General features: G+C 38.9%; 1 protein-coding gene and 3 long non-coding RNA genes across 10 annotated transcripts; 1 reads left to right on the plus strand and 3 right to left on the minus strand.

Annotated features, from left to right (window-relative positions):
- Window positions 1-844: 844 nt before the first annotated feature.
- Window positions 845-101,987, minus strand: LOC131276977 (uncharacterized). Of its 6 annotated transcripts, none has more exons than XR_011647851.1 (6): window positions 101,543-101,987; window positions 96,494-96,634; window positions 38,217-38,372; window positions 34,245-34,479; window positions 30,895-31,107; window positions 845-2,357 (listed from the first exon to the last, which is right to left on the minus strand). It is a non-coding gene; the product is annotated as an uncharacterized lncRNA (long non-coding RNA). The 6 variants fall into 6 exon arrangements; XR_011647850.1 differs by having other exon boundaries at window positions 845-3,209; XR_011647852.1 differs by having other exon boundaries at window positions 845-3,209; window positions 101,549-101,931.
- Window positions 101,988-102,084: 97 nt separating this feature from the next.
- Window positions 102,085-152,039, plus strand: LOC131276978 (uncharacterized). Of its 2 annotated transcripts, XR_011647859.1 has the most exons (4): window positions 102,085-102,215; window positions 149,860-149,971; window positions 150,075-150,172; window positions 151,905-152,039. It is a non-coding gene; the product is annotated as an uncharacterized lncRNA (long non-coding RNA). The 2 variants fall into 2 exon arrangements; XR_011647860.1 differs by lacking the exon at window positions 149,860-149,971.
- A 36,658-nt stretch (window positions 152,040-188,697) lies between these two features.
- LOC139437950 (olfactory receptor 14C36-like) lies at window positions 188,698-189,393 on the minus strand. Its single transcript, XM_071212824.1, has one exon. It carries the CDS (start codon window positions 189,391-189,393, stop codon window positions 188,698-188,700), a length of 696 nt encoding a protein of 231 aa, XP_071068925.1.
- Window positions 189,394-267,798: 78,405 nt separating this feature from the next.
- Window positions 267,799-281,313, minus strand: LOC131277018 (uncharacterized). Its single transcript, XR_009184212.2, has 3 exons — window positions 281,154-281,313; window positions 271,532-271,649; window positions 267,799-269,036 (listed from the first exon to the last, which is right to left on the minus strand). It is a non-coding gene; the product is annotated as an uncharacterized lncRNA (long non-coding RNA).
- Window positions 281,314-288,358: the final 7,045 nt, after the last annotated feature.

A 288,358-nucleotide genomic window follows, 5' to 3' on the forward strand; every position in this document is an offset into this window, starting at 1 on the left:
AAAATAAAACAATTGAACTCCTCCCTAATGTTTAAAAGTAGTGTGTTGGTCAAGGATCTATGGAATCCTGGCAATTCAGACAGGAATGGTTGTGTTCCTTTATTTTTTTACCTGGTTAACAATTGCAGAACAACAAAATGTTACAAATGAAAGAGCCATTCTCTACGAATCACCTATAAAGGGACGCTTTGAAAGAAAAACATAAAGTTTTTGTAATCCCTTATTTCTTTTCTGTTTTATGACTGTTTTATTTATTGGAATATGGATTTATGTCTGTCCAGTATTATAACCATTATGGAGCTTATGAATTATATAGCTTTTAAAGATAATTTCTCGTTATTCATTTTTATTATGTTTTAGAAAGGTATTGATAAATGGAGGATGGGGGGACATCTCCTTGGCCATAGAGAGTTTGAGAAGCATCATTTAAGTGGACATAGATTGTATTTTCTGCCTTCCACTCTTCTGTTCCTCCTCAGATTAATACCATCTCAAATTTATATGGATTATTAAGCATGTCATTACACTTCTGGCCATATCTTTGGACCTGAAAGATTACATAACTTGTGCCATTTCTGTAACTGAGTTGTTTTAGACTTGAACTGAGGAAATCACTCCTTTTCCACTGAGTGAGGCAAACTGTAACTTCATCTTGTACTTGAGAAGAATCAGTATGTTTTGAGTATAACTGAGGAAACCTTCAGAGAGATCTCAGTGATAAAAGAAAACTATATTCCATTTGTAACACTGCTGATACTCTTTCAGAACTAGAACTAAAGCCTTGAATAAGAAAGTCAAGATCCCTATTCTCAAAGAGTTTAATTTTTTATTAAATTCAAGATCCTTATTCTCAAAGAGCTTAATTTTTTATTAAATATAAATATCAAACAAAATAGCTTGAAAAGTATAATAAATATATGAAAGGGTGATATGCTAGAATGTTAAGGGGACTGTTTTACTGATTATTGCCGAGGACTCTGAAAAGATAATATGATAGAAGTATTTCTGGAAGGAAGTCTTGTTTTCCACTTGGAAAAGAATATGAACATCATGTGGTAACTAATGTTTGAACTAAAATATAAGAAAAATGCAAGTATTAAAGACAAAAACTGAGTCTTTTCCAAGCTTGAATTTCCATGTGTATGAGAGTGTGTCCTTGGGGAGAAGCTGCCTTGAAACCTTTTCATCCTATATTTCATGGGGCTGAACTGATTATATATAATTAGTTCAGTAATATTCTCAACCAAGCAGTGTATACAATTGTAGGTCTTTTAAAAGATACTATATTATTACTTATATCACATCTACCCATAACTACCTTCTATTATTACCTGAAAGTTGCATTTTTCTCATTTTTTATTAGAGACGTTGTAGGTTTGCAGAAAAATCATGCAGAAATTACAAATTTCTCATGTATTCTCTACTCGCATACACACATTTTCTAATTAACATTTTACATTACTGTAAGAACTTTGTTACAGTTATTGAAATATTATTAGAATTATGCTAACTATAGTCCATAATGTAATTAGGAATCAATGTTTACATTGTACTGTTTTAATTTATTTTATTCTTATATAATACATACAACTTAAATTTACCATATTAACCACTTGCAAATACACAATTCGGTGGTGTTAATTATAATCTCAGTTTTGTGCTCCCATCACAACATTCCACTACCAATTGTTTCCATCACCCTAAACAGAATCTCTTCTCATTCATCATTAACTCCTATTTCTTACCTCCACTGTAACCCTGGTGACCTGTATTCTACTTTGAGACTCTATGAATTTGCTTATTTTAATTATTTGTGAGAGCACAAATAATTTTTTATGCCTTTTTGCATGAAACATGGCATCTTTAAAGTTCATTCATGTTGTCTCATGTATTAGGACTACATTCCCTTTTATGACTGACTCATTTTCTATTATATGAACAGATCACATTTTGTTTTTGTTTATCCATTCATCTTTTGATGTATACATGGGTGGTTTTCATCTTTTGGCAATTGTGAAAAATGCCACTCAAATTATCAGTGTGAAAATAAAATTACAATTTTGATTGATATAAAATATCTTTAACAAACAGCTGCTAATGAACTCAAAATATTATGATAACACAATTGTTATTGTGTCATAATTTATAACATGTGCCATTTAAAAATACCTTGTGATTAGGTTGAAATCATTCTTGGTAACTCTGAGTATCCACAGGATTGATTCACAACCTTCTTTCACATGCACCTCAGTCCTTTGAGAAAGTTCTGTCTCTTTGCCACTGTGTCCTTTAGAGCATCTTTCATGGATTCATTCCGTAGACTGAAGATGAAAGGATTCAGGAGAGGTGTGATGACACTGGAGAAGATAAAGAGGATCTTGTTGAGGTGGAGGCTGCTCTTCTGTGAGGGGTGGACATAAACAAAGATGGAGATCCCATAGCCCATGGAGACCACAGTGAAGTGAGAGGCACAAGTGGCAAAGGCTTTGCGTTGTCCTTGTCCTGAGGGTATCTTCAGAATGGTGGAGATGATATAAACATAGGAGACCACTGTGAGTGAGAGGGAGCTGATGAGCAGGACAAGGGAACTGAGGAAATCCATGAGCTCAATGACATGTATGTCAGCACAGGCCAAGTGGAGGAGGGGAGCACTGTCACAGAAAAAGTGATCAATCACATTGGAGCCACAATATGGCAGTCTATTTTTAGGACAGTGGATGGGAGGATCAGGAAAAAGTCACCCACCCAGGAGAAGATGACAAGATGGATACAGAGTGAGCTGGTCATAATTGTAGGGTACTGAAGGGGACTACAGATGGCCACATAGCCATCATAGGACATGAGAGCAAAAAGGATAAACTCAGTGCATCCAGAAAGGAAGTAGAAATAAGACTGTGCAGAGCATCCTCCAAATGATATGGTCTTCCTCTCTGACAGGAAGCCTGCCAGCATCTTGGGAACAGCACAGGTTGTGGTTAATATTTCACTGAAAGAGAGGTTGCTGAGGAAGAAATACATGGGTGAGTGGAGACTGTAATCCACAAGAATGAGGGTAATGATGAAGGTGTTTCCAAGGATTGTCACTAAGTAGGCCAATAAAAAAATCATGAACAGGAGGCCCCCAAATGCTCTGGTTGTGGGTATTCCCACACGAATAAACTCAGTCACCAGTGTCCAGTTTCCCAATTCCTTAATTACATCCCTATTTACTGTAAAGAGAATTACAGAAAATAAGTAATATGAGTTATTCATTAAAACACAGAATTCACGACAAATTTAGAAGAGACTATTTTAGTCATTTTCAACATAATTGAAATTATGGTTGGATGCAATGTTTCTCCAGAAAAATTACAATATGGTTATATGAAACTCAACTTCTCTAACATCTTTCTTTTTTATATTCCCTAGTTCCCACAGAAATATGTGTTAAAAATTAAAACAGACCTAAATATTACATCAATAAAATATTTGTCATGCAAATGTTTTAATGAATATACCAATAAAATACTTAGTTGCTACCTATACCAATCAGAATGGTTTATTACCAAAGTTTCAAAGTTTGCCTTGTAGAGATGGCAGTATCTAAGAAGTTGAGAGAACAAAACTAACAGTACATGCCTCCAGTTCCAAGTCTTTGATTTGCAATGACATGGTCAAAGGTCACACGTGAGAGTGGGCCCATGGCTGCCAATTAAATGGAGGTTCTTTCCTACATGGAATTTTAGTAATCAGCCAGCTAGGAAGGGTGAAGAAATAAGAATGAATTAGATTATCCCTCAGATACTTTAGGTGATTATATCTACAGACTTAAAGATAATCCCCCATCCAAAATTTTTTCTACTTATGAATTACTTTGAAATTCATTGAGATTTAATCTATCCTTAAAGACCGTGCAGATCATGCAAAAGGAATATGAAAAAAAGTCTTAAATTTGTAAAGCTGACACCAATATTTGAGTAATTTTATTTTAATATTTTTATGAGAATATGGGAAAGTTCAGCTGAGGTTTGTGGCTGGATTAGTAACAGGTACAAAAGATCAGACACAATATTTCTATCTATGAAGATTAGAGCCAATGGTGGCTTATCTACTATAAATTTGCAATGATTTGGTAGAGTGTACAAATAATCCTCACATTTTAAAAATAATTTAAAAGGAATGGGTAAAAATTATAAACTCTTTGAAGATTAAATTATTTTAACATGAATGAGAGACACAAAGCAAGATTTTCTAAACAAACAAAAAGAGGAAAATGAAGCAAATATAACCAATTTGCAAATAACAAATTATCAAAAACAAATGAGCAATTTTGAAAATAGTAATCCTCTTAATAAATGTGCAGTAATAAGAATGTATCAATAAACATGAATTAACTAATCTTCCTAGTTAAGGTTCTAAAACAGGAACTATGTGGCTATATGCTATTTGCCAGAAAACACACAGAACATTATGGATCAAAAATATTAAATGTAAGCATATGTAAAAAACAAATCGGGGAAAAAAAAACAGTAAAAGTTGGTGTGGTAGTATTAAGAGCATGAAAATTATTTTTCAGTGCATAAAATTCAAAATGAGTCAAAAAAAGCTGATGTTGGTTTTGGGAAATAACACAATTTCTAGTGAATGTTGAAATATCATGAAACTATATGACATTAGATATCACATCATATTTACTAAAGGAAATTAAGAAATACATGCAGAAGTGGAAATAAGTAACAGTAATGAAAACTTTGTTGCAATGTTTTTTATATTCTAAAGATTTGAAAAGCATAAAAAGTAAAATATGTGTTAATATCTCTGGCCAACTCTTTGAAAGTAAATTGTATGAAATTCACACATTGATATGAATGGAATAATTGGTTATATCCCTTATCCAATATTACAAAGTTATTTATGAAGAAGGTGCAATTCCAAATAAATTGCTAGGATGATAATCTTTTCAAAAGTGAACAAAATATTTTAAACTTAATCTTAAAAAGTCTTATAAAGAGTCGATTTTTAAACAGAGAATCAAATATTATTTCACACCACTGGGCATTATTAATATTATACATATAGAAAAAACTAAGTTAAATATCCCAAATTTCATAAAAGCACATTAAACTATTTTTATTTCCTTCATGGGAAACACTGTAGAGGAAAAAATCAACTCACATAGAAGATTTAAATGGAGACATAAACTGTCTGTAATAAATTCTCTTTAAGAACTATATCTGGAGACAGGAAACATTGGAGTAGTGCAAAGAAATAAAAAATGGAAGGAAAAATGAGGCTATCAAAATGTGTTTTATAGTGACTAGAGAAGACAAGATGAGATGATATTGATAATTTAATTGCATTCCATATGCATCCCTATGAGAAATATATATATATATGTGTGCGTGTGTATGTGTGTATATATATATATATCGAGAGAGAGAAGTCCCTCAGATAAATACTATAGTTATAACATAGTTACATAATTTTGATCCACCACTTAGATAACATGCCTAGGATTAAACCTTGACAATAGGTGTTTGGTAGGGGATTACAGATGGTAATGAGGAAGATGAACACTGAATAAATGAAGTTCTTAGTAGTCACAAAAGAAAGAAAATGCATGAGAATACACAAGTTACTTTCTCCTTGAAATGAATCATCCAACTTTTGAATAAAGATCTGATCAAACAATACTCAGTGAATTTCTGTAGTCTCACCTTCAAAGAAATCTGAAACATCATCTATTGATGTATATCATATTCTTAATAGTCTTATTAAGAAATATGCACAGTAAGTGTCCCATCTTCTTTACAAGCACAGAAAACCTTTTTCCTCTATCATGCCATAGTCTTGCCTTACAAAATGTGACCCTGACCCAATGGAAAATGATTTCACTTAGAAAGAAGCTGAAGACATTCCCATTTTTGCACCAATTTTTCTCCTTGAGCTTGAGTTTCAGTGCCAAGAGAATGAGGTTTTCAGAAGATCTATTTAATCAAGTCCCTTGTGAGGATGGGTAAAATATAATGGGCAACTGAACTGTACAGATGAAGCCAAGAAGACTTTCAGAGACTAACAAGTCTTCAAGAGGGGCTTAGTTCATGCCTCCTTGGGGAACTAAGTGGGAACAAGCCAAGTTTCCACTTACTCTGCAAGGTTTGTTAACTTTTTAATGAGTATATTCCTCAGAGATTTAATAAATGCAGAAAACTTTGATTTCCTGGGCAAATGGTATGACCAATTATATAAAGAGTTTCACAAACATGATTCACTCTTTTTCTGTGCAGTCTTATCTAAAAAAGATGAAAATAAGATTTTATTTATCTACAATTAAGCTAGTTGCTCTATAATATCAGAAACACATTAACAATACCTTTAAAAAAATTGTTTTCAGTGGGTGAATATGGTTTAAATTTCAAAATGCTCTCACCATAATGTGTTTAATAAATATGGAGGATTTCTTGTCCGAACATTATTCAGTTCACTGAATTCAGGCTTGTATGATGCCAGGAGGTTGGCTAAGCATGTTTGCCTCTAGGCAGAGAGCCCTCGGGAGGCACATGAAACAGTTGAAACACATCTGACTCTTCAAACAAGTTTGGGAAGAGTGTGCAATAGGTCGTGGGTGTTTTTTGTTTTAAATAAGTTCTTCCTAGGGTACCATTTTATTGCCTGTTTTTCCATAGGCAGTGATTTTTCTCATTTGCTTTAAGGTCCACTATGCACTCTCTGTTGTCCTACCTGAGTGTGTGTAGGGTCTAAATCGATTTTAATTTTGCACATCTCTCAACTTTTATTTCCAATTATTTTAAACTAGGCATTATATTCTTCATCAGCCAGAAAGTGCACAGTGTTTTTCTGCCCTTTTTTCTACTAGGAGAAATTCAATTTTGTGACCAATATTAATTTCCAGACTTTTTGTGTTCTCTGACTGCAAGTCTAGTTATTCTTTTTTCTCCACAGTGTTTGCTGGAATTTTACACTCATACCTCTTTTAGCTTTTTGCACATAACTTATATTCCACTTATTTTTATACCTCTCAAATATTTAGTATTGAAAATATTCAGGATAAACAACTTATTCACTTTATGTATATTAGAACTCAGCTTTTAGGATATAGTAGGTGGTTGGAATATTTGATGAAAGTTTGAATGAAAAAGTTAATATGATAATTGCATTTCAGTAATCCTGGTTAGCATTTCAGAGTACCAAAATCTGTATCATGTTTTGTTTTGTTTTGTTTTGGGGTGTGTGTATATGTTTGTGTGTGTGTGTGTATGTGTGTGTGTGTGGAGAGAGCATTGTATATGACAATTCACATAGTGGACTGGAAATTAATGAAGATAAAGAATAAAGGATTTGGGGAGTTTGGTAGTTGTCAAAGTATTGAAGGGTATATGGGGAAGTGGATTCAACTATAATTTTCATAGAACTAATCTTAAAAATAGCTGTTAAATATTAGGAATATGCTACTTTACTGTCCATAGTTTGCTTTGGTTATGTTTTTGCCCAAATATCTTGTAATTTTAACATATATTTGTTCTGTTTTAGAAAAAAAATATTCTTAAATATGCAGATAACCATACTCATTTTCATATGAGGTTTTGCTATGCCACACAGGTCCATGTTTCTTTTTTAGCTTTCCTTCTGCTGTTATACAGGAACTTACACTTTCTTTTCAACCATTATCATAACCAAACATTAGTGCTGTTAGCTGCAAACACTATGATGTGCTTTCATCTTCTCTAATCACTTCCAAAAAAACAGGCAAATATTTTACCAATTCTCCCAAGATTAAGCCTCAGCTTTCCATTCTCTAACCCCATTCTATTTTTCAGTGACCTATATTCTAGTTATTAACTCCATGTGTTTACTCATTATAGTTCATAAAAGAAAAATCATGTAATACTTGTCCTTTTGTGTCTGCCTTGCTCACTCAATATAATGTCCTCCCAGTTCATCATATTGTCATATGCTTCATGATTTCATTTGTACTTACAGCTGAATAATATTCTATTGCATGAGTATACCACAATTTGTTTATCCATTCATCAGCTGATGGACACCTGGGCTGTCTCCACCTTTTGACAATTGTGAATAATGCCTCTATGAATATCGGGTGCAGATGTCTATTCATGTCCCTGCTCTCAGTTCTTCTGGGTAGATATCTAGCAGTGGCATTTCCAAGTCACATGGCAGATCTGTATTTAACTCCCTGAGGGACCACCAAGCAGTCCTCCAGAGTGGCTGTACCATTCTACATTCTCTCCAACAGTGAGTAAGCATTTTTATCTCTCTATATCCTTTTTCTCTCCACATCCCTTCCAACATTTGCTGTATTCTGTCTTTTTAATAGTGGCCATTTTAATAGGTGTGAAACGGTATCTCATTGTAGCTTTGATTTCCATTTCCCTAAAAGCTAATGATTTTGAACATTTTTTCAAGTGTTTCATCAAGATTATTTCTTCTTTGGACAAGTGTCATATTAAGTCTTTTGTCCATTTTTTAATTGGGTAATTTGTCTTTTTATTGTTGAGTTGTAAAATTTCTTTATATATCATCGATATTAAACCCTTATTGGATATGTGGTTTCCAAATATTTTCTTCCATTGAGATTACTGCCTTTTCACCCTCTTCACAAAGTATTTGTAGGACAAAAGCATTTAATTTTAAGGAGGTCCCATTTGTCTATTTTTTTCATTGTTCATGCTTTGGATATAAGGTTTAAGAGACCTCCACCTATCGCAAATTCTTGAAGATGTTTCCTTAAATTATTATATATGAGTATTATGTTCCTGGTTTTAATATTTAGATCTTAGATCTATTTAATTCTTATATAGAAACTGAGGGATGGGTCCTTTTTCATTCTTTTGGTTGTGGATATCCAGTTCTACTAGCATCATTTGTTGAATGGACTGTTTGTACCAGTGAAATGGACTTGGTAGGCTTTTCAAAAACCAGTTGACCATAGAAATGGGGGTTTATTTCTGAGCTCTCAATTCTGTTCTATCAAAGTGTCTATCACTATGCAAATACAATGATGTTCTGGCCAGGAAGTGTGAGTCTTCCTATTTCAATCTTCTACTTTAGGGTGTTTTTGCTCTTTGGGTCTCATTTTCCTTCCATATAAATGTAGTAATTTCCTTTTTTATTTCTGTAAAAATAGACCATTGGAATTTTTTTTAAAAAAAGATTTATTATTTATTTATTTATTTCCCCTCCCCTCCCCCAGTTGTCTGTTTTCTGTGTCTTTTTGCTGCGTCTTGTTTCTTTGTCTGCTTCTGTTGTTGTCAGCGGCAGGGGAAGTGTGGGCGGTGCCATTCCTCTGCAGGCTGCACTTTCTTTCACACTGGGTGGCTCTCCTTACGGGTGCACTCCTTGCGTGTGGGGCTCCCCTTCACAGGGGACACCCCTGTGTGGCACGGCACTCCTTGCATGCATCAGCACTGTGCATGGGCCAGCTCCACACAGGTCAAGGAGGCCCGGGGTTTGAACCACGGACCTCCCATGTGGTAGACAGACACCCTAACCACTGGGCCAAAGTCCGTTTCCCACCATTGGAATTTTGATTGAGATTGAGTTGAATCTATAAATCAGTTTGAACAAAATTGACATCTTCACAATATTCAGTCTTCCAATCAATGAAAACAGAATTTCTTTCCATTTGTTTAGGTATTCTTTGATTTATTTTATCAGTGTTTGGTAGTATTCTGAGTACAGGTTCTTACATCTCTGGTTAAACTTTTTCATAGATATTTGACTTTTTTGTTGCTCTTGTAAATGGAATTTTTTCCCTTCATTTCCTGCTTAAATTGTTCATCCCTAGAGCATAGAAGCAGTACTGATTTTTCATGTTCATCTTGTATCCTTTCACTTTGTTGAACTCATTTATTTGTCATATATATTTCAGAATTTTCTAAATATAGGACCATGTCCTCTGTGAATAGGGAGAACTTTACTTCCTCTTTGCCTGTTTGGATGCCTTTGATTTCTTCTTCTTGTCTAATTGCTTTATAGAACTTCTAGCACAAGGATGAGAAACAGTGGTGACACTGTGTATCCTTGTCTTATTCCAGATCTTAGAGTGAAAGCTTTCAACATTTCCTTATTGACTATGATGTGAAAGTAAGTAGACAATAGGTACTACATACTGTTTGAATCCATTTATACAAAATATAAATACAACTAAATTAGAGAGAAAGAAATAATTTAGCAGTTATATATGGCAGGGGAAGGATAGAGAGATTGAGAGGTGACTACTAAGATGTACATTTGTGTTGTTTCTTAGTATTATTATTGAGTAATGTGAATGCTCTCATATTGATTGAAGTGAAAAATGCACAACTCTGTGATTATAGCAAATGTCACTGATTGTACAACTTATACACACATCTCAATAAAAGCATTAGAAAAAACGTGTTGAGATGTTACATTTGGCTGCCAGTGAGCAATATTTGTGAAGTATCATTGCCTAAGCATAGAATCAGAAAGAATATTCTGAGGGAATTTTTATTGTCACACCTTCTTTTGAGGCAGAAGGGAACAAGAGTTGCTCTATTTAAATCATTTTCTTCACATGTTAACTAAGTTCCTTCTCATTTTTACAACTCATATTCCAAAATTATAGATTATGAAAATTTTCCCATATCGATCCTTTATATCCATTGAAACATAATTGTCTTTCTGACTTCTTTCCATGTCTTCTTAAAGGCATCAGTAAATACTTTCCTCTCAGAAGGGCGTTCCCTGTCTACTCCATTGCACACTCCCCCACTCAATCTACATTTCTCTAAGTTCAAAACCCCACAATCTTACCTTTTAAGTAAGGTTTTTACACAGTATCTAGTTTGTTTATGCATTGCTTTTAAATGTCCAAATAAATGTTATCCTTCTATGTGTAAGAACCATATCTCACATAATCTATTGCTACTCACAACATGCTGCCAGAACTCATTACTTGTTGTGATGATTTCTAGAATCATCGATGTGTTAAGTTATACATTTCCCACACTGAAAGTAATAAAGATCCTCAAACAGAAAATTTAAAAATCAAGGAAATAAATTAAATGTAACCTTGAAAAATTTACTCTAGTTTGAAAACATGAACCTTTAATTTTCATGGTAAGTATACACAGCATTTCCATAAACATACACATTTATTTTTTCAGTAAAACATTATGTATAATTTATCCTCTTCTTTTTCACTTAACCTTATATCATAAGCATGTATTATTTGTGCCTAATTTAAATTTTAAAATTCATTTATTCAACTGTTAGTCTATTTGGAAAGCACAGGAATGAACACTTCTTATACCCTTCAGGATTGTTCCATACATTTACCATGCATCTTACAAAATCATGTAAGCTATAAAGAGTCTGAGATAAAGAAATGTGAGGCATCAGACACATGAGAGAATAAACCCAAGTCTCTAGGAAGCAATGATGGGGAGATGGGTAATTTAGGATGCCAGTGAAAGTGGTAGCATTTCAACTTTTGAAGTTAGTGGGAAATGAAAAATTCTGGAGAAGTAAAATTCAATATGAATAGGGCAGCAATGGTAAAAATGTCTCAGGAAAAACAAATAGCTTGCAACTAATTTTTTTTCTGGATTATTAGCAAAGGAAACAAATGGGATGAAATTACATGGTTTCCATTAAGAAAATAAAAATATGTACTTAATGCAAGCAACATTTTGAGTGAATGTTACTCAGAAATATTGTGTTCTACCTGTTGACTATGTAAATTATAATTTCTACCCCTTTTATCATTAACAGTGCCCTCCTTAGACCATAAATTATATGGTTACACATAAACTAAGAAATATATTAGTTAACTAATTTCTTAAACTTGTTTGGCTCTGACAACTTTTCTTTTATCATTTTCATGGGCTGAATTCATCACTCTGCTGTAACAAGAGGCATCTCTTCAAGAAAGTATGTATGGTGTGCACAAATGTGTAAGTGTGTGTGTATATGCTCAATTTTTTGTATGTGCATGTTTTAGAGGGCCATTCTAAGTTATCATGGTTTGCTGGCTTAGAGCTGTATGTACCCCAGAAAATATTTTCTTAAAGTTAATGCATTCCTGTGGGTGTGGACCCATTTTAACTAGGAAATTTGATGTGGTTACTTCAGTTAAGTGCCCCAGTTCAGCCAGGATGGGTCTTAACCTTATTACTGGAGTCTTTTACTTTTTTAAATTTTTCTGTCACTGGCAATCATTTTTCTTTTTTTCTGATTTTTTGTCTTTATTTTTTTAATGTTATATTTTAAAAAATATGAGGTCCCCATATAACCCCGCCCCTCTCACCCCACTCCTCCCATAACAACAACTTCCTCCATCATCATGAGACATTCATTGCACTTGGTGAATACATCTCTGAGCACTGCTGCACCACCTGGCCAATGATCCACATTAGAATTTACACTCTCCCCCAGTCCACGCAGTGGGCCATGGGAGGACATAGAGTGTCCAGTAACTGTCCTTGCAGCACCACCCAGGTCAACTCCAAGTTCTGAAAATACCCCCACATCACATCTCTTTTTCCCACTCCCTACCCTCAGAAGCTACCATGGCCACTTTCTCCATGTCAATGCTACATTTTCTTCGATTACTAATCACAATAGTTCATTAATAGAATATCAGTAAGTCCACTCTAATCCATACTCTATTCCTTCATCCTGTGGGCCCTGGAATGGTTATGTCCACTCCACATCTATATCAAGAGGGGGTTTAGATTCCATATGGATGATGGATGCAATTCTCCTGCTTTCAGTTGTAGGCACTCTTGGCTCCCTGGTGTGGTGATTGACCTTCTTCACCTCCCTGTTAGCTGGCTGGGGTAAGTCCAATAAACCAGAGTGTAGGAGTTGCAAGTCTGTTGGGACTCAGGGCCTGGCTATCACATGGACAGTCCAGAGATTCAGGTCCCCTGTGTATACACTAAACCCCAGTGCCAACCACAGGTCTGGTAAAAGTAACAGGAGAGGCTTGTGAACAAAGATCACATCTGAATCCAACTTCATCACACTCAGGAACACAAACTCCAAAGTAGGGCCAACTGACAATAACACACCACATCATTGTCCCCCTGTCATATTTGAACCTCTTTGTGGTCCAGAACTTCTTTAAAATGAGGCATAATATATTTTCAAATTCAATTAATAAGAAAATTAAATAGTAATGAAAGATTTAAAGATTAGTAATAGAATACATACAAATTTAGAAAAACTAAAATAAAGTGAAAAATAAATTGGGGTATTAAAAATGAAAAATATCATGGAACTTTGTTTTTGACATTTTGCCTTTCATCACTGTAATAGGTGTTGCCTTGTATGTACAGTGGCAAGGCAATTTCTTTCATTCCTTCCTCAGTGTCTAAATCCTTTTTTTTTTTTTTTGTCTTCAAAAAAGCTTTAGATCACAGTAAAGTAACCTACACAATAGAGGGGACTTCCATATATCCAACATCAAACCCTTTACCCCTTTCCCCGGCAATGACCTTTTTACATGTTCATGTTATGTTTGCTGCAGCTGATGTACAGATACTGAAACATAGCACCAAATATGTTCCATTTTGGCTTACATTATGGTTTATATTTTAGACTGTATAATTTTCTAAATTTTTACATTATGGTTTACATTTTAGCCTATAGACTGTCATACATTTTTGCTTAAATTTAAGGCCTTATATGCATCATTGCACGATCTTGTAGAACATTTCCATTGTGCCCCAGTTGCTCTCCTTTCATCTCTTTTATTCCTCTGCTCCCCCTTCCCTCATGCCCCACAGTGAAAAACAAGCTTCAATGCTTGAAGGACCAGATTCACAGATACTTGCAACAATGCTGAGGGCTTGACACACTAGACTGTCCTACCCCCACTGGGAGCCAGCAAATGTCTCGGGAGACACAATTCCTTATGTTTAAGAACATCAGGCCTTCCCAGGATGTGGGTACACCTTCCCACACATTGTATGGGTCTCCACTTAATGATATAACACACTATGACAAGATGAGCATTTACACACTTCCTAGAAGCCTGACACTATGCCAGATGCCCCCACCCCCATTAAGCACCTTAAACAGGTAACCCTTACTTATTATATTTTCTAAAGAGTTTTCTCATCATTATAGTTTCAACCACATACCCGACAATCTCCCATGTTCACCTGTTATCCCAACACTCTCCCCCCAGTTCCTGGGGCCTTCAAAGCTATCCTTCTAACCCTAGCCCCACTCAAGCATTCAAAGCCCTACCCAATAGTAAACATATGCCCCCATCTTATCCCTTCCCTGTACAAATACTTACCTCCGCTTTATCATAGATTTCACCCATGTAGGCATCAGCTCACAACCTTCCTCTCCCCCCTATTTTCTGTAAGCCTATCATCCAGTCTCTAGCTCACTGAGACAGCTTGGTGTGCTTATTTCATATCAGAGAGGTCATGTAGTATTTGTTCTTCAGTGCCTGGCTTGCTTCACTCAACTTAAGGTCTTCAAGATTCATCCATATTATCACATGTGTTTGTACTGTATTCATTCTTATAGCTGAGTAGTATTCCATTGTATGTATATACCACATTTTATTTATCCATTCATGTGTTGATGGGCATTTGGGTTGATTCCAACTTTTGGCAATGATGAATAGTGTTATGAACATTGGTATGCATATATCAGTTTGTGTCTTTGTTTTCAGTTCTACTAAGTATATACCCAGCAGTGGAATTGCTGGGTCATATGGCAAATCTATAGGTAGTTTTTTGAGGAACTGCCATACTGTCTTCCAGAATGACTGGATCCTTTTGCATTCCCACCAGCCATGGATAAGTGTTCCCATTCCTCCACATCCTCTCTAACACTTGTAGTCTTCTGTTTTTCTGATAGTTGCCAGTCTTATGGGACAAAGATTTGCTTTTCCCTAATAGCTAGAGATTTTGAGTATCTTTTCATGTGCTTTTTAGCCATTAGTATTTCTACTTTGGAGAAGCATCTGTTCAAATCTTTTTCCCATTTTTTAAATGGGTTGCTTGTCTTTTTATTTTCAAGATATAGGATTTCTTTATATATGTAGGATATTAGTCTATTATCAGGTATATGGTTACCAATATTTTCTCACATTGGGTAGGCTGTCTTTTCAGTTTCTTGACAAACTCCTTTGAGGTGCAAAAGGCTTTAATTTTGAGGAAGTCCCATTTATCTATTTTTTCTTTTGCTGCTCATGCATTGGGTATGAAGTTCATGAAGCCATTTCCTATTACAAGGTCATGTAGACGCTTCCTTACATTGTTTTCTAAGGTCTTTATGGTCTTGGCTCATATATTTAGGTCCTTGATCCATCTTGAGTTGATTTTTGTATAAGGTGTGAGTAGGTAATCCTCTTTCATTCTTTTACATATGGATATCCAGTTCTCCAAGCACCATTTGTTGAAGAAGCCATTCTCTCCCAGTTGAGTGGGCTTGGTGGCCTTGTCAAATATCAGATAGCTATATGTATGAGGATCTATATCAGAACTCTCAATTTGGTTCCATTGGTCAGTATGTCTATCCTTGTAAGAATACCATGCCATTTTCCCCACTGTAGCTTTGTATTGTTTTCAAATCAGGTAGCATTATTTCTCCAATTTCATTTTTCTTTTTCAATAAGTCTTTGGCTATTTGGGGCCTCTTTCCTTTGCAAATAAATTTCATACTTAGTTTTTTTTAGCTCATTAAAAAATGCTGTGCTGATTTTTATTGGGATTGCATTGAATCTGTATATCAGTTTTGGTAGGATACATATCTTCATAACATTTAGTCTTCCTATCCAAGAATAGGGAATATTCCTCCATTTATTTAGGTCTTCTTTGACTTCGTTTAACAGTTTAGTGTAGTTTTCTGGGTATGTCTTCCAAATTTTGTTAAATTTATTCCTAGGTATTTGATTTTTTAATTTACTATTGTAAATGTTATTTGTTTCTTGATTTCCTGCTCAGATTGCTCATTATTGGTGTACAGAAATGCTGCTGATTTTGCACATTGATCATATAACCTGTGACATTAATGAATTCATTTATAAGTTCTAGAAACTTTGTTCTAGATTTCTCAGGGCTTTCTGTATATAGGATCATGTCATCTGCAAATAGTGAAATTTTGATTTCTTCCTTTCCAATCTGGGTGCCTTTTATATCTGGTCCTTGCCTCAGTGCTCAAGCAAATACTTCTGACACAATTTTTAATAGGAGGGGTGATAATTGGCATCCTTGTCTCATTCCTTATCTTAGAGGGAATGATTTTAGAATTTCACCATTGTAAATGATGTTAGCTGTGGGGTTTTCATATATACCTTTTATCATGTTCAGAAAGTTTCCTTCTATTCCTTTCTTTTGCAGTGTTTTATCAATAAATGGTGTTGTATTTTGTCAAATGTTTTTTCTGTGTCTATCATGTGATTTTTTCCCATCAATCTGTTGATGTGATGTATTACATTAATTGATTTTCTTACGTTGAAACATCCTTGCATACCAGGAATGAAACCCTCTTGTTCATGGTGTATAATTCATTTAATGTGTTGTTGGATATGATTAGCAAATATTTTATTGAGGATTTTAGCATCGAGGTTCATTAGAGTGTTTTGTCTATAATTTTCCTTTCTTGTGGTGTCTTGTTTGGCTTTGGTATTAGGGTAATGTTGGCGCCATAGAATGAGTTAGGCAATGTTCCTTCTATTTCGATTTTTTGAAAGAGTGTAAGCAAGATTGGTGTTCTTTCTGGAATATTTGGTAGATTTCACCTGTGAAGCCATCTTCTCCAGGGCTCTTCTTAGTTGGGAGGTTTTTTGACTGATTTTATCTCTTTACTTGTGGTTGGTTTGTTGAAATCATCAATTTCTTCTTTTGTCAGTGTAGGCTTGTTTATGTGTTTCTAGGAATTTGTCCATTTCCTCTAAATTGTCCTTCTTGTTGGCATATAGTTTTCCAAAGTATTCTCTTATGATAGTCTTTATTTCTGTGGGGTCACTGGGGATATCCCCTTTCTCATTTCTTTTTTCTGTATTTGCATCTTCTCCCTTTTTTCTTCATTTTTCTAGCTAAGGGTTTGTCAGTTTTATTGATATTCTCCAAGAACCAGCTCTTTGTTATGTTTATTTTTCCTAGTGCTTTTTTTTTTTTTCTATTTCATTTAATTCTGCTCTGATCTTTGTTATTTCTTTCTTCCTTCTTCCTTTGGAGTTAGTTTTTTGTTTTATTACCAAGTCCTCCAAGTGTGCACTTAGTCTTCAATTTTAGCTCTTTCTTCTTTTTTGATGTATGAATTTACAGCTTTGAGTTTCCCGCTCTGTACAGCTTCTGCTGCATCCCATAAGTTTTATCATGTTGTATTGTCATTTTCCTTAGTTTCAATGTAGTCACTGATTTCTTTTGAGATTTCCTCCTTGACCCACTGTTATGTTTGTCTAAGAGTGTGTTGTTTAGCTGCCATATCTTGGTGTGTAATCTGGTTCTCTGGCCTTTGCAAATTACCAGTTTATTTCATTGTGGAGAAGAAATTATTTTGTGTGATTTCAATCTTTCCAATTTCATTGAGGCTTTCTCTGTGGCCTGGGATGTGGTCTCCTTTGGAGAATGATCCATGTGCACTTAAGAAGAATGTATATCCTGCAGTATTTGGGTATAATGTTCTGTATATGTCTATTAGGTCCATCTCCTCTAATATATTGTTCTAACTCTTTGTTTCTCTATTGATTCTCTGTTGAGATGTTCTGTCCAATGATGATAGTGGTGTATTAAAGTCCCCCACTATAATTGTAGAAGTGTCTATGCCTTCACTTAGTTTTTCCAGTGTTTGCCTCATGTACTTGGAGGCACCCTGGTGGGATGCATGGTAGTACTATGGTAGTACTATGTTTTATTGTTCTTTCTTCTTGTAAGATTACCCCATTTACTAATATGTAGTGAATATCTTTGTCTCTCACAAAAGTTTTGCATTTAAAGTCTATTTTGTCCAAGATTAATATAGCTAATCCTGTCCTCCCTTTTTTGTTATTGTTTGCCTGTAAGATTGTTTTCCAGCCATTCACTTTTAACCCCCTTGAATCCCTGGGTCTAAGATGTGTTTCCTGTAGACAGCATATAGATGGATCATATTTCCTTATCCTTTCCTTCAATCTTTGCCTTTTGACAGATGAGTTTAATCCATTGACATTCAGTATTACTACTCTCAAGGAATTACTTACAGTAGCAATATTTTCTTTGGATTTGTGTATGTCATATATTTTTTTTTCTGTTTTTGTCTTTTTAGTTGTTCTTATACTCTCCTCCAACTCTGTCTCTTCTGTTTTTTTTCTTTCCTCCTGCAGAACTCCCTTTAGTATTTCTTGAAGGGCAGGTTTCTTGTTGGCATACTCTCTTAGTTTCTGTCTGTGAGTATTTTGAATTCTCCATCATTTTTGAATTCCAGCTTTGCTGGATAGAGTGTTCTTGGCTGAAGCTTTTTTTTTTCGTTTAGTACCTTTATTATGTCATACCACTGCCATCTTGCTTTCATTGTTTCAGATGAGAAATCAGCACTTAATCTTTTTGAGCTTCCCTTTTACGTGATGGTTCTCTTTTCTTTTGCTGACTTCAGTATTTTCTCTTTGTCTTGAGCATTGGATAATTTGACAAGTATATGTCTTGTGGTATGCATTTTGGGATTTATGTTGTCTGGGGTATGTTGTGCTTCCTGAACATGTACATCTATCTCCCTCAATAGATTTGGGAAGTTTTCAGTCATTTATTCCTCCAATACCTCTTATGTCCCCTTTTCCTTGTCTTTTCCTTCTGGGATGCCTATAATGTGTGTGTATTTTGTGCATTTTGTGTTTCATTCAGGTCCCTAGGTCCCTGCTGGATTTTTAAAAAATTATTTATTTATTTTTAAAAATTACATTCAAAAAATATGAGGTCCCATTCAACCCCACCACCCCTACCCCCACTCCCCCCACAGCAACACTCTCTCCCATCATCGTGACACATCCATTGCACCTGGTAAGTACATCTCTGAGCATCACTGCACCCCATAGTCCATGGTCCACATCATAGCCCACACTCTCCCACGTTCCATCCAGTGGGCCCTGGGGGGATCTACAATGTCCCGTAATTGTCCGTGAAGCACCACCCAGGACATCTCCTCATCCTGAAAACGCCTCCAGATCTCATCTCTTTCTCCCATTCCCCAAACCCAGCAGCCACCATGGCTAACCTTCCCACACCCATTCCACATTTTCTCTGTGGACATTGGATTGGTTGTGTCCATTGCACATCTATGTCAAGTGGGGGCTTAGATTCCACATAGATACTGGATGCACTCCTCCTGCTTTCAGTTGTAGACACTCTAGGCTCCATGGTGTGGTGGTTGACCTTCTTCAACTCGATGTTAGCTGAGTGGGGTAAGTCCAATAAATCAAAGTGTAGGAGCTGAAGTCTGTTGAGGCTCTGGGCCTGGGTGTCATATTATCAGTCCAGAGATTCAAATCCCCTAAATATATCTAAAACCCCAGCACCAACTACAATTCCAATAAAGTAGCATGCAAGTCTTGTGAAAAGAGATCCCCTCTGAGTCCAATTCCATCATGTAGAAACGCCAGCTCCAAAGAAGGGCCATCTGCCATGGCAGTGAACCCCATCTGCCATGACCATAGAACCAGTGGGTCTCTTTATTCCTCAAAAGAACCAATACCTGGGGTTGTATCTACATTATCTGTCTCTCAGACTCTGCTCAGTTGTGCATAAGGGCATTCCTTCTGACAACCTCCAGACTCCTTTTTAGAGACTCATAGCCTTATATTCTCATTTCTCCTTTCCATTTCCCCCTTACATTAGGTCAAACAGCATTTTGAAGTCATGTTATTATATGTAGACAGGGATCTTCTGCTGATCTGTGTTGAACCTTTAATTCAAGGTCCTTTTCTAGTTGCATCTTCAGCTGGTATGTGGTAGTGATCCCTTGGTGCAAGGGAGGCTCATCCCCAGGTGTCATGTCCCTTGCTGGGGGGAATGCACTGCATCTACATGCTGAGTTTGGCTGTGAGAGTGGCCACATTTGAGTAACATGAAGGCTGTCAGGAGGAAACTCCCAGGCACAGTGCTACTCTAGGCCTTATTCTTATTGCAGGTGTATAGGTTCAAAAGCATAGCCATTAGTATCAGGAGCCCACTGTTGGGCCCTCCTTCCTTCCTGGTTCTTGCCGTTGCACCTGGGGGACTGCTGGTGCTCCCCCAGGGTCCAGGACAGTGACCCCCCGGCCAGGGGCCCAGTACCCCTCCAGCTGTTGTTTTTAATTGTTTCCACTATGAGTATATCTAGACATTACTATATACCCTGGGCATATGCCCTGTATAACTCCCTGTCAACCATATATATCCTGTCAATAACATCCTATATCAGTATTCCTCTGCTGCCATTGTTGAACCACTCTGTGATCCAAAACTTCCTGTAAAGTGAATCCCAACATAATGTCAGCTTCACAAGAGTCTTAGATCACCGAAATTCATATATACAATATACAGCACTTCCTCAGATTCACCATAAACCTTTTCCATTCCACAGCGATAATCTTTTAACTTGTTCATATCATTTTTCCTGAAACTGATGTACATATTCCGAGACAATAGCTTTCAAACAAGATGACATCTGTGCTTACTATGTGGTCCATACTTTAGGTTGTACAGTTTTCTAAATTTTTTAGTTATCCTATGTTTTGCCTATGGTTTACATTATTAGTCTGTCATCCCCTATATGTTTTTGGTGTAATATTACATGTTTTATATTCATCTTCATGTACTCTCACAAAACTCCTCTCTTGCCCCCATATTTACCTTGGTTCCATCCATTCCACATCCATTTTCCCCTCCCCTTGGGGCCCACAGCACCAGCCAATCTCCATTTCCTGAGAAGCCATGTCCAGAGATACTTGCAGGAGTATTCAGGGCCTGACTTTCTCAACTGTCCTAATGCCCTGGGAGCCATCCTTTCTCACTAGAGATATAGTTCTCTCTATTTGACAGCATTAGTCCTCCCCAGGATGTGGGTCCATCCCAACTCTCACTTCTTGGGTCTCTTCCCAATGGTACAACCCACCTTGGCAAAATGAGCCTTCAGCTATTCGCCCAGAGTCCATCCCACATCAGACCATACCCCCTGAGCATCCTAAACAGGTAACCCTCCTACTTATACTTTGATACGATTTTCTCAACATTTTGTTCTCAACGAACACCTGACACTCTCCCATGTTCGTATGTTGCCCTTCCCTCCCCCCAATTTTTGGACAATATTACCCCTCCACCCATCCCCAGCCCCCCTCAAACCCACAAAGCCCCACCCAAAGGTAACCCCTTGCCCCCATTTTGTCTCTTATTTGTGCTCATACTTACCACCAGCTCATCACAGATTCCACCCCTAGAGACTTTAACTCACATCCTTCCTCCAACCCCCAATTTCCTGTAAGCCTCTTTTCGGGAGTCTAGCTCTCTGAGGCAGTTTGCTTATTTCATATCATTGAGGTCATGTAGTATTTGTCCTTCAGTGTCTGGGTTGCTTCACTCAACATAAGATTCTCAAGGTTCATCCATGTTATCACATGTGATTGTAGTGTATTTGTTTTAACAGCCAAGTAGTATTCCATTGTGTGTATATACCACATTTTATTGATCCACTCATCTGTTGATGGACATCTGGATTGATTCCAACTTTTGACGATAGTAAACAATGCTGCTATGAACATTGGTGTACATATATCTGTTTGTGTCCTTGTTTTCAGTTCGGCTGGGTATATACCCAGCAGTGGTATTGCTGGGTCATATGGCAAATCTATGGTTAGTTTTTTGAGAAACCGCCAAACTGTCCTCCAGAATGGTTGGATCCTTCTGCATTCCCACCAGCAGTGGATGAGTGTTCCCCTTTCTTCACATCCTCTCCAGCATTTATATTCTTCTGTTTTTTCATAGCTGCCAATCTTATGGGAGTAAGATGGTATCTCATTGTAGTTTTGATTTGCATTTCCCTGATAGCTAGAGATTTGGAGCATTTTTTTCATGTGCTTTTTAGCCACTTGTATTTCTTCTTTGGAGAAGTGTCTGTTTAAATCTTTTTCCCATTTTTTAAATGGGTTGTTTATCTTTTTGTTTTCAAGATTTATGAGTTCTTTATATATGCAAGTTATAAGTCTCTTATCAGATATATGATTGCCAAATATTTTTTCCCATTGTGTGGGTTCCCTTTTTACTTTCTTGACAAACTCCTTTGAGATGCAGAGGGCTTTAATTTTGAGGAAGTTCCATTTATCTATTTGTTCTTTTGCTGCTCATGCTTTTGGTGTGATATTCATGAAGCCATTTCCTATTACAAGGTCCTGTAGATGTTTCCCTACACTGCTTTCCAAGATGTTTATGGTCTTGGCACTTATATTTAGTTCTTTGATCCATCTTGAGTTGATCTTTGTATAAGGTGTGAGATGGTAATCCTCTTTCATTCTTCTACATATGGCTATCCAGTTCTCCAGGCACCATTTGTTGAATAGGCCATTCTCTCCCAGTTGAGAGGGTTTGGTGGCTTTATTGAATATTATATGGCTATATACATGAGGTTCTATATCTGAACTTTCAATTCGATTCCATTGGTCTGTGTGTCTCTCCTTATGCCAATACCATGCTGTTTTCACTACTGTAGCTTTGTAGTATGTTTTGAAGTCAGGAAGTCTGATTCCTCCTATTTTGTTTTTCTTTTTCAATATGTCTGGCTATTCGGGGCCTCTTTCCTTTCCAAATAAATTTCATAGTTAGTTTTTCTAGTTCCTTAAAGAAGGCTGTGTTGATTTGTATTGGGATTGCATTGAATGTGTAGCTCAGTTTTGGTAGGATAGACATCTTAATAATATTCAGTCTTTATATCCATGAACAAGGAATATTCTTCCATTTATTTAAGTCTTCTTTGATTTCCTTGAACAGTCTTGTATAGTTCTCGGTGTATAAGTTTTTTACCTCTTTAGTTAAATTTATTCCTAAGTATTTGATTTTTTTATTTACTATTGTGAATGGTATTTGTTTCTTGATTTCCTCCTGATCTTGCTCATTAATGGTGTACAGAAATGCTACTGATTTTTGTGCATTGATCTTATAACCTGAGACTTTGCTGAACTCATTTATGAGTTCTAGAAGCTTTGTTGTAGATCTCTCAGGGTTTTCTATGTACAGGATCATGTCATCTACAAATAATGAAATTTTGACTTCTTCCCTTCCAATTTGAATGCCTTTTATATCTGGTTCTTGCCTCAGTGCTCGGGCAAGTACTTCCAAGACAATGTTAAATAGGAGTGGAGACAATGGGCATCCTTGTCTTGTTCCTGAGTTTAGAGGAAAGGATTTCAGGATTTTGCCATTGTAAACAATGTTGGCTGTAGGTTTTTCATATATACTCTTTATCATGTTCAAAAAGTTTCCTTGTATTCCGATCTTTTGGAGTGTTTTTATCAAGAAGGGGTGCTGTATTTTGTCAAATGCCTTTTCTGCATCTATAGATATAATCATGTGACTTTTTTCCTTCAATCTGTTTATATGGTGTATCACATTAATTGATTTTCTTATGTTGAATCATCCTTGCATACCTGGAATAAATCCCACTTGGTCATGGTGTATAATTTGTTTAATGTGTTGTTGAATACGATTAGCAAGTATTTTGTTAAGTATTTTTGCCTCTAGGCTCATTAGAGAAATTGGTCTGTAATTTTCCTTTCTTGTGGTGTCTTTGTTTGGCTTTGGTACTATGATAATGTTGGCCTTATAGAAGGAGTTCGGCAATGTTCCTTCTGTTTTGATTTTTTGGAAGAGTTTCAGCAGGATTGGTGCTAGTTCTTTCTGGAATGTTTTGTAGAATTCACCTGTGAAGTCGTCTGGCCCTGGGCTCTTCTTAGTTGGGAGATTTTTAATGACTGAATCTATCTCTTTGCTTATGATTGGTTTGTTAAGATCCTCAATTTCTTCTTTCGTCAGTATGGGCTGCTTATGTGTTTCTAGGAATTTGTCCATTTCCTCTAAATTGTCATTTTTGTTGGAATATAGTTTTTCAAAGTATCCTTTTATGATAGTCTTTATTTCTGTGGGGTCAGTGGTGATATATCCTTTCTCATTTCTTATTTTGTGTATTTGCATCTTTTCTCTTTTTTTCTTTGTTAGTCTTGCTAAAGGTTTGTCAATTTTGTTGATCTTCTCAAAAAACCAGCTCTTGGTCTTGTTTATTTTTTCAAGTGCTTTCTTATTTTCTATTTCATTTAGTTCTGCTCTTCTCTTTGTTATTTCCTTCCTTCTTCTTCCTGTTGGGTTACTTTGTTGTTGTTTTCCTAATTCCGTCAAAAGTGCAGTTAGTTCTTCAATTTTTGCTCTTTCTTCTTTTTTGATATGTGAATTTATGGCTATAAATTTCCCTCTCAGTACTGCTTTTGCTGTATCCCATAAATTTTGGTATGTTGTGTTATCATTATCATTTGTTTCAAGGTAGTTATTGATTTCTTTTGAGATTTCCTCTTTGACCCACTGTTTTTCTAAGAGTGTGCTGTTTAATTTCCAAATCGTGGTGTGAAGACTGGCCCTCTGTCCCTTGTGAATTTTCAGCTTCACTTCACTGTGGTCAGAGATATTGTTTTGTATGATTTCGATCTTTCTGAATTCATTCAGCCTTTCTTTGTGGCCTACCATATGGTCTATCTTGGAGAATGTTCCATGTGCACTTGAGAAAAATGTATATCCTGCTGTGTTTGGGTGTAATGATCCATATATGTCTATTAGATCCAGCTCTTCTATTATACTGTTCAAATGTTTTGTTTCTTTAGTGATTCTCTTTTGAGATGTTCTGTCCAGAGTTGATAGTGGTGTATTAAAATCCCCCACTATAATTGTGGATGCATCTATTTTTTCACTTAGTTTTTCCAGCGTTTGTCTCACGTATTTAGAGGCACCCTTGTTAGGAGCATAAATATTTATGATTGTTCGATCTTCTTGACAGATTGTCCCTTTCACTAAAATGTAGTATCCTTCTTTGTCTCTCACAATTGTTTCACATTTAAAGACTTTTTGTCTGATATTAATATAGCTACTCCTGCCTTTTTTTGGTTGTTGTTTGCTTGTATGATTGTTTTTCAGCCATTCACTTTCAACCTCCATGAGTCTCTGGGTCTAAGATGTGTCTCTTGTAGACAGCATATAGATGGGTCATATTCCCTATCCTGTGTCCCAGTCTGAATCTTTTGATAGGTGAGTTTAGTCCATTGACATTCAGTGTTATTACATTCAGAGAATTATTTGTGGTAGCCATATTTTGGTTGGATTTGTGTTTGTTGTATTTTGTTTGTAATATTTTATTTTCCCCTTCTATTTTTGTCTTTTTTGTTGCTCTTATACTCTCCTCCATCTCTGACTGTCCTGTTTTTTTCCTTTCTTCCTGCAGAACTCCCTTAAGAATTTCTTGAAGGGGAGGTTTCTTGTTGATATACTCTTTCAGTTTCTGTTTATCTGTGAATATTTTGAACTCTCCATCATTTTTGAATGCTAGTTTAGCTGGATAGAGTATTCTTGGTTGGAAATTTTTTTCCTTTAGTACCTTGACTATATCATACCACTGCCTTCTTGCCTCCATGGTTTCAGATGAGAAATCAGCACTTAATCTTATGGAGCTTCCCTTGTATGTGATGGTTTTCTTTTCTCTTGCTGCATTTAGAATCTTCTCTTTGTCTTGAGCATTGGATAATTTGACAAGTATATGTCTTGGGGTGGGCCTGTTGGGGTTTATGACAAGTGGAGTGCACTGTGCTTCTTGGATATGTACATCTGTCTCTTCCAGTAGATTTGGGAAGTTTTCAGTCATTATTTCCTGCAACACTCCTTCTGACCCCTTTCCCTTCTCTTCTCCTTCTGGAATGCCTATAATACGTATGTTTGAGCGTTTTGCATTATCATTCAGGTCCCTAAATCCTATCTAGATTTTTTCTCCCTTTTTATTGACCACTTCTACTATCTGTTTGATTTCCAATGTACTGTCTTCCACATCACTAATTCTCTGCTCTGCCTCTTCTAGTCTGCTGATATTTGCTGCAAGTGTATTTTTGATTTCTTGAATTGTGGTGTTCATTTCCATCATATCTGTTATTTTTTGTGCATGTCTGCAATTTCCCCTCCAAGTGTTGTCTTCATGTTGTTAATCTCTTTCATTACTTCATCAAATTTGTCGGTGATAAATGTTCTGAGATCTTTCATTGCTTGTGCGAAGATCTGCTCCCCTTCCTGATTTTTAGTTTGTTGATTGGATTCAGCCATGTTTTCCTGATTACTGGTTTGGTTTGCAGATTTTTGTTGCTGTCTTGTCATCATTTTTTCTTGACGGGTTTAATCAGTTCCTTAGCTTCTTTGTCTAGTCTTGGAGATTAATTAGCTGTTGTTTTTGTGTAAGTGTTATATCTTCTCTTTGTCCCTTTGTTCTTCTTATTCCAATTTCTTATTGCTGGTTAAGTTCACTTTAAAGGAAAGTATTAGTGCTGGGGAAAGTCTACTGTGTAAGGAAGGAAAAAGTGTAAAGTAGTATTGGTGATATATGTTAACAAAGCAACAATATGAGTTCTGGGAGGATGGAGGTTAGATTGTGTAAATTGTGTAGAGTTATAGTAGTAGGAAAGTACCTATAATGAGGTAGATGACTGAATATGGGAGGAATATGGTACGTACTAAGAAGCTATTGTTTTCGTAAGACAGGGAAAGAGAAAAGAGAGGTAATAGTTTCAAGGGCAGATACCAGATGGAAAACTAAACAAAGGTATTAGAAATTAAGAGTTAGACACTTTGTGGGTCAAAGAAAGGGAGGTGGAATATAGGAGAGATAGCAGATGGTGGAGGATATCAAGTTGTAGGGGAAAGGGAATAGTGTAGATAGCCTAAATCTATTCACAGAGAAATGAGGCAGTGGAGGATGAGGAAACCCAGCAAATGTGAGGTGTTTCCTGCAGGACCTACTGTATTGTTAAGATAAAATAGAATAAGAAAAAGATCAGGGACAAGAAAGAGAGGATAAAAATTTAAAAAAATAAAAAAAATAAAAATAAATAAAAATTAAAAAAAAAAGAGATTTTGGGGGATACGCTGGGAGAAAAGACTAGGGGATAATGCAATGCCAGGAATCAGAACATTAAAAAACTAGAATAAAAAATAGAAATAGAATAAAAATAAAAACAAACAAAATAGAAGAAAAAATGCAAATGTTGAGGGCTAGGACATTCAAGGGCCTCAGATGAACCTCAGGGTGTGGTGGATTCAGGGATGGACAGTCTGAGGTATTGAGGCCTCAAGAGGTGTGAGTCTCTGGCATGTGGGCCGCCAGAGTCCAGGGAACTCAGACCTGGCAACCTTGAGACCAGTTAACAGGAGGCCTGGGAGCACCACAGTTCATCACTGCCTTCAGGGATCCCCACAGCTGGGTGCCAGCCCTATGGGTGAGGTCTCATCCACAAGCTCTATCCTGTGTTCTGTGTTCTACAATTCACTTACTTACTAGGGTCTATTGTGTGGATATATCACCAATTGACTTCAGGAACCCTCCCACCCTGTGGTCCCTGGGAATGTCCACCTGGGGGCTCCTCTAGGCTGTAGCCAATTTAATGACTCAGATCAATATCCAGTTCTGGGGGAGGGGCTCCAGCCAGAAATGCCAATAACAGAGTCCAAACCCGAAATTCCCACGCTTTACAAAATATTCCCCTAATCAGCTTCCAAATGTCTGCCACCCCGCGAGACCCTGGTAGCATCTCTTTGTTGCTATCCCTCTGAGACTGCTGTAGGTCAGCAGCCAGGCTTGGGGGGGGCGTGGCTCTAGGCAGAAACGCTATTGTTTGTGTCTGCAATCAAAAATTGCCCCCACTTTGCCCTAAAATCCCCGTCTGTCTGCCCAAATGTGTGCGCAAGCACCTCCCTTCCCACCAACCCCCAATAGGGGCCCAGGGCCCACGAACTCCCCAGTACTGCAGAGCCTCCAAAAAAAAAAAAAAACAGAAACCCCACCGCCGGGCTCGGTCCAGCTCCCCCGGCCGCTGCCGCTCGGCGCTCGGCCTGGCTCGGCCCTCCCGGCTGCCGACGCTCGGTGCTTGGCCCGGCTCGGCACCCCCGTCCTCCGCCGCTCGGCACTCGGCCCAGCTCGGCCCGGGTCAGCCCCCCCGGCTGCCGCCTCTCAGTGCTCGGCCCGGCTAGGCCCGGCTCAGGCCCCCCGGCCGCTGCCGCTTGGCGCTCGGCCCGGCTCGGCTCCCCCGGCCGCCGCCGCTCGGCGCTCGGCCCGGCTCGGCCCCCCCAGCCGCCGCCGCTCGGCGCTCGGCCCGGCTCGGCCCCCCGGCTTCCACCACTCGGCGTTCAGCCCGGCTGCCCCCTCCGCCGTGGTGCCGGATGCCTCGGCTCCGCCTACCCAAGGAGGGAATCCTCCACACTAGCTGGGATGACCGTATATATTTCACAGACGGATCCTCTCTGTTACCTTCCCTCCAAATCGATGTCCAGACACCTCTGGACCAGCAAAAATCCCAAAACAGCCCAGTCCCAAAGAGTCTCCAATGCCACCCAGCCAATTCCCTGCATGAGCTAGTAACTGGGAAGTTCACTCAGCTGCAATCTTGCCCTTCTCGAGCTCCCTGCTGGATTTGTCCTATCTTTTTATCCATCAATTTTACTATCTGTTTGATTTCAGATGTACTGTCTTCCACATCACTAATTCTTTCCTCTCCCTCTTCAAATCTGTTGTTATTTGCTGAAAGTGTATTTTTGATTTCTTGGATTGTGTCATTCATTGCCATCATATCCATTACCTTTTTGCATATGTTTCCAATTTCATCTGTATACTCTCCAAGTGTTTTCTAAAGACCCTTAATCTCTTCCTTCACTTCATTAAATTTGTCCTTTTTTTTTTTAAAGATTTATTTATTTATCTAATTTCCCCCTCCCCTGGTTGACTGTTTTTGGTGTCTATTTGCTGCGTCTTGTTTCTTTGTCTGCTTCTGTTGTGGTCAGCGGCACGGGAAGTGTGGGCAGCACCATTCCTGGGCAGGCTGCACTTTCTTTTCACGCTGGGCGGTTTTCCTCACGGGCGCATTCCTTGCGTGTGGGGCTCCCCCACGCGGGGGACACCCTTGCATGGCACGGCACTCCTTGTGCTCATCAGCACTGTGCATGGCCAGCTCCACACGGGTCAAGGAGGCCCGGGGTTTGAACCACATACCTCCCATATGGTAGACGGACGCCCTAACCACTGGGCTAAAGTCCGTTTCCCAAATTTGTCCTTGATATATGTTTTGAGAGCTTTGATTAGTTGTTCAATGTACTGCTCCTCTTCCTGGTTTTTAGTTTGTTTATTGGATTGGGCCATGCTTTCCTGATTATTGGTATGGCTTGTAATTTTTTATTACTGTCTGGTCATCCTTTTTTCTTGATGTGTTTGTTCAGTTGATTAGCTTCCCCATCTAGTCTTGGGGTTTATTTAGGTGCTGTTTGTGTATGTGCGTGTTGTCTTTTCTTTGACATTTTATTCTTCTTATTCTATTTCCTTTTTTTTTTTTTTTAAGTTCCCTTTAGGAAAATATTAGGGCCAGGGAAAGCAAAAGATTTAAGAAAAGAAATAGTATAATAGTTGTATTGATAGAAAATTTTAGCAGAAGAGCCATGTGACTCTTAGGAGAATGGATATTACACTCATGTAAGCTGTGAAGAGTTATAAAATTAAAAATTGGAGTACCTACAATGTGACTGTAAACTGAATATGGAGAAGAATATAGTATGGTAAGAGAGAGGGAAAGAGAAAAGTAAGGACAATAACATAAAGAGTGAATAAAAGGTAGAAGCAGAATAGAGGTGTTAGAAATAAAAAGGCAGAAACATTGGGGGCTAAACAAAGAGAGGTGGAACATAAAGAGAAACGATAGATGACAGAAGACAGAAAGATTAAAGGGGAGAGCATTGGTAGCCAAAATAAGTACACACAGAAAAAAGGAAATTGAGGATGAAAAGCACAGAAAACAAGAAACACTGCTTGCAGCACCTATTAGAAAAGAAGGGGGAAAGAAGGGGGAAAAATAAAAGGAAAAAGAAAAATATGAAAAAAGGGCCATAGAGAGATAAGGAGGAAGGAAGGACAAGGAAACAAACAAACAAAAAAGACCAGACAAGGTCTCAGGCAAGGAATCCTCTTTGCAATTGAATAAACTGCTTAGGAGTCTATCCTTCCCCCTTTCTCTCTTCCTCACTTCCCTCTCTCCCAGGGCAACAGGAAGGCCATATGAGAACTTCCCTCTGAGATTCAAATGGGACCCTGGTGAACCAACTCACCACAGAAAATGATGACTCTTAGGTTCTTTGAGAGAGAGCACCCACACCTTGCCAAGAACCCTAAATATGCTATTGGAAGCTACCAAGCACATTATCCCCCTCCCTTGGGTGTGATGTGCAGGACTAGTTAATTGCCTGATCCACCTTCTCCCAAACCACGTTTCCCTAATTCAGCATGCTTAGGTAAATTAGGCTCTCTCAGCAGATTCACCTCTCCTCTCTTCCTAGCCTCTCCCCAAGCCAACTGGCATGCTCCTCCAAGTTCAAAAAGAGGGGAATAGACAATTGAATCTGCACTCCTTGGACCCCATCTGCATACCTCATCAAAACATTCTCTAGGAGTTTGCCCACGATCAGAGGGCTAGGTGAATGTTGGGGTCTTGGGAGTGCTTTGTTCAGGGAACATGGGTTCAGTGATCATCTGTTTGGGGAACAAGTTGCTCAGGAACACTGCTGTGTGACCTGTAGTGTTCAGGGAATGCTGTGGCTATCAGTCCTAGGGGAAGGTTTTAGTCTTCCCACAGCTTCTGGTTCTAGTGTCAGAAACCCATGGTTTTACCTTGAGCAAGTACTCCTTTTGTCACACTCTCTCCAGGTCCATGTCCAGAAACCACCTGCTTTGTGGGATCTCAAAACTGCTCACTCAGGCAGGATTCTGTCCCTACTCAGCTGGTTTTTTGCAGGAGAGATGATGAGGGTGCACTCACTGGGATGCCATTTGCTCCACCTCTTCTGCACATTATTGTTGACATACAAAAATCTGGAATAGATGCTGTAAACATTACATCAATGTTAAATTTCTTAAATTGATATCTGCACGCTTGGTGGTTACTTAATTGAATACCAGTATTCTTAGGAATTGTAAGAGTATGTAATGTGTTCAAGGAGAATAATGAATTCAATCGATTCTCAAACATTGAGAATATAGATCAATTAGAAGAAAGAAAGAAAGAAAAAAGAGAAAGAAAGAAAAAAGAGAAAGAAAGAAAAAAGAGAAAGAAAGAAAGAAAGAAAGAAAGAAAGAAAGAAAGAAAGAAATAAAGAAAGAAAGAAAGAGGGAGAGAGGGAGGAAGGGAGGGAGGGAGGAAGGGAGGGAGGGAGGGAGGAAGAAATTCCAAATGTGGTACCATGTTAATATTGGTAAATCTGATTATTTATAGGAATTATGTAGAAGCTCTCTATAGAGGTTTTGTATTATTTGTTAATTGCCTTCTAACTTGAATTTATTTCAAAATAAAAACACAGAAAACAAAAAGAATTTGACACTGGTAAAATATTTTGACGCTTCCTAGGGGGGACAGTGTCCTAATAAAATATTGGGAATCTTCTGACAAGGATGGTAACAATAATGTAATATTCTGAAACTTTATATAAGTAATTGGCAATTGTATATCATGTGGAAACTTCTGATAAGGATAAGAGATATGGTGCAGTATGGAGAAATATCTGGTGAGGAATTTGGGCAATGATAAAATATCAGAAAAATCTGGGAGAATGGCTTCGTTATTATAACACAGAATAATTTTGATGAGGATAGGGATAATGGAATATTATTAATATTCTTATGAGGAAACCAGTTACTTGTATATTATTGACAAATTCCCTGTGTGTAGAGGTAGTACTGTGTAATAATTGGGAAACATTTGATTAAGAATAGGAACTCTGGAATAATATTGTAAAAATTTTGATTAGAATTGCATCACTGCCAAAATATAGGGGAATTTAAAATGAGGAAGGTGGGAACAGGTAAAATATTAGGAAATTTTTAATGAGGAATGGTAATGTTGGTATAATTTGGGGGCACTCAAAGGAGGAAGAGGGAGCTAACACTGTATTACATTGCTTTCAATGAGGAATTGGGGCATTCATATAATATTGATAAACATTCTACATAGAAGGAAACCCACTCATTTAATATTAAGGAACATCTGATGTAAAATGAGAGACCTGACATATAATATTGGGAAACTTCTGATGAGAAATAGAGTCAATGCTATAATATTCTGCATTTTTCAGCATGTAATTTATACTACAATGGGTTATTTTCACTGAAGAATGGGGTACAGTTATAACAGATAAATGGGACTTCATCACATTTTTTTAAAAATCCACCTTAAAGCATTTTCTCATAAAAGAATAACAGCAACTTACACAATGGGATAAATATTTGAAACCACATAACCAATAAAGATCTAATATCCAGAATATATAAGGAAATTCTTTAACATAACAAAAATGACAAACAGCCCAATTAAAAACTGGACTACAAAGTGGATTTGACTCAAGTGATAGGGCTCCTGCCTACCATATGGGAGGACCTGGGTGTGATCCCTGGGGCCTCCTGGTAAAAAAAAAAGAAAAAGCATGCCTGCATGGTGAGCCAGTGCACATGCAGCAAGCTGAGAGCCTGTGTGGTGAGCTCAGTGCCTGCATGAGTGTGCAAGTGGTGAGCCAAGAGCCTGTGCAGCAAGTCAGTTGCCCACACAAATGCCCATGTGGCAAGCCAATTGCCAGCATGGTGAGCCACTGCCTGCACAAGTAAGTCATGCAGCAAGATGATAATGCAACAAAAGAGATGAAGCAATGAGTCAAGGTGAAGTGCAGCAGAAACCAGGAACTTGACAAGGAACCTCTCTCCACATCTGAGGTCCCCAGGATTGAATCCTGGTGAATCCTAGAGGAGAAAAAAACAAGAAGAGAAGACAAAAATAGAAATAGATACAGAAGATCACACAGCAAATGGACATGTACAGCTAAAACATCAGGGTGGAGGGAGGAGAAGAAGGATGGGGAGGGGAAGGGGGAAAATGGACAAAAGACTTGAATAGAGATCTTTCCAAAGAAGGTATACAAATGACCAAAAAGCAGAAGAAGAGATATACAATATCCTTAGCCCTCAGGTAAATTTATACCAAAACCACAATGACAGACCATTTTTCACCCATAGGAATGGCTGCTATTTAAAAAAAAAAAAGAAAAACAGAGAATAACAATGGTGTAGAAGATGCAGAGAAATAGGAACATTCATTCATGCTAGTGGAAATATAAAATAGTGCAGTGGCTGTGGAAGACAATTTTGCAGTTCCTCAGACAGCTGAGTTTAGAACTGCCATTTGAGCCATCAATCCCACTATTTGGTAAATTCCCAAAAGCACTGAAAGCAGGGACTCAAACATATTTTCACATCTATGCTCACAGCAGCATTTAATTTGTTTGCCAAATAAGGAAGCAACCCAAGTGTCCATCAAGTGATGAATGGATAAATAAAATGTGCTAGATAAATCCTATTGAATATCATTGTTGTAAAAAGGAATCAAGTCCTGATATATGCAACAACATGGATGAAACTTAAAGACATAATGTTGAGTGAAATAAACCAGATAGAAAAGAACAAATATTGTATGATCTCACTGATTTGAAACAATTCTAATAAGCAAACTCATAGCATTTACAATACAGATTACCAGGTAATTGGATGGGGGTAGGGAAGGCTGAAGTTAAGGCTTAAACTGTATAGAGTTCCTGTGTGGAATGGTGGAAATGTTTTAGTAATGGATGGTGGTTATGATAGTACAACAATTGTGAATGAAATTTACAGCACTGAAATGCATTTATTAATAAGATTAAAAGAGAAAATGTTAGAAGGTATATAAGCTAACTTAATAAAATTTTTAAAAATCATGGTGCTACACTACTACAAACACTACACTCTAAGTTAAAACATGGTATAATAATAAAGACAATAGTAATAATTATGTAATAATATATAATAATAATAATGTGGTATCATCAATTTCAACATATATTCTACACAAATCTATGGTGTTTTAGTTTGCTAAAGTTGCTGGGGCAAAATATCAGAAATTATTTGGCTTTTATAATGAGAATTTATTTGTGGTAAAATCTTACATTTCTTGTATCCAAATCAAGACATTATCAGAGATGCTGTCTCATCAAGGTTGGAAGCTGTAGATCCTGGACTGTGCCATGTGGCAAGGCAAAATGGCAGCTCTCCATCTGGATCTCTACCTTCTCCCACAGGCTGCTTTCTCTGACAGCTTTTAGCTGCTCTGTGGCCTAGTCTCCTGAGGGCCTCTTTCCATGCCTCTGTGCTTCCCTGTTTCCAGTCTCTGGCATCTGGGATCTAAGCAGAAGACAAGAAAGACAGAAGCTTTCTTATCTTCTGCAACTATAGTTGATCATGGAGTCTTCTCTCACATGGCAGGGTAAAATGGCAGCTGTGTTTCTGTTTCTATTTTTAGTTCTCAGTTTATATAAAACTCTGACAGAGGGTGGAGATCTAATCTGGGCCTTGCCTCATTGACTTTGTCAAATCAAAGGCCCTAAAACAATCCAGTCAAAATGATCTTATCAAAAGTTCCCTTAACTTAATCTAAAGCAATCAGAAGGTCCGACACCCACAAGAATGGGTTAGTTCCAAGAACATTACATTTTCTGGGAGTCACAAAATGTCAAATGGTAACTGGTGGTAATAAGAGGGTGGTATTTGGGAATCCTATGTTTTATCAATGAGTGTTCTGTAAACTAACATCTTTTCTAATACAGAAAAGAAATACCTTTTGTTGAGATAATGGGGCACTGATGTAATGTTGGAAAAGTTCCAGTGATGGATGAAGGTACAGGCTTAGTATCTGTACACTTCTAATGAGAAATGTGAGTATTATTATAATATATAGGAATGTCTGATTTAATATCCAGAAAGTCCTAGAGATGAATGAGTGAGTTATTGAATATTTTGGAAACATCTGATATAATATCAAGGCATTGATATATTAGGAAACATAAAATGACATAAATTGATGTCCTTACCACCAGCCATGTGACAATGACCTTATTTGGATAGAAAATCTTTGAAGATATTATTAGATAAAATGAAGCCAAACTGGAGTAGGGAAGGCCTTAGTCCATTATGATTTCTAAGGCAGAGATTGAAGTTATGCCAAGTCAATGCACACCAAGAATTGACAGCAAACTGCAAGAAGCAAGGACAAGGCAAGGCAGGTTTCTCACCATACAGGTCTCAGTGGAATCATTCCCTGCTGGAAACTTGATTTTCACTTCTACCATCCAAAACAGTGAAACAATAAATTTCTGTTCTTTTAAATCATCCTGTTTGTGGTACTTTCTTACAACATCTCTATTAAACTAAGACAAATGATCATTATCTAGAACTAAATTAATTAAAATAATTTATGGAGCTATTTTCCTCTTATTTTAGTGGAGATAGTTTTTCTGTTCTTGTAATGAACTATTTGTAGAGCTTCCCTGATTTAAATACATATGGGAATAACTCAATGTCTTCCAAACTGAATCTGTCCAACAGTACAGAACTGACCCTATATTTTATTTTTACTCTTTCCTTGACATTTTGTGTAGTAGGGAGAACATAAGAAGTCAGATTAATGCTTATAAATTATATAAAATTCATTTGCAGAGTTAAAAATAAAACATGAAATTACCAGACAATTGAGTGATTCTGCAATTTGAAACAATATAAAGTCAGATATGGAATGACTGAGTGTGGATTGGAGGTGTTATAGAAATGCACATTGATTAGCATTGTATTAAGTCATATCTGGAAGAAAGTGAAATTCTTGGAAAACCACAAGTGGGTAAACTGTGTTCTATATGTAAATCAAACCTAATGTGGATAATTTTTCATAATCCATATTTTCTGTATATGATTTTTGAAATGATCAATGTCTGTGGTTGAAATGAGGAAGGAAGGAATTGAGCTGAAACCACTTCTCTACAACTCTAACTCAATAGAAAGTATAAATATAAAAATCCCTTCATGGTTTGTATAATATGCAATTCCCCTGTTCAAATCTTGCCAACAGGACCCAGTTATTCATTTTGGATGTTATTTCTGAATCTATCAAATTAAAACCTATGGAATATCTATATCTCTTCAAGTCCAGACTCTTCATGAATATATGTAAAACAATATTATATTTCAGTTTTCTAATGTAAAGTGCAGAGTATTCATTTGGAATTCTTTTCCAGAAATATCTTTACATTTATCAAATTTTGCTTTTCTATAAAAGTGCCAGAATTAGAACAGATCTAATATTTCCTTTTCTTTTTTATTTTGTTCATTTTTTCATTCATTTACTCATATATCAAATATTTTAACCATGTGCTCTGTGCTACTCTTCTAAATACTTACGTTCCAAAGTGAGTAAAACAATTTCCTGACACTAAACATCATTGATAATTGCAATAGGGAGAGGCATGACCCATGTAGAATGTCATCTAAGGGCAAAATGCTAAAAATATGTGTGTATGTTTTTATTTGCATATGAAATAGTATAGGTACCTAAAGTAAGTTAACTAATCATTCAACTTGTGACCATAGGAAATATAAAAAAGGGTTTAAATCACTGTAGGTTAATGAAGACAGAATTTCATTCTATCTGTAGAAAGAAGGAACTGTTGAATAATATAGGAAGAAGAATACGCATAAGCAAAACCAAGGAACCATTTTGTATAGTCCATCATAGCTAATTATTGGTGTAACCATAATGTAATGCATAATTGACTATGATTAGAAATAAAGTTTTTAAGGTCACAAAATCTTTACATGAATGTTCAAAAGAGCTACAACTAGTGAATAAGAAGTTTCAGAGGTTGGCTAACAGGGAGGTGAAGATGGTCAACCACCACACCAGGGAACCTAACTCCAAGCAGGAAAATTGCACCCAGCAACCATGGTTCTAAGCCCCCTCTTGATATAGAGGTGGAGTGGACATCATCATCCCAGGGTCCACAGAATGAAGGAATAAAATATGCATGAGCATGAACTTACTGCTATTCTACTATAGATGTGATTAATAATGGAAGAAACTGTAGCGTTGATCTGGAGAAAGTGGCCTAGGTAGTTAGTTGCTGAGGGCAGGGAGAGGGAAGTAGAGATGAGATGTGGGGGCATTTTGGGGACTTGGAGTTGTCCTAAATGATATTGCAGGGACAGATGCTGGACATTATATATCCTGCCATAACCCACTGAATATACCGGGGGTGAGTGTAAACTACAATGTAAACTATTATCCATGTGGTGCAGCAGTGCTCCAAAATGTATTCACCAAATGCAATGAATGTGCCACAATGGTGAAAGAGGTTGTTGATGTGGGAGGAGTGGGGTAAGGGGAGGTGGGGGTATGTGGGAACCTCATATTTTTTAATGTAACATTTTATGATTTATGTATCTTTTTTTAAAAGACAACTTAATAAAAAATAAATAAAAAAAGAAATGTCAGTAGAAATTAGAGAAAATGATCCCTCTGTATGAAAAGTTTGAAGAAAAATCCAAGAGAGAAACTGCTTTCATAAGGTTCCCCAATGCCCTAGTTCAGAGGTGGTCATGGCCTTGTGGGTGGGGATGGATTTTAGCTCCTCTCAAATTCCTCTCCAAAGTTCTAGTGTAGGACACACATGTTCAACGACTGGTGGTAGCCCTAATAGTAGATCTTAGCACTTCACATGCATGGATTTCTGTTTGTGAAATAAACCTGCACATTCACTACAGTCACTAAAAATGAGCAGTAACTGAATTCCATTCTCTCCAATATTGAAAGATAGCTCACTGCAGCTCTAAAGTACTGCATGATTATAGTTTATATTCAAAACACATATACACATGCATGCACACATACATATGTGCATGCCTATGTGCATGAAACTTGTTATACAAATTATTTGAAACTCCTTGTCCCTTTGCTTTTAAAAAGTCTCTTGGGAAATAAACTTTTCTATATTTACTTGAATCTCTGTGGAATAGATTCATAGTGGAGTTTACAATGCAAAATTTGTAGAGAAAAAATTAGGCTGTTTTTATTTTTTCTAAATAAAAAGGCTCACCTGAGGGATCCTGTGTTGACTTTAAAGCTTTGTTAACCTCAGGGAGGCTTCTTTCAGGTTTGTGCTGCAGAGTTGTCCTGGGGTAATTTGGAAGTGGCCCAACCTCAGAAGTGATCTGGTATCAGCAGTCCCTATGAAAACACCCTCCTCTTGTCTCTGAAGACCAATTTCAAAGGAAAGAAAAATGGAACAAAGTTCAATCTCCTACTCCTTTTTCCTGGACTAAGACATTTCTGCTGTGCATGAAGATATTTCCTATAGCAAGGTTAGAGATTGTTGAGGGGAAAAGTTGGATGTCTTAGAAAAGGAGCATAGAAACGTAATGGGACTATTTCCTGTTATACAAAAATCTTACCCTGCAAAGAAGATGGCCTTAACCCATGGTAGATGTTGGAGAATTCTTCGAGGGTTCAATGTTAGGGAAAGTTGTATAGTCTTGAAATGTCTGAATAATTTTTTGAATATTTATTTTAAATAATCGTAAATAAATTTATTTAGTGATTTAATAACACATAGAATCTCACCATTTTTTAGCTTTCTGATATTATTCCATTGCTTGGTGTCTCTGGAAGTCACTCTTCCTCATCAATTTCCTTAAGATCTACTCAAAGGCCTTTTGTCTAAAGATTTTATTCCTTTTAACTTCCCTTAATCAATCAGCCTCTCCCTGTTCTGTCCCCCACTCTTTACTTCTCTTTCTTTATCTCTTTCTCTTGCTCTCTCCCCAGTTCTCCACTCACCACCACCCACTGAGTAACATTAAGAAGGTCTTTGACTCATTCATTTTTTTTTTTTTAAAGATTTTATTTTTATTTATTTAATTCCCCTCCCCTCTCCCGGTTGTCTGTTTTCTGTGTCTTTTTGCTGCGTCTTGTTTCTTTGTCCACTTCTGTTGTCGTCAATGCTCGGGAAGTGTGGGCGGCACCATTCCTCCGCTGGCTGCACTCCCCTTCGCGCTGGGCGGCTCTCCTTATGGGTGCACTCCTTGCACGTGGGGCTCCCCTACGCGGGGGACACCCCTGTGTGGCAGGGCACTCCTTGCACACATCAGCACTGCGCATGGGCCAGCTCCACACGGGTCAAGGAGGCCCGGGGCTTGAACTGGGGGCCTCCCATGTGGTAGACGGACACCCTAACCACTGGGCCAAAGTCCGTTTCCCTGACTCATTCATTTTTATGCACTAATATAATGATATTTGACCATCTGGTATTCCATTTGACAATTCCTTGCACTAACCCCATGGTCACAATCTAAACCCAGATTCTTAAGGGAGCTGTTGGAAAGACAGGATATGCTACACTGGAATCACATTTATGTGAGTTGAATTTTTTCTGCTTTCCACTTCTAAACAAATGAAATGAAATAATATTAATAATGTCTTTATGGAGTTTGGGATATTTTCCCTAAATTGCTGTGGTTTGATTGCATGTAAACATATATAGTTGATATGAAAATTGTATTAGTTATTCTACTAGATTGCACTTAATTTATTTTGATTAATTTCAAAATAAAAATCATTTCTAGTATTTAATTGTAATTATAATATATATTCACATATTTTGGAAAATTTATTTTAATATTGATTTCAAATTGCTACAATCTTTATCTTTACTGATTCATTTTTTGGACACTCACATAAAATATTGAATGTATTTTCATAATTTAATTATAAATAATTGACTTCATCAACAATATTAACATCATCCATACCATAGCTCATTTTCTCTTTTAGTGATCAGAAAACATAGAGAGGTTCAAAATATTTTTTATGCCAATATTCTCTATTAATCTATGTATTGCTTACACATACTTTGGAAATAATTATGTAATCTTAATTGTCTCATATATTCATAGATTTTTGCATCTGTAATGGATATTTATTATTCCACATCAACTTACACTTCTTTTGTTATTGGGTTTCTTTATTGTCTGAATTGAAATTTGTTTGAAATTTTATTGTGATACTTCCTTTTATTCTTACTAATTTTTTAAATTCCCAAATTCATTCTAGTGTAAAAGGAATAACATTTTTATCCATTTTAATTATGTTCATATCTTACAAAATGAATAAAGTTAACTTCTGTTTTTGTTTTCTTTTTGTTTTTTTGTCTCATACTTAAACTAGTTGAGCTTAATCCATTTATGTGTTTGTCTTGATATAACTGATTACTGCTCTTCCCAAGTTTTCTTTGGCTAGATGATCTCTTTAGATATTTTTTTCCTACCAAAATGGCATATTACTGGTAAGTGCTTGCTTTCATTTATGATAACAGTCTTTATTATGACATCTTCAAATTTGGAATTTTCTCTGTGCACTGACACTATCAATTTAATTATATAACATAAGAGCTATCACTCCTTGAAGGGAAGTATTTTCTCAAACATTTCTGGCTAATGCAACTACACATTTATTGGGGCAGTCTAAAATCATTTATTCTAAAAATTTGTTCCAAGAAAATCTCAAAAAATTTTTAAAAATTTATACTATAGAAATATATTTCCTTTAACTTTTCATTCATTTACTATTTAAAAGATCTCCACTAATAGATAAAATTCCATGGATTACCATAAAATTTAAAGAACATATTAGTAAAATTTAAGATTCTCTGGAGACAACCACATTAAATATCTAAAAGATGATTAGCAAATTCATTTCTAGTGGCCAATATTGGTTGAGCTATACTATTTACTCACAGTAGTTAAACATGAAGACATAGAGGAAGTATTCAGTTTGTCTTTGCCCTACAAAATTAAGACTTGCATTACCTAGTAATACATTCAATATTTTGTGTAAACCAGATGCCTGAAGTAAAATCAGTTAAAAATTAAATTATTCTTAACTATTGAAATGAATCTATTTGTTGCTTATATTGGTTTAAAGCAGTTTTCTTCAAATAATCTTAATGATAAATATTTATTGACAAGATATGAGTATATGGTAATTATTGCCTTATCATTTGGGTTATGAAATAGAGATGTAAGGGCTAGAAAAACTTATGGAATTCAATTCTTATATGTCTTAATTATTAGGAACATTGATTTTCATATTTTTTCTAGAATTTAGAAAAATGTTATAATAGCTGTATTTTTCATTCATGTAGCTAATTTCTCAAATAAATAAAATTACCTAACTTCTTTTATCTTAGATGATTCTGCTTTAATGAGTCCTGCATTTTGCTTTTTCCTTCCTTGGTTCTCTTGTGAGAGGAGATTCCCATACGGCATGGAGAGAGGCAATTGGACGACGGTGACAGAGATTAATTTTATTGGGATACCTACCACCAGGGTCATTGGGGGTATCCTGTTCTTCATTTTTTTTATTGGCTCACTTGGTGACTGTCCTTGTAAACACCCTCATAATTACCCTGATTCTTCTGGATTATAGGCTCCAATCCCCTATGTATTTCTTCCTTAGCAATCTCTCTTTCAGTGAAATATTAACCACCACATGTGTTGTTCCCAAGATGCTGGCAGGCTTTCTGTTAGAGAAAAAGAGCATCTCACTTAATGGATGTCTTGCCCAGTTCTATTTCTTCTTCCTCTCTGGATGCACTGAGTTCATCCTTTTTGCCATCATGTCCTATGACCTTTATGTGGCCATTTGCAACCCCCGTCAGTACTCTATGATTATGACCAGTTCATTCTGTGTCCGTCTTGTAATACTCTCCTGGGTAAGCAGCTTTCTCTTTATTCTCCCAACCACCATCTATAGGGCAAGGCTGCCATACTGTGGCCCCAATAAGATTGATCACTTTTTCTGTGACAGTGCTCCCCTCCTCCACTTGGCTTGTGCTGACATACATACCATTGAACTATTGGATTTCCTCAGTTCCCTTGTCCTGCTCATCAGCTCCCTGTCACTCACAGTAGTCTCCTATGCTTATATCATCTCCACCATTCTGAAGATACCCTCAGGACAAGGGCAATGCAAAGCCTTTGCCACCTGTGCCTCTCACTTCACCGTAGTCTCCATGGGCGATGGGGTCTCTATCTTTGTGTATGTTCACCCATCACAAAAGAGCAGCCTCCACCTCAACAAGATACTCTTTATCTTCTCCAGTGTGATCACACCTCTCCTGAATCCCTTCATCTTCAGTCTACGGAACGAAACCATGAAAAATGCACTGAAGGACACCTTAACTAAGAGTCAGGGTTTCATCAAGTGGATGAAATCCTTGTGAGGGAATCATTGGGAATCATTCCAGACCTGAGAATTCTCGGTCTTTTCGAGAATGAGTTCAGCAATTGATACAATAAATGGCAGTATATCTATGCTAAGTCATCATATTATGTCCTGTCATAAGAATGTAGTCAAACTGGGTTCACATGCTTCTTATTCTTAAAATTCACGAATAAATATTAAATAAATTACTCTTGGTTTTGATAGTGACACTTAATTGATATGGTGATTGTGCTGTTGGTTAAGTGAAGACAAAACAATAGTAGAGTAGTAATGAAGTCCCATATTTTTGTACATTGTTGGTTGAGTTGATATGTATCAGATTTGTAAAGAAGCGCACACATATGCACATAAACACAAACTCTCTTACACACTCACACACAATGAAATGTAATCAATGAATAAGTTGAGTTCTTTTTAAAATTAGCTCTTAGTGGCAATTATTATTAAAATCATTGTTTTTCTTATTAAATTTAGATATATTTATGAATGATGCTTTTCCATACATTTTGCTCTTTAACATTTGCATTTCCCTTTTATGTCAATTCAAGCATCTACTACTACATGAAGTACTTATTCTCATCCAGCTAGAAAGAAAGACTGCTTCTCCAATGAACTTGATACATATCTTACTATTAATTTCTTCACTTTAGAAATAGATTTAAGTCAAATAAACAATATCAAACCTTATATCATTGTCCTTTTAAATTTTTGTTTTACCTTAACATTTATGTAGTTTTTATCTTTCCCAATAAATTATAATTTTCATATCTAGGAAAACATTAACCTCATAAGAATTTCAAACCCATTACTAGATAAAAATCCAAAAATACATAACTGGTGACTTGAATGTTTTGCCATCTTCTGTTTAAACTTTCTCCATGCATTGATATCTTCTTCAGATACATTGTAAACTGATTTTGCTCACATGTAGTAACACAACAAAGGGAAATCCTGAGTTTTATAATGATATTATCAATGAATTGAAGTTGATTTAATTCAAATTTGCAATGACCCAGAAAATTTCCTTATCTGACATTAGCTACATGATCATACCAGGACCAATCAAGTTTTTGTACAGTTTTGAGAGGAACTGATTTCTAGGAGAAGAAATTTCCTTGTCATGCATAAAACAGATGTGTGCTAAAGGAAACCTCAATTGTCTTCTCTGTCCTTACCTCCATACAATAAATCCACCACTGATTTATATAATCATATTATCACTTATACTGCGATATATTTCATCTACCCTTTTCACAGTAGATAAGGAAAGCATGCACTATTGACAAATTTGGGCTCCTTTTGAGAATAAAATGGGGTTATGAAAAGACAGTTGCAAAGAAATACTTTCCAGTGGCATATCTTATCTTCTGGTCAACCTGCCAGTGAGAGAATAGAAAAGCATTCCACATGACTTCCTGTTCCAAACAAGGCATACTAGATAATACTCTTTCTTATTGGAGATGCCCAGATATATACCTTGAGTTCTACCATCTTTGAATCATATAATGTAAATTTTTGAAATACATATTGTGTGATATAGGAAGAATAATTTGTTCCTATTTAGTTGAGGGAAAAAAATGGAAGCAATATAGTGTTTCACATTATATTCATATACTACTGCAATATAGGAAAAATAAGGCCAGTAAGAGAAATTGTCATATAAATTTATTGACCATTGGCCTTCAGAAAAAGTGTTTTCTTAGTCAGTTAACCTGGATGTCCCCGATTTAGCCTTTTCTAAGTATTCTTCTCCCATGTCCTCCACATAAAATTTTTAAACAAGTCAATTTTACTGATACATATTAATAAAGCACATGATTTATCCCAAGTGTACAATCAATCACATAGTTGTGTGTTCATCACTTCAATCATTATTAAAACATTTTCACTATTTCAATAATAAAAATAACAAACAAACAAATAAGAACATTGCTCACCTCTCCATTTCTCTGTTTCCCATACTATACACATAGCTGCTATTTCTGGCTACTTTTGCACAATCATTTATTTGCTTATTAAGCAGGTTTATTGAGATACATTCACATATTATATGATCTATCCAAAGTGTAAAATCAAATGGCTAATTATAACAGTTAAAAAATCCTTTATTATAAAATTGTAAAATAAATAGAAAAAAGGATTGAAGGAAATTACAAATTTTGAATGAGAGTGCAAAGCCAGGATAGATTTTATATAATCAATTATAAATATGAATAGCAGTAGCATAGCAACAAATGTTTATAAATGCAAATAGTAATTCAAATAAAACAGAAATTAATCATTACATATTCTAATTTTTATATTACAGCTTAAACAATTGGACATAATCTTTAAGAATGAAATAAATTATTGGTTTAGTTATTTAATTTCCATTTAGGACAAAATTTTTTCTAGATAACCAAATTCCTATTTGGGAATTCTTCACATCTGGTTGGAATGAATTACACAAATAATTTGCCAATTCATAATTTTATAAGGCAGAAAAACTAAAAATCTTTTTCAATAGTAGTCATGCAAAATAATTATTGATCCAGATAGACTATTTTAATTAAAAAGCATTTTTAAAAAGGTTAAAAAAAATGATGTATCCAAGAATTTAACTCTTCTCTAGCCCTCCTCTACTAAAAGGGTTCATTCTGTATGAAAAATAATTGCAGAATTCAGAGAATGGGAACAATTTGCCAGCTGCACTGGGTAATTATTGCTCATATATGATAATGTTGTTATTTTACATTTATCTGTCTTCCTCAGCTATTTTTTGGTTAGTATTTGCTTGAAATACCTTTTTCTAGCCTTTCACTCTTTTTTTTTTTTTTTTTTTTTTTTTTTTTTTTTTTTTGGGACAGCACAACTTTATTTGGTGATTCATGAATTGGGCAGCATCCATTCAGGAAATTAAAGGAAGCTCCACCAAGGGGGTGGGAATGGGGTAGCCTTTCACTCTTAACGTTACATCTGAGGTGGGTTTATTGTAGACAACATATAACCAGCTCATATTTTTTTATCCATTCTATCAGTCTATGTTTTTTGATTGGGGAGTTCAATCCATTAACATTCAGCGTTACTACTGTAAAGGCACTACTTCATCCATTTTGTCCTTCTGTTCTCTACTGTCATATCATTCTAATATCTGTCTTATGCTTTACCCTTCCTAATAATCTTCATTTTTAAACTACCTCCAAATCTCTTGCCTTTGTTTTTTCCTATGAAGCTGCAAATCTCTTGCGAATCTGGTCTTTAGTAGAATATTCTATCAGTTTTTGTCTGTGAAGATTTTGAACTCACCATTTTTTAAAACATGTATTTTATTTTATTTTTATTAGTTTTAATATTTTTTAAAAAGATACTTAGATTACTTAAAATGTTACATAAAAATATAATGAATTCCTGTATGTCCCACTCCCCACACCTCCCACTTTTCCCCACATTAACAACTTCTTTCATTAGTGTGGTACATTCATTCCAATTGATGAACACATGTTGAAGCATGGCCACTAAGCATGGATTATGGTTTACATTGTAGTTTTCACTCTCTTCCACTTCAACTTACATTCTTTAAGTTATGGCAGGATATATAATGGCCTGTATCTGTCATTGCAATGTCATTCTGGACAATTCCAATCCTCCAAACTGCCCCCTACATTACACCTTATTTTCCTTCTTCCTGCCTTCAGCACCTCCAGTGGCCACTGTCTCATTTTTGAAGGACTGCTTTGCTAGATACAGAACTCTAGGCTTGCAGTTTTTCTCTTTCAGTACCTTAAATACAGCATAACAATTTCTTCTCTCCTCCATGGTTTCTAATGAGAGATTGGCACTTAATCTTATCATGTTTCCTTTGTATGTGATGCTTTGCTTTCCTCTTGCTGCTTTCAGAATCCTCTCTATATCTATGATATTTGTTATTCTGAATACTAGGTGTCTCAGGGTAAGTCTACTCAGGTTTATTCTGTTTGGAGTGCATTGTCCTTCTTGGATAGTCATATCTAGGTCCTTCATAAGGTTTGGGAAGTTTTTGGTCATTATTTCCTCAGATATTCCTTCTGTCCCCTTTCCATTCCCTTCTCCTTCTGAGACACTAATAATGCAAATATTTGTGTGTTATTTTGTCATTCAATTTCCTGAGACTCTTCCATTTTTTTTCCATTCTCTTCTTTTTCTGTTCTTTCTTTTCCAGTTCAGACGTTGTCTTCAAAATCATGAATTCTGTCTTCAAGCAATTCAAAGCTCTTATGTGCCTTTAATGAATTTTAAATCTCACCCACCATATCTTTCATTCCCATAAGGTCTGTTAATTTTCCTTGCAGACTTTCAAATTGTTCTTCATGCTCTCCCACTGTCTTCTGAATATCTTTTATTTCTTTAGTCATATTTTCTTTAAATTATTTGAAGTGATTTAGAAGAGTTGTATAATTATTATTGCTTAATTGTACCAAGGCCTGTATCTCATCAGGGTATTTGGTTTGTTCTTGTGCCCAGGCCGTGTCTATTTCCTAGTATGGCTTGTAATTTCTTGTTGATTTGCAGGCATCCAAATATATTGGCGAAGTTACTCTGATGGCTAATTTCTCTCTCTTGCCTATTGTTTTTTTCAAAGCTCTTCCTTAATATTTGATTCAACTTATTCTCAGTTTTTAAATTGCCCAGCTTAAGTTTTCTTAAACCAGACCAGGTACTCACCAGTGGGGCATTGATTTTCTCCCAAGGGTTGGCTATGGAAAGGTCAAACAGCTTTTGTCTATGCAATTTCCAGACTTACCAGGAGATGGCACTAGTCAGCACACCTTTTCATGAAGGTGTTTCAGTCTCAGCTTTCCTATTTCCATGTGTTGAATCTCCAGATAGGGATTCAAAGAGGGCTCTGCTAGCTGAATTTACTGAAGAAAACACCCCCAATCTCCCATCCCTTTTCCCTTAAAACAGCTGACAGGGAGGAACATGTCTGCTTCCCTCTGAGCTGTGATGAACCAGTTGTTTCACCACAGCTTAACATCTTGGGGTGGTGGAGGGGAGACCTTCCTGGCCTCCATGGGGACTTGGTAACTCATATTTGTCACTTCAGTTCTTTCATCTATATGTCCCTCACCCTCCTGGGAGTTGTGTAGCACTCTCCTGGTCTGCTGATCCCCAAAGCAGGTCCCTTGGACAGATTCTGGCTCTTTCACCATGGTTTTTATGAGAGCATTCAGTTCTGCCTGTTAGCCTATTTCCATATTCCCATAATCCTTCCTCCAGTACATTTCAGAAAAAGTATTTTGCAAGAAAACTTTAGCAAAGGAATTCAACCCTGCAAAGTATGCTTCCTTTTTCATTTTCAGCTGCAGCCAACATGCTGGCACACCTGGCTTCGTGTTTCCTGATCAAACAGTTCATTCTAACATTACTTGGATATAGTTCATTTTCTTGTTGAGGATTTGGTTGGAAGGGGGATTAGTTTGCTAAATACAAACTTCAGAGAAGTTGTTTATTTTTTCCATTGTACTTCATCACTGTACTTTGAGTTCATATCACCACACCCAGGGTTATACATAATCCCTTAATCTCAGGTTCTATAAATGAATCTCAGCCTCTCTCTGGCCTCTAAGTGTTGTTAAAAAAATTGGTTGGCATAGTGAGATATGTGGTAATAATTGTTTTGCCTAGTGAGGCAGGGCAGATACAAATATATTTTCATGGTATATTGTTCACAGGTTTGTATCAGAGTTGGTGTATGCTTTTAAATGGAGCCATCTTGACTTTGTCATTTGGGGGATACACAGTCAGAAGTTGGGTGGAACAATTACTGGATTTTCCCTCACTTTACTATAGCTTCTAGGATTTCAGAGTTGTAGATTAACTGTACAGTTCCACAGGTATATGAAGCTGCCCACCATGAATGATAAGCTAACTATCTATGAGAATAAATGGCTTTCCATAATGATGCTGTTTCCCAGTCTTCCTTCTGTTCCCTTTTTTTCAGGTTTGCTTGTTTGAATAATTACTTTCCCAACCTGATTCCCTCCCCATTGAAGGGCACAAGATTTATTCAAAGCACTGTGATGTACTAAAACTTTCCTAGTGAATTTCCCAAAAGCTCAGAATTCACTGAAAAAAAAAAAAAAGATAATTTAATGAATTTCTCTACATCTCCATATTAGAAGTGGCCAGCTACCCAGTCTGAAAATCCTCACAATCTTGTAGCATAAAAATATTGCTTGATCCATAATTTTGGGCATATCACTTGCAGTACATTGATTTTAGTAACCAAAATCTGTATTGGAGGGCTGCTGCAAGTGACAAAACTCAATTCTAAATCAGTCAGGGAAAGAAAGTATTTTGATGGCTCAGAGACTCCTACAAGGAATTCAGTAAGCAAAACACAGGCCTCTGTGTTGACCAGCAATTAAATCAAATTGCTCTTCCCTGCATCTCTGCTTCTTGGCTTCTTTCTCTCTGGGGTGAAATGTTTTCCATCCATAGGGAAGAATACCTCCAGTGACGAATGTGGCATTAGTCCCTTACAACTGATGCCAAAGAAAGGAAACTGACTCTGATTCTCCATTATACTTTGGAGAAGTACAGGGGAGGGATTTATAGATCTGGCTTGGGTGAACTGACCTTTTGTGGATAAAATATCTGCACCTAGAAGAGAGACATGAACCCATCATGATTAGGTGGCCTCCTGAAATCATATCAGGAAACAGGCTTCCAGTTAAGGTGAACACAGTCTTTTTCTGAGCTGAAACACTTTGGAAAATGAAAAAATGCACTGCTAATAGCTATACTGGGAAAATAATATATAAACTGTACTGTGCTGACTGTGCTGGTGAGGGCTCTAAGACCTTAGGACAATATGGGGCATCCCACTTCTTACCTTAATTCCTTAGTAAGAAATACACAATACCCTCATTTCTTTGTTACTACTCATCAATTTCTTCTAGTCAATTCAATTCAGTAGTCTTGCTTTTGTTTTCTAATGCTTATTAATGCAATTTCAGTGCATAACATTAAAATTCAAATTTTCTTCATTAACCAAAAAGGCGAAAGAAGATTATCTCTTAAAAAGTCATAACTGATTTCACAAATGGACTATACCAGATATATTGCAGCTTATTTTTGGCTACTTTTCCTTCAAAAGATGAATCATATTGATGTTAGTTGAAATTACAATTAAGGTTCCAGGAGAATATATGACTAATATGGCATTGCCTTACAATAATAAGGTAGAATTTTAGGTTTCTCCTGTATTTAGACATAAAAAAGACCCAAAAACTTTTATTGGATGGTGAAAGGCAAAACTGCTGAATTTATGGAGGCAGGCTAACTACAATATCCCAGAGGTTCTCAGGCAATATAATTCAAAGGTGTTCCATTTCATTATGAGAAATGAGCATTATCACAGCTACATTTCCCAAGCTTCTAATAGTCTGAAAAAAAGGACAACTAAACATCCTGAAGCAATGGTCTGTAGGGAGACAGCCTTGTGTGTGAAATCAGAGACCTGAATGAAATTGTAACTCAACCCCAAATTTTTTAAATATTTGGGGCTCATTTCATTTACCATAAAACTGAAGCCTTTGTACCTTAGTTAAGGAAAACTATTCTTTTGTGATTCTAATGAATTTTTTTTCATGACTAGCAGTAAAACGAAATGCAAGAATACTACATACCTTTGTAATAGCAATCAAGTTAATCTGGAACCAATACATATACAGTAAAACTAGTGTTTTTCCCAGTTATTGCTTAAGATTAATGATATATCCATCAAATAATTTTTAAACAGCATCACAGAAGTTATTTGTGAACCAGTAACTATGCTTAAATGTAAATTATAGTAACCATGAATAAAATTTGTTTTTTTAAAAATGACTTCCAAGTCTCCACCTTGCTTCATTTTCATCCAGTGGTCGATATTTAGATACCTTTAAATGAAAACTCTCCTGGAGCAAAAACTTTTATTTTCTAGCAATTCTCATTGGAAACTCAAATAAAACTGGTTTAATTTACTGAATTATAGTATCTGTTAAAAATCTTTGGGAAACAAAAATAATTTTGATTAAAGCTTAGAGCTAAAATGGCAAAATATATGATTGATTTGCACTCAATTCTGGTTGAACAATTTTTTTGACCCATACCCAAAATAAATGTTGTTGATGACACATGGATGTAGATTACTTAAATAATTTTGCAAGGATGTGTATTACTAGAAATCATCAGAAAGAATTTAAATGGCCATTTAATTTTAAGTGTAACTAAGAGAAGACATAGTATAAAAAAGTCAATTTCTCTAAGGATTAATTATAAGAAATTTTCTGCTCATATAATGATAACATAGTCCCTCCAGCAGTCTGGGAAGATCATGGTGAAAGAGATATCTTCATTTAGATCAGCACACTTTCACATATAAAAATGAAGGCATTTTTAAAAGATTTAAGGCCAATTCGTTAAACACACTTTGACTCTTTGAGATGAGTTAATTGCTTAAATAAATTATAGGTCCAATATGTTGTTCCTCTCTAACTTAGAAAAAGACCAGGCTTGTGGGAACATGTGTGTGCATATACATAATATATTACTGAACACTTGGAAGCAGCAGGAATTTTGTTCTTTTTTAAGATTGTAGTCCATATTAGAAGTAATTTATGAGACTCAGGAAGTAATGATCATTACCACTAAAGCATATGGTTTGTATTTCATCCTTTCTTTATATACACACTTTAATTTCCTTTCTCCTTCATTGGAGATATTTTTGCTAGCAGCATATATCTCCACTGGGTTATCTTTCCTTTTGAATGTTATTCTCTTATTGAATTTGTTTTTCATTAAATTTTACAAAATTTAAAAAAAAAAATCACATCTAGAAGGAATGGCATGCCCAGAATCAGGTTGCCTCAGGTATGGGTTTCCAGTTGACAAAGATGGTGGTATTATAAGATGTTCTAGGGTGTGCTGATCCACAGGAACTTTGAACAAACAGCAAAGACTAACAAAGTCATCTTTCTTAGAATTATACATATATAATAAAAACAGCTGAAGTGTAGCAATTGGGCAAGTGAGAAATTGGGCAAATACAGCTTATAAAATGGTAGGGGAAGCTCATGATGCCTTGCTGGCCCTTTCCCCACCCCTCACAGAATGGTGTGCAGTCCTCCTGTGCCCCATTGTGGATCCTTGGTCCTGTTCCAGGGGTGGCAGAGTAATCCCTATGTATATTCTGGGGTGCCTGACAAGCATGCCAGAGTGAATGAGACTGAACCAGGAAATTATTCTTTGACTGGCCCTCCCAGCACTTGCACTGCAGACAGAAGCAGGTTATGGAAAGCAATCAAGTCAAAACAGGCTGAGGCAAAAGATTATCTACTTTATGTCATACAATAGGGCATCCAGGATTGGGAGAAAGTATATTTCATAGGAATTAGTGGGCACATTAAAATTCCTATAACTGAGGGAATTCCTATGCCCAAATAAAATCACAAGCCCATGGCAAGACACCGGTTCAGAGAAGACAAGTGGAAACTACACTTTACATACTCCTCTGCTGACTTTGACAAAAGGGCTAAACTCTGAAGAAGGGCACCAGCCAGAGCAGTGCTACTCTGCTAAGACTGTGAAAGGTGTTACGTACAGTGCTTTGTTTATTTTACTTAGGTCCTAACTCCCTAGGAAATCTCTGTCATATTACTACCTGGAAACAAATGTAAGAAAGAGATAGATCATGGACTATATTCCAGAGAGTACACTGTCAAATATTAAAATGTAAATTATGCAGCAGAGGATTATAGGACAAAGAAACAGAAAATGATGACTGTTTGAAATGAACAAGATAAAATAACAGAAAACATCAAAGAGGAAGAATAGACTTTGTATATACCAAGCAAAGACTTTAAACATGTGATGCTCATGCTCAAGGATAAAAAGAAATAATGGAGTAAGAACTAAATGATATCCTATTCATGAACTATTGTGGTTAATAATCGAGAAAATGTGGCATTGGTGTGGAAAAAGTGGCCATGGTGGCTGCTGGGTGCGGGGAATGGGAGGAAGAGATGAAATGTCGAGGTATTTTCGGGACTTGGAATTGTCCAGGGTGGTACTGCAGGGACAATTGCCAGACATTGTATGTCCTCCCATGGCCCACTGGATGGAACATGGGAGAGTGTGGGCTATGGTGTGGACCACAGGCCATGGGGTGCAGCGATGCCCAGAGATGTACTCACCAGATGCAATGGATGTGTCATGGTGATGGGGGAGAGTGTTACTGTGGGGGGAGTGGTGGGGTGGGGGCAGTGGGGGTGAATGGGGACCTCATATTTTTTGAATGTAATATTTTTAAAAAAATGAATAAATTGAGCAGAATTTGAAAAAAAAGGACAGATAAAATATGACTACATTATTTTGAACTAAATATATTATGTAAACTCATGAAATTAATAATTAGAATGTAGGTCACCAGGAAATAGAACGAGAGTAGAGAATGGAAAGCTGATGATTAATCTGTGCAGAATTGGTAAAAATGTTATAAACATTTGGAAATAAATGGAAATGGTGAGAGCACATCATGGTGTTTATGACTAGCAGAGTTATTATATGGGTATGGCAGTGGTTGAAAGGGAAAGTACAGATTTGTACATTACTAGAAGTAAAGCTAAAAAGTGTAACATAGAACTATATAGCATAACATATGAATATGGGTGATATTGCATATATAAGACTGTTCTTACAAAACAAATACAAATAAACTAGAAAGAAGGAACAGAAGAGCAGCTATGGGCAGCAGGGGAAGCATAGAGAGATCGAGATGTGACTAGGTTGGTTTGTTTGATTTTGTTTCTCAGTATTATTTTTATGATTACTGGAGTAATGAAAATGCTCTAAAAATGATTGAAGTGATGAATGCACAAATATATGATTATACAAATACTTTTGATTGTACACTTTGGATGGATTTATGGTTTATTAATATGTACCAATAAAATTGATTTGTAAAAAAATAAAAAAATAAAGGATATCAGGGGGAAAATGAATGAACAACATGAGGATTTCAATAAAGAGATATTTTACAAGGGAAGAAAACAGAAATACTGGTGTTGAAGACCAACAATATATTTTAAAAACTGCTGGTGTTTCAACAGGAGTTTTTAGCTGGCAGAAGAAAGATGACCAAAGTCAAATAGAAGACAAGTGAAATGATTCAGTTTGAGGAGCAGAAAGAAAAAAAATAATGGAAAATGTGAACAGACCCTATGAGATCTGAAGGTTACTATCCTAAGGGTTAATATCAAGCATGCCAGTATGTGCATTATGGGAGTTCCAGCAGAAGAACAATGGCAATGAACTTGGAAAAATTGATCCCTGATGTTGCTTGGGAATCAAAACTTGAAAGTGATGAACTTGGATTTGTAGCTGAGGAGATTTCCAAGCTAAGTATGGAAATGAAGCTTGGTAATTCCTTGCAGATTACAGTCAAATATGAGAGGAAAGGGATGAAAGGGATGAATTCTTAAGTGAAAAGAAAAGAATAGGGTTCTATGTAATGTTTAACTGAACTTGGAACTAGTCAGCCATTTCAGTGGAAGTCAGCATTGGAAATGTAGTTTTACCAGAAAGATCTGTGGAAAGTTCAATTGTCTTGATTTGTTGTTTTTCGTTTTTGTTTTTGCATGTATAACTTGTATGAATGGTACCACTGCCAGCCTCGAATAAAAGGTACAGGGGAGGGACAAATTGAAGGAAGAATGACGTCAGCTGCAGTACAATGGAAGCCTAAGTCTGTGGTGAAGAGCTTTCTTCAGGCCAGTAGAGTGGGCCCACCCAAGTGTGTGGAAAATGTGGGCTCACCCTGCTCTTGGGGGGGGTGGGCATGCAACCCATTGTTCAGAAAGAGTGCTGTTTCCCTAGAACTAAGAGATGGGGGGACCTGTGCCCCAAGTTTTCAGAGAGCCTGCTCACCACCAAGCCTTTGGAGAGTCTGAGATCCATGCCTCAAGATTTGTGGAGAGTCTAATTACAACCCCAATCCTAAGAGAGTGTGTGGTCCATGTGCCAAGGTTTGTGGGGAGCCTAAACAACAATCCAATGCTGAGAGGGTGAGGTTTATGCCTGGGGATGTGTGGAGAGCCTGACTGGATACCACCTAAGAGAATGAGGCCTGTGACCCAGGTTTGTGCAGAGCCTGGACACCACCCAAGAGTGAGACCTGTGCCCAGGGGTTTGTAGAGAACCTGGACATCACCCAAGAGTGTGGAGCCTGTGACCCAGGTTTGTGTAGCACCTGGATGCCATCTCGATGCTTGGAGAAGGTAGAGAGTATGCTCCAGTGTTTGGGGAGAACTTGGCCACTGCACAAGTGCTTGCAAGGGATGTTGCTGGTGCTCCATTAGGTCCTCACATAAAAACATTGATCCATAGATGACTCACAGATCTTTAGTTCTAATGGGCTTTGCTTTGCTGGGTTTCAGGATTGTTTGGGACACATGAACCCTGCTTTCCTTCCAATTTCTCCTTATTCGAATTAGAATGTTTATCCTATATTTGTCCCTCCATTGTATATTGGAAACAGGTAACTTCTTTTCTAGATTTCATAGGACAGACCACACCCACAATCAATATTGATGAGACTGAAAATTTGAGCCCATTTCTTTTCTTTCTATTCTCCCTATCATAGTGATTTCCTCTTGTTCATTATTCTCTTCCTTTTACTTAGTTCAGCCCTATGCAAACTTTTGGAGATCTCAGACATCACTCTTTAGAACAGCCCATAAAAATTAAAATACCCAATAAAGTCCCCCCACTTTGTCCTAAATACTCCAATCAGAGTAAACCCTAACTCCCAATGGTAGTCAATAAAACCAGAGTCCCCCAGAGAAGGGGCATGTATCTCACTCTGTAGCATGCCTGCACCCATGTCTGGGGTTGTGTACTACTTTTTTGTGTGTTTCTTAATAAACTCCTTATTCCCCTGCCTAGCCTATGGTGTGTCCTTAAATTTTTTTATGTGACATCACCAAGAACATAGAAATCCAGAACCCAGAGCGTACTGTTGACAGAATTAGGGGAGCAACGACAGTCTCCCAGGTACAGCGGCGGGGACCTGGAGGGAGTGAGGGTTCAACAGTGAGCCCCTGATGCTAATGACTATGCTTGTGAGCTGATAAACCTAAAATAAGAACAAGGCCTAGAGCAACATTGTGCCTGGGAATTTCCTCCTGTCAGCCTTCATGTTACTCAAATGTGGCCAGTCTCGAAGCCAAACTCAGCATGTAAATGCAATGCCTTCCCCCCAGCGTGGGACATGACACCCGGGGATGAGCCTCCCTGGCAACGAGGGACCACTATCAACTACCAACTGATGATGCAACTGGAAAATGACCTTATACGGAAGGTTCAATGCAGATCAGCAGAATATCCATGTCTACATAAAATACCATGACTTTAAAATGCTGTTTGACCTAAAGTAAGGGGGAAATGGAAAGGAGAAATGAGTTTATATGGCTACGAGTTTCTAAAAAAGAGTCTGGAGGCTGGCAGAAGGTTTGCCCTCATGCACAACTGAGCAGAGTCAGAGAGACAGATAAAGCAGATACAACCCCCAGATATTGGTTCCTTTGAGGGCTAAAGAGACCCACGGGAGTTATGGTCATGGCCGATGGGGTTAACTACCAGGGCATATGGCCCCTCTTTGGAAATGGTGTTTATGTGTGATGAATCTGGACTCAGATGGGATCTCCCTTCATAAGACTTTCATGCTAATGTGCTGGAGGTGCAGTTAATGTTGGGGTTTAAGATATATTTAGGGGATTTGAATCTCTGGACTGACAATGTGATAGCCAGGTCCTGAGCCTCAACAGACTCCAGCACCTACAATCTGATTTATTGGACTTACCACACTCAGCTAAGATGGAGTTCAAGAAGGACAACCACCACACCATGGAGCCTAGAGTGATTACAACTGAAAATGGGAGGATTGCATCCAGCATCCATGTGGAATCTGAGCCTCCTCTTGACATAGAGGTGCAATGGACACAACCAATCCAATGTCCACATAGAAGAGGTGGTATTGGATTGAGAAAAGTGGACATGGTGGACGATGGGTATGGGGAAAGGCAGGAAGAGATGAGAGGTGGAGGTGTCTTTGGGACATGGAGCTGCCCTGGATGGTGCTTCAGAGGCAATCACCGGACATTGTAAATCCTCACAGGGCCCACTGGATGGAATGGAGGAGAGAATGGGCCATGATGTGGACCATTGACTATGAGGTGCAGAGGTGCCCAAAGATGTACTTACCAAATCCAATGGATGTGTCATGATGATGGGAACGAGTGCTGTTGGGGGGGGAGAGAGGGGGGGTGGGGAAGCGGGGTTGAATGGGACCTCACATATATATTTTTGATGTAATATTATTACAAAGTCAATAAAAAAAAAAAAGATGCTCAGAGCAGAGAATAAAAATATATTCCAATCTCATTATTCATGGCTTTTTGTATTTGTGACTCTGTCTACTCAGTAAAATTAATTTGTCACTCCCAGTAATTTCAGACAAAAGCAGAGCAGTGAAAACTTTTACTCACAATGAGTACATCCCAGTTGAGGTTAAACTTGACACTTTGCTTTCTTGTTTTGTCTCTCATAATGTAAAGAGTCTTTTTTTGTGCTATATACAGTGACAAGTATTTTGCATTTTGTTTTTTAAAAATTGATTTCACTGTTTAAAATGTTTCCAAAGGATAGTGCTGGAGTGCTATCCAAAGTTCATAATCTGAACACTGCTGTGATGTGTCCTACAGAGAAAATATGTATTTTAAACTTCTTAATTCAGGCATGAATTATGGAGCTGTGGGTCAAGAATTCAATGATAATGAATCAGCAATATACATTAGGGAGTCTTTAAAGAGAAAGACACATAAAATAATTTTTAATTGGTTGATGGGAAACATGGTGTCCAGGGGCTCACAGGAACCTAACACCGTTATGAACTGATTCAGTGATCCCTATGACTTCATAGAACATGAGCACCGCAAATAATGAGAATCAACCAAATCACTTAGCACAATTACGCCAAATACCCAGAAAGATGAAGCTAAATATTTGACAAGATTACTCTTCCTTTTAGAAATTGACAAGGCTATACAAGACCTGATCACATACTCAAACTAAATAAAATTTAGGTGTGCCTATCACTCATTTAACCCTAATATGGGGGGCCCACCATTTTGGGGAACAAAACATATATCCTACCTTAACTCAGGCCCCTAATCTGCAATGAGAATAACTGCATGGTGGATCAAAGAACATTATCCCAAAGACACAGAGGTGCTTAGGGGAAGATAGGTGCTAGTCTAAGCTTCATGGAACAAAATTAATTTACTTTTAATAATGCACAGCATTTATTAACTGGAAGATTTATTAACTAGCACATCTATTAACTTGAATAATAAGATTAGAGGGTGTTTTCTTCCAGGAGGAAGGCAAAGCATGAGAGCCAGAATGGAAAAATGATGAGATTTTTGTGAAATGGATCAGGCAGCCTCAACAAATAATACTGAATAATGCTAGAACCCAATGAATTTGGGAAGGGTATGTACCCTGAATTAACAGTATTTCCTAACTCTTTTAAAATAGATGAAGGTCAAAGTATCCATGGGGAAATGTCCTTCTGTCCTTGCTTCCATGGCTTAAGGGACACATCTAGGACAATTTCACAGATGCCCAAGTCTATAAAAGTTCTCTGGGAACATGTTACATCAATGCCTTATGGCTGTCCTCATCCCAAGAATAGAACAGAATAAGACACATCCTTACTCAGCAGTGGTAGGAACTATTATAAACCACACCCATGTTATTCCTGTTGGACAATCAAAGGAAATGACAAACAGAAACTCATCCCAGTAGAAGCCTGTGAACTGAGACACTGGCTTTGAACTCAGTAATAGCCATATCAAAAACAATTTTAATGATACATGTCTGTAATAATATCTGGCACTTGGGCTAGGGCTGATTCTGTTGGTAATACGTGTCAAGTACCTCTTCAAATCTTAGTTTTTTCTTTCATAATTGAATTGAATTGTACCATTACCATACTGAATTACAGTGTCACACTGACAGGTTTGTAAGATTCACATACCATATGTAAATAAGAATCTGAATTAATAGGAGATGAAATGGGAATAAGGAATAGGAAGTAAGGCTAAAATGTAAAGGATTCATATTTGGAATTATGGTAATGCTTTGGTAATGAATGGGGTGAGGGTAACACAACATTGAGAATGTTATTAACAGTACTGAAATATAAATATATATGTCATTAAAATTGGAAATGTTACATTGCATATAATGGTAACAGAATAAAAAATGTTTTAAATAATATATGGAACTACACTACACAAACAGTGAACTCTGGGTTAAACCATGGGCTATAGTTAATAGTACAATTCTAAAAGTATGCTATCATCAATTGTAATAAATTTTCCACACCAACTCAGCATGTTAATAATGGTGTGGTATTTAAGAATCCTGTATTTTATGCATGATTTTTCTGTAAACATACAACTTCTCTAATGAAAAAATGTTATGCAAAAAATATCATATGATAACACAGATGCTGATGATTAAATGAACTGGGAGAATGAGTTAAAATTTTCTCAGAATTAATACTGATAAAAATTGTCTTGCTTAAGAAAGAACTGGGTTTACCTAATAATTACCTAATTTCTATAATAAATAGTTTTCCATGGTTTATTACAAGATACAAATAGTTGTGGGTCAAAGAGAAAAATGAGTAATCAAATTAATACAAGAATATGAAAATGTATGTCTGTATTGGTTTTATATGATGGATTAGTTGTTTCTTTAAATGGATCCCTACCCCACCCTGAATCGTCCAAATGTTGTTAAGCTTATTCAAATTGATACTGTTTCTGTATATGCTATGTATATGGCATACTAAATGCAGATGTTCAGAAAAAATATAATTTTTCTCTAAGAAAACCTAGGCCAAGGGCCAGGGGCTACACTGTGCAGTAATGAGTTAACTAAGCTCTGCACATTCCAAAGATCTTTAGAACTGACTGTTCAAAGGCTAAAGGGAGAATCCTCTGAGCCATTGGCATAGCCTGTACAATAAGAGTGGTTTGTATACCTGAGAACTTGGGCCACTCAATATAGTTTATAACAGCAAAATGATTGTTGTGAATACTTGTTTTTCTATTCCTGAGGCTTTTGCTCACACCATATCAGTTTGACCTTGGGGTTGTGGGAAGTGGAGTATGGATATCTGAGGTAAGTCATATTGGTGCTGCATGGCTATCTGACTAATTCCCAGTGAAATTATTGGACACCAAGTTTCATGTGCACTTCCCTGATTGGCCCCACTTTAATGTGTTGATATCCAACATCATTGCTGGATGAATTAACTTCATCCATGCAACTTCACTGAGAGAGGAAAACTGACAACTTGCACCTTCTTTCTTCTGGACTTCATTCCATGCACCTTTGCCATTACTAATCTCGAGTTTTATCCTTCATTTAATAAACCATGCATATAAAAGCTTTTCTGAGCTCCATGAGTCCTTTTAGCAATACATAAAAAACCAGAGTGTGATCTTGGGGACCTCAGCCACAGCCACTGAACTTAATTGTTCCATCTGTAGTATCGCATCACTTAAAATGTTAGCTGTATTATTACTGAAATGTGACAACACGTGTCTTTGCCTGTGTGTACGTGTATTTTATGTACTTATGCTTGGTAGTTCCTGGCTATTGAGTTTTCTATACAAGGTGAAGACTATTATCTCAATGAGCAACAAGTGATCAGTTTAAATATGAGTCTGAAGTAAGAAAAAATTTCTGATTGCGCATCTGCAAACTCTGGGAAATTTCTAGGGATTCATTACTGGGACTCAAACTTTTAATGAGCAAAATCCCATAAGAGTACAAATATTAATAATGGGGTAAAATTGGTTAAATGTATATGGTGCTTGTGAACTTTACTATATTTTTAGTGATTTGAAAGAATGTCTAATGTTTAGACATCTACTTATAATAACATTATATGAAATTAAGGCAGGGAACTATACATCAGTGACCATGTAAGAAAAGCACATCCCTACTTAAATACCTATCTTCTCAATTATTAAAAAATGTTCAATTCATGCAGACTATTTAGAACATTGGAAATTTACATGTTGACTTACATGTTGGTGGCCACATAACTTAAGGTCCTATCCAGGGTATTAAAAATGAGGAATGTGGGCTCTAGTATAACATGAGAAAACTTCTTATGAGAAATGGAGATGCTGACATAATTGAGGGAAATTCTGAAGTTCAGTGGAATCATTGGTATAATATAGAGACACATAATGTGGAATGGGAATAATTGTATAATACTGTAAAATTGTATAAGAGGACTGAATGTACAATATTTGGAACATTTCAACAAAGAATTGAAGAACTGTTATATTATGAGAAATCTTCTTCTGTGAAAGCATAACCAAAATAATATTGCAACAATTCTAGTAAGGGAAGATGGACTAGGAACTGTCCATTGAGGAATGGAGATCTGGATATAATTGTGGTCAAATTTTCATGGGCAAGGTGTACTGGTATGATTTGGGAAATCTCCCAATTAAGAATAGGTTCATTAGTATAATATTGAGAACCTTCCTATAAAGAACGTGTATAGTTATATATAATAGGTAGGCATTTTTCTGATGAGGATTCAGGCTACTGGTGTAATATCTGTAAATTTTGGATGAGGGATAGGAAGAATGGAATAATACAGGGAACTTTCCAAAGGGAATTGAGAGCACAGGTATATTAGCAAATTTATGATGAGGAATGTGAACACTGGTATAATACAGTGAATTTTCATGTAAGCAATAAACAATTCATATAAGCATGTAAACAATTTGTGATTTTCTGTAATATGAAAATATAGTGAGGATTTTATTTTTTCAATCAATAGGTTTATTTCAAAATTAAAAAAAAATAATAGAAGAGCAGAATTTGAAGTCCTGATATAAATACCGGGGCTTTTGAAAATGAATGGAACATTAATAACTGAAGGAAAAACTACTAATAAGGAATATTACTAGTATAATATTGATGAACTTCTTAAGAGGAAGGAAAGCATCAAAATAATATTGGGAAATTCATGGTGAGGGTTTAGAGCACTGATATAATAGAGTGCATCCTTACATAATAAATGGCAGAATTGATATAATCTTGGGCAATTTTAATAAGATTGGGCAGCATTTGCATAATGTTGGGTAACATCTTTTGAAAACTGGGGGACACTGGTATAATAATAGAACAGATTCCATGAAGATAGGAGGGGCATTTTAATATTTGGTAATTCATGATGAATACTGAGGAACTTCTAATGAGAAACATCTGATGGGAGATGGGATATGAGGAATGGAATGGGGATGGCAACTTGGGGAAAATTTTATGAGGTATACAGGCACTAGTAGAATATGAGGAAACTTCTGAAGAAGAATGTAATACTGGTAACATATGGAGAAACTTCTGAAATGTCTAATAAGGAAGAAAAACATAAAATACTGGGAAATTTCCAGTGAAGGGTTGAGATTCTTCCATAATACAGGGAAACTCCTAATGATGAATCAGAGCAGTGAAATAATATTAAGAGCTTCCATATCCAACACTGGTATAATAGGAAAAACATCTGAAAATAATGGTTGCACTGTTTTAATATTGGGAATAATCTGAAAAGAAATAAGATTACTGTAATCTTGTAAACCTATGGAAAAACTTACTAAGGATGGAGACATTCTCACAACATTTAAAAACATCTGATGAAAATACGGCAATTATATGATGAGACAAATTCATATGAGGAATGGTCAACCTGGTAAGACGGGAAATTCTGATGAACAAAGGCTTCCTTCTATAACAGAAAACTTTTACTAGGAATGTGGACTCAAATCATTTGTAAAATTTTTCAGTGAGAATGTATTCACTGGTATCATATGGTTAAATATATTGATGAATGGGTGCACTGGTATAACATCGGGAAAATTTGAAGTGTAATGGGAGCACTGATATCAGTTAACTTCTGATGGGGGAAGGGGAAATAGTGTGATATTGGACAAGTTTTGAAGAGGAATATGGAACAATTAAATAGAGAAACTTCTGATGAGGAATGGGGGCATTCGTATAGTATGGTGAAATTTCCAATAAGAAGTTTCTCAAAGAAATGGGGCTAATGGTAAAATATGAGAAAATTCTGATGATCTTGGGGAAACGTGATATATTGGAAAGCTTCTGAAGATAAATAAGAGCACTGGTATCATATAGGTAAAATTCTTAAGGAAATAGGGGTACCAGTATAATATTTGGAATTTCAAGCAAGGAATGTTAAGCTGCCTTAATGTGGAGAAACATATAAGGAGTACCTGGGAGATGGTAAATATGATAAAACTTCTGATGAGAAATGGATGTAATGGTGTGATAACTGTATAATTCTGCCTGGGATTGGGGGTTCAGAAGATAAGACACTTTTAATGTAGACTAACAACAGATATAATATGGAGAAACTTTGATGAGGAATGGGAGTCTCAGTATAATAATATCGTCAATCTTCTGAAGAGGAATGGAGGCATTAGAGTACTATGGGAAAGATTTTGATGAGAAAGGCATCACTGGTATAATATTAAGAAATATCTGAAGAGGACTACGGGTGCTATCATATGGAGAACTTCAGTTGATCAAAGGGATAGTGGTAAAATACTGGAAAACATATGATGATCAATAAGTCCTTATAATAATAATAATGAGAAATTTCCAATGAGGAATCCATGCAACTATTACAAAGAGGAATTTCTGATAATGAAATATCACGTTGTGAAAATTTCAATGAGAAATGGAAGCACTACAGTTGTATTCAGAAAATACTGTCCTAGAGTGGACTTACTGGAATCCTACTATAGAACTATTGTGACTAGTAATGCAAGAAAGTGTAGCCTTGATGTGGAGAAAGTGGCCACCGTAGTTGCTGAGGGTAGGGAGAAGGAAGAAGAGATGTTATGTGGGGGCATTTTTGGGAGTCAGAGTTGTCCTAAGTGATATTGCAGGAACAGATGCTGGACATTGTAATCTTGCCATAACCCACTGAAAGTACTGGGGGAGAATGTAAACTACAATGCAAACTATAATCCATGCAGTGCAGCAGTGCTCCAAAATGTATTCACCAAATGCAATGAATGTGCCACAGTGGTGAAAGAAGCTATTGATGTGGGAGGGGTGTGTGGTATATGGGAACCTCATATTTTTTTTATTTTTATTTTTATTTTTATTTTTTTTCTTTTTTTTTTAATTTTTTTTATTTTTTATTGACTTTGTAATAATATTACATTAAAAATATATGTGAGGTCCCATTCAACCCCACCCCCCCACCCCCCTCTCCCCCCCCCAACAACACTCGTTCCCATCATCATGACACATCCATTGGATTTGGTAAGTACATCTTTGGGCACCTCTGCACCTCATATACATTGGTTCACATCATGGCCCATACTCTCCTCTATTCCATCCAGTGGGCCCTGTGAGGATTTACAATGTCCGGTGATTACCTCTGAAGCACCATCCAAGGCAGCTCCATGTCCCGAAGACGCCTCCACATCTCATCTCTTCCTGTCTTTCCCCATACCCTTCGTCCACTATGTCCACTTTTCCAAATCCAATGCCACCTCTTCTATGTGGACATTGGAATGGTTGTGTCCATTGCACCTCTATGTCAAGAGGAGGCTCAGATTCCACATGGATGCTGGATGCAATCCTCCCATTTTCAGTTGTAATCACTCTAGGCTCCATGGTGTGGTGGTTGTCCTTCTTCAACTCCATCTTAGCTGAGTGTGGTAAGTCCAATAAATCAGATTGTAGGTGCTGGAGTCTGTTGAGGCTCAGGATCTGGCTATCACATTGTCAGTCCAGAGATTCAAATCCCCTAAATATATCTTAAACCCCAAGATTAACTGCACCTCCAGCACATTAGCATGAAAGTCTTATGAAGGGAGATCCCATCTGAGTCCAGATTCATCACACATAAACACCATTTCCAAAGAGGGGCCATCTGCCCTGGTAGTTAACCCCATCGGCCATGACCAAAACTCCCATGGGTTTCTTTAGCCCTCAAAGGAACCAATATCTGGGGGTTGTATCTGCTTTATCTGTCTCTCTGACTCTGCTCAGTTGTGCATGAGGGCAAACCTTCTGCCAGCCTCCAGACTCTTTTTTAGAAACTCGTAGCCATATAAACTCATTTCTCCTTTCCATTTCCCCCTTACTTTAGGTCAAACAGCATTTTAAAGTCATGGTATTTTATGTAGACATGGATATTCTGCTGATCCGCATTGAACCTTCCGTATAAGGTCATTTTCCAGTTGCATCATCAGTTGGTAGTTGATGGTGGTCCCTCGTTGCCAGGGAGGCTCATCCCCGGGTGTCATGTCCCACGCTGGGGGGAAGGCATTGCATTTACATGCTGAGTTTGGCTTCGAGACTGGCCACATTTGAGTAACATGAAGGCTGACAGGAGGAAATTCCCAGGCACAAAGTTGCTCTAGGCCTTGTTCTTATTTTGGGTTTATCAGCTCACAAGCATAGTCATTAGCATCAGGGGCTCACTGTTGAACCCTCACTCCCTCCCGGTCCCCGCCACTGTACCTGGGAGACTGTCGCTGCTCCCCTAGGGACCACGACAGAGCACCACTGGCCAGGAACCCAGTACCCCCCCTACTGTGGTTTTTAATTGTTGCCACTATGAGTATATCCAAACATTACCATGCACCCTGGACATATGTTCTGTACAGCTCCCTGTCAGTCATATATCACCTGTCATTGGTATCCCATACCAGTATCCCTCCATTGCCATTGTTGAAACACTCTGTGATCCAGAACTCCCCGAAATTTGAAGCCCAATATAATGTCATGGTCCCTTACTAGGGAATGGCATATAGCGATGAGTTTAAAGGATAGATAAAGAACTTGGATAAAGTTAGATAAAGAACTTAGATAAAGAATGTTGACTTGAAAAAATTCCACATCCTATCTTTTTCTTTCCCCCCCCCCCCTAATTATTCAGCTTTTCTTCACAGGAGGCCTAGACCACAGCAATGTATATATATAATATACAGCACTCCTACACATCAACCAGAAAACCTTTTCCCTTCCACAGTGATATTCTTACGCCCTATTCATATCATATTTACTTAAAGTGATGTACAGAGTCTGAGACATTAGCTTTCTAACAAGGTGACATCTGTGCTTACATTATGGTGCATACTTTAGGATACACAGTTCTTTACATTTTTAGTTATCCTATGTTTTACATTATGGTTTACATTATCAGTCTGTCATCTCCTATATGTTATGGTGTAATATTACATGTTTTATATCCATCCTTGTGTACTCTCAAGAAACTCTCTCTTACCCCCCATTTACTTTGGTTCCACACATTTAACATCCATTTTGCCTTCCACCTTGGTGCCCTCAGTGATAGCCAACCTCCATTTCCTGAGGAGCCACTTCCAGAGATAGATGGAATAGTGTTCAGGGCCTAACTTGCTCAACTGCCCCAATGCCCTGGGAGCCACCCTTTCTCTCGAGGGATACAGTTCCCTCTATTTGATGGCATTAGTCCTCCCCAGGATGTGGGTCCACCCCCACTCTCACTACTTGGGTTTCTACCCCATGGTGTCACCCACTCTGGCAGAATGAGCATTTAGACATTCCCCAGGAGCCCGTCCTGCATCAGAACCTCCCCTCCGAGCATTCTAAACAGGTTTACCCTCTTTATTATATTTTGATATGATTTTCTCGGCATTTTACTCTCCACCAACACCTGACCCTCTCCTGGTTCATATGCTACCCCTCCCTCCCCCCACTTTTGGGCAACGTTACCCATCCATCCCTCCCCAGCCACCCTCAAACCCGCAAAGCCCCAAGCAAAGGCAACCCCTTGCCCCCCTTTATCTCTTCTTTGTGTTCATACTGACCACCATCTCGTCTTAAATTCCACCCCTGCAGACATCGGCTCATATCCTTCCTCCACCCTCCGATTTCCGGTAAGCCTATCGTTCAGTCTCTTGCTATCTAGGGCAGCTTGTTTATTTCATATCATTGAGGTCATGTAGTATTTGTCCTGCAATGTCTGGGTTGCTTCACTCAACATAAGGTTCTCAAGATTCATCCATGTTATCACATGTGTTTGTAGTGTGTTTGTTCTCACAGCCGAGTAGTATTCCATTGTGTGTATATACCACATTTTATTGATCCACTCATCTGTTGATGGGCATTTGGGTTGATTCCAACTTTTGGCAATAGTGAAAAATGCTGCTATGAACATTGGTGTACATATATTTGTTTGTGTTCTTGTTTTCAGTTCTGCTGGGTATATTCCCAGCAGTGGTATTGCTGGGTCATATGGCAAATCTATGGCTAGTTTTTTGAGAAACCGCCATACTGTCCTCCAGAATGGTTGGATCCTTCTGCATTCCCACCAGCAGTGGATGAGTGTTCCCCTTCCTTCACATCCTCTCCAGCACTTGTATTCTTCTGTTTTTTTCATAGCTGCCAATCTTATGGGTGTAAGATGGTATCTCATTGTGGTTTTGATTTGCATTTCCCTGATAGCTAGAGATTTGGAACATTTTTTCATGTGCTTTCTTGCCATTTGTATTTCTTCTTCGGAGAAGTGTCTGTTTAAGTCTTTTTCCCATTTTTTAAATGGGTTGTTTATCTTTTTATTTTCAAGATATAGGAGTTCTTTATATATGCAAGTTATAAGTTTCTTATCAGATATATGATTGCCAAATATTTTCTCCCACTGTGTGGGCTCCCTTTTTACTTTCTTGACAAACTCCTTTGAGGTGCAGAAGGCTTTAATTTTGAGGAAGTCCCATTTATCTATTAGTTCTTTTGCTGCTCGTGCTTTTGGTGAGATATTCATAAATCCATTTCCTATTACAAGGTCCTGTAGATGTTTCCCTACACTGCTTTCTAAGGTTTTTATGGTCTTGGCTCTTATATTTAGGTCTTTGATCCATCTTGAGTTGATCTTTGTATAAGGTGTGAGATGGTAATCCTCTTTCATTCTTCTACATATGGCTATCCAGTTCTCCAGACACCATTTGTTGAATAGGCCACTCTCTCCCAGTTGAGAGGGTTTGGTGGCTTTATTGAATATTATGTGGCTGTATATGTGAGGTTCTATATCAGAGCTTTCAATTCGATTCCATTGGTCTATGTGTCTCTCCTTATGCCAATACCATGCTGTTTTCACCACCGTAGCTTTATAGTATGTTTTGAAGTCAAGTAGTGTGATTCCTCCAATTTCGTTTTTCTTTTTCAGTATGTCTTTGGCTCTTCGGGGTCTCTTTCCTTTCCAAATAAATTTCATAGTTAGTTTTTCTAGTTCCTTAAAGAAGGCTGCGTTGATTTTTATTGGGATTGCATTGATTGTGTAGATAAGTTTTGGTAGGATAGACATCTTAATAATGTTCAGTCTTCCTATCCATGAACAAGGAATAGTCTTCCATTTATTTAGGTCTTCTTTGATTTCCTTGAACAATCTTGTATAGTTCTCAGTGTATAAGTTCTTTACCTCTTTAGTTAAATTTATTCCTAAGTATTTGATTTTTTTATTTACTATTGTGAATGGTATTTGTTTCTTGATTTCCTCCTGATCTTGCTCATTATTGGTGTACAGAAATGCTACTGATTTTTGCGCATTGATCTTATAACCTGCGACTTTACTAAACTCATTTATGAGTTCTAGAATCTTCGTTGTAGATCTCTCAGGGTTTTCTATGTATAGGATCATGTCATCTGCAAATAATGAAATTTTGACTTCTTCCTTTCCAATTTGAATGCCTTTTATTTCTGGTTCTTGCCTCAGTGCTCGAGCAAGTACTTCTAAGACAATGTTAAATAGGAGCGGCGACAGTGGGCATCCTTGTCTTGTTCCTGAGTTTAGAGGGAAGGAGTCTAGGATTTCTCCATTGTAAACAATATTGGCTTTAGGTTTTTCATATATACTCTTTATCATGTTCAAAAAATTCCCTTGTATTCCAATCTTTTGGAGTGTTTTTATCAAGAAAGGGTGCTGTATTTTGTCAAATGCTTTTTCTGCATCAATAGATATAATCATGTGATTTTTTTCCTTCAATCTGTTTATATGGTGTATTACGTTGATTGATTTTCTTATGTTGAACCATCCTTGCATACCTGGGATGAATCCCACTTGGTCGTGGTGTATAATACGTTTAATGTGTTGTTGAATACGATTAGCAAGTATTTTGTTAAGTATTTTTGCGTATAGGTTCATTAGAGAAATTGGTCTGTAATTTTCCTTTCTTGTGATGTCTTTGTTTGGCTTTGGTACTAGGGTAATGTTGGCATCATAGAAGGAGTTGGGTAATGTTCTTTCTGTTTCAATGTTTTGGAATAGTTTCAGCAGGATTGGTGTCAGTTCTTTCCGGAATGTTTTGTAGAATTCACCTGTGAAGCCATCTGGCCCTGGGCTCTTCTTAGTTGGGAGATTTTTAATAACTGATTTTATCTCTCTGCTTGTGATTGGTTTGTTAAGATCATCAATTTCTTCTTTCGTCAATATGGGCTGTTTATGTGTTTCTAGGAATTTGTCCATTTCCTCTAGATTGTCATTTTTGTTGGAATATAGTTTTTCAAAATATCCTCTTATGATAGTCTTTATTTCTGTGGGGTCAGTGGTGATATCACCTTTCTCATTTCTTATTTTGTGTATTTGCATCTTCTCTCTTTTTTTCTTTGTTAGTGTTGCTAAAGGTTTGTCAATTTTGTTAATCTTCTCAAAAAACTAGCTCTTGGTCTTGTTTATCTGTTCAAGTGCTTTCTTATTTTCTATTTCATTTAGTTCTGCTCTTATCTTTGTTATTTCCTTCCTTCTTCTTCCTGTTGGGTTACTTTGTTGTTGTTTTTCTAATTCCTTCAAATGTGCAGTTAGTTCTTCAATTTTTGCTCTTTCTTCTTTTTTGATATATGAATTTATGGCTATAAACTTCCCTCTCAGTACTGCTTTTGCTGCATCCCATAAATTTTGGTATGTTGTGTTATCATTATCATTTGTTTCAAGGTAGTCATTGATTTCTTTTGAGATTTCCTCTTTGACCCACTGTTTTTCTAAGAGTGTGCTGTTTAATTTCCAAATCGTGGTGTGAAATCTGGGCTTCTGTCCCTTGCAAATCTCCAGCTTGACTCCACTGTGGTCAGAGATAATGTTTTGTATGATTTCAATCTTTCTGAATTCATTCAGCCTTTCTTTGTGGCCTAGCATATGATCTATGTTGGAGAATGATCCATGTGCGCTTGAGAAAAATGTATATCCTGCTGTGTTTGGGTGTAGCAATCTATATATGTCTATTAGATCCAGCTCCTCTAATATACTATTCAGATGTTTTGTTTCTTTGGTGATTCTCTTTTGAGATGTTCTGTCCAGAGTTGATAGTGGTGTATTAAAATCCCCCACTATAATTGTAGATGTATCTATTCTTTCACGTAGTTTTTCCAGCGTTTGCCTGACGTATTTAAAGGTACCCTTGTTAGGGGCATAGATATTTATGATTGTTCGATCTTCTTGACAGATTTTCCCTTGGACTAAAATGTAGTATCCTTCTTTGTCTCTCACAATTGTTTCACATTTAAAGTCTATTTTGTCTGATATTAATATCGCTACTCCTGCCTTTTTTTGGTTATTGTTAGCTTGTATGATTGTTTTCCAGCCTTTCACTTTCAATCTCCATGCGTCTCTGGGTCTAAGATGTGTCTCTTGTAGACAGCATATGGATGGGTCATATTTCCTTATCCAATGTCCCAGTCTGAATCTTTTGATAGGTGAGTTTAATCCGTTGACATTCAGTGTTATTACTATCAAGGAATTCTTTGTGTTAGCCATACTTTGATTGGATTTGTGTTTGTCATATTTTGTTTGTATATATTTTTTTGTCTTTTTTGTTGTTGTTGTTGGTCTTATACTCTCCTCCAACTTTGCCTTTCCTGTTTTTTCCTTTCTTCCTGCAGCACTCCCTTTAGAATTTCTTGAAGGGGAGGTTTCTTGTTGGTATACTCTTTCAGTTTCTGTTTGTCTGCGAATATTTTGAACTCTCCATCATATTTGAATGCTAGTTTAGCTGGATAAAGTATTCTTGGTTGGAAATTTCTTTCCTTTAGTACCTTGACTGTATCATACCACTGTTTTCTTGCCTCCATGGTTTCAGAAGAGAAATCAGCACTTAATCTAATTGAGCTTCCCTTGTATGTGATGGTTTTCTTTTCTCTTGCTGCTTTTAGGATTTTCTCTTTGTCTTGAGCATTGGATAATTTGACAAGTATATGTCTTGGGGTGGGCCTGTTGGGGTTTATGACTTGTGGAGTGCGCTGTGCTTCTTGGATATGTACATCTGTCTCTTTCAGTAGATTTGGGAAGTTTTCAGCCATTAGTTCCTGCAACACTCTTTCTGACCCCTTTCCCTTCTCTTCACCTTCTGGAATGCCTATAATACGTATGTTTGAGTGTTTTGCATTGTCATTCAGGTCCCTAAATCCTAATTGGATTTTTTCTATCTTCTTATTGACCCCTTCTACTATCTGTTTGATTTCTGATGTACTGTCTTCCACATCACTAATTCTCTGCTCTGTCTCTTCTAGTCTGCTGATATTTGCTGCAAGTGTATTTTTGATTTCTTGAACTGTGATGTTCATTCCCATCATATCTGTTATGTTTTTGCGTATGTCTGCAATTTCCCCTCCAAGTGATGTCTTCATGTTGTTAACCTCTTTCATTACTGCATCAAATTTGTTGGTGATAAATGTTCTGAGATCTTTCATTGCTTGTGCCAAGTTTTGCTCCCCTTCGTGATTATTGGTTTGTTGATTGGATTCAGCCATGTTTTCCTGATTATTGGTTTGGTTCGTAGATTTTTGTTGCTTTCTGGTCATCTCTTTATTTTGACGAATTTAATCAGTTCCTTAGCTTCTTTGTCTGCTCTTGGAGGTTAATTAGTTGTTATTTTTGCACAGGTGTTATATCTTCTCTTTGTCACTTTTTTCTTCTTATTCTAGTTACTTGTTGTTGGTTAAGTTCACTTTAGAGGAAAGTATTAGTGTTGGGGAAAGGCAATTGTGTAAGCAAGGGAAAAGTGTAAAGTTGTATTGGTGATGTATGTTAATAAAGCAAGAATATGAGATCTGGAAGGATGGAGGTTAGATTCATGTAGATTGTATAGAGTTATAGCTGTAGGTAGAGTACCTTTTATGAAGTAGATGACTGAATTTGGGAGGAATATGGTATGAACTACAAAGCTATTGTTTTCATGAGAGAGGGAAAAAGAAAAGAAAGGTAATAGTTTCAAGAGTGGATAATAGACAGAAAACAGAACAAAGGTATTAGAAATTAAGAGTTAGACACTTTGTGGATCAAAGAACGGGAGGTGGGGGGTGGAATATAGGAGAGACAGTAGATGATAGTGGATATCAAGATGCAGGGGAAGGGGGATAGTGTAGGTAGCCTAAATCAGTTCACACAGAAATGAGGCAGTGGAGGATGGGAAAACCCAGCAAATGTGAGGTGTTCCCTGTAGCACCTATTGTATACTTGAATTAAAATAAAAATAAGTGGAAGATGAGGGACAAGAGGGAAAGAGAAAACTGAAAAAAAAAAAACTAATTATAATAAAGAAAAAAGAAAGACAAGAAGAAAGGAAGAAAGAAAAAGAGGATGGGAAAACGGTGGGGAACGGATAGGGAGAAGAGAGATACAGGTATACACGTGTCACAATTGCAACACTATCTAAAACAACAACTTCCCCCCGTTTTGCCCTAAAACCCCCCGTCTGTCTGCCCAAATGGGTCTGCAAGCACCTCCCTTCCCACAAATCCCCAATAGGCCGCCCAGGGCCCACGAACTCCCCAGTATTGCAGATGCTCAAAAAAAAAAAATTAAGTAAAATAAATTAAAAAAAACAAAACAAAACAAAACAAAAAACAGAAACCCCTCTGCAGGCCCGGCTCCGCCCGCCGCGGAGGCTTGTACCGGCTCTGCCCGGCTCCTTATGCTGCCTCGGCCTGGCCTGGCTCCGCCCGGCTCCGCTCGCTACAGCGGCCCAGCCGGCTCCCGCGTCCACCTCCCACCACCGCGGCCTGGACCGGCCCCGCCCAGCTCCGTACCCGCCGCGGCCTGACCCGGCTCCGCCTGGCTCCGCTCGCTACAGCGGCCCGGCCCAGCTCCTGCGTCCGCCTCTCGCCACCGCGGCCTGCACCGGCCCCGCCCGGCTCCGTATGCCGCCGCGGCCCGGCCCGGCACCACCCGGCTCCGCTCGCTACAGTGGCCCAGGCCCGGCTCCGGCATCCGCCGCCCGCAGCTGCTGCCTGAACCGGCCCCGCCCGGCTCCGCACACCACCGCAGCCCCCGGCTCGGCCTGGCTCGGCCCCGCCCGGCCCCGCCCGGCCCCGCTCGCCGCCGGCGCAGCCTGGCCCGGCTCCGGCGTCCGCCGCTGCGGCCCGGCCTGGCTCAGCCCCACCGAGCGGGGCTAGATGCCTCCGCTCCGCCTACCCAAGGAGGGAATCCTCTACAGGTAGCTGGGATCTCCGTGTATATTTCACAGACGAATCCTCTCTGTTACCTTCCCTCCAAATCGATGTCCAGACACCTCCAGACCAGCAAAAATTCCAAAACAGCCCGGTCCCAAAGAGTCTCCAACGCCGCCCAGCCGATTCCCTGCAGAAGACCCTAACAGGGATGTTCACTCAGCCGCCATCTTGCCCCCTCCTCTCATATTTTTTAATGTAACACTTTTGTGATATATGTATCTTCAAAAAACAATAAAAATTTTAAAAAATAATTTTTAAATAAAAGAAGAAAGTAGTAGTGATGAATGAAGACAATAGTATAAGATAAGGGGAATTGTAGATGAGGAAAGAGAGCACTGGTATAACACGAGGAATTCTGAAGCTGAATAGGAGCACTGGGGCTTTATTGGGAAACTGAACTTAAAGCATGTCCACAAATGTCCTATGAAAATGGTTACAGTGAAATAATATGTGGAAACATCTGATGAAAATTAGAGGAACTGGAATCATATATGGACATTTATAATGAGGAAAAGAAACACTGATGTAATATTAGGAATACTCCAAAAAGGAATGGAGAAACTAGTATATTATTGGGAAATTTTTGTTGAACAATGGCAACAATGGGATGCATATGTTGAGGAATGGGGTTTTGGTATAATGCTATTAATGCTAGTAATGTCCTGTAGAGGACTAGATGCATGACTGCCATATTAGGAAATGTTGATGAAGAATGGGAACAGTTCTGATAAGGATGATAGTAATGGGAATTGATAGGATAAGGGGCACTGGTATGATATTAGTGAAGTTACAATGGGATTGGAAGCAGTATTGTAATACTGGGAAAATTCTGATGAGGAATCAGGGCACTGATATACTTTTGGGGAGATTCTAATGAGGAAATGGGCACTGGTTAAATATTTAGAACATCCTGGGAAATCGAGTCCCTAGTATTATATCAGGAAATGAGGATTGGGGTCACATATAATTTGGGATGGTTCGGGTAATGAACGGGGACTGTGGAATAATACAATAGCCTCCTTATAAGGAGGGGTGGCACTGTGTATTACTGGTAAAGTTCTTATGAGGAGTGGTGGCTCTAGGTAATAATATTGAGGAACTTCTGATGAATAACATGGACTGTTAAATAATATTGGAAAATTTGATGAAAACTGGGTCTTATCCAAACTGCTAATATCTGGGAACTTAAAATGAAGTTTGTTGGCACAGGCATATTTGGAAACATACTATAAGAAATAATATTTATATTATATTATTATAAATATAATAATATTTGAGAATTTCTAATGAGGAATGGGGGGTAATATAATAAGGGGAATAAATGAGGAGTCCATTTCTCAAACCGGGCCATACGTTCAATAAACTTGTATAGACATTCTCTTTTAAGGCACAGTAATTGTAATTTCTCAGATTTCAACTGAACATAAAACTATTTATTTATTCATGATATTGATTATATTTAAGTGTATATCATTTTTATCATTAAAGGGCACTAAATAATTAGTGATTATTAACTTTTGTCTCATTTCATTATTTCCAGATATTTCTTTTTCTAAGTATATTTCCGTCACCTAAGGCTTTTAATTGTGTATTTTTTCCAACCAAAACAACTTTCCCTCCCACCATTCACATGTTTAAATGCAAATATATTTCAACATCTCCATGAATTGTATCTAACACCATGATATTTATCAACTGGTCCTACTTTTAGGTTATACAATACTAGTGATGTCTTGTCTTCCTTCATCTGACACTTTTATTTAGTGATTTGCATAATAACACACAGATCTTGCAAATTAAGAATCTCTCTGTCATTGTCCTTAGTGGTTGTCAGTAGATGAATGAGTAAATTACAATAAAATGGTTAGGCATATGGAAAATGTGATATATTACCAAGGTTTAAAGCAAGAAATACAAAAGTACACAATTATTATTACTAAATAAAATGTGTTCAAATATTAGATTTAATAGTAACTAGTATAGAATTTAAAAGTTAAAACTTTAATATCATGAACAAATAGTTCTGCTATTTTCATACCTACTTATTTGGCATTTCCTGACTTCACATTCATGCATTTCTGTTTATGAAATACTCCTTTACATTCATTAAAGTCACCCCCTGAAAATAAGCAGTAACTTAGGTCAAGTCTCTCCAACACTGAAAGACAACCAGCTGAAGCTCTGAGGTCCCGCATGATGATAGATCACACATACACCTACATACATACATATTTGAAGGTTCATGAATTTTCTCTGTGGCTGTATTGACAGTTCAGAAAAATCTTATTCACCTGATTTGAAATTCCTTGGCCAAAAGTTTTAAAAAAGTCTCCTGGAAAATAAAGGTTTTTTTAACATATATTTTTATCTCTAGGGAATACAGTCACTAATGAGTTTACAAAGAAAATTTCAAGAGTGAGAAGAAACAAGTTTGCAATTATTCCAGGAGCAAAGTTGCCCCTGAGGAGTTCTGGCCTGATTTTAAAGCCTTGCTAGTCTCAGCAAACGTTCTAGGTTTGTGCTGTGGAAATTTCCTGTGATAATTTGACAATAGTCCAACCTAAAAGGGGATCTGGCTCCACAGTTTCTGTGCAAATCTTCCCAGCTCTGAAGCCTGATTCCATTTTACATATTCTTACATTAACTTCATGGTCACAATCTCCTAAGCCAGCTTCTCTATGCAGGGTAGGCTCAACTGGAACCTCATTTTCTGTAAGGTGAAATTTTACTTCTTTCAATTTTCATAAAAATAAAGCAAAATATTTTAAATATCCTTATAATTTTTTGGAAATTTGTCCTAAGTTACTGTAGCTTAATAGTATGTTATCAAAGCTAATAGATTTTAAAAGAGTATTATTATATAATATTTCATTTTATTTATTTTTACCTCTTTCAAAAATAAAAATTGTACTGATACATGGCTGTAATTACATTTTATATACAAATATACTTTGCATCAATATGAATTTTGAGATAGTGATTTCAAATCCAGGAATAGAATCTTTCTATGTTCCCCTTTAGCATTCCATATATTTCCATAATTTAATTAGAAATGCTTCAGTTCATTTATAATATTAATTTTGTCCTTAACAGTGTTCACTTCCTGCTCTATTGATCAATAAAAATGGAGTACATCAAATTATTTCATTTCATTATTATCAATTAATCCCTGCATTTTACTACCTTCCTTGACAAGCATGATATAATCCCATTTACTTCATAAACCCACAGATCTGTATGTTTACTGAAAATTTATTATTCAATAATATATGCTTAACCACTTTGTCTTCTGAAATTTATTGTTGAATAATATACACTTCATCTCTGCCTTCTGAAATTTATTATACTATAATATACATTTAACATTTTTGTCTTTTTTGCCTCAGTTTCTAATGTGTCTATTATTCATATTGCAACATCTACTTTTTTCTTATGTATTTTTTAAAGTCCAGTGATATATATACAACAATGCTTTTTAAATTTTGATACATTACATTTACATATGCTTCATACAAATTGCATACAATAAAATTTTGTTTATATTTCATTCTGAAAGTTATAATTAGCTGTTATTGCTTTTTCAAATAGCATTGATATATTCGCTTTTAATTGTGTGATTCATTATTCTGGAAATTATTTGTTCTCACTTTTGTTTCCTTTATTTTTCAGAAACTTTCTTATGGATTTTCCCTATTGTCTTTGGTTTGAGGTCTCTTTTGATGTTTTCCTGCCTATTAAAATCACATTCTATTGTTAAATTTTTCATTTAAAATGACAGATCTATTGTTGTCACCTTCAAATTTAGAGTTTTCTCTGTGTACTCTACCAAATTATTTTAATTACATAAAATGAAAACATTCTCACATTATCTTGTTTGTAGAGAAGTGTCATCACAGACATTTCTGGCTAAAGCTAGAAATTAATGCCTAATACACCTACGCACATTTATGCAGACATTCCAAAGCATCAATAAAATGCTAGCAGGTTGTTCTAGAATTTGTTCCAGAAAGTCTTTAATTATTTAGAGTTTAATACACTTCATATCTGTTCCATTTAGGTATTTACTATGTTGTCTTTTACAGGTTCTACCATAATAGATTAAACTCCATTGACTACAATAAAGTTAAAGAAAACATTAGTGAAGATTAAATTCTATATAGGAGTACACTTTAGTACCTAAATGATGAAAAGTGAATTAATTTGATTTCTGCCTTCCAGCAACCAACATTTTTTTCAGTGTAGTGTTCCCTCTAAATAGTTAAATATGGATGTATAGTGGCAGAACACAATTAGTCTTTGCCTTGTAGATTTAATCGAGGCCTTGTTTTAATGAATATCTGAAATATTTAATGCAAGACAGTTCATTTGAAAGTATTATCAACTACAAATTAAATAATAAAAATACATTTATTGCTTTCTTTCTAACTTAACCAAAAATCTTGCATATATATATCTGTATATCTGTATATCAGTGTGTGTGTATATGAAAATAAGTATATTTTTTTTACTGGCTTTTTATGTTTGGGATAAAAATAAGGATGTGAGGATTTAAAAAACTGTCAGGTAAATTGATTTTTACATATTATTATTAAGAACATTGATTTTCATATATTCTTATCTGGAAGTTATAAGAAAATTAAACATAACCATATTTTTTAATCTTGTAACTTCTTGTTCAAAATAGAATGAATCAAACTGCCCAACTCCCTTTATCTTAGAAATTGCTGTTTTAATTAATGATGAATCATGCTTCTTTCTCTTTCTTGATTCTCTTAAGAAATTCCCTACAAAGCATGGAGAGAGGGAATTAGACCAGGGTGACAGAGGTCATTCTTATTGGATACCTACCACTGGAGCATTAAGAAGCATCTTACTCTTGAATTTTTACTGACTTTTCTGGTGATTGTCCTTGGAAACACCTCATCATTACACTGATCTTTATCAATTACAGGCCCTGCTCACCCATATATTTCTTTCTCAGCACCTCCATTTCAGTGAAATATTAACCACAACCTGTGCTGTTCCCAAGATGCTGGCAGGATTCCTGTCAGAAAGGAATAGAATCTCATTTAGTGAATGCATCACTCAGTCCTATTTCTACTTCCTCTCTGGATGCACTGAGTTTATCCTTTTTGCTCTCATGTCCTATGACCGCTATGTAGCCATCTGCAGTTCCCTTCAGTACCCTACAATTATTACCAGTTCACTCTGTGTCCATCTTGTCATCCTCTCCTAGGTTGGTGTTTTTTCCCTAATTTTCCCATCCACTATTCTTAAAGCAACACTGCCATATTGTGGACCCAATGAAATTGATCACTTTTTCTGTGACAGTGCTCCCCTTTTCCACTTGGCCTGTGCTGACATACATGCCATTGACCTATTGGATTTCCTCAGCTCCTTTGTCCTGCTCATCAGCTCCTTCTCTCTCACAGTGGTCTCCTATGTTTATATCATCTCTACCATTCTGAAGATACCCTCAGGACAAGGACAATGCAAAGCCTTTGCCACTTGTGCTTCTCACTTCACTGTGGTCTCCATGGGCTATGGGATCTCCATCTTTGTTTATGTCCATCCCTCACAGAAGAGCAGCCTCCACCTCAACAAGATCCTCTTTATCCTCTCCAGTGTCATTACACCTCTCCTGAATCCTTTCATCTTCAGTCTACGGAATGAATCCATGAAAGATGCACTGAAGGTTACCTTGTTCAAGTGCCAGGAATTCCTTAAGAGGATGAGGTCCAAGTAATGCAACATTTGACAATCATTCCAACTATGGGAAATTTCAGTCCTACTAAGGCTTACAGTCCACAGTTTGATACTGTAAATTGGAGATTACTATGCTCCAATTATGTATTTATATAATTTCCAATCTTAAATAATAGTTGGAATGGATTACTGTACATATGATGTTTTAAGAACTAAATAAATATTAAAAATTATGATGTCCCCATGGTAATAGGACTCTTGTGATAGTAGATGTAGTAGTTATTATATGTGTTGGTGTTAGTGCTACTGGTTAAGAATGGTCAAAGAACAGTAGAATAGTATATGAGTTTAGTACTTGGTTGCATTTATATATATGGAATTTGGAAAGAAGAAAACAGTGCAGTGCTCTAGGTCAAGTAAGAAGGGTATTCACATACACACACATATGATAGAATGTAAATAAAGAATAAATTCTGTGGTACATAAACTTCAATTGTAACTTAGCATCGACTATTATTGAGGCTACTGACTTTCTTATTATTCATTTTAACTATATATATTTCTCACATTTTTCCATGGATTTTGCCTTTAACTTTTCATTTCTCTTTTATGTCAGTTCATGCATCTTCTTCATGATGTCCTCATTTTATTCCATTTGCAAAGAAAGTTTCTTCTCAAATGAATTTCACATTTATTTGTACTATAAATTTCACTTTAGAGATGTAAGAAAAAAACAAATCGATTATCCCTCATCAGCCCTTATACCATTGCCATTATGAAGTTTTATTGTTCTTTACAATTTTTTTTTGTTTTTGTCATTCTCTCCAAATAAGATTTAAATATCAAGGAAAGTTGACTTTCTTATAAAAGGTCTCAGCCTTATTTCTAGATAATAATGCAAGCATAGAACAACTGGTACCTGGCATTTTTGTCATCTTGTATCTCTCTTTTCTCTTTGCATAAGTTCTTCAGATATGCACTAGACCCAACTTGCTAACATGTTAATAACACAAAGTTGGTCCCTAAATTTTTTATTCACATCTATCAATGAAGAGAGATGGTGTCAGTCCAAGTTTGAAATATGGACATAATTTATTCTTTTAACAATGTACATCTCCTATGACCCCTCATATGTAGCCAGTATTTCATGTCATGTCTCAAAAGTACCTGAGTGCTTTTGAGAAGAATCAGAATGCAAGAGAAGAGATTTGTGTGGGATGGCCATAGTCAATATTATTCTTATTCATTCACTTTTAGAAATAGGAAAGTTTACTGCCCAGGAGGATTGATGCTGATTACCAAAGGAAAATTGGGTTGGTAATATACAATGGAGGCACCCATGATTAATACTTGAACCAGGAGATTTACTGTATAACACCAACCACTTAGTGAATTTTTTTAATTAATGAAGAACTCTGATATGAAGAATGAAAAAACAACAAAATCAAAACAATGATTTGGAACCTAGAACAATGAAAATTGGTTATACTTTCAGATGGTAGAAACTGTAGTCCTCCCAGAGGGAAAGGAAGATAAGGAAGACAGAAGAGAATTATCTACCAAAAGGTCATAATCTTATTAAGAATTTAGACTGTAAAATATATATTTAGGTTATTACTCCTTTTTCATCACATGAAGTACATTGATCCAGGCTAAGGTACTCTTAAGGCTCCAGGAGTACATTTGTGTAATATGAGATAACCCCACAGTTACAGGATTGAATTTTGGGTTTCCATTGCATCTGGGTGTGCTTGATAATTTACTATTAAACTACAACAACTTAGGATAAACACCATAAAGACATTTTAATATTACATTTTATTCTTTATGGAAATTGAAAGAAAAATTTCAACTTACAGAAAATGAGGTTAGGGTTAGGGCTAGGGCTAGGGCTAGACCTAGGGTTAGGGGATAGGGATAGGGAAAGTGATAAGGATGTATGCATATTGCATGCTGAAAAGAAAAAGTGATAGATTTTTGGAGTCAAAATTCGTACATTTTGTCCACTTAAGACAATATATGATACTCTAGAGCTTTCTCTACAAGAGAGCATGTAACTGTGAGGTTATCAAATAATAATTCAATGATGCTTCATTTCATTGTGAAGACTGATAACAAACATTGCAGGTTTTCCCAAACTGCAAGTGGAAAAGGAGGTTTCCTTTGCCAGTTAACAGGAACTACTTTCCCATGGTGTGTAAACATTCAGATGACCTTCTGCTTCACAGGGAGATAAAGTAAAATGGTGTTTATACACACCTCTGAAGTATTGAATTATATCTTGAAATACAATAGGTACACATGAATAGATATGTCCATTTGAGTTTGATTTGTCAAAAACCTACTCAAGGCAGATCAATACCCAAAGTATATGTGGTTCTTGAATTGGAATACTTAATATTCAATCAATGACATCGATTCTAAAATATGTATGGAAATTCCAAGGGAAAAGAATATCAAGTGAATCTGTGATGAAATAGTAGGAAAGAAGCCATTCCTTCCACAGCAATTCTCTATGTAATTAAGCCAGTGTCTTTGTGAATATAAGAAATTGAGAATACAAATGGAGATCAAAACACATACAGACACCTAATTCATTATACATGTGAAAATACAGAGCAATGGGAAATGAAAGGCCTTTTCTTAAGTGAATTACATTTTGAACAATTTGATTTTCCATATTTCACAGTTTTTTGCCCCATCCTGTCTTTCCATGTACTGCATATTATTATTTTTTGGACATTTTATATGAAAATTGTAAAAGAAATGGAATATACTGGAAAATTATCAGCCATTATCTCTTTAATTATTGGTTACGTCACATTCTCTGTTTCCTCTCTGTGGTATTTTACTGTTTCCTTTTTACACTTATGGACTTTTCTGTATTTTCCATGGTTTAGGCTGTGTTTAATTCTGCATATAGTCTTCTGATTGATCTCTCTCTTATGCTGCTATTAAATGCTGTTATAAGCAACAAGTGAGTGCTTAATTTCAGTTTGTAGAAAGTTCATTTGTTGATTTTCTAGAATTTTCTGTTCTGTTCCAACATTCTCAATCATTGCTTTTACTTCCTTGAATATTTTAAACATAGTTATATTAAATCTGTCTCTGAAAACTTCACCATCTTTCACCCCAATAGATCTTTTTCTTTATTTTTATCACATGGTATCATTTTCCTGTATGGTTGGTTTTCTGTGTATGTGTGCTGGATGCTGAGCAAGAAATATTTAAGAGACAAATTGACAACTAGAATATACTGTATTCTTCTTGTTTGGATAATGCACTTTTACTTCTTTAAATCACTGTGGACATTATTTCACATAGCCTAATTGGATTGAGGACTTTCAAACATATGACAGTACCTGGAAGCACTGATGTACTTTGGTTTTGGCTTATTCTTAGAGTGAAGTCATTTTGGCTTAATCTCAAGGTATAAAACTTAAAAGCCAGTGTTTCTTCCACAAACTCTCTGTGTCTTCTCAAAAACTTACCTAGATTCTCTGCACCTCCATTCCCGCTTTCAGAATAGACAGATACTTGGGGAAAAGCTTCCATTTCCTGATATACTTTTCTTCAATATACTTCTAACCCCAAATCTTTATCCCATTTGTTTCCAATGGCATTTTTTTCTTGCTCTGAGGTTTTCAAGAGCATTTTATTTTGTATTTTGTCCAATTTTTCTCTTTGTTTGAAATGGAACACTTGTCTCATCATCTAAATAACCATTACTGGAAAGACATTTACCCAGCATCATTTTTTGTCAAGTACATTGGCTGCAACTTTCCTGAGTCTCTTGACTAGCCCTTCTTATCCTTCCTGTTCCTTGCTCTATATTTCAGTGCCTTCTGACATCTCATTATCTTCATCAATACTCTCAGCCAAAGTGTTCTGCTTTAGCACAGTGATTATAAGATTATATCTAATGTGATTACAACTAGTACCTCAAATTCCTGTCTTGATTTCCCAACATTTGTCACAGTATCCCCCCTCCTTTTTTATTTTTTACAGAGAAATATAACTTTAGGAGAGACCTGAGGACAATGGCAGTCTCCACTCCAGGTTCTGATACTCCTTCTAGAAGCAAGTCATTGTGACCAGAGGGGATGGACAGGGGATTTGAAGACCCGGTATCCTTCAGCTTCCAAGGGAGAGGGAGGAAGGCATTGCTGAGTAGCTCAGAAGATCAAGTCTTCCATGTCCTGGAACCTGCCCTCTGTATAGGTGTAGAAGATAGTCTGCCCTTCATCTACTGAGCCATCTGTCTGGTGTGCTGTGCCATTCCTTTAGGACCACATCGAGAGCAGAGTCTGTCTCACTGCCCCTGGAACTCAGGTCCTCACTCCACCACCACAGACACTGCTGTTCCCAGTTTGTGGAACATAAAGGGGTTCTTCACCACCTTCCCTTTGAAGTCCTATGCATTTCTTCTCAACAGAATATACATGGATCATATTTTCTTATCCATTCTGGAAATCTGTGTCTTTTGATTGGAGAGTATAATCTATTAACATTCAATGTTATTACTGTAAAGGCAGTACCTCCGTCATTTTTTCTTTAGCCTTATATGTGTTATATTTTATTTTTATTTCATTTTTATCCTTTTACTCTAACCAATCATCTTCCTTTCTATACTCTGCTCCAATCCTCTATCTCTTGTTTCTTCCTTTCAACCTGCAGAAGTGCCTATAGTAGTTCTTCCCCCTTCCCCCTGAAATGACTCTCTCATCTGTTTGCTCATTGTTTTTGCTTGTTGTTCTTGATCATTGTCTGCTCACTGTCTGTTTTTTCTTTCAGAGGCACTGGGAACTGAACCCAGAACCTCCCATGTGGGAGGTAGGAGCTCAACTTCTTGAGCCACATCTGCTCCCCAACTTTAGTATTTCTTGACGGGCATGAGTCTTGGCAAATTCTCTCAAAAAGAGCAGGAGGAAAGACACAATATAGAACAACTAATCAAGGATGTTCAAAGAACTATCGTTAATCAACTCAATAAAATGAAGGAAGAAATAAAGGATAACAAGAAGAGGCTTGGGGAACATACAGAAGAAATTGTAAACATATGTAAAAAGAAAACAGATCTCACAGTGATGAAAGACATAATGCATGAAATTAAAAATATACTAGAAGCCCATAACAGCAGATTTGAACAGACAAAGGAAAGAATCAGTAACATCAAAAATAGGACATCTGGAATTGTGTAGACAGAAAAGACAAAAAAAAAAGGAAAAAATTCATCAGGAACTCGGGAGAATTGAAAGATAAAATGAAGCCACAAACATCTATTATAGGCAATCAAGGGGAGAAGAGAAAGGAAAGTGGGGCAGTAGAAGTGTTTGAGGAAATAATCATTGAAAATTATTCAGTAATTATATACTAATAACCACTGAAAATTATTAGGGATATGGATATACATGTCCAGAAAACAAAATATACTCCAAGCCCAATAAATCCTAGCAGACCTACTCTGAGACACATACTTCTCAGACTGTCAAAAGCTCAAGACAAACAGAATCCTGAAAATACATGAGAAAAGAGATCTACCATATATAAGGGTAGTTCCATAAGATTAAATGTTGATTTCTCATCTAAAATCATGATCAGATGATTTCTCATCTGGACCCATGGAGACAAGAAGGTAGTGGTATGACAATTGATTTTGTAAAATACTGTCAAGTCTATTCAATTGAGAAAAAAAAATAGATTCTTCAACATATAGAACTAGGAGAACTGGATATCCATGTGAAAAGAATGAAAGAGGACCCCATCTCATACCAAATAAAAAAGTAATACATAAATCACTAAATGTAAAAACCAGAACCATAAATCTCCTAGAAAAAAATATACTGGAGCATCTTTGGGATCTTGCATTGAACAATGGTTTCTTGGACTTTGAAACCAAAGCTCAAGCAAGAAAAGAAAATTTAAAACTTTTGTGCATCAAAAGACTTTGTCATGAAATTGAAAAAACAAACTCAATGGGAGAGAATATTTGGAGGACCACTTATCCATTAAGGTTTTAATATCCAGAATATATAAATAAATCCAACAACTCAACAATAAAAAGACAAAAAAAAATGGGCAGAGACTTGAATAGACATTTCTCTGAAGAGGATATATATTTCACTAGACCCATACAATGAGAGTGAAGGTATACCCACATCCTGGGGAGAACCGATGTTCTCAAACAGAAGGAATTGTCTCTCTCAAGAAAATTGGTGGCTCCCAATGGGTTAGGGCAGTCGAGTATGTCAAGCCCTCAACATTGTTGCAAATATCTCTGAATATGGTCATTCAAGTAATGAAGATTGATTGTCACAGTGGGCTCTGAGGGGAGGGGGAAAGAGGTATTGAATAGATGGAATCAGTGTAACTGTAGAGCAATGGAAGTGTTCCACAGGATCATGCAATGATGGCTATAGGACATGTTAAATTATATCAAAAATATATAAAAGTCTATAGGCTAAAATGGAAATCATAATATAAAACATAAGATAACTAAAAATTTGGAAATTGTATAGTCTAAAATATGAACCATAACGTAAACCCAAATGCAACCATGTTTGAAAGCTATTGTTTCAATATCTGTACATCAGCTGCAGCAAATATAATATGAACATGTAAAAAGAACATTGTTTGGGAAGGGCTAAAGGGTTTGATGTTGGATATGTAGGAGTACTATATATTGTATATGTGAATTACTGTGATCTAAAACTTATGCGAAGAAAAACTTAATAATTAGGGGAAAAAATAAAGGATGTAGACACTGATGAAGAAATGAAAGAAATTTTCTTACCACTGTACATACAGGGCAACACCTATAGCAGTGATGAAAGGCAAAATTTCAAAAACAAAGCTTTTTCATTTTTTCATTTTTTGATACCCCAATTTATTTTTCCTTTATTTAAGTTTTCTAAAGTAGTATGTATTCTATATCTAATCTTTAAACCCATCACTATATTCCATTTTACTATTAATGGAACCTGGCAATATATTAGGCTTCATTTTTAAGGAAGTTTTGGACGACAGAGAGCTTCAACTACAGCAGGGGAGGAAAACTGGTGTGGGGTGTTATTGATAGGGGCACATGTTTGGGAGGGAGTTCTCCAGGGCATGTTATACAGGGTACATAAAAATGTTTGGATATTTTCATAGTGGTTTCAGTTAAAAACAACTGAGGGAGTGCTGAGCTCCTAGTCAGGGGAGCTCTATCACATTCCCCAAATGGAAGAGCAACAATCCCCCAAGTGCAAAGGCAAAGACCAATAAAGACAGAAGGTCCAACAATGAGCCCTTGATTCTGATGGCTATGATTATGAGCCTGTGTGCTTGAAATATGAACTAGGCCTAGAGTTGCAACATGCCTAAGAGTTACCTCCTGAGACCCTCCATGTTGCTCAAATGTGGTGACTTTGTAAGCCAATCTCAGCATGTAAATGCATTACCTTCATTCCAACCGACCCCCCCACCCCCTGCCCAGCCTGGGACATGACTCCTGGGGATAAGCCTCTTTGGTGCTGAGGCATTACTACCAAGCACCAGCTGATGATGTAACTAGAAAAAGACCTAGAATAAAAGGGTCAACTCAGACCAGCAGAATATCTCAGCCTATATGTAATATCAGGTGTTAAAAACTGCTTTTTGACTTTGGATAAAGGGGGGAAATGGAAAGGACAAATGAGTTTATATGGCTGAGTCTCCAAAAATAGAGTTGGGAAGTCATCAAAGGGGTAACACTTACACACACCTCAGCAGGGTACCAGAGACAGCCAAAGTAGATAGAAACCCAGGTATTGGTTCTCATGAGGGCTATAGAGACCCACAGGTTCTATAGTTATGGGAGATGGCTCTGGAGTTCAGTGTTATGTCAGTTGGCCTTACTTTGGAGTTTGTGTTCCTGAGTGTGACAGAGTTTTATTCAGTTATGACCTTTCTACACATGCCTCTCCTGTTACTTTTACTGGACCTGTGGTTGTCATTGGGTTGGTGAATCTCTGGACTGTCCATGTGACAGCCAGGCCCTGAACCTCAGTGGACTTGCAACTCCTACCCTCTGGTTTATTGAATTTACCCTGGTCGGCTAACAGGGAGGTGAAGAAGATCAACCACCATACCAGGGAGCCAAGAATGCCTACAACTGCAAGCAGAAGAATTGCATCCATTATCTATATGGAGTCTAAGTCCCCTCTTGATGTAGAGAGAGACTGGACATAACCACCCCAGGGTTCACAGGATGAAGGAATAGAGTTTGGATTAGAGTGGACTTACTAGTGTTCTGTTGTGGAACTATTGTGATTAGTAATGGAAGAAATTGTAGTACTGAGTTGGAGAAAGTGGCCACGGTAGCTCCTGAGGGTAGGGAGAGGGAAGAAGAGATATGATGTGGGTACATTTTCAGGATGGAGTTGTCATGGGTGGTGCTGCAGGGACAGATGCTGGACATTGTGTGTCTCACCTTGGCCCACTGGGTGGACTGGGGGAGAGTGTAGACTACAATGTAGACCACTGTCCATGTGGTGCAACAGTGCTCCAAAATGTATTCACTGGTGCAGTGAATGTGCCACAATGATGGAAAAGATTGTTGATGTGGGAGGAATGGGGTGAAGGGGGTGGGTGGTATATGGAGACCTCATATTTTTTTAATGTAACATTTAAAAGAAATAAAGAAGAAAAAATACATGTAAAAATGCACAACATCACTAGCTACTAGGGAAATGAAATAAAAACCCCAATGATATATTATTTCATACCTACTAGAATGGCTGTTACTAAAATAAAAAGGAAAACTACAAGTTTTGGAGAAGTTGTAGAGAAATAGGAATATTCATTCATTGCTGGTGGCAATGTAAAATGGTGTGGCTGTTGTGGAACAGGGTTTGATAATTCCTCAGGATGGTTAATAGAGAATTACCATATGACCTGATAATCACACTACTAGGAATATACTCAGAAGAACTGAAATTAGGAACTCACACAGATATTTGCATACTAATGTTCATAGAGGCATTATTCACAATTGCAGAACTGCCAAGACTTGGAAGCAAACTCAGTGTCCATCAACAGATGAATGGATAAACAACATATGGTATATGTTTTCACAAGGGATTAATATTCAGCCAAATCAAGGAATGAAGTCCTAATGCATGCTAAACTTGGATGAACCTTGACAACATTACGCTTACTGAAATAAGCCAGAAAGAAAAGGACCAATATTGTATTATTCTCAATATAAAGAAATTATAATAAGCAAACACAAAGAGTTAGAATGTATTATGTAGGTTATAAGGGGATAGATTGTTGTTACAGAATGGGGAGTTGAGGCTTAATCTGTAAAAAATTTCTATTTAAGTTTATCATAAAGGTTTGCAAATGGATGGTGGTAATGGTAGCCTATTATCTTGAGTGTAATTAACAACACCAAATTATATAGGTGAATGTAGTTAAAAGGGAAAACTTTAGGTCATATGTTACTAGAATCATAATTTCAAGGTAAAGCATAAGACTGTAACACAATGCATCCTTTTGTAGAGATGAATTATAGTAAATTGCACTATAAGACTGTTTTTCATGAATTATAACAAAGATGTTATGCTGATACAATATGTTAATAATAAGTGGAATGTGGAAAAATATTAATTGAATATAAACTATGGACCATAGCTAATAGTGCTATTTTAATAAGTTTTTATCAATTGCAACAGAGGTAACTACTGTTATAAAAGAGTATAATTACTAAAGAGTATTATCACCAATTCTAACAAATGTTCCACACCAATGCATACTGTTGGTGGTGGGCTGGTGTATGGGAATCCTGTATTTTATGTATGATTGGTTGATAAACTTACAACTTTCCTATTAAAAAACTATGAACTTCTTCCCAAATAATATATTTATGTATTGCCACTCGTGTATTACTTTCCCAACTTCCAAGGCAGTAATGGAGTTAACAGACATGTAGTCATAATTATGAAATAAGTTTAGTGTAGTCTCTGCTAAAAAATCTTCTGGAAACTAATTTGATTCTGACTAAAATTTGCAAAATAATCACATAAACATCAGATTAAAGCATTCTAACTTTTAGTTTTATAACTGTTTAGTTGCAATTTTCAAAATAAATTTGAGTCTGGTTGTTGACAATGCATGGATATATTAATAGTAATTTAAACAATTCTGCAAACAAATCTGTTACTACAGGCAAAAATGTAAATATCCATGGAAATGTAATTAGGAGGGGACAAAGTGGAGGAAAGTTAATTTCCCTAAGGATTCATTGTGAAAAACTTTCTGCTCATGTAATGACATTATAGTCTTCCCAAGTGTAATCAGATCGTCACCTTCTCACACTAACTAATGAAGTTAAGATTTTTAGAGGTTTAAACATTAGACTTGGACTTTTTTTTAATGATTATAACAAGTACCTTTAATATGTATCAATAAATTTGATTTGTTAACAAAAAGGAAACAGGTAAATGGGAAGTCATCAAAATTTAAAATTCCTTTTGCTCAAAAGACTATCATAAATGATAAATGACAGCCTATACAATGAGAGAAAATATTTAGAAAGCACACATCTGATGAAGGATTAATATCCAGTATATATAATGAAATCTTTCAATTTAAGAAAATGACAATCAGTCAAAAATTGGGTAAAAGACATGAAGATATATCTCTCCAAAGAAGACAGAGAATAGTGAGCAAACAAATGAAAAGATACTCAACATAATCTGCAATCAGGGTCAGGCAAAACAAAACCCTTTCATATTAAATTGAATGGGTATTCTTCATCTTTAAAAAAATGAATAAGGGTTTTGTTGTTGTTTTGGTTTATCCCCCCCTTGCAGCTTGCTTGCTGTCTGCTTTCTGTGTCCATCTGCTGCGTGCTCTTCTGTGTTTTTGCTGGTCTCCCTTTCTGTTGGGTCACCTTGCTGAGTTGGCATTCTGCAGTGCTTGCAGGCTGGGTGGAACTCCACGGCGCTTGTGGGCTGGCGGCATTCTGCAGTGCATGGCTCGTGGCTCTCTGTGGCATGTGGACATGCCTGCCTTTTTACAAGGAGGCCTTGGGACATGAACCCAGGTCCTCCCATATGGTAGACAGGTACCCAACAAATTGAGCTACAGTTGCTTACTGACAATAAGTTTTTGAGAGGATGTACATAGAGAAGAAGACTCATTCCTTGCTGGTGGCAATATAAAGTGACACAGGTCTTGTGGAAAACAGTTTGGAAGTTCCCCAGAAAGCTCAGTATAGAACTACCATATGACTAGACTTGGACTTTAAACACAGTTTGAGTCTCTGAGATGACTTAACTGGTTAAATAAACTAAATAAATTATAGGCTCACTATGTTGTTGCTCTTCAACTTAAAAAGAGGGCAGGCTTGTGTGCTCTGTTTGTGACTTTGTGCATGTGTTTCTATGTATTACTGTTGTTTGTGTGCAATTATGATTGGAAGAGATACTGACTTGATCATGAACTCTTCATTGTGGGCTCCAATCAAGTATAAATTTCATATATTGTTGAAAAACTGGAATCAAAATGAACATTTATATCTTTCAACATTGCAGACCAAATTATGAAGTAAGACTCTGAGTCTCAGAAGTAATGAAAATTCCTCACAACTCAATATTAATTAATTAGTTATTTTCTTCCTGAATGTATTCTAAATTCCTTTCTGTTTAATTCAAAAATATCTTTGCTACACTATTTCCTTCTACCTTCTTTGGGGAAATATATTTTCTTGAATATTATCTCCTATTCAATATGTTTCTCATTTTAAATCTTAGTGAATAAAAATGAAATATGATCTAAATGTATCACTATGTCCATCCCTAATTTGGGATACATCTAAAATGTATAAGCACTGTTTCAGCAATAATTTCCAACCTTCCCTTGTTAAAATTTCTGCATATCATCAAAATATAAGAAAAAAATGTTATATATGGTTGAACTGCTATATAGTTACCCTTTAATGCTTTATATAAATATTGTAAGGTTCACAGTGCTTAATATTATCTCATGGGTATCCATTAAAAAGGAAATTATGCAAGAATGGATTTTGTATATCATGCCATCTGTTGGTAAACAATTAAACCTTACCCAAGAGAATCCTGAGTTTTGCCCTTGCTTCTGTGAGGTATTATCTAGGTCCTAGAAATGTTGTGGTAGATAGAAGTGTCCTTGTTGACCTGTGGACCTTGGTCAGAGAGATGATAACAATTTGACTTAGGTAGTATCTTGGGTTATGTAGTATTAGTGAGCCTCCAGGGAGGTTGGCAGATGTAGACTGAGATCAGTTCTGCTTACATGATGGGACCCCTGCTTACATGATGGGACCCTAAGGCTCATGTGAACTTCCATTTGTTTGCAATATCTATTAGTGTTGTCACACTTAAATGCATGCAAAATAACACTTTCTTGACTCCTTGGGGAGAGGATAATAGGAAGCTCCATATTTTTTTCCCCCTGAACTCTGCCCTATGTGTCTCTTTGCTTGACTGACTTTAATCTATGTCCTATCCCAGTTAATAGACTATAACTCTGAATATAACAGCTTTCAGTGAGTTCTTGGAGTCCTAGCAAGTCATGAAACATTGATGGTGGTTCTGGGGACTCTCAAACTTGCAACTTACATTAAAAACAGAGATATCATTTGTACTATTCCCACTATGCAGTTGACTCACTTTGTCACAGTCCATCCCCCTTCATATATAAGTTACACCAATAGAAGATATGACAAGTTAGAATTCTATTTCTGACTTCTAAGAAAATATTTTCCTCTATTAACTTCTTTGTTGAATCAATATTGTGAAAGTTACACTATTGAATCTTGAACCCCAATTTGACTCTATATCTAGTGAGTGATGAAAAACCAGTAATGCAATTTAATAAGAGAAATTAAATAAAATGTATAATTTACAATACAGGCTTTATGTTTCATACTAATCTTAATTAAAATTTTGCAAAAGGAAGGCTGAAAAGGGGTACTGATGCTTAATATATGTAGAAGCTTTAATTAACTTGACTGTAAAAGTGTGGAAATGGATAAAGTTGATGGTAACACATTATAGTGAGTAGAACTAATGAAGCTGGTTCATAAATGGGATTGTGGCTGAAAAGGGTATGTTGGAGATTTGGACCCAAAGGGTATTGGGAATGAAAGAAAGAGAAAAAGGAGAGTGAAAGAAAGAGAAGAAAGAAAGAGAGAGCTGGGATCAGGGGGTCTGTGAGTAGAGACTCATCAGACAACTTTATTGTTTACAAGGGGCTCTCTATATACGCCAGTCTATGTGACAACAAGCAGGAACATGTAGCCTACGTGACATCAAGCAGCAACATGCAGTTAACTATCAGCATTACCCATAGTCTAAGGAATTTTAAAAAATCTTATCTCAAGGTACAAAGTCTGTGTTCTATTCACTACAAAAGGTATGTGCTCATCTTTTCTTTCAGCCTTTAACAGCTTCATCCTATCTGCTGGGAACTCTTAATTATCACATTCGTTAGGTTGCAAGCATAGCCATGGAGACAGCACGTCTCTCCTTGTGAGGCCACTGTGCCTCAGTTTCCAACATCTCCCCCTTTTTGTTTTTGTCGAGGTGACCATGCCTGTCTTAGGTTGCCCTCCTCTGAGAGTCTTACCCATCTTTGACTACCAGCCAAGCTCTTCGACTTGGGTAAATTATTGAAGTGCTTTTGCTAGCACCAGATTATTCGCATGTCCCATGGCTGTTACACTTTGCAATTTTCTTCGAAAGCACTGTCCAGCACAGGCAAGGATCATGAGCAACAGAACAAACATGATGAGCCCTATTCCTAAAGCTGTCAGGAAATGCTGTGATTTCCACCAATTAGCTGGGTTAAATTTTATAATATGTGAAATCATATCTGAGAAAATAACCTTATCATTGGCTACATGAATTTGATTTTGAGACATTTCTAATATTTTCCTTTGTAATTCAATTATTTCCAGAGAGATATTACTTTTATGGCCTAGTAAATGATTCTTAATTTTTTCCATTCTATATTGGATGAATTACAGGCAAGAGGAGTAATACAAAAGTTGCTTTCATTCCAATCACATTTCAATCCCCTTAACAAGTTTAAATTATACAATTATTTCCAATATGCAAAACAGCAGATTCTAACTCATTAATCCAATTATTTAACTGCTCATCAATGTGCTCTTGGCTATGCCACAAATCACTAGCATTTTTATGCCAATCATGTACATATTGTTGTGTTTGTACTTTCATGGAAAGCTACCACAGCAGTAGCAGCAGCTGTAATGATTCCAATTAGTCCTAAAATGCTTATAATAAGCAGTCCAATAAAGCATTTAGTCCATTTCAAGAATTCTTATGTAGCAATAATTGACTTTCAGAAGATGACTGCCAAATCCATGTCATTCTCACTGGTATCCAGATGCCTTTTCTTCTTCTGGCCATGGCTCATCAATGTTCACCTTTAGGTGGAGCCACTTTTGCCTTTTCTCAGGTTTCAGTGGTAGGGCCCTGGATCTTCACAAAGGCATTTGCATCAACAGTCCTAAAAGGGATGTTAGTGGAGTGGGCAGGGACATGACAGTCACCTGTTACTACTAGCAGGTATCTCAGATGTTTTTTCATAATCTGAGGATGATTTACAACAGTCCATCATTTCTGTCTTGTTTTTAGTATTTGCAATCTACCCCTGGATAGGGATGGTAGTCTTTTTTTTTTTTTTTAGATTTATTTATTTCTCTCCCCTTCCCCCCATCCCAGTTATCTGTTCTCTGTGTCTATTTGCTGCATCTTCTTCTTTGTCCATTTCTGTTGTTGTCAGATGGCACAGGAATCTGTGTTTCTTTTTGTTGGGTCATCTTGTTGTGTCAGCTCTCCATATGGGCAGCACCATTCTTAGGCAGGCTGCACTTTCTTTCATGCTGGGCAGCTCTCCTTATGGGGTGCACTCCTTGTGCGTGGGGCTCCCCTACATGGGGGACACCCCTGAGTGGCATGGCACTCCTTGCACACATCAGCACTGTGCATGGGCCAGCTCCACACAGGTCAAGGAGGCCCAGGGTTTGAACCGCAGACCTCCCATGTGGTAGATGGATGCCCTAACCACTAGGCCAAGTCTGCTTCCCAGAATGGCAGTCTTTAGAGTGGCCAAACACTATTGGGTTAAGTCTTTCACTTTTAGCTGGACCTCCCATGCTGCACACAATTGCTTTTTTATATTTTGCTTTTGGCCTCTTTTCAGAATTGTGTTTAAAACCCAAGGGGTACTTGTTTAAAATTTTTCTTTAGCCACAAACTCCACCCAAAACCAATATTGGTGCTTGCTACATCCAATTCATTGGCTAAGTTAATGTCCACAATTTACCTTCCTTTTATTATTATTTAAAGCAGTTTGTTGGAGGTTTTCCTACTTCCATGAATGACCTTTCCCATTTAATACATACAATGGTTTTAATATTTGAGCTAAATGAGGGATGCAATATTTTCAGCACTTCAACAATATTACAAACTCTATTAATATGAGAAAATATTGCATTCCATCAGTTACAACAGAGGGCATAGTTTTATCCCACCCAACCAAACCACATTTAGGAATTTGATAGAGCAGCAGGGACTTTGCAGCCTGTCCCAATTGTTTGCCTAGTTCAGGCTCTTAAGATAACATACTATTGTCTCTGATGTTTCTTTTCATTCTGAAAAAAGGATTACTGGTTAACATAATGTCATCAGTAGAGTTTCAGCCACCAGTTTTTTTCTATGCAGCTAGATTATTATCACCATGCCAGGACAGATGGCTGGGCTATGCATGCAGCCTTGGGGAAGCACTGCAAAAGTCCATTGTTGACTTTTCTACAGGTAGGGGAATGCAGGCTAGCTTGACTTGCCTAAGGAAATACTGAAGAAAGTCTTAGCATGTTTTAAAACAAAGTGATAGTGACATAGCTGGACATTAATTTCTTGCAACAAACTAGCAATATTTGGGACTATTGCATACTACAGTGTTATTTTAATTTGTAAGACGTTGTTTTGTGACACATATCTTTTTATAATAATGAAAACCATAAATAAACCACACTGTACTTGTTTAATATTATGCTGAAATATTGGTAAATTTATACACTCTTAAGTACTCATTTGAAATTTTACTCATACGACTTTAACAGGGGGTTAAAAAATCTTGTTAATTTTATAACACTTTTAAAACTCTCTACTTATAACATATTAAATGAACTTAACTATTTTATTACCTTAATTTTTCTTTCAAGGTAAAAGAACAAATTTTTTGTAACTAGTTTGAAATAGAAAGCTACTTTTTAGGATTTGGCTTTGAGAAAGCAGGTTTGAACATTATTTTCCTTTAAAAGAGATAAGACCCTTTCTTCTTCAGACACTGAGGAAATGATGAGGTTAAAGCACAAGAAGCTGTTTTGATAAAACGGATTTCTTTGTATACTGATTATTCAGGAAACTTACTAAGACAGACTAATGACTTGAGAGACTTTGAAAAAGGACAAAATTTTTATCTTTGCATTAGTATACTATTTGATACTAAACCTTTTAAAACTTTATAGACAGACCCATCAAATCTTACTCCACTTAAATCATAAAAATTTCTTTTCCATGAACCTTCTACACTTTCAGTATTCACCTAGGTTTTGTCGCACACTCTACTCTTTCCCAATAATCAATCATTTTATCTTAGGACAAAATCATCTCCTGTTTCCTTATCAATAAAAACACATGCCATATATCCCACATACTAAGTTACCAGGCAAACTTCTTACAACATGCAATTGCCATCAACACTAAACAATCTTGTTAAAATAATGAACTTTTCTTCACTTTAAATACTCAGTAACATGCAATACCAGAAACAGTCTTTTAGAAGCAAGTTGGCAGGGGAGGCTGGCTGCTGACAAGCTTTCCTGTTATAAAATTACCTTTTATTATTATTAAGTTAGTTTTTGTTTAAGAATGACTTTTTGGAATTAGCCATTTAAATACCCTAATTTAAACAATGCTTCATTAAACTTCTTATAATTCTTCATAACCATATAGACTATAATTATATTATTTTAAGACAAATTTTACCTGCACAGAACACATTCCCTTACTTAAAGTTACCACAATACCTTCTACAACTTGCCACATGCATTTAGGTCCCTTGAGTTTATGAAAATTAGCCATCTTATTTTAGGACAAAACACACCTTTTTTAAAAAACTTATTAAATTTCAGCCAGCATTCCCACAAACTTTTAACCTTCTTTAATATTCATTTAAGTTTTACATCCTTCATTTTATCCTGTAAAGAAAAATAAATTATTCATTTCAATCTAGGCAAGAACAACTTTTTATGAAAAGACTTACAGTAATTTTGTGAATCAAAACTTACAATACTTATCACTGTAGAGATCTTATTAACATTTAAACTTAAGCATTAATATAAGCGCTTATTTAATTTTTGGCCATTTGAATAGAGCTCTTTTAAAAATTTTTATTTATTAATTTATATCACCATCTGGAGGTATCAAAATATACACTGACATTGAACAAACAAACACAAAACAATTACAACACATTAACAGAAACATACAGTTTACAATTGACTCATCAACAATGCTTTTGTATTAAAGAAAACAACTCAAGTAATTTATAACTTTTTACAGGCACCCCATTAACTTTCAGTAAAGTTTTTAACACTTGTGAATATGCTTCCACACATCCCATTTGATTACCCATTCTCCTGATGACTTCACAGAAAATATTACTTACTTAAAAGAAGACTCGAGTCACACTGCTTTGGATGTCACACAACCCTCAATGAGGTCTTTTCCACTGTTCCCGATACTGATTTGGAAGACTCACTGACTTCTTTGGGTCCCACATTGGGTGCCAGTTGTTGGAGATTTGGACCTGAAGGGTATCGGGAATGAAAGAAAGAGAATAAGGAGAGTGAAAGAAAGAATGAGAAAGAACGAGAGAGCTGGGATCAGGGGGTCTGCAAGTAGAGACTCATCAGACAACTTTATTGTTTACAAGGGGCTCTTTATATACCCCAGTCTATGTGACATCAAGCAGCAACATGCAGTTAACTATCAGCATTACCCATAGTCTAAGGAATTTAAAAAAATCTTATCTCAAGGTACAAAGTCTAAGTGTTCTATTCACTACAAAAGGTATGTGCTCATCTTTTCTTTCAGTCTTTAACAACTTCATCCCATTTGCCCAGAACTCTTAATTACTGCATTCTTTAGGTTGCAAGCATAGCCATGGAGACAGCACATCTCTCCTTGTGAGGCCATTGTGCCTCAGTTTCCAACAAGGGTAGTCTAGGGATATAAATGTCAATTGAAAGAAAGCTCAAGAATAATCTAGGGAATAAATAAGATAGTGAACCCAGAGACAGATGAGAATTGTGGTAAATAGTATAAATACAAGAATGCCCTTCTATGAACTAGAACAAATATATATCACAGTTGAAAGGTGGTAATAATACGGAGAAGCATGGGAATGTAACCTATAGACTATAGTTAACAGCAATACTGTAATATTCTTGCATCAATGCCAAAGATGTACTATGATAATAATAGGGGTGTATCTAAAAAATACCAAAGGCATGCTATAGACCATAGTTAGTGCTAATAGTCTGATGATATTATTTTGTAATCTGCAACAAATGTCCTGCAACAATGCCATGCATTTGTGGAGGGGTATTATATGGGAATTTCACACATGTGCATGATTGTTCTGTAAGTTCACAATTTCTCTAATAAAAATATATATTTTTAAAAATCTGCACAGACCTCTCCAATTCCCACAACTATAGAGAAGCCATGAATATTGTATGAGAAAATAAGAATATTTTCTGGTGAATAAGAAAACAATCCAAACTATTAACATAGTCTTTTAATACAATGTCAGGCTATCCTGCCAAAACTTAGACAATACCAATTCAGAGCCTGCACCCAACCACACACTTCAGCAGATCTCTACTGAGGCTGAATTGGCAAATGATTATGTCATGAAATGGTTATATTAAGAAACAATTTATTTGTTATCAAATCTCCACAATTAAAAATCATTTTTATGTCCTGACTCTGCCATATTTTAGCTGGGAAACTTTGTTTATTCTTTTCTATGATTCCTGGAAAGACTATATCTGTTATCAAACCAGGAAGGGCCTGCTATTTTTGTACACTTTCTGCAAGGAAAAGATGACATTCAGCACATTTGTTTGACTCAGGTGGTGAGACTAGCTTCCACTGAAATGGTGTGAGAGACTTCCTGAAAAATTGTATACTGAAACTATTTGGGGACTGATTTAAGTTCAATTTATATCCCTCCTTCTCCTTCTCATACTCTGTTTCTTTCATAAGTGTCCCCAAAATGACCAAATCTAAACTAATGTCTTTGATTTCAAGGTAATTTTCTTTTTTAAAAGACATTTCCCAGCATCCTGTCCTGTGAGAGAGTGGTAAGGAGTAAAGGAAAAGCTGGGATTGAGGTAAGAGAGTGATGACCCTCATGGGGCCGTGTTTTGCTGACCTCCACCCATCCATCCCACTTCTATGTTTGGGGAGGTCTTCTCAGATGCTGTCAACAATTTCCTGCTAAAATGGCAGGGAAGAGATCAGGTAGTTCGTGGTTAATCCTCTCACCCTTATTATTGGGCTTCTCTGTTGGAAATTACTGACATAGTAGTAAAATTCTTCATGCCACTTGTATTGAGTTTATTAAAATTCTAAAATATGTTCTCATTAAAATGATAGCTTCATGAATTTTGGCAAATCAAGAACACTTGTGTACTGGCACCCAGATCAAGAACTGTGCTAGAACCCCAGAGGTCCCCTCATGCCCCAATCTAGTCAGTACCATCTCAAATGATAACCATTTTCCTGACACGCATCAGAACATATTATTTTCACATTTTTGTAATTCATATAAATGAAATTATTTGTGTTACTTCTTTTTGTCTCTCCTTCTATCATACAATGCTAAGTTGGTGCTATTTTTCTCTTTTGTTTATCATAACTGTATTTAATTTATGCTACTTCCTGTATTTTATTTCATTGTATGAACATTCCAAAATGCATTTGTTAATGTTAGGTTTGGTGATGCTTGGGTGGTTTCTGTTTGTTTGTTTGTTTTAAATTGTGCAAATATAAATGAGCATGTATCTTTTGGTAATGCATATCTAAATTTGTGGAATATAAATTGTTGGTGTGGGGGGATTGCTGGGTTATAAACTGAGAACAAATTCAGTCTTTGTTGGAACTGGCCCCAAATTTCCAAGGTGCTTGCAAAAATGTATCCAAACAATTTGCTTGGCAAGGTATTTATTTGTTGTTGCTTTACATCTTAACCAACAATTAATGTTATAAGTCATGTAAACCTTAGCCAGTTTTGTGGTGATAATGTCTCAATGGATTTGTTTGCATTTCTCTGATGCCTGGGTATGTACAGCACACTTTCCTTTGTTTATTAGCCTCATGTACATCCTTTTGTGAATTATGTGTTCAAGCGTTTGGATAATTTTATTTTGGGCACCTATCATGTTCTCATTTTTTGGTAGGAGATTTTATACATTCTTCCACATTCTGGATTGCCACTTTCCACCTTACTGATGTCTTATGAAGCAAAGGAATTCTTAATTTTGAAATAGTCCCATTTATTAATTTTTGAACTGCAAACTGCGCTTATTTTTTAAAAGAATGAAATATACAAAAAAAAAAAAAAGGGGGGGTCGCTGAGTGTAAGTCAGCCAATTATTACACATTCTCCCCAAACCCTAGTGCTTCAGTGCTGAAGACCAAACAAAGCAATACAAAAGAAATCATCAAGAACTCAGAGGGCTGGGCTCTAAGGATTAAAAAGGACAAGGAGACTTCCTTAGCTCATGCCTATGTGTTCTTGTGATTTGGGAATTTATTTTCTAGTCAAAGCAAGCTCTGGGACCTGCATATCATGCTCATATAATGACCAGGTCTGGTAGATAAATTGAGTGGAAATAATTGGGGGGATGGGGGGGTATAGTTTTTAAAAGAAGAACTCCAAATCCTGGCAGCCAAATCTTAAACACGCCCTGTTAAGACAAACCTTGTGTGGCAAATTCAGTTGCCAGACTTCTGGGCTGACTTCAGTGGCTAACTGCTCTCTCAAATTGAGATGCACAACTTTACCTGATGGGAAGTTGTTCCCTACCCCAAAAACTCAAGTCCAGTGTTTGGAATGCGTATGCCAGGCACTTTTGTATGAGTTTTATGTTGTGAGCATGCTAAAAAGCACCGCACAACAAATGGAGCACACTGAATCACACTGGCCAAGGTGGGTAGGCAAATACTAGGAAATAAAACAACTTGCTTAAAAATAACTTCTGACAATTGCCTTAAGAATAACACTGTAGGAAAAATACATAGTTTTGAGAATTCCAAATCCTTTCACATTTCACCTTTTTCCATTTACTCTGTTACTCAGAACAACAGCTTTAATGGAAAGTTTAAAAATAAGCAGCACAAGAACACATGCTGTAAATGAACTTAACTGGTGAGATTAACTAGTAGATTAATTTGCAGTGGGTAATTATATAAGGAAATTAAAATAGTACTTAATGTAGTTTCAATTTTAACAATGTTTGAGCTTTTTTAAAAATGAATTAATATTAATGCTACAGGATCATTTGAATACAAACATACTTAATTTAAGGAATAAAGCACCTGAATAATTTAAGTGTAGTTTTGTGAAGTAAAACAGTCCACAAATGAAGTAGCTATTTAACTTTTAGGGAGTTTGATCATTGAAATTTTGTGTGCTTACTTTGTTACATCAGCGACACTCCTCAGTCTATTTTTGCTTAAGTGCTTTGTTTCCTTGATATTATTGGTATTGGATTTTAGATGGATTTCCTCCAAATGGATAGTTTTTGTGGTAAAAAGCACCTTTAATTCTTATTAATGACCTAGGAATAGTGCATAGAAATCTCTCTAAAGCAGGTTATTTTTCATTAAATATTTAAGAATTTATGAATTCTGTTATTTTAATCCATAATTGTAAACATTTTTCCCATTTAGTCAGATTTTTTTTAGTGAACTATAATGCTCACACAAAAGAGAGTGAAAAGTACACTAGCCCATGACAGTTTGATTTCAAAATCCTTTCGGAAACTAAAGTGATTACATTGGAATAAAAAGACTGGCATATTTCTCACGTTTGGAATTGCAATTTTTTTCTTAGCCAGTTGGAAAACAGCTCTCTCCCCTGCACGCATTTAAAACGTATATCCTGAAGTGCAAGATCGGAGTTGACTGGTGATAATTTAAAGGATTTTGATCCAAAGTCACTGTGCATGCTTGGCGCGGAGGCCTGGCTCCCAGGCAATTGCTTGGGCCTGAGAGGTCACCCACAGCCAGTTAAAATGGCAGTTTTTTTTATTTTTTGTTTTTTCCAGTGGGCGACAATGGGAAGAGGGCTAATCTTTCAGATAGGAAACTTTGTACCCGACCCTTTATCTTGAGAATGCTAATCCTGGGCCTGAAGATCTGCCCCTGTGGCCTCGGCACCAAGATTTAGGGGAAGATGCCTAGTTTTAAATGCCATCCACAGTTTCACTTCCCGCTCGACTTCTCCACACCATACAGTGTTGGTGTCTGTGCGGACGTGGAGGAAGGGAAAGGGCTTTGCCAGGTCCGTTTGCCAGCTGCGCTACCTCGGGGAACCCGCAGCCCCGGGAGCCACACATCCCCTACGGTGAAGACTCTCCCAAGTGGAACGCATTTCCAGACTCGCCTTATCTCCACCCCTGCAGGAGAGGCGGCCTTCACTCACCCCTACCGAGAGTGGGTGTCCGCGTCCCCCCGCTTCCCGGGAAGTTTTCCAGCGAGCCGAGGAGCGGGCTGCGCCGCAAGGGCCGAAAGCCGGGCCGAGGGGAGTGCGGGGCTCCGGGGCTGCCGAGGGCTGAGAGCGCGGCTGCCCCGCGGACTGCGAATCCAGCCGTCCAGGGCGGCGTCTTCTGCTCCTCTCCGGCGTCCCGCCCGGTCTCCCCCTCTCTGTCCCCTCCTCCCACTCTCACTCTTTCTCCCCTTAGCTCCGACTCAGGGTGCGGCGTGACGTGACGTCACAGAGACTCCCCCAAACGCCACTGCACGTGGCGGGCTTCCGCGGCCCAGCCAGGCTGAGCTGCGCCAGTCGGGGGAGGGGGGGGCAGCGCGATGGGGAAGGGGGGCGAGCGCGGGGGGTGCCCGGGGACGCAGAGCAGGGTCAGGAGGGAGGCGGGCCGAGGCTTCCGCGGCCCAGCCAGGCTGAGCTGCGCGGGGAGGGGGAGGGGGGGAACGAGCGCGGGGGCGGCGAGCGCGGGGACGCCCGGGGACGCAGAGGAGGGTCAGGAGGGAGGCCCAGGCCGGCGGGCGAGGAGTCGAACCCCGAGAAAGAGGCGGGGAGAGCAAAGGAGAGGGAGCTGGGCAGGGCGCTGAGACCCCAGCCTTCCGCGCAGGAGGCGCAGGTACCCCATGTGGAGGGGAGGGCGGCATGGAGAAAAAAAGCCCATTTACTAATTTTTAACAGTAAAGTTTAATTTGGCTTGTTTACAAAACTCTTACAATTCTAAATCACAAATTACAGTTTATATCTTTTTTCTAAAATCTGTATTTTTAATTAATTCCTCTATTTTTACCTATAACTTTTATACCTTCAATCTATGTGAAATTGATGTTGGTTTATTGTGTGCAACTGGAATCGTAATTTTTTTTTTTTTCATTTTGGGCAACCTCTTCACAAATTACCATTTATTAAAAAGGCCACATCATTTGACCCACTGCACCACACTGTCTGCTTTTTTTCTTATGTAAGATGATTGCATAATTATGGGTATGCTTTCAAACTCCTTAGCCTGTTAGGCTAATTACTTCATTTACCCTTGTGCCGCTGACATGCTCTCTAATAAGTAGATCCCATAAGAGTTCTTCATACTTGGTGACTTAAGTCTTCCCACTTGGTTCTTCTAATTTAAGTTGACTTTCACCCTTGGCGCGTTGCTTATGAACGTAGAATGTGTGAATTACTCACATTAATAACCCTACAATCTTAAGAGGAATTATATTTAATCTAATATATGGAAAAATTGGGAGTTAGTGGAATTTTAGCAATTGTATTCTGTTTGATATGTGCCACCATTTACTAAGGTTTCTTTAACTTTTTTCAATAATGCTTTGTAGTTGCCAATGTAAGGGTTTTAAACATATTTTACGACTGTTATTGGATAGTTTCATTGGCATTGTAAACGGTACCTTCTTTCAATTTTATCCTTTGTTTCCAGAATATGGTGATACAAATGATTTATTATTGACCTTCCAGCCAATTTGTAATGAGTTATTAAATCTAATTATAGACTATTTTGCAATTTCTAGATATAAGGTTATGTTATTTGGAAATGACCATTTTATGTCTTCCTTTTTATATGCCATTTATTACTTGTCTTAATTTCTTGTACATTTGAGTCACAACAGTATAAATTAAATAGCAATGATGGTAGCAGGCATTCCTATATAGAATATCAGAAAGTTTTCAAAAGCCCAACATTGTTTATAATGTTGGAAACAAGTTTTATTATAGGTATTCTTTGTGAGATTAAGAATAGTCTATTTCTAGGTTTTTAAAATGGTTTTTCATTTTTGGGCTAGATTTTATCAAGTACTTTTCCACATCTACTGAGATAACAAGGTTTTCTCTTTTATTTCTCTTAATGTAGTGAACTACGTTGAATGCTTTTATAGAAGTTAAACATCATATACATGATTGATTCTCCTTTTTATGAAGTATAATCCACTTAATATTTCTCTAGGTTCCATTCACATTTTGTTGTGGATTTTGCTTCCATGTCCATTACAAAGAATGGTTTCCTTTCAGGGAGTTAGCTTCCTAGTTTACTATTCTATAGAGAATTCTGTCCAACATTGATAGTGAGTACTCATGAAGCTAGAGTTCTAGGACTATAAACATGTTATAGACATGTAGATCATTCTATTGGAGTTTATAGATACAATGGATTTTTGATTATATTGAAATTTGTAGGTGATTTCTTTAACCTGCAGCAAAAGTATACTTTCCATAAATCTTCCACATGATTTTGAAATAGTAACAATTATATTATTAGGTGCAGTGTTATATTTATGCCAGTTAGATAAAATGTATTATGTATACCTTTCACATCTTCCAGATACTCATTTAATTTTTGTTTGTGTGTTCCAAAAGCTATGAATAAAAGTAGGTTTAAAGTTTCTTGTTAGTATTGTGTATTTCTTATGTCTCCTTTTAGTTTTGACTTGATTTATCTTTGTATATTTTGAAGCTATGATGCTGGTTAAGAATGTATATGCCTGTAAAAAATACATCCTGAAAGGGCCTAAAAGGATTGGCATTCCAATTGCAACAATACTCCTAAACCTAAATCTTGGTTTCTAAGGAAATTTCCCCACAAAAATTGTGAATGCCCCGGCCAGCGGGGCTGCGAACTGGGGCTCGTGGCTTGTGTGGAGGAGAATGATGAGACAGGAGACGTGAGGAATGACAGCGAGACAGGGTGAGGATCAAGCTGCAAATTTTATTGAGGGGAACAAAGGATATATACTCTTGGGAAAAGGAGGGGTAATGGGTGGAGGTGAAAGTTAGGGATTGGTTGTGGTCACTACTGATATGTAGAGTGGGTTTCAGATTACCTGCCTTGTACCTGCGCACTGCCTTGTCAGTCTGGGCAGTGGCGGGAAGAGGGAGAACAAAGACCTGAAGGGGAAGAAGAATGAGGAAGTGACAAAGCAGATTTGAGTTCTGCCATGATGTGGGACCTAACATATTGTGAGGAGCTAACTATAGTTTGCTCAAATGAGAGGGTTGGCTCTTCTCTGGCAGCCGTGCTACTAACTCTCGCTGAGTTCGGCATACATTCTTTTTATCGCTCCCAACAAAAAATGATATGGGATTCTTTAGAGAATCAGCTGATTCAGGGCTGGAGTAGGGAAAATAAAAGATAACCGTGGAAATAAACTATACTTTATACTTTATTCCATGAACTTTACATTTTCAAATTCAGGAAGGTAGATTTTTTAAAAAATCTATAAATTTTATTTCAAAAAAAGATGCAATTTCATTTTTATATACAGCAGAGAAACTATAGCAGTGGACAGGTAATTAAAATTAAGAAAATACTGTTTACATTTTGAAAATATAAACTTTTTAAAGTTGAGGTTTTCATAAGCTGGACCCACTGGGGCCCTGCAGCTGCCCAGTGCGCAGCATCACCCCCGGGCCGCGCCTGGAGTGGGGGCTACAGCGACTTAACCAGGGTGGCCTCACTCCTGCAGCCAGGCCTGTGGGCTGGTTGAGCCCCTGGGGTGGCAGCCTTGGGGCAGGACGTGGAGCCTTCAGAACAGGAGAGAAGGAGCTGATTACCACCGAGGGTCCAGAAAAAAACAAAACAAACCAAGAAATCTACAAGACAATAGCTGAGGAATACTTTTTTAAAAACTGCAAAGGTACATCTTTACAGAAATATAATGCCATGTATACTTAACTTGAAATGAATGTGTGTCTTAAATATAAACGCTATCAGGCAAATATCATAGGTACATAAATTAATGAGTTCCATACTTGTAATTTTGATTATTTATGAATATTCATATGCACAGGAAAATAGAAAAGACTGGGGAATTTTAATTTTGAGGTCTGGGTTTATATTTTCATGATGACCACAATGATATTGTCCAAATATACCCACAGCATTGATTTGATAAAACACTATAATCAATATTAATAAGCATCTTAAAATATAAATTAATGAAAGCTAGATTTTCCTTACATTTAAACTGTTTTGGGATCAAAGGAAATATTTTAAAAAGGGCAAAATATAAAATCCAGGGATAAGATACATGAAAGATAATTAACAATGTGAAATAAAATCACATTTCTCTTATCAAATATTTTAATTCAAAATTTTATAGCAGTATTTAACATTTAAACTTGATAAAAATCTATTATAATGATTATGGTCACTGTTATATGATCAATAATTTAGTCATAGTTTGATTTTTCCTCTGACCTTCTGTAGTTATACTTACCAACACATTTTGAAAAGCAAGAAGATTTTATTTAAAAACTCTAATTTCAGGAATATATCATAATGGTTGTTTCACATATCTTCAATGCATAACTAAGTTGGAATCCATGAACACCAGAATTTGTCTACATGACATAAAAATATTTCAAAATAATGAGGCAGAATTTTGCAGTCATTAAAAGACAGCTCTGATATCAGCATATCTGTGTTCAAGAGTTACATTTACTCCACACTTGGTGATCTTAGACAGTTGTGAGAAAATTATAAGTGATAATAAATATAAAATCCTTAATTCAGTCCCAGTTTATACAAATTTATTAGTAATAATAACAATATGTGATAATTGTAAAATGTTTATATTATTACTCGTTGTTCCTATTGTACAGTTAGTAAAATCATACATTATGTGAAAAGATATTAAAGAAATCTCCCAGAAAAAGATGAGCTAATATTTCAGAAACAGTGTTGTTTAGGGTATAATGCTTATGAAAAAGGAAGGTGTGAGACCACATATGGTAGTGCTTGGTAAATGTACTCAAAATAGGGAAGAAGGCAAATTCTATCCCTGCCATCATGACCTATTTTTGCTTCATGATACCGCTGAGCAAGCACTGGGATATACCTAATCATACACAAAATAGTGAATCAGATTCTGAAGGATTACTGAGAGTGATCCTTGGAGCTAATGTCTTTTGTTGAGCATTTATGTGTAACATACATATTGCCTTAAGGAAGTGGACGTGATGTGGTCTATGGGTGGGAGGCTCTTTGTCTCTTCAGAGATAACCTAAGCTGTCTGACTTGTGGGTGTGAGACAGTAAGAGGCTGCAGTCCAGTCCTTGGTGACCATGGTAATGACTCCAGTCCCAGGAAACAGTTTAGCAATGCAAGGTCTATAAACTTTAAGTATTCAGGGGAAATGCAAAACAAATATGCTAAAAGCTTATCTAGAATGTATGAAGTCCATGCTAAAAGCTTACCTAAGATGTGGAAGATATATATGCTAATTCAAGCCTATTGAGAACTGAAACAAAGGGACCATTTAACCTTTTCTCTCTGTATAAAAGGAACTCAAAAGTCTTGTTCAGGGCTCGGGATTGAAACAGAAAGCTCCCGAGTCTGGCCGGCCATCAATAAACCATTTTCCTTCTCAAAATCTTTCATGTGTCCTGGCCTTTCTATACGCAAATAATTGAACCTCTCTCAAATTCTACATCATTTTTGGTGACCCAGATGGCACTGCAAACGAAGGCCAGAGATGGTAGCATTTTGCTGCCCCTTCCAAATCCCCAAGGAAGCCGGGAGGACTCAGGTGAACCCCAAATCTGGGTGCCCCTGGGTTAAATTAATCCAGAAAAGATGTGGGCTCCACCAGAATCTTCCCGGCAAAAATTGAGGGCAATGGAAGGTCTGAAGAGAAAGATTCTGGGAACAAAAAAGAACTCCAAACATGGAAGAAGGTAAGACTCCCTGGATGAGCACAGTCTAGAAAGCCCTAGCTTTAATTGCTAGGAAGGAGAGGCTGATCACCTCCTGAGAGAACCCTAGTAGCCCCAGAAAATTGGGGGGAAGCCTTTCTCTCTGGGGAAAAAGTCCTGGTGTTTTAGGTTTGTCTAACTGCATGTTAGAATCTGGTACTGGTCTTATATCCACTAAAGGAGTGGAGGCTTGATTTTAATAGGAAGGGCTGTTTATAGGTTGAAGTCCTAACATCCTGGAAATTGGTCTGGATTTTTAAAAAAATCAAAAACTTGGTTACAGGACATTGGATTGGCTTTTCTAGTGGAGCTTGGTCTGGGTGTAAGGTTAAACAGTGAAAAAAGTCTAGCTGAAATCTTTTGTTATGGTGCTAAATTGTGAATGAATTTGCTTTATACCAAATGTTAAGTGTTCTAAGGTGTGTGATGGCTGTGGGGGCAGCCATGCTGAAAAAATATATAGAGAACTTGTGGTTCAGATTAGTGACCTTTGTGCTTCTGTCTGTGTCAGCTCAATGCTAGTGTTGGAGTTGTGTGGTTATGTAAAGTAGGATTAAGTTGAGCTGAAACCCTCCCTTGCCATTGGCAAGAGGGTGAAATGATTATGGGGCAAAACTGAGGAGTCTGGATGTTTGCAGAGTCTGGATGTTTGCAGAGTCTAGATGTTCGTGCATGCTCTGCTGTCTTGTCTCTGGTCTGCCCCTTTGCTGGGGCTTGGAGGCCATCTGTGTCCGTGCCATGCACCCAAGTTTGTTGGGGCTGCCCCAGTCAGGGTGGCTGGGTCCCTGGGAGAGTTGCCAAATTTGAGTAGATTCTGTCTGCCCATTTTGGCCAAAAGCTGGAAAGGGGGGAGCAGCTTGCCCTTTTCCAGTGAGTCCACACCTTCTATTCATAAGCTGCATTCCAATTTGATTGTTGTGCACCTGACTGCCTGGAAGGGGGGGGGGGAGTGAAAGGGGTGAAAAGCAGAATCAAAATAAATGCAGTAATGTTCCCTCCCTAGGGTGTCAAAGCCAAAAACGTTTGCATTCTGCCCAGGTTCTTAGAAGGTATTGTAGTAACTTTAAGTAAGAGAATGTGTTCTGTGAAGGTAAAATTTGTCTTAAAAGTATAAATAATTATAAAAGTTTAACAAAGCATTGTTTAAATTAAGGTATTTAAATGGCTAATTGCAGAAAGTCATTATTAAATAAAAACTGAATTGATAATAATAATAAAAGGTAATTTCATAACAAGAAGACTTGTCGGCAGCCAGCCTCCCCTGCCAACTTGCTTCCAAAAAACTGTTTCTGGTATTACATGCTACTAAGTATTTAAAATGAAGAAAAGTTCATTATTTTAATGAGCTTGTTTAGTATTAATGGCAATTATATGTTGTAATAAGTTTGCCTGGTAACTTAGTATGTGGGATATATAGAATGTGTTTTTATTGTTAAGGAAACAAAAGATGATTTTGTCCTAAGATAAAATGATTGATTATTGGAAAGAGTAGAGTGTGGGACAAAACCTGAGTGACTACTGAAAGTGTAGAGGGTTTGTGAAAGGAAAATTTTTATGATTAAAATTGAGTAAGATCAATATACAAAGAAAATGTTTTATCAAAATAGCTTCTTGTGCTTTAACCTCATCATTTCCTCAGTGTTTGAAGAAGAAAGGGTCTTATCTCTTTTAAAAGAACATTATGTTCTAGAAATCAAATCCTGAAAAGTAGCTTTTTATTTCAAACTAACTGCAAGAGATTTATTCTTTTGCCTTAAAAGAAAAATTAAAGTAATAGTTAAGTTCATTTAATGTAAGTCAAATGAAAGGTGGTTAAAGGTGTTATAAAATTAACAGGTTTTAAAAAAATTAATAAAAACTGTAACTAAGAGTTAAAATCATTTATAAATGCATTTATATTATAAAACAGTGGAAAGATAATAACTGAAATTATAGCTGAGTGAATTTAGACTGAAACTATTACTTAAGTGTAAATTCTAAACTAACCTTTCCTTTGTTTATGGTTGCTTCAAGCTTAACCTCACCCCTTGCCTTTGCCTATGGTTATTTCATAATAGCTTCTGTCCCTACAGGCCAGAGAAGAGCTGGGACATCACTGTCTCCTGTCCTGGTATTTGTAACCCTTTCTCTCATGAATTCAAGTGTAAACTAAATAAATTGCTGCCTTATGGAATAAGATTAAGCGGCCACTGGAGTTTTATTATCTCCAAAATAAAAAAAAAAGGTGGGGGGAGAGGGGGAGAAGTTTCCTGCCTTGATGGTCAGCATTCCTAAGAGTGGCAATTCATGAGAGAACCAGTCTGTCTGCCTGAGGCTTCAAATAACCTCAGTAAATATATATAAAATTAATCTTGTTGCTTATCCAAAATTCTGCTAAATTCAAAGTAAAATATAAAATTCTGAAACAAAAAATGGTGCTAAAGCATTGAGAACATCTTGGTTGCAATCCATCAATTAAGAAAGAAAATTCCTGTGTAAAACTGCATGGTCATAGTATAAAACTGCACAGTCATAGTGCAAATTAAAAAAAGTTTCAGGAGTCTTTGAAATGTTTTGCAGTCACACTTGTTTTGTAAAAATTAAAAGTTTAAAGTTATGTTTTTGTGTCAAACTATTCATGCCTGCCTATTTGCTCAAATTGTTGAGGTTAAATATGCAGTTATATAAGTAATATATATTTCTGGACCCCAAATTAAGCTAAACAGTATATAAAATAATGCAAATTATAAGTAACACCAATGAGTTGTGTTTCTGTGTTTAACTCTTTTTTTTTTAAGATTTATTTATTTATTTTATTTCTTCCCCCCACCCTTGATTGTCTGTTCTCTGTGTCTATTTGCTGCGTCTTCTTTGTCTGCTTCTGTTGTTATCAGAGGCACAGGAATCTGTGTTTCTTTTTGGTTGCATCATCTTGTGTCAGCTCTCTGTGTGTGCGGCACCATTCCTGGGCAGGCTGCACTTTCTTTCACACTGGGTGGCTCTCCTTATGGGGCGCACTCCTTGCGTGTGGGGCTCCCCTATGCGGGGGACACCCCTGCATGGCAGAGCACTCCTTGTGCACATTAGCACTGTGCATGGGCCAGCTCCACATGGATCAAGGAGGCCCAGGGTTTGAACTGCGGACCTCCCATGTGGTAGATGGACGCCCTAACTACTGGGCCAAGTCCACTTCCCTGTGTTTAACTCTTTTTGTCTCCCCATTTGGTCAGTATATGTCTTCATACATCAGGATAATAATATCAAATTAACAAATGAAAATTCTTAAAAGAGCTCTATTCAAATTGTTAAAAATTAAATATGCAGTTATATATGTAAGTAAATATTCTTAAAGCCCAAATTAAATAAGCAGGATGAAAAAGTCATATAGAAATCTGATTATAGAAACAATTGAGAAAGGGCCTCCTCTTTGCAAGAGCTTTAAAGGCAAGACTAGGTATGGCAGATTAAACCTATCTAGTAGACTAGGGAATTAAGAATCAATTTGCCCTATAATTTCCCAGTTTAAACCTTTTGTCTGCCATAAAATGTAAACAAACAAAGATTAGGTTAGTTTTCACATAAAGGAAAAAAATGTTAATTGGTGTAACCTGGTGGCCTGCTGCCTCAGTCTCCCATTCCAGGGTTGGACAGCAGTGGAAGAGATCAGCTTAGGCCAGTCCTATGGGCAGTGGAAGAATACCCAAGAAGGAGCTAGGTCGGTGCCATTTCAGCACTAAATTCTATTCCTTACTTGACAAAGGAGAGCAGGTAAAAACTAAAATGGTTGGAATGTGATAGAGGAAGCAGTTAAATCACAAACTTTTGCGCGGGAAAGTTAGATCTTCTCAGATAAGCTGTAATTTCTGAAGTATCCAATCTATAGAGAAACAGAGGAGCTTGCATGCTAGGCTTAGGGGTATAAATTGTGTCTTTTCTTTGGTCGGGGCACCAGCCATATCTGGCTCTGCACCCATTCTTGCAAGATTGAGAATAAATTCTTTTCTTCTCCACAATCTAGTGAGCCTTATTTTCTTCCAGAATATTTCTTTCCAACAAAATAAAAGTAATTAATGGCTCTATTAACAAATTTCAGTAAATAAAGAAAAGTCCATAAAATCTATGGAGAGATCTTTCCTGGATTATGATTAAATAAATTAAGTAATTGTGCAATGTGTTTTAAAACCTGGTAGTCAGTATGCTTTTAAATTATTCATTTTCATAACTTAAATAAAGAAAAAAGTTTTTAGCTTCCTGTAAGAGAAAAAAAAGAACATTCCTTGCATAAACTATAATGGTTTCAATTTTATTTAACTTGAGTGTAATCTCCCATAGTTAATTTATAAACTAAATTAACATTATATGTATGAAATCTTTAAAGTAATAAAAATTGTAAGTTCACATTGATGAAATTAGGCTAAAAGAAAAAGATTGTAGATATGCTCTCTTAAATAAATAGAGTAAATTTCTTTGGTTAGTAATTGTAATTTAATAAGTTTATTTAAACATGAGGTGGCTGGTCAATGCGGTTATAGTCAATTATAAAGAGTTTGTAAAACATCTTCCAAACTGAAAATGTTTAAATAGTTCTAGTTCTAGAAGTCATTGTTAACTAAAAACTTAGATTGGTATTGGTTGCAAGAAATAACTTCGTGATAATAAAACCTGTCTAAAGGCCACCGCAAAGTACCTATTTAAGTAAATAGTAATAAAAAGTTATCTTGATTCTATCGGAAATCTTCTGTTTTCATTTTAACAATGAAAAATATTTTTTCCTCTATTACTAAAGTAAAGTACTTAGTGTTATCTTCATAGTAAAATTGTGTAAGTAAACAGTCATTTGATATATGTGTTGCATTAAATTGTTTAAAATATATATAAAAATAAGGAATAAACTTTAACATTGTCAAACTCTTTTGTACATTCAAACCAGGCCTTGAATACATTACAGGTGGCCTCTCCATGTTAGTTATTGGCTAGGCTGGTCACTGGCCCCTCAATTAAAAATATTTGCTATATCAGCCTCTGGTTCTGCTCCTGAAGTCAATGGAAACTACATTGCAGTTTCAAGCTCCTGCAGCAGCCAATAATGACTCAGTACAGTCAAGTGTAAAATGGATATCGCCTCCAGACAGGCACTGTTCCATAGTGCCAAAGAGCACCATGCACCAGGCTAGTAGAATACTGGAAAATCTCTCTAAGATCAAGTGTGCTGCGACTTTTTCACTGCATGAAGAACATGCTAAGTGGAGCCATGATACCAGGATACTGTCAGTAAAACTTAAACACAATTGGCATTATGGCCTGCTGTCATGGAGAGATAACATGTAAAGTATTACAAACCTGAAACTTAAAACTATTAATTGCAACTCTAAATCCTCTGCATTAACTAATAATACATTAATTGCTGTACTCTTATCCTGTACTAAATATATGCCTAATAATTATAACGTTATCTTTTCTATTTTGGATCAAGTGCAGAAGTATATTAGACATATTAAATTCCTAGTAAACTCATTTTCTAAACAATTAATAAACATGTCTGTAGAATAAGGTGGCAGTCTCAGCCAGGCTCAGTCAACTTACTATATTCTAGTGTACTCTACCGTATAGCAAAACTGAAGCTTGCTGCTAATAATGAGTCACCTATTGAACAAGTCAAAAATTACTAAAAATTGTACAATTAAAACCTTTATTCTGTAGTTCTGATCACTCCCGCAACTATAAACTAGGAAAATTTCCAACTTGGTATACGAATCCTGAATGAAACCAATTGCCCAAAGGGTGCCAGTTCACCAGGAGCATCTGACAAAGCACATGAGTGCCAATCATTAAACAGCTTGAAATGTGTCTTCAAACAAAAATAAGTATTTATTGCAATTTCTCCCTAAAGATAAATAACAGAAAAAGTATATATATATATATACTGTTCCCACCAGTTTTTTAAAAAGGACTGCCATCTTTATAAGCACCTAACCTTGTCTACCTCTGTAATCCAATGTCCTTTTTAAAAACAGGTATTCCAAACTTTTAATTAAGTGTGTTTCTTTCAGAATGAACATTTTATTAACCATATGAAAACTTCATCCAACTCCGTACAAAATACCAGATCCATCTTCCTCCAGTTAAAATAAAATAAAAGTGTTTCACCTTGTTAGGCAATGACTACAGCCCATGGTCAGCAGGAAGCAGTTACAAAAAAGAGATCATCTCCCTTCAGCACCCATTTTAGATTAAAGGTGTAAACTCTTTAAGGATAAAATAGGATTAATAGATGGATCTGGAACCTGACTGGAAATCCATGTGAGCGCCGGTGGCCCCAGAATGACTGCAGGCCCCCCCCCCAAGATTCTGCTGTCCAGAATAAAAACTTCTAAACTTCTAAAAGCAGTCCTAGATGCTACACAAAACAACAAACAGCCATCCACCTCATAGCTCCAACAATAATTATGCCAAAGCTTAGCAAGTTAAACTTTGGCAAAAGGGGGGAATGATGTGGACTATGGGTGGAAGGCTCTTTGTCTCTTCAGAGGTAACCTAAGCTGTCTGACTTGTGGGTGTGAGACAGTAAGAGGCTGCAGTCCTGCCCTTAGTGACCATGGTAATGACTCCAGTCCCAGGAAACAGTTTAACAATGCAAGGTCTATAAACTTTAAGTATTCAGGGGAAATGCAAACCAAATATGCTAAAAGCTTATCTAGAATGTATGAAGTCCATTCTAAAAGCTTACCTAAGATGTGGAAGATATATATGCTAATTCAAGCCTTTTGAGAACTGAAACAAAGGGACCATTTAACTTTTCCTCTCTGTATAAAAGGAACTCAAAAGTCTTGTTCAGGGCTCGGGATTGAAACAGAAAGCTGCTGAGTCTGGCTGGCCATCAATAAATCATTTTTCCTTCTCAAAATCATTCCTGAGTCCTGGCCTCTCTATATACAAATAATTGAACCTCTCTCAAATTCTACAACAGATGAAGGTTTAATCATTTCATAAAGAGTTCCAAAATGATACTAAAAGTAAAGATGATTGTAATTGTAGGACTGTGAATATTTTATTGTTAAAATCAAGATAAGAAAATGGTGGCTATTATTGTTAAAAGAAAAAAAGATCATGCAATTTAAGATTTCATTGAAACTTGATCAAAACACTCCTATCACTACCAATGATTTCTTGTCAGGTGGTTGAGTAAGTTTAGTCAGTTGTTTTGTTCCACTTTTTTTGTGTGTGTTTTATGTTTGTTTCCTTTCTGGGTTGCAGTGAGGTTCATTGGCTGGAAGTTACATCACACTTAAGACCCTTAGAATAGCTGAGTAGTTTATGGGTATGATCCTCTCTCGAAGTTAGATTGTTCATTATTTTTTTTTTTTATTTTTAGTCTTGGTCCACTAGAGGGAGTCCCACTTCCATCTCATTTTCATTTTTATTAACTATCTTAAGACATCTGTCTTAAGGATGACAAAGAAATTGAAAAAAATTAGGAAACAGTTTACACAACAAGAAATAAACTGAAATAGAATAATAATCACAACTAAAAGCATAAATCCAAATCAAACTAGTTGTCTTCATAGTCCATCAAACCAAGAACCTGGTTCAGGATGTTCTGGCCATTGAAATGATTGAGCCTGACTGACATCATAAAACAACTTAACTTGGTTCTTCAAAATATTTAAGATATTTACATATGTTGTCAGAATTATTAATGTAAATGCAACATTGTTCATGGACAGCCAGGGTATCTGGAGCCTGTCTGTGTAGCAGGGCCACTGGAGCTAGGCCATTAATCTCAGCCTGAGGAGCCCAAAGCACTTTGACAATGGTGTTAAAGCTGTTTCATAATTTTAGGTATATTTATAACTGTTCACTCCAGGTCATGTGTTCTTAGGGAAGGTGTGATGGTGCACATGGAAGAGTGGGACTCTGTAGTAAAGTAGGTCAAAGGATTGGGGCTATTATGCCCCTTTGTCTGTTGGAGACCTGATACACAAAAGATCCTGTTAGCTTTTGACAGGCATTTAGGGCAGAACAAGATATGTAAGATCACAGGACCCAGGCCAATTTACAGGTAGGTAACAATGCATGCAGTTATCTGAAGTTTACAAAGGGGATATAAAAGAGCTCAGACAATAAACAGGAACAGAATCTGATAACCCATAGGAGTGTGCTATAATTTTCCATTGAAATCCAAAATTTTTCTATATAGTCTCCCTCCTTCTGATAAAAGATAACCACAAAAAGAATATTCTTCACCATAAAATAAATCTGGTTTCATTAGATTTGGCCTAAGTATTTACATATGTGCAACAAGAATGGTGATTTACCATATAGGCCTTTTTAAGTCTGGTCTTCTGGAAGTTTTCACAAGAAACCTCCACTTGGACTTTGAAAAGTTACTTCAAACTAGGAAGCCAAGACAAAAGTTCAGCACCAGAGTGCACCTGCAGTTTGCCAATGCATTTGGGTGAATTCCTCTTTCTTAAAATCAGTGAAAATAAGGAAATGTTTGCCAGAAAGTAACCTTCTTTACTGACCTATAAGGTTGGGAACTCAAGAGCAAGGTACCAGACCAGATTTTCCAAGAGAGTTTTGTAAGCATTGGCTCCAAAAAGTCAACCTTAGTTCCTTAAAAGTGTCTGGTCAAGTGTGATAAACTGAGCATCATTCTCAAGCATGACATTCCTTTCAAAGCCTTGGTAACATAACAAATGTCTTCAATTATGTCCTGTTAATAAAGAGTACAGATTCTGTAAACCTATGCAAATAATTATAGTGCTTTAAAAATAAAATTATTTAATAAGAGTTTCCAAATTCTAGAGAAGTCAGGCAGTGAGAAAAGAGAAATGTTTTATGAATTAGATAGTTTAAGATAAGGAAATAAGAGATTCTTTGTATCTAGAAGAAAGAGCATTAACATCAGCAATAATCTAAACAAAACTATAATCATTCTTTATCATTTAATTCAGTCCCTAACAATCCTCCTTCTACTGAATTTTGTGTTACCATCTCATGAACACATCAATTCCTTCACTAGAGTTCTGGAAGCCTGCCCCAGTTCAGTGTTTTGTTCTCAAAGTTATTTATCAATATGATTAGTAACCTGTGCCCCAAAGCACTTGGCAAAGTCTTTTCCATGGGTTACTAAGACTGTTTTCTGTTGATTATGAAGTCTTCTAGCCTGTAGCTGACAGCAAATGAGTTCAGAGAAACATCAGAGTAAAAACTAATTGCATATGACAGAACATTAAAATGGTTAAATTGTTGTTACTTTACAGAAATAAATTTTATGCTGAGTGTTCATTAAACAATATTTTAAGAATAACAAATTATGTCAAGTAATTTTACTGCTGACATCAGGCAGATCACTGCTAGGACAACTCATGGTATGTAAAGATTGATAAATATCTAAAACTTTATAAAATTTCTGAAGTGTTTATATTAATAGCATTTCACCTATACAGACTTAACCAAGAGAAGCTTAGAAAATCCTTTCAAATTTAGACAACACTTCCCATGCATTTCATAAAATATGAAGGAAACATAACATTTTTATTACCTTTTTTTTGTAAAATGAAAGAAATCCTTTGTAATTTTCCAGAGGCCCCTTGAAATTCCCAAAACATTTTGAGATCAAGAAGATATTATGTAGGGTATGATATTGGAAAGGCAAAATTTCAAAATGGTCAGGTTTGAACAATTTGTTAAAGAGGATCATGGGTCACTGTGAAGTGCTATTTGGTTACTGTAGCAGTTTGATATTTATGAATTGAAAAAAAGATACTGGTCATGTTTATAAACTGGTCTGCTTCTCTGGGAATGATACCCTTTGATTGATTTAAATTCAAAGGCTTTACATTTACTTGATTAAATCAAGATTAGGGCTTTGATTCAAACATATCATTTGGGCATGCAGGGTTGAGTCCTGGCCCCTTGAGGGGCCAATAGAACAGACTGTCACACAGAATTAGATACACAGGAGAAGACACACAGAGGAAGAGAGACACCTCCATAGACACTGCAGAGACCCCAGGAAGACAGATGAACCATTCGCCTGAGGGTTCATGGCTGACCTTGTGAAGCGAACAGAGCAGCTGAGACTGGAAAGAAATGAGCCCTGGGAAGAGAGATGATTCCTATGCCAGCCTACAGTTGAGATCAGAAGAAGTTGGGCCCACAGAGCCTTAAGAGGGAAGAGAAAGGCTAAACTGTCACAAGATGGCAAGCCTGCCATCTTGCTTCAACATGTGGCATCAGAGTTTGGTAAGGAAGGAACCTTCAGTTGGACTCTTTAGGGCCTTGTGACTGTAATTTTTACCCCAAATAAATACCCTTTATAAAAGCCAGCAGATTTCTGATACTTTCCATGAGCACCTTATTGACTGAAGAATATAGTTCTCTATACAAACAAAGTGACAATCAGATTTCAGAATTAAATAGAGAAGTTAACATTATTATAAGAAAAATACTCCATTCTTAAAATATTTTTCATAAACTTTTAAAAATGTTATAATAAACTTTATTTTTAGAGAAGTTTTAGATTACAGGAAAAATACATCAAATTGTAAGGAATTTTCATATAACACCCATCAACCACATACATATTTTCTCCTATTATTAGCATTTTATATTAGTGTGAGACATCTGTTAAAATTAATGAAGTGATATTGAAGCATTGCTACTAACCAAGGCCTGTAGATTACTTTATGGTTTACATTTTATACTGTACAGTTTTATAGGCATTCACAAATGTATTGTGTCATGTATTTGTCATTGCAGTATCATACAGAAAAATTCCAATGTCCTAGAAATGTCCTGTGTTCCAACTATCCATCCATTCCCCTTCCCTCATAAATCTGATAATCACTATTCATATCAAGTTAAAATTTCTTTCATTACCACATGATAGTAAAACAATAATAATAAATCTTCATTCTGTGGTTACACTCCCCCTTTGTGTTTTTTCATTCCTCAATATTGAAGAATTTGGGATTCTGACTGCTTCTGACTGAAAGGGTTTTAGTTATTATGGGGCAGATGGAAAGAATTGTTTCACTTGCAGTTGTAGATATTCTTTGTTTTTTGGAATGGGAGTTGACCATTATCATTCTCTTAGTTACTCTGGGCAAGACCAGGGAATTGGAGAGTAGGTGTTGGCTAAAACTGCTTTAAAAACACATGAACAGACTGAGACAGATCTTTAATAGGGATAGTGATAAATATAGGTTCTGATAAAAGGGGTAGAGGAATCATGAGTAAGGAAATTATAAATGATTCTAACTTTGCTACATTGTGAAAATAGATTATCATATATCCTAAAATAGGACCTACAAAAGGTTGTTGATTTCATGAGGCTGTATGCCTTGCCCATAGTACCTGGACTCACTACCATTCCCACAATGTGAGACAGGACTCCCAAGGATGAGACTCCTTGGCACCAAGGGATTACCAGGAGCCATCAGTGATGTATTTGGAAAAAGACCTTGACCCAAATTAGAAAACATTAAATCCAGAGAGTTTTATAGCTTAGAGATTTCAAAGTGCATTTCAAACGTCATTGCAGAGGCTATGCTTATGCAGATCTCAGGCAGATCTCCCTAACTGCCACAGTAAACAAAGGTTTAAAGACTTAGTTTTTTTTTTTTTAAAGTGAGAAGGTATGTTTTGTAAAACAATTAACCATTATATGGTCAATATAAAGCCCAGAACATTATCTGTTTAGATTCACAATATTTGCCTTCTAGGTGGATTACTCAGAAGGTTAAAGTAACCATTTTAAACCTCTTAGCAGGCTAACAAGCCAAGAAAACTGTTATTTTAACAAAGATAAAAACAAATTCTAATTTTGTATTAGGGTATTGTCTGATAAGAACTCTTAAAAATCTCATTAACCAATCAAATTTTAATCAACCTTGACCATGACAAATTAAATTCCTTTTCCACAAACCTTCTACAGGTTTCTTTACCTATACAGATTTTGTCCTACACATTGCTCGTTCTCACTCTGCAACAACCAGTCATTTTACTTTAGGACAAAACTTTTCTTTTCCCTTAACAAAACACATCCTGCATACCTTATATATTTAAATTACCAAAAATATCTTGGAAACTGTCTTCAGATAATTTCTCAAAGAAAAGTTTGTCAGCCTAATAACTCAATTTGTGTGAACATGGATTTACATTTTTCATCTTAAAGAGTTCATTGATATAATGTTAGCTTCTCTGATCAGTAAGCCTACATAAATTTAAGAACATGCCCAAGTTAGAAAAAAATTTATCCGTATATTGTGCATACCATTACAGAAGACATAGCTAATTTTATTTACTGAGCTAATTAATCCCATTTGTGTAAGGTTTTTCTGAATTATGTTGATTTGATTTGTTTTTAAATTTTGGTATAGTTTTACACACTTTTTTTTCTTTGGAAATATTAGAAGCTTAGGTTCCTTAATTTCTAAGACTATATGATTATTTTATATATCAGCATTTATTTGTCTTCTGGCAAATTAGAATAAAGGTCTTAAAGGGGTTTTATAAGTTAATTTGATATTACCATCCAGAGGAACAAAAATGTCATTTCTCAAACATACAGACAGATGCAAATCGAGAGTTTAGAGCTTCAGTTTAAAATTTTCCAGCCATGAGTCAGAAATAAGAACACGGAAACATAGAAAACATAGAAATCTCATGAGCTTTTAATTTCTCATTTACCATTTGTTAGGAATCTTTTTATTTTAATATGCCAAGACTGCCAATACAAAAACACCAAAAGTCCATTGGCATTTATAATGGGGATTTACTAGAGTAAAAGCTTACAGTTCCAAAGCTGCTAAAATGTCCACATCAAGGCATCATCAGAAATGCTTTCTTGTCAATCGTCCATCTGCTGGTCAGATCCTGGGCTCCTGCCACATGGCAAAGCAAGACTGTAGCTCCTCCTCACTTCAGGCCTGCTCCACTGATTCCAGCCTCTGGCATTTATCTCAGCCTCCAGGGATTTTGATTGGCCTCTCTTTCAGCTAAAGCTGGTCATGGAATCCTCTTTCACATGAGAGTGCAAAAATGGCATTCTCATATTTTTCTGTGTTTCTGTTTGCAGTTCTCTATTTTTGTAAGGCTGCAGCAAAAGGGTGGAGACCCAACCTGGGTCACACCTCACTGGGGTAGTTGAAGCAAAGGCCATTGCCGTGCTCACACCCTTGAACCCCTGTCACACTGCATTACTGCAGGTTTCAACATGAACAGGACAGTCCAGACCAGGGATGGAACCAGACTCTGAGTGCCAGGTGTGGGGACCAGGAGTGGAGACAGAATTTCCATTTCAGCCTCTGACAACAATGAATAGACAGACCCTTGGCCCAGCCTCCTTTTACTCATCTGCAAGAAGGCCATGGCACCCCCAACTTCCAGAGAGACTGTGCGGTTTCAGTATACCCTATGTGTCCACTGGTGAGAGCTCAGGGAGTGGCCTCTCCTCCCAACCCTCGGGGTCCCTTTCCCACCCTGCCCCTGCCCCCAGGCTCACTTACTTCCAGATACTCCTGCATGGCATAGACAATCATCAAAATCTGAGAAAGGTCCCCAGGCATGGGACAATGCCCTGGATGACACCCTGTCTCACTGGTAGGGTAGGGATAAGCACAGGTTCCCAGGTGCCCCCATGACCATGCCATGAAAACTCCTCAGTCTCAGACTTCTAAGACCACACAGCCTTCCCTGGACAATGCCAGACACTTAGCTCTCACCCCCTAAGTTCTTCCAGACTCCAAGGACCCCAAACTCCATTGTAGTCACCAAGTTTACCCCCCTCCCTCACTCAGACCCAGAGTCAACTCTTCCAGACTCTTACTCTTACTGTTGCAACTAGCCCCCAGGATTCCCATAGCTCATGGTCCTAAAGGTTTCAGGGGAGACATGGATAGGAGGCTTTCCAGGCTTAGTGGTCCAGAGGGATGGGCCTGAGGAGGGCCCCATGCTGACTTTGAGGCCACCCCTCCCCAACCACCCAGCCTCATGCACACTCACCCTCTCCTGCTGCTGCTCCTTCTTCTGGGTTCTATTCAGGTTCATCTCCAGGGTGGCAAACTTGGAGTTCTCCTCCTGCCAGGGTTGAGGACTAGGTCAGTGAGGCCCTCCATCCCTCAACTACTGTTCCTGGGGTCTTGGACACCTGGATCAAGTGGGCAGGTGGAGATCTGTTGCCATCTCATGCCTGAGGCTCCCTGCCTGACCTTCTGCAAGTGGACCAGCCTCCCTGAGCCTGTTTATCTCTGATGTGAGGACAGAGATCTGAACCCCCTCATTGGGAGTCCAGAGGCCTCAATGTTGCATACTAACAGTGACGATGCTCTGGTCATCATGCTCTACTCCTCAGAGTCAAGAGAATGCTCAGCCATGTTGCTTTTCTCCCTTGAACCTTACCACTTCACTGTGATTGTGGCACCACTGGATGATCCAGCTTCCATTCCACATGAGGACACAGAGCCCCAAGAGGCTGTTGACTAGGACCGAATCACTCAGAGCCTCAGAGGACAGGTTGCTCCCTTAAGACAATGGCCACATCTGAACTGATGTCACACCACCACTGACCACCACTAACTGGTGTCTGTTTCTCCTGGCCTCTGGGTGTGGATTAGGGCCTCGTGTCATCCCAGGCATGGAGCTTGAGGATGGGGTGTTTCTGGAGGCCGAGTTGAGCAGCTCCTGCCTGTCCCAGCCAACAGGAGTGGAGGCCCCAAAGTCTGCCTGAAGCCATATCAAAGGCATCCCTTCTCCTGGAGTCCACTCAGGATATTCTTCCTACAGACAAGTCCTGGTATCCACTCAGAAATGGGTCTCCATGGTGCCAGCTCTGATTATCCAGGTAGGTTATCAGCTGCCAGGAGTGCTGAGCATTGAAGTTTTGGCTTCCTCTTTTATGTGGAATCTTCTAGATTTGGTCAGAAAGGACTGCCATGGTTTCCTGTCTCCCGAATATTTCTCATATCTCTCTGGCACACATGTCACTAGTTACGAGGCACAGTTATGAGACCCTCCCACTCAGATGGAGACTTCTTATCCTGCCAGTTCATCTTCTCCTCCTGGAACATCCCAGCCAACTCCACAAAACCCAAAAGCCACAGCCTACTGCCCAACAACTGTCCCCCACTGACCACAAACCAAACATATCACTCTACATCTTCAACCAGAGTAAGCCAGACTGGATGTTTTCAAAGAAACTTTCAGTCAAAAACTAAAATCCCCATCACCTGAGCCCTGACTCTCCAGCCTCCTCTTTACCTCTTTACCTCACTGTTCTGTAAGTAGTTGTTCTCATTTGAGACAATCTAAGAGAACATCTGAAAGAGGTGGAAGATGTCTCTTGGGGAGGGCAAGAAAGAAGGAGAATGATGGGAGTGGGTAGAAAGGTATAAAGGCTAATCCATTTTATTTTAGTCTCTTGGGACTCAGTCTGCCTGGTTGCATGGTGCTGAAACTGGATAGTTTTGAGCACTGCAAGACATCATGGGACTTGGGAGCTGAGCTATGAGGTGGGCTTAATGGGGACCCTCCTTCCCATTTCATGAACAGCTGGTTCTGACATATGTAGACTTCAATGGACAAAGTGTGTTGCTGAGAAGCAAACACTTAACATGCTCCCATTTGGTTCAACTCTGTAACTGAGAGTGGAGGAAAGTGGAGGGAACCAGTGCTGAGACAGAATAGCTGATCTCAGGTGCCCCCCCCCCACACACATAGCCCTTGCCCAGGAGCCACTGCCTCCCAAGCTCCCTAAAGGACAATGTTCAGTCCCCACAAGGTCCATGGTTCAACCTGGTTTCCCTGGAGAAGTCTGCCCACTTGAAAACTTTCTTCCATGTCTTCTTCTTTTTTTTTTTAAAGATTTATTTATTTCTTTTTTTAATTCCCCCCCTCCCCGGTTGTCTGTTCTCTGTGTCTATTTGCTGTGTCCTGTTTCTTTTGTCCGCTTCTGTTGTCGTCAGCGGCATGGGAAGTGTGGGCGGCACCATTCCTGGGCAGGCTGCACTTTCTTTCACACTGGGTGGCTCTCCTTATGGGTGGACTCCTTGTGCGTGGGGCTCCCCTATGCGGGGGACACCCCTGCGTGGCACAGCACTCCTTGTGTGCATCAGCACTGCGCATGGGCCAGCTCCACACGGGTCAAGGAGGCCTGGGGTTTGAACCGCGGACCTCCCATGTGGTAGATGGATGCCCTAACCACTGGGCCAAGTCCGTTTCCCTCTTCCATGTCTTCTTGAGATGGTGAATAGAATGGCTTTCAAAGGCAGAGAGGATGACAGAATGAGGGAAAGTTCTTGAGGATTTGGCACTCCTGGAAAGGGAGAATGTGCAGTGAGATGTGGTCTGAGTGCCCCCCTGCTCCAGCTTCAGCATCCTCTGCTGATTTCTCCCCTCTAGGATGAGACAGACACCCAGTGAGACCCTGAGGGCATGCCATTTACCCAGAGAGGGACACCCACACTCAATCTGAGGGAGTAGCCTGGGTGGGAAGTGAGGATAGTGTAGAGCTGTGCTACAGGCCAGGGAAGGCCTGGAGGCCTGAGAGCCAATAAAAGTACAAAGGGGCTCCAGGATTCCAGAGAGGGCCCCCTGAGCATACCTGGCCACCTTGATCCAGAGCTCCACCACCCTGGCCCCGTCCCTCTGAGCCTTCATGCTCTGGTCCCCAAGGCAGGCTGTGATGATGCAGTTGGTCATATGCTTGAACTGGGTGACAATGGCATGGATGGTGGGTGCAACATGCTCCTTGCCCTTATTGTTGTGCTGGGACCAGATGGCACCCAGACAGTGATAGGACACCACCTTCTTGAGCAGCTCCTGGGGAGGAGATGTCAGCGGGTTCCACACCCATGCAGCTCAGATCCTGCAGACCCTCAATACCCAGACCCAGGTCCAGTGGTCTCAGCTGGAGCTCAGCAGGCTGAGGACAGGGTGCATACTCTGTCCCCTGAGGGGACCTAGCACAAATGACCCAATGCCCAAGTCTAGAGGAGAAAATGGAGCTTCACTTTCAAGTCCCTCTCACAAACTTCAGTATGGGAGGTGCCTCATGCCTCCACAGACCCAGATGGTACCATGGTCGCTCCTGATAATGCTTCCTGGGCCTGCTAGTAGTTAGGTACACAGTCCCTGGTGGGGGGGGGAGGGGAGCAGAGACTTTGGGTTCCTGCCAAAGGATCCAGTGCACATCAGGGTCTTATTAGTATAAATGCTGTAGAGATCCCAGTACAGAGCAGGCCACACACGGAGTTGGTTGCACCTCAGTGAGCTCCCTTCAACCCCCAATGGCCAAGCCCCCTTGGGCTTTCTATTTCTTTGCTCTCATGTAATCTTCACAGTGTGTATGGCAGGTATGTTTAGTGCCTTATATCTGCTCTCTAGAGAGGAGAGGTACAGGATTAGGGGTTAATGAACTTGCTCAGGTTTTTTTTTTGTATTAGTGCTGCAGGCAACATTTCCTATTTGCCTTGCTTCATCCTCGATTTCCTCTTTTTTTTGTGTGCTGATTTTGGCTAACAACACTATCCCCTTTCCTTTACATCATTCTATCCTCCATTTATTGTTTCTCTTACATTCCACCTCTCTTTGTTTAGCCCCAATATTTCTGACTTTTTATCTCCAATACCTCTAATCTGTTTTCTTTTATTCACTCTTTATATTACTGTCTTTTCTTTTCTCTTTCCCTCTCTCCTGACCAGGCTGGCCTTTTAATTCATACTATATTCCTCCCCATATTCAGTTTAATATCTCATTATAAGTACTACTTTTTTTTTTGTTATAACTATACACTGCTTATGTGAGTTCAATATCTATCCTTCTAGATCTCATATGGTTCTTCTGCTAACATTCACTATCACTACTACTATTGTATTTTATTTTCTTACCTTTTTTGCTTTCTCTGGCCCTAATATTTTCCTTCTAGGGAACTTAGCCATCAACAAAGAAATAGAATAAGAAGAACAAAGTGACAAAGAGAAGACTTAACACGCACACAAAAACAACTAATTAAACCATGAGATGAAGAAGCTAAGCAACTGAATAAACCCAACAAGATAAAATGATCAGAAAGAAACAAAAAACTACAGACCATACCAATAATCAGGAAAAAATGGCCCAACCCAATGAACAGACTAAAAACCAGGAAGAGAAGTGGAACAATGAACAAATAATTACAGTTCTCAAAGCATGTATCATGGACCAATTCTATGAAGTGAAGGAAGAGATTAAGCATATTAAGAAAACACTTGGAGAGCACACAGAAGAAATTGTAATCATGCACAAAAGATAACAGATATAATGGGGATCAAAAGCACAATCCAAGAAATCAAAAATACACTCTCAGCAAATAACAGCAGATTTGAAGAGGAAGAGGAAAGAATTCGTGATGTGGAAGGCAGTATATCTGAAATAAAACAGATAGTAGAATTGATCAATAAAAAGATAGAAAAAATCCAGCAGGGACTTAGAGACCTGAATGATAATTAAAAAGGCACAAGCATACACATCATAGGCATCCCAGAAGAAGAAGAGAAGGGAAAGGGGACAGAAGGGGTGTTGGAAGAAATAATGGCTGAAAACTTCCCAAACCTATTGAGGGAGATGCATGTACATATCCAGGAAGCACAATGCACCCCAAACAGCATAAATCCAAACAGGACTACACCAAGACATATGCTTGCAAATTATCCAATGTGCAAGACAAAGAGAAAATACTAAAAGCATCAAGAGAAAAGAGAACCATCACATACAAAGAAGGATCCATAAGATTAAGTGCTGATCTCTCATCTGAAACCATGGAAGCAAGAAGGCACTGGTAAGACATAGTCAAGGTGCTAAAAGAAAAGAATTTCCAACCCAGAATACTTTATCCAGCAAAGCTAGCCTTTGAAAATGATTGAGAGTTCAAAATATTCAAAGATAAAAAGAAACTAAGAGAGTATGCCAAGAAGAAACCTGTCCTTTAGGAAATACTAAAGGTAGTTCTGCAGGAGGAAAGAAAAAAACTGGAGGGACAGAGTTGGAGGAGAGTATAAGATCAACTAAAATGACAAAAAGAGAAAAAAAAAACAATATATGACAAACACAAATCCAAAGAAAATATGGCTAATATAAGTAATTCTTTGAAAGTAATAACACTGAGTATCAATGGATTACACTCACCTGTTAAGAGACATAGATTGGAAGATTGGATAAGGAAATATAACCCATCTATATGCTGTCCACAAGAAACACATCTTAGACCCAGGGATTCAAGGAGATTGAAAGTGAATGGCTGGAAAACAATCTTACAGGCAAACAATAACCAAAAAAGGGCAGGCATAGCTATATTAATATCAAACAAAATAAACTTTAAAAGTAAAAGATGGACACTACATATTAGTGAAAGGTATAAACTTTCAAGAAGAAAGAATACTCATAAACATTTATGCCCATAACAAGGACACCTCCAAATACATTAGGCAAACACTGGAGAAACTAAGTGAAGGAATAACTACCTCTACGATTATAGTGGGGGAGTATAATACAACACTATTACCATTGGACAGACATCTCAAAAGAGAAACAGACTTTAAACAATAGATTAGAAGATCTGAACCTAATGGACATATACAGAACATTACAACCAAATACAGCAGGATATACATTCTTCTCAAGTGCACATGAATCATTCTCCAAGATAGACCACATGCTATGCCAAAAAGAAAGTCTCAATGAATTCAGAAAGATTGAAATCATACAAAATAACTTCCCTGAGCATAGTGGAATGAAGCTGGAAATCTGCAAGGGCCAGGGACCAAGATTTGGCACCAAGATATAGAAGCTAAACATCACAGTCTTAGAAAACCAGTGGGTCAAGAAGGAAATCTCAACAGAAATCAATAACTACCTTGAAACTAATGAAAATGATAACACATATCAAAACTTATGGGATGTGGGAAAAGCTGTAGTGAGATGGATATTCATAGCCATAAATTTATACATCAAAAAAGCAGAGTTAAAATTGAAGACCTAATTTCACAATTGGAGGACTTAGTAAAAAAACAACAAACTAACCCCAAAGAAGAAAGAAATCACAAAGATCAGAACAGAACTAAATGAAATTAAAAATAAGAAAACACTTAAAAACAAAACAAAACAAAGAGCTGGTTCTTTGAGAGGATCAATACAATTGACAAACCCTTAGCTAGAGTAACAAGGAAAAAAAGAGAGAAGATGCAAATACACAAAATAAGAAATGAGAAAGGGGATAATCACCACTGACCCCATTGAAATAAAGACTATCATAAAGGGATACTTTAAAAACTATATTCCAACAAGAATGACAATTTAGAGAAATGAACAAATTCCTAGAAACACATAAGCAGCCACATTGGTGAAAGAACAAATTGATGACCTCAACAAACCTATCACAAGTAAAAAGATAGAATCAGTCACTAAAATCCTCCCAACTGAAAAGAGGCCTGGGTCAAATGGCTCCACAGGTGAATTCTACCAAAGATTCTGGAAAGAACTAACACCAATCTTGCTTAAACTCTTCCAAAATATCAAAATAAAAGGAACATTGCCTAACTCATTCTATGATGCCAACATTACCCTAATACCAAAGCCAAACAAAGACACCACAAGAAAGGAAAATTACAGACCAATCTCTCTAATGAATCTAGATGTGAAAATCCTCAACAAAATACTTGCTAATCATATTCAACAACATGTTAACCAAATTATACACCACGACCAAGAGGGTTTCATTCCTGGTATGCAAGGATGGTTCAACATAAGAAAACCAATTAGTGTAATACACCACATAAACCAATTAAATGGGAAAAAATTACATGATCATATCTATTAGTGCAGAAAAAGCATCTGACAAAGGACAGCACCCTTTCTTAATAAAAACACTGCAAAAGATAGAAATAGAAGGAAATTTTCTGAACATTATAAAGGGTATATATGAAAAACTGACAGCTAACATCATTTACAATGGTCAAATCCTAATATCTTTCCCTCTAAGATCACGAACATGACAAGGATGCCCACTATCATCCCTTCTATTTAACATTGTGTTAGAAGGACTTGCTAGAGCACTGAGGGAAGATCCAGATACAAAAGGGATCCAAATAGAAATAGGAAAGGAAGAAGTCAAAATTTCACTCTTTGCAGATGACATGATCCTATACATAGAAAGCCCTGAGAAGTCTACAACAAATCTTGTAGAACTTATAAATGAGTTCAGTAAAGTTGCAGTGTGTAAGATCAATGTACAAATATCAGTAGTCTTTCTGTACACTGATGATGAGAAATCTGAGGAAGAAATCAAGAAATGAATACCATTTACAACAGTAAATTAAAAAAATGAAATACCTAGGAATAAATCTAACCAAAGATGTAAAAGACTTATACAGAGAAAACTACACAACACTGTTCAAGGAAATCAAAGAAGACCTAAATAAATGGAAGAATATTTCCTGTTCATGGATAGGAAGACTAAATATTATTAAGATGTCTATCCTACCAAAACTGATCTACACATTCAATGCAATCCCAATAAAAATCAACACAACATTCTTTAATGAACTAGAAAAACTATGAAAATTTATTTGGAAAGGAAAGAGACCCCAAATAGCCAAAGAGATATTGAAAAAGAAAAATGAAATTGGAGGAATCACACTATCTGACTTTGAATCATATTACAAAGCTACAGTAGTGAACAGCATGGTATTCACACAAGGATAGACATACTGACCAATGGAACTGAATTGAGAGTTCTGATGTAGGTCCTCATATATATAGTCATCTGATATTTGACAATACCACCAAGCCCACTCAACTGGGAGAGAATGGCCTCTTCAACAAATGATGCCTAGAGAATTGGATATCAATATACAAAAGAAGGAAAGAGGATTATCATCTCACACCTTATACAGAAATCAACTCAAGATGGATCAAAGACCTAAATGAAAGAGCAAAGACCATAAAGACTTTGGAAAACAATGCAGGGAAGCATCTACAGGAACTTGTAATAGGAAATGGCTTCATGAACTTCACACACAAAGTACAAGCAGCAAAAGAACAAATAGATAAGCAGGACTTCGTCAAAATTAAAGATTTTTCCTCCTCAAAGGAATTTGTCATGAAAGTAAAAAAAGAGCCTACACAATGGGAGAAACTATTTGGTAACCATATATCTGATAGGAGACTTATATCCTGCATATATAAAGAACTCCTATATCTCAAAAACAAAAAGACAAACAATCCATTTTAAAAAATGGGAAAAATATTTGAACAGATGCTTCTCCAAAGAAGAAATACAAATAGCTTAAAAGTACATGAAAAAAATGCACTTAATCACTAGCTATGAGGGAAATGCAAATCAAAACTACAATGAGATACCATCTCACTCCCATGAGACTGGCAGCTATCAAAAAACAAAAGACTACAAGTGCTGGAGAGGATGTGGAGGAATGGGAACATTCATCCACTGCTGGTGGGAATGCAGAAGGATCCAGTCATTCTGAAGGACAGCTTGGTGGTTTCTCAAAAGTTAGCTATAGATTTTCCATTGACCCAGCAATTCCACTGCTGGGAATACACCCAGAAGAACTGAAGATAAGGACACAAACAGATATATGCACACCAGTGTTCATAGCAGCATTATTCACTATTGCCAAAAGTTGGAATCAACCCAAATGCCCATTAATAGATGAATGAATAAATAAAATGTGATAAATATATACAATGGAATACTACTCAGCTATAAGAAGGAATACAGTACAAGCACATGAGATAACATGGATGAATCTCGAGGACCGTGTGTTAAGTGAAGCAAGCCAGGCATTGAAGGACAAATAACTTCATGACCTCTCTGATATTAAACAAGCAAACCAAGCTCTCTCAGAGAGCTAGAGACTGGAAGATAGGTTAAAAGGAATTTGGGCGGGGGAGAGGAATGTTGTGAGCTGATGCCTACATGCGTGAAGTCTATGATAAGCTGGAGGTAAGTATTTGTACAGGGAAGGGATAAGATGGGGGTATAGGAATACCTTTGGGTGGGGTTTTGTGGACTTAATGGGGGCTAGGGTTTGGAGGATGGGTCAGATGTCCCAAGGAATTTGGGGGAGGGCTGGGGGAAACAGTTGAATATGGGAGAACGTCAGGTATATGTTTGAAGCTATAATGTTGAGAAAACTCTTTAGAAAATATAATAAGGGAGGATTACTCATTTAAGGTGCTTAAGGGGGAGCATCTGGTACAGGGGCAAGCTTCTAGGGAGTGTGTGAGTGATAATTTTGTCATAGTGTGTTATATCATTGGGTGGAGACCCATAAATGAGTGTGAAGGTGTACCCACATCCTGGGGAGACCCAATGTTCCCAAATAGAGGGAATTGTGTCTCTCCAGGAATTGTGGCTCCCAATTAGGGCAGTTAGTAAGTCAAGCCCTCAGCATTGTTGCAGTATCTGTAAATCTGGTCCCTCAAGTAGTGAAGACTGATTGTCACTGTGGGCCCTTGGGGGGGGTATAGAATAGATGTAAGCAGGGCAACTGGGGGGCAATGGAAGTGCTCCACAAGATCATGCAATGATGGATATAGGACATGTTAACTTACACCAAAAGCATGTAAAAGTCTATAAGCTAAAATATAAACCATAACATAAAACATAAGGAAGCTAAAAATTTAGAAATTTGTACAGTCTAAAATTACAAACCATAATGTAAACCAAAATGGAACATGTTTGATAGCTATGTTTCAAAATCTGTACATCAGCTACAGCAAACATAACATGAACATGTAAAAAGATCATTGCTGGGGAAGGGGAAAAGGGATTAATGTTGGATATATGGAGTCCCCTATATTGTAAATGTGAATTACTGTGATCTAAAACTTTTTTGAAGACAAAATTAAAAATGAGAAAGAAAAAGGAAAGGATGTAGATACTGAGAAAGAAATGAAAGAAAGTGCCTTGCCACTGTACATACACGGCAACACTTACTACAATGATGAAAGGCAAAATGTTTGAAACAAAGCTTTATAATATGTTTCATTTTATTAATATACCAATTTATTTTAACTTATTTTAGTATTTCTAAATTATTATGTATTCTATTTCTAAACTTTATTTTTTATTTTATTTTTTTTAAAGATTTGTTTATGTATTTAATCCCCTCTCCCCCGTTTTTCTGTTCTCTGTGTCTATTTGCTGCGTCTTGTTTCTTTGTCGCTTCTGTTGTCATCAGCGGCACGGGAAGTGTGGGTGGTGCCATTCCTGGGCAGGCTGCACTTTCTTTGCACTGGGCAGCTAATCCTTACGGGGTGCACTCCTTGCGCGTGGGGCCCCCCTACGCGGGGGACACCCCTGCGTGGCAGGGCACTCCTGTGTGGCACAGCTCTCCTGCGTGGCAGGGCACTCCTTGCACACATCAGCACTGCACATGGGCCAGCTCCACACGGGTCAAGGAGGCCCAGGGTTTGAACCGCGGACCTCCCATGTGGTAGATGGATGCCCTAACCACTGGACCAAGTCCGTTTCCCTATTTCTAAACTTTAAATCCATCACTATATTTCAATTTCCTATTAATTGAATTTGACAACATATTAGGCTTCATTGTTCAAGTTTTAGACCACAGAGAGGTTCAACTATGGCAGGGGAGTACCACTGGTGTGGGGTACTACTGTTGGGGGCATATGAGTAGGTGAGAGTTCTCCACGGCATGTATATAGGGAACATAAAAATGTTCTGATATATGTTGGGTATTTTTATAGTAGTTAGAGTAACAAATGTCAACTGAGGAAGTGCTGAGTTCCTATCCAGGGGAGCTCTGTCACATTCCCCAGTGGAACAACAATAATCCCCCAAGTGCAACAGCAAAAACCTACAAGGAAGGATGGTCCAATAATGAGCCCTTGATACTGATGACTAAGGTTATGAGCCTGTGTGCCTGAAATATGAACTAGGCTTAGAGCAGCAGGATGCCTAATGTGGCCACTCTCTAAGCCAAACTCAGCATGTAAATGCATTACCTTCCCCCAGTGTGGGACATGACTCCTGGGGATGCACCTCCCTAGTGCCAAGGGATTACTACCAATCACTGACTGGTGATGCAACTAGAAAGAGACTTGAAAAAAGGGTCAGCTCAGATCAGCAGAATATCTCAGCTTACATATTGGATCAAGTTTTAAAAACTGCTTTTTGACCTTGAATAAAAAGGGGAAAAGGCAAAGACAAATGAGTTTATATGGCTAAGAGTTTTCCAAAGAGTCAGGAGGTCATCAGAGGGGTCACGCTTATGCACACCTCAGCAGGACCCCAGAGAGAGTCAAAGGAGATACAGCCCTAGGTGCTGGTTCTCCTGAAGGCTATGGAGATTCATGGGGTATATGGTCATGGCAGGTGGATTTGGAGTTTTGTGTCATGTCAGAGGGCCCTACTTTGGAATTTGTGCTCCTGAGTGTGATGGAGCTGGACTAAGATGTGACATTCCTACATATGCCTCTCGTCACTTTTACTGAACATGTGATTGGTGCTAGGGATGGTGTGTACTCAGGGGACTTGAATCTCTGGACTGTCCATGTGCCAGCTGGGCCTTGAGCCTCAGCAGAGTTGTAATTCCTACTCTCTGGTTCATTGGACTTACCCAGGTGAGCTAACAGGGAGGTGAAGATGGTCAAACACCACACCAGGAGATCAAGAGTGCCAACAACTTGAAGCAGAGGAATTGAATCCATCACCCATGTGTAATCTAAGCCCCCTCTTGATCTAGAGGTGGAGTGGACATCATCATCCCAGGGTCCACAGAATGGAGGAATTAAATATGAATTAGAGTAGATTTACTGATATTCTACTATAAAACTATTGTGACTAGTAATTGAAGAAATTGTAGCATTGAGAAGAAAGTGACCACACTAGTTATTGAGGGCAGGGAGAGGGAAGAAGAGACATGATGTGGGGGCATTTTGGGGACTTTGAGTTCTCCTAAATTATATTGCAGGGTCAGATTATGGACTTTGTATATCTTGCCTTAACATAATGAATGTGCTGGGGTGAGTGTGAACTACAAGGTAAATTATTATCTATGTGATACAGCAGTGCTCCAGAATGTGTTCACCGAAAGCGATGAGTGTGCCACAATGATGGGGGAGGTTTTTGGTGTGGGAGGATTGGGGTGGGAGGGTGGGGGTTATGCGGGAAACTCTTATATTTTTTAAAGTAACATTTTTTAGTTTGATGTATATACAAAAAATACAATTTACAAAAATGATGGAGTGGGGAGTGGGGAGCAGGGTATATGGAATTTCTTATGTTTTTTATGCTTTTTTAATGTTTTTTTTTTAATGTAACATTCTTTGTGATCTATTAAATTAAATTTAAAATAGTGTAAAAAGAAGATTCTGGATCAGGGGATGCTAAGGTTGGGGCAGCTGATCCTGGGTGGAAGATCCACCCAGATTCACCCTGCCATTTCCAGCTGCTCACCACATCCATCCACATACAACTGCTCTGCCACCAGCTCAGGAGGGAAAGCCGGGAGGTTAGCCTTCTCCTCACTCAACAGGTTCTCTGAGGTCTCAGGACAGGGGCAGGAAGGCTCTGATGGTGTAGGCTGCCTTGCTACTGACTTTAGCTCTGCCAGTGGCTCTGGTGGTGTTGTCAGACAAGCCTTCCTCTCGAGAGCCAGTGTTGCTGAAGGTGAGTAACCAGGCTATAGCTCCAGAAAGACACAGGCGCAGACGTGTAGGTGGCACTGGTGGTAGTGGTGGGGTTGCCTCTAGCTCAGGAACTTGTGATGCAGATGGTGATGTGCCTTCCTCCAGCCTGGCAGCAGGTGCTCCATCTGGGGATGAAGCTGGCTCTATCTGCAGAGTGGTCATTGGCACTACCACCATAAGTGGCTGTGGAGATGGCACCAAAACCTCTTCAAGCACTAAAGCTGGTGCTTCTGATATTGAAGGAGCAAACTACCTGCAGAGCGGGTAGTGCCAATCCATGTATAGGTGTCAAGTTAGGTGGAGCTGGACTTGCCTCTGGCTCTGGATCTGGTACATCTGATGTTGATATGAGTGTCCCAGACTCTGTAACTTGTTCAGCTGATTATGATGTAGCTACCTCACCTCCTGAGCAGGTGCTCCAGCTGTTGAATGTGTAGGTGTTACAGCAGGTATCAGGTATCAGGATCTACTTCCAGAGCAAGCACTGGTGCAAACCCAGAAGCTGGCAGTAGAGGTGGCAATGGAGCTGGATCAGCCTATGGAACTGCCCCTGTGTCTGCTGCAGATGGCAAAATTGGTGCCACAGTTTGCACTAGAGTCATTTGCAGTTCTGGAGCTGACAAAGGAGCTGGAGAAGAGGAAGGTCCACACAATGAGTGGCTCCAAGTGTCTTTCAAATACAGAGAAGATCTCACAACCTCTAGGGGAATATCCAGCTCAAAAAAGTGTGCCCAGACTAGTCTGAGAGTCTTCTCTGCTGGCCCAAGGGCAATATCTGGTAGGTCCTGCCTATGTGGTCCAGTCCTGGTCCCCACTCCACAAGCTCACGTGCTACCATCTCTAGCCTCCTCACTCTTTGGGTCTGCCTCAAAGGGTTCCAAATGGCTCATCTGTGAAAGCAGAATCATGGAATGATGCTCCAGGGCAGAGCCAGGTAAATGCACCTGGGCATAGACCACCAGCAGGTTGATGCTGGGACAGTTCTAGGAAATCTTCAGGCTAGTGGTACAGCCAGGTGCTCAGGAGGGAGGAGAGGGTACTGATGTCAGGTAGGTGGACAGCAGAGTCAGAAAATGGCCTTTCTTCCTTGATGTCCCCCAGGGTCCCTCTCACTGGAACATAAAGTCCATAAGGACAGGGAATTGTTTTACTGGTCTGTTCATAGTCTGGCACTGACACAGTAGGAGTTTCATCAATATGTGAGTGAGGAGGGGACAGGGTCTGTCCTTTTGCTCCAGACCTTGTAATTCTGGCCTGAGGAGCTGCCTCATCTCCTGCCATGTGCCATGTGTCTCCTCTTTGCACTGACATTGACCTCCCAAATGACAGGGGCAAGCCAGCCCTGCCACCCCTGAAGGTGGCAGACAGGACTGAGGTCCATGGCAGATTTGGAACAGGCTGTGCACCTCCTCCTGTCATGGGTCTGCATGAAATGGTGTTTGGGGGCCTTGGGGCTGTGACGTGGCTGTGGTGGGGAAGGGCTTTCTCAGAGACTTACAATGAGCCCAGGTTCCTCTGCAGCCAGTGCCCAGGGACCCCACCCACAGTTTCCTTTGACCCTTTCCAACTGGAGGGGGAAGTGCTCTGGACTCAGCCCTACAGGGGTGTCATAGGATGAGTGGGTCCCAGTGTTCTGCCTATCCCCTCCCTGCCACCCACCATTCAAATCCCCACACTGGTCTCAGGTGAGAAGAGCCCCAGACCCTCTCCCAAAGTGCACTCACTTTTTCATTTCAAGGCATATGTCAGGCCTGCCACTGTCACAGTGTTTACGTCCATATCTAGGAAAGACCATGAGTGTGTCACAGCTAACTTACTAAGTGTACCCCCTGCTTAAGATGACTCATGTTACTGCCTGCAATCCCAATTCAAATGAAACCCAGAAGAACAGGGACACTTGTCTGCTTTGTTCACTGCATGATGCTGCATACTTCAGAAAATGTCTGCACCTAGAAGACACTTGATGAATACTTGGTGAAGAAATGAGTCCTAAGCAGCACCTTCTCAGACCTAGGGTGAGTCTTGATCCCTCTGGAAACCTACAGTGATCCCTACTCTGACCATACCAAGGTTGGAGGCACTGAAAAGGATCTCAAATCTCCCTTAAAAATGAGAAAACTGGGATCAGTAAGCAGGCAAGACTGAGAGCTTCTTCGCTGGGAAGCTGAAAGTCCTGCCTAGAAACAACCCTGCCCCTCCAGCCACCCTGTCCACTGAGTCAGGCTTAGGGAAGTAATTTCCATGGATTCTCCTAGTTAGTCCTTACAATCACCCTTGAAGATTTTTCCTTTAAATGCTCCCCTTCCCAAGGAGGAAACTGAGGCCAATGAGTGAAATGATATTTCTGTGACATAAGAAAGTTGGAGGCAGATTAGTCAAGCCCAGGCATGGGGCTGGCTCTCACCTATGGAACAACCAGTCCAGTACCTGCTCAGTGGTGGTGAAGACCCAGTATGTTCCAAAGAAGATGTTGATATACATGAGGTTGCTCTCCTGGACGGCAGGCACCAGGTACTCCACCAGATTCTTGCAATTGCCTGCCTTAACCATCCACACTGTGCAGCTCTCCTCCCTCTGAGGGTTGAGTTGTTCTTCCTCTAGAGTGGGACAGAGGAGGCACATGTGGTTGGAGGCAGAACTGTAGCCCCCAGGTGAGGCTTGGGCTGTTGGCAGACCTGCTGCACCCAAGTCCTCAGGTGACTTGGGCCAAGGGGAGTGTGTGTGCCTCTAGCAAAGAAAGGTCCTCAGCCTTAAAATTGAACTTGAGGTGAGGAAATAATTGAAAGATGAGATCCTAGACCCAGTAAAGTGCAGATACCTGGAGTGTCCCTGGGGGGAGAAAGATCCTTGCAGGCCCTAGGATTTAAATAGAATCCTCAAGGAACAGCAGACCTACCTGGTCCATAAACAACTTTCAGGACTCCACTGCTCATGAGGTCAGAACCACAAGGCTATGCCATTTGCCACCCTGACTCCAGTTCAGGAAAATGAAGGAAAATGAAAAGCCAGGTTCAGGCAGGGTGCAGGGACACTCCCACCCAAACAGCCAGCTAGTGATAACTGAACTACTCCAGCCTTAGGCATCTGAACCATCTGAACCTTACTATTGAAAGTGATGTCTGTGTGACCTCTGTTCAGGCATCCCTTTCCTGGGAGCCTCTACCAAGGGCAGGAGGGATCAGTGCCTTGGGGTACAGGGAAGGTGTTCAGGGCAACAGTGCTGACAGGGCCACAGGGAAGAATCGTTCAAGGTCCAGCAGCACCAAAGACCAAAATCACTGCTTTAAGCTGACAAACACAAATCCAAAGAAAATATGGCTAATATAAGTAATTCCTTGAATGTAATAACACTGAACTTCAATGGAATAAACTCACCTGTTAAGAGACATAGATTGCAAGATTGGATAAGGAAATATAACCCATCTATATTCTGTCCATAAGAAACACATCTTAGACCCATGATTCAAGGAGATTGAAGTGAATGGCTGGAAAACAATCTTACAGGCAAACAATAACCAAAAAAGGGCAGGTGTAGCTCTATTACTATCAGACAAAATAGACTTTAAAAGCAAAACTGTTGTGAAAGACAAAGATGGACACTATATATTAGTGAAAGGTATAATCTTTCAAGAAGAAGGAACAATCATAAACATCTATGCCCCTAACAAGGGTGCCTCAAAATATATGAGACAAACACTGGAGAAATTAAGTGAAGGAATAGCTGCCTCTACAATTATAGTGGGGGAGTTTAACACACCACTATCATCATTGGACAGAACATTTCAAAAGAGAATCAATAAAGAAATGAAGACTTTGAACAATAGATTAGAGGATCTGGACCTAATAGACATATACAAAACATTACACCCATATGCAGCAGGATATACATTCTTCTTAAATGCACATGGATCATTCTCCAAGTTAGACCACATGCTAGGCCACAAAGAAAGCCTCAGTGAATACAGAAAGATCAAAATCATACAAAATAATTTCTCTGACACAGTGGAGTGAAGCTGGAAATCTGCAAGGGGCAGAGGCCCAGATTTGGCAACAAGATATGCAAGTTAAACAACACGCTCTTAGAAAAACAATGGGTCAAGGAGGAAATCCCAACAGAAATCAATAACTACTTTGAAACTAATGAAAATGATAACAAGGTATCAAAACTTATGGGATGCAGCAAAATCTGTACTGAGAGGGAAAATTCATAGCCATAAATGCATACATCAAAAAAGAAGAAAGAGCTAAAATTGAAGAACTAACTAAGCAATTGGAGGAATTAGTGAAAAAAAAACAACTAAACCCAAAGAAAGAAGAAAGAAAGAAATAACAAAGATCAGAGCAGAACTAAATGAAATAGAAAATAGGAAAGCACTCAAAAATAAAACAAAGAGCTGGTTCTTTGAGCAGATCAATTAAATTGACAAACCTTTAGCTAGACTTACAAAGAAAAATAGAAGATGCAAATACTTAAAATAAGAAATGAGAAGGGTGATATCACCACTGACCCCCCTGAAATAAAGACTATCATTAGAGTATATTTGAAAAACTGTATTCCAACAAGAAGGACAATTTAAAGGAAATAGACAAATTCCTAGAAACACATAAGCAGCCTACATTGACAAAAGAAGAAATTGATGATTACAACAAACCAGTTACAACTAAAGATAGAATCAGTCATTACAAACCCCCCAACTAAGAAGAGTCCTGGGCCAGATGGCTCCACAGGTGAATTCTACCAAACATTCTGGAAAGAACTAACACCAATCTTGCTTAAACTCTTCCAAAATATCAGAATAGAAGGAACATTGCCTAACTCATTCTACGATGCCAACATTACCCTAATACCAAAGCCAAACAAAAACGCCACAAATAAGGAAAATTACAGACCAATCTCTCTAATGAACCTAGATGTGAAAATCCTCAAAAAATACTTGCTAATAGTATTCAACAACACATTAAACAAATTATACACCATGACAAAATGGGCTTCATTCCTGGTATTCAAGTATGGTTCAACATAAGAAAATCAATTAATGTAATACACCACATAAACAGATTGAAGGGGAAAAAATCACATGATCATATCTATAGATGCAGAAAAAGCATTTGACAAAATACAGCACGCTTTCTTGCTAAAAACAATGAAAAGGTAGAAATATAATGAAACTTTCTGAATATAATAAGGGTATATATGAAAAACCCACAGCTAACATCATTTACAATGGTGAAATCCTAAAATCTTTCCCTCTAAGATCAGGAACAAGACAAGGATGCCCACTATTATCCATTCTATTTAACATTGTGTTAGAAGAAGTTGCTTGAGCACTGATGCAAGAACCAGATATAAAAGGAATCCAAATAGGAAAGGAAGAAGTCAAAATTTCACTATTTACAGATGACACGATCCTATACATGGAAAGCCCTGAGACATCTACAACCAAGTCTAGAACTTATAAATGAGTTCAATAAATTCACAGGTTATAAGATCAATGCACAAAAATCAGTAGCACTTCTGTACACTGATGATGAGGAATCTGAGGAGGAAATCAAGAAACATAATTTACAACAGTAAATAAAAAAATCAATTACATAGGAATAAATTTCACCAAAGATGTAAAAGACTTATACACAAAAAACTACACAAAACTGTTCAAGGAAATCAAAGAAGACCGAAACAAATGGAAGTATATTCCCTGTTCATGGATAGGAAGAATAAATATTATTAAGATATCTACCCTACCAAAACTGATCTACACATTCAATGCAATCCCAGTAAAAATCAACACAGCCTTCTTTAAGGAACTAGAGAAACTATCTATGAAATTTATTTGGAAAGGAAAGTGGCCCTGAATAGCCAAAAACATATTGAAAAAGAAAAATGAAACTGGAGGAATCACACTACCAGACTTCAAAACATACTACAAAGCTACTGTAGTGAAAGCAGCATGGTATTGGCACAAGGAGAGACACACTGACCAATGGAACTGAACTGATAGTTCTGATATAGATCCTCATGTATACTGTCATATGATATTTGACAAGGCCACCAAGCCCACTCAACTGGGAGAGAATGGCCTCTTGAATAAATGGTGTCTAGAGAATTGGATATCCATAGGCAAAAGAAGGAAAGAGGATTACCATCTCACATCTTATACAAAAATCAACTCAAGGTAGATCAATGATCTAAATGTTAGAGCCAAGACCATAAAGACCGTGGAAAACAATGCAGGGAAGCATCTACAGGACCTTGTAACAGGAAATGGTTTCACGAACTTCACACCCAAAGCACAAGCAGTAAAAGAACAAATAGATAAATGGGACTTCCTCAAAAGTAAAGCCTTTCACACCTCAAAGGAGTTCGTCATGAAAGTGAAAAGAGAGCCTACCCAATGGGAGAAAATATTTGGTAATAGTATATCTGATAGGAGACTTATATTCTGGATATATAAAGAACACCTATATCTTGAAAATAAAAAGACAACCCATTTAAAAAATGGAAAAAAAAATTTGAACAGATGCTTCTCCAAAGAAGAAATACAAATGGCTAAAAAGCATATGAAAAATTGCTCAAAATCACTAGCTATTAGTGATCAAAATTGCTCAAAATCACTAGCTATTAGTGATCAAAACTACAATGAGATACCATCTCACTCCCATAAGACTGGCAGCTATCAAAAAAACAAAACAACAACAAAAAAAACAGAAAACTACAAATGCTGGAGAGGATGTGGAGGAATGGGAATCCTCATCCAGTGCTGGTGAGAATGTAGAAGGATCCAGTCATTCTGGAGGACTGTTTGGCAGTTTCTCAAAAAGTTAGCTATAGATTTGCCATATGATTGCACTGCAATTCCACTGCTGGGTATATATCCAGAAGATCTGAAAATAAGAACACAAACTGATATATGTATACCAATGTTCATAGCAGCATTATACACAATTGTCAATAGTTGGAATCCACCCAAATGCCCATCAATGGATGAATGAATAAATAAAATTTGGTATATATATACAATGGAATACTACTCAGCTATAAGAAGGAATACAGTACAAGCATATGTGATAACATGGATGAATCTTGAGAACTTATGTTGAGTGATACAAGCCAGGCATTGAAGGACAAATACTGCAAGAACTCTCTAATATAAAGCAAGCAAACAGAGCTGTCTCAGAGAGCTAAAGACTGGAAGATAGGCTTAAAGGGATCTGTGAGGGAGAGGAAGGTTGTGAGCTGAAGTCTATGGGTGAAGTCTATGATAAGCTAGAGGTAAGTATTTGTACAGGGAAGAGATAAGATGGGGGCATAGGGATACCTTTGGGTGGGGCTTTGTGGGCTTGAGGGGTCTAGGGGTGGGAGGATGGGTCATTGGCCCAAGCAACTGTGGGGAGGGTGGGGGGAACCATTGAATATAGGAGAATGTCATGTATATGGCTGAAACTACAGTGTTGGGAAAACTCTTTAGAAAATATAATAAGGAAGGATCACGTGTTTAAGGTGCTTAAGTGGGGGGATCTGGTACAGGGGCAAGCTTCTAGGGAGTATGTGAGTGGGCTCATTTCATCATAATGGGTTATATCATTGGATGGAGACCCATACAATGAGTGTGAAGGTGTACCTACATCCTGGGGAGACCTGATGTTTTCAAAGAAAGGGAATTGTGTCTCTTGAGAGGATCGCTGTCTCCCAGTTAGTTAGGATCGTCTAGTATGTCAAGCTCTCAGCATTATTGCAGTATCTGTAAATTGCATTCCTCAAGGAGTGAAGTTTGAGTGTCACGGTGTGCCCTGAGGGGAGGGGGAGAGAGGTATAGCATGAATGGAAGCAGGGCAACTGGGGAGCAATGGAAGTGCTCCACAAGTTCATGCAATGATGGGCATGTCAACTTACATCTAAAGTGTATAAAAGTCTATAAACTAAAATGTAAACTATAATGTAAAACATAAGGGAAGTAAAAATTTAGAAATCTGTACAGTCTAAAATATAAACAATAATGTAGACCAAAATGAAACCATGTTTGATAGCTATGTTTCAAAATTTGTACATCAGCTGCAGCAAATATAATGTGAACATGTAAAGAGATCATTGCCAGGAAAGGTGTAAAGAGTTTGATGTTAGATATTTGGGAGTCCCCTGTATTGTGCAAGTGAATTACTGTGATCTAAAACTTTTTTGAAGACAAAATTAAAAATTAGAAATAAAAGAAAGGATGTAGACACTGAGGAAGAAATGAAAGTGCCTTGCCATTGTACATACAGGGCAACACCTATTACAGTGATGAAAGGCAAAATGTTAGAAACAAATCTTTATAATATTTTTCATTTTATTAATACACCAATTTATTTTTACTTTTAATGTTTCTAATTACTATGTATTCTATTTCTTAACTTTAAACCCATCACTGTATTTCAATTTCCTATTAATTGAATTTGGCAATATAATATGATTCATTGTTGAAGAAGTTTTGGACTACAGAGAGGTTCAACTATGTCAGGGGAGGAACTCAGGTGTGGGGTCTTATTGATGGGGGGCAATGGGTGGTGGGTAGTTCTCCAGGGCATGTATGTAGGAAACATAAATATGGTAGGATATATGTTGAGTATTTTTATAGTAGTTACAATTACAAACATCAACTGAGGGAGTGCTGAGTTCCCACCCAGGGGAGCTCTGTCACATTCTCCAATGGAACAACAATAATCCCCCAAGTGCAATGGCAAAGATCAACAAGGAAGGATGGTCCAATAATGAGCCTTTGATACTGATGACTATGCTTAGGAGCCTGTGTGCCTGAAATATGAACTAGGTCTAAAGCTGTAGGATGCCTAAGAGTTACCTCCTGAGAGCCTCAATGTTGCTCAAATGTGGCCAGTCTCTAAGCCAAACTCAGTGTGTAAATGCATTACCTGCCCTCAACACAGGACATGACCCCTGGGGATGAGCCTTCCTAGCCCCAAGGGATTACTACCAATCACTAACTGGAGAAGCAAGTAGAAAGAGACCTTGAATAAAAGGGTCAACTCAGACCAGCAGAATATCTCAGCCTACATGTTGGATCAAGTGTTAAAAACTGCTCTTTGACCTTGAATAAAAGGGGGAAATGACAAAGATAAATGAGTTGATATGGCTAAGAGTCTTCTAAAAAGAGTCGGGAGGTCATCCGAGGGGTCGCGTTTATGCACACCTCAGCAGGACCCAAGAAAAAGCCAAAGTGGATACAACCCTAGATACTGGTTCTCCTGAAGACTACGGAGATCCACAGGGTATACAGTCATGGCAGATGGATTTGGAGCTCTGTGCCATGTCAGAGGGCCCTACTTTGGAATTTGTGCTCCTGAGTATGACGGAGCTGGACTGAGATGTGACTTTTCTACACATGTTTCTTCTGTCACTTTTACTGAATCTGTGGTTGGCGCTAGGGTTAGTCCATACTCAGGAGACTTTAATCTCTGGACTGCCCATGTGCCAGCTGGACCCTGAGCCTCAGCAGAGTGGCAACTCCTACTCTCTGGTTCATTGGTCTTACCCAGGTCAGCTAACAGGGAGGTGAAGATAGTCAACCACCACACCAGGGTATCAAAAGTGCCTACATCTGTAAGCAGAGGAATTGCATCCATCATCCATGTGGAATCTAAGCCCCCTCTTAATCTAGAGGTGGAGAGGGCATCATCATCCCAGAGTCCACAGAATGGAGTAATAAAATGTGGACTAGAGTGGATGTACTGGTATTCTACTACAAAACTATTGTGACAAGTAATAGAAGAAATTGTAACATCGGGGTGGAGAAAGTGGCCACACTAGCTGCTGAAGGCAGGGAGAAGGTAGAAGAGATGTGATGTGGGGCATTTTTGGGATTTTGAGTTGTCCTTAATGATATTGCAGGGTCAGATGCTGGACTTTCTATATCTTGCCATAACCCACTGAATGTACTGGGGGAGAGTGCAAACTACAGGCTAAACTGTTATCTATGTAGAGCAGCAGGACCCCAAAATGTGTTCACCGAATGTGATGAGTGTGCCACAATGATGAGGGAGGTTGTTGGTGTGGGAGGAGTTGGGGGGGCCTGGTGTACAGGAACCTCATATTTTTTTTGGGATGTATATGTCTTCAAAAAACTACAATTTACAAAAATGATGTGATGAGGGTGGGGAGTGGGATATATGGGAACCTCTTAGGTTTTTTTGTTTTTTTAATGTAACATTCCTGTTATCTATTAACTTTCATTAAAAAAAAAAGAAACCACCATTTGTTGAATTTTGGTTTAGAATCCCAAAAGAATAACATTGGTTACCTGAAAGTGTGATTCATGCGCTCCTTTCCTCTGGCAACCATTTTTTGTAAAGATTCCTTTTGTGTGAAGCCATATTTTGTCCATATACTTCAGCTAACAAATTGTGTTGCAAAAGTTTGAAAGAGGGAAACGGACTTGGCTCAGTGGTTAGGGCATCCGTCTACCACATGGGAGGTCCGCACTTCAAACCCCGGGCCTCCTTGACCCGTGTGCAGCTGGCCCATGTGCAGTGCTGATGCACTCAAGGAGTGCTGCGCCACGCAGGGGTGTCCCCCACATAGGGGAGCCCCACGCGCAAGGAGTGCACCTGTTAGGAGAGCCGCCCAGTGCGAAAGAAAGTGCAGTCGCAGGAATGGCGCCGCCCACACTTCCCATGGGGCTGACGACAACAGAAGCGGACAAAGAAACAAGAAGCAGCAAATAGACACCGAGAACAGACAACCTGGGGAGGGGGCGGAATTAAATAAATAAAAACAAATCTTAAAAAAAAAAAGTTTGAAAGACAAAAAATGATTTGAGAATTCAGATGTGTTCTATTAATCCAGACATTAAAGAGATTTTCAAAATGTAAAAGAGGAGTGGTTATCTCCACTCACCAAACTTCCCAGCTGAATTTTATAACTATGTTAAAATCCTGTAGAATCTTCTAATTTTGAGGCTTCATTTCCAGGATTTTCTTGGAGCTTCTTAGCCCTACCCAAATTATGCTTTTTTCCAGATGGGCAGTCATTAATGAAAATTTCAGAATAACTTTCAATTGTCTTCTCTACTAAGAATTTCTTTTGAGGAGTAAAAATTGAGTCTAAATGCAACCAAACTTTATTGCTTACATTCCTGAAAATCTATTCAGTCAGGTTTCTTTAAATAAGTCTCACTCTGTGCTAAAACTCTTTTTAAAAAAATTTCTTTACCTTTTAAAATCTATTCTTGAATGCTGGCTTTACTTATTTGTTTATTTTTAGCTTAGTAGCTGCTGGTCAATTATTAGTTTTTAATTTTTTAGTTAAATTTAAACTGCATATGCATTTCCTCAATGCCATAAGTTTAGTCCAAAATCTTCAGAAAATGTATTTTATTAGGGGTAACTCAATATTATGGATTTTCTATATGTAAATAAATTCCATTTACGATCTGTTACAAAACCAAGAATGTATTGAATCTCCTGTGAATTGGTAAGCATTAGTGAATATTTCTTTGTTAAATTTAACAAGCAAAAATCCTACTTTTTTCTTTAAAAAAACACCACTACAAATTTAATTAATCTCAAGTGTATAGGGAAGGATTCTTACCAAGCAGCAGTTGCAGGAAAGCTGACCTCTTGAGGTTGACCTTGACAGTTAACCAGGGCTCATGAGAGGTAAGACCTATATATGTCCATTCCAAAGGAAAAAAACATGTTTATAAAGAATCCAGAAGTAGAGTGGTTATTAAGATTATATCTCACTGAGAAGAGACTCCATGAGTTTTACTGGTGAAGGAAGTGGCAGGATCATGAATTTTGTTAATCATTTAAATATTTCAAAAGGTATAGTCATGCTAGGGAAGATCACTTATCTCACATTTCAGGTATATTTGTACATTATATTTGATTTGTTTCTTTGATATTACCAATGAATAATTCTCTGAAACAGCACTGATATGCTTCAAGATCATTTGTATACTTAATTATAACTTCCCCATATGACATATTTTAGCTCATAAGGTAGGCTGGATTTTTTCTGATTTAAATGTTATTCATGTTTTAAAATGGTACCTAAAGATCTGTCTGTGAATCCACAGCTTAACTGAAAAGACTGGAAATACACTGATACCAAAATTCCTTGAAATTGGAGTGTTGGAAGAAAAAAGAAAATTTCTAGAGCTAGCTTCTAAATGAGACCTATGAAATTTACAGACAAATGAAAGTTATGATATAATTTCTTGGGAATCTATCAATGTAAATAAAATAGTCATTTAAACATCTGATGAATATAAAGATTTCCAATGTACTGTTTACAATGAACAATTTCTGATATTTATTTGCTTGATTTTCCAATGCAGCATTGCTCTATGCTGATCATTTTAATGTGATACTGTTTATAGCTTTTTAACCATAGACGAAGAATTACCAACACCACTCTCTATGTTAGTGTCCACATTTTAAAATTGTAAAGTGAATACTTTCTAAATATCCAAGAGTTTGTAAAAAAAAAAATAGGGGAAAAACCCTGAGATTTCTCTTGTGGCCAAATATATTCATTTAACCCTCATGACGTATGTTGAAGAATATGCCATGGTAAATTTAGCATAGTGAAAGTTGTGAATTTCTGTAGACTGAAGAGGAAGATGGAATCTGAAGAGATGGAAGATAGGAAGGATACTTTAATGATCCAGTGTTAACGCATGATTCTGGTATAGCAAATATTAGAAAACAATAGTTTTCAGTGTTTGTCAATTCAGTAATATGCACCATTGGTGATGTTTATCAGATTAACCAGAGTAAAGTTTCAGTAGTTAATAAAATAATCTGCCTAATGTAATGAAAAAATGTGGATATTACAAGAAAACATATATAATAGGAAGGGTATTATAAACATCAATTTGGACAAAATATTTTTCAATACAATAGAAATTCATCTGGATATAGCCAACATAAACAAATCAACATATTATTATTTATTAAAATTGTTGTTAAAATTTTAAAATATCTTTGTGAAGACAAAGGGATTATACATAAATAAAATATTAATAAAACACAAATTCTATATTTTTATACTTACAGTCTTTAATTCTAGACTTCCCAGAAATGAAAATTAAATAGTACTAAAAATCCACTTTGACATAACTAATTTTATCATTAAAATAATAATATGAAATGAGATATATTTAATCTCTGAAATGCTTCAGGAAAGCACGATTAAATAACGTTAGCACAATTATTTATGAATGAGGAGATTACTACAACGTAGAAAAGCGTTTGTGTGGGAGAAACAGGAGGTATGTTAACCCTTCATTAAATATTGGAATTTATGCCTGATGCTGAAAGGATAATTTGTGAAGGAGAAATGACAGGTGGAATGCTTTTCTTAGATACTGTGTGTATGAGAGAAGGTTAACTAGAATGACAGCAAAGTAACTCTTTATTCACACGGCCATGAAGAAAATGAAATGATTAGATTCTTAAATGTAATTTTTTCGGCAATTGCTATAAAGGAGGAGAGAAAGGACTCATATGTATTCTTATTAAGCACGTACAATTAAAGAAAGGTGAGGAATTATATGTGGTCTCATTTGGAATAAAACCATTCTCAGAAGATCCTGGAACTAGTCATTAACTTTAAAACACAAAAAATTTCTAGGTCTTTCTGCCACCAGTGGGGAGATATTAGAAGTCATCCTAGGTCCCTGGTACGTGATGAGAATCATTACCTGCTGTGCAGTGTTCAAACGCATAAGCTGATACAGGAGCTTTCTTAGAGAGCCTGTCCTATTTAGCTTTTGATGTTATAGAAAATGAGAAAATAATAACTGCTTATATTCAGGCAGAGTTTTAAAATGTGTTTAACGTCTGGACGCCGGGACTAAGTGTTTCCGGCCATTCACACTCCCAGTCCAGCTGTCCTTGGTTGGTCAATTTTGTGCACAGTCGGAGCGGAAGGACCGCCAGGATTAAGCTAGTGAGATTTTCCATGAAATTGAGCCGTGAAGCCGTAACCACTGAGTTGAAGAATGGAACACAGGTCCATGGAGCGATCCCGGGTGTGGATGTCAGCCTGAATACACATCCTAAAGCTGTGGAAAGGACCCTGAAGAGCAGAACCTGCGCCGCTGGAAACGTAGTATTAGAGGAAATACTATTCATTATTTCAGTCCGCCAGACAGCGTGCCTCTGGATACGCTACTTGTGGACGTTGAACCTAAAGGGAAACCCAGGAAAAGGGAAGCTGTTGCAGGAGGAGGAAGAGGCTGAGGGAGAGGAAGAGGACGTGGCTGTGGTAAAGAGGGCCTCCTAGATGATAATGTCTCTCGAGATTAGCTTTTCAGTGATAAGTGATTTGGGCAATTTTCTTGGTATAGGTTTTGTTTATTTATGTCAGTTTTTAATGAACATTAATGTGGGACTATGTTGTCTATTGACCAGCAAATTAAATTTTACTAGTTTCATGTATGTATGCATGATATTAATACAGTAAAGAGCCAAGTGTAACTATTAAGAAAGATCAGAAAAATCCCATACTTAGATGGTCATGCTTTAAACTAAAAATGTATTTTATGATGAATCTGTAACCTTTTATGTCACCTGCACTGAAGATGCATTTTGTTATTTTCCATTCTTTGGAAATCCCCTATAGGTGAAATAAGTTCTTTTTGTTAGTTCAGAAATTGAAATACTGTGAATGGGGTCTAAAATTGATTCTCATTCCCTGAGTTCTACTCCCTGGAGAGTTGGGTACTTGGTAAAAGGTGATAGTCATCTTCTAAACCAGTAGGCAGTGATTTTATTGCCATTGTTAATATTTTTGTTTGTTTTATAGTAGGTTCTCAATAGAATAGTTTCTCCTGAGTTGAAACTGCAAATATTATCCAGTAGTTTATCAGTTATGAACAGGGTTAAAGCCTCCTGTTAATTTGGAATGACCCTGTCAAGTACTTTTACAAGGAGTCCTTTAAGAAAAAAATGAAAAAAACCTACTTTATTTGACAGAAAAAAACTAGATTATTCCCAATAAGACATGAAAAATTTTAATTGTTTTATTTGGTTAAGCTTAGAGAGAAATACTTTTTTGGTGTATACAGTTTTTGTCACGTTTACTACCATTTCTGTACTGAGAAAGCAAGCTAACTTTGAGGATATGGGGAACTAAATCTTTCTTTTTGCTTAATTATGCATTGTTGGCTTTTTTGGTTTTTTTTTTTTTTTTTTAATGAGAAGGAAATTTTCTGCAAGTAATGTTACCTAAAAATAAGGGGGGGCCCTATGAGAGTTACTTAATTTGAGTGATAGCAAGAGTATTGCTATCAACTTTACATGAATATTTTTTAGTAGTAAATATATTAAACTTGACTTCATGACAAGATACAGTCAGTATGTAATTTTCCTCCATACCTTTTGTAAATTAAGATGCTGGGGGAATACACTCATTCTTTTCTATCCTCTGATCACTTGCTGGTGCTCCTATTGGTTGAACCCAAATATAAGCCAGAAGGCAATGTGGAAAGTAGATTTGAAGGGGGCAGACAGAAAAGACTGCACAGCTAGTGAACAAACATAATTAGTTCCTAGATGATAAAACAAGCATAAATATATAATTGTAAATTGTGGTGATTACCCTATAGATAAGAGTACTTCACATTATCTTGTCCATTCTAAAAGTAGTATGTAGTGGCAGCTCATTTTGATATTCAAATACGATATAATATTTAAGATTTTAACTGTATATTTTATTTTGAGGGTTTTAACACTTAAATTGTTGGCATTGTGAAACCATTCTAATAAATAGTTTAAATGAAAGGATTAACTGAATACTAGGAAATGTGGCTGAATGACTGAAAGGTTGCTGGACCTTGATCTCATATTAAAAACATTTATTTGCCTAGATTCTTTTATCCTGTGAATGCTGAAGTATAGAGGCCCAAGATGAAAATGATATGTACATTGATTGATTTTTACAGAATGCCATTTGTTGATTTCCTATATCCTAATTTCCAGGTTAGAAGCCTTTCCTTGATGTCAAAATTTGCATATTATTTGGCAATATTGTGGATCTTCTTTATTTTTGTGTTACCTTAAAATTTTATACTTTGTCTCCCAGGAACTGTAGCATGTAACAAGATATGAGCAACCTCACCATCATCACACAATTCATCCTCATGAATATCTCAAGCTCCCGGGAGCTGCAAGTTGTGCAAGGTCTGCTGTTCTTAGTGATTTATCTGGGAGCATTGACTGGGAATCTTCTGATTATTACTGTCATAGTGACCAGCCCACGTCTACACTCTCCAATGTATTTCTTTATAGGCAATTTATCTCTGATAGATCTTTGCTACATTTCAGTTACGGTTCCCAAATTGGTTGTGAATTCTCTGTAAGGCTATAAATCAATTTCTCTCACAGCATGTGCTGCTCAAATTTTCCTGTTTATCCTCTTTGCATCCACAGAGCTTTCCTTCCTTGTGGTGATGTCCTATGATCGCTATGTTGCCATTTGCCACCCTCTGCACTACGGACTCACCATCACCCCACATATGTGCACACAGGCAGCTGGTGGCTCGTGGGCAAGTGGGTTGGTCAATTCTACCATCCATACAGGAATCTTATTCAAGCTTCCCTTCACAGGGTCGAATGTAATCTTTCAGTATTTCTGTGATGTACCTCAAATTTTGAGGATCTCATCTTTAGATGTTCGTTTTTCTGAGCATGTTTTCCTAGCTATGAATGTATGCATGGGCTTCATATGTTCTGCTTTGTTGTTTCTATCATACGTTCGTATATTTTCAATGGTGCTTAGCATGCATTCCATGGAAGCCCAGAATAAAGCCTTATCTACCTGCACTCCACAGTTGGCAGTTTTACTTATATTTATGATTTCTGGAATTATTGCTGTCTTAAGTCCCATTGCAAATAAAGCATCTCTTAGCAACCTGCTCACAGGCATGTTCTACACCATGGTGCCCCCGTTCATAAACCCCCTCATCTATAGTCTCTGGAACAGAGAGATTAACACTGCACTAAGCAGAATGTTCAACAGGTGTTTTGAGTTCCCAACCAGGGTTATCTGTGATTTTAAAAATATGTAAAAGCAAAATTTGAAAGAGGTGTCATTTATATTTGATGTACATTCTTAGGTTTGAATCTTTCCTGGTAAAATATCTAGAGTTCTCCTGTCTAGTTATGTTTTGCCTTTTATACATGGCAGTCAGCTATGCATCTCTGTGTCATAGTTTCCCTACTCTATTCTATATTTGTGTAACTCATGTATTCTTCCTTAAAAGGCTTTCTATATTGTCAAAATGTTTTGTAAAATTATTATGATGGTTTAAAAGTAAAAATAATGTATGGCATTATATAAGACCATGCCTTGTATATCAGTAGCTAAACTGATGATTTTATATAATTTCATGGTAAAAGATACATCTACCCTGGAAGTAAATATTGAGTCTTTTGGGTTAGATCAGCATTCTTTTAAAATTCCTGTTCTTGTATTCACTCATGTACATGTGCCTGATCTAATAATAAAGTGATTAGAACTAAGACAACTATGAAATTGAGGATTCTATATGGCTATAGCACTTAAAATTCTACTAAGGTTGGAACTCTTGAGGTGTTGTTCATAAGGGGGCTATAAAAAATCCTGACCTACACAGAATGTAGTTTGGAAGTTTTAGCTCTTTCCTCAGCTGTCTCTGAAAGATGTGTGCTGCCCTTGTTTCATACAAGTTTCTGCATGATTAGGAACAAGATTCCTTAGTATAGAACGGAATGAAGCATTGGCCTGTAGAGCAACAGTCTTGCTAATTCTATGTGATTCACTGTTTTTTCAGGATTTATTTTTTATTTTATTTTTTCTCCTCCCCTCATTGTTTTGTGCTTGCTCTCTGCTCTCTGTGTCTGTTCATTGTGTGCTCATCTTTTTTTTTTTCAGGAGGCACCAGGAACTGAACCTGTGACCTCCTGTGTGGTAGGCTGACACCCAGCTGCTTGAGTCTCACCTGCTTCCCGTGATTCACTTTTTCCAAAAGTGAGATAGAAAAGTTATCACCCACAGATTGGGCTTAATTTTTCTGATTCTTAAAGGATTAGTCAGTCTTCTTATAGCCTAAGGATATGTTAGACTTTTTATGTCTTAGAATTTAATTCTTTGAAGACTTCCTATTTAGCTCCAGTGTCCCATCTAGAAAATATTTTCTTCTTAGGCACTTATGCTCATTTATATTCAGCTATACTTTGTGCAATTTGAAAAGAGTCTCATTATGGATCAGTTTTATTATATTAGTGGAAAGGAGTTACTGATGAACACAACCGTCCTAAAATCAAAACTAATAATCTTAGTAAAAATCTGGTCTTTGCTCATATTCATGCAATGCCTGAAAGATATACTTATATTATAATATTTATATTACAATGTTTTGGAAATTGAAAAATTCATCATATCTCTTTTTTAAGACTGACTTATTCCTATCTGTTTCTTCATAGTTGTTTCCTGGATAAAGGCACCACTAACTGACTTAATATTCAAGTAACAACCTTAAAAAATATTAGATTTTACCTTTCTGAATCATTGCATGTGTGAATATCATTATATTTTATATCTGTAATGCACATTTAAATAATATTCACATGTAGAATATCTGTCCAAATTATTTCCCTCTAGATATTGAATATTTGGATCAATTATCTTCTAATTATCAAGGGAAACTCATTAAAATTGAATACCTTCTAATTCTATTTCATTTTCTTCATATAATTTAATACTGTATTATGTTCATTTTTCAATATTTTTGAGTTATTTAATTTTTTTGTGCCCAGCAAGTAGTTCACCATATTAATCAGAATATTAAATTTTTAATTCCTTTCAGGAATTTTCCTTTGGATTTGATTTTCATTATATTTAATCACTAATTTAATTTTCATCTCAGGATTAGGATGATCATTTACTCTTTCCATATTTTCAACATATTTTAATTATAAATATATATAATGAGGAATAATCTTCAAGATTTCTTAAAACATACAAAATGAAATTTTAATATTAGAAATTTTTTGTATAGACATATTTAATAATACCTAGTACTCTAGCTCTATCTAGTCTGAAATATATATTTCTCATTGTATGATGCAATTCAAAATTATCCATTATGTCTGTTTTTTTCTCATCTTCATTATTTTTTGTTTGTTTTTAAGATACTCAGATTACATAATTGTTATTTTAAAAATATAGGGGATTCCTATATGCCATGCTCCCTACCACTTCCATATTTTCCCACATTAATAACATCCTTCATTAGTGTGGTACAATTTGTTAGAATTGATGAGCACATTTTGGAGCGCTGCCACTAAGGGTAGATTATAGTTTACGCTGTAGGTTACATTTTCTTTCACCCAATTTTGTAAGTTATGACAAGATATAAAATGACCTATATTTGTCATTGCAATGTCATTCTGGATAATTCCCAAGTCCTGAAAATGCCCCCATATTATACTCGTATTTCCCTCTCTCTCCCCTCAGAACCTCCAGTGCCACTGCCTCCACATCAATGATAAAAGTTCTTCCATTGCTAGAATCACAATTATTCTATACTAGGATATCAGTAAGTCTAATCTAGTTCAACATTCATTCCACAATTTTGAAGATTCTGGAATGATGTTGCCAACCCTGCTTCTAATTGAGAGAGGGCTTAGATCCCATGGGTTAGATGGATAGACTATCTTGCTTGCAGATGAAGACTCTTTCTGGTCATTGGGATGGTCATTGTTGATCATCACCTTGTTGTTGTCCTGGGTGAGTCCAAAGAACTGGAGAGTAGGTGTTGCAACTCTGATGAAATTCAAAGCCCAGCTGGCACATGGACAGCACAAATATTGAAGACTTGGACATACACCTATCAACTCTAGCACCAAGTATATGTTGAAACATAAGGGGCAAAAGGGCCAGGTATGGGGAAACTACAACTGAGTCTAACTCTGTCACACTGGGGAGCATAAATTCCCAAGAAGGGCCCACTGGGAGGTCATCAAAGTCCTGAGCTGTTTGCTCTGACTGTAGTGTCTGATTGTCTCAACTATTTGATACAATATTTACTTTGGCCATCAATAAAATCCTGTTGAGATATACATAAGCTAAACTCTGGAACGTCCTGATTAACTTTCAAGTATCTTAGCCATATAAACTCATTTGCTTTTATAATTTCTCCCCTTTTGGTCAATGTTGTTTTTCAGTCACATTGCTAGTTGGTGCTTAGTAGTAATCCCTTGGTGCTAAGGAGGCACATCCCCAGGAGTCATGTCCCACATTAGGGGGAAAGTAATGCATTTACATTCTAAGTTTGACTTAGAGAAAGGTCACAGTTGAGCAACTAGGAGGCTCTAAGGAGGCAACTTTTAGGCACCCTATAGTACTAGGCTTAGTTTCCATTTCAAAAGTAAAGGGTCACTGTGTTTGGTGCTGGGGTTGATGCATGCCTCAGGAGACTTAAATCTCTGGACTATCCATGTGCCAGCTGGGTTCTGAGTCTCAGCAGCATTGCAGCACCTACTCTCCAGTTCTTTGGATTTACCCAGGTCAGCTGACAGGGAGGTGAGGATGGACAACCACCACAACAAGGAACTGAGAAAATCTTCAGCTGTGGGCATGAGAGTCCCATCCACCAGCCATGTGGGATTGAAGCCCTCTCTCAGTTGAGAGATGGAGTGGGCACCGCCACCCCAGGGACCTCAGGATGGAGGAATAAAATATGGATTAGAGTGGACTTACTGGTATTCTACTACAGAATTATTGTGACTCTAGCATGGAAGAAATTATATCATTGATATGGAGATAGTGGCCACAGGAGTTGCTGAAGGCATTGAAAAGGAAAAGGAGATGTGATATGGGGGCAGGGGCATTTTTTGGGACTTGGAGTTGTCCTCAATGATATTGCAGGGATAGATGCTGGCATATATATATATATATATATATATATATATATATATATATATATATGTACTGCCATAATCCACTGAATGGACTGGGAGAGAGTGTAAACTACAAGGTAAACTATAATCCATGCTGTGTAGCAGTGCTCCAAAATGTATTCATCAATTACAATAAATATGAAACACTAATGAAAGAAGTTGTTGAGGTGCGAACAGGGTAGGGGTGTGTGGAGTGGGGCATATGGGAACCTCCTATATTTTTTAATGTAACATTTTGTGTGATCTATGTATCTTTTAAAAATAAATTTTAGAAAAGTAAAGATTCATAGGTACATTCATCAATATTAAGGACCTGTCAATAGTCTATCCTTCACTAGTCACTACCCCTGTACATGGGGGATTCTTGCTGTCCAATTAGAGAATGTGATAGAGCTACCTGGGGTGGGAATTCAATATCCTTTCAGTTATTGTGTGAATCTCTACCCACCATGACTATATGAACACTTGAACACATTTATATGCCTTGCACATATGCCCAGGTGAACCTCCTCCCATACATCACCCATCACTGAAATCTGCACCATTGATCCTCCCCTGCCACAGTTGTAACCCTTCTGTGATCCAAAACTTCTTCAAAAATGAAGCTAAGAAAATTACCAACAGTATTAATAAGAAAATGAAATAATAATGATAGGTTTAAAAATAAATAAAATACCAAAAATTAAAAATACTTGTAATAGTAAAAAATAATTAAAAGTATAAATTAAAATATTTTGATATTATGTCTTTCATCACTGTAAGACTTGTTATCTTGTGTATACAGTGTAATTTTCTTTTGTTTATTACCCTAATGTCTTATGTTTTTCATTTTGTCTTCAAAGAAGCTTTAGGTTACAAAAACATCATATGTAGACTATAGGGGATTCTCATAAACCAAATACCCTCCCCCTTTTCCCTTACCCCTAGTAATAACTTTTTTTCATGTAAATGACACACTTACTACAGTAGATATATAAATATTGAAACATCTACTAACCATGTTCAATGAGTTACATTATGGTTTCCATTTTGGACCATAAACTTTTATAAGTTTTGATGAAATTTAACATGGCCTGTACCACCATTGCAAGATCATGTAGAAAACTTGCATCACCCCCAAAATACCCTATGTTCCATCTATTCTATAACTCCCTTCCCTTCCCTCAGGACCCATGTCAACCACCAAGCTTTACCCCTTGAGAACAAATTCATAGTTACTTAAAAAAAACATTGAGGGCTTGTCATACTGGTCTATCCTCCTCTATTAGGCAGTGCCCATGCTCTTGAAAGACTCCTGCCCCTCTATTTTAAGACCATAGCAGGACTCCCCAGGATGGGAGTCCAACACCTTCCCACTCATTATGTGGGTCTCCATGCACTGATAACATCTTTTTTTTCTTTTTTTTATTTTTTTTATTTTTAATTTTTTTATTTTTTATTGACTTTGTAATAATATTACATTAAAGATATATATGTGAGGTCCCATTCAACCCCACCCCCCCACCCCCCCTCTCCCCCCCCCAACAACACTCGTTCCCATCATCATGACACATCCATTGGATTTGGTAAGTACATCTTTGGGCACCTCTGCACCTCATATACATTGGTTCACATCATGGCCCATACTCTCCTCTATTCCATCAAGTGGGCCCTGTGAGGATTTACAATGTCCGGTGATTACCTCTGAAGCACCATCCAGGGCAGCTCCATGTCCCGAAGACGCCTCCACCTCTCATCTCTTCCTGCCTTTCCCCATACCCTTTGTCCATTATGTCCACTTTTCCCAATCCAATGCCACCTCTTCTATGTGGACACTGGATTGGTTGTGTCCATTGCACCTTTATGTCAAGAGGAGGCTCAGATTCCACATGGATGCTGGATGCAATCCTCCCATTTTCAGTTGTAATCACTCTAGGCTCCATGGTGTGGTGGTTGTCCTTCTTCAACTCCATCTTAGCTGAGTGTGGTAAGTCCAATAAATCAGATTGTAGGTGCTGGAGTCTGTTGAGGCTCAGAATCTGGCTATCACATTGTCAGTCCAGAGATTCAAATCCCCTAAATATATCTTAAACCCCAACATTAACTGCACCTCCAGCACATTAGCATGAAAGTCTTATGAAGGGAGATCCCATCTGAGTCCAGATTCATCACACATAAACACCATTTCCAAAGAGGGGCCATCTGCCCTGGTAGTTAACCCCATCGGCCATGACCATAACTCCCATGGGTCTCTTTAGCCCTCAAAGGAACCAATATCTGGGGGTTGTATCTGCTTTATCTGTCTCTCTGACTCTGCTCAGTTGTGCATGAGGGCAAACCTTCTGCCAGCCTCCAGACTCTTTTTTAGAAACTCGTAGCCATATAAACTCATTTCTCCTTTCCATTTCCCCCTTACTTTAGGTCAAACAGCATTTTAAAGTCATGGTATTTTATGTAGACATGGATATTCTGCTGATCCGCATTGAACCTTCCGTATAAGGTCATTTTCCAGTTGCATCATCAGTTGGTAGTTGATGGTGGTCCCTCGTTGCCAGGGAGGCTCATCCCCGGGTGTCATGTCCCACGCTGGGGGGAAGGCATTGCATTTACATGCTGAGTTTGGCTTCGAGACTGGCCACATTTGAGTAACATGAAGGCTGACAGGAGGAAATTCCCAGGCACAAAGTTGCTCTAGGCCTTGTTCTTATTTTGGGTTTATCAGCTCACAAGCATAGTCATTAGTATCAGGGGCTCAAAGGTGAACCCTCACTCCCTCCCGGTCCCCACCACTGTACCTGGGAGACTGTCGCTGCTCCCCTAGGGGCCACGACAGAGCACCACTGGCCAGGAACCCAGTACCCCCCCTACTGTGGTTTTTAATTGTTGCCACTATGAGTATATCCAAACATTACCATGCACCCTAGACATATGTTCTGTACAGCTCCCTGTCAGTCATATATCACCTGTCATTGGTATCCCATACCAGTATCCCTCCATTGCCATTGTTGAAACACTCTGTGATCCAGAACTCCCCGAAATTTGAAGCCCAATATAATGTCATGGTCCCTTACTAGGGAATGGCATATAGCGATGAGTTTAAAGGATAGGTAAAGAACTTGGATAAAGTTAGATAAAGAACTTAGATAAAGAATGTTGACTTGAAAAAATTCCACATCCTATTTCCCCCCCCCCCCAATTATTCAGCTTTTCTTCACAGGAGTCCTAGACCACAGCAATGTATATATATAATATACAGCACTCCCACACATCCACCAGAAAACCTTTTCCCTTCCACAGTGATACTCTTACGCCCTATTCATATCATATTTACTTAAAGTGATGTACAGAGTCTGAGACATTAGCTTTCTAACAAGGTGACATCTGTGCTTACATTATGGTGCATACTTTAGGATACACAGTTCTTTACATTTTTAGTTATCCTATGTTTTACATTATGGTTTACATTATCAGTCTGTCATCTCCTATATGTTATGGTGTAATATTACATGTTTTATATCCATCCTTGTGTACTCTCAAGAAACTCCTCTCTTGCCCCCCATTTACTTTGGTTCCACACATTTAACATCCATTTTCCCTTCCACCTTGGTGCCCTCAGTGAAAGCCAACCTCCGTTTCCTGAGGAGCCACTTCCAGAGATAGATGGAATAGTGTTCAGGGCCTAACTTGCTCAACTGCCCCAATGCCCTGGGAGCCACCCTTTCTCTCGAGGGATACAGTTCCCTCTATTGGATGGCATTAGTCCTCCCCAGAATGTGGGTCCACCCCCACTCTCACTACTTGGGTTTCTACCCCATGGTGTCACCCACTCTGGCAGAATGAGCATTTAGACATTCCCCAGGAGCCCGTCCTGCATCAGACCCTCCCCTCCGAGCATTCTAAACAGGTAACCCTCTTTATTATATTTTGATATGATTTTCTCGGCACTTTACTCTCCACCAACACCTGACCCTCTCCTGGTTCGTATGCTACCCCTCCCTCCCCCCACTTTTGGGCAACGTTACCCATCCGTCCCTCCCCAGCCACCCTCAAACCCGCAAAGCCCCAAGCAAAGGCAACCCCTTGCCCCCCTTTTATCTCTTCTTTGTGTTCATACTTACCACCATCTCGTCTTAAATTCCACCCCTGCAGACATCGGCTCATATCCTTCCTCCACCCTCCGATTTCCTGCAAGCCTATCGTTCAGTCTCTTGCTATCTAGGGCAGCTTGTTTATTTCATATCATTGAGGTCATGTAGTATTTGTCCTTCAATGTCTGGGTTGCTTCACTCAACATAAGGTTCTCAAGATTCATCCATGTTATCACATGTGTTTGTAGTGTGTTTGTTCTTACAGCCGAGTAGTATTCCATTGTGTGTATATACCACATTTTATTGATCCACTCGTCTGTTGATGGGCATTTGGGTTGATTCCAACTTTTGGTAATAGTGAACAATGCTGCTATGAACATTGGTGTACATATATTGGTTTGTGTTCTTGTTTTCAGTTCTGCTGGGTATATTCCCAGCAGTGGTATTGCTGGGTCATATGGCAAATCTATGGCTAGTTTTTTGAGAAACCGCCATACTGTTCTCCAGAATGGTTGGATCCTTCTGCATTCCCACCAGCAGTGGATGAGTGTTCCCCTTCCTTCACATCCTCTCCAGCACTTGTATTCTTCTGTTTTTTTCATAGCTGCCAATCTTATGGGTGTAAGATGGTATCTCATTGTGGTTTTGATTTGCATTTCCCTGATAGCTAGAGATTTGGAACATTTTTTCATGTGCTTTCTTGCCATTTGTATTTCTTCTTCGGAGAAGTGTCTGTTTAAGTCTTTTTCCCATTTTTTAAATGGGTTGTTTATCTTTTTATTTTCAAGATATAGGAGTTCTTTATATATGCAAGTTATAAGTTTCTTATCAGATATATGATTGCCAAATATTTTCTCCCACTGTGTGGGCTCCCTTTTTACTTTCTTGACAAACTCCTTTGAGGTGCAGAAGGCTTTAATTTTGAGGAAGTCCCATTTATCTATTAGTTCTTTTGCTGCTCGTGCTTTTGGTGAGATATTCATAAATCCATTTCCTATTACAAGGTCCTGTAGATGTTTCCCTACACTGCTTTCTAAGGTTTTTATGGTCTTGGCTCTTATATTTAGGTCTTTGATCCATCTTGAGTTGATCTTTGTATAAGGTGTGAGATGGTAATCCTCTTTCATTCTTCTACATATGGCTATCCAGTTCTCCAGACACCATTTGTTGAATAGGCCACTCTCTCCCAGTTGAGAGGGTTTGGTGGCTTTATCAAATATTATGTGGTTGTATATGTGAGGTTCTATATCAGAGCTTTCAATTCGATTCCATTGGTCTATATGTCTCTCCTTATGCCAATACCATGCTGTTTTCACCACCGTAGCTTTATAGTATGTTTTGAAGTCAGGTAGTGTGATTCCTCCAATTTCGTTTTTCTTTTTCAGTATGTCTTTGGCTATTCGGGGTCTCTTTCCTTTCCAAATAAATTTCATAGTTAGTTTTTCTAGTTCCTTAAAGAAGGCTGCATTGATTTTTATTGGGATTGCATTGAATGTGTAGATCAATTTTGGTAGGATAGACATCTTAATAATGTTCAGTCTTCCTATCCATGAACAAGGAATAGTCTTCCATTTATTTAGGTCTTCTTTGATTTCCTTGAACAATCTTGTATAGTTCTCAGTGTATAAGTTCTTTACCTCTTTAGTTAAATTTATTCCTAAGTATTTGATTTTTTTATTTACTATTGTGAATGGTATTTGTTTCTTGATTTCCTCCTGATCTTGCTCATTATTGGTGTACAGAAATGCTACTGATTTTTGCGCATTAATCTTATAACCTGCGACTTTACTAAACTCATTTATGAGTTCTAGAATCTTCGTTGTAGATCTCTCAGGGTTTTCTATGTATAGGATCATGTCATCTGCAAATAATGAAATTTTGACTTCTTCCTTTCCAATTTGAATGCCTTTTATTTCTGGTTCTTGCCTCAGTGCTCGAGCAAGTACTTCTAAGACAATGTTAAATAGGAGCGGCGACAGTGGGCATCCTTGTCTTGTTCCTGAGTTTAGAGGGAAGGAGTCTAGGATTTCTCCATTGTAAACAATATTGGCTTTAGGTTTTTCATATATACTCTTTATCATGTTCAAAAAATTCCCTTGTATTCCAATCTTTTGGAGTGTTTTTATCAAGAAAGGGTGCTGTATTTTGTCAAATGCTTTTTCTGCATCAATAGATATAATCATGTGATTTTTTTCCTTCAATCTGTTTATATGGTGTATTACGTTGATTGATTTTCTTATGTTGAACCATCCTTGCATACCTGGGATGAATCCCACTTGGTCGTGGTGTATAATACGTTTAATGTGTTGTTGAATACGATTAGCAAGTATTTTGTTAAGTATTTTTGCGTCTAGGTTCATTAGAGAAATTGGTCTGTAATTTTCCTTTCTTGTGATGTCTTTGTTTGGCTTTGGTACTAGGGTAATGTTGGCTTCATAGAAGGAGTTGGGTAATGTTCTTTCTGTTTCGATATTTTGGAATAGTTTCAGCAGGATTGGTGTCAGTTCTTTCTGGAATGTTTTGTAGAATTCACCTGTGAAGCCATCTGGCCCTGGGCTCTTCTTAGTTGGGAGATATTTAATAACTGATTCTATCTCTCTGCTTGTGATTGGTTTGTTAAGATCATCAATTTCTTCTTTTGTCAATATGGGCTGCTTATGTGTTTCTAGGAATTTGTCCATTTCCTCTAGATTGTCATTTTTGTTGGAATATAGTTTTTCAAAATATCCTCTTATGATAGTCTTTATTTCTGTGGGGTCAGTGGTGATATCGCCTTTCTCATTTCTTATTTTGTGTATTTGCATCTTCTCTCTTTTTTTCTTTGTTAGTGTTGCTAAAGGTTTGTCAATTTTGTTAATCTTCTCAAAAAAGCAGCTCTTGGTCTTGTTTATCTGTTCAAGTGCTTTCTTATTTTCTATTTCATTTAGTTCTGCTCTTATCTTTGTTATTTCCTTCCTTCTTCTTCCTGTTGGGTTACTTTGTTGTTGTTTTTCTAATTCCTTCAAATGTGCAGTTAGTTCTTCAATTTTTGCTCTTTCTTCTTTTTTGATATATGAATTTATGGCTATAAACTTCCCTCTCAGTACTGCTTTTGCTGCATCCCATAAATTTTGGTATGTTGTTTTATCATTATCATTTGTTTCAAGGTAGTCATTGATTTCTTTTGAGATTTCCTCTTTGACCCACTGTTTTTCTAAGAGTGTGTTGTTTAATTTCCAAATCGTGGTGTGAAATCTGGGCTTCTTTCCCTTGCAAATCTCCAGCTTGACTCCACTGTGGTCAGAGATAATGTTTTGTATGATTTCAATCTTTCTGAATTCGTTCAGCCTTTCTTTGTGGCCTAGCATATGATCTATCTTGGAGAATGATCCATGTGCGCTTGAGAAAAATGTATATCCTGCTGTGTTTGGGTGTAGCGATCTATATATGTCTATTAGATCGAGCTCCTCTAATATACTATTCAGATGTTTTGTTTCTTTGGTGATTCTCTTTTGAGATGTTCTGTCCAGAGTTGATAGTGGTGTATTAAAATCCCCCACTATAATTGTAGATGTATCTATTCTTTCACTTAGTTTTTCCAGCGTTTGCCTGACGTATTTAGAGGCACCCTTGTTAGGGGCATAGATATTTATGATTGTTCGATCTTCTTGACAGATTTTCCCTTGGACAAAAATGTAGTATCCTTCTTTGTCTCTCACAATTGTTTCACATTTAAAGTCTATTTTGTCTGATATTAATATAGCTACTCCTGCCTTTTTTTGGTTATTGTTAGCTTGTATGATTGTTTTCCAGCCTTTCACTTTCAATCTCCATGCATCTCTGGGTCTAAGATGTGTCTCTTGTAGACAGCATATGGATGGGTCATATTTCCTTATCCAATGTCCCAGTCTGAATCTTTTGATAGGTGAGTTTAATCCGTTGACATTCAGTGTTATTACTATCAAGGAATTATTTGTGTTAGCCATACTTTGATTGGATTTGTGTTTGTCATATTTTGTTTGTATATTTTTTTGTCTTTTTTGTTGTTGTTGTTGGTCTTATACTCTCCTCCAACTTTGCCTTTCCTGTTTTTTCCTTTCTTCCTGCAGCACTCCCTTTAGAATTTCTTGAAGGGGAGGTTTCTTGTTGGTATACTCTTTCAGTTTCTGTTTGTCTGCGAATATTTTGAACTCTCCATCATATTTGAATGCTAGTTTAGCTGGATAAAGTATTCTTGGTTGGAAATTTCTTTCCTTTAGTACCTTGACTATATCATACCACTGTCTTCTTGCCTCCATGGTTTCAGAAGAGAAATCAGCACTTAATCTAATTGAGCTTCCCTTGTATGTGATGGTTTTCTTTTCTCTTGCTGCTTTTAGGATTTTCTCTTTGTCTTGAGCATTGGATAATTTGACAAGTATATGTCTTGGGGTGGGCCTGTTGGGGTTTATGACTTGTGGAGTGCGCTGTGCTTCTTGGATATGTACATCTGTCTCTTTCAGTAGATTTGGGAAGTTTTCAGCCATTATTTCCTGCAACACTCTTTCTGACCCCTTTCCCTTCTCTTCACCTTCTGGAATGCCTATAATACGTATGTTTGAGCGTTTTGCATTGTCATTCAGGTCCCTAAATCCTAATTGGATTTTTTCGATCTTCTTATTGACCCCTTCTACTATCTGTTTGATTTCTGATGTACTGTCTTCCACATCACTAATTCTCTGCTCTGTCTCTTCTAGTCTGCTGATATTTGCTGCAAGTGTATTTTTGATTTCTTGAACTGTGGTGTTCATTCCCATCATATCTGTTATGTTTTTGCGTATGTCTGCAATTTCCCCTCCAAGTGATGTCTTCATGTTGTTAACCTCTTTCATTACTGCATCAAATTTGTCGGTGATAAATGTTCTGAGATCTTTCATTGCTTGTGCCAAGTTTTGCTCCCCTTCGTGATTATTGGTTTGTTGATTGGATTCAGCCATGTTTTCCTGATTATTGGTTTGGTTTGTAGATTTTTGTTGCTTTCTGGTCATCTCTTTATTTTGACGAATTTAATCAGTTCCTTAGCTTCTTTGTCTGCTCTTGGAGGTTAATTAGTTGTTATTTTTGCACAGGTGTTATATCTTCTCTTTGTCACTTTTTTCTTCCTATTCTAGTTACTTGTTGTTGGTTAAGTTCACTTTAGAGGAAAGTATTAGTGTTGGGGAAAGGCAATTGTGTAAGCAAGGGAAAAGTGTAAAGTTGTATTGGTGATGTATGTTAATAAAGCAAGAATATGAGATCTGGAAGGATGGAGGTTAGATTCATGTAGATTGTATAGAGTTATAGCTGTAGGTAGAGTACCTTTTATGAAGTTGATGACTGAATTTGGGAGGAATATGGTATGAACTACACAGCTATTGTTTTCATGAGAGAGGGAAAAAGAAAAGAAAGGTAATAGTTTCAAGAGTGGATAATAGACAGAAAACAGAACAAGGGTATTAGAAATTAAGTGTTAGATACTTTGTGGATCAAAGAACGGGAGGTGGGGGGTGGAATATAGGAGAGACAGTAGATGATAGTGGATATCAAGATGCAGGGGAAGGGGGATAGTGTAGGTAGCCTAAATCAGTTCACACAGAAATGAGGCAGTGGAGGATGGGAAAACCCAGCAAATGTGAGGTGTTCCCTGTAGCACCTATTGTATACTTGAATTAAAGTAAAAATAAGTGGAAGATGAGGGACAAGAGGGAAAGAGAAAACCGAAAAAAAAAAAAAAACTAATTATAATAAAGAAAAAAGAAAGGCAAGAAGAAAGGAAGAAAGAAAAAGAGGATGGGAAAACGGTGGGGAACGGATAGGGAGAAGAGAGATACAGGTACACACGTGTCACAATTGCAACACTATCTAAAACAACAACTTCCCCCCGCTTTGCCCTAAAACCCCCCGTCTGTCTGCCCAAATGGGTCTGCAAGCACCTCCCTTCCCACAAACCCCCAATAGGCCGCCCAGGGCCCATGAACTCCCCAGTACTGCAGATGCTCCAAAAAAATAAAAAATAAAAAATAAAATTAAATTAAGTAAAATAAATTAAAAAAAAAAAAACAAAACAAAAACAAACAAACAAACAAACAAAAAAAAAAACAGAAACCCCTCCGCAGGCCCGGCTCCGCCCGCCGCGGAGGCTTGGACCGGCTCTGCCCGGCTCCTCACGCCGCCTTGGCCTGGCCTGGCTCCGCCCAGCTCCGCTCGCTACCGCGGCCCAGCCGGCTCCAGCGTCCACCTCCCGCCACCGCGGCCTGGACCGGCCCTGCCCGGCTCCGTACCCGCCGCGGCCTGACCCGGCCCTGCCCGGCTCCAGACGCTACCGCGGCCCGCAGCCGGGGCCTGACCCAGCCCCGCCCGGCTCCAGACGCTACCGCGGCCCGCAGCCGGGGCCTGACCCGGCCCCGCCCGGCTCCAGACGCTACCGCGGCCCGCAGCCGGGGCCTGACCCGGCCCCGCCCGGCTCCAGACGCTACCTCGGCCCGCAGCCGGGGCCTGACCCGGCCCCGCCCGGCTCCAGACGCTACCGTGGCCCGCAGCCGGGGCCTGAACCGGCCCCTCCGGGTTCCAAACGCTACCGCGGCCCGGCCCGGCCTGGCTCAGCCCCACCGAGCGGGGCTAGATGCCTCGTCTCCGCCTACCCAAGGAGGGAATCCTCTACAGGTAGCTGGGATCTCCGTGTATATTTCACAGACGAATCCTCTCTGTTACCTTCCCTCCAAATCGATGTCCAGACACCTCCGGACCAGCAAAAATCCCGAAACAATCCGGTCCCAAAGAGTCTCCAACGCCGCCCAGCCGATTCCCTGCAGAAGACTCTAACAGGGATGTTCACTCAGCCGCCATCTTGCCCCCTCTCCTGATAACATCTTATATGAAAAGATGAATACATACACTCCCTACAAACCTGCCCCAATGCACCCTGTCCCAAATGATCCCATATCCAACACCCTAAACCAGTAACCTTCCCCTGCCATTTTGCCAAAAGACCATTCCCAACATTGTAGTTTCCAACCACATACCCATAAATCCTGAGTGTTCAACTGGTCCCTCCCCCAACCCTAACCCCAGCTTGATGGACAGTCCAACCCAACTGCCCCAGGCTACCCCCCTCAAAAACCAGCACTGCCAAACCCAGTATTATCACTGCACCACTTTCATGCCCAATCATTGCACAAGTACACACTTCAACATTATCCTAGATTTTGCCCTTATGGGCATTAGGGCACAACCTTCTCCCTTTCTGTCTCCTGTAAACTTATCTTCCAGACTCTAGCTCTGTGAGTCTGCTAAATTTGCTTAATTCATATCAGAGAGATCATGTAATATATGTCCTTCAGTGTCTGACTTACTTCACTCAACATAAGGTCTTCAAGATTCATCCATGTTATCCTGTGTGTTAATACTGCATTCCTTCTTACAGCTGAGTACTATTGCATTGTTTGTATATACCACAGTTAGTTTATCCATTCATCTGTTGATAGACATTTGAGTTGTTTCCAACTTTTGGCAACAGAGAATAATGCTGCTATGAACATTGGTGTGCATATGTTCTTGTCCTTGCTTTCAATTCTTCTTGGTATTTACCCAGCAGTAGGATTGCTGGATCATATGGCAGTTCTATAGTTAGCTTCCTGAGGAATTGCCAAACTGTCCTCCACAATGGCTGCAATATTCTACATTTCCACCAGCAGTGGGTAAGTCTTCCCATTCCTCCACATCCTCCCCAACATTTGTAGTCCTCTTTTTTTAAATAGCTGTCATACTAAGGGGTGCAAGAAGATATATCATTGTAGTTTTGATTTGCATTTACCTAATAGCTAGTGATGTTGATCTACTTTTCATGAGCTTTTTTAGTCATTTGTATTTATTTTTTGGAGAAGTGTCTATTCAAATCATTTGTACATTTTAAAATTTAGTTCTTTGTCTTTTTATTTTTAAGGTGTAGGATTTCTGTATATATGCTGGATATTAGGCCCCTATCAGATAAATGTTTATCAAATATTTTCTTCCATTGAGTAAGCTGCCCTTTCACTTTCTTGATGAACTCCTTTCAAGTGCAAAAGCTTTTCATTTTGAGGAAGTCCCATTTATCTATTTTAACTTTTGTAGCTTGTGCTTTGGGTGTAAATTTCAAGAAAACATTTCCTAATACAAGATTCCGTAGATGCTTCCCTTTATTCTCTTCCAAGATAATGGTTTTGGCTCTTATATTTAGATATTCAATCCATCTTGAGTTAATTTTTTTAGAAGGTGTGAGATGATATTTTTCTCTCATTCTTTTGGATATGTGTATCCAGTTCTCCAAGCACCATTTGTTGAAGAGACCATTCTCTCTCAGTTGAATGGGCTTAGTGACCTTGTAAAATATCAATTGACTGTATATGTGATGATCTATTTCAGAACACTCAGTTCAGTTCTATTGGTCAATACATCTGTCCTTGTGCCATTACCATGCAGTTTTGACCACTGTAGCTTTGTAGTGTGTTTTAAGTCACATAATGTCATGTCTTCCATTTCATTTTTCTTTTTCAATATGTTTATGGCTATTTGGTCCTTTTGCCCTTCCAAGAAATTTCATAGTTAGCTTTTCCAATTCTGTAAAAAAACGCTGGGGTAATTTTTACTGGGATTGCATTAAATCTATAAGTCAATTTGAGTAGGATAGACATTTTAATGATGTTTAGTTTTCCTATCCATGAACAGGGAATGTTATTCCATTTATTTAGGTCTTCTTTGATTTCCTTTAACAGTGTTGTGTAATTTCCTGTTTATAAGTCTTTTACATCTTTAGTTAAATTTATTCCTATGTATTTGATTTTTTAGTTGCTATCATAAGTATGATTTTTTCTTTATTTCCTCCTCAGATTGCTTATTATTGGTGTACAGAAATGCTACTGGTTTTTGCACAATAATCTTATAACCTGCCACTTTATTGGACTTGTTTATAAGCTCTAGAAGCTTTGTTGTAGATTTCTCAGGGCTTTCAAGGTATAGGATTGTGTCATCTTCAAGTAGTGAAATTTTGACTTCTTCCTTTCCAATTTGAATGCCTTTTATATCTTTTTCCTGCCTAAGTGCTCAAGCAAGTACTTCTAACACAATGTTAAATAAGAATGATAACAGTGGACATCCTTGTCTTGTTCCAGATCTTAAAGGGAAAGCTTTTAGCATTTCACCATTGAATATTATGTTAGTCGTGTGTTTTTCATCTATATCCTTTATCATGCTGAGACAGTTTCCTTCTATTCCTAATTTTTGAAGTGTTTTTATCAGGAAATTTTGTCAAATGCTTTTTCAGTAACCATGGAGATTATGTGATTTTTTTTTTCTTTTCTTATGTTTATATGATGTATTACATTGATCGATTTTCTTATGTTGAACCATCCTTACATAGAAGGGATGAAGCATACTTGGTCATGGTGTTATGTCATTTGATGTGTTGTTGAATACAATTTGCAAGTATTTTGATGAGGATTTTAGCATCTAGGTTTATTAGAGAGATTGTTTTATAGTTTTCCTTTCTTGTAGCATCTTTATTTGCCTTTGCTGTTAGGGAGATGTTGGCATCATAGAATGTGTTAGGCAATGTCACCTCCATTTCTATTTTTTGGAAGAGTTTAAGCAGGATTGGTGTTAGTTCCTTCTGGAATGTTTGGTAGAATTCATCTGTGCAGCCATCTGGTCTTGGGCCCTTCTTAGATGGAAGATTTTTGATGACTAATTCAGTATCATTACTTGTGATTGGTCTGTTTAATTCATCAAATTCTTCTTTTGTCAACATAGACTGCTTGTACATTTCTAGGAATTTGTCCATATCTAAATTATCCATCTTGTTGGCATACAGTTTTTCAAAATATCCTCTTATGATGCTCTTATTTCAGTTGGGCCAGGGTTGATATCCCCTTCCTCAGTTTTTACTTTATGTATTTGCACCTTCTCTCTTTTTTTCTTTGTTAGTCCAGCTAATGGCTTCTCACTTTTATTAATCTTCTCAAAGATCCAGCTTTTGGTTTTGTTTATTTTTTCTAGCACTTTCTGAATTTCAATTTCATTTAGCTCTGCTCTAACCTTTGTCATTTCTCTCTTTCTACTTCCTTGGGGGTTAATTTGCTGTCATTTTCCAGTTTCTCCAGGTGTGCAGTTAGGTCTTTGATTTTAGCTCTTTCTTCTTTTTTAATAAAGGCATTTATGGCTATAAATTTCCCTGTTAGTGTAGTAGCAGAGAAGTCAGATGTACGTGGTATTGAAGGCCAGGACACGAGAACTCTGAGAAGGAAGATGATTTATTTCAACCAGCCAGGCTCCGCCAACTCCTGTTGTGATAAAAACCAAGACTGGAATAGAGTTTTGGATCTTTTTTGTACAGACAATATAAAGGTGGGGAGTCAAATGGTGCTTTTATGAAAGAAAATGACTTTTCTTTGTTAGTCAAGTGATTGAGTACCAGATAGGTCTTGAATTAACATATCCCCCACATTCCAGGTAAGTTTGAATTAACATCTTGCCCACATTCTGTTTGGATGAAACTTTGAATACACCTTCAGTCTTAATCCTTTCTGAACATTCAAAGCCTATAGGCCTATATCACTTAACTGGATTTCTAGAGACTAGGCACACTTGGATACAGAATTAGATAATTTTGAATTCATGCACAGGCTATATTATTAGTACAGCTTTTGCTGCATCCCATAGGGGGTTTTCTTGTGCAAGTTTTAAAAAAATTTATTGAAATATATCACTTATACATACATGAACAATAAGTGTATAGTAATAGCTGTGAACTTACAAAACAATCATATATAACATCATACGGGACTCTCATAAGTTTCCCTACCACCTATACCTTGCATTGTTTTTAAACATTTTTAACTAATGATTAAAAAGCATTGTCCAAGGCAAGGTATTGGTGGAGGGTTGATGTATGGGACCCCTGTATGATGCTATGCATGTTTGCTTTGTAAGTTCACAATTTTACTAGACACTAATTGTTTATGTTCATATGTAAATGATATAAAGATAATAGCAATAGGGTGGGCTGGGGGGAAAACTTTGTTTAGTAGTAATATTTTGACATCCTATTAGATTTGATACATTGTGCTGTCATTTTCATTTGTTTCAAGGCAGTTATTGATTTCTTTTGTGATTTCCTCCTTGGCCTACTGATTGTTTAAATGTGTGTTGTTTAACTTCCATATCTTTGTTGCTCATCTTCTTTGCTGCCCCTTACTACTTTTCAGCTTTATTCAATTGTGGCCAGCGAAATTACTTTGTATAATTTCAATATTTCTAAATTCATTAAGAGTTGTTCTATGGCCTAGTATGTGGTCTATCCTAGAGAGTGACCCATGTGCCCTTGAGAAAAAATGTATATCCCACTGTATTAGGATATAATGTTCTGTATATATCTATTAGGTCCAGGTCCTCTAATTTGTTATTTAAGGTCTTTGCTTCTTCATTTATTCTCTGTTGATATATTCTTTCTCATGGTGATAATGTTGTTAATTTCCCATTATTATTGTAGAGACATCTATTTCTCCACTTAGTTTTTGCAGTGTTGCCTTATGTATTGTTGAGTTGCCCTGTTTAGGTGCATAAATGTTTATGATTTTTCTTTCTTAATGTATTTCCCCTTTTATTAATACATAGTGACCTTATCTGTCTCTTATAAAAGTTTTGCATTTAAAGTCTATTTTTTCTGATATTAGCATAGCTACTCATTCCCTTTTTTGTTTTTTGTTGTTTTCAACCATTCACTAGCCTCCTTGCATCCCTGGATCTAAGGTGAGCTTCTTGTAGAACACATATAGATGGGTCATATTTCCTTACCCATTCTTCCAATCTGTGTCTCTTGATTGGAGTGTTTAATCCATTAACATTCCTGTTGAGGAATTAGTTATACTAGCCATATTTTCTTTAAGCTTATGTAAGTCATGTATTTTTTTTTATTTCTCAAATGAAATTTAAGCTCAAATGAAATATAAGCACAAATGAAACTGATGTTAAGTTGAAGTATATAAGAAACTGGTGATTTTATAAATGTGAAATTGTTGCTTTTACATCATATTTAAATGCAATTATTGTTTCCCTCAACATTTTTGGTAGTCTTTTTTGCTCTTAATATTTCCTCAATATCTTCACTCATATTGTGTATCTTTATGTTATGTCTGTCTTTTTTTGTCATTATTTATTTTTTTAATATTACATTAAAAAATATGAGGTCCCCATATACCACCCACCCCCCTCACCCCACTCCTCCCCCCATAACCACAATCTCCTCCATCACCATGAGATATTCACTGCATTTGGTGAACACATCTCTGAGCACCGCTGCACCTCATGGTCAATGATCCACAATGTGGGGGCGTTTTCGGGACTTGGAGTATGTCTATCTTATTTTATGTATTTTCCAATGTTTATTGCCACACTAAACAAGGAAAAGTCAATGTATGGAACTTAAAGTATATATCTGTTTATTTTTCATCAAGCCATGATGTATAATTATATCAGTTCAAGTTTATGTAGGTAGTTGATTATGCTTTTCATTTGGCAAATTCAGAAATTAGTTCATGCCTCTCAAATTTGTAACCTTTCACATTGCTTTAATAGAGCTTTCATACTTATAAGAATTCTTCCACAAAGAGAATATGTATAGTACAATTGAAGTATTAATTAAGATTGCCATTTTCTCGGTCTGAGTGCCATACTTCTGAACCAAAATAAAGTTTTAACTTATGCTGTTTTTAATAATTGCTTCCAAATTTTAAGTGAAAATAGAAGTATTGGTGGCGCATGAAGTCGGGTATATGTATATCTTAGGGAGATCTTCTGAAGCACTTCCCATTATCCTCATGTAGCACAAAATATGAAATAATTAATAGAAAGCTGTAAAAACCCTACACAGAAAACACTATTAAAGTTTAAGACACCTTCATAATGATGGCTTGTGTTTTTCTACTAATAAAGTTTCCCCTAATAAGTGATGCCTGTTTGTGTGAGGACAAAAGGAAGAGTTGAAGAAAGTGTTATAAAGAACATGGACAAATGGCCATTTGCAGAAAAGAGAATTGCAGCCATTTCAAATATTCTTCCTTATTTTATTCTGTATATGTTTTCTATATCCTTTAATTTTTTCCTCTGCTTTTACCCTACCAATTTCTTATCATATTTGTTAAGATATAATTCCCATATAATATAATTCATCAATTTAAAATGTACTGCTTGACAATGTTTATTTATTCATAGTTTTCTGCAACCATTGTCAGTATCTAAGTTTAGAACTTCCTCCTCACTCCAAAAGGAAACTCCATGTTTGTTAGCAGTCACTCCCTACCTCCTCCAACTGAAACCCCACTACCTGAGTCCTGAACCTCCAGTACTCTAATTTCTATCACTTGCCTATTCTGGGTATTTCAAAAAAATTGAGTGCTGCAATATTTTTAGACTGGTTTCTTTCACTTAGCATAATGTTTTCAGTGTTCAATGTGTTATAGTATGTACTATGATTTTATTTATTTTTATTGCCAAATAATATTCCATTGTATAGATATTTCAAATTGTATTCACTATTCATAAGTCAATGGATATAGGAGTTTTCCCCATTTTTTTATTAAGAAAATTACTTTGAATATTAATTTATCCTTTACTGGTTGGACTTATGTCTTTATCATTTTTGGCATTTACCCAGAAATGAATTGCTGGATCATACTGTAACTCTATGTTTAACATACTGAGTTAATGCAAAACTATTTTAAAAAGTTGTTGATCATGTTACATCCCTCTCATCTGTGAATGAGGATCTAATTTCTCCATATTCTCACAGACACTTGATTTTTTTAAATTAAAGCCATTATAGCAGGTGTGATGTGATACTTTCTTGTGCATTTGATTTGTATTTCCCTAATGAATAATGATGTTGAGAATTTTTTTATGTTCTTGTTGGTTATTCTTTTGATATTCAATTGTTGGCCCAATTTAATTTTGGTAATTAAAATTTTATCAGGAATTGTGGGAAGATATCAGCAGATTAGATATGCAGTGCTCAACTCTCACAAAAAGAACAGAGATAGAGCCAAAAGCTGGCAGTGGGACCTGGTTTGGGGGTCAGCAGACCAAGATAGTGCTTCACAACTCCCAGAAGGGTGAGGGACTGAGAGTCAAAAAACCCAAAAGAACAAACATGAGTTATGAAGCCTCCTTGGCAGCCAGGAAGGGATCCCCTCCTCCACTCCTAAGATATTAAGCTTGGGTAAAACCCCTGGCTCACTGCAGCTGACTGGGAGAGGAACAGATATCTTACTCCTGTTATCTATTACCAGCGAAAGGGGTGGGGGAGTTGACAAGTTTTAATTCTGTGAATATGGCCAGCATAGCCCACTTTGAATCACAGTTCTGGTCATACCAAAAGAAAGGAAAAGAGAGAGAGATATACTGTTGTGTAAAGGTTCACCAACAAGTATCATCTACTGGCCATTACAGAAATAGCATGGACAAAAATGGCTGTTGGTACACTGTACTCTAACCTTTGGGAGAAAATCTGCACCCCATTAGTGAGTCCCTGGTATAGTTTTGATAACATAAGCTGGGTAATTTTAAAAAGTTAGAATAAGTCAAACTAAATATCAAAGAAGAGCTGTAAAAAAAAAAGTTGGCAAGAGGGAAGAATTAGTGGAAAGTCACCAACATACTCAAATGCCTAGACATCAGCAGAATTTATAGACCATACTAGGACACAGGAAGAGATAGGCCATCCAAACAAAGAAAAAAGAAATTTCCTGAAGACAATCAGAATTGAAGACAATTAATCAAGTTAATAACACAGATCTCCTAAATCAGTTCAAAGAATTAAAAGAAATTATCTTTAAAGAGATGAAGGGTATTAACAAGACACAGGTGAGCATAAAGAACAATTTGAAAGCCTGAGAAGAAAAGTAACAGATGTTAAGGGAATGAAAGTCAAGTTGGATGAGATTAATAACATATTAGAGGCACATAAGTGCAGACTGAAAATGTGCAAATAGTGATTTTGAAGGCAGAACATCTGAACTGGAAAATACAGGAAAACAGAAAAAGAAGAGAAAGGAAACAATGGAAGAGATTTGAATGACAAAGCAAAATGCACAACCGTATGCATTATTGATGTTCCAGAAGGGGTAGAAAGACTATTTTTGGAAATAATGACTGAGAACTTCCAAGTCCCTATGAAGAACATAAATATCAAATCCAAGAAGGGCATCTCACCTCAAACAAAATAAACCCAAGCAGAACTACCCCAAGACACCTTCTATTAAGTATTACAAATATCATAGATAAAGATAGGATGCTGAATGGAGCAAGAGAAAAACAAAGAATCACATAAAGGGAAAACTCAACAAGATTAAGTGCCAACCTCTCATCAGAAACCATGGAGAAGAGAAGAAAATTGTATGATGTATATAAGGTAATGAAAGAGAAAAACTGCCAGCCAAGAATTCTGTATCCAGTAAATCTGTACTTCAAAAATGAGGTGAGTACAACAAACAAAAATTGAGAGTAGGTTGTCAAAATACAGATTTACAAGAAATATAAAAGGGAGTGCCACAGTCTGAAAGGAAAAACAAGGGTGAGGGAGTTGGAGAAGTGTGTAGAAATGAGGATTATTAAGAAGGGTAAATTAAATGATAAAAAAAAAAAACAGACAATAGTGTGATATGTAAACAGAAAGCCAAAGGACAAAATGGATGAAGTATGTAATGCCTTTATAGTATTAGATTGGTGTAAAAGGAACTACAGTTTCACGCAATGAATTTTAAATCATTTTAAATAGGGTCAAACACATCTTTATTAACCAAAATAAGAACCATTACAATCAACACATTTTTGCCAACAAGAGATAAGTTTTTTTAATTCCTATAGGTCAAAATCCATGCTTTGGGATTTGACAAACACTTGAAAAGCATTTTCTGCATCCTGTTGGTTGTGGAAGCTGAGAGAAGGAATATATATAGTACAAACATATAGGATAACATGGATGAATCTTGAGAACGTTACGCTGAGTGAAGCAAGCCAGGCATTGAAGGAAAAATACACCATGACTTCTTTGATATGAAATAAGCAAACCAAGCAGTCTCAGAGAGCTAGAGACTGGATTGAGGCTTACAGGAAATTGGGGAGGGGAAGAAGGTTGTGAGCTGATGCCTAAAAGGGTGAAATCTATGATAAAGTGGAGATAAGCAGTTGTACAGGGAAGGGTAAGATATTGGCATAGGGATACTATTGGGTGGGGCTTTGCTTGTTGGGAGCTAGGGTTGGGAGGATGGATCAGATTGGCCAAGGAATTGGGGGAAGGGTGAGGGAAGCAGATGAACATGGGAGAATGTCAGTATGTGGTTGAAACTATGATATAGAGAAAATGCTTTAGAAAATATAATAAGGAAGCGCGACTTTTTTAAGGTGCTTAATGTGGGGCATCTGGCACAGGGGCAGGCTTCCAGGGAGTGTGTGAGTGCTCCTCTTGTCATTGTGTGTTATATCATTGGGTGGAGACCCATACAATGAGTGGGAAAGTGTTCCCCCTTCCTGGAGAGGCCTGATATTCTCAAACATAGGGAAGGGTGTCTCGAGAGAGAATTGGTGGCTCTCAATGGGGGAGGACAGTCTAGTATGTCAAGCCCTCAGCATTGTTGCAAGTATCTGTGAATCTGGTCCTTCAAGCAGTAAAGCTTGGTTTTCACTGTGGGCCCAGAGGGGAGGGGGAGGGAGGAATAGAACAGATGGAAGCAGGGGTAACTGGGGGGCAATGTAAGTGTTGCACAAGATCATGCAATGATAGATATAGAACACGTTAAATTTCACCAAAAATTTATAAAAGTTTATAGTCTAAAATGTAAATGATTATGTAAACCATAATGCAACTAAAACTTAGAAACGTGAACTGTCTAAAATATAAACCATAAAGCAAACCAAAATGAAACCATTATTAGTAGCTATGTTTCAATATCTGTTCATCAGCTGCAGCAAACATAACATGAACATGTAAAGATCATTGCTGGAGAAGGGGGAAAGTGTTTGATTTTGAATATATGGGAGTCTCTATTGCATAGGTGACTTTAATGTGATCTAAAAACTTTTTTGAAGGCAAAATTAAAAATTTTTAAAAAAGGATGTAGACACTGAGGAAGAAATGAAAGAAATTGGCTTGCCACTGTACATACAAGGCAACACCTATTAGTAATTAAAAGGCAAAACATCAAAATCAAAGTTTTGTGATATTTTTTCATTTTTAATACCCCAATTTATTTTTTATTTTAGTTTTTCTAAATTAGTATGAATTCTATTTCTAATCTTTAAAGCTATCATTATTTCATTTTCCTAATAATTGAATTTAGCAATATATTAGGCTTCATTTTGAAGAAGTTTTGGACCACATAGGGGTTCATCTATGGTAGGGGAGGAATGCTTGTGTGGGGTGTTATTAATGGGGACACATGGTTGGGAGGGAGTTCTCCAGGGTATGCATATAGGGCATATAAAAATGTTTGGATATATGTTGGGTATTTTCATAGCAGTTAGAGTTACAAATGACAACTCAGGTGCTGAGTTCCTAGCCAGGGGAGCTCTGTCATGCTCCCCAAAGGACAGCAACAATTCCCCAAGTGCAAGGGCAAAGACCAATGAAGAAGGATGGTCCAATGATGTGCCCTTGATACTGATGACTATGCTTATGAGCCTGTGTGCCTGAAATTTCAACTAGGCCTAGAGCTGCAGGGTGCCTAAGAGTTACCTCCTGAGAGACTCCATGTTGGTCAAGTGTAGCCAATCTCTAAGCCAAACTCAGCATGTAAATGCATTACCTTCCCCCCAGCATGGGACATGATTCCTGGGATGAGTTTTCCTGGAGCTGAGGGATTACTACCAATCATCAGCTGATGATCAACTTAGAAAAACACCTTGAATAAAAGGGGGAAATGGTAAATACAAATGAGTATATATGGCTAAGAGACTTCAAAATTAGTCAGGAGGTCACTGGAGGGTACTGGTATTCCTGAGGGCTAAGGAGACACAGGTTCTATGGTCATGGCAGTTGGCTCTGGAGTTCACTGCCTTGTCAGTGGGCCCTACTTTGGAATTTGTGCTCCTGAGTGTGATTGGGTTGGACTCAGAAGTAACCTTTCTGAACATGCCTCCTCTGTCACTTTTATTGAAACTGTGGTTGGTGCTGGGGGTTGGTACTCAGGAGACTTGAATCTCTGGACTAGCCATGTGCCAGCTAGGTTCTGAGCCTCAGTAGAATTCCAGCTCCTAGTCTCTAGTTCATTAGACTTACCCAAGTCAGGTAATACGGAGGGGAAGATGGCCAACTACCACACCAGATTACCAAGATTGCCTACAACTTCAAGCAGGAAAATTGCATCCATCAGCCATGTGGGATCTAAGCCCCCTCTGATTTAGGGGTGCAGTGAACATAACCATCCCAGGGTCCACAAAATGGAGGAATAAAATATGAATTAGAGTGAACTTACTGGTGTTCTACTATAGAAATATAGTGACTCTAGCAATGGAAGAAATTGTATCATTGATGTGGAGACTGGCCACAGTAGTTGCTGAGGGAAGGGAGAGGGAAGGAAAGATGTGATGTGGGGGCATTTTTGAGACTTGGAGTAGTCCTAAATGATATTGCAGGGACAGGTCTTGGACATTATATATCCTGCCATAACCCACTGAATGGACCGGGGTAGAGTGTAAACCTCAATGTAAACTATAATCTATATGGTGCAGCAATGTTCCAAAATGTATTCACCAAATGCAATTAATATGCCACAATGATGAAAGAAGTTGTTGATGTGGGAGGAGTGGGGAGGTGGGGTGTGGGGTATATGGGAACATCTTGTATTTTTTAATGTAACTTTTTTTGTAATCTATGTATCTTTAAACAAAAAAGACAATAAAAAATGAATAGTAAAAACAGAAAAAATAGTTGTTGAGATGCTTGAAGAAGTGGTAGTCAGTTGACAAGAAGTCAGGTGAATATGGTGGGTCAGGTAAAACTTTTAAGCCCAATTCATTCATTCAACTTTTGAAGCATTGGATGTGTGATGTGCAGTCAGGCATTGTCATGGAGAAGAATTGGGCCCTTTCTTTTGACCAATGCTGGCTGCTCGTGTTGCAGTTTTCAGTGTATCTCATTGGTTTGCTGAGCATAATTCTCAGATGTAATGGTTACACCAGGATTCAGAAAGTTATAGTAGATCAGAATGGCAGCAGAACACCAAACAGTGTCCATGAACTTTTTGTGTGTGCAAGTTTGGCTTTGGAAAGTGCTTTAGAGCTTCCACTCTGTCCAACCACTGAGCTGGTTGTCACCAGTTGTACAAAATCCACTTTTCATGGCCCATCACAATCTGATCAAGAAATGGTTCATTGTTGCTGTGTAGAAGGGAAGACAACACTTCCAAATGATGATTTTTTAGAACTTTTCAGTCAGAATATAAGACACCCACTTCTTGAGCTTTTTCCCCTTTCCAATTTGCTTCAAATGTGGAATGACCATAGAATGGTCAATGTTGACCTTTTCAGCAACTTCTCATATATTTACAGGAGTATCAGCTTCAATGATTGCTTTCAATTAGTTGTTGTCAGCTTCCAATGGCGAGCCTCTATGTTCCTCATCTTCAAGGCTCTCGTCTCCTTTGGAAAACTTACTGAACAACCCCTGCACTGTACATTCATTAGCAGTTCCTGAGCCAAATAATATTATGAGTTGTCTCTGTCTCTGACCCATTTTGAACTAAAATAAGAAAATCACTTAAATTTGCTTTTTGTCTATCATCATTTCCATAGTTTAAAATAAATGTAAAATAAACAGCAAGTAATAAATCATTAACAAAAAACATAAAGCAAGAAATGCACATTAAAATTATGTTTAACATAACCACATTTATCTAAAAATATTTTCCAAAATCAGATGGCAAATTTCAACATGCAAAACCACAATTCCTTTTGTGCCAACCTAAATAAAAACTTTGAATGTTAATGGCTTAAACTCTCCAATCAAGAGACTTAGACTAATAGAATGGATGAGAAAATATGACCATCTCTATGTTGTCTATAAGAGACTCACCTCAGATGTACAGACATAACCAGATTAAAAGCGAAAGACTAGAAAAAGATATTCCATGAAATAATAACCAAAAAAGAGCTGGAGTAATGATACTACTATCAGACAAAATAGTTTTTAAATACAAAACTGTTATAAGGGATGAAGAAGGCCATTATATATTAATAAAATAGGCAATTTACCAAGAAGGAATAATTATACTAAATATTTATGCACCCAACCTGTGTGCCTCAAAACATGTGAAGCACAAATTGGTAAAGCTGAAGGGAGAAATAGATGTCTGTACAATAATAGTTGGAGTCTTCAATACATCATGCCTTCTATTGGATGGAGCATCTGGACAGAAGATAAATAAAGACACTGAAAGCTTAAATAATATAAGTGAACTAGACCTAAAAGTTATCTATAGAGAATTGCTTCCCAAAACAGCAGGATATATATTCTTTTCAAGTTCTTATGGATACTTCTCTGAGATATAGCATATTTGAATCACAAGGCAAATTTCAATAAATATAAAGAGATTAAAATTATACAAAAATCTTTCCTTGATCAATAATGAATGGAAAAAGAGAAAACTGATAAATTGATCATTATAAACCACACACTCTTAAGCAGTAGGTCAAAGAAGAAATTCCAAGTGAATTCAGGAAATATTTTGGGATGAATGAACATGACAACAAGACATATCAAATCCTATGGGACACCACAAAGGCATTGCTAAGATGGAAAATTATAGACCTCTATTTTTACAATATAAAAGGAGAAAGAGCTAAATTTGAAGATCTAATTGCACACCTGGAGGTACTAGAAAAAGAACAGCAAACTACTTACAAATGAAGATGAAGGAAAGAAATAGTAAAGATCAGAATAGAAATAAATGTAATGTAGGACAAACAAGAAATAGAGTGAATCAACAAACCAAAAGCTGGCTCTTTGAGAACATCATCAAATTCTACAAGCAATTAGCTATACTGACAAAGAAAAAAAGAGAGAAGATATAAATAAATAAAATCAGAAATGATAGGGAGACATTACCACAGACCCAGCAGAAATAAGAAAGACATTATGAATAACTCCAAGCCAAAAGAACAGACTATGTAGATGAGATAGACAAATTCCTGGAAACACAAGAACCACTGACCCTAGAAGTCCTCAACAAAACAATCACAAATGAAGAGATTGAAATAGTCGTCAAAAACCTCCTACAGTTAAAAAATCTGGGACCAGACGGCTTCACAAGTGAATTCTACTCATCATTCAGAGATCATTGCTCAAGCTCTTCCAAAACAATGAACAGGAAACTATGGTACCAAACTCATTCTATGTAGCCAACATCACCCCAATATCAAAACCAGATATAGATGCTACAAAAGAAGAAAATTACAGACAATATCCCTAATGACTATAGATGCAAAAATCCTCAATGAAACACTTGCAAACTGAATCCAAAAGAACATTAAAAGAATTAAACGCCATGGTCAAGTGGATTTTACCTGGGTATGCAAGGATAGGTCAACACAAGGAAATCAATTAGTGTAATAAACCACAATGATAAATTGAAGAAGAAATATCACATTATCAGGAAACGGACTTGGCCCAGTGGTTAGGGCGTCCGTCTACCACACGGGAGGTCCGCGGTTCAAACCCCGGGCCTCCTTGACCCGTGTGGAGCTGGCCCATGCGCAGTGCTGATGCGCGCAAGGAGTGCCCTGCCACACAGGGGTGTCCCCCGCGTTGGGGAGCCCCACACGCAAGGAGTGCACGCACAAGGAGAGCCACCCAGCGCGAAAGACAGTGCAGCCTGCCCAGGAATGGCACCACCCACACTGCCCGTGTGGCTGACGACAACAGAAGTGGACAAAGAAAAAGACGCAGCAAAAAGACACAGAGAACAGACAACCAGGGGAGGGGAGGGGAACTAACTAAATAAATAAATCTTAAAAAAAAAAAGAAATATCACATTATCCTCCTGACTGATGCAGAAAAAGCATTTGACAAAATACAGCACCCTGCCTTAAATTAAAAAAATTCAAAAGATAGGTACAGAAGGAGGTTTTCTCAACATGGTAAAGTACATATATGAAAAAACTACAGCTAACATTGTACTCAATGGTGAAAGAATGAAAACTTTCCTGCTGAGATCAGGAACAAGACCAGAGAACAAGACCAGAATGCCCACTGTCCACACTGTTAATTAATATTGTGCTAGAAACTGTAGCAAGAGCAATTAGACCAGATGAAAATTTTAAAAAACCCCAAGTAGGAAAGGAATAAAAAAATTTGCACTATTTGCTGATGATATGATCGTATATCTAGGAAATCCTGAAAAATCCACAAAAAGACCACTGGAACTAATAGATGGATTCAGCAATGTGGCAGGACACAAGATTAATACCCAAAATTTGACAACATTTGGTAGCACTGATGTGCTTTCTGAGAATGGATAAGAAAAATAATTCCATTTATAACAGCAACTAAAAAAATTAAATATTTAGGAATAAACTTACCCAAGGCATAAAGGCCTTGTATTAGAAAACTACGAACTATGGCTAAAAGAAACAAAAGAAAACATAAATAAAGGAAGGGATATTCCGTGTTCATGGATTGGAAAATTAAATATATTTAAGACATTAATTCTATCCAAACTGATTCACAGATTCAACACAATCCCAATAAAAATCCTAACGGCATTTTTGCAGAAATAGAAAAACCAATTATCAAACTTATTTTAAAGGGTAAGTGCCCTGAATAGCCAAAAAGCCTTTAAAAAAGAACAAAGGTGGAAGATTCTCATTTCCAGACTTTAAAGCCTATTACTTACCTACAGAGTTAATGCGGTCACCCCTCGGGCTGAAGTGTGGTTTGCTGGCCTGGCAGGGGAGCGGCCGCGGTAGGCCTAATTCCAAGCCGCTGCCCCCATAATAGGGTGGCTAGTCGGACTCACCGCCACCCCTGAAGGGAGCTCAGCATGGGTGCAGAGTGCCCTCGGGTCTCCCCTTCTCGGCAGCCATGCTTCTGCGGCTGCCCCTCCTCCCGGATAGCGCCACACGATGCCTTATGAGGCAACGCCCTTCTTCTTCTTTCTCCCTGCGCGGGCACAGGGCGAAAAATTCCAGTCTGCCTTCCCCGCCCCCTCCTCCCCCCCCCACAGCAACAGCTGGGCGCAAGGCGGGAAACTCAAGTCTGCCCTCCACCCCAGCAACAGCAGCTACCAATCCCTAAACCCTGCCACTTCCCCCAGCAACAGCAGCCACCAATCCCTAAACCCTGCCACTTCCCCCAGCAACAGCAGCCACCAATCCCTAAACCCTGCCACTTCCCCCAGCAACAGCAACAGCCAATCCCTAACCACCCCTCCCCCTTCCAGTACCTCCCACCGACCTTTCTCCCCAGTAACTGCTTGCAGCAGCCAATCAGAACATGGCATAACTTCAACCAATCAGCCTTCCCCAGCCCCTATAAAACTGTAGCCACTTCCTCAATAAAGTTGGACCTGTGTGTTTACCTCGTCTCCGTGGTAGTTCTTCTGCCATGCACCCTCCAGTCCTGAGAGCCCCCAACAAAGGCCTGGCCTCCCTTGTCCCCAGTTCGTCACCTGCTTCTCCGGGCGACCCCTTCGTCACCGGCTTCGCCAGGCGACCCCTTCAGCCAAACCATGCAACCCCTGTGAGACCGACCCCTCGTCTGCTGCCAGACCGACCCCTCGTCCTGAGCTGGACCGACCCCTCGTCCCAAGCTGGACCGACCCCTCATCCCAAGCTGGACCGACCCCTCATCCACAGCCAGACCCCACCGCCACCGACCGAGCAAGCCGCCGCAAGTTAAAAGCAGCTTGGTATTGGCATAAAGACAGACACATTGACCAATGGAACCAACTTGAGAACTCAGAAAAAGACTCTAACATCAAAGTCAAGGGACTTTTGACAAAGCTGTCAAGCCCTCCCAAGAGGGCCAGAAGAGTCTATTCAATATATGGTGATGGGAGTAATGGGTAGCCATATCTACAAGAAAGAGGACCAATATCTCACACATTATTTAAAAAATAACTTAAAACACATAAAGGACCTAAATATACAAGTGACAGCCATAAAACTCCTGGAAGAAAATGTTGGAAAACATCTTCTAGATGTTCTAAAACCTTGTACTAAAAGCATGAACAACGAAGTAAAAAAAAAAAAAGGTAAATTGGACCTTCTGAAAATTAAACTCTTTTGTACCTCAAAGGACTTTGTCAAAAGGATTAAAAGGCTGCTGACTCAATTGTAGAAAATATTTGGGAATCACATATCCCATATGGGATTAGTATTGATGACATATAAGGAGATCTTACAATTCAACAATAAAAAGACAAACTACCTAATTAAAAAATGGGCCAAAGACTTGAAAAGATGGTTGCCCAAGGAAGAAGAACAAATGGCAAAGAAACACATGAAAAAAATGTGCAACATCCTAGCAATTAGGGAAATGCAACTCAAAACTACAATAAGGTATCATTTCACACCTATTAGGCTGGCCACTATTAAAAAGTTGGAAAAGTGTAAATGCTGGAGAGGATAGGAAAGATGGAAATGTTTATTCATTGCTGTTGGGAATGTAAAATGGTTCAACCACTGTGGAAAACTGACAGTTCCTAAAGAAGTTAAATATAGACTTGTCATATGACCCAGAAATACCATAACTAGGTATATATTCAGAGAACTGAGAGCAGTGACATGAATAGACACCTGCACAACAATGTTCATAGTGGTGTTATTTACAATAGCCAAAAGTTGGAAACAACCCAGATTATCCATCAAGTGATAAATGGGTAAATAAATTGTGGTGTATACACACGATGGAATATTATTTAATTGTCAGAAGAAATGGCATCATGGAGCATTTGACAACATGGACTAACCTGAAGGTCAATATGTTGAATAAAGCAAGCCAGACACGAAAGGGCAGATACCGTATGATTGCACTATTATGGAATAAATATATTATGCAAACTCATGGAGTTAATAATTAGAATATAGGTTACCAGCAAATTGAATGACATTAGAGAATGGAAGCTAATGGTTAATCTGTGCAGAACTGGTTAAAAGGTAGTTTTCAAATCTTTGAAAATGTATGGAAATGGTGAGAGCATATCATACTGTTTGTAACTAGCAGAAATATTGTATGGTTATTAGAGTGATTGAAAGGGAAAGCTTAAGTACATATGTATTACTAGACGGAAAGCTAAAAAATGTAACTTGGGATTGTATAACACTGTGAAAACTCATGTAAAATATGAATGTGGGTGATATTGCATATATAAGACTTTTTACAATTATGTGTATAAACTAGAGAGAAGAAAACAATATCAGCTATGTTAAAAGATGATCATTAGTTGTAAGAGAATTTTATATATTATATCACTAAGTCAATGCCAGAGTATTTGTGTGTTTTAGGTTGAACTGTATTCTAGATATGACCTGCAATGTGTTCTACCTTTTGATAAAGTGCTTTGTCACATTCTTGGTAATGTCATTTGACCATGAAAGTTTTATTTTGGTTTGATTCTAAAAGTTCTATTTTTGTTTTTGTTTTTTCTGCTTATGGTGTTATATCTAAGAATCCCATGGTTAATATGTGGTCATTAGATATCACTCTTACAACATTTCTAGTATTTCTAGTTGTATCACATATACAGAGTGTTATGATCCATTTTCAGTTAATTTTTGTGTTGGATGTGATAACAGAGACCAAATTATTTTGCTTGCCTTTAGATATCCAGTTTTTCCAGCACCGTTTGTTGAAAAGACTATTATTTTACCAATTGATTTGTCTTGGGCCCCTTGTGGAGAATAATTATGTTAATTTATGGATCTATTTCTGCACTATCAAATGTTTTTAATGCTATTATAAAGGGAACTCATTATTTTAACTTATTTTTTATTTGTCATTTATACATTTTTTGCATTATGATTAAGGACATTACATCACAATTGTGTGCTACCATCACCAGCATATATTAACAAAATGTTTTCATCATTTTAAATAGATACCTGTCCCATTTAAGCAAAAATATCCATTGTCCCCCTCCTGCCATGCCCAGGTTATCTCAAATCCACTTTCTGTCTCTATGAATGATTTTACTCTATATATTTAATATAAATAGAATAATACAATAATTGTGCTTTTTGTCTGCATTATTTTGCTTAGTGAACAGTTTTCAAGATCCATTCATGCTGACCATTTATCAAATTTCACTCTTTTTACTGAGGAATAATATTCCATTGTTTATCCATTTATTTGTTGATGGATATGAGTTATTTTTAACTTTTGGTTATTGCAAGTAATGCTTCTATAAACTTTGATACCCAAATACATGATTTTTTTTTCAAATTTGGGGATATATATCTAGGAGTGGAAGTGCCAGGTCATGTGGTAATTCTTTGTTTAGCTTGTTGAGAAAATGCTGAACCATTTTCCTCAGTTGTTATATCATTTCACCTTTCAATCAACAATGTAATGTATTTCAGCTTCTCAGCAGCAGCATCAAAACTTGTCATTTTGCATTTTGAAAGTAGTAGCCATCTGAGTCATTGGAAAGGGGTATCTCACTGTGATTTTGATTTGCGGTTCTTAAATGGCTAATTATATTGAGCATATTTTCATGTCTTTACTGACCATTTGTATAAGTTCTCTGGAGAAATGTCTGTTAAAGTCCTTTGCCCACATTTTAATTTGGTACTTTGTTCTATTGTGTGGAATTGTAGGGATTTAAATTTTATTTTTATTAAAGAAGTTGTGAGCTCACAAAACAATCATGCATATTGTGCAGCACTCCTATACATCACCCCTTCACCTTCACCTTGCAATGTTCTGGAAAATTTGTTGCAGATTTTGAAAGAACATCATCAAAATATTGCTTCTAACTATGGTCCACAGGTTACATTTGGTGTATTTTTTCCATAAAGTTCCTTATTATTAACACCATGTTATTAGTATTATACATTTGTTGTATTTCAGGAAAGAACTTTCTCATATTTGTACTAGTAACCGTAGTCTGTCACTGACCACATGGTTCACTCTGTGATACAGTTCCATGCCTTGTACAATTCATCAAAAATATATACTCAGTGGAATTTGTGTTCCTGAGTGTGATGGAGTTGGACTCAGATATGACCTTTGTACACATGCCTTTTCTGTTACTTTTACCAGACCTATGGTTGGTATTTGGGTTGGTGTATACTCAGGAGACCTGAATTTCTGGACTATCCATGTGACAGCCAGGCTCTGAGCCTCAGCAGACTTGTAACTCCTACCCTCTGTTTTATTGGACTTACCCTGGCCAGATAACAAGGAGGTGAAGAAGATCAGTCACCACACCAGGGAGCCAAGAGTGCCTATAACTGAAAGCAGAATTACATTCAGCATCCACGTGGAATCTAAGCCCCCTGTTGATGTAGAGGGGGGCTGGACTTAACCATCCCAGGGTCCACAGGATGGAGGAATAGAATATAGATTAGAGTGGACTTACTGGTGTTCTGCTGGGCAACTATTGTGATTCATAAGGGAAGAAATTGTAATATCATGTGGAGAAAGTGGCCACAGTAGCTGCTGAGAGCAGGAAGAGGGAAGAAGAGATACGATATGGGTGCATTTCCAGGATTTGGAGTTGTCCTAGGTGGAGCTGCAGAGACAGATGCTGGACATTGTGTGTCCTGCCATGGCCCACTGGGTGGACTGGGGAGAGTGTAGACTGCTACAGAGACCACTGTCCATGTGGTGCAGCGGTGCTCCAAAATGTATTCACCAGGTGTAGTGAATGTGCCATGATGATGGAAGAGGTTGTTGATATGGGAGGGGTGGGGTAGGGGGAGTGGGGGATATATGGGTCCTCATATTTTTTGAATGCAACATTTAAAAGACAATGAAGACAAAAAAAGAAATAAATGTATAATCAGGGGAAATCTGTAACATGAGTAGAATAATTTGTAAGTGTAACTTATCAAGCTCCTTAGGACAGACATAAAGTTTCTGTAGAAAAGCACATAGTCCTGCCTACTATGATATTAACCAGATCTTTTCGTTCTTCTTTGTAAAGAAAAATGTATGATTCAAACAAACAAACAAACAAATGAACAAACAAACAAACTATATATATATACTCAGTGGCTCTCAGTTTCATCACAGACTTGTGCTATCATCCTTTCAGACAATGTTTCCATTACTCCAAAAAGAGATATACATATTTGTGGTGTTTATTTTATTAACCTTCTTATTTAACATTTCTGATTACCTGCATTTGTTCTGTGAATTTTTGTTTCCATTTATTGCCATTTTTTTATTATAATGCAGTTTTACTCCTACATCCTGATATTGTCAAATATATTTCAATTCCATATGTGGTGAACTAATTCTCTACATCTCTAAAAGTAATGGACCTACAAATTGCATCAACAATGAGATGGTTTGTCCATAATTTTAATAAGAATTAAATAGTAAATATCCATATCATATACAGGTAAGTAAATATCCATATCACATACAGGTAAGTAGGTAAGTGAATAGAATTTTGTTGGCAGAAGTATAAATTTGCCATCATTTTGATAAAGCTAATTGGTGATATTTACAAATATGTAAAATCTATTTTCAGTTTTTATCAAATTATTTATTTTAGAAACATTTTCATATGTGAACAAAAATTCAGGTACAATAATATTGAAATTATTCTTGAAACTTAAGAAGAAGGTTTTTATTGAGAACTGTCTGTTATTTTATTTCATATAAAAGATGCATTGAAAGAAGAGGATGAAATTCAAGCAGACTTGATTTGCACACACTTGCCAAGTCTCACATGATTCAACCTCCTTGATAATATTTTTGATTTATGACACATATTAAAAGCTTCACACTGAAGCCCAATATATACCCAACTCACACAACAAATGTGAAAATGTATATGCAAAGCAACATCTGGAGATAAGTGTCTCCTAGGTCACCCACTATATGTGTTTTGTTCCTCTGGTTGTCACACAGCTCACACAGTTCTTCAGTGATTGATTCCATTTCAGAACATCACACAAAAGAAAAGACTTTGAAAAATGACACAATTTTCTTTACTTGGCTACTGATTGATTATCGATTAAGTCCCTTTGTGATAATTCATCAACAGTGGTACATACCCTGATTAGGTTAGAGTTCAGATTGCTTTACAAAAAGTGTTTTTAAAAAGATCAAAGATAAGCAGACATAAACACTGGGAGGGAAAGACCTGCTCTCTGATCAAGGGGGAGCACTAATGAATCCCAGGTAAACAGAAATTCCCTGAAATGCTAGTCTGAGAATTGATTTTTTTTTATGATTGAAAAATTCAGCTTCAAACAACTATGCTATCTTTTTCCTGAGTAAAGCTTTCTCCTCATAACTCTCTTTACAGCTTCCTTTAGCCGCTTGTTTCTAAGACTACAGATGATTGGATTCAAGAAAGGAGGGACTATAGAATAGAACACAGAAGAGAGTGTATCCTGAAATGTGGGTGAGCTGGAGACTGGCTTCACATGCACAGCAGCACCTGAGCTGACAAAAATTGTTAACACAACAATGTGAGGGACACAGGTGGAAAAAGCCTTTCTTCACTCACCCCTGGTTGGAAACTTGAGCACAGTAGAAAATATGTGAATATAAGACATGATGATGAAGATGAAGCAGCCACCAGCAATCACCACTGAAGAGATGAAAATTAAAATTTCATTGTTTAAAGTGTCAGTGCAGGAGAGCTTCAGAAGAGAGGACAGGTCACAGAAGAACTGATGGACTATGTTGGACTGACAGAAGGACAGCCTGAATGTGTTGCCAGTTTGGAATCCAGAGTGGACCAGATCACTGAGTACAGAGGCCAGAGTCATCTGGACACAGACCCGAGGGTTCATGATCACGGGGTAGTGGAGGGGCTGGCAGATGGCCACATAACGGTCACGAGCCATGATTGTGACAAACAGCAGCTCTACTGTCACAAATATGTCCACGAGGAAGAGCTGAGCTGCACATCCAGCCATGGAGATTGCCGTGCTGTCAAGCAGGAAGATGACACATGCCTTGGGGACTGTGACAGAAATGTAGCACATGTCTAAGATAGACAGATTCCTAATGAAGAAATACATGGGGGTATGAAGTTTCCAATCAAAGGTGATTAGTATGACAATGAGAAGATTCCCCACCAGGGTTGCGAAGTACATCAGTAATAACAGCATGGCATGTAAGACTCTGAGCTCCCACACATCAGAAAACCTTGTAAGCAGGAGTTCAGTCACTGTGCTGGAGTTGGGCATCTTAGGAACATTTCCCTTGGCCATGAAGAGTCAGGCAAATAATCCCTAAGAAACATGGAAGATTCACATGTGGAAGGAATTAATCTAAGCTCATATATTGCCTCACATTAATACATTTATATTCTATTAAAATGTTTTGATCAGGTTATAACATACTTCCCATTCTCCTTTGGGCTCCCTGCCTTTTACACTTGTCTTCAGAATTGGGGTAGCAGTAAAATGTAATATTTACAAGCTTGTGCATATGTTTGCATCTCTTTCTATCATTTACTAGGTAAAAATGTATCTACTGGAAGTTAAATATTTGCCCAGAACATTAAAAAGATTTCATATAGGTAATTTCTATTCATCCCCATCTCATTAGGCAGGTTTTGTGTATGTTAATATTTATGATAATGTGATAACTTTTTAAAATCTGAGTAGAGGTTGGAGGGTACTGTTTATTCAGAGCTTATCAATATACTATAATCAATTATGATCCATTCCATGACCACTAAATCATTCCCATTAAATGCCACCATATATTTCTCATGCTTCTCCATGTACTCCTTGAATGTGCATAGGTTTCTCTGTTCAAAAGAATCACTTACAACTCTTGATACGTAGATATTATCTGTGGTGAAAACTATTTATATATTGATACTATCAGGGTCTCTAAATTTAAAATGTTTATTCTTCTGTTTTTTTTGTTAAATACTGTTATGTTTTTTCAATAAAACCTGAACATACTTCAGAACTTGAAGAAGCTGATATGGAAAGACATTGCTTGAGTGTGAGTCATTAATTGTTGTTGTATTCACACATGATTCCTTCATAAAGTTCTTTTTCATAGTCACTCTTAGCAACCCTTACTCAACCCTCAAGTGCAGAATGATTTCTTCTGAAGTTCCTTCAGCTTTGAGTCATATTTTAACTCATGCCATTGAAATGGGAATGGCTTTCCTTGTTGCCTTGAAACTGCAGACTGTACCTTTCAGACTTGCTTTATCCAGCCTCTCAAGTACTCAGTGTTAATGCACTTCACCTTCCTGCTCTATGTCCCTTTTTCTCCTGACAAATGTTAATTACTTCTAGAGAAGCTCTGCTCACTGTAAGAAGGCAGGACACCTGTCACTTTCAGACTGACCTTATGAGCTCAAGAGTAAAAGCTTTCTATCTCTGCTCCTCTTTATTTCAGAATTCTTCAGAAAATACTTCAGTAAGTAGTTGTTCTTGTCTTATACCAACATGTTTACTGAAAACTTATGATAGTATTGTATGATGAATCTGATTGAAAATTGCTAACTTCAACTATTTATAAGTAGTTCTAACCTATTTAAACTAGCCTCATGCAGAATTGAGATTATTAAAAATAATTGCTTAATTTTTTCTTCACTGAATTCCGTATCAGACTTCTTCTACTTTATTACAAAAACACAACAGGATCTCACAGTTGGAACATAAAGTGAACATATTTTATTATTTCACAATCACCAAACAATTATACATCTCTAGCTTAAATTTATAACATGTCAGCAAGACAGAGGTGAATTTTTGCAGACTACAGAAGAAGATATATTTTATATCTTGACTCTGCCATTTATTTCTATGTATGTAGATCTTCATATATATCTTTGACTTTCAGTTTCTTTTTTGAAAAAAATTTGTAAAAATGCTAAGTTCATGAATTTAATATTTTTAAAAGTAATTAGAGAGTCTCATAATGGTAGCAATGTTAATGAAAAATGAATGAATAAGTACTAAAATTTCTAAAAGGGGGGTTTAAGCACTACATTTCTTCCATCTCAAATCCATATTACTCTTATTTTTTTCAGAAGCAAACAAAGAAGCAAAGGATGCTAGCACTATGAATTTGAAAAAGCAATTTTCTTTTGAAAGAAGTATGACATCATAAAGGTTATGCATATGTAAATACAGATTGTTAACCATGACTATTCTTAAATAGTACACAGATTACAGGAAGATAACTCACAAAGTAATGTCTCCTGGGATAACTAAGTTATTGCAGAGATGTTCCTATACATAAAATTGTAAAAGCAAATGATTGCTTGTCTTTTCTGAAAAGACCTAAAAAATTTAGATGACTTATTTTGGTAATTAATATATTAATTTGTGTATTTATTGATTTAGACAATCCTTGTAGTCTTCACTTACAATATCTACCTTTAAACATAGTTTGGGATGAATTATGGGCAGGCATTTGTCTGGAAGCTGTGGAACTCAGTTATGAACAATGCTTACATGGTTTTCACAATATGTTATTAGAAACTCCCAGAATTACACCTGAAGTATAAGGAGTCATGTGCACTATTTATTTTTATGACAAGGACTGACTTACTCATTATGTACTACCGAATGAATATAACAGAGTGCTGGGGAAAAAGAAAATAATGTGAAAATAATCATTGAAATTAATTGATTTGCAATAATACACATAAATCAAAGTTTACATTCTTTTGAGATAAAACACATCAATCAGAATTAGATCTGTGTAAGTATAAACTTAAATTACCATTCTGCGTACTGGAGCTCTGGTCAGTGTGCTGAGCAGCTCCTGCCCCTGCTCCTCTGGTGCTGCAACCAGCTCACTCTTTGCTTCCATGAACAGCTATCAGTTCTGCTAAAACTGCTTGAACTGTGAGTTTATTTCATTGAATAAAAAAGAAGCAATTTATTTCATTGTGTAAGTACCTTTCACAGACTCCTTGACAGAGTCTGTTAAAAAATCAACTAAGCAGTGCAGGAAAGAAATGCAGGCGATTTTTGGAGGGAACAGAAGGAAGAGAGAAAGAAAAGAGTTAACATCAAAATCTCAAAAGTCGATTTCATTTATTACTTACACTGGATAGCCATGTCAAGACTTCTGATAAGTGTCCACCTGGGGACAAGACTGAATGGGCATATTTCATGTTCTCAAAGCTAGCCCATTCCTCTGCATGTAAACCTATTGTAAATAGGATATTTTGATTAGGTTGCTTCAGTTCAGGCTTGGTCCAATGTGAGTCTTAATCCTTTTAATGGAGTCCTTCATAAAGTACAAATATGATTCAGGATGAATACGAAGTCAAAGGAGAAAAAACACAGAATCAAGAAACTGGAAGGAATTACACCTGGAAAAGAAGGGAGACACCAGCAGATACTGACATGTGCCGTGTCACATGGCCTAGTCCAGGATGGCTGGCAGCCAGGCTTCCCAGAGAAACATCTCCCCATGATGCCTTGATCTGGACATTTTTCTCAGCCTCAGAACTGCAAGCTTGTGACCTAATAATGTTCTATTGTTAACGGCCAACCCCATTTTATGGTGTCTGCCTGAGCAGCTTAGCAAACTAAAATGCAGCAGTAGAGCCACAGCAGCTTTGGGTTTGTGTTATATTATCTATCTACAGATCTATATATCTATATTCATATTGTTTTAAATTTACTATGAATGTATATAATTTACATATATTTCAAATAATCTTTCTTATCCACAGAAAGGTTTTGTATATACTTCAAGTCTTATGTAGGTAAATAATAATATGAAGATGATATTTATACCCTAAGTGCAGTTACTTCAAGTTTCTTCACATGATGTAGGTTCAATTTTGTCATCAGGATGCAAGATTTAAAATTGGGAAAATCAATCACTGACATCTCATCCCTCCAAACATCAACATCTTCAACAATATATTTATTTGATCGTTGCTCTATAGTGCCTTCAGTTAGGCATTCATATTTTCTAGAGTTTATAATGATTAGAGAGTTGGTCCTGTAGTAATATACTCAGCATCCAGAAATAGAATGGTTTTGTTTGTGTGTTTTAGTAGATGCTTCCTATCATATTAAAGGAGTCCCATTCACTTATTTTCCCTGAGGTGGCTCCCTTGTCTGTCTGCTCCCTGTGTCCCCTCCTCTTCTTTCTTAGGAAGCACCAGGAATGGAACTGGACCCTTCCACGTGGGAGGTCAGCACCCAACCACTTGAGCCACATCCACTTCATCCATTCACTTTTAATTCGATGAAAGTTTTCAGCCTGAATAAGCTTTGACATTTATTGTTTTATCTACAGTTAGTGTGAATGTTACATAATTTTTTTCCTTTATTCTGTTGCATCCTCACTCCAAGAGTCTTAAATGAGATATAACAGCCACCTACAGAATCTCACTTTAATCAAGAAAGGAACCCCCATCAGTCCCTCCCGAAAAATAAGAAAGAAAAAAAAAAAGGATCAAGTAACTGACAAGACCTAATCAACTGATAAAACAAGAAATCAATGAGGTGATGGAGTGTTTTGGTCAACTTTCCATTGAGATCATTGGAACAAGGTTCAAGTTGGGATCATAATTAAGTAAAATAAAATGGCCAGATGCTTTGATATTGCTGGGGGGTCACTGCCGCAGACTGCCAAGGCTGCTGACGCGGGGACCTGAGCGGCGGGCGGCAGCGGCGGGCGGGCGGGCAGAGCCAGGGATCCAAGAACTCCCTGGGGCCCAGAGAAACCTCGGCGGGAAAAGGGGCCGGAGCGCAGCGCGGCGCTCACTACCGCCGCCCCCGGCGGGGCCTGGCACTGCGCTTAAACCCGGGACGAGCTGCCGGCAGCTGCTCTCTGGCCCACGTGGCCTGGTTAAAAATAAAAAAACACAAAATAAGACAGGAACTCTCTATGAATAAATCTCTGGCACAGCATCATAAATGTGAAGTTGCTTATCCAAACACTTGAAGTTACGTGAAGATTTGTAGCACTAGGAAAAAGTGGTCCCTGCAAAGGAAAGGAGTAGATACAAAGATAGCGTGCATCCTGGGGGTTCACTTAAAACATAAGTTAATAAAGAAAGAGCAGTTTATAAACTGCTCTGAAAATTTGTGTTTTAGAACTTCCTGGAATTCGTTCAGAAATCTTGAACCAAATCAAATATGGGAATCAGAAAGTAAATTTCATAAAATGCATTTTTTTTGCACTGAGAAGAAAATATTTATTTCTTACCATGTCCATCAGGAAACTTAAAAGGAAAGGGAAAATAAGTGATAAAATTCAATACTAGTTATAAAAAAAATAATTATTTTATCTAAATTTCTATGGGCTTATGATACTTCATATTTGCTTTAATATTGTCAATATTGCCTATCTTGAATGTCAAAGACAATATTGGAGTACGTTTGTGTGTTATGAATTGAATCCTACTTTTTAAATTACCTTTAATGTTCCGTAGGAAGAACAGTCTTTGGTTTTATGTATCCAATAAGTCCTCCCACTTATTAAAACCATTAAGAATCTTAGAAAGTATTTAAATTGTTTGGATTTAATACAAGAAGGTCCTAGGTAGTCAGGTGTTTTTATAATATCTGCTATTGCTTGCTGCACATCTTTGATATTCGTTATAAAATGTTTAAACGAAGTGAATTTTTATGTTGCCTTTTTATTATTTAATAGAATAATAAAATAAGCAGTAAAATGCATGTTTTCATGATATGATTTCAAAGCATCCCAACCAACCAGTACTTGTAACACCTCTCTCTCTAAAGCTATAAGCAGGTCACACACCCTCCCTGGCCAAATTAGCTATGGGGCAAGTGTACCCCAGGTTAGCCTGCTTGCAGTAGATACAAAATTCTACCTAACCGCACTAATCAATTGTCTAGAGAATGATAAAATTATGCTCATCTTCCACTAACTGAATTGTCACATTTTATGTTTTTAAAAGGGAAAAATATCATATAGATATATCATTTGTATTTTTACTGAAAAGCTTTTAGTAAATCAAAACTTTTCTTTCAATTGCTAGTAATTTAGAACTGAAGGCATATAATATCTATTTATTGACATATAAAAAGAAATGCATGCAATATCAATATATACATCTCTATTTATACATACTGATCTGTCTACCAATCTATAACACATATATATTGTGGAATTCCGTAATGGTTAATCAAACACTGATCGCTTCATTAATCAACAAATGATTAGTAGTTACATCTATAAAAATGGCACAATTCCCTTCCACTCAAATATATATGTCTAGATAAAGAAACCTCCCCTAGTTAGCCCATTACCTCTTAGGATTCCTCCCTTGTGTCCTTGCAAAGGGCCTCCACTTCCTATTAGATTGTAGCTGCTGAATACAGCAGTTTTACTGTAACTGTAAATGTCATATTAGCTTATTTCCACTCATTTACTTGTTATGTTAACTGAGCAATTTACAGCTGTTGTGATGCATGGCCAAATGCTCGCTCCCAGCAGGCTTTCATCAGTCTTCAGGGGCTCTGGGGTCAGTTGCTTACACACTCCCTATTGACCAGCACTCTAATATAACCCAACAATATTGACCAGCAACACTAACCCCCGCTCCTTTTGTGTAAATCCATGAAAGTCCTAAACTCTTTAGATTTGGGAGACAGATCTGCCTCCATACTTGGCACCTTGCATAGATTCTTTCTCTTTTTGGAAAAAAACAGCGTCATGGAATGGGCCTCTCACGCTCACTGCACTATGAACTCACTCTTCTGGCAACAATATAACTTGCAATTTTGAATGAATTGCTTTTACCTGTCATACTCATTGAATTAAAAAGTATTTTATCACTCCCCCTTCCTGAACCTAGGTCAGCTGATGTAGCCAGGGAGCTTCTTGGTTAATTGTTCTTCGGTCGCTCACGCTAGACTTGACAGGAAAGTGTTAAGTTCAGGGCAGAATGCTGAGCAGGACTGGAAGGAGCACAGAGGGAGGAGAAAGGGCATTCTCTCTCCAGCTTGGCCTTGCTGTGTTCTTAAGATTGCCCAATGCCAAAAGAATTTCTATCCCCTTGACTGGAGGGGTGTTAGGTGGTTCCTCTAACACCACCAGAACCCATTTCATTTGTGATTAAAATAATCTTTAAGAGGTAACAACTTAGCCAGGGTGTTCCTGCTAAATGACCTGGGCAGAATGGGACTTTGGGCCTTTTCTACTAAATTGGATGCATTTTCCCCCTTCTCACTATGCAACCCAAGTACACAGTTGACTTCAGAAGAGTATCCTAGTTCCAAATCCACACCCTCCATACACCTCATTATTGCACTCAAATGAATTGTAAATTAAGATCATAAAACTGAAAAAATCAAAGTATACCCTGTGGAATGATGTGCAATGGGATGAAGGAGACTTGGGTCTTGGTCATTCTCTTTATACAGCCTTACTATTTGAAATCAGAGTTAAGATTATCAATAAATTAAGATGTCAATTTAAAATTTTAAAAAATGAAATGAGAGAAGCTAGAAATTCATTGGTTTATTTTCCCAAATGTAAAATGAAACTCAGTGGGATGACCCCTGCTGCCCTACCATCTCTGACCGTATTTGCCCGTCATCCACAGAGAAACTGCCTTACACATATCATTCCACTGTCTCTGGGGGATGCTGACTCTCCTTCCACTTATACCAGGGAAGGGACACTTGCGCCAAATTCAAACATCTTGATGAGTTGCTTCCTTTTGCAACCATGAGCTGATCTTAGGCACATCTAAACCTCATTAAAGTGATAAAAATTAAAGTAATCTATGCTAAATTATTATTTCCATGTTTTTCTTTGATAAGATATTACAAAGAATAATTGCAAATGGATAAATAAAATCCCTTTAATCAAATATCTGCCTTGATGATTTTCTAACAAATACGAACATTGACTGAAATAATTCTTTACAGAAACCTGAAGCAAATAAATTCCTCTACCACAGTGGGTAAAAATTTCAAAAGCTCCAGAGCAATAATTCTGTTACATGCCTGCGGCGGCTTGCTCGGTTGGTAGAGGTGGGGTCTGGCTGCGGACGAGGGGTCGGTCCAGCTCTGGACGAGGGGTCGGTCCCGCTTGGGACGAGGGGTCGGTCCCGCTTGGGACGAGGGGTCGGTCCGGCAGCAGACGAGGGATCGGTCTCACAAGGGGTTGCGCGGTTCGGCTGACGGGGTCGCCCGGCGAAGCCGGCGACGAAGGGGTCGCCCGGAGAAGCAGGCGACGAAGGGGTCGCCCGGAGAAGCAGGCGACGAAGGGGTCGCCCGGAGAAGCAGGCGACGAACTGGGGACAAGGGAGGCCAGGCCCTTGTCGGGGGCTCTCAGGACTGGAGGGCGCACGGCAGAAGAACTACCGCGGAGACAAGGTAAACACGCAAGTCCACTTTACTGAGGGAGAGGCAACAGTTTTATAGGGGCTGGGGAAGGCTGATTGGTCGAAGCCATGCCCTGTTCTGATTGGTTGCCGGCGAAAGGTCAGTGGGCGGTACTGGACGGGGGAGGGGTGGTGGTTAGGGATTGGCTGTCGCTGTTGCTGGGGGAAGGGGCAGGGTTTAGGGATTGGTGGCTGCTGCTGCTGGGGTGGAGGGCAGACTGGATTTTTCCGCCCACGCCTGGCTGTTGCTGCTGTTGGGGGAAGGGAAAAGGGCGGGCTGGATTTTTCCGCCCACGCCTGGCTGTTGCTGCTGTTGGGGGAAGGGAAAAGGGCGGGCTGGATTTTTCCGCCCACACCTGGCTGTTGCTGCTGTTGGGGGAGGGGAAAAGGGCAGACTGGAACTTTCTGCCCTGCGCCTGTGCAGGGAGAAAGAAGAAGGGTGCCGCCCCACAAGGCATCGGGTGGCGCCATCTGGGAGGAGGGGCGGCCGCGGAAGCATGGCTGCCGAGAAGGGGAGACCCGAGGGCACTCTGCGCCCATGCCGAGCTTCCTTCAGGGGTGGCGGTGGGCCCGACCAACCACCCTATTATGGGGGCAGCGGAATTAGGCCTACCGTGGCCGCTCCCCTGCCAGGCCAGCAAACCACACTTCAGCCCGAGGGGTGACCGCATTTCCCCCTTCTTTTCAAATAAGGGCCAGGATGGCAGCAGCAACAAGTAGCCGAGGCCCAAGAGGCAGTAAGCAATGAGGGAAGCGGGGCTGAAGAGGGAGGTGAGTATGACAGGGATACAAATGTACAATTTGGGGGGCAGTATCTTGCCGGTGCAAGCAAGGGTGGCCAATGTCCAATTCTTGTTGATCTCGGTGGCTATAAGGTCCATCTGCTTGTTAAAAGTCCAGGATGACAGCGCGTTACAGGGAGTTGATCTCTTCTTGGCGGCGAAGAGCGGTAGAGGCAGACTGTGTGATGGTCTGGAGGATCGCAGCGGTAAGGACAAGTCGCGTCAGGGCACCAGCGACGGTGGTGGCGGCAGCGTCGGGAGTGGTGGAGACGTCGGCGAGGACAATAAGAAGGCCAAAGTCTTCACGGGCGCGAGAGAGGCCGATGTTAATGGGGCGGGCCGACATGGGGCGGCCCAATCTGCAACGCAGTAGGGGTTCAAGCGAAAAAAGGAGGGGGGCGGGGGACGAGAAAGGACGCTTTGGACGGCTGAGAAGAGGAGTGAGGTCGAGACAGGAGGAAGCTCCGCAAGCTGCGGGCCGGGGAAAGCGGGTTGTGGGCCGTTTAGCGGGGCTGGTGAGAGGGGTTAGCTTGGCCAGAGGTGGCAAGGGAGAGCATAAGGAGAAGGAGAGAGACTATGTTAATTGGCTCGGCAGCATGGCGAGGGTTGCGGCGTCTGCACTGACGGTAGAGTGCGAGCAGTGAACGGACTTCAGGGTTGGATGGTTGCCTCTCGGGGTGGAGGGTGAGCTGGCTCAGTTGGTGCTGGATCACTCGCATCTGGCGCCGCGCCCTGCGGGACATCCGCTGCTGAGGTGGCGGGTTTGACGTATCTCCCGGGGACCCAGATTGGCTGAGCGGCATCCTGCGGGAAGACACAAGCGAAACCTCGGCCCTGGGTAAGAAGGGGGCACGGGCCACGCCACTGACCTGTTTGAGGGTCCTTCCAAAGGACCAGGGGGGCCTGTGTGGGGCGATACGAGGGGCCCCAATGCCTATGGACTGCCGAGAGACCATCCTTATCAAAGGTCAAGAGATTTAGATGGATTAGGACAGCGGTGATGATGTCTCCGGGAGGAGCGTGAGGGAGGATTTCCCTCTGTTTTTCAATTTCTTGTTTCAGACGGCGATGGGAGCTCTCCACAATGGCCTGTCCTTGTGGGTTATATGGGATACCAAAATGGTGGGCGATTTGGTAGAGCTGAAGGAACCTCGCAAAGGACTCACTGCGATAAGCAGGGCCGTTATCCGTCTTTAGGTCCCAGGGGACCCCCATGAAGAGAATCCCTTGCCGAAGGGCCTTAATGCAGTGCTTAGCAGTCTCCCCAGGCAAGGGGACTGCATAGCACATGTGGGAGAAGGTGTCAATTATAACGTGCAAGAACTTAAGGCGTCCAAAGGACGGGACATGCGTGACATCCATCTGCCACCTGGAATTAGGCCTAAGGCCGCGGGGATTCACCCCCTGCGGTTGCAGAGGCCCCAGAGGCAGGAAGGGGGCACAGGTTTTGCATGTCCGCACTAGGTGCTTACAAGTCTCAATTGGCAACTCAGGCAAAAGGTGGTGGAGTGAGGCGGCAGAAAAGTGAAACCTCGAATGTAAGGACTTAGCCTGATTGATAGCATCTCCGACCGAATCAAGGGCAAGGGCAGAGACCGTCTGATCCGCGGTGTCGTTGCCTGCCGCTAGGGGGCCAGGCAACCCGGAGTGGCTCCGGATATGAGCAATATACCAGGGTGCCATGCGTTTTTCAAGAAGGGTCTTAAGGGCATCCAGTGCCTCATCAATAGGAGAGGAGGTCGGGAAGAATGTAGCTAATGCCAAGACCCTGCAGACTTGCAGAGAATAGAGGCTATCTGTAAAGATGTTAACGGGTTCACAGGGGAAGGCGCGAAGCGCTTCTACAATAGCCAAAAGCTCTCCCGTCTGGACGGAGTGTAGGTTAAGATGTGTAAAGACTTTCGGCTCTGCGACTCCATCCAGGTACACAACCATGGAGTACTTAGTTCTAGACGCATCCGTGAAAATAGTGACGGACCTCGGAAAGGGGGAGGAAGACGGGAAGGGGAAAAAAGGACTTCGGAAGGGAAATTTGGACACGCCTTGGAGTAGGCGGTGACTAGGGAAATGGCAATTGAAATCGCCTGCAAATCCCTCACACAGCACCTGCATTTGCTCATTATCCCTAATGAGGGAGGTGGTTTCTTTCGCATTAAGCGGCCAAACAATTACGGCAGGCTGAGTTTCAAACGTATGGACGGACAGCTGCACTAAATCGGCTGCGAGAGCGATCCATAGTCTTACTGCGGGGCAGATCTTTTGCATCTTGCTTTTAGAAGGATGGAGCCAGAGGAGGGGCCCGTCCTGCCAAAGAACTCCAGTGGGCGTTCCCTTGGTGGGGAGGACCAACGCCTGGAGAGGCTGCTGGGGATCGAACCGCTGGAGGCAGCAGTTATTAAGGGCCTTATCTACAGCGGTAATGGCGGCTCGAGCTTCGGGTGTGATGGCTATCTTTGCGGACACGGCAGAGGGGGGTTTATGACTGGTTTGTAAGAGAGCAAATAATGGCTGGAGCTGTGCCGTGGTAACAGACAGAGCCGGACGGACCCAATTGATATTCCCACAGAGCTGCTGGAGCTCTGTGAGGGTGACTCGGTCTGGCACATTTAGTCGCACAGCCATTGGGGTTACATGCTGGGAGATATGGAACCCCAGGAAGGTTAAGGGGGGTTCAAATTTGACCTTGTCATTCTGGATTGTTAAGCCAATGGCGGACAGATTACGCCGAAGTTGAGAGAGGACATACTGCAGCTTCTCATGGGTCTCACATGCGACCAGGACATCATCCATATAGTGAATGAGGTAGCCCAGATCTCGCAAGGGGGCGACTGCCGCGTTCACATACAGCTGGCAGATGGCCGGGCTATTGCGCATGCCTTGTGGAAGGACTTTCCACTGATACCTATCGGCTGCCCCTCGGTGGTTGGGGACAGGAACAGTAAAGGCAAAGCGCGGGCGGTCCTTTTGGTGAAGCGGAATGGAAAAAAAGCAGTCCTTAATATCTAGAGTAGCCACAAAAAAGTGTTTAGGAATGGCCACTGGGTGAGGGAGTCCCGGTTGGGGAGTTCCCATGGGGAGGATATGCTTATTAATCTCCCTCAAATCATGTAGGAGGCGGTATTTGCCAGTGGCCTTCTTTTTAATAATAAAAACGGGCGAATTGTAGGGACTTGTGGACGGTTCTATATGTCCAGCTTCAAGCTGCTCTCGAACCAACTCACGAAGAGCTTGGAGTTTGTGGGATGGCAAGGGCCACTGCTCCACCCAAATAGGCTCCTCTGTATCCCACCGCAGAGGAGTGGGTGTGGGAGGTGTTAATTGAGCAGTGGCACAAACTATTGGGGGGGCTGAGTGGTTAACTGAACACCGCACTCCTCCAGGACATCTCGCCCCCAAAGTATAGTATCAAGGGTGCTAAGGAAGAGGGGCCGGAATGTGCCCACACGTCCCTCACTGTCTTCCCAGGCAATAGGGTGACTGGCGCGAAGGGAGGTAGAGGAGCCAGTGGCCCCTTGGACGGAAGGGCCTTCTTGAACAGACCACTGGGCGGCGAAATGAGCAGGGAAACAAGAGACCTCTGCACCCGAGTCGAGGGTCCCAGAGTACCAGCGGTGGTGAATCTTAAACCTCATGGTAGGCCTGGTGGACGTGATGGGGACTGTCCACATCAGGGCTTTGGAAGGTTGGGACGGGGAGCCTCTTTGGGGTGGGGCTGAGGCCTGCCCCTCTTGGAGTTTAAAGATGGCTGTTGCCGCTGCAGGGGAGGCTGCATACGGCAGTCGCGAGCCCAATGGTACCCCCGGCCGCAGCGGGGGCAGGGGGTAGAGGGGCCCCATCGGGGCGGTGGGGGAGGAGGAACAGGAGGGCCCGGCGGTGCAGAGACTGCCGGGCATTCACGGGCGAAATGTCCTGGCTCACCACATCTAAAACAAGAGGAGTTAAGTGCCATGGCTGTCGTGACAGCCTTGGCGAAAGAAGCAGCCTGTTGGTCAAGGCCGTTACAGGCAATTACCCAATCGTCTATCGACTTTTCTCTCACGGGAGCGATCGCCTGTCGACAAATGGGGCTGGCCCCTTCAAGGATAATTTCACGGGCGAGGGCGCACTGAGCCTGTTCATCGTGGACCCTGCGCTCACATGCCCGGAGGACTCTGGAAACATAGGTAGAAAAGTCCTCATCCTTGGTCTGTGTGAGCTTAGTGAACTTGTCAGCACTACTGGCAGTGCAGGCGCGAAAGGCCCGTAGGGCGACCTCGCGAATCTGAAGCCAGAAGCCAGCCGGAGCACGGTAGTAGGCCGCAGCCTGGCTAAACTGACCGGTGCCGGTGAAGGCTTCTGGTGGGTGATTAACACCCCTTGCGACGTTGGCCGCAACCTGCTTTTCAGCCTCGGCATGAAAATGGGCGCGCCAATTTATAAACTGGCCAGGCGTGAGGATGGCACGGGCCAGTTGGAGCCAATCGAGGGGGATGCACAGAAGGGTGGACATCTCCTCTAACAAATGCTGAGCATAAGGGCTGCCTAACCCGTCCTCCTTAACGGCCTTGCGGAGCTGTTTAACACTTTCCGCATCATGTGGGTACCATGGAAAGGGGCGCTGAGGGGTGGGAGTTACGTTAAGGGGAAAGCAGGTGGTAGGAGGCGGCAGGGAGGTAGGCGGAGGTGCCCCGACGGGGGAGGAATACGGGTCCAAAAATAGGCTAGAGGGGGCCGCGCATGCGGCAGCTTGCCACGGATCGGATGGAGGGGGCTGCCAGGGGGAGGCGGAGCCGGGGGGGGCCGCTGGCGCGGAGGGCGCGAGAGGAGCCGTTGCCCATGCGGTGTTACAAAATGGCTGCGGGCCGTCCCCAGCGGTGCTACAAAATGGCGGGGAGGGAGCTTCCGGCCCACCCAGGCAGGAAGTCGTTGGGGGGAGGGAGGGGCAAAGAGACCTCCCCTTTTCGAGCGAGGAAGAAGGCGGAAGTTCGCCATCTTCACCGGCGCTCGGCACTGCTAGATTACATTGTTTAGGGGGACAATTTTTGAGCGCGTTATTAAGGCGCTCAACAAGCGACTCAGAGTCGGAATCGGAGTCGGTATCAGAATTCCAATTAGGGTCCCTGTTAAAGTCGCCGTCCTGACAATCATGGCAGCGGCGGTGGCTAGGCCGGGGGGAGTCGATGGTAGGGGCGCCTTGAAGGCAGGAGCGGATGGTAAAAAGCACCGGTAATAAGCCAGGAGGGAATCTTTTACCTTCCTGCTCCACAGCAGAAGTGACCCTATCTATAAGGCGAGTATAGGTGTCTGGGTCCCAAAGCTGACACGTGGTTAGCCACGGATTAAAGGGGAGAAGAAGGTCCCAGTACACTTGAAGCTGTTTCAAAGAGATCTTACACTGGTAAGTGTCTAGGAGACCGGCAAGAGCCCGAACTTGTGGGGCTTGCTTAGCAGATAGGATGTTACCCATTGCTAATGGCCTTTTGGAGCCGATAAGAAAAGGGGCCCTTACCTTGAGAGCGCGGCGATGGGAGCCGAGGTGCGTGGTGAGACGAGGGGTCAGAGCCGGTGGGGCTCCGACGGTGGTCGCGGGCCAAGAGAAGGCCCCGACGAGGGGAGGGCGGGACGACGAGCAGTGGAGCAAGGCAAAGGGGAGCAAGCGTGGAGGGGAGGAGGCAGAGGTGAAGGCAGGGGTGGAGGTGCTCAGGCACGCGCTCCTGAGTTTTATTGGCGCCTCTTAATCATAGCGGGTCGGTATAAGCCCCCGACATGGAAGGAGAAAGCCATCCAGCGATTCTCCCAGACCGCCGTGGATCATATGAGGTCACCAAGGTTCAGGAGCAGCAATGCAGAGTGAAAAGATAGGGGTGAGAAGAAAGGAGGGCGTAGGGCTGTGGTAGGGTTACTTCAGACGTGCAAGCGCACGCTCCCGAGAAATCCAAGGCTCCTCTTAATCATAGCGGGTCGGTATAAGCCCCCGACATGGAAGGAGAAAGCCATCCAGCGATTCTCCCAGACCGCCGTGGATCATATGAGGTAGCCAAGGCTCAGGTAGCAGCAATGTTGCACGAGAGAAGTCCCAAGGTGAGAAGAGAGGAGGGGGTAGGGCTGTGGTAGGATTACTTCAGACGTGCAAGCGCACGCTCCCGAGAAATCCAAGGCTCCTCTTAATCATAGCGGGTCGGTATAAGCCCCCGACATGGAAGGAGAAAGCCATCCAGCGATTCTCCCAGACCGCCGTGGATCATATGAGGTAGCCAAGGCTCAGGTAGCAGCAATGTTGCACGAGAGAAGTCCCAAGGTGAGAAGAGAGGAGGGGGTAGGGCTGTGGTAGGATTACTTCAGACGTGCAAGCGCACGCTCCCGAGAAATCCAAGGCTCCTCTTAATCATAGCGGGTCGGTATAAGCCCCCGACATGGAAGGAGAAAGCCATCCAGCGATTCTCCCAGACCGCCGTGGATCGTATGAGGTAGCCAAGGCTCAGGTAGCAGCAATGTTGCACGAGAGAAGTCCCACGGTGAGAAGAGAGGAGGGGGGGGGGGCGTCAGGTTATGGAGTGAGGCTGTGGTGGAGTTGCCTTGCCCCACGTTGTGCTGTGGTGGGGTTGCCTTGCCCCACGTTGGGCGCCAGCTGCGGCGGCTTGCTCGGTTGGTAGAGGTGGGGTCTGGCTGCGGACGAGGGGTCGGTCCAGCTCTGGACGAGGGGTCGGTCCCGCTTGGGACGAGGGGTCGGTCCCGCTTGGGACGAGGGGTCGGTCCGGCAGCAGACGAGGGATCGGTCTCACAAGGGGTTGCGCGGTTCGGCTGACGGGGTCGCCCGGCGAAGCCGGCGACGAAGGGGTCGCCCGGAGAAGCAGGCGACGAAGGGGTCGCCCGGAGAAGCAGGCGACGAAGGGGTCGCCCGGAGAAGCAGGCGACGAACTGGGGACAAGGGAGGCCAGGCCCTTGTCGGGGGCTCTCAGGACTGGAGGGCGCACGGCAGAAGAACTACCGCGGAGACAAGGTAAACACGCAAGTCCACTTTACTGAGGGAGAGGCAACAGTTTTATAGGGGCTGGGGAAGGCTGATTGGTCGAAGCCATGCCCTGTTCTGATTGGTTGCCGGCGAAAGGTCAGTGGGCGGTACTGGACGGGGGAGGGGTGGTGGTTAGGGATTGGCTGTCGCTGTTGCTGGGGGAAGGGGCAGGGTTTAGGGATTGGTGGCTGCTGCTGCTGGGGTGGAGGGCAGACTGGATTTTTCCGCCCACGCCTGGCTGTTGCTGCTGTTGGGGGAAGGGAAAAGGGCGGGCTGGATTTTTCCGCCCACGCCTGGCTGTTGCTGCTGTTGGGGGAAGGGAAAAGGGCGGGCTGGATTTTTCCGCCCACACCTGGCTGTTGCTGCTGTTGGGGGAGGGGAAAAGGGCAGACTGGAACTTTCTGCCCTGCGCCTGCGCAGGGAGAAAGAAGAAGGGTGCCGCCCCACAAGGCATCGGGTGGCGCCATCTGGGAGGAGGGGCGGCCGCGGAAGCATGGCTGCCGAGAAGGGGAGACCCGAGGGCACTCTGCGCCCATGCCGAGCTTCCTTCAGGGGTGGCGGTGGGCCCGACCAACCACCCTATTATGGGGGCAGCGGAATTAGGCCTACCGTGGCCGCTCCCCTGCCAGGCCAGCAAACCACACTTCAGCCCGAGGGGTGACCGCACATGCCTCTGTTTATCACAAAAAGAAATTATGTAATAAGATGTGAAGACTCAAGTCAGACTTCTGGGGAAGATGGTAGGGTAGGGAGCTACAGGACTCACACCTCCTCCAAAAACAGCCAGTTCACAGGCAGAAACTGTATGAAACAACTATCCTGGAGCTCTGTGGGCCAGGGGTGTTCCCTACAGCATCCAGGGAAGAGCTGGATGAAGAGACTGAGAAACTGTGGTAAAACGAAAACTGTAAGTAACTCCCTCTACCATGGCTGGCCCCCCATCCTCAAGTCAAGCAGCCTCAGCTCTGGTCCCCGGATGACTGCTGCAGACAGAGGGATCTGGAAGAACTCCTCCCCAAGAAGGGGTGGGGCACAGCTGAGGACTGATCCTGGTTCTCAGTGGGCAAATTTAAACTTCTGGGTCCCAGCTGTGAACCTCTGTTTTAGCCTGCCCTGGGGAGGGAGCTACAGGCATTGCATCACCTTCAAGCCCACCACTGACAAGGGGCGGAGCCAAAGGAGGGTTAAAGAGGCACTCCTTCTTAGAGCTGTGGGAATAACTTGGCAAAGAGCACATTCAACTGAGCATGCTGGAAAATCCAGTCTCAGTGTGCCAACAAGAGTGTTTTGGGCCTTCTTTCCTGCCCTTGTCCAAGGGCTCATTAGAACTGTTCTGTACCTTTCTTTCTGGTGTCTTGGCCCTATTTTGGCTGAGAATTACTGACAGGGAAAGTCCTCTCTGGGGGACTTTTCACAGAATTTGCCCTCCACACAAAACCATCTAGAGACAATGAAAGAGGAGTTTTTTTTAAGTAGCAAAAGAGAAAAAAACAGAACTGATTAAGATACCCACAAAAAGAAGAGAGTAAAGAAAATTTTCTCCTGAGGTTGAAACAAATGCACAAACAGAGCAATAATAAAATTGAATTGAATATGCAGAGAAAGAATAAGATGTAAAAGAGATGAATAAATCTCAACAGTAAAACAAGGGTAATTCCAAAGGCTTAAAATAAGTTGAATCAAGTACCAGAGAAGAAGACTAACACAAAGCCAACCAGCAACTAAACCCTGGACAAGAGAGAGATGCTGACCTTCAGAATAAACTCATCGAGATAATCAGATGCCTAGACATAAGCAAAAAAGTAAGCCGTATTAAGAAACAAGAAGTAATGACCCAGCAAGGAATAAATTAAATCACACTCCCTATAAAAATAAACTCAAAATGGACCAAAGACCTAAATATAAAATCCAGGACCATAAAATTACAAGAAGAAAATGAAAGGAAATTTCTCAAAGATCTTGTGGTAGGTGGTGCTTTCTTGGACCTTACAGCCAAAGCATGAACAACAACAACAAAAATAGACAAATGGGACCTCCTCAAAGTTAAACACTCTCAGTTGGTACTATGAGGTCAGTTCTGCTAATTGGGAGAAAGCAGATGTGGTACATCTCACTTCCTGGCTCTGTCATAGAAAAATAAGTGAATTATCTGTACTCTCTTCTCTCTCTGCAGTAACTCTTGGTGCCATGTATTGAAATGGGCATATTAGAAAACACTAGAACCTCCATCAAGTTTGATTACTTTATGACTAAATGGAGCACTGTTTGAGAACTGCCCTTCTACAACCTCACCAACACTTAATCAAAGGTTTTGTCAGCCTTTGAAAGTTTTCTGCCAATTCAATGGTATACATTTTTTTTAACTGATAACAAGTGAAAATTCGGTACTTTTTCAATTTCTGTTGGTTATTTTAGTTTCTACTTCTGTAATTGCCTGTTCATATTTTTTTTGCCCATGTTAGTGACAGGGTTCTTTAACTAATTGGTTTTTACAAACACCTTATATATTTCAGAAATTAAACTTTTACCTGTTACATAAAAAAATAACCCAAATCTATAGCTTATCTTTTTAATTTATTTGTCATATCTACCTAACTGGTAAAAAAATCAAATGAGGCCTTTTGGACTTTTATAGTTTTTTTTTTAATATTTCAATTATTTTTATTTTTTATTAAATTCTTTTTTTAAGATACCTAGATCACAAAAAATGTTACATTAAAAAATATGAGGTTCCCACATACCCCCCACAGCACCCCCCACTCCTCCTTTGAAATCTCAAGTAATAGCTATTTCTTTTTCAATATTCTGAAGTTACACTTTTTGTTTGTAAGCTTTTAATCCTCTATATAGTTTTTGTTGGTGCATATTGTAAAGTAAGACTATTCTTATTTTCCCCTCAAGAATAGTTAATATTCTTAAGACCATTTATTTATTAGCCCATCATTTTAATTGTTGATAATAAAAATTAAGTCATATATCAAGTTTTAATTCATGCAGGGGTTTTTGATAGTTTCAACAGATTTTCTGTCTTTCCCTGGTTCAAGGCCTTTCTGCTGAGTAATAAGACTTGATATCTGGTAGGGTGAGAATCTCTCCAACTTGAGACAACAGGCACAAGGGAGAATGCCTTGTGAGGACAGAGGCAGAAACCATATCATATAAATGGAATAATATTTATATTTATATTTTATATCTGCCTTATTTCATGCAATGTGTTGTTTACAAGGTTCATTTATGCTGTGGGATTTATCACTACTTCCTGCATTTATATGGCCAAAAAATATTCCAGTGGATATATATACCATTTTTTCTTATCAAATAATGGATTGATAAATATTTATGTTGTTTCCACATTTTGATTTTGATAAAAATGTCAACAGCAAAAACAGTCTACATTAGGAAAGAAGAAAGATATTAAAGATCTAATTTTGTATTTTGAGGGAAAAGAAAAGGAAGAGCCAAAAAAGAACTAAAGGGATTGGAAGGCAGGAAATACTAAGGATTTAAGTGGACATAAATGAATTAGAAAAGAGAAAAAAGTAATTGAATTAATAAAACCAAATATGGGTGGCAGACTTGGCCCAGTGGTTAGGGCATCCATCTACCACATGGGAGGTCTGTGGTCCAAACCCCAGGCCTCCTTGACCCATGTGGAGCTGGCCCATGCACAGTGCTGATGCGTGCAAGGAGTGCCCTGCCACTCAGGGGTGTCCCCGCGTAGGGGAGCCCCACACACAAGGAATGCACCCCTTAAAGAGAGCCACCCAGCATGAAAGAAAGTGCAGCCTGCCCAGGAATGGCGCTGCACGCACAGAGAGCTGACACAAGATGATGCAACAAAAATAAACACAGATTCCCGTGCTGCTGACAACAGAAGTGGACAAAAAAAAAAAAGACACAGCAAATAGACACAGAGAACAACCACGGTGGGGGGGAGGGGAGAGAAATAAATAAATAAATCTTTGAAAATAAATAAAACCAAATATTGGCTCCTTGAAAAGATCAATAAAATTAACAAAATAAACTAGACTTATGAAGAAAAAAGAGAAGACACAAATAACTAATCTCAGAAATAAAAATGGGGACATCACTACTGATCATAAAGAAATAAAGAGCATTATAAAATAATACTATAAATAATTAAAGGCCAAGCAATGAGATGATCAAGATGAAACTGACATTTCTAAATGCATGAAAATAACCTAAGAAGAAATAGAAAATCTAAACACATGTAAACATGTAAAGAGATTAAGTCAATGATCAAAGTCATCCTAAATGGAAAAGTCTAGGACCAGATGGTTTCACTGATGTAGTGTACTAACCATTTGGAGAAGAATGTCCAATTCTTATGAAAATATTTTAAAAATTGAATAAGAGGGTACGCTTCGTTCTGTGATGCCAAAAATTACCCTGAAGTAGTTAGAATGGGGAAAAAAATTAACCTGATACCAAACCAGATTGCAATGACAGATATAAGCCATTATACATCTTGTCAAAACCAATAAAATTGCATGGTGCAAAGTGTAAAACATAATCTAAACTATAGACCTTGCTTAGTAGCAATGCTTCAATATATGTTTGCCAATTGTAGTGAATGGCCTACACAAATGAAATATGTTGTTAATGGGGGAAAGTGTGGAAGGTGGAGGGGGTAGAGTATATGAGAATCCATACATTTCTGAGGTAACATTTATATAATCTAATGTTCCTTTAAAAATGAAAAAAATTTAAAAACCAATAAAAAAGATAACACATGAAAAATACAGTCCAATTTCTCATATGAATATTGAAGCAAGAATCCTTAATAAAATGCTAACAGTAGACTCCAGCTATATATATATTCCCAAAGGCAGTACTTAAGCCATTTTGTCCTTTGTTTTTTATATGCCACTCTTTTTCTATATTTCTCCCTACTTTTCTGTATACTTGATCTTTTGTGATGTATCTAAATGACCCCGTTCTGATTTCTGTTTCCATCCATAATTTTTTTGAAAATGAAAATTTTTATTGTTTTTTTAAAAAGATACATGGATCACACAAAATATTACATTAAAAAATATAAAAGCCTCCCATATACCCCACTCCCCACACCCCCCACTCCTTCTACATCAGCAACTCTTTCATCAGTGTGGCACATTCATTGCATTTGATGAATACATTTTGGAACACTGCTACACCACAGGGAATAGAGTTTAAATTGTAGTTTTCACTCTCCCCCAGTTCATTCAGTGGGTTATGGCAGGATATATAATGTCCTGCATCTGTCCTTGCAATATCATTCAGGACAACGCCAAGTCCCCAAAATGCCCCTGTATCACACCTCTTCTTCCCTCTCCTTGTCCTCAGGAACTACCATGGCCACTGTCTCCACATATAATTTCTTCCATTGCTAGAGTCACAATAGTTCTAATTCATACTTCATTCCTCCATCCTGTGGACCCTGGGATGGTGATGTCAACTCCACCTCTAAATCGATAGGGGGCTTAGATCTGACATGGCTGATGGATGTGATTTTCCTGCTTGCAGTTGTAGACTCTCTCGGTTTCCTGATGTGGTGGTTGACCAACCTTACCTTCCTGTTGGCTGACCTGGGTAAGTCCAATGAACCAGAGAGTAGGTGTTGCAACTCTGCTGAGACTCAGGGCCCAGCTGGTACATGGACAGTCCAGAGATTCAAGTCTCCTGAGCATACACCTACCCCAGCACCAACCCCAAGTTCAGTAAAAGTGACAGAAGAGGCATGTGTAGAGAGGTCACATCTGAGTCCAACTCCATCTCACTCAGGAGCACAAATTCCAAAGTAGGGCCCACTGACAAGGCACTGAACTCCAGAGCCATCTGCCATGACTGTAGGACCTGGGTGTCTCTATAGCCCTCAGGAATGTTTCTGTATATTTTTAAAATACTTTCTTTGTGGTTACCAGGGGGTTTGTATTACAAAACTTATCTCTGTAACCTACTAATTTGTATAGATACCAAATTAGCTGCAATAGCATACACATTTTCTGCCCCCATATCCCTGTTTCACCTCTTATGTTGCTTTGGCCCTATTTCCTCTTTTAATTTAGAATTTGTTATGAACGAATCATTTTTCAATAATTTTAGTTATTATGAGTGTTCTCATATTTTCTAAAAAGAATAGCTTTTTTGTGGTACCTTTGTGATTTATATATGGGATATATATACAAATATATGTATATATTTTAAGTTAATTTTGATCTTTTCAAATTTAGATGTATTTTATTTTTCTTCTTGCTGAAATTCTCATACTAGAACTTCTAGTACAGTGTTGAAGAGTAGTGGTGAAAACATGCTTCCTTGTCCTGTCCTCTTTTAGAGGGAAAGCATTATCTACTTCATCTTTATGTTAACAATGGATTTTTCATAAATGCCCTTAATCAATTTGAGTAATTTCTCCTCTTTTCCTAGTTTTGCTTGAGTCTTTATCTTGAAAGAGTTGAGGATTTCCTCAAATGCTTTTTTCTTGTCAAATGAGATATTCATTTGTTTGTTTTCTTCATTCTATGAATAGGGTGTATATATTGATGGAATTTCTCTATTAAAACAAGCATGCATTCCTGGGATAAATCCTTCTTGGTCGTGGTGATTAATCCTTTTAAGAGATTTGTTGGATTCTATGTATTAATAGTTATTGATTTCTTTGACAATTTCCTCCTTGACTCATTGATTAAGAGTGTGTTGTTTAATTTCCATATATTTGTGCCTATTCTGGTTCTCTGTACTGTATTTATTTCCAGCTTTGTTCTGTTGTGGTCAGAGAAAGTTCTTTGTATGATTTCAACCTTACTAAAATCATTAAACTTGTTCTATGACCTAGCATGTGGTTTATCCTGGAGAAAGATCCATCAAGCACTCAAGAAGAATGTATATCCACCTGTTGTTGTTGTTGTTGTAATTTTCTTTAAAAGTTCATTAGTTCTACTCCCTTTATTATCCAACATCTCTGTTCCTTTATTTAACCTATGTTGAGCTGTTTGTTCTAATGGTGATAAAGGTATACTGAATCCACAACTATAATTGTAGAGATGTATATTTCTTCTCTGTTTTGCTAGTATTTGCCTCATGTAATTTGGGGCTCCCTAGTTAGATGCATAAATATCTATGATTGTTCTTTCTCTTTGATAGATGAACTGTTTTATTAATATATACTGTCCTTCTTTGTGTCTTACAACATTTTGCATTTAAAGTATTTTACCTCATATTATTATAGCTAATCCTGCATTTTTGGTTAATGGTGCATGTACAATGATTTTCCAACCTTTCACCTGCAACCTCTTTTTATCCCTGATTTTCTTGTTGACAGCATATATGGGTCATATTTCCTTATACTTTCTGACAACTTGTGTCTTTTGATTGGAGAGTTTAATCCATTAAATTCAATATTACTATTGTAAAGGTAGCATTTACATTAGCCATTTTTTAACATATATGTCATATTTTATTTTTTTATCTTTTTATCCTTGTAGTTACTTTTACCAATAATCTTCCTTTCTATACTCTCCTCCCACTCTCCTTTTCTTTCCCTTTTCAACTTGGAGAACTTCCTTTAGTTTTTCTTGATGGGTCGGAGTCTTGTTGACAAAAATCTCTCAATTTCCATTTATCTGTGAATATTTTTAACTCTTCTTCATTTTTAAATGACAGTTTTGCTGCATACAGAATTCTTGGCTGGCTTTTTTTGTTTTTGTTTTTCAACAGTTTAACTATGTCATATCACTGCCTTCTGGTCTCAGCACTTAATCCTATCAAGCTTTCCTTATATGTGATGAATCTCATTCTCTTACTGATTTCAAGATTCTGTTTTTGTCTTAAGCATTTAACAATCTGAAAAGCATGTCTCTCAGGATAGATCTGCTAGGATTTATCTTGCTTGGAGTAATCTGCAGTTCCTGGACATATATATTCATGTTCCTCATAAGAGTTGGAACCTTTAAGCCATCATTTCCTCAAATACTACTTCTGTCACTTTACCCTTCTTTTCTTCTGGAAAATCCATTTTGTATATATTTGTGCATTTTGTGTTATCATTCAATTCCCTGAAACTCTGCTGATTCTCCCCCCCTCCTTTTATTTTGTCTATCTGTGCTGCTTTCTGTGCAATTTGAATGTCCTATTTTTGACATAGCTATTTTTCCCTCTGACTGGTCAAATCTGCTGTAACATGCTTTCAGTGAATTTTTTATGTCTTGCTTTGTGTCTTTTATCACTGTAAGATCTGCTATCTTCTTTATGAATGTTTGCCATTTCTTCTGTAGTTTCTCCTAGTGTCTCCTTAATATCTTTTATCTCTTGCTTCATTTCATTGACTTGACAAAGGATATTTGTTTGGGCATTCTTTATTTCTTCCATGACGTGCATCTCCCCTTTCTCCATGACTACCTATTAGTATGGCTTGTAATTTTTTACTGGTGTCTAGGCACCCGTTTATCCTAATAGGCTTATTCAGTTGATTAGTTTCTCTGTCTATTCTGTTTGTAAACAATATTTTTCATTACCTCATTACTTTATTCCACAATTCTCATACAACAGTTTCAGAATAGTAATTCAAAAATTCCAACTATCAACACTGGTGACGATATGATTTTTAAAAGATTTGAAGGTTTTGTTTTTGTTTTGACAGTTGTTTTTGTCCTTAAATTATATCATACAAGGCAGTCAAATTAATGTTTTATGGTCACATGGAGTAGTTCCTCTCTATTTGGTTATACCACTTACTAGATGCAAATTTAGTTTAATTTTACTTTCTAATTAAAGGATTGTGTTTAATTTTAATTTAATTTTATTGTTTTGTAAAATACTTATTCAGTTCTAAATCATATCTACAGAATAGGATGCATTCAAAGAGGTCTTGCTTCTCTCCCAGTACCCTCCACTATTATTTCTCCCTCTTCTTCCATGTATTCATTTCTATTTATGTATGAATATATGTATCTATCTATCTATCCCTTTACCCATCTATATTCCCTTTTAGGCTATATACAATTTTCTTCATCTTGCTTGTTTGACTTAAGAGTATATCTTGGAGACTTTTTATAGTAGTATATAGAAATATGGCATTTCTTTTTCAGCTGCATACTATATGATACTTCATTGTGTGGCTCTACTGTAGTTTTTTCACTAAGACCCCTATTCATTAACATTTAGATACTTTCAGATATTTTGCTATTTCAAATAATTCTGCAATGAATGACATTTTACATATGTCTTTTTTGTATTTTTGATGTTATGTCTTTGGGAAGATTCCTGAAAATAGAATTTGAGGGTCGAAGAGTAAGTGCATACAACATAAATTTCCTAAATATTGAATGGAATATTTTTTTTTACATAGACAACAAATGTATAATAGTTGTGAACTTACAAAACAAACATGTAACATCAAACATATATAACATCTCACCCTACCAATAACTTGCATTGTTGTTAAGCCTTTTTAACTAATAATTAAAGAGCATTGTCAAAATATTATTACTAACAGAGCATTTTCCCCTAGTTAATTCTATTACTCTTATCTTTATATCATTTATACATGAACATACATAAACAATTAAGTGTATAGTAAAAGTTGTGATCTTATAAAACAAACATGCATAACATCATACAGGAGTTCCATACATCAACCCTCCACCAACACCTTGCATTGTCATGAGACATTTGTTACAAACTATGAAAGAATACTGTAAAAATCTTACTACTAATCATAGTTCTTATCTTACATTTGGTGTGGTTTTCCCACAACCCACCCTATTATTATTTTTTAAATATATTTTTTATGACAGAAGTTGTAAACTTATAAAACAATCATGCACATGTGCAGAATTTCCAAACAACCCCTCCATCAACACACCACAATGTGGCATGTCATTTGTTACAGATAAAATAATATCATCTCATTATTGCCATGTCCATAGCATACATTTGGCTCACATTTTCCATACTGCCTCATTATAACACAGTACATCTTTTGCATAGATGCAAGAATATTATACTATTACTACTAACCCCAGTCCATAGATCACTCCAGCTGTATTTTTCCCATGCTTCTCCACATTCCCAACACCCTGCAGTAGTGATATATATTTGTTCTAGCTAACAAAGGACACTCTTGCATCTGTACTATCAACCACAATTCTCACCCACCTCTTGGCTTACTGTGTTATCCAGTTCCTAGATTATTCTCAACCATTCTGTCAATTGGCATTTACATAACTAGACTAACATTTTCAGTCACATCTCCATTTATAAACTAGCTGTTACTCATTGTGTGTTAACATCCACTCTATACCTTTCCACACTTTTACAGTAAAGTTAATTAAAACTTCTGCATACATTAACCATCAGTAGTCCACTTAGTTCTTCTCTTATCTCTTTTAAGAATCCACCACCTACCACCAAGTCTTGAAGATATTTTCCAATAATTTCTTTTAGAAGTTTTATGGTTCTTGCTTTTATTTTTAGTTTTTTATCCATTTTGAGTTAATATTTGGATAAGGTGTGAGATAGGGGTCCTCTTTCCTTCTTTTGGCTATGGATATCCAATTCTTCCAGCACCATTTGTTGAATGGATTCTTCTGCCTGAGCTGTGTGAGTTTGACAGGCTGGTAAAAAAATGGCTTGACCATACCTGTGAGGGTCTGTTTCTGAACCATCAGTTTGGTTCCATTGGTCTATTGTGTCTGTCTTTAGGCCAGTATCATGCTGTTATTACCACTATAACTAGGTAATACTATTTAAAATCTGGAGATGAAGGTTTGCTTTTCCTTTTTATGATTTTTCTGGCTATTCAGGACCCCTTACCCTTCCAAATAAATTTAATGATCGTGTTTTCAATTTTTTTTAATGCTGGTGGAATTTTTATCAGGATTGCATTAAATCTGTATATCAGTTTGAGTAAAATTGACATATTAATGATATTTAGTCTTCCAATCCATGAGCATGGAATGTTCTTCCAGTTATTTAGGGCTTTTTAAATTTGTTTTAACATTGGGTTGCAGTTTTCTGAATAAAAGTGCTTTACATCATTGGTTAAGTTTATTCCTATTTGAGTTTTGTCTGTCATATTTTGTTTTCACCACTCTTTTGACACTGTTAGTTACTTTTATTGGTATAATCTTCATTTCTAGACTCTCTTCCAGGCTTCTCTCTCCTGTCTTTTTTTTTTTCAGGCTCTAGCGCACCCTATAGTATTTCCTGAAATTCTGGTCTCTTTCTTAGAAATTCTCTCAGTTTCTGTTTATCTGTGAATATTCTAATATCATCCTCATTTTTGAAAGGCAGTCTTGCTTGATATAAGATTCTTGGCTGCAAGTTTTTCTCTTGTAGTAGTTTAAGTATATCAGACCACTGTCTTCTTGCATCCATGGTTTCTGGTGAGAAATCAGCACTTAATCTTGTTGGATAGCCTTTATATGTTATGCATTGCTTTTCTCTTACTGCTCTCAAAATTCTCTTTTTGTTTTTGGCATTTGACATTCTGATGAGTATGTGTCTTGGAGTTGGTCTATTTGAATTTTTTTTTGGATGGGAGAACATTGTGCTTCTTGAACAGGGATATTTAAGTCTTTCAATAGGGTTGGGAAATTTTCTACCATTGTTTCTTTAAATATTCCTTCTGCCCTTTTCTCGTCTTTTCTCCTTCTGAAACACCCATGACATGTATGTTTGCATGCCTTCTGCTTCTTTTAGTTCCCTGAGACCTTGTTCAATTTTTCTATTCTTTTCTTCATCTGTTCTTTTGTATGTTCCCTTTCAGAGGCCATTTCTTCAAGCTCACCAATCCTTTCTTCTGCCTCCTCAAATCATGCTATTATATGATTCCAATGTTTTTTTAATTTCATTCCCATAAGATCTGCTATTTTTCTATGTATGTGTTCATCCAATGGTCTTCTTAATATCCTTAATCTCTTTAGACACCACATTGAATTTATTGAGGAGATTTGTTTAAACATCTATAATTAGTTGTCTCAACTCCTTTTTGTCATCTGGAGGCTTAACTTGTTCCTTTAACTGGGCCATAGTTTCCTGTTTCTTCGTGTGGATTGTAATTTTTTGTTGGTGTCTTCATATCTGGCTCACTAGAGTATTTATTCTGGGTGCAGTTTTTCTCTTTAGTTTAGGGCTTCCTATAGTTTCTCCCTTGTTGGTTGTGCAGTAGGAGCCAAGCATGTAGTTGGTGCTGTAAGCTGTGGAGGCTCAAGCTGCTCTCATTGCACCAGGGGCCAGTGATGCTTCTTTCAACTTTCACCTTTGCCAGGGGTAGGAACAGAGTCACAGCTATGTGGAATAACCACGTGCAGTCCTAGACTGTAGTTGCCCAGAGAGACTGATGAAGCTTCACATCCCTTTCTCCACTGCCTGGAGCAGGGATGGAACTGCAAGTGTGGGCAGCAATCTAAGCAGTGTGGGTCCAAGATGACCACAGTTGCCCTGGTAGACTTCTGATTTTCAGTAAATGCCAGCCCAAGTTCTCTGCAGTTATTTGTATAGGCTGGTGCAGGGCTCCTCAGCCCCCTCCCTGCCAGAGGTGGGACTGAAGCCTAGGCTAGGGCTGCAGGCTGATCTGAATGAAAGAAACTGGTTCCTGCCTATACTGAGAGTTTCAGTCAGCCCAGCTTCCCCTCAGGCTGGGGGCAGAGTCAGAATGGTGACTACTGGCTTCTTTCTGACTTGGACTGGTTCTCACCTCAGCTGTTCCCAGGGTTATCTCTTAGCCAGCCAAGCATCCCAATCCATAGATGAAATCAGCAGCCAACCATCTCCTCCTCCCCTGTTCCTGGGAAATGGAGCTTCCAATTCCCATCACAGAGCAGCTCCTGTGGTGACTCATGCCACCAGAGTAGGATGATCACCAGGTTCTGTGGCTTGGCAGGTAATTTCCCAGAGAGGCTGGCACAGGTCCCCACATCTTCCTCCCTGCTGGAGGTGGCACTGGGGCCTAGGCTAGACCTGCAATATGATCTGGATGGGAAGAAGCCAGTGCCCCCCACACTGGAATCCTCAGTCTCCCCTGCTTCCCCTGATGCCAGGCATGGAGTTAAGATGGCAGCTCCTGGCCTCTTTCTGACCTGGACAGGCTCAAACTTTAGCTGCTTTTGGGATTATGCTGTTGCCCACTGAGTTTCATTATAGTTGAAATTGGTGCCCAACCATCTCTTTCTCTCCTGTTTTGGGAAAGTGGAGCTTTCAATTCCAGCCACAGAACAGCTCCTGTGGTGAATTGTGCCTCCAGTGGAGGATGGGCACTGGCCTCTGTGGTGTGGAGCACTCTACTTATGAGTTTTCTTGCAAACGGGCAGTCTCCTCCTTCCATTCCCCTAAGGATGTTGCAGTATGCTCTTCTGGCCTCCTGGAACCCCCAAGCAGGTGCTTCAGCTAGCTCCAGAGATCTCAGGATATTTACTAACTGCCCTGTAGCAGGATCTGACTCTCGGAGACCTTATTCTGTCACCATCTTGCTGTTTCTTCTTGAAAACAATTTTTGAGGGGCGGGGCAAGATGGTGGCTGAGTGAGCTTACCTGATGGTCTCTCCTGCAAAGAAGAGGCTGGGCAGAGTTGGAGGTTCTTCAGGACCAAGCTGTTTTGGGATTTTTGCAGGGCAGGAGGTGTCTGGACATTGATTTGGTGGGAAGGTAATGGAGAGGATTCGTCTATAAGATATAATTGAGACTATTGCACGGAGGTGGGAGCTGCGCGTGGGATGCTCCCTCCTGGGGTGAGTGGAGCCGTGGAACCGGTGCTGTGGTGGCGATTTCTGGAGGCTCTGCAGTACTGGGGTCTTCGTGAGCCGAGAGCAGGCTATTGGGGGGTTGACAGGATGGGAGGCCTTTGCAGACCGATTTGGGGAGACAAACAGGGGTTTTGTTGTGAAGCAGGGAATTTTTGATTGTGGACACAAGTAATAGCGCTTCCGCCTGGAGCCCCACCCCCCCAAGCCCGGCTGCCAAGCTGCAGCGGACTTAGATTGCTGGCAATAAAGGGACTCCACTGGGAGGCTGTTACAGGGTCTGGCACGGTGGGAGACGTCTGGAAGCCGATGGGGGGAATATTTTGTGAAGCACGGGAATTTTGGTTTTGGACTCTGTTGTTGGCATTTCCGGTTGGAGCCCCACTCCTGGGCCTGGCTACTGATCTGTGTCATTAAATTGGCTGCAGTGTAGAGGTGCCCCCAGGTGGCCGTTCCGGGGGCTTACAGGGTGGGAGGTGTCCTGAAGCCAAATTGATGATACATCCACAGAATAGACCCCAGTGAGTGAGTGAATTGTGGGGTTCAGACACATAAGATAGAGTTTGCGGATGTGACCTCACTCACAGGGCTGGCACCCAGCTGCGGGGATCCCTGAAGGCTGTGTTACACTGTGGTACTCCCAGGCTCCCTGTTAACCAGATTTGAGGTTGCCAGGTCTGAGTCGCCTAAACCCTGGTGGCCCACACCCCAGAGATTCACATCTCTTGAGTCTTCAAAATCTCAGACTTTCCATCCCTGAAATCATCATGACCTGAGGTCCATCCAAGGTCCTTGAATGTCCTAGCCCTCAACATTTGCATTTTTTCTTTTTTGTTTTGTTTTTATTTATTTTATTTTATTTTATTCTTTATTCTTTTTAATGTCTTGATTGCTAACATTGCATTATCTCCTAGTCTTTTCTCCCAGCGTATCCCCCAAATTCTTTTTTTTTTGTGTTTTTTTGTTTTTCAGTTTTCTTTTCAGCTATTTAGGGTTTTTGTTGTTGTTGTTGTTGCTGCTGTTGCTGTTGTGGTTGTTCTATATCTTTTTTTCTTTTCCCTACTTGTTCCTCTCCTTTACCCACCCCGTTTTTCTTTCTTCCTTTCTTCTCTTTTTTTTTTCTTTTCCTTTTTTTTTTCTTCTTCTCTTGTCCCTCATTTTCTTCTTATTTTATTTTATCTTAATTATACAATAGGCATTGCAGGGAACACCTCACATTTGCTGGGTTTCCTAATCCTCCGTTGCCTCATTTCTGTGTGAATTGATTTTGGCTACCTACACTATCCCCTTTCCCCTACATCTTGATATCCCCCATCATCTACTGTCACTTCTATATCCCACCTCCCTTTCTTTGATCCCCAAAGTGTCTAACTCTTAATTTCTAATACCTTTGTTTTGTTTTCTGTCTTTTATCCACTCTTGAAACTATTGCCTTTCTTTTTTCTTTCCCTCTCTCATGAAAACAAAAGCTTTTTAATTCATACCATATTCCTCCCATATTCAGTTGACTACCTCATTATCGGTACTCTACCTACTGGTATAACTCTACACAACTTACATGAATCTAACATCCATCCTCCCAGATCTGATATTGTTGCTCTGTTAACATATATCACCAATACTACTTTACACTTTTTCCTTGCCTACACAATTTCCTTTCCCTGGCCCTAATACTTTCCTTTAAAGTGAACTCAACCAGCAATAAGAAATTAGAATAAGAAGAACAAAGTGACAAAGAGAAGATATAACACTTATGCAAAAACAACAGCTAATTAATCCCCAAAACTAGACAAAGAGGCTAAGGAAATGATTAAACCCGTCAAGATAAAATTGATGATCAGACAGCAACAAAAATCTACAAACCAAACCAGTAATCAGGAAAACATAGCTGAATCCAATGAACAAACTAAAAATCAGGAAGGGGAGCAGAACTTCGCACAAGTAATGAAAGATCTCAGAACATTTATCACCGACAAATTTAATGAAGTAAAGGAAGAGGTTAACAACATGAAGACAACACTTGGAGGGGAAATTGCAGACATACGCAAAAAGATAGCAGATATGATGGGAATGAACACCACAGTTCAAGAAATCAAAAATACACTTGCAGCAAATATCAGCAGACTAGAAGAGGCAGAGCAGAGAATTAGTGATGTGGAAGACAGTACATCGGAAATCAAACAGATAGTAGAATTGCTCGATAAAAAGATAGAAAAAATCCAGCTAGGACTTAGGGACCTGAATGACAATGCAAAATGCTCAAGCATATGTATTATAGGCATCCCAGAAGGAGAAGAGAAGGGAAAGGGGTTAGAAGGAGTGTTGCAGGAAATAATGGCTGAAAACTTCCCAAATCTACTGAAAGAGACAGATGTACATATCCAAGAAGCACAGCGCACCCCAATCATCATAAACCCCAACAGGCCCACCCCAAGACATATACTTGTCAAATTATCCAACACTCAAGACAAAGAGAAAATTCTAAAAGCAGCAAAAGAAAAGAAAACCATCACATACAAGGGAAGCTCCATAAGATTAAGTGCTGATTTCTCATCTGAAACCATGGAGGCAAGAAGGCAGTGCTATGATATAGTCAAGGTACTAAAAGAAAAAAATTTCCAACCAAGAATACTCTATCCAGCTAAACTAGCATTCAAAAATGATGGAAAGTTCAAAATATTCACAGATAAACAGAAATTGAAAGAGTATGTCAACAAGAAACCTCTCCTTCAAGAAATTCTAAAGGGAGTTCTGAAGGAAGAAAGGAAAAAACAGGACAGGCAGAATTGGAGGAGAGTGTAAGAGCAACAAAAAAGACAAAAAGAGAAGGGAAAAAACAAACAAACAAAATATGACAAACACAAGTCCAATCAAAATATGGCTAACACAAATAATTCCTTGAAAGTAATAACACTGAATATCAATGGATTAAACTCACCTATCAAAAGATTCAGACTGGGACATTGAATAAGGAAATATGACCCATCTATATGCTGTCTACAAGAGACACATCTTAGACCCAGAGACTCATGGAGACTGAAAGCGAATGGTTGGAAAACAATCATAAAAGGAAACAATAACCAAAAAAAGGCAGGAGTAGCTATATTAATATCAGACAAAATAGACTTTAAGTGCAAAACAATTGTGAGAGACAAAGAAGATACTACATATTCGTGAAATGGACAATCTGTCAAGATCGAACAATCATAAATATTTTTGCTCCTAACAAGGGGGCCTCTAAATACATGAGGCAAACACTGGAAAAACTAAGTGAAAGAATAGATGTATCTACAATTATAGTGGGGGATTTTGATACACCACTATCAACTCTGGACAGAATATCTCAAAAGAGAATCACTAAAGAAACAAAATATTTGAACAGTATATTAGAGGAGCTGGATCTAATAGACATATATAGATCATTACACCCAAACACAGCAGGATATACATTTCTCTCAAGTGCACATGGATCATTCTCCAAAATAGACCATATGCTAGGCCACAAAGAAAGGTGTAATGAATTCAGAAAGATCGAAATCATACAAAATAATATCTCTGGACACAGTGGAGTGAAGCTGGAAACCCACAAGGTCCAGAGGCTCAGATTTCACACATGGAAATTAAACAGCACACTCTTAGAAAAACAGTGGGTCAAAGAGGAAATCTCAAAAGAAATCAATGACTACCTTGAAACAAATGATAATGATAACACAACATACCAAAATTTATGGGATGCAGCAAAAGCAGTGTCGAGAGGGAAATTTATACCCATAAATTCATATATCAAAAAAGAAGAAAGAGCAAACATTGAAGAACTAACTGCACATTTGGAGGAATTAGAAAAAAAACAAAGTAATCCAACAGGAAAAAGAAGGAAGGAAATAACAAAGATAAGAGCAGAACTAAATGAAATAGAAAATAAGAAAGCACTTGAAAAGATAAACAAGACCAAGAGCTAGTTTTTTGAGAAGATCAACAAAATTGACAAACCTTTAGCGAGACTAACAAAGAAAAAAAGAGAGAAGTTGCAAATACACAAAATAAGAAATGAGAAAGGAGATATCACCACTGACCCCATAGAAATAAAGACTATCATAAGAGGATACTTTGAAAAACTATATTCCAACAAAAATGACAATTCAGAGGAAATGGACAAATTCCTAGAAACACATAAGCAGCCCACATTGATGAAAGAAGAAATTGATGATATCAACAAACCAATCACAAGTAAAGAGATAGAATCAGTCATTAAAAACCTCCCAAATAAGAAGAGCCCAGGGCCAGACGGCTTCACAGGTGAATTCTACAAAACATTCCGGAAAGAACACACACCAATCCTGCTGAAACTCTTCCAAAAAATCGAAACACAAGGAACATTGCCTAACTCCTTCTATGATGCCAACAATACCCTAGTACCAAAGCCAAACAAAGACATCACAAGAAAGGAAAATTACAGACCAATTTCTCTAATGAACCTAGAAGCAAAAATACTTAACAAAATACTTGCTAATCGTATTCAACAACACATTAAATGAATTATACACCACGACCAAGTGGGATTCATTCCAGGTATGGAAGGATGGTTCAACATAAGAAAATCAATCAATGTGATACACCATATAAACAGATTGAAGGAAAAAAATCACATGATTATATCTATAGATGCAGAAAAAGCATTTGACAAAATACAGCACCCTTTCTTGATAAAAACACTCCAAAAGATAGGAATACAAGGAAATTTTTTGAACAGGATAAAGAGTATATATGAAAAACCTACAGCCAACATTGTTTACAATGGAGAAACCCTAAAATCCTTCCCTCTAAAGTCAGGAACAAGACAAGGATGCCCACTGTCTCCCCTTCTGTTTAACATGTTCTTAGAAGTACTTGCTCGAGTACTGAGGCAAAAACCAGATATAAAAGGCATTCAAATTGGAAAGGAAGAAGTCAAAATTTCATTATTTGCAGATGACATGATCCTATACATAGAAAACCCTGAGAGATCTACAACAAAGCTTCTAGAACTCATAAATGAGTTTAGTAAAGTCGCAGGTTATAAGATCAATGAGCAAAAATCAGTAGCATTTCTGTACACCAATAATGACCAAGATCAGGAGGAAATCAAGAAACAAATACCATTTACAATAGTAAATAAAAAAATAAAATATTTAGGAATAAATTTAACTAAAGATGTAAAAAACTTGTACACTGAGAACTATACAAAACTGTCAAGGAAATCAAAGAAGACCTAAATAAATGGAAGAATATTCCCTGTTCATGGATAGGAAGACTAAATATTATTAAGATGGCTATCCTACCAAAACTGATCTACACATTCAATGCAATCCCATAAAAATCAACACAGCCTTCTTTAAGGAACTAAAAAAACTAACTATGAAACTTATTTGGAAAGGAAAGGGGCCCCTAATAGCCAAAGACATACTGAAAAAGAAAAATGAAATTGGAGGAATCACACTACCGGACTTCAAAACATACTACAAAGCTACAGTAGTGAAAACAGCATGGTATTGGCATAAGGAGAGACACACAGACCAATGGAATCAAATTGAAAGTTCTGATATAGAACCTCATATATATAGCCATATAATATTCGATAAAGCCATGAAACCCTCTCAACTGGGAGAAAATGGCCTATTCAACAAATGGTGCCTGGACAACTGGATAGCCATATGTAGAAGAATGAAAGAGGATTACCATCTCACACCTTACACAAAGATCAACTCAAGATGGATCAAAGACCTAAATATAAGAGCCAAGACCATAAAGACCTTGGAAAGCAGTGTCAGGAAACATCTACAGGACCTTGTAATAGGAAATGGCTTCATGAATATCACACCAAAAGCACGACCAGCAAAAGAACAAATAGATAAAAGGGACTTCCTCAAAATTAAAGCCTTCTGCACCTCAAAGGAGTTTGTCAAGAAAGTAAAAAGGGAACCCACACAATGGGAGAAAATATTTGGCAACCATATATCTGATAAGAGACTTATAACTTGCATATATAAAGAACTCCTATATCTTGAAAATAAAAAGATAAACAACCCATTTAAAAAATGGGAAAAAGATTTAAACAGACACTTCTCCAAAGAAGAAATACAAATGGCTAAAAAGCACGTGAAAAAATGCTCCAAATCTCTAGCTATCAGGGAAATGCAAATCAAAACTACAATGAGATACCATCTTACTCCCATAAGATTGGCAGCTATGAATAAAACAGAAGAATACAAATGCTGGAGAGGATGTGAAGAAAGGGGAACACTCATCCACTGCTGGTGGGAATGCAGAAGGATCCAACCATTCTGGAGGACAGTTTGGCAGTTTCTCAAAAAACTAACCATAGATTTGCCATATGATCCAGCAATTCCACTGCTGGGTATATACCCAGCAGAACTGAAAACAAGGACACAAACCGATATATGTACACCAATGTTCATAGCAGTACTATTCACTATCTCCAAAAAGTTGGAATCAACCCAAATGCCCATCATCAGATGAGTGGATCAATAAAATGTGGTATATACATACAATGGAATACTACTCGGCTTTAAGAACAAATACACTACAAACACACGTGATAACATGGAACCTTATGTTGAGTGAAGCAACCCAGGTATTGAAGGACAAATACTACATGACCTCAATGATATGAAATAAGCAAGCTGCCTCAGAAAGCTAGAGACTGGAAGATAGGCTTACAGGAAATCGGGGGGTGGAGGAAGGATGTGAGTCGACGTCTGCAGGGGTGGAATCTATGATGAGCTGGTGGTAAGTATGAGCACAAAGAAGAAATAAAATGGGGCCAAGGGGTTGCCTTTGGGTGGGGCTTTGTGGGTTTGAGGTGGGCTGGGGATAGGCAGAGGGGTAATATTGACCAAAAAATTGGGGGGAGGGAGGGCAACATACGAACATAGGAGAGTGTCAGGTGTTGGTTGAGAGTAAATGCTGAGAAAATCGTATCAAAATATAATTAGGAGGGTTACCTGTTTAGGATGCTCGGAGGGGATGGTCTGACGTGGGATGGACTCCTGGGGAATGTCTGAATGCTCATTTTGCCAGGGTGGGTTGTACCATTGGGTGGAGACCCAACTAGTGAGAGTGGGGGTGGACCCACCTCCTGGGGAGGACTAATGCCATCAAATAGAGGGAACTGTATCTCTCGAGAAAAAGGGTGGCTCCCAGGGCATTAGGGCAGTTGAGCAAGTCAGGTCCTGAGCACTGTTGCAAGTATCTCTGGACGTGGCTCCTCAGGAAATGGAGATTGGCTGTTGCTGTGGGCCCCAAGGGGAGGGGAAAATGGATGTTGAATGGATGGAACCAAGGTAAATGTGCGGGCAAGAGAGGAGTTTCACGAGAGTACACAAGGATGAATATAAAACATGTAATATTACACCAAAAACATATAGGGGATGACAGACTAATAATGTAAACCATAATGTAAAACATAGGATAACTAAAAAATTTAGAAAATTGTATATCCTAAAGTATGGACCACAATGTAAGCACAGATGTCACCTTGTTTGAAAGCTATTGTCTCGGAGTCTGTACATCAGTTTCAGTAAATATGATATGAATAAGTTAAAAGATTATTGCTGTGGAAGGGAAAAGGTTTTATGGTGGATGTGTGGGAGTACTGTATATTGTATATATGAATTACTGTGATCTAGGGCTCCTGTGAATAGAAGCTCACTAATTAGGGAAAAAAGAAAAGGAAAAGATAAATGTAGAATTTTTCCAAATCAATATGTATTATATATCTAACCTTTAAACTCATCGCTATATTCCATTTTACTAGGAAGGGACCCTGATATTATATTGGGCTCCAATTTTCAGGAAGTTTTGGATCACAGAGTGGTTCAACAATGGCAGCAGAGGAATACTGGTATGGGATGTTATGGATAGGCAATATCTGGTTGACAGGGAGTTATACAGGGCATATGACCAGGGGGCATGGAAATGTTTGGATATACTCATAGTGGAAACAATTAAAAACAACAGCTGGGGGAGTATTGGGTTCCTGGCTGGGGGGTGGGCTCTGTCATGGTCCTAGGGGAGGAGCGGCGGTCCCCTAGGTGCAACGGTAAGGATCAGGAAGGAATGAGGGTCCAACAGTGAGCCCCTGATACTAATGACTATGCTTGTGAGCCTATATGCCTGAAATAAGAACAAGGCCTAGAGCTGCACTGAGCCTAGGAGTTCCCTCCAGACAGCCTCCATGTTACTCAAATGTGGCCAGTCTTGAAGCCAAACTCAGCATGTAAATGCAATGCCTTCCCCCCAGCGTGGGACATGACACCCGGGGATGAGCCTCCCTGGCACCGAGGGATCACTACCAAGTACCAGCTGATGATGCAACTAGAAAATGACCTTGAATTAAAGGTTCAACGTGGACCAGCAGAATATCCCTGTCTACATATAATAACAGAATATCCCTGTCTACATATAATAACAGGAGTTTGACCTAAATTAAGGGGGAAATGGAAAGGACAAATGCGTTTATATGGCTATGAGTCTCTAAAAAAGAGTCTGGAGGTTGTCAGAGGGATTGCCCTTAGGCACACCTGAGCAGAGTCTCAGAGACAGATGGAGTGGATACAACCCCATGTATTGGTCCTTTTGAGGGCTGGGGAGACCCACAGGTTCTATGGTCATGGCAGATGGGGTTCACTGCCATGCCAGTTGGCCCTCCTTTGGAGCTGGTGTTTCTGCGTGATGGAGCTGGACTCAGATGGGATCTCTTTTCACAAGCCTTTCATGCTACTTTATTGGAATGATTTGAATCTCTGGACTGACAATATGATAGCCAGGCCCTGACCTCCACAGACTTCAGCTCCTACACTCTGATTTATTGGACTTACCCCACTCAGCTAACATGGAGTTGAAGAATGTCAACCATCACATCATGGAGCCTAGAGTGCCTACAACTGAAAGCAGGAGGATTGCATCCAATATCCATGTGGAATCTAAACCCCCTCTTGACATAGATGTGGAATGGACACAACCAAGCCAAGGTCCACAAGAAGGATGAATATAGTAAGGATCAGAGTGGACTTAATGATATTCTATTCATGAACTATTGTGGTTAATAATCGAGAAAATGTGGCATTGATGTGGAAAAAGTGGCCATGGTGGCTGCTGGGTGCGGGGAAGGGGAGGAAGAGAAGAGATGTGGAGGAATTCTCGGGACTTGGAGTTGTCCTGGGTGGTGCCCCAGGGACAATTGCCAGATGTTATATGTCCTCCCATGGCCCACTGGATGGAACATGGGAAAGTGTGGGCTATGGTGTGGAACACAGCACCTGGGGTGCAGTGATGCCCGGAGATGTACTCACCAGATGCAATGGATGTGACATGATGATGGGGGAGAGTGTTATTGGGGGGTGGGGTGGGGTGGGGGGGGTGGGGTGAGGTGGGGGGGTGGGGGCAAGTGGGGACCTCATATTTTTTGAATGTAATATATTTTTTAAAGTGAATAAATTGAGTAGAATTTGAAAAAAAACCACAATTTTTAACAGTATACAACACTTTTTAGAGAGTTAAGATTTTAAAAAATCTTTCTGAAAAAATAAGAGGATTGATCTGAATATATCTAATTTCAAATTCAAATTATTTTCATTTAAACATGTTTGACATTTCTGGAGGTTGAATAGAGTTTTTCCATTTGTAAAGTAGTTTAATTTTTCTGTTTAATCTCTACTATAAGCATTACTTATCAACCTTTTTAATCTTTTAATGTTATAACCACATAAGTCTATCTTCCATCATTTAGCATATATTGAGCACCCATTCTGTGGGTGATAGTAGGCTGTGTGTGGCACTACAAGTTTTTATTTCCCTGGATCAAAAATAGTGATACCAAAACTTAGAGTGAAATCTTCATGACCATGGATGTGGAAGTACTTACTTAGATATGACAGAAAAAGCACAAGCAACAAAAGAAAATCATGGGTAAAGTGGACCTCTTCAAAATTAAAAACTTTTGCAAGGCAAAAGACATTATAAAGACAGTTAAAAGCTATTAATGGCAAACCAGTATGTGGTATTTTCATAGCAACCCTGGTGAACTAAGATACTCTGCAACCCAGCAGTAAGATCTGTTGGGTGGTTTTTCCTCTAAGGCACAGGGCACTGGGTACTGCATCTCCAACACTGATGTTCTCAGAAGACACGGGGATATTATTAAACATATATTTATGTTAGGGGATTGCTCTATGAGACCCCTATATTTTCAGTGTAATTTTTATGTAAACCTAAAACTTCTCTAAAAAGAAAGTTTATTATTGTAAATTTAAAAAGAAACAAGTGATGTAAATGCTGCTTTAGAAAATCTGGATGGGAAATGAGACTGCATTTCCAATAAGCTCATGGATGATGCCCATGCTTCTGGCCAAGGACCACCCTTTGGGCAGCAAATACCTATGGAAGCTGGTTGATTTTTCTGGTCCGTGGCATTGGCATCAGCCTCCAAAGTCACCTAGCTAGTGGGGGAGTGGGACACTGCTTCTCAAATTCTGCCTTCCTAAGTTGGCTAGGCAATGGTTCTCAGCCTTTTTACATTTGCCACATTTTTTGAAGTGTTACACAGATGTCTTCTTTAGGGAATGAGTTGCAGGTTATGACAAGAATGAAGTGGACTTCACATAACAACAGGCACAATGTGGGACAACCAGGGAGCTTATGGCTTTTTTGCATTGGGTAGCAGCTTCTTCGAGCTTAGTGTGGTTTGGATTTTAGAATTTTAAAGGAAGCCAGAAATTTGTATTTATATTACATTTCTCAATTTTGAAATGTTTATGTATTGTTAACTCAATTTAATTTTAAAATGCTGTGAGACCAACATACTTCTTATTTTCTAGATATATTCTATATCTTGATTTGTATCTTATTTGGATGTATACATTTACAAAAACATTCATCATCCAGGTGTATTTATAAGCTACAATTCATCAGAATCTACAATTAAGATTTGTATATTTTACTGCATGCAAAGCAAGCCACAATTAAAATTTGAGAAAAAATCCTTGCTTGGGAATGAGACACACCAACCAAAATACAATTGTTGCCTCTGGAAGTGGAGACAGAGAGGGAATTGGGTTAGCATTGTCCGTATCGTTAACATTTTTCTTTGAAGAAAAGAAAAGAGGGGGCAGGATCACTTGTGGGAAAATATTTCAGTTCAATGGTACATATTTGTCTGCCTTATTATAGTCTGCAGAATTTCTTTTGTTCCATCTATATTGCTAAGTGACCTAAGAAATAAGATTTTAGAATAAAAATAGGTAATTTACCTAAGAACAGCACATCTAAATCTGCTGTTTCTTTGTATTGAAAGTGGGATCTGTCTTCCCTCTAATCTGATATGAGCATGGATTATATGGAATTATAATACCAATACTTCTTTAATTTTATTGTGTAGTCTAAAGTGTGATACTCAATTTTGCAATGTTATTGCATAGCCACTACCCCATTTAATCAATTATCCAACAAAGAACAGATAAAAACCTGATACTTAGAGTGGTTTAACTCACAATGGAAAACTTGATGCTCAATGAAGACTTAGAAAACAGTGGTGCAGATCTGAATTAATCACTTTCCTAGACTGAGATTATCTATATTTCAGTTCAGGCTGGCTACACTGAAAACTGAGTCTTCTGCAAAACTATGTGCTCCTGCAAATCTTGATCAGGAAGTTAAGACTGCAAACCAATAAATAACGTCATTGTTTGCTTCAGGAAATTGTTATAACTCATATCTGTACATTCATTAGGTTCATCTGAGCAAACAGACATTTTTATGAAGAAAAGTGTTTGCTCATTAAGACTTTCCATTCTCAGGGTACCAGTTTTGAGGGCTGATTTCAGAACACTTGACTCCTTTGTCCTTCAATTTCAGCAAATTACGCTGTCAATATTATCCAATCAAAAACAGTTCTCTACCTTGAACCTCCTCTGTATATATAATTTAAGGCATTCATGAACAAAATGAAGCATAGCATGTGTGCTATGTAACATCTCTTTTTATTTATGTTCCTTATACAATTGTCTAAAGAGAATGCTAATTGGTTGCCCATTTTGTGAAAATAGCACATAGAATCTTTCAGATAATTGGAACTGGATGGGGTAAAATGTCATCCACAAACATTAGTTAGGTTGCTTGATTGTAATCATTGTTGTTGTCAGATTTACTATTCATAGAACCTTGAAAGCTTCTGTACAACCACCGGATGGCAGGTCATGTATCAGAAGCAGACTGAAAGTCTTGAAAAAAGCATAATGGAATCCTTTGAAAATGCCACTTGTAGCCAAGATGGTAGTATAGACTGAATATCTAATAATTTACATTTCCTCTGTGAGTTCATCCTGTCACCACCTGAAAAGGGAAAATCAAGAAAGTATTTAAAAAGAAAAGAAATCCATATATTTAAGCACTTTCCTAAAAATTGTAAAATCAGACCATGACTTTTCATCAAAAGTGCTAACCAACAGAAGCAAATAGAATTCGTTTAATACCAGGATCCAAAATCATTGAAAGACTTAACTGAAAGCTCCTTTGCTGAACAAAAGCAATAGGACTTGTTTTAACCCACTGTGGATTAATCTCTGGAATCAATCCATTTTATCAAAGAAGGTGTTAATTAGCATGATCGCCATATATAACTCAAATATCTCAGAAATTTTTCTCCCATTAACCATCATTCATTAAATTTCTCCACTGTCAAGTGTTTTATTGCCCGATAAGTCTAGAAATACATTTATTTATTTTTAAATAAAATTGTATTGATGTATAACATTCATACCTGTACATCCATAAACAATAAGTGTGTAGTAAAAATTGTGAACTTACTAAAGAGATATGCATATCATCATACAGGATTCCCATATACCACCTTACCATCAACACTGATTTGTTTTTACACATTTTTTAAAAACTATGAAAGACTGTTGTCAAAATATTGTTACTAGCTATAACCTATACTTTGCATTTGGTATTTTTTTCTCCCAAACTACCCAATGATTAACAACTTTTATTAGTATATATTTGGTATATTTCATGAGAGAAATTCTCATATTTGTTCTGTTAACCACAGCCCATTTTCCACCAGTAAATTCCCATTATTATATAGTCCCATGCTTTGTAAAATCCATTAAAAAACTTTTAAGGAGAAGCAGATTTGGCTCAACTAATAGAGCATCTGCCTACCATATGGGAGGTCCAGGGTTCAAACCCATGAGCTGGCCCATGCACAGTGCTGATGCACGCAGAGAGTGCCATGCCATGCAGTGGTGTCCCCTGCATAGGGAAACCCCCACGCAAGGAGTGCGCTCTGCAAGGAAAGCCGCCCCACGTGAAAAAAAGCACAGTCTGCCCAGGAGTGGCGCTGCACTCATTGGAGAGCTGACACAGCAAGATAATGCAACAAAAAGACACAGATTCCCAGTGCCACTGACAAGAATGCAAGCAGACACAGAAGAACACATAGCGAATGGATACAGAGAGCAGACAATGGGGGTCAGGAAAAGGAAAGAAATAAATAATCTTTAAAAAAACAAAACAGAACTTACACATGAAAAATTAAAAAATAATAATAATAAAAATTAAAAACTTTTAAGATTCACAGAAACCTTTGGGTTCCTTTAGCCTGATGAAAAGCAATTAAATAACACTTGTACCCTTTCCAATTTTTTGACCCTACCAAGGATCAGAATAACAGGAAGAGGATTTGTTCTGACTTAACAAATCTAAAAAATGGATATGAAAATGGGAATGCTACAACTTCCTTAGAGTTTTAAAATCCTTTGTAGTTTTTGTCAATACTTTCTCTTGTTGCATAATTCTCTATTCCCTACTCCCCCAACATAGCTGAGGGAAGTAATTATTTTACAGGTGGAACAAGTTCTTTGTCCTCCTCAAGAGAAATGAAAACCCACATGAATATATTGTTCTCAAGCCAGTTGGGAATGGGGAGTTCTCCTCATACTTCCTATTTGCTTTGCCATATTGGGTTAAAATTGATTTTAACCAAAAGATTATACTAGAAAGCCAGGAGGAAAAGAGGGAAGGAAAGTCCAGAAGAAAAGCAAAAGTGTAATAGATGGAAAGTGGGACAGGGAGATTTATAATACTCTATTAATCTGCAATGGAATAGCATGAAAATGTAAGGTCTGAGTTTCTTCCTTCTCTCTTTAAACCTTCTTAAGTTGTTTTATTTTTCCTTGTTTTTTTTATGAAGATACATAGATCACAAAAAATGTTACACTACAAAATATAAGAGGTTCCCATATACCCCACCCCCCTTCCCCCACTCCTCCCACATCAGCAACACCTTTTATAATCATTGTGGAACATTCATTGCATTCAGTGAATACATTTTGGAGCACTGCTGCACCACATGGATTATAGATTACATTGTAGTTTATACTCTCCCCTGGTACATTCAGTGGATTTTGGCAGGATATATAATGTCCAGTATCTGTCCCTGCATGTAGGACAACTCCAAGTCCCCAAAATGCCCCCACATCACATCTCTCCTTCCATCTCCCTGCCCTCAGCAACTACCATGGCCATTTTCTCCACATTAATGCTACAATTTCTTCCATTACTAGTCACAGTAGTTCTATAGTAGAATATCAGTAGGTCCACTCTAATCCATATTTTATTCCTTCATCCTGTGGACCCTGGGGTGGTGATGTCCACTCCACCTCCATATCAAGAAGGGGTTTAGATCCCTCAAGGTTGATGGATTTGATTCTCCTGCTTGGAGTTGTAGGCACTCTCAGCTCCCTGGTGTGGTGGTTGACCATCTTTACCTCCCTGTTAGCAGACCTGGGTAAGTCCAATGAACCAGAGAGTAGGTGTTACAACTCTGCTGAGGCTCAGGTCCCAGCTGGGACATGGCCAATTCAAAGAGTCAAGTCTCCTGAGTATACACCAACCCCAGCCCCAATCACAGGTTCAGTAAAAGTGACAGAAGAAACATGTGTAGAAAGGTCACATCTAAGTCCAACTCCATCACACTCGGGAACACAAGTTACAAAGTGGGGCCCACAGAAAAGACACTGAACTCCAGAGCCATCTGCCATGACCATAGAAACTGTGTGTCTTTGTTGCCCTCAGGAGCACCAGTACCTGGGGTTGGATCTACTTTGGCTGTCTCTGGGATCCTGCTGAGTCATGCGTAAGTGTGACCCCTCTGATGACCTCCCAACTTTTTTGAAGACTCTTAGCCATATAAACTCATTTGTCTTTACAATTTCCCCCTTTTATTCAAGGTCTTCTTCTAACTGCATCACCAGCTTGTGATTGGTAATAATCCCTTGGTGCCAGGGAGGCAGATCCCCAGGAATCATATCCCATGCTGGGGGTAGGTAATTCATTAACATGCTGAATTTGGCTTAAAGATTGGCCACATTTGAGCAACAAGGAGGCTCTCAAGAGGTAACTCTTAGGCACCCTGCAACTCTAGGCCTAGTTGAAATTTCAGGCACATAGACTCATAAGCATAGTAACTGGATCTTGATCATATCTTTATGAAAATTGTTATGAACTAATTAGGTAAAAGTGTATTCAAGTTGAAAAACAAAAATTTTATGGAGAGTGACCTTTTCAATTCAATGCAGGGAAATATATTTACACAAGTCTTTAGGTCACATAAACAGATGTAAGTTATATTAAAATAAAATTAAATATTGATGTGGATTGAAATTTAGGCCCATAATTAAAGGACCAGATCTTCATAATGTCATGCATAACCCTTTATTTCTTAAAAATGTGTGAGAAATAATAGATGTGAGAAGGAAATAATGAGAAATATATCTGTACCCAGCATTGAGACTTCAATTTCTCAAAATAGATCATTCAACCTGTAATTTTAAAAATAACAAACTCAGTCAAAGGAGTTACACGATGGTTCCTCCCAAGGAATAGAAAATTCCTTTACCCTGCAAATAAGTAGGTTTCCACTATTACTTTCTTAGTTCTCATTTTTGTAAACATGTTTATTTTTTCTTTCTCACTTTCAAACGAATTACATTTTAGTTTTTTTCCATCACTGGCTTAGATTATCATTTCTTTAGATTTAATTTTTAAGTACATAAATTGCTTTCATTGATAAGAACTCCATTTTCCAGGACTTCTATGACAAACTCCACACACTGTTTAACTTACAACCATAATTTATCACCTCAAATTTTGGAAGCTAGAAGACCAAAATCAAGGGGCTTGTATCTCTGCTTCTTTCACATGGTGAATTCTCCCTCCTTGTGTATGCTCTTTGACTTTTCACTGAATTCTGCTTTCTTTTGACTTTGACTGACTTTTTTCTTCTTATAAGGACTCCAGTGATATGGGTTAAGTCTCACCATGACTATTCTGCCTATTCTAAATGTGATCTTACAAGATCCTATTGAAAAATGAGTTCACACCTTATATAATGCTAATACTTTCAAAAGAACCATTTCCAAATGGGTTCACTACTCCAGGAAAACAGATGAAGACTTGGATGTGTCCCCATGTGAGACATGATTCAATTCCAACTGTGTGGCCCTGGTTCCAAAATGACATATTCCCAAAAGCATATTCACCTTGCCCCCATATCCCAAGAAAGCTATAGAGAAAGCTAAGCAGTGTACTGTGAGGAGGGCTATGGGACCACCTGTTTGGAGGGCCTGGAATAGCATATTGAGGTGACTCTTACATTGCAACCAGAATGACAAGAGGAAGACAACCCTGCCCACAGGGTGGGAAGAGGGAACCTGGGAAAAAGCACAGCAGGATAAGAGTCAGAGCCAGAGGGAATTTGGTCAGAAAGGAGGCTAGGAAGGCAGCTGCTGTGTGCAGAGCCTCAACTGAGGCTCAGCTGGGGGAAAGCTGCTTCCCAGCTCTGTTGTTTTGATCTGCAGGGACAGTTCACTCACAAGAAAGAGTGAAGACAGAAAAGCATTTGGTGAAAGTCTTAAGAAGGGTGTCCTGACATTTAGCCATATTATTTTGTTTAGCAACAAGTCACTAAGCTGGGACTCAGTCCAAGGGGGATTTCTGAGCCTGCTTGTCCTGGAAGCAGAAATGGCAGGGACTCAGGGCACAGGCAGCCCACCATAGAGGTTGAGAGGAGGCACTTGCATCTGACTCTAAATACAATGGGAAGCCTCTCAAAGATTTGTAGCACAGCAACAATGGCTGAATTTCATCTCATTTCAACCTCATTATGGAACAGACTGAGGCAGCAATCCAAAAATGAAAGTGAGTTTCCTAATATCACACAGACTTACTTAGCCCTGTTTTGAATTTTATTGGATATTACTTCCATCTCCTTCCTGTTTATTCTATACCTGTCTGTGTATTAACTACATGGGAAATAAGACTATGGGATTTGCAGTGTTCTCCCCACAGACTTGATGATATCCCCAAGAACCAGACCCTAGAAATGTGTCCCACTGTGTGGGTGAAGACAGCAGAGGCCTCCTTGACTAGGCTAGTGTCACAAAACTGAAAAGAATGAGTAGCCAGGTCTGAACCAGGCTTGGTCTCCTCATAGCTGGGGCCTGAGCTGCACACAGGCCTTCCCAGGTTGCTATAGGGAAGGGCATGTTGGCAGAACTGTGTCCAATTAATAAGGTGATCTAGGTGAGGAGGATAGACAGACAGACATGCAGAGGAACTTTTGTGGAGTTCTTACAGTTGAGGAGACCCAGGTAAGGGGACCTAAAGAGGTGACCTCACTTCCTTGGTGAGAGGCCCCAACAGAACGTGGAACTCTAGTAAGCAAGCACCCAGATTCCACAGGCAGCCCCTTCCCAGTTCACTTGTCAGGAATACCTAAGAGGGAATAATGTTCTCCTGCTGTATTCCTGAGGCTCCAGCCTCGACCAAGCAGGAATGAGTTCCCTTTTCATTGCTTTCAACATTGGCTCAGCCTCAGCCATGAGGCTCCTGGTCTTCAACCAAGAGGTACCCAAAGGTAATGTGGGGTGGCCCAGGGACAGCCAAGTCAGTGCTTGCCCCTACTGTGCTCCTGCCTGGGCAGCCCCACATCCCCTCCACCTCCCAGGGACGGGGAGACATGAGCACTGGGACCACCTGGGAAGGAGCAGGCTAGCAGGTCCTTCCCTGTCACCTTCCCGGTCTTGGCTGGAAGAGTGGGAAGGTGCTACTTGGTGTGGCACCCATGTGTACCAGTGTTAATTAACCCTGAGTCCTTAGCTGTCACCTCCTTTCCACTTGGCTGTCACTCACCTCTTGGGCTAGGTGCTGAATCCTAGCCCAAGTGAGTTGCACCTTCCCTGATTGCCAGGCACTGTCTTCACAGAGCTCCATGCAGGTGGTCAACAAGGAACTGGAGGATGGTCTCATCTACACCATCTCTCTGAAGAAGGTGCAGGTCCATCATGGCCCCAGCCAGAGCCTGTGCTGGTTCCAGGTGGGAGCAAGTTCCAGTAGGGGTCCTGAAACAGTGGGGGAGCATCTTGGGGCCTGTATCCCAACCTGAATGCTCCCCCACTCCCTTACCCAGGTCTTTCTTGCCAGAGTGGCCCAATATCCCTTTTCCTGAGGAAGCTGGGTCCCCACCAATCACCCACCACATGGCCATTCCATAGACCAGGGGTCAGGTCACTTCAAATGGTTAAAGGAATAGCAGAGAGGAGTCTCTTCCATGGATTTCACTTCAGGGTAGTCTGAAGGGTGGGCTCATTTCAGATATGTGTGCATTTTACTGTGGTATTTCTGTTTCCACTCTCTGACCCCAGGTCTCCAGGCAGCAGTCTTTATAACTGTCCTTCCACAACTGCTCCACACCATACTGCTCCTCTCATTTAGGAGGGTTCTTGCCATCTCCCATAATTGTCCCCTTGATTTTCCCAGGACAAGAGCTGAGGCCTGACTCAATTGCCCAATATTACAAAAGGGAGGCAGCTTACAGCAGCAGTTCAGCCTTTGATGTTGCTGGATCTTGTACAGTCTTTCCTTGTGGCCATCAGCACTGCTACTCTGAACACCTCCCATGTGCCCCAAGGCATTGATTCCTCCTGCCCCTGATAGAGGCTCCCAGGAAAGGGACTGCTGGACAGAAGATATGCAGACATCACTTTCAAGAGTGAGGGCTGGAGCAGTTCAGTTACCACCTGCTGCCTGCATGGGCAGGAGCATCCCTGCATCCTGCCTGGAACTGGTTCTTTTCATTTTCCTTAATTTTCCTGATCTGAGGCCAGGATGGCAAATGGCCTAGCATTGTGGCTTTGGCCCCATGAGCAGTGGAGCCCTGAAAGTTGCTCACTGACCAAGTAGGTCTGCTGATCCCTGAGGCATCTGTTCAGATCCTTGGGCCTGCAGGGGAGTTTCTACCCCCAGGGACACTCCAGGCATCTGCCCTCTTCTGGGTCTAGGATCTCATCTTTTAATTATTTCCTCACCTCCAATTCAATTTCAAAGCTGAGGGTCTTTCTCTGCTAGAGGCACACATGCCCCCTTGGCCTCAAGTCACTGAGGGGTTGCATGCAGCAGGTCTGCCCACAGCTCCTGCCTCTCCTAAGATTGCTTATACAGGAAACCCCAGAACCCAGTGGTTCTGAAACAATGACAGTCACCACTAACACTGAGCTCTGTGCCCTCTGCACAGTATCTGAGCTGGTCCTCACCCAGCATTAGGAGGTGGGTGTTTTCAGCAGCCACTTCCCATACAAGTCACCAGAGGCAGCTCTGCCTCTGGCCCCAAGTGTCTTCTCTGTCCCATCCTAGAGGAAAGTGGCTTGATCTTCACAAGGGGGGAGAGCTGCACAGTGTGGATTGTCAAGGCAGGCAATTGGGAGCAGCTGGTGGAACATCTGGTGCCTGCCTTCCAGGCGGGTGACCTCATGTATATCAACATCTTCTTCAGAACATATCGGGTCTTCACCACTACCGAGGAGGCCCTGGACAGGTTGTTCTACAGGTAAGAGCCAGCCCCATCCCTGGAGATGACTGCTCTGCCCCCAACTTGCTTGTGTCTCAGAAATGTCATTTCATCCTCCTGGCCTCAGTTTCCTCCTTGAGAAGGAGAGCGGTTAAAGGAAAAACCTTCAAGGTTGATTGTAAGGACTAACTGGGAGAATCCATGGAAAATTTTTCCTCAAGCTTGGCCCAGTGGGCAGGGTGGCTGGAGGGGCAGGGTTGTTCCTAGGCAGGACTTTCCTCTTCCCAGTGAGGAAGCTCTCAGCCTCACCCCCTTCCTGACCCCAGTTTTCTCATTAATAAAGGAGGTCTGAGATCTTTTTCAGTTCCTCCAACCTTGATGTGGTCAGAGTCAGAGACCACATATCACTTACAGGATTCCATTTATATGAAGGGTCCACAATGGGCAAATACAGACAGAAGATAGATCAGTGGTTGCTAGGGACTGGGTTGAGGGTGGTTGGGAAGATGTGACTGCTATTGAGCCTAGGATTTCATTTGGAATTGATGAAAATATTCTGGGATTAGATAGTGGTTATAGTTTTACAGCCTTATGAATATACCAAAAAAAGCACTGAGTATAGCAACTTCAAAAGGCTGAAGTTATGGCATGTTAATTATAGCTCAGTGTAAAAAAGTGTTCAGCCAATACTGGAAGTCCATAATATTTGCTTTTAGTGGGGCCTGGGCAGCTTGTGAAATTGACAAACACCTGCACATTCACTGATGGTCTTAAGAAAGTCTCAGGGGCTTTCATAGACTAGAGGAATTGGGAGGGGTGTGTCAGGTGATTTGCTACTTCCCCAGTTCTGGTCTTTCCCTTTGACCAATCTGTCCAAATCCCCCACCCCACCCTGTTGGCCTCCTGGGAATGGCATCTTCCCTCATGTATTTTTGGGGAGCTCATAGATAGTCTTCTCATTACCCTGAGCTTCTATGCAAGCTGTTGATGTCCCGAGTCTACCACAGGTAAGAAAAAGTCTTTGTGGGAACTTGTAAAATAGCAGGTGGTGGCACTGCTCAGGTGCTGCTGTACTGGCTGGTAAACTGCCATGGCCCTGAATCCCCCGAATGCTACAGTAGTCCCCCTGGCCTTTTCTTTGGGGACCCAGGACCTCCCCATGATCTGGCACTTCAAGTGTTCATGCTTCATGGCAGGGGGCCTCAGAACCCTGACAGAGGCTGGTTTTCTTTCTCTTGACCAAACTGCCAGCCTAGCTCTTCATGTATACCTCCCTGCTTCTTCCCCATCCTGACTACCTCAAAACTAATCTTGTAGCTGTGGGACTGCTGAGAAAACTCACCCAAAATGCAGGGAAGCAAAGATAAAAGCACACATACGGACACTAATATTTCTAAATCTCACACTCACCCCTGATCTTCCCCTCCCAACTCCCCCTTTCTCAAGCCTTCAGGGTGCCATGCAGCTGAGAGGCACTTAACCAGGCACTTCCTTCTCTGCCTCTTCCTCTCATCCAGTCTTCCAAAACTTTTTGTGGCCTCATCACTGTCAAGGGAAACCCTCACCACTGAGGGATCCTCATGACAACAGCCTCATAAATCCCTCACCCTGGATTCCCTCTGCCAGCAGCTATCCAGGTAAGACCACCTTATCAGCAAGAACCTGTGCTGCTGCTTCATGCCCACACCCAGGCCAGTCTGACCATTGGCCATGGGGAGAGGTGGCTAAGTTGGTGCCTGCTTCTGATTCCTAGTTGGTGGCCAGGACCATAGATTTACTACTCTCCCACCAGCCACGAGACTTTGGAAGGAACAGCAATGAGGACCCTGTCAAAGGCAGGCCACACTTACTTTCAGGGGAAAATCTGGCCTGATAGTTAAGATCTCTGGTATTGCCATTTTCCAAACTTTGTCAATGACAGAAAGTGCTGCCTTGTAGCCAGATTAAATTTAAGTCCTCAAGGCAGCCTTCCCAATATGAAGAGTGTAGAACATTTCTTGAGGGACACATGGCCTGGAGGACCTCAGCCAGCCTGCCTGGGAGCTCATCCTCCTGAGCTCTTGGGGAGAAGGGCTCTCCAGCACAATAGCAGGGAAGCAGGAGGACAAGGACAGTTTCCCTGGGCCATCTCAGACCTCCCAGGGAGGCCTTAAGGTCATCATTTCCTGCTGTCCAGCCCCAGTATAGCATCAAAGGAGAAAAATTACCTGCTCATTAGTATAGGTACCAGTATGTGATGTCCTGCTTCAGCTTCTTCTCTCTGCGGCCTGTCACCAGGATGTGACAAAGGTGAAGAGCACAGGGTTGATGTGATAATGGTCCACAGAGAGCATGCCAACTCATGCACCAAACCAAGAAATCCAGGGAGAATTTCAGGACAGGCTGTACCTCCCCAGGATTGCCCAGGTTTTAGTTCTTATGACATGATTGCAGTGACACATGTTCCCACATGGGACCATTGTGTTTGCTGAAATACTGCAAAAATGGGGTATAAAGAGCTATAAAGGCCAAAATATATAAAGAACCCTTAAAACTCAATAATGAGAAGACAGCACAGTTAGAAAACAGGTCAAAGAACTAAACAGAAACTTCAACAAAGAAGGTAAATAGTTGGTAAATATGTAAGAAAAGATGTTCAACATCATTTAAAAGTAGAGAATTGCAAATTAAAGCTGTTTGATTTCTCTATGCTCCAGTAGGATGGGCTAAAATCCAAAACACTGGCAACAACCATTGCTGGGGAGGCTGTGACACAATAGGAGCTCTCATTCATTGCAGGAAGGGATGCAAAATTGTATGGTCACTTGGAACACAGTTAGACAGTTTCTTACAAAGGTGAATACAGGCTTACCACAGGACCCAGGAATCACACTCCTTAATATTTGCACAAAGGATTAGAAAGTTATGTCCATGCAAAAATCTACACAGGAATGTTTATAGCAGCTTTATTCATAATTGCCCCAACTTGGAAGCAACTAACATGCCCAATCATAGCTGAGTGGATAAACAAAATGCACAGTCATACAGTGGAAAGTGTACAATGGAATGCAATAAAAAGAAATGGGGTATCAAGCCACAAAAACATGGGAGAAACTTCAAGACCTACTGCGAAATGAAAGTAGGCACTCTGAAAAAGGCTCAATATTTGTGATTCTAGCTATATACCACTGTGGAATAGGAAAAATGATAGAGACAGTAAAAACATCAGTGGTTCCCAATGGATTTTTTGGGAAGGGCTACAGGAGTGAGATGAATAGATGGAGTACAGTGCATTATTAGGGCAGTAAAACTATTCTGTAGGATCTGACTCCAGATTGCTCTTATTCTAGTTGAACCATGAAACCCAGGGATATCAGTCCCTCCAAGAATGAAAACAAGAAATCTGTGAATACCTTCAACTACAGGCAAAAAAAATTCCATTCCTCTGCCTAATAATATCTACATCCCTCCACAGCCTGAAGAAGCCAGAACAGCCATTGCCCCATGTACCTTAAATATCTGAATTAACAAAAATAAGGGGTGATTAAAGACATTGCAACCAGAGTCATCAAACTTTACTAATTACTTTAACCATGGGTCTTTATCTTGAAGTCCCCCTGTGACTTTCTTGTAACTTGGGCACCTTATTTTGACCTTCTTCTATGATTTCCCTGTAACCTGCACTGCTATGGTCAGTCTATGCCAACCCCAACCAGTTTAATAAGTTCTGAAAGTCTGCCAAAGTCCACACTTGTGCAATAAGCATTCTTTGCTTTTCCAGGCAAGGCCAATTATAATATGCCAACTTAAAGTGTGGCACATTCTCCACCTCCTATGTCAAAGTTTCATAAATACACAAACTCTTTAAACTGAGACATATTTGACCCTTGTCACCTGTTTACTTACTTGGTTGCCTTACTGTAAAACTCTTAGTTTTCTCAACATCTTGGTGTCACAGCAATTACTTCTGTGTACACTGGGAAATGAACCCACATCTTTGGTGTCTAGGTTTGTAATTTTTAGACCCCAAAAATTATATTTAAAGCTAATCCATTCCTGTGACTGCAAATTGTATAGATGGTGGCTTTTGAGTAGATGTGGTTAAGGGACCTTAGTTAGATTGCTTGATTAGTTCACTTTTGACTGGACTACATTAATGCGGTGTGACTCAGGTTGAGTCTACATACTTGATAAGTTGTATATAAAATGAGAACTGAAAACAGAAACATACAGAGAGAAAGAAGACATGCAGAGAAAGGAAGCTGCCATTTTTGTCCTGCCATGTGAGAGAAAGGAGAAAGCAGGGAAGTCTCTATATTCACTTACAACTGTAGAAAGACAGAAAAGTCTTAATAGGCCCAAAGAAGGAAGTCCAGGGAGAGATGCTTGGTTATCACAGCTGAGCTCAATGGGAAAGTAAAGAGAAGCTGGTAGACCAGCCATCTTACTTCACCATGTGGCAGGACACCTGTATCACCAGTATCTGACTTTGGTGAGAGAGCATCCCTTATCTCTTATGATGCCTTAATTTGTAAATTTCATTGCCTTGGACCTGTAAGAATTTCCTCTAATAAAATCCCCATTATAAATGACAACACATATCTGGTACTTTGCATCCATAGCCCTGTGGCAAACTAGGACAAACTAGGACAGAAATTGGTACCAGGAGTAACTGCTTGCAATTACTAAAAAAAGTTGGAATGACTTTGTAAATGGGTGAGGGATAGTTTTTGGAGGAAATGTGACATGCCTGATAGAAAAGGCTTGTATTGTTTTTAAGAGACTTTGGTGGGAATATGAAGCCTATAGTTATTTCAGATGAGGCCCTAGACAGAAATGATGATTATGAATTTGAAAGTGCTGAGCTTGGACCGAGCTGAGATTTCTGAACTAAATGTGAGAAATGTGGCCTGGTGTCTCCTTGCAGTTTAGAGCAAAATGCCAGAGAAGAGAGAGAAGCTGAGAGCTTCTAGGGACAAAGAAACCATAAACTGATGATTCCAAACTTCTGGATAACAAGTCCCCAGAGGACAGTGCCCAATGTGAGGAACAGTCAGGCATTTTTATGCAAGACAGGATTGGAAAGGCAGTCACCCAGAGAGAATTGCTATCTTACTGTCTGATGGTTGGGATACCATTGAAATTCATGGAAAACCAAAGAGCTATTTTCAAGATCTGTATGAAAGAAACAACTGTCAGCTTGAACTAAAAGGAACAGGGAGAGGAGATTAAAGGGAAAAATGGCTTTAAGAGGAAAATCACTGAAGCTGGGGTGTGGACCTAAGACATGTTCTCAGGCCAAGAGTAGGACCCCACCCATGTATGCATAAAGGATATATTTGCCCTGGCATTTGAAGAGGGTAGACCTTCCAAAACTCCATTCTTCAAGGAGAGTTTGACCACCCCAGGCTACAGGGAGAGTGGGGTATGTACCTGAATATTAGAAAGAGTTAGATAGACACCCCAGTGTTCTGAGATGGCTGGACCTGTATGCCAGAGATGAGGGACTATTTGGTCACCACTCCTCTGTCCTAAAGGGGATGGGACTGTGCCACAGATATTGGCAAATGTGTGGTTATCAACCCAGTGCTTGTGGAGAGTGAGGTCTGAATCTCAGCTCCCACTCAGGTACTGAAAGAGGGTAGAAAAGAGAAGATAGCAATTGGTAAAGCCTGTGGATGGGGAAGGCCCCCAGAAGGCCTTGAGGAGAAGAAACCATCTTTCTTTAGATGATTCTCAGACTTTGAAATCTAATGGTGTATACCCTGCAAGATTTTGGAACTGTTTGGGAATCATGACACCTGTTTTCCTTCCAATTTCTCATGTTTTTTTTTTTTTTTTTTTAAATATTTATTTATTATTATTATTTTTTAATTACATTAAAAAATATATATGAGGTCCCATTCAACCCCACCGCCCCCGCCCCCCACTCCCCCCACAGCAACACTCTCTCCCATCATCGTGATACATCCATTGCACCTGGTAAATTCATCTCTGAGCATCACTGCACCCCATAGTCAATGGTCCACATCATAGCCCAGACTCTCTCACGTTCCATCCAGTGGGCCCTGGGGGGATCTACAGTGTCCCGTAATTGTCCGTGAAGCACTATCCAGGACAACTCCACGTCCTGAAAACGCCTCCACATCTCATCTCTTCCTCCCGTTCCCCACACCCAGCAGCCCCCATGGCTACCGTTCCCACACCGATTCCACATTTCCTCTGTGGACATTGGATTGGTTGTGTCCATTGCACACCTATGTCAAGTGAGGGCTTAGATTCCACATGGGTGCTGGATGCACTCTTCCCGCTTCTAGTTGTAGACACTCTAGGCTCCATGTTGTGGTGGTTGACCTTCTTCAACTCCATGTTAGCTGAGTGGAGTAAGTCCAATAAGTCAAAGTGTAGGAGCTGAAGTCTGTTGAGGCTCTGGGCCTGGGTGTCATATTATCAGTCCAGAGATTCAAATCCCCTACATATATCTTAAACTCAGCACCAACTACAATTCCAATAAAGTAGCATGCAAGTCTTGTGAAAAGAGATCCCCTCTGAGTCCATTTCCATCACGCAGAAACACCAGCTCCAAAGAAGGGCCATCTGTCATGGCAGTGAACCCCTTCTGCCATGACCATAGCACCCGTGGGTCTCTTTATCCTTCAAAAGAACCAATACCTGGGGTTGTATCTACCTTATCTGTCTCTTAGACTCTGTTCAGTTGTACATAGGGGTATTCCTTCTGACAACCTCCAGACTCTTTTTTAGAGACTCACAGCCTTATAATCTCATTTCTCCTTTCCATTTCCCCCTTACATTAGGTCAAACCGCTTCCCGAAGTCATGTTATTATATGTAGACAGGTATATTCTGCTGTTCCGCATTGAATCTTTAATTCAAGGTCATTTTCTAGTTGCTTCTTCAGCTGGTATGTGGTGGTGATCCCTCGGTGCCAGGGAGGCTCATCCCCGGGTGTCGTGTCCCACGCTGGGGGGAATGCATCACATCTACATGCTGAGTTTGGCTGTGAGAGTGGCCACATTTGAGTAACATGAAGGCTGTCAGGAGGAAACCCCCAGGCACAATGCTACTCTAGGCCTTGTTCTTATTGCAGGTGCATAGGCTCAAAAGTGTAGCCGTTAGTATCAAGAGCCCACTGTTGGGCCCTCCTTCCTTCCTGGTTCTTGCCGTTGCACCTGGAGGATTGCCGCTGCTCTCCCAGGGCCCACAACAGCGACCCCCCGGCCAGGAGCCCAGTACCCCCCCAGCTGTTGTTTTTAATTGTTTCCACTATGACTATATGTAGACATTACCATATACCCTGGGCATATGCCCTGTATAACTCCCTGTCAACCATATATATCCTGTCAATAACATCCCATATCAGTATTCCTCCGCTGCCATTGTTGAACCACTCTGTGATCCAAAACTTCCCGTAAAGTGAATCCCAACATAATGTCAGCTTCAGAAGAGTCTTAGATCACCAAAATTCATATATACAATATACAGTATTTCCCCAGATCCACCATAAAACCTTTTCCCTTCCACAGCAATAATCTTTTAACTTATTCATATCATATTTCCTGAAACTGATGTACAGATTCCGAAACTATAGTTTTCAAACAAGGTAACATTTGTGCTTACTATGTGGTCCATACTTTAGGTTGTACAGTTTTCTAAATTTTTTAGTTATCCTATGTTTTGTCTTATGGTTTTCATTATTAGTCTGTCGTCCCCTATATGTTTTTGGTGTAATATTAGCTGTTTTATATTCATCCTCATGTACTCTCACATAACTCCTCTTTTGCCCCCTTATTTACCTTTGTTCTATCCATTGCATGTCCATTTTCCCCTCCCCTTAGGGCCCACAACGCCTGCCAATCTAATGCCCTGGGAGCCGTCCTTTCTCACGAGAGATACAGTTCTCTCTATTCGATGGCATTAGTCTTCCCCAGGATATGGGTCCACCCCACCCGATGGTAGAACCCACCTTGGCAAAATGAGCCTTCAGCTATTCCCTCCGGAGTCCGTCCCGCATCAGACCATACCCCTTGAGCGTCCTAACCAGGTGTCCCTCCTATTTATACTTTGATACGTTTTACTCAACATTTAGTTCTCAACGAACTTCTGGCACTCTCCCATGTTTGTATGTTGCCCCTCCCTCCCACCTATTTCTTGGACCATATTACCCCTCTTCCCATCCCCAGCCCCCCTCAAACCCAGAAAACCCCACCCGAAGGTAACCCCTTGCCCCCATTTTGTCCCTTCTTTGTGCTCATACTTACCCCCAGCTCATCACAGATTCCACCCCTACAGACATTAACTCACATCCTTCCTCCACCCCCCGATTTCCAGTAAGCCACTTTTCCAGACTCTAGCTCTCTGAGGCAGTTAACTTATTTCATATCATTGAGGTCATATAGTATTTGTCCTTCAATGCCTGGGTTGCTTCACTTAACATAAGATTCTCAAGGTTCATCCATGTTATCACGTGCGATTGTAGTGTATTAGTTCTTACAGCTGAGTAGTATTCCATTGTGTGTATATACCACATTTTATTGATCCACTCATCTGTTGATGGACTTTTGGATTGATTCCAACTTTTGGCGATGGTGAACAATGCTGCTATGAACATTGGTGTACATATATCGGTTTGTGTCCTTGTTTTCAGATCTGATGGGTATATACCCAGCAGTGGTATTGCTGGGTCATATGGCAAATCTATGGATAATTTTTTGAGAAACGGCCAAACTGTCCTCCAGAATGGTTGGATCCTTCTGCATTCCCACCAGCAATGGATGAGTGTTCCCCTTTCTTCACATCCTCTCCAGCATTTGTATTCTACTGTTTTTTTCATGGCTGCCAATCTTATGGGAGTAAGATGGTATCTCATTGTAGTTTTGATTTGCATTTCCCTGATAGCTAGGGATTTGGAGCATTTTTTCATGTGCTTTTTAGCCATTTGTATTTCTTCTTTGGAGAAGTGTCTGTTTAAATCTTTTTCCCATTTTTTAAATGGGTTGTTTATCTTTTTGTTTTCGAGATATATGAGTTCTTTATATATGCAAGTTATAAGTCTCTTATCAGATATATGGTTGCCAAATATTTTCTCCCATTGTGTGGGTTCCCTTTTTACTTTCTTGACAAACACCTTTGAGGTGCAGAAGGCTTTAATTTTGAGATAGTCCCATTTATCTATTTGTTCTTTTGCTGCTCGTGCTTTTGGTGTGATATTCATGAAGCCATTTCCTATTACAAGGTCCTGTAGATGTTTCCCTACACTGCTTTCTAAGGTCTTTATGGTCTTGGCTCTTATATTTAGGTCTTTGATCCATCTAGAGTTGATCTTTGTATAAGGTGTGAGATGGTAATCCTCTTTCATTCTTCTACATATGGCTATCCAGTTCTCCAGGCACCATTTGTTGAATAGGCCATTCTCTCCCAGTTGAGAGGGTTTGGTGGCTTTATCAAATATTATATGGCTATATACATGAGGTTCTATATCTGAACTTTCAATTCGATTCCATTGGTCTGTGTGTCTCTCCTTATGCCAGTACCATGCTGTTTTCACTACTGTAGCTTTGTAGTATGTTTTGAAGTCAGGAAGTGTGATTCCTCCTATTTCGTTTTTCTTTTTCAATATGTCTTTGGCTATTCGGGGCCTCTTTTTATTCCAAATAAATTTCATAGTTAGTTTTTCTAGTTCCTTAAAGAAGGCTGTGTTGATTTTTATTGGGATTGCATTGAATGTGTAGATCAGTTTTGGTAGGATAGACATCTTAATAATATTCAGTCTTCCTATCCATGAACAGGGAATATTCTTCCATTTATTTAGGTCTTCTTTGATTTCCTTGAACAATCTTGTATAGTTCTCGATGTATAAGTTTTTTACCTCTTTAAATTTATTCCTAAGTATTTGATTTTTTTATTTACTATTGTGAATGGTATTTGTTTCTTGATTTCCTCCTGATCTTGCTCATTATTGGTGTACAGAAATGCTACTGATTTTTGCGCATTGATCTTATAACCTGCGACTTTGCTAAACTCATTTATGAGTTCTAGGAGCTTTGTTGAAGATCTCTCAGGGTTTTCTATATATAGGATCATGTCATCTGCAAATAATGAAATTTTGACTTCTTCCCTTCCAATTTGAATGCCTTTTATATCTGGTTCTTGTCTCAGTGCTCGAGCCAGTACTTCCAAGACAATGTTAAATAGGAGCGGAGACAATGGGCATCCTTGTCTTGTTCCTGATTTTAGAGGGAAGGATTTCAGGACTTCGCCATTGTAAACAATGTTGGCTTTAGGTTTTTCATATATACTCTTTATCATGTTCAAAAAGTTTCCTTGTATTCCGATCTTTTGGAGTGTTTTTATCAGGAAGGGGTGCTGTATTTTGTCAAATGCCTTTTCTGCATCTATAGATATAATCATGTGATTTTTTTCCTTCAATCTGTTTATATGGTGTATCACATTGATTGATTTTCTTATGTTGAACCATCCTTGCATACCTGGAATAAATCCCACTTGGTCATGGTGTATAATTCGTTTAATGTGTTGTTGAATACGATTAGCAAGTATTTTGTTAAGTATTTTTGCGTCTAGGTTCATTAGAGAAATTGGTCTGTAATTTTCCTTTCTTGTGGTGTCTTTGTTTGGCTTTGGTACTAGGGTAATGTTGGCATCATAGAAGGAATTAGGCAGTGTTCCTTCTGTTTCGATTTTTTGGAATAGTTTCAACAGGATTGGTGTTAGTTCTTTCCGGAATGTTTTGTAGAATTCACCTGTGAAGCCATCTGGCCCTGGGCTCTTCTTAGTTGGGAGATTTTTAATGACTGATTCTATCTCTTTGCTTGTGATTGGTTTGTTAAGATCATCAATTTCTTCTTTCGTCAGTATGGGCTGCTTATGTATTTCTAGGAATTTGTCCATTTCCTCTAAATTGTCATTTTTGTTGGAATATAGTTTTTCAAAGTATCCTCTTATGATAGTCTTTATTTCTGTGGGGTCAGTGGTGATATCACCTTTCTCATTTCTTATTTTGTGTATTTGCATCTTTTCTCTTTTTTTCTTTGTTAGTCTCGCTAAAGGTTTGTCAATTTTGTTGATCTTCTCAAAAAACCAGCTCTTGGTCTTGTTTATTTTTTCAAGTGCTTTCTTATTTTCTATTTCATTTAGTTCTGCTCTTATCTTTGTTATATCCTTCCTTCTTCTTCCTGTTGGGTTACTTTGTTGTTGTTTTTCTAATTCCTTCAAATGTGCAGTTAATTCTTCAATTTCTGCTCTTTCTTCTTTTTTGATATATGAATTTATGGCTATAAATTTCCCTCTCAGTACCGCTTTTGCTGCATCCCATAAATTTTGGTATGTTGTGTTATCATTATCATTTGTTTCAAGGTAGTCATTGATTTCTTTTGAGATTTCCTCTTTGACCCACTGTTTTTCTAAGAGTGTGCTGTTTAATTTCCAAATTGTCGTGTGAAGTCTGGGTCTCTGTCCCTTGCAAATTTCCAGCTTGACTCCACTGTGGTCAGAGATATTGTTTTGTATGATTTCGATCTTTCTGAATTCATTAAGCCTTTCTTTGTGGCCTAGCATATGGTCAATCTTGGAGAATGTTCCATGTGCGCTTGAGAAAAATGTATATCCTGCTGTGTTTGGGTGTAATGATCTATATATGTCTATTAGATCCAGCTCTTCTAATATACTGTTCAAATGCTTTGTTTCTTTAGTGATTCTCTTTTGAGATGTTCTGTCCAGAGTTGATAGTGGTGTATTAAAATCCCCCACTATAATTGTAGATGCATCTATTCTTTCACTTAGTTTTTCCAGCGTTTGCCTCACATATTTAGAGGCGCCCTTGTTAGGAGCATAAATATTTATGATTGTTCGATCTTCTTGAGAAATTGTCCCTTTCACTAAAATATAGTATCCTTCTTTGTCTCTCACAATTGTTTCGCATTTAAAGTCTATTTTGTCTGATATTAATATAGCTACTCCTGCCTTTTTTTGGTTGTTGTTTGCTTGTATGATTGTTTTCCAGCCATTCACTTTCAACCTCCATGAGTCTCTGGGTCTAAGATGTGTCTCTTGTAGGCAGCATATAGATGGGTCGTATTTCCTTATCCAGTGTCCCAGTCTGAATCTTTTGATAGGTGAGTTTAATCCGTTGACATTCAGTGTTATTATGTTTAGAGAGTTATTTATGGTAGCCATATTTTGGTTGGATTTGTGTTTGTTATATTTTGTTTGTATTATTTTATTTTCCCCTTCTATTTTTGTCTTTCTTGTTGCTTTTACACTCTCCTCCATCTCTGACTGTCCTGTTTTTTCCTTTCTTCCTGCAGAATTCCCTTAAGAATTTCTTGAAGGGGAGGTTTCTTGTTGATATACTCTTTCAGTTTCTGTTTATCTGTGAATATTTTGAACTCTCCATCATTTTTGAATGCTAGTTTAGCTGGATAGAGTATTCTTGGTTGGAGATTTTTTTCCTTTAGTACCTTGACTATATCATACCACTGCCTTCTTGCCTCCATCGTTTCAGATGAGAAATCAGCACTTAATCTTATGGAGTTTCCCTTGTATGTGATGGTTTTCTTTTCTCTTGCTGCTTTTAGAATTTTTTCTTTGTCTTGAGCATTGGATAATTTGACAAGTATATGTCTTGGGGTGGGCCTGTTGGGGTTTATGACCAGTGGAGTGCGCTGTGCTTCTTGGATATGTACATCTGTCTCTTTCAGTAGATTTGGGAAGTTTTCATTCATTATTTCCTGCAACACTCCTTCTGACCCCTTTCCCTTCTCTTCTCCTTCTGGAATGCCTATAATACGTATGTTTGAGCGTTTTGCGTTATCATTCAGGTCCGTAAGTCCTATCTGGATTTTTTCTACCTTTTTATTGACCACTTCTACTATCTGTTTGATTTCCAATGCACTGTCTTCCACATCACTAATTCTCTGCTCTGCCTCTTCTAGTCTGCTGATATTTGCTGCAAGTGTGTTTTTGATTTCTTGAATTGTGGTGTTCATTTCCATCATATCTGTTATTTTTTTGCGCATGTCTGCAATTTCCCCTCCAAGTGTTGTCTTCACGCTGTTAACCTCTTTCATTACTTCATCAAATTTGTCGGTGATAAATGTTCTGAGATCTTTCATTGCTTGTGCGAAGTCCTGCCCCCCTTCCTGATTTTCAGTTTGTTGATTGGATTCAGCCATGTTTTCCTGATTACTGGTTTGGTTTGTAGATTTTTGTTGCTGTCTTGTCAACATTTTTTCTTGACGGGTTTAATCAGTTCCTTAGCTTCTTTGTCTAGTCTTGGAGATTAATCAGCTGTTGTTTTTGCGTAAGTGTTATATCTTCTCTTTGTCACTTTGTTCTTCTTATTCCAATTTCTTATTGCTAGTTAAGCTCACTTTAAAGGAAAGTATTAGTGCTGGGGAAAGTCAATTGTGTAAGGAAGGAAAAAGTGTGAAGTAGTATTGGTGATATATGTTTACAAAGCAACAATATGAGTTCTGGGAGGATCGAGGTTAGATCATGTAAATTGTGTAGAGTTATAGTAGTAGGAAAGTACCTATAATGAGGTAGACGACTGAATATGGGAGGAATGTGGTACGTACTAAGAGGCTATTGTTTTCGTGAGAGAGGGAAAGAGAAAAGAAAGGTAATAGTTTCAGGGACGAATACCAGATGGAAAACTAAACAAAGGTATTAGAACTTAAGAGTTAGACACTTTGTGGATCAAAGAAAGGGAGATGGAATATAGGAGAGATAGCAGATGGTGGAGGATATCAAGTTGTAGGGGAAAGGGGATAGTGTAGATAGGCTAAATCTATTCACAGAGAAATGAGGCAGTGGAGGGTGAGGAAACCCAGCAAATGTGAGGTATTTCCTGTAGGACCTATTGTATTGTTAAGGTAAAATAGTATAAGAAGAATATTGGGGACAAGAAAGAGAGGATTGAAAAGAAAAAAAAAGAAAAAAAAAAGAACAACAAGAACAACAACAACAACAAAAAATAAAAAATAAAAAATAAAAAATAAAAAATAAAAAAAAAAACAAAGAACAGAAACCCCGCCGCCAGGCTCGGCTGGGCTCAGCTGGGCTCCGGTCCCCCGCCCGCCGCCCGCCGTGGCTCGGCTGGGCTCGGCTGGGCTGGGCTCGGCCCCCCCGCCCGCTGCGGCTAAGCCGGCTGGGCCGGACTCGGCTCTCCCGCCCGCCGCCCGCCGCGGCACGGCTAGGCTCGGCTGGGCTTGTCTCCTTCGCCCGCCGCCCGCCGCGGCGCAGCGCGGCTCGGCTCTCCCGCCCGCCACCCGCCGCGGTGCTAGCTGCCTCGGCTCCGCCTACCCAAGGAGGGAGTCCTCCACACGTAGCTGGGATCTCCGTGTATATTTCACAGATGGATCCTCTCTGTTACCTTCCCTCCAAATCGATGTCCAGACACCTCCGGACCAGGAAAAATCCCAAAACAGCCGGTCCCAAAAAGTCTCCGACACCTCCCAGCCGATTCCCCCCAGGAGCTAGTAACCGGGAAGTTCACTCAGCCGCCATCTTGCCTCCCCCTCCTGAAAAGTCCCAAATTATATCTTATAGACCAGTCCTTTCCGTTACCTTCCCACCAAATCGATGTCCAGACACTTCCTGCCCTGAAAAAATCCTGAAAAAGCCTGGTCCCGGAGAACCTCCAGCGGTGCCCAGCTGCCTCTTCCCAGGAGAGACGGCAAGGCAAGCTCACTCAGCCACCATCTTGCCGGAAGTCCCTCCCAATTTCTCATGTTAATACAAATGTTTATCCTATGACTGTGCCTCCTTTGTATGCTGGAAGCAAATAATTTGTTTTCTAAGTTTCATAGGTCTACAGCCAAAGAAGAATTTTGACCCAAGAGAGACATCATACCTAAAACTTATTTGTATGAGATTTTGTACTTAGCATTGTTACTGAAGTTTTTAAAGCTTTTTGAAATATTGTGATGAAGGGAATATATTTTGCATATGGAAAGAACATGCATTTTGGGGCATGTCCTACTCTCTTTTGTTGATGCCAGCAAATTATGTTCTTAAACTAAGTCACTCCTGTACTTGTAAACAGGGCCTTTGTTTAAATTCAGTTATGGAGACTTGATTAGCTTACTTGTAATTAGATGACTTTTGATTAGACCGTCCATCAGGTATAACTCAGGTTGGGTCTTCATACTCTTCATGGCTTTAAAAAAAAAAAAAAATTATATATACTTAGATTACACAAAATCCTATGCAAAAAAAATATATAAGGGATTCCCACATGCCTCACTCCCCACTCCTCCCAACCTTCCCCATATTAACAATTTCTTTCATTAGTGTGGTACACTCATTGTAATTGATCAGATTTGGAGCATTGCCACTAAGCATGGATTATAGTTTACAATGTAGTTTACACTCTTTCCCACTCAATTCTTTAGGTTATGGCAGGATATATAATGGCCTGTATCTATCATTGCAATGTCATTCAGGGCAATTCCAAGTCCCCAAAATGCCCCATATTACACCTCTTTTTCCCTCTTCCTGACCTCAGCACTTTCAGTGACCAGTGTCTCCACATCAATGCTATAATTTCTTCCAGAGCTAGAATCACAACGTCTATAGTAGAATATCAGTAAGTCCACTCTAGTCCATATTTTATTCCCCAATCCTGAAGATTCTGGGATGGTGATGCCCAGATCACCTTTGAAAAGTGGACTCAATTCCATATGGTTGATGGATGGGACTCTTTTGCTTGCAGTTGTAGACTCTCTTGGTTCCTTTTGTGGTGGCTATCCTCACCTCCTTGTTAGTTGTCCTGGGTGAGTCCAATGAACTGGAGAGAAGGCGTTGCAACTCCACTGAGGCTCACGGCCCAGGTGGCACGTAGACAGCACAAAGTTTCAAGTCTTTTGAATGTACACTTACCAACTACAGTATCAACTATGGTGCAAACAGAAGGAACAGAAGAGGCATGTGTAGAGAAGTCACAACTGAGTACACCTCTGTCACACTCAAGAGCACAAACTCCAAAGTGGGGTGCGCTGGCAAGGCATCAAACTCTGGAGCTATCTTCCCTGACCACAGGACCTAGATGTCTCCAGAGCCCTCAGGAGCCCCACTATTTGGGATAGCATTTACTTTGGCAGTCTATGAGATCCTGTTGAGACATGTATAAGCATTACCTCTTGGATGACCTCCTGACTCACTTTAAATTCTCTTAGCCTTATAAACTCATTTGCCTTTAACTTTTCTGCCTTTCATTCAAGGTCATTTTTCAGTTGCATTTGCTGGATCTTACATAATCTGAAAACAGAAAGCAGAAACATAAAGAAGACAAATGGAGAAATGAAGCTTCTGTTTTGATCCTATCATGTGAGAGAAAGGAAAAAACAGAAAGAGAGAAAGAGGAATCCAGGTTAACCCACAGCTGCAGAAAGACAGGGAAGCCATGAGCGGTTCAAGGAAAGAAGTTCAGAGAGCAATGGCTGATCATCCAAGCTGAGATCAAGGAAAGAAGGCTTGAGAGGCTCGATTATATGAGACACACAGAGAGATGCCTGAATGCCACAGCTAAGCTCAAGAAGAAAATAGAGAGAGACTGGTAGGCCAGCCATCTTGCTTTGCCACACGGAGGGATGCCAGGATCACCAGTAGCTGACTTTAGTGAGAAAGCGTCTTTGATGGTGCCTTGACATGGACATTTCATGGCCTTAGAATGGTAAGATTTCCCTCTAATAAAATTCCCAATATAAAAACCAACACATTCATGGTACTTTGCATCATCAACCCTGTGGCAAATAAATTCTCTTCTTAATAATACCACGTTAGTCAGATGTGCTCCTAGAGCCTTACCTGTGCCTTTAGCTACCATCCATTTGCTTAATATGACCTTCAATGGAAAAGTAGCAAAAAATAAGCTGCAATATATCAGGTACAATCCCACTTCTGAGATAGGATATGAGTTCTTAATAGACAAAGCTCTTCTGCCACCTATTCCCTTGTCCATTAGGATCATATTAGTTTCTGGGTTGTTATGGTATTAAATTTTCATTCTCATGCTTGTTTTTTTATTTATTTTTTCTGCTTTAATTTATTTATTTTGTTCATTTCATTATTAGATATCTTCAATGGTTTGAAGCTGTATGTAACTTTGAAAAGTATTTTCTTAAAGTTACTCCATTAATGTGTGTGTGTGTTGTAATTATCTTTGGTGAATAGGCTCTTAAGTTAAGAAGTGACCCATCTCACTCAGTGTGAGTGTTACTCTTACTGGAGTCTTTTATAAGATAATTAAATTACAAGAGACAAAAGGTGAGAAAACCACAGAAGCAAGAAGCTGGTGGCAACTAGATCTGGAAGAGAAGGGGGAAACCAGCTGATGCCATGTGTTTTTCCATGTGACAGGGGAGTATAGAATTTGTGGCAGCAGTCTGCAGAAAGAATGTTTTGATGATGCCTTGATTTGGATATTTCACAGCCTCAGAACTGTAAGCTTGTAAGCTAATAAATCTCCATTGTAGAAGTTAACCAATGCCTACCATATTGTTTTCAGCATCCTAGCAAACTAGTTTTATATATATATTATTTTATATATACTAGTTTTATATATATTATATATATATAAACACTAAGCATTTGGTTGTTGTCCAACAAATCTTCTAGTTCCAGACTATTCTCCCTTCCCTTAATTGCATAGAAGTCATCCAGTTTCCCATATTAATCAGCATAAAGATCCCTGACCAGTACAATCTCCTGTTCTCTATAAGTGAATAAGTGCATGTAATACTTAGAGTAGCCATCTGTGATAGGCTAATGTGTCAACTCAGCCAGGTAATTGTGCCCAGTTGTTGCTCAGGCAAGCACTGGCTTAACTATAATACGAGGACATTTATGGATTTTAGACACCAATGAACTCACTGCATAGATAGTTGATTACATCTACATCAATCAGGGAGATTGCCCTCAGCAGTCAGTTGAACGCCTTAAAAGGTGAAGTGATTCCAGAATTCAGAGTGAATTTCCCAGCTCATCTTTGGTCAGTGAACATCTCCTGGAAACTCATCAAGGACTTTCATTGGACTTTCATTGGAGACCTTGGTTTGCAGCCTACCAGTTGAACCTGGACTTGTGCATCCCCTCAGACTTGTGAAAGACTTATAAAATCTCACAATGTTGACAGATATCTCCTACTGACTCTGTTTCCCTAGAGAATCCTGACTAATACACCATCCACTCTCATCCATTGCTTTCTAGATCTATATAACCTGATTTTGGGGAAATGGTTGCATGCCTTAACCTCTGGTTTAAATTATCTTGTGCACCCTATATATCACCAAAGCATGACAGAGTGATTTACCCTATCTGGAGTTATAGTCAAGCCTTCAGTTAGCCATTCCACCATTCTATCGGCCTGATTGCTGCCAAAAGAAATGACAATATTTATGAATTTAATGGATGTTAGCCCATTTACATGTTTTCATTACTATAAATTTAGTACCTTTATCAAAGGTAATTTGTTCAATGATTTCCTCTTAGTTTTCAAAATATGATAGAGGTTAATTGCCCTATAAGGACAAATAACTTTCTGTAAGGGTGGCTCCTGTATCCAGAGTATGGAGCCATTTCAGTTACTCAGCATTGGTCTTTGCAATGGGCTGGTTAAGTACTCAGTTGGTGTTAGGGATATGAACTATTGTTGATTACATGCAAGGCTTTTATCGCTATCCTGTAGCTACATTTTAGTGGGTTCACTGCCCAGTGCTTCTGTGAAGAGAAGTCAAATAATATCCACTGGTTTGGTCACTTTGTCTACTTGATATTTGAGAATTTGCATAGAAATGCCATAGCTCACTCAAACAAAAATGGAACAAGGGGAAATAATGCTCTAAATTCCCTCTCCTCTCATTGCATTTACTGTCAGTATCTGCTGATCCAAACCAAATGGGAAACCAGAGGGATGGGGCCATGAAGAGTGATATTCAAATAGGTTATCAACCAGGGAATAAAGCATGGAAGAGAAGGTTATGAACCATATTGGAGGCGGTGGACAGAAACTACTGTCATAGATGGAATAACAGTAAGGATTATCATAGAAAAAGTTTTTACCTTTTGTTAAAAAGGTAAAATTATTAATATTAGTGCCTGGAATTTAATTAATTAGCATCATAAGACAAAAGCAAGCTTACTGAATTCAATTTAAATAGAAGAAAATGATAACGAGTAAAGGAATATTTTTAAATAACAGAGAAATTAAGGTATAGTTTTTTTCTATTTGGGGATTAAGATAAAAATAGGATACCCTGTTTTGCTCTAAGGTCTTAAACCTTTCAACAACCACAGTCATCATTTATCTGTTATTCATGGATAAGCACTAACCATGAATCCTTATATTATCCAAAGTGCCCCAGATCAGAAAAAGCCTGTCTCCACCTTACCTCTAAGCCTGCTTCCTGATATGATTCTAAGTGGGAACCTTTTCTAGGTGCAGGTATTTTATGCAGAGCAGGACAGCTCACCTGAGCAAGACCTATTAGGTTCTTTCCCTGTACTTTTCTCAAGTGGAATGTGCAATCAAAATTAGTTTCTCTTTGTTGGCCGCAATTGTAAGGGGCTAATGACAGATCCATCACTGCCTGTGTTTTTCCCTGTGGTTGGAGAGTATTTTTCCCCAGAAAGAAAGTAGCTGACAAGCAGAGAAATGCAGAGAACAGCAAGCTGACTTGAGTGCTAGTCCCCACAGGACCTGGGTTTTCCTTGCCAAAGCTCTTGTAGGTTTCTCTGAATCTGTCAAATCTTTTATCCCTCCTGTCTTGAAATTGTTTGTTTTTTTTTTGTAGTCCCCCCTTCAGATTTTTGCTATGAATATAAATGCACTGTAAGTGTTATGCCAAAAGCTATGGATCTAGCATTGTTATTTTATGCTTTAATATGAGAGGGCTTTCAGATTGGGCAGCTGGCCACACTTATTATACAGCTGTACAGAAGTTCTCTAAGTTATCACCTATTGTTTCCTGTTGTTCAGTGATTCTGTAGTTTTTAGGAAATTTTTAAGGAAGATTTTCATCATCACAGTGTACTGAATAAATCTTGTGCACTTAAGTGGGAAGGGAGTGGGATTGGGAAAGCAATTATTCAAACAAGCACATCTAAAAGAAAGAGAACAGAAGAGGTATTGGGATATAGCATGGTTAAGGAAAGACCTTTATTCTCAAAGACAGCTTTTCATTCATGGTGCAAAGCTTGACATACCTGTGGAACTGTACAGCTAGTCTGCAACTGTAAGATCCTGGCAGTTGTTATAGTAAAGCCTGGGGAAATCCAGTAATTGCTCCACCTAACCTCTCACTATGCATCCCCTGAATGACAAAGTAAATGCTCCATTGTAAAGCATACACCAACTCGCTGACACCAACTCCATGAGCAATATGCCAGAAGAGTTCTTTGATATCTGCTCTGTCTCTCTCTGCCAACCAATTGTGTCCAAGCCCTATAAACCAAGCAAATGTCAAGAAACAATTCTACCTCTGAGACTAAGGGATTATAGATAACCTTGGACATAGTGATAAGAAACCTAAATGCAAGGTCCCTGTACAAAGGCAAAAATTTAACAACTTCTATGATGTTGCTCTTTAGAAAACTGAATACCCAATCTCACCCCAACCCCCCAACAAGAAAATTACCTTGACCTATGTTCAATTAATTCTTTGGTGCACTGTATGATGAGGAAATGTGAAGCCTGGAGTTCTAGGACATTAAAAATAGCTAACAACCCAAGAGGAAGCAAAATTTTCAGGGTGTAGTGCCTTCATTAAAGTTTACTTTGCAGGTTACTTTTTCAAAAATGGACTTGAATGACAAAGGAGGGGAATACTTAGAAAGGAATAAATCAGGACAACCAAGTTTTTTTTTAAGTTATAAAATTCAAAATCATTCATTTATTCAGGAAATGCAATTATCACCAAAATCCTTAATATTTCAATGATCTTTCCACATTATAAAATATTCAGAACAGATATTATCTTAAACCTATACCAAGTCATGCTGACATTTTTTTCAGAGAGATTATAGCCATTTCTTCCATTAAATGCTATGATATCCATTTTAATTGTGAACAAAGTACTTGAGCTAAACTACTTATATACTTAAGCAAAGTGACTTAACAATTTACAGGAGGAGGAGGAGGATTTTTATGCCCCTCCCAGCTGTCTGCTCTCTGTGTCCATTCACTGCATGTTCTTCTGTGATCACTTCTATCCTTATCAGCAGCACCAGGAATCTGTGTTTCTTTTTGTTGCATCATCTTGTGTCAGCTCTCTATGGGTGCTGCGCCATTCTTGGGCAGGCTGCACTTTCTTTCGTGCTGGGTGGCTCTCCTTATGGGGCACACTCCTTTTGTGTGGGGCTCCCCTATGTGGGGGACACCCCTGTATGGCAGGGCACTCCTTGCGCACATCAACACTGCACATGGGCCAGCTCCACAAGGGTCAAGGAGGCCTGGACAAGAAAAGAAAAACTTGTAAGGAGCTCAGACAGATAAAAAGAACAAAGGACAAGCATAAACACATAAAAGACATGAAAACATATTACTATAGTTAAATGTGAATAGACTATTTCCAAAATGAATAATATGCATGGTTAAGCATTTCTACACTTTTCATAGTAATAGCAAAATTGACTAGAGATGAGAGTTTGCACATAGAATGTGAGACATGTTTTTCCTAGGATCTTTGTTTTTATTGTCTTTTTTTAATCCAACATTTTACTGGAAAATTTACAAAGATATAGAATAACTGAAGTGCTGTAAGGAACATCTAATTATATTTTAACTGAATTTATTAATTTCTAACATTATTTTACCTATACATATATCTTTTGAAATTTACAGATACAGATTATTTCAATTGTTTCATAAATAGTGCACATTCATTTTTAAAGATTTATTTTATTTATTTTCCCCCTTCCCCTGCTCCTATCCTACTATTTTTGCTGTCTGTGTTGTCTTCTCTTTTGTGGAGACAGGTTCCTGTCAATTGCACCACCTCAGTTCCTGGTTCCTGCTGTGCTTCACCTTGACTGTCCCCTCATCTCTCTTTTGTTACATCATCATGTTTCTGTGTGACTCACTCGTGTGGGCACTGGCTCACCACATGGGCACTCACATGGGCACTGGCTTGCCATGCAGGCATGATTTCTCTTCGTCTTTTTCACCAGGAGGCTCCAGGGACTGAACCCAGGTCCTCCCATATGGTAGGCAAAAGCTCTATCACTTGAGCCACATCTCCTTCCCAGTGCACATTCTTTTTTCAAACGTGATCATCATATATACCTCTATGCATATACATATGTAAAATGTATAATGTTCTTAAAATATAGACATTTTTCTCAATGTACCAGTTAAACATTTGAAATTATGTTGCAGAAATCCTCACACTTCCTCCTTAAACACATTAGAACATATCTGATGAGATCAGGATGTTCTCCAACAAATCATAACATCCTTCTCTTGGTCAAGGAAGAATGTCAACCTTAATCTTACTATACTCCAATTATTACATGTACACATATATACAATACTACATATTATACCATATCATATACCTGTCTACATATTATGAAATATGATAAATAATTAATATACTTAATGTTCTGCTAATCCTTTATAGTTGAATAAATTATAATTTATCTAACCAAGGAAGTATTGCCGTAATAAAGATTGAAGAATATGTTTCTCTATAAACTAATATCAGTGATTTAAACACTTTATTTTTAAATAAAACTAAAAGGCAAGTAGCAAATAATAGCCTGTACAACAGGCCTCCTTTCATGTAAGAAAGGAAAATAGATATAATGTATTCATATACACACATATATACACACTCATACAAACACTTTTAATAATACATGTAATAAGATTCACTGACACAATGCTTCAAAACTCAAAAGGTATTAGGTTGATTAGGTGTAAGATAGGAGTGGTAAGAATGGCAGTGAAACTTTTTAGTATAAATTTTTTTTGTATTTATCATTGTTTCATATCTCTTTATTTAAAAATAAATTATATTTAAATAAATAAAAAACAAGTGCTAAAATAGAATGCAAAGAGGAAAAGTGACATAACTATGTATCAAAGTCCTATAGTGATCATAAAGAACATAAAAAAGATAATGATTTCAATACCTTATAAACATGGTATGCTAAGGATTTAAATCCAGTGACATATATAATAAATACAAAATGGGCTGCAAAGTACTTTGGAACTTTTTTCTTAGGGATAGTAGCACCAGTGCAGTAATTACAAAATGAAGGAACTTTTAGTATAGACTATGAAAAACGATTAAATGTAGTGAAATCTTTGGGAACCAGGATTTTTACTATGGGAAATAATTATTATAAAAACAGAATGGAGAAATATGGAAGTGTACTTTGAGGTATTTTGTTGATGTTTTATTGGAATTAGAAGAATTAGGATGACATTCTGAGTTCTTAAAACACATATTTAACTGTTGGGAAGTGGACATTGCTCAGCTAGTAGAGCATCTGTCTACCATATGCAGGGTCTAGGTTTGATCCCCAGAGCCTCCTGACCCATGTGGTGAGCTGGCCCACATACAGTGCTGCTGCACACAGGGAGTGTGCCATGCCACACAGGGGCTTCTCCGCATAGGGGTGCCCATGTACAAGGAATGCATCCCACAAGGAGACCCACCCAGCATGAGAAAAGTGCAGCCCACCCAGGAGTGGCACCTCACACATGGAGAGCTGATGCAGCAAGATGATGCAACAAAAAAGAGACACAATTTCCCAGTGCTTCCTGATAATGCAAGCAGACACAGAAGAACACACAGCAAATGGACAAAGAGCAGACAATGGGGAAGAAAGGGAGAGAAATAAATAAATCTTTGAAAAAAAAACAACAAAAAACCCATGTATTTGTGTGTGATTTTAATCAAAATCAATTAATCTATAATGATTTATAAGATTTTTGGTAATTAAAGCACTGCTGGAAATCTAGTTAAGAATTACATGTTAAAATAAAATCCTACTCATCTGGACCTAAAGGAGTGTAACGACACCATTTTTCATGTGCATCGTAAATATTGTTGACATCATAAAAGGGTGTAATACATTAAAAATTGTGTTAGAATTTAAAGGTAAAATTACATTTACATTTAAGTTGCCAATTTATAGCAAGTTGATTGTATAATCATATTTTATACAATTTTATTTTCTGGTTAGAGAAAAGAAATGTACTAATACAATCAATTCATTGTTTATTTTGCTGGTCAAATAATTCCTGGAAAAACTTTTCTAGTATCATACTCTGAAAATAAAACTGACACTCTGGTACAATTAATATTTCTTTTTCAACATATTAAGTTGACCAGTTATAAAATACAAGCCCATTAGTAGGCTGGTAGTGATTTTTTTTTTCCCCAAGAAGAGAAGCATATTCCCTCAAGAGTCCTAACAGTTGCTTTTCCAAAGGGGAAAGTGGAAATGATATAAATTACAGTACAAATTTCAATATGAACTCTGTAACATTGTTGTTGGCTGGATCATTTTATTTCATTATGTTGAAACCTCATATTGGTAATGAAATCTCTGAAACTGAAAAAGCAAGAAAATACTTAGCTAAATTCTGGATTTTCTAAAGTAAAAGAAATAATTAGATGATTGTAAAGAAATTAATATGGTGTGAAAATTTTCATACCTAAGGAATTTGTTACAACCAAATATTAATTAGGGAAGGCAAAGTTTATTTTTAAATATTAATTTGGGTAGCTAAATAAATGTATAGAAATTGTCTGAATTCAAAAAATGTGCATATGCACACACAGATCTCCAATGCCCTTGTATGTAAATTTCTGCTGTACCTAAAGCATGTTTGTAAACCTTGTACCAAGTTTTATATAAAAAATGTATATATCATCCATTTATAGCATTTCTGAGAGTAAAACAGAACTGTTAATAGCAGTGGAAGAAGTGGTATAAATGGATATGGTGTCTGTGGTCACATTACCTATATCCATATTGGCAGCCATCAGCAAACCTGTATTTTGATCTATGTCTGTGTCTATGTCAATGTCAATGTCTATATCTATATATCTATGTCATCTATCTATATCTATCTTTATCTAAATGTATCATCTATATAATTTTTATTTTTATATTTTTACATCTACATCTGTTTTTATTGATATGTCTATATCTATATAAAACCATCTGTAGATATTCCTCTTACCTTCTTTATCTTAATTGCCTCCCTTCTTATCCTCCTATGCCTTGTTAATATTATCATTTCACTTTTCCTCTTCTTTAACTTTGATTTCCATTAACGCTACATTTCTCCATGTCATCCCTTTTCATGTGACCATATGCATTCTCATTTCCACCTGTCCCTTTAATTAGATCATTTGCATATTTGTACCTCTGACCTTAGTTATCTAATTTGAGAATGTTATTTTTATGTCAGCATGTTCAACACAGAAATTACCATTTTCTACCACATGCAAACACGCACAGAACTTCTTATAGATTACCCTCTATTTTTAATACTATCATTGTTTCCTAGCTACCCAGTTTAAAATTGCCAAAATTAGGCTCTTCTTTTTCATGAAGATTACCACTTGCATTCATTATGAATAGAAACCTGTCACTTCTGACTTAATGTTACTCACCATTTTCTCCTGATTTTCTCATTCTGTCACCTTAGAAATCAAAATCTTCTCTATGGATCACTATATATGTTATACACAATTTCAAACCAATAAAAATATTTAATCTTTTCCACAGTATGCCTCAACTCTGTGCATAGTTACTTTCCAAAAAATGTCCCCAGGCTCGTGATCACATTTAATTGTGTTCCTCTGTAAAAGGTATTATACACCTATTCTGCATTTCTTCACTATTTATACTCTAGCATTCAATATCTTCTCCCTTCCTATTAACCACCTCCTGTCCATTCTTTATGAATAAGTGAAGTGATCGCATTACTAGTTAGTGTGCTTATATTGCTAAGAGTCTCACTGCTCTTTATTCATCTGGATTGACATTGATCTTTTAGCCATCTTCCAAGCTTTATCAAATAATAGCATTTTCATATGGAGGATTCCCTCAAAATCTAGAAGCTAGAATCAATTTGATATGACATAATATAGGCTCATGTAGATTTTCCAAAATTGGCAATGTCCCACTATGTGTCTTCTAAAACTTTCCATTGTCATTCATAGAAATAATTCCTCAAATAAATGTTACTTAAATTTTGGTAGAGTGGATAAATCCATACACACTTGAAGAAGGAAATAAAGTAATAAGCATATATATTGCTATTTGTATTTATACCTGAAATGAAAATATCAAATAAAATTCCAATTTTATGAAATCCTCATGGGATTTGTTAAATGAAATACATAAAATTAAGTTGTGGCCATTTAATATTACTTATGAATTCCAAGAAGAGATACTGATCATGTTTTTAAACTAGTCTATTCTTCTGGGAGTGACTCAACTTTGTATTAAATTTAGAGTGTCACTTTTACTTTATTAAATCAAGACTAGAGCTCTGATTTAACCATGTTATTAGAGTGTAACAGCATTGACTCCCAACCCCCTTGGTGGGCTGATAAAACAGACTCTCACATGGAAGTAGATTCACAGGACAACACAAAGACAGGAGGGAAAAAGACAGAGAACTTAGTTTTGATGCTGGAGACTGGGAGAGAGATGAGTCATTCACTTGACAGTTTACAGCTGACCTTGTGAAAAGACCAGAGTAGCTGAACCTGGGAAAGAAATGAGACCCAGGAAGAGAGACAAGACTTCCAGCCTGCAGCTGAGATCAAAAGAAGCTGGGCCCACAGAAACGTAAGAGAAAGAGGGAGGCTGAACCTTTGCAGACATTGCCCGCCATCTTGCATCAAAACCTGGCAACATACTATGGGTTAGAAAGTACTCCTTATGGTACCTTGAGTTGGACTCTTTAGGGCCTTGTAACTGTAAGATCCTACCAAAAGAAATATCCTTCATAAATTCCAACAGATTTCTGGTACTTTGTATCAACACCTCTCTGGCTGATGAATACCTAAGTAAAATCTTAAAAATCACCCAACTTTTCTATTCAGATTCTTGAAATGTAGGTTGATCAGCCTTGCACCAAATGGAACTGAGAATTTTCTTGTGACTTCAAAAATTTGAATACACTCCATAGTATTTAAGAAGGCCCAGAGTCTCACCATAAAATATTTGAAATATGTAGGATACCACACAAAACTACTTGAAATATAAAGAAACAAGGCAAACTTCAACATGTAAAGGAAAAGAACATTTTTAAAAATATTGATACTAAGGGGACATAAATGTTGGAACTATATGACCAAGAATTTAAAGCAGCAATTATAAAAAATGCTTAAATAAAGACAAACATTTTTTAAATTAATAGAAATTAGAAAAACTGAGGAGAAACAGGAGGAATCAAAGTGGAATTTTGGACCTGGAAAAATACATTAACTAAGTTTTTAAAAAATACAATTAGGCTGCAAAATAATATGGAGATTACAGGGGAAATGTCAGAATATTGGAGACAATTAAATGGAAATCATTGAATCTTAACAACTGAGATGCAAAGTACCCAAAAAATATTTAAGTGAACAGAATCTTAAAGACCTGTGGGGCAATAATAAAAGGTCTTACATTCATATCACAGGAAGCCCAAAAGGATAGGAGAAATAGTCCAGTGGGGGGAAAATTGAAAGATCTATGGCTTTAATGTCCCCAGTTTAGGAGAAAGAAAAACAATTATCCTTTCCAGGAGCTAAAGGAGTTTTAACCAAGGATGAAACTGAAGATATACACACCTAACACATCATAATAAATCCTCCATATTCTAAAGAAAAAGGAAAACTTTTTGAAAGCAACCAAAGATAAATGACATATAAGTAGGACCAATGTTTCAAATGAATGTGATACTCATCAGTACCCATGGAGGCCAAAAGGAACTGGAAACAAAATGTTTAAAAGCTGAAAGAAAATAATGGTTAATCCAGAATTTTTGTAAGCAAAAATATCCTTCAGGAATGTGAGTGTTAATTTCATGGATTAAATTGCCAAAGATATTGTGTCCAATTATTTGATCCAACACTGGTTTACTTAGTTACTGTGAAGTTTTATTGTTGATGGGATTTGCATTACAATTAGTTAATTGCATTCATAATTAACAAAGAAATATTGCCTTTAGCAATTTGGGGTTATCTCCTCATCCATCTGTTTGAGGTTTTACAAGTGAGAATTGTGGGTTCTATCCCTGCCTCAACAGCAATGCAGGTTTTGCTGGAATTTCCAGCCAGGCATTTTCCCCTGGGGTATTCAGACTAAGGGTTTCAACATCACCAGAGAATCCAGATAGGACTTTGCTCTGTGAGGTTAGACTTTCCAACCTCCCTGTTGTTTCTGGAGTATCCTAATACAGGAATGAAGTGAAATCATGATACTGTCAGATAAAGTAAAACAGAGGAATTCATTGCTAGCACACTGGTAACATAATGGCTAAATAAGTTATCAAAACAGAAGGAAAATGATACCAGAAAGAATACTGGAAAATCTTTGAAAAAAGAAAGGCAATAGAAATGCTACATCTGTGTGAATATAATAGATATTATTCTTCCTTGAGTCCTTAAATATATTTTGGATGTTGAAGCACAAAAAAAATACTATTGTCTCATCAGGTTGATAATGGATATAAACCTTAAAACTTAAGACCAGTAAAACCAAAAATGAGAATGCAGCTATCAATATGTTGGAAAAATTTCTACATTCCACTTTAAATGGTAAAATATTGATTCTAAAATGAATGAAAATTAAAATATATAGTTGTGGTAAGAAAAATATCTTAAAATGATCCACCATAATTTTTTTTTAATTTTAAAAAAATTCATTGAAGTATATCATTCATACATATACATAAACAATAAGTGTACAGTAATAGCTGTGAAATTACAAAACATATATAACATCATACAGAACTCACTGTTAAACATTTTTAACTAATGATTAAAGAGCATTGTCAAAATATTACTATTAACCAAAGCATTTTCCCCAACCCACCCTATTATCTTTTTATCATTTGTATATGAACATACATGAACAATAAGTGTAGAGAAAAAATTGTGAACTTACAAAGCAAATATGCATAACATCATACAGGGGTCTCATACATCAACCCTCTGCCAACACCTTGCATTGTTGTGAAATGTTTGTTACAAATTATGAAAGAATATTGTCAAAATCTTACCACTAATTATAGTCCTTATCCTACATTTGTTGTATTTTCCCCAACCCACCCTATTATTTTTTTAAATATATTTTTATGACAAGTTATAAAACAATCATGCACATGTGCAGAATTCCCAAGCAACAGCCCTCTATCAACACACCACACTGTGGGATGCACCATAAATTTTATGTTCTAATGTACAGAACATGGTAATGTGAATGAGCACTCTTATGTTTATGCTATATAAGGTACAGTTGACCTTAAAATAGGAATATCATCTGGAATTATCTACTGGCTGCAATCTATTGCATGGGCCCTCAAAAGTAGAGAGCTTTCTGTAGCTGGTGGCCAAAGGGGAAGTCAGAAATATATGCTATATGAGAAAGACTCAGCACAATGATGCTGACTTTGAAGATATATGTGGCCACTTGAGAAGAAATGCAGGTGACTTTATTATTTTTTTAAAAGATTTATTGATTTAATCCCCCCCACACATTGTCTGTTCTCTGTGTCTATTTGCTGCATCTTGTTGTCTTGTTTCTTTGTCCGTTTCTGTTGTCGTCAGCAGAACAGGAAGTGTGAGTGGCACCATTCCTGGGCAGGCTGCACTTTCTTTCATGCTGGGTGGCTCTCCTTATGGGGTGCACTCCTTGTGCATGGGGCTTCCCTACGTGGGGGACACCCCTGTGTGGCACAGCACTCCTTGCACGCATCAGCACTGTGCATGGGCCAGCTCCACACTGGTCAAGGAGGCCCGGGGTCTGAACCACGGACCTCCCATATGGTAGATGGATGCTCTAACCACTGGGCCAAGTCCATTTCCCAGCAGGTGACTTTAAAGAGCCAAGTGAGGCCCTAATTGAGAACCTGCAAAGAAACACACACAACCATCTCTGAAAGGTGGGTTCTGACAAAAACTTGAATGACATTGGAAGCAGATTTTTGCAGAGAATTTCCAGCAAGAAACATAATCCTGAAGACCCCCTGATTTTGTCCTTGTGTGATTATGAGCAGAAAATTCAGGGACATTGTACCTTGACTTTTGACCCTGAAACCTGACAACAGTGTGATAATTTGTTTTGGCTTACATCACTAAATTTGTGATATTTTTAGCATATCAATAGAAATAGATGCAACAGTAATGCCTAGAACATTTTGTAAAATTATACAAAAACTTATATAATTTTTTTTTTAAATAGAGAGGAAGATGTAATTGTTGGAGAAAAATGACACTCACTGGGACACAGAGACTGATATGATCACAGACAGAGAATTTATTGAGAAGCTCTCTCAATGGAGGGAGTCTGAAGAACAGACTTCAGCCCAGTCCTGGAAGGGGGGTTTGAATTTATACAGAACTTTCCAAGGTGGGGAAATGATAGTCGGTGGGAGGAGGTCAAGGGTCTGAGTGAGATACAGGGGCCAATAGGAAGTCCTAGAGGTGAAAATTTTCCCTGATATGGCTAGAGGGTAGTGGGTTAGGGAGTTAGGTTTCTTGGAATGCTGAAGGAGTGGGTGTTCCTTTGATATGCAGGAAGGAAATATTTTTATCTCCCATTGATGTGCAGTTAGTAAAGGACTTTATCTCCTCCCTTTATTTCCATCTCTACATGGTTTCTTTGTTCAATCTTTGGGGAAATTGAGGGAATGTGTATCAGGGGGAACTGAGCTATAGCTTGTTAATTATTGCAAACCTCTAACATTCCTAACTCTTTGTTTATTTGTATGTATATTGGGGGACCTGGGTACTGGGGAATATGATACTGGGCAGGACAGGAGGGTGAGGGAATTTGAGGTGTTGGTTCAATCTGGCTACTTCTTGCTATCAAGGGGTGGAGAAAAGAATTTCCCTTCCATCCTGTACAGTGGGCTGTGGTTTCAGATCTTGCAAGGGTTGATATTTTTTTCACGCAGCAGAAAGATGGCATTTATGTATTCCTGGGTTGTTAACTGTATGATTCGGTGTGTGAATCAGATAAGAAGCTGTATGAGACAAGGACCAAAAAGAAGCAGCAATATTATTAGTAATGGTGTTATAATGGGTAAAAGAATTGATTTTAAGGGTGAAGAAAAATAAGAAAGGAATGAAGATAGCCATGATTGATTTCAATAGTTATTATTTGGGGGCTCTCTGAACAATGTCTGTTTTCTTTCAAGACTTTAAGATTTTCTTCTATCTGACAAGTTTTGTAAATGTAAAAAAAAAGTTTCATTTATGATTGCACAAGTGCCTAGTACATCCTGCTGGATTAGGGACAGGGGTGGGGTTTGGGGTCATCGGTTATCTGTTATTGGGGTAGGGGAGACTTAAAATTTTCATCTCTTTTTGATATGGTTGAGTGGAGAGGGAGAGAAGGAAGGCATTGTGAGATTCTGTTGTTTGGTCCTCTTTTGATGTTGAGATATTTTGGCTTCTGGTTTGGCAGCTGGCACTATATTTTTGCAGCAGAAGATCATGTACATGATCATGGGTGACATCTTGGATGGCTGTGTGGATAAATTGAGTTATTACATGGAAGATGTGAGGACCTGCTGGTAGGAGGAGAATGAGAGCTATAATTGTGGTAAGGATAGGGATTAATCAGGAAATTAAGGGTGGGCTGTGAGGTTATTGCCTTCAGGAGTCTGAGGAGATGGAATAATAAGATTATACATTCAGCATTAAACATTAATGGCATTAATGGTTAACAGTGAAATTAAATGATTTGATGGGTTTACACACATAAAGTTTAATTGGAATAGGTTTCATAACAGTGTTTTTGAGTGATTTTTTCATGGGTTTAAGATTCCCAACAAGCAGAGCTGCATAGACCAGTACAGTGATCTGAATGACCACATTTTTCCAGTTTATATAGTTTGAGGCATAGGCAGCAATAATATATTATTATGTCCCTTTTGGGCTTGGAGCCGCTGGCACTTTAACTTGTAATTTAGACAGTCCATTGTTGTAAGGATTCAGTTACAAGGTTACAAGAGTCCCCTTGCAGTGTCTGCAGCACTGAAGGCATACCTTGCCTCGTCTGAGAGAGGGAGGGGACCAATGTAATCCACTTGCCATTGAGCTATTGGAGTCTGAGCTAGCCAGTATGTCTTATCCAGAGGTGCAATTGTCACAGTCTTTGGAGTGATCATGATGGACACTTGTAGGTGATGTTCATGAGCTCCTAGTGAATGACAGGCAATTGGACCTGCTGGTCTAGACACCACAAGGTCTGGTATCCATGATATTTGCTTTTTCCATGGAGCCACTCTGCTGCTTTTTTGGTTTCAATGGTATGACTCTGGATTTTCACAAGGGCATCTGCCTTAACAGTCCCAAGAGAGATGTTAGAGGAGGGGGAAGGGACATGATAGACAGTTACCTGTCACTGCTGGCAGGCGTTCCAGATGTTTTTCCACAGATTTTTCTTCTCCACAGAGGGCAGCTCACAGCAGTTCATTGTTCTTGGTTTGCACTTTGGTTTCTTCTCACAATTGTGACTAAAATGCAAGTGGTTTTGTTTAGAAAGTTGCCTCTGCCTCAAGCTCCACCCAAAGCCAATATTGGTACTGGCTACATCCAATTTACAGGGTAAGTAAAGATCCACTCCTTTACTGCTTGAACCTGTGTTATTGTTTTAAAAGCAGCCTGCTGGGGGGAGGCTTTCATTTCCATGAACAACTTTTCCTGATTAACACATATAATGGTTTTAATATCTGAGCAAAAGGAGGGATGAAGGGTTTTCAGTAACCCAATACTATGAGAAAACATTATACTTCATCAGTTAAAACAGAGGGTACAGTTTTTGTTTTACTTAACTAAACACCATTTAAGAATATGATAGACAGGACTTTGTAGCTTGTCCTAATTGTTTGCCTCTCAGCCTCTTAAAATAAACCAGTTGTTTTATTTTAGGACAAAATTATTATCTTTTTCCTTAACAAAACACATTCTATACATCCTACATAGATAAGTTACTAAAATGATTTTGGAAACTGTCTTAAAGCAAATTTTTTATAACAAACAATTATCATGATTACATTAATTAGCAGGTATTTTAGCAGTGCAGGAAAAACTATTTTTATCATTATTTTATGAAAACTCAAGATTTCCAATGGAATTAAAATTATTTTTTCCTATTACTACTGTAATATGCAGATTGTGGTGGCTTTTAATCAATTCAGTTTCTGTTTAATAATGATTTTTATAATCAGTCATTTGAATATTTCAGTTAAAGCAATGCTTTTACAAACTTTTTATAACTATTCATAACTGCATAGAGTATAGTTACTTCATTTCAAGACAAATTCTGCCCTCACAGAACACATTCCCTTACTCAATGCTACCACAATACCTTTTACAACTTGCCATATGCATTCAAATTTTGTCTTGCATACTTTCATTCAGATTTTATGAAAATCAGCCATTTATCTTAGGGCAAAACACACCTTCTTGAACAAACTTAACAAATTTAAGTCAGCATTCCTACAACTTTTCACTTTTTAAAATATCTTACATTTCATTTGAGTTTAGGCAAGAACCATCTTTTATGAAGAGATTTGTAGCAATTTCATCAGTCAAGACTTACAATTTTTATCACTTTAAAGATTTTATTAGCATTCATACCTATTTATTAATATAAGTGCTTGTTTAATTTTTGGCCATTTGAATAGAGTTCTTTTAGGAATTAATATTACCATATGGAGGTATTAAAATATACACAAGCAGTGAACAAACACAAAAATAATTATGGCAAACAGACAGAAACATAAAGTTTAATAATTTGACATTACTGTTACTTCTTTGGTATGGCTATTTTTACTGCTTTTAAGATTTATTTTGGAATCAGTATTGCTTGTAATATACAACTTTGTTTTTGAAAACATGTTTACTAGTAATTAGCAACAGTTAGGAATATTTGAGCATGATAAATGCAATTAAACTTTAACAGTTTAGTTAAATATTTAGTGCATATATTTTGCATTATTACCTTTTAGGAATATACTTAGACTTAGGAGTCAGCTGAAAGCTTACTTGCAAGAGGGGAGCAATTGTAGGTTAAGGAAGGTTATTAGGGACAGCTGGTTATTGGTAAGATGCAAGGGATCAGAGGAACAGGATCTGAGAAGGTGTTTAATTAGAGAGAGATCAGATTGAGAAGGGGATGTGCTTTCTGCTTCAGCCACTTCCTGGAGAGGGAGGACAGGAGCTGGGGAAGGAGCCTCCAGAGTGGGGAGTTGGGTGTGAGAGTGGTGGTGGGTGGGGAGAAGGGAGCAGGTTTACAGGGAGATGTGGGGGCACTGGAGGAGGATGGAGTAAGTTGGAGTGTGATTGGAGGGATCTGAGTTGGGAGAAGGGCTTTCTGTGTGTGGAAGGCAAGGAGAGGTGCGGAGGGGAGGCAAGCTCCAGCTTCTGCACCTGTATGAGGAGGGGAGAATGTTGGGGAGGAAGGCAGTGAGGGCCAGAGGGGGAAGAAAGGGAGTCAGAGAATGAGGAGGGTGGGGGGTGGATGTGATGTCCAAGGAATATATGGAGGAGATGCAGGAACAGTCTGATCAGCAGGATTAAAGTTGAGGCTTGGGGGGTAATTGGGGGGCAGAAGGATGAAGAAGAAAGCTTTTGAAGAGGTTTATGTGTGAAAGAAGAACATGATTGATGGGGAAGGGGTAGATACAAAGATGAGAGAAGACCTGAACATAAGGAATCTCACATGTCTGCCACTGCTCTGGATAAAGTCCTTTAAGTCTTAGAGAAGTTGGGAATTAAAAAGTGTGTTTTTTTCACCATTGACTTTCATTGTCCAATCGGTATTGTGGCACACAGAAGTTGAATAGAAAATGAGTTTTTTGGGTCTGATGTCTCCTTTCAGGTACAGGGTTTAAGGTTGTGAAGGAGACAACCTATTGGCATGGTTTGGGGGGACCAAACTTGAATTCCCCATTTTAGTTGGCCTGGGTGAGACTAAGGATCACTAGGACAGGGGAGATTCTGAGTGAGACAGGCATCCCTGAATCAGTCAGATATCCTCAAGGAAATGGGAAACTGCACTTGGAGCCAGACATCTCCAGAGCCAAGGGGTTTCTTCCCACAAGGATGCAGGCATACCACTCACTGTGGCCCTTGGGGAATGGTGAGGATCCTGACCTAGTGCTAGGTTTTCCCAGTAGGTTGTCCTGGACAGCGGAAAAAGAGAGACAGCAGGATCCTCTGGTGGAGAAATCCTTAACTCACCAGCCTAGATTCAATGTCCAGTGTTGGATGGGTGTTCAGTGAGATTCTTCACTAGTCAACCAGTCTCAACATGACCCTGCCCTGGGTTTTCTGCACCAAATGTTGGAGAAAATGGCATTCACTGGGACACAGAGACTGATATGACCACAGGCAGAGGATTTATTGAGAAGCTCTCCCAATGGGGGGAGTCTGAAGAACAGACTTCAGGCCCCCCACCAGCAGGGCGAGGGTCTGAAGAGACACTTCAGCCCATTCCTGGAAGGGGGATTTGAATCTATACAGAACTTTCCTAGGTGGGGAAATGATAGTTGGTGGGAGGGGGTTGAGGGTCTGAGTGAGGTGCAGGGAGGAATAGGAAGCCCTAGAGGTGAAAGTTTTCCCTGATATGGCTAGAGGGTAGTGGGTTAGGGAGTTATGGTTTCTTGGAATGCTGCAGGAGCAGATGTTTCTTTGATCTATAGGGATTAAAGGGTTTCTTTATCTCCCTTTGATATGCAGGTAGGAAAGGTCTTTATCTCCCTTTACTCCTGTCTGTATGTGGTTTCTGTTTAATCTGTGGGGAAGTGCCAGCCCATAGGCTCATGGGGGAAGGGGTTAGCCTTTCCCCAATGCATATGAGGGGAAACTGAGCTACAGCTTGTTAATTATTGCAAACCTCTAACAAATCTTAACCACCCTAGCACAGTGATGTGAAGACAACATTCCCCCTAACCTTTGGCATACAGGCTCAACCTTCTCAGAGCAATGAGTTGACCACCTGCCTTCCCTAATCCATGGGGTACAGGTCCACCCCTCTCAGACCTGTGGGGTGCTGACCTTAACCACCCTAATCCTTGGGGAATGTGCTCCACCCTCTCTGTACCCTGGGGCAGCAAAACTCTCCCAGAACTTCAGACAGAAACATCCATCTTCTTCCACTGCTGGGGCAAACTCAGCCTCTCTGTACACATGGGTGGGATTCCTCTCTTGGCCCAAGGTGATGTCCCAATTTCAGTTCTCAGGTTGCATGGTTTTCCTCTTAAGCTCTTTCTCCTTCAATCTCTCCTTTCCATGTCCTTTTTATTCCAGGCTGACAGTGGTTTTGTTCATACAGCTCTCTCAAAAACCTTGTTGGGGGAAACGGACTTGGCCCAGTGGTTAGAGCATCCGTCTACCACATGGGAGGTCCATGGTTCAAACCCCGGGCCTCCTTGACCCATGTGGAGCTGGCCCATGTGCAGTGCTGATGCGCGCAAGGAGTGCCCTGCCACACAGGGTGTCCCCCGCGTAGGGGAGCCCCATGCGCAAGGAGTGCACCCTGTAAGGAGAGCCGCCCAGTGCAAAAGAAAGTGCAGCCTGCCCAGGAATGGCACCACCCACACTTCCTGTGCCGCTGATGACAACACAGAGAACAGACAACTGGGGGAGGGGGGAATTAAATAAATAAATAAATCTTTAAAAAAAAACAAAACAAAAACCTTGTTGGTTTAGCATGCAGGAAGCAGGGGTCCAAGCCATCAGCAGTAAGACTTCCCACATGTCTTTCTGAAATAAGTGCATCTTCAATCCTTATTTACAAGTTCCAAGTTTAGTTAAGTCCTCCAGTGGGGCACTTTCATCTGGGGGCTTGATTTCCAGAAGCTTGGAATTTCCAGATCAGTTTCTGTTTTCTTTGTGCCCTACAGTTCAGGCCTCAGTATCTCTCTCTCATCTAGGATTTTGCTATAAGCTGTAAGCAGAAGCCAAGCCATATTCTCCGGCTCTACTTTGGAAATTTCTTTAGCTAAATGCCCAGGCTCGCCATTTTCAAATTGTGCCTTCCATTAAACACCAGGAGTTAATCTTGCTGAGTTCTCTGCAACTTTTAAAACAGGAATTACCTTTCCTCCAGTTTCCAGTAATAGTTTTATCATTTACTTCAAAGGCATCATAAAAAGTCTCTTTAGTATCCATATTGTTATCAATAGTCTCTTCAAATCATTGTAGGTCTTTTCTTCCAAGCATCTCACAATTCCTCCAAAAAATACCCCTTATCCATTTATAAAACCGTTCCAGCATTTCAGTAATTGCAAAAGCACTTCCCCACTCCTCAGTACCAACTTCTGTATTAGTCATCCAAAGGGGTGCTGATGCAAAGTACCAGAAATTGGTTGGTTTTTATAAAGGGTGTTTATTTGGGGTAGGAGCTTACAGATAGCAGGCCATAAAGCATAAATTACTTCCCTCACCAAAGTCTATTTTCACCTGCTGGAGCAAGATGGCTGCTGACATCTGTGAGGGTTCAGGCTTCCTGGGTTCCTCTGGGCTCAGCTCCTCTGTTTTCTGCACAAGGTTAGCTGGAGGCTATTAAACAAATGGCTCTGTCTCTCTTGCTGGGGCTCCAGCTTCAGCATCAACTCCAACATCAAACTCCAACATTAAAAGCCCTTAATTCTGTCCATTGACATGCCTTTTATCTGTGAGTCCCCACCCACCAAAGGGGACTTTAGCACAAGCAGTTTGCATAATTACTTAATCAAGTAAACCTATGAATCCAATTTAATCTAATATACCCAGAGGAAGATCAGTTTACAAACATAATCCAATATTTCTTTTTGGAATTCATCAATAATATCAAACTGCTATAGCCACCAATTTGAAGAATTACCTACAGTATGACCATGTGGTCTCTGAACCCAGGATGACTTAAAGTTGGATGTCCACTACCCTTTTGAGGTAGTACCTCACCGCCTTTAAGAGCAGACTCCTTCTTAAACCAGACTGCCAGGGTTCAAATCCCAGCTCCCTCAATATAATCTTAGGCAGATTACTTACCCTTTCTGTATCCCCATCTACAAATGGGGATAATACCACCTATCTCTTAGGACTGTTGAGTAAAGGGTTATAAACCTGTGTGCTGTTTGGAGCAAGTAACTTTACTTCAACTTCCCCATCATTTCAAAGGGGTAACACCTCCTTCATGGGGTTATTTGAAAATTAACCAGCTGAGTCTGAGAAATCATTCTCAGTGCCCTGCAAAGAGCCACGCTGGACACCATCTTATGTTGGCACTGTAGTGTAAGCATTACATAGGCCCTCATTTAATTCTCACAGTACAAAAGTTAGAATTTATTCCCATTTTATTTACACATATGAAACCAAGGTGAGATACGTTAAGTAACTTGCCTATTTCGTAAAGTGAGCAGATGGCTAAGCCTCGAATTTTAAATACATGGTATAAAGATTACATTTAACACGGTATCCTTGATTGCTCTCTAGCTGAAATAACTAGCTATAACAGACAATTTTCAGACAATTGAGTCTGAGGGTTAAAGACATCAGGAGACTATTCTTAATTTTGTAGAAATGTGATAGTGGAACTGTGGTTTCACAGTCAGTTTTCTTATCTTTTGAGAAGCAAGCTTAAGTATTTACAGTAAGAGTCTTGATATTTGTAATTTCTTTGAAATGGTTCAGCAAAAATATTTTTTTTTAAAAATGGGAAACTTCATAATCAGGAAAAATATGACTGATGACAAAGCTGCAAATTTATTCTCAGCAAGAAGTCTGTTGCAGAGAAGAGTTCACATGAAGAGCAAAAAAGAAAAGTGAATGTATGTGATTGGTATGTATTCTGAATTAGCACCTCATTCCATATTTCTTATTTTGACTGCAAATTTCCAAACAATTTATAGCACATGATTAAATGCTTTAAAGGCATAAAGTCTGAATAATTTTTAAAAATTCCACTCCTTTGTATAAAAAAACCTACTTTCAATAGCTTGCTGCTGCTCTTTACTTTTTAAATTAAAAAAATATGCAGAATTATAATCTGACATGCATTCTACCTGGAATGGGATCAAAGGAGAATGGTCAGTATATTTTCTATAGGAAAGCTATCTTTTTTAATTTTTAAGGAAATGTTAGGAGATACTGGGGCTTGAGCCCTGAGACCTCATACAAGGGAAGCAAGTGCTCCCCATGAAAGCTGTCCTTTAGGACCATCGATGAGAAAATTAGATAAGCTTTCCTGAATTACAGTGTTTATTAGAGAAGTACTAAATTGAGATTGGAAAGAAAATTAGAAGATGAAATTTTACTAAGCACACTTTTACCAGCTTTATTGCATTCTGTTGCTAAATGTATTTAAGTATCTGTACTTAAAAAAAAATTCACATGGATTATCAAGAAAACCTGTTTTACCTACAGTACAATTATATCTCCCTTTGATCTCCAGTTTACTGTCACTAATTCTCTTTTATAGTTTGATCTGGAAGAAGCTCTGTCTACTTCCAAAAAGGCACTTAGGGAACCTAAGACATAAAATCATTAGAAGAGGAAACAGAAGACCAAAATTCATATAGGGGAAGGGGTAAATAAGTCTAGCAAAAACCGAGGGTAATATGGCTCTGATAATCATTAATTTTAGCGCTGTGCTTTCAGAGATGACAAACAACAACAAAAACAATCCCAGCAAGCTCTGAAACTCACAAAATGAAACCTTCTTCCTGACACGAACATTTAAAAGGAAGTTTTCAGATGGGTTGTTATATAAGAACGTTGGACAATGTAATGGGCAATGTCTACAACAGCTGTTTATAGCCCTTGCAGCCGTTATTTTTTACCCTGGCATTTCATGTCTGTGCCAAGGTCATTACACTAAAAGCAACCCTGAGAAAGGCCTTTTCTGCAGTGGGCTAAGGAGTCAAAGCTTTCTGATTCTCTAGCTGAAGCCAGAACCTGCCTTCAAATGTCCATTCTCTCAACTGGGCTTCTGACAGCAGCGAGGGCAGGCAGTTTATTTCCATGCCAAACGGGCTCTTAGAACCAGGGATGGGGTATTTATTTCTTGGCATCCCAGTTGGAATCCTTTTTGTTTTGGGATACCAAATGGGGCAGCAGGCAAGGTGACATGCTGCCCTGGAAAGGGAGAGGCCCAGCCTGTACTCACAATGGGTGGGGCCAAGGAACCCCCAGTAGGGTCTCAACCAGACTCCAAGGCACCCCAGCCCCAGAAGATGGCAGCTGTCCCTCAGCACAACTTGTGTACGTGGGTACAATCCAGGACAGATAAAATATCTGCAAGGTCCAGCAGCACATTCCTTCCGCCCATGTATCGGCCCTGAAAGGGCAGCTTTTTTTTCATATTACCATTTCAAGACACGGTCTATGAAGGTAAAGCAAGATATCTAAAACAGAAAGACCAGCAGATGCGGCGGGGCTGCGATGACACGTGCACCAGGAGGTATCTTCTCCTGAGGCCAGTATCCAGGCACACCCCGGGTTGCTGCAGTCAAAACTCCCTAGGGACGCCCGGGAAGGAAATTCCCTTTTCCAAACACCAAGAGCAAACATCAAAGGACAAGGGGATATATATATATATATAATGTATATATTTTTTTTAAGTGAGCTTTAGAGGAGTAGAGCAAAACATTGTCACCTGCTGCAGGAGACGCTCTTGAGAGCCTCCCCGTCACCCAACACTGAGTCACTGCCCTCAGTGCTCGCCAGGGGCAAAAGAACCTTGGCCTCCTTAGGTTGCTTCCCGCAGCCCGCACACCCTAGTGCACACATGCGCGGAGCCTCCCTCCCGGCCCGCGTCCCCGCGGCTGCGGACGCGCGCTGTGCGCCCAACTGCTACCTTGCTAGTGGCAGCGCTGAAGGAAAGGAGCCCAGGCAGGCTCCGGATTTATGAAGGGGTAGGGAGGAGGGGAGGGGTATCATGTGACAATAAAAGAGTGTCTCATTCACACACACACACTAGTCGCGGGCGCACGGCCAGCGAACCGCCCTGTGGTTACCGCTCGGACCTCAGGCGGAAGACCAGAGGCGCCGGGTGCGGGGTCGCTGCTCCGGTAGCACCGCGATGGGGAAAGCCTCGGGCTGGGAAGGGAAGAGGCCAAACCCGACCCCGCGCCGCGACGCGGGCAGGAGCCTCCCCTGGGCCCGCGGCAGGCAAAAGGCTCCGGTCCCGGGAGGGCGGCGGCCTCCCTGGGGTTCCCACGGGCGGAGGCCGGGAGCATGGTCCCCCCAGGCCTGCACGCCCCAGGCCTGCACGCCCCAGGCCTGCACGCCCCAGGCCTGCACGCCCCAGGCCTGCACGCCCGGTGCGCGCACGCTAAGACGGACACGCACTCGCCCGCAGCGCCCTGCCCCGCGCGCTCCCGCCCCCTCAGCTGCCCGACTCTGCGGGGCGCGGGTCCCGGGCCTACAAGCGCCGGCACACACTCGCACGCGCCGCGGGACCCTCGGGGCGTCTCAGCACTCGGGCCCGCGCGGGCCCGGGCGCACGCTGACCCTGGCGCAGACTGTGCGGGTCCTCCCCAGGCTCCGCCGTATTTTTAAGAATGAAAATATTGTACGCAAATGACAGCGATTAAAGAAAACGAAATCGCGGAGCCTGGATCCCAGTGGACTCGCGAAGAGGTAGCGACAAGTAGCAGGGGCAAGAGTCAGAAAGTCTCCCTATAAAATCCCACCGACCCGCGGAAGCCGGAGCGGGGGTGTCAGGTCTTCCTCTCCAGCCGCTGAGGATGCGGGTTGGGGGCTGTTAGTCCCCGGAGAGCGCGCGGGGACCGCCTCGAGGTCACCCCTGCGCCTTTGTCCCCCAGCCGCCCCCAGCCCGCCGACCCTAGGCGCCCCTCCAGCCGCAGTTCTGGTCCCCTCTCCACTTCAGCAAGAGAGAGAATCTGGCGCCCCAAGGCCGACGGGCTAGCGAGTCCCCGCAAGCAACGCCAAGTTCACCCCACAAGCGTCCCCACCCGCGCCCCTGGCCCCGACTCCCCACGCTACCCCGCGGGGCAGCCCCGACCCACTTCACCGCCAAACTGGCTCGTCCGGGGGTGTCCTTGTTCTCCGAGAGCCTGCCCCGCGCGGCGGCTCTGCTCCCTTCACCTCCCTTGCGCCTCCCTCCCTTCTCACACCCCGACAGCGCCTGGTGGGGCAGGTGGAGGTGAAGGGGCGTCGCAGCGAGGAGCGGCGCCGCGCGGAGAGGCGAGGCGGGCGGGTGCTCTGGGGGCTCCGCGCGGGCGGAGGGAGCGCGGTTTAGACCCGCGACGGCGGAGGACCCGCAGGGGCGGAAAACGATCGGGCCTCAGAAGGGCCAGGGCGGCCGAGAGCGGGAGGAGAGCGGCGGCCGCGGGGAGGTCGCCCCGGTGGCGCGGGACCAACCGCGCTTCCAGGGAGCAGCTGGCGGCCAGGGTGGTGACCCTGAGAGGCAGTGCAGGGAGCCGGGTCCCCCAATGTACATTTCAATAAAATTTTATTGAAATATGTAATTTATACATAATAAACAATAAGTGTATATGAAAGTTGTGAATTTACACCAAAAATAAGCCCGTCATCATACAAGGCTCCCATACATCACCCCACCACTCAAATCCTGCATTGTTGTGAAACATTTGTTATGAACTATGAAAGAGCATTGTCAAAACATTACTACTAACTGTAACCCATACCTTCTCTTGGTGTGTTTCCCCCCAATCCACCCAGTTATTAACACCCTGTATTAGTATTATATATTTGTTTCAAGCTTTTGGAGAAGTTTCATTTTGTTTACCTGTCATGTTCTCATTTTTTTGGTAGGAGCTTTTATACATTATTCCACATTCTGGATTATCATTTTCTAACTTACTGATGTCTTAAAGAAAATGAATTCTTAATTTTTATATAGTCCCATTTATTAATTTTAATTAAAAAGTTTAATCTGGCTTGTTCACAAAATCCTTACCACTTTAAATCACAAATTACATTTTATATCATTTTACTAAAATCTGTATTTTTAATTAATTCATCTATTTATTTTTACCTATACCTTTTATAATTTCAATCTATTTGGAACTGATGTTGGTTTTTTGTATGAGACTGGAATTCTGAATTTTTTTCATTGTGGGTAACCACTTCACAAATTACCATTTATTAAAAAGGCCATCATTTGACACACTGCACCACACTGCCTGCTTGTTTATAAATCAGATGGTTGCATAATTGCGGGTATGCTTTCAAACTCCTTAGCCTGTTAGGCTAATTACTTCATTTACCCTTGTGCCACTAACATGCTCTCTAATAAACAGATCCTGTAAGAGTTCTTCATACTTGGTGACTTAAGTCCTGCCACTCAGTTCTTCTAATTTAAGTTAGCTTTCACACTTCTTGGCCCATTGGTTACGAACTTAGAATTTATTTGTTAGTTACTCACGTTAATAAACCCTGCACTCCTAAGAGGAATTATATTTAATACATGAAAAAATTTGGAGTTAATGGAATTTTAACAATTATATTCTATATAATATATGCCACCATTTATTAAGATTTCTTTAACTTCTTTCAATAATAGTTTGTAGTTGCCAATGTAAGGGTTTTAAACACATTTTATGACTCTTATTTGATAGCTTCATTGGTGTTGTAAATTGTACCTTCTTTAAATTTTATCTTTTGTTTGTTTCCAGAATATGGAGATACAAATGATTTGTTATTGACCTTCCAGCCAATTTGTAATGAGCTATGGATTATAGGTTTTGAAATTTCTAAATATACAGTTACATTATTTGGAAATAGTGACAATTTTATGTCTTCCTTTTTATGTGCTATTTATTACTTGTATTAATTTCTTGGATAACTGAGTCACAACAGTACAAATGAAATAGCAATGATGGCAGCAGTCATTCCTGTATTGAATATCAGGTGGAAAGTTTTCAAAATCCCAACATGCTTATAATGTTGGAAACAAGTTTTATTATAGGTATTCTTTGTGAGATTAAGGATAGTCTATTTCTAGGTTTCTAAAAATGGTTTTTCACTGATTGGGCTGGATTTCATCAAGTGCTTTTCCACATTAGTTGAGATGATAATAGGTTTTTCTCTTTTATTTCTGTTAATTTAGTGAGCTACATTGAATGCTTTTACAAAAGTTAAGCAACATCGTATACCTGGACTGATTCTCCTTTTTATTATTATCCATTTAGTATTTCTCTAGGTTCACATTTTGTTGTGGATTTTGCTTCCATGTCCTTTAGAAAGAATGTTCCCTTAGTTTCCATTCAGGGAGTTAGCATCCTAGTTTACTATTCTATAGAGAATTCTGTTCAACATTGATAGTGAGTACTCATGAGCTAGAGCTCTATGACTATAAACGTGTTATAGAAACCTAGCTTCCTTCCATTGTAGTTTATATATACGTTGGACTTTACAATATTTTTAAATCTGTAGGTGTTTTTTTTGTCTTTTTTTTTAAATGTTACATTCCAAAAATATGAGGTCCCCATATACCCCCCCACCCCACTCCTCCCCCCATAACAACAACCTCTGTAGGTGATTTCTTTAACCTCTAACTAATGTATACTTTTCATAAATCTTCCACGTGATTTTGAAAAAGTGACAATTATAACATTATTAGGTGCAGTGTTATATGTATGCCAATTAGATAAAATGTGTTATGTATACCTTTCACATCTTCCATATACTCAGTTTTTGTTCGTGTGTTCCAAAAGCTATGAATAAAAGTAGGTTTAAGGTTTCTTGTTAGTATTGTGTATTTCTTTTGTCTCCTTTTAGTTTTGACTTAATGTATGCTTTGTATGTTTTGAAGCTATGATGCTGGCTATGATTGTACATGCATATATAAAATAAATCCTGAAAGGGCCTAAAAGGATTGGCATTCCAACTACAACAATACTCCTAAAGCCTAAATCTTGGCTTCTAAGCAATTTTACCCATAAAAATGATATGGAATTCTGTGGAGAATCAGCTGATTCAGGCCTGGAGTAGGGAAAATAAAAGATAAACTTGGAAATAAACTAGCATTGATACTTTATTCCATGAAGTTTACCTTTTCAAACTTAGTAAGATAGATTTTTAAAAGAATCTATAAATTTTATTTCTAAAACGATGTAATTTCATTTTCATATACAACAGAGAAACTATAGTGGTGGACAGGTAGTTAAAATTAAAATGTTGCTTACAAGTTTGAAAATATAAACTTTCTAAAGTTAAGGTTTTGATAACATGGAATAAATTATAAATGCTTTTTTAAAAATTAGCAAAGCTAGATCCTCATCCGCTCCCGGCGGCGGCGGAGGGGTGACCCCGAGCCCGCGCCGGCTGACCGCCCCTCCTCTCCCGCAAGCCGCCCCGCGCTGCAGCGCCGCCCGCAGCTTTACTCCCAGGCCCCGCAGCGCTCGCAGCCAGAGGGGGCGGCCGCGTGGCGGGCACCGGCGGCGCGCGGAGGGCGCCCGCACCCCTTCTCCTGCACTGCGGCCTCCTCCTCCTCGCGGGAGGCAGGACCCGGGGAAGGCGCGCGGTGGGGAGGACGCGCGGCGGCGGCGGGCGCGAGTCTTGCCCCAAGGAGCTCCGAGCCCCTCGCGCGGGGCCGCTCCCGCCGGCCGGGCAGGGGGGAGCAGGGAGAGCAGCAGCTGCGAAGCAGGAGAGGGCGCAGGGGCCGGGCGCCCCGCAGCCTGGCGGAGTCCCAGAAGTGGGGGCTGGGCTGGAACCCGCCCTCTGTCCCGATCCCGCCGCGGCCGTGGCCGCAGCTGAGGCCGCACCGCGGCTCTAGGTTTGGGGCTCCCCCGCCCCCACCCCGGCCCGGCCCACGCCTCTCCAGCCCCGAGGGCGGGGCCTGCCCTACGCTCCCCAAACGGGCTGCCCAGCGCTGCTGGACTCTGTTGGAGCTAGTCCCTTTGCCTCCCCGTTTCTGTTATTTTCTGGGGTTTTACTTTGAGGGAGGGCGCGGAGGAAGGTGGCTTTCTTCCTTTTGTCCGCGCGCCCCGTTTCCTGTCCCAAGACGGGCTTGGGTGCCCCCTCTGGCTGGAAGTGAGCCGGGTGCACCTGCGTGGTTTCGCCTGCAGTCGGGGAGTACCCGGTTCCGGCACCTGCAGGAGCGGCCTGCGCCCCTGTGCCCGCGCCCTGGCCCTCAGCACCCCCGGGGGCCTGCAGCTGCCCAGTGCACGCCCGAGCAGCCTCACCCCCGGGCCGCGCCTGGAGTGGGGGCTACAGGGACGTAACCAGGGTGGCCTCACTCCTGCAGCCAGGCCTGTGGGCTGGTGATTCCCTGGGGTGGCAGCCTTGGGGCAGGATGAGGAGCCTTCAGAACAGGAGAGAAGCTGATTAGCGCCAAGGGTCCAGAAAAAAAGTAAAAATAAAAAATCAACAAATCTAGGTGACAATAGTTGAGGAATGCTTATTTAAAAACTGCAAAGGTACATCTTTACAGAAATATAATGCCACATACACTTAAGTTGATATGAATGTGTCAAATATATTAAAATGCCATCAGGCAATTATCATAGATGCATAAATTAATTAGCTCCATTCTTATAAATTTATTTATGAATATTTTATGCCCAGGAAAATAGAAAAGACGGGAATTTTAACTTTGAGGACTGGGTTTATATTTTCATGATGACCACAATGATATTGTCCAGATATACTCACAGTGTTGATTTGATAAAATACTATAACCAATATTAATAAGCATATTAAAATATATATTTAAATTAATGAAAGCTAGATTTTCCTTACAGTTAAGCTGTTTTGGCATCAAAGGAAATATTTAAAAAGGACAAAACATAAAATCCAGGAATAAGATACATGAAAGATATTAACAATATGAAATAAAGTAATCACATTTCTCTTATCAAATATTTTAATTCAAAATTTTATAGCAGTATTTAACATTTAAATTTGATAAGTCTACTAAAATGATTATAAACACTGTAGATATGATAAGTAATTTAGTCCTACTTTGATTTTTACTCTGACTTTCTGTAATTACACTTTCCAACACATTTTGAAAAGCAAGATTTTATTAAGCAATTTTACTTTCAGGAACATATTATAATGATTGCTTCACATATCTTCAATGAATAACTAATTTGGGATACTTGAGCACCAAAATTATCTACATGATATAAAAATGTATCAGATTAAGGAGGCAGCATTTTGTAGTTATTAAGAGACAACTCTGATATCTGCATATCTGTAGTGTCACACTTATTCCATGCTTGGTGATCTTAGAAAAGAGTTGTGAGAAAATAAAAGGAGATAATAAATATAAAATCCTTAATTCAGTCCCAGCTTATACAAATTTATTAGTAATACTCAGTTAATAACCGTATGTAATAATTATAAATGTTATTGATATTATTGTTTATTGTTAGTGTTGTATGGTTATAAAATAATACATCATATGGAAAGATATTAAAGAAATCCCCCAGAGAAAATGAGTTGCTATTTCAGAAAGAGTGTTCTTTGGATATAATGCTTATGAAAAAGGAATATGTGAGACCACAGATGGTAGTGCACGTAGATGTATTCAAAATAGGGAAGAGGGCAAATTCTATCTCTGCCATGGTGACGTATTTTTGCTTCATGATACCACTGAACAAGCACTGGGATGTGACCATCCTACACAAAATAGTGAATCAGATTCTTAAGGATTACTGAGAGTGATCCCTGGAGCTAATGTCTTTTGTTGAGCCTTTACATGTGACATACATATTGCCTCGAGGAAGTGGAAGTAGGCTTAATAATTTCTTCGAGTTCCAAAATGATACTAAGAGTAAGGATGATTGTTATTGTAGGACATTGAATATTTTTTTCTTAAAATTGGGAAAAGAAAATGGTAGATATTATTGTTAAAAGAAAAATAGATCACACAATTTAGGATATCATTTCTTGATCAAAACACTCCAATCACTACAAATGATTTCTTGTCAGGTGGTTGAGTAAATTGAGTCAGTTGTTTTGTTCCTTTTTTCCTTTTCATGTTTCACATTTGTTTCCTTTCTTGGTTTAAATGAGGCTAATTGGCTGGCAGTTACATTACACTTCAGACCCTTAGAGTGGGTTACACAGCTGAGTAGTTCATGGGTATGATCCTCTCTCGAAGTCAGAGTGTCCATTATTTATATTTTTAATTTTTAGTCTTTGTCCACTAGAGAGAGTCCCATTCCATCTCGTTTTCATTTTTATTAGCTATCTTAAGAGAAGACATCTGTCTTGAGGATGACAGGGAAATTGAACAAAATTATGAAACAGTTAATGCTACAAGAAATAAACTGATATGGAACAATAATCACAGCTAAAAGCATAAATCTAAATCAAACTAGTTGTCTTCATATTCCATTAAACCAATAAGCTAGTTCAGGAAGTTCTGGCCATTGAAATGTTTGAGCCTGACTGGTATCATAAAGCACCTTGATTCTTCAAAATATTTAGGTTATTTACATCTGCTGTCAGAAATATTAACATAAGTGCAACATTGTTCATGTACAGCCAGGGTATCTGGAGCCTGTCTGTGTAGCAGGGCTATTGGTGCTAGGCTGTTAACCTCAGCCTGAGGAGCCCAAAGTACATTGACAATGGTGTTAAAAGCTGTTTTATAACTTTAGGTATATTTATAACTTTTCATTCCAGGTCATAATTTCTTAGGGAAGGTATGATGGTGCACATGAAGGAGTGGGACTCTGTAGTAAGGGGGGTCAAAGGATTGGGGCTGTTAGCCCTCTTTTGTCTATTGGAGACCTGATATACAAAAGATCCTGTTAGGTTTTTGACAGGCATTTAGGGCAGAACAAGCTATGTAAGATCACAGGACCCAGGCCAATTTACAGGTAGGTAACAATGCATGCAGTTTTCTGCAGTTTACAAAGGGGATATAAAATAGTTCATACAGGGAAGTGGACTTGGCCCAGTGGATAGGGCGCCCGTCTACCACATAGGAGGTCCACGGTTCAAACCCCGGTGACCCGTGTGGAGCTGGCCCATGTGCAGTGCTGATGCACACAAGAAGTGCTGTGCCACGCAAGCCCCATGTGCAAGGAGTCCTCCCCATAAGGAGAGCCACCCAGCACAGAAGAAAGTGCAGCCTGCCCAGGGATGGTGCCGCACACGTGAAGAGCTGACACAAGATGATGCAACAAAAAAAGAAACACAGATTCCCATGCGGCTGACAACAACAGAAGTGGACAAAGAAGAACACACAGCAAATGGACACAGAGAACAGACAACTGGGGTGGGGAAGGGG

This window comes from Dasypus novemcinctus, chromosome 31 (assembly GCF_030445035.2).
Source record: "Dasypus novemcinctus isolate mDasNov1 chromosome 31, mDasNov1.1.hap2, whole genome shotgun sequence".
NCBI lineage: Eukaryota > Metazoa > Chordata > Mammalia > Cingulata > Dasypodidae > Dasypus > Dasypus novemcinctus.

Coding starts and splice junctions, on each gene's coding strand:
- LOC139437950 (XM_071212824.1), bottom strand. CDS start 189,393: ATGCCCAACTCCAGCACAGTGACTGAACTCCTGCTTACAAGGTTTTCT.